The sequence below is a fragment of the Pantherophis guttatus genome, chromosome 2 (assembly GCF_059756535.1).
Source record: "Pantherophis guttatus breed Tessera chromosome 2, ASM5975653v1, whole genome shotgun sequence".
Taxonomy (NCBI): domain Eukaryota; kingdom Metazoa; phylum Chordata; class Lepidosauria; order Squamata; family Colubridae; genus Pantherophis; species Pantherophis guttatus.
Window position 1 is genome coordinate 194882447 of NC_142064.1, and position 243793 is coordinate 195126239.

Here is a 243793-nt window from a genome sequence, read left to right on the forward strand (position 1 = left end):
TTAATATGACATTTAAAAAGACAAAAAAAAACAATCGTTTCTGCAGCATCAGTCATAAAAGCAGGATTTCTAAGCAGAACAGTATAAAAAGACTTTTAATGAACATGCAGAGATGTAAGACTGATGAAGCCAGATGCCAAAGGGCTAACGTGTTCCCTGCCTGCTGCTTCTCTCCTGTATTGTCATCCATATTGGAGGAGTTAGATGCAGAAAGGCTTATGCACCCCATTCTATATTAATCCTTCCTCAAGCAATTAATCTTAAGGAAAAAAGCTGGCTTCTATTACATGCTTATATGTGTAATGTCTGGTTCCTTGGGAAATAAAAGGAGAATAGAGCCGTAGCCACCATATTTTTCCCTTCTGTTTAGCCTTGAATAGGTAAGCTTTGACATGGTAATCATATGATCTAAAAAGTAGTGCAGTTTTACAATACTATGGAGACATGTCTCCAGAATCATTTGCAGTTGGACAGCCTCAAAATTCTATAAATAAAATAAATGTGCTTGACTCATAAGGCTAGATAATGCATGCATGTTCAGCACTCATTGACTGTGCTGATTATTTGTACTAAATGATCACATGCATGTTGAGCCATCAACAATGAATCACTTCAAGCTGCATATTAGTTAGCAATCAGTTGGGATTACTGTTTCTGTACCAGTTCCCTGCTGAGTTAGCAACCTCCCTGCCTAAATTCCTCGACTCAGTCTGAAATTGGCAGTGGAGCTTCCCAGGCTTTTGATCCTGGGGTTCTTCAATCTGCCTTCCTTGGGGTTGGAGTATGAGGTGGTTGAAAGTTCATGGTTATCATTCAGGACTTGATATATACCCTGATTTGATTTTCTTGTTGGAGCAGTGGCAACATAATCTGGAATTGGAGGTGTTCCTGGTGCATCTCACTACTGGTAAGAATACACCATTTGACTATGAGATTGTCTGGTGCTGCCCTCTGCCACAGAGAGGTAAAATCTATTAGATTGGGCTGCCCCATTGACTGATGGACCCTGATGGCTTCTAGAGGGACCTGCAGGTTATTCCTGGTGGTCTGCTGCAGGGGTGAAATGCTCCCGGTTCGGACCAGATCGCCCAATCTGGTAGCGATGACAGTGGGTGGTTCTGAGAACCAGTAGCAAAAATCCCTGCCCATCCCACATGCCCAGCTGAGCCGCACGATCATCAGAGGCCTTTTTTTTAACTTTTAAAAGCATTTTTTCTTCAGCTGAAAAAATGCTTTTAAAAGTAAAAAAAAAGCCTCTGACAATCCCAGCTGAGTTGCCTGATTGTCAGAGGCTTTTTTTTTCTTTTAAAAGCAAAAAAAAAAAAAATGCTTTTAAAAGTAAAAAAAAAGTGTTGGCCAAGCCCACCCAGTCACATTACCACCACCACCAAGCCACACCCACAGAACCAGTAGTAACAAATTTTACATTTCACCACTGGTCTGCTGCATGATCTGACTGAAGTCTTATCTGCTACTTGGAATGAGAGAGCAGTTTAGGTTTGGATCAGACTGCACTCACGGGATCTCTCTCCTCTCATGGATCCCACCACTCTCTGTAGTTGACACAGAAACTGAAAGAGATTAAATGAGAAAATAGATGTCTAGACCAATGCTGGAGGACAACAAAGAATGAACTTCACCAAACATGGATAAGAGCCACTATTGAGACTACCTTGTAGCAATAAGGATAGCAATAGTTTTCTTCTCTTACAATGTCCACAGATACCCAGCCACTTGCCTTTTTTATGGAATGGGTACTTGGAGGTCTATGTGCAAAACTGTGCAGTGGAATTTGCAGAGAATCTGTTGGATGAAATTACTTGCATTCATTCCAAGTTGGACGCCAACTTTGGTACACATCCCGGGTAGATGATCTACCAGAGTAGTCTTGTCCAGCTACCTATGATCAGTTTTGATATGTTGCACCTAAAGAAGTGGACAGGGTCCTAATGACTGAGATCCACCTGCTGCATAGATTCATGCATCTCCTGGCTAATTAAGGCTATCCAGGGAGAGGCGTGTCTGTATTTGGTTGGATCCAAGAAATGATTCATTCTTCTTTGGGAGTGGAGGTTGTTACATGCACGCACGCACACCACTTAAGGAGGTATTGCTTCGCCCCCTCTTCAAGCCATCGCTGGATCTCACCATACTGGACAATTTTCATTTTCATTTCAAGGCAGCTTCAGTGGGCCTTGTATGAAGCAGATTATCTGGATTTCTTTCAGATGGGATTCTGTCTTTGGCAAAGTAAGATGTGATTGACATCTTGTCCCAGAGCCTGTAAGGGTTTAGAAGGGGAACACGGACTTCAGCTGAATCCTGGCCATACTGAGTGTCTTTGGGGTTTTGGGGTCTTCTGGTTCCAAACAGTAGTGGCATGAATAGGGTTAAAATGTTTGGCCTTTTTATTGAATTGAATTGAATTGAATTGTTTCTTTAATGAATGTTGATTTCTGTTGAATTTAAACCAGTTTGGCAATCTTGTTGCCAAAGAAAAGCACAGAAACACCATTTAAAAGTACCTCAATAAAATCCAATTGCTGCGATAAAGGAGCTGGATTATTTCACTGAAAACTCACGATCTGAACAGAAGTTAATATAGCTATCTCAGGCTATGCAAATATATATGATAGGAAGAAAAAACAAAAAGAGACTCAGAGTGAAGGTTTAGGTGGAAGAAAATTTATAGTTCATTGGAGAGGAAGAGAGAAAGCAGGACAGAGAACAATATCAAGAGACTGTATTCTCTCCTGGAGTATCTGGTGAGTTGATTCATCCATCTGGAGGGCAGCTGATGAGCTATTAGGTCACCCCAAGTACCAGGTTTGCAGGTAAGAAGCTTCTGAGTACATCTGGGAATTGGAAATAATATTTAAAAAACAAACGATTGAAAAAGTGAAGCCTATTTGGTTGTAGCTTTGATCTATTTAGTGGGGGACGGGGGGGGGAAGGGGAATTATAGGGCTGCTGAAAGCATAGGGCTATGACCCTGCAGTGTTTTGTATTATAGGATTTCCCTTTCACCTTTTTCTAGCTATGTATGTTGGAATGTCATATATTATAGTGTCAATGTTATGTTTTCAATTCTCCCTAATTATTGTTGCCCACACCATGCAAAGAAAAAGGGCGCCGGAAAAAAATTTCCCAGCAGAGGCAAAAACATTTATGACACTTAACACTGATAATGTAAAGTGCAGTCCATGAATAATTGTCCAACAAAGAAAATAGGAGAACAATCATTTTAATTTGTATTTCCTTTTAGTTTTTAGATATTTTGCTTGTTCCGATCCTAGCTTAAATTTTTAATAATATGATACTTACTGAAAGTGGCAAGACTAATTAATTCTGACTTCTGTAAATTTATGAAGTCTGTTTTACAGCAAGGGTCCCCAATCCCCAGGCTGCAGCCCATTACCGTGGCCTATTCGGAACAGGGCCGCACAAGCGGTGGGCCAGCATGCGCGCACACACACGTACAGCTCAACTTGCACAAGTGAAGCTACGCATGCGCTGGGCTGCCATTTGTGCAACCTGGTTCCCCTCTTCTTCCCCAGCTGGGCCACCAAGCCACAAAGTTTTGGGACCGCTGTTTTACAGTATACCTGTATACACACAGAGAGGGAAAGAGAGATACATATACACATATACATACAAGTACACACACAGAGACAGAGAGAGAGAGAGAGAGAAACATAGACACATCAATCATATCTTTTTCAAGTAAGGAGTGTTATACAAAGCGCAACAAGTGTAAATTCATAAACCAAAGAAATTAATAGGGTCATTTACTTTTCTATTCAATCCACTTTCATTCAACAGCCAAACACTCTTAAAACTTTCTTTTCTTTTTTATCACAAAAACTTCTTAATAATTAAGTTCCCACTTCCATTTTTTAAAAAAATGGGCAGAAGTATGCTCTTATACATAACTAATTTTTTGTCTTTCAACGAAGATTCATTCATTGCAACAGACCACATATTCCCCACTACCCTTTAAGGTATTGTCATTCCTTAAAATGTCACAATTTTTGCAACTTTATTAAACATTCTACTAAGATTCACAAATTCATGTATTTGATCTTCCTTTTTCCTTCTATAATTTTTTTATCAAACTGTGGTCTTGTAATGTATCAAATTTTTATCCATTTATCCATTCTCCTCTTTCCATCATGCAATCTGCCTAATATTCACTGGAAACCATTCAGAATCTAATATTGCTACACACCTAATACATTTGTCCATAATATATTACTGAACCAAGATGATATCTATACATCCTTGTCTTACTTCCTACTCAGAGTTGAATTATTCACTAAACTTTCCATTTATTGTCATGTAAGGTTTACCTCCTTCATACACTACTGTTATCACAGTTAACAAACAACTTTCAACTCCATATCATGCAACACATTCCATAGTTCAGACCCGTTCACTTTATCATACAATTCTCTAAATCGATTAACTTTCATTAAATGTTTTTTTTTTACATACATAATTTTCAGTGATTTGCAGAAGAGTAAAAATCTTAACTCTACAATCCAGGATAAAGCTACATTACATTTCCCAAATTTTGCTCAGCAGGGTCTCTTGTACTTCTTCCTAGATGCATTTTAAAAACCAACCACTGCAGTGTTCACACTCACCCTTGTTTTCTGATAGTGTAAAGAAATTTGTTAAAGCTAGACTACATATTCAGAAAAGTGTTTTCTAATCTAGAGCTGGATTCAGACTCCTAACTACTACCCCCTTCGTTAGAAGACATCATAAAACAACTGATATATGTGAACTTACAAACAATTTGAAGATTTCCAACAAGTGCTGGCTGGGGATTTCTGGGAGTTGAAGTCCACACAAGTTGCCAAGGTTGAGAAACACTGGTCTAAGGCATTTGGCTATTTGAAGGAGAGATCTCATGTTCTTCCCTTGGTTCCTTCCTAGAGCCAACACTTCAAAAAGTTTTACTACAATTATTTCTATCCTGCCATTTTTCTATCCTCAAGAAGAAGAGTATCCAACTACCTCACTTGAAGGCTTCTGGTTAAATAACAACTAGGGTACCAAATTTTTCTCTTAAAAAAAAGCAGCTTTGGTGAAGCAACTTGTTAGATTAGCATAAGGGAAAGATTAACCCTTCTTCCTCCATGTCATTGTTTTATTCTAGAATACAGCTAGATTATTTTTCTTTTAAGAAAAACAAAAGATGCCCAAATGCAATCACAAGTTTAGCACTTTTAACCTTGGAAATAACTTAATTGTAGGGAAGGTTTTGAAATAGTTTCAGCTGCACATTCAAACATCTCAGACTACAAGTATCAAATCTAAGCTTGTTCAAAGTCACAAGCAGTCTGCGTGCTGAAGAAGCCATCAATGGGGTCAGGGTCAACATGTATTATAAAATTTCCATAGGAGAAATGTTTAACAAATATTATCTGTTAAAAAAAGAAGGATTTCCTTCTATTAGTCTCTGATTTCCTTGCATTTAATTTCAAGAAATGATTCTGAGTTCTAATGTGAGAGTGGGGGAAAAAAATTCTATCCAAATATCTCCGTCATGATATACCTTCATCATCTCTCCCCTTAGATTTCTTTGATTCAAGCTAAAGAGCTCTAGTTGCTGAACTACCGTATTTCATCTTAATAAGAGAGATACTACATCTTTCTAATTATATTGCTTGCTCTGGGTTTGCATTGGTTGCATTTTTTTTCAGCTTTCTAATAGCCTTTTAATGACCAGAACTCATAGCTCTTAGGATAAGAAGCTATCTCTAACAATTAGTTAAAGAAGACATGGGAATACATGGGCAGTTAGGTTAGATATGTAAAGTTGGCTCCCTTAGAGAATAGTGCAACCTGTTAGATGCTTCAGTTCTCAAGTGTAGCTCCTTATCCAAGGCTCTGTGCTTCCGAAGGATTTCAGCCATTGCATTTTTTTTCTGCTCATCATTCCACTATCTTTTCTAGATGTTATATCCATAGATTACTATATCCCACTGGTTATTTCCATTCTGTATTACGGTTTCTGTAATATTTGCCCTTTATCAATGTTTCCTTCCAATGCAGAAAGTGAGAAAGTGTAATTTTGCAGTTTGTTTTGCAAAAAGAATCTGGAATCAAATAATTTTACAAGATGAGGAAAAGAGAAGATGGAAAACACATTTTAAATAATGCCTTATACTTTCCTAAATGCATAAATATTAACATGAGCCATGATTTTAAACAAAAGAAAAGATATAAATAAGATAATAACTATAGGATCTGCCCAGTCTTTTATAGTACAGTAACTCAAAACACAGAGCCAACTTTTGGTATTGGACTCTACACATATGGTTCTTTTTGCTGAATTCTGTTTGTGCACACAGCTTTGACATTGTCATCACTTTGACAATGTCAGTTATCTGACTATAAGAATGTGCAGTCTGATATTTCACATGAGAATCTATGCATTGGAGCTACTACTGATTACTTGTATAAAGTTTCTGTCTAAGTAGGTGCTTTTTGTTTCCTTGTTTTAAGCCAAATTGGACTCAGGTAGTTAAAAAATATTAAACATCTGAATTTAAAATCTCTTCTCTAAGTCATTTATACTGAAGAGGGGCGGGCTCCAAAACTATAAAGGTAAAATAAGGATGGATTCACTCTTAATTGTGTTGTGGTTTCACAGGTACTTCGTGATGGATAAAACCACTCCAGAACCCAACATGGATTCATCTGTGGCAAATAGCAGTAAGTCGCAGTTTGTGCCCTTTGAATCCTGCCAGCCATCTCTCCTTCCATTCTTATTGCTCATCATAGCGTATGCTGTGGTCATGCTGGTCGGACTTCTGGGCAACCTTTGCCTAATTGTCATCATCAAGAAACAAAAACAAAGTCAAAATGTGACTAACGTTTTGATTGCCAACCTCTCCATATCTGACATTGTCATTTGCGTCATGTGCATTCCTTTTACTGTTGCATATACTTGGATGGATTACTGGGTTTTTGGGGAGGCTATGTGTAAAATAACTGCTTTTGCGCAAAGTATGTCGGTCTCCGTTTCTACATTTTCCCTTGTGTTAATTGCAGTCGAGAGGCATCAGTTAATTGTGAATCCCCGTGGTTGGAAGCCCAACGTTTCACATGCATTCTGGGGAATTGTCTTCATTTGGGCATTTTCTCTAATAATATCCACTCCCTTCTTGATATTCTATCAAGTCTCCGACAACCCCCTAAAAAATCTCTCTTCCCACGGCGAGAGCTACGTCAGCAAAATGGTCTGCATTGAGGTGTGGCCGTCCATTGAAGGGCAGCTGGGCTTCACCACCACCATGTTAGTTTTCCAGTACTTCCTTCCACTAGGGTTCATTTTCATTTGCTACCTGAAAATATTTGTGTGCCTGCAGAGGCGGTACAGTAAAGTGGATAAGGTAAGGGAGAATGGGAGCAGGCTAAATGAATACAGAAGGATTAATGTTATCTTAGTTTCAATTGTTGTGACCTTTGGCGCCTGCTGGTTACCTCTGCACATATTTAACATAGTGTTTGACTGGAATTATGAAACCTTGATGCATTGCCACCACAACGTGGTCTTTACCTTGTGCCATTTGATAGCCATGGTCTCCACATGTGTCAATCCCGTCTTTTATGGATTCCTCAACAAGAATTTTCAGAAAGATGCGGTTGTTATCCTTCACCACCTCAGATGCTTTGAATCTCAAAAGTTATACGAGAACATTGCCCTTTCAACTCTGAACACTGATATGTCCAAGGGGTCCCTGAAACTCAGCAGCATGCCTGAAAACCTCTGAAGCAGGCAACTTTCCAATCATTTCCATATCTTTCCATTGATCTATGTATTGTGTTGCTGAATTCCTCTTGCGGGCAAGTGTGGTTTTGGGTTGATGAAATCAAAGGCCTAGTACTGTTGTGCTAAAAGCAGACACCGCCTAAAAGATCTTCCAAATGAATAAAGCAAAAATTAATTATTAACCATAGCAGTTTTAACTCCATTGCAAGAGTATCTTTTGTTCAAGTGCTGTGTGAAAATTAGTATTTGGAAAAAGATGCACCATGTTGCTGGGAAATGATGCAGCATTCCTTGTCTCTTGGACAGCCTCAAATATTTCTTCCAATGAACTAATAGTTTGAGGGGTCCTTGGTGCTCTCTGAGCTTGGTTCTTTTCTTGCAGATGGTTCATTACCCAAACTATGTAACATCATCAGGGCTAAGACTTACTTTAATGCCTTTACAGTCATTATAAAGATGAGAGGTTCACATTCAAACATTCTCAAAAAGTATGTTTTATTAGACATTCTTAGGTTATGACTGAGATCAGGCTTTTGTTTTCAGTCATACTAGTTTCCAGATTTTGGTGTTTATTTTAGATGACAAGATTTAGAAAACAATTGGCTTGGAATGGATGTCAGGCAGGTGCTGAAAGAGGAAGCAGCAGCACATACTGGTGCCATAAATACCACCGTAGTATATATTGTGTGCGCCACATCCCAGACTTGAAACTTAGTTTAACAATTGCACGCTGTTGTCTTGGAGTTAACTGCTGAAGATAAATGTACCATTATATCTATACATACACGGATCTTTTTACAGGAACCTGTTTTGTAACTAGTATTCTTGTTTTTATACTATGGGTGTTTCTCACCTTCACTTCTGCTATGACATTTTTCTTTATGGGACCAAACTTTAATTTTCTAACTTTCTCTCCTAGTCTGGCGAGACTTTCAGTTAAAACAAATGAATTCAGGTATCTTCCAAGTTTGTTAGTTGACACAGCAGTGCCGAGATTTTGCCTCTAAGTTAGCTTTCCTAACTTAACTGTTGATAAAGGATTGAATTTTAACCCAGAAGAGCAAATCTGTTTCCACCCTGCATTTTGCCAGTTAAAATATTCTCATATTTTAGGAAAATGTTTTTCAGCACATGTTCATAGGTCTGACATGACTTGAAATGTAGGAAATTCATACTGAGAACATTTATACTGTAGCATGCTTTAAAAACTGCTGCTTCCAACCTGATGATGTCTCAGTGTGTGAATTAGAATTCTTAGCCAGCACAATTCAAGGCCGCTAGGAATTCTGGGAACATATTTGGAGGGTATGATTCAGGTGAAAGCCAGTTGGTCTCGTGATTAAGGCGCCAGGTTAGAAACCAGGAGCCCGTGACTTCTAATCCCATGTGAGGCTCAAAGCCAGTTGAGTGATATTGGACCAGTCACTGTCTCTCAGCCCTAGGAAGCCAGCAAGGGCAAACCACTTCTGAAATCTTGCCAAGAAAATTGCAGGGAGTTGTCCAGGTAGCCCCCAGGAGTCAAAGCTGACTCGAAGGGACATACACACAAACCCAGAGATACGAATTGAACAGTCTGTTTTAGAATTATACATCTGTTCAAGGCCAAACTACATAGAGAGATGCATCCCTCAGTAGGAACTTTCTCTCTCTCCCTCTCTCTCTCTCTCCCTCCCTCCCTCCTCTCTTCTTTTTTTAGATTAAACATTGTAGAGGAGAGAATTGGATTGGGGTAGCAGCTCTTCGTGGTAAGAAAAGTTCCACTGGCAGCTGCAAAGGGGATGATTCGTAGTAGGGGATAAGTCCAAGGCCACCCCCACCCTCCCTTTCCATATGTGCAAACTGGCTGGGATGATTTACACTGACTAATGATTAAAAAAACCCACTCAGTTACGTTAGGGCATGTTATCCTTCAGGATTGAAGTCTGGGAACATCAGTGTTATTCTGAGCTTTATTTTGTAATAAACTTTTTTTAAAAAATTCTGTAATATTTCAATATATTCATTGACCTGTACTGTTGATTTTCTGCTAATATGATTAGCAAGGTTTTGTTTTGTTTGTTCATGTGTTTTAGACTTTACAGAGTTTATTGCACAAATGCTTGTTATTTACAGTACATTAAAATAAGGTTATTTTCAAATGACATATCTTTTTACTTCTTCCCCTTGAAATTAGGAATGGGGAAAATTCATGAGGAATGATACAGAATGTTACATTTTGATCCAGGGGGGAAAAATTGCAGAACGAATAATATATGCATTGGATATCCAAGTGGGATCAGTATTGATATGAAAATCAGCCCTCTGTCTCATTCAACCTTATGTTATTTATTAAGAAAACAAGGAGGCATCTTTCACTATAATGAAGCAGCAACCATTTTTGTGGCAATGAATATTAGCATGGAAAGTTCCCATTCTTTTTATTTATAGTCATACAGCAGCATGAAATATCCATACCTAATTGTGACTAAATACTTCTCTTTACAGTGACTATTTTGTACATAAAGCATTGCAGGAGTTTTTATCAGTCTGATTGTATAGCTTACTAAACTGTGTAATCTTTTATAATGCATGGAAATATATACTTTGAAATGCCATTCATGTAAAAGCACGTAAGCATTGCCAAGTATGTAGGCAGTTCAAACTTTTCATTAAATATGAAACTTTGAAAACACTTTTTTTTTTCTAGAAATACCACCTAAACCAACATTTCAGTAGGAGCCAGGAAATGTTAGGGGCCAAACATTTTATCCCTTTTGACAGTGGTGGGTTGCTTCCGGTTCGGTCTGGTTCTATAGAACCGGTAGTAAAACTGGCGGGAGGCTCTGCCCAACCGCCACGATGTCATCATAGGTGATCTGAGCATGCGCAGAAGCTTGCATGCGGTCCCGCTGCGAACCGGTAGTTAAGGTAAGTGGAACCCACCCCTGCCTTTTGAGGATGTGGCAGGGCTTAGATTTATTTATTTTCAATTTGTAAGTGCTAATTCTATATTGTAGCTGCTTAAGTAGCTAGCTCTACTTGTAGTTATTAATTAAAACAGAAAAGGATGTGCATCAAAACTAAGCATTTTGCTACTGAATTAGCAGTGGAATAATCTAGGATCTCTGGATGTTCTTCAAAATTTGATCTGGGAAACCATGTGAACAACAGAGATGCTGGCCAACTCTCTCTTAATCAGTATATTTTTTTAAAAAAATCTAAAAATGTCTGAGTCTGATTTCTGCAGGGAGCTAACCAAGGTGCCAAGAAAAAAAAACTGAAATTAGTTTCCTAGGCAGATTTTTTTTTTTTTAAACAGTGCAAACTTGTCCATGTTTACTCAAAAGTAAATACTGCTGTGTTCAGTGATCTGGGAAGGAGCCACATGGCATGCAGACAAGCAGACTCTGCTCAGTGCTTTTCTGGACAAAGCAGCAGCTTTGCCTCAAAGAAACAGCTGCTGTGCATTTACAGTATTTCAGTAATATCAGCCTTTCTGCTTTGGTGAACATTCAAAGTGGCTAGCAAAAATTTTAAACACAAACAGTATTAAAAAGTTTAAAATGCTAATTAAAATTAGCGTAGAAAAAAATGTCCCCAAAAGCCAATAATTAACAGCTAATGAAAGAGATGCACCGTTATCTTTTCCCCAACATTGAGAAAAGAAAGGGAGATTACAATGTGATTTTTCCAAGAATGGATTCCCTCACCTGGGAGGATAAGATGACATCAACATGCGAATCCTTTGAGAGCAGGGGAATCTTTAAAATGGGATGCCTCCCACCACAGGTAGCACCAAATGCAAGTTCAAGACACTTGGGGGAGGCAGTGGGGCACACAGAGGAAGATTTCAAAATCAAGATGTTGGGTAATCGTGCACAAAAGCCACTTTGTATGAACAAACCACCACAACCCTTCTGTTCAGCTTCTTCATTTTTTTTTTAACCTAGTGAGATGGAGTGAGGGTGCTTTGCTTGATGCTTCATTTAAGACAAGTGGTCCTTTGAAACTTGCCCCAACATACAGTGGGATTTGCTTCCAATTAAATAAGCAAATTGCATGGGATTTTTATGGGAATTTGCTTCCCCCCCCCATATGTTTCTTGCATGACTGCTTGTTCTGAAGTAGAGGTGTTTCAAAAATTGCTTGTGATATGCAGAATAGCAATAACTGGGGATAGGAGGGAGGGAGCAATTTAAAGAAAACAGTCCAGGGAACTGGAAGCCTAAAGCTTGAACTCTACAGAAATATCTACTTGCGTGTTTCAAGAAAGTACAAAAAAAAAAAAAAAAAAAAACCACACACACACACAAGAAAGGAGGAGAAATTGGCATCAAGCCTACTCAACCTTGAAATGAAAGCTTCATTGTTTGCCAGCTCAGAAATAGCTGAGGGCCTTTCTTGGAGAATGATTGGTAGCTAGACATTGGGAGAAGATGCATTTGAAGCACATTACTTGGTCAATGATGACCCCAAAGTGATTTTCTTTTCAGAGGATATACCCAATCTGTCTGCTAGATACTGAAAGAAGGATCATTGACAGATTTCAGACTGTGGAATTTATTTGCTATGTATATAGGATATCATTTTAAAGCTTTTAATTGTCTTGTTGAGACTTGGGGATGGAGGTATACATCAATTTGGTGTTGACAAGCCAACAAGCTGTTACAAAAATATTAAAGATTATTCCCCTTCTCTCCAGCTATGTCAGATTTGAAGTAAGGTTCTAAGCCCTTCAAATTCTTTAATTTTCTCTTGTTATGCCAAACTGTGAAAATATTTACGGACCCCTCACATCCTGGACATAAATTGTTTCAACTCCTACCCTCAAAACGACGCTATAGAGCACTGCACACCAAGACAACTAGACACAAGAACAGTTTTTTCCTGAATGCCATCACTCTGCTAAACAAATAATTCCCTCAACACTGTCAAACTATTCACTAAGGCTGCATTACTAGTACTATTAGTCTTCTCATCGTTCCTATCACCCATCTCCTCCCGCTTATGACTGCATGATTGTAACTTTGTTGCTTGTATCCTTACGATTTATATTGATATTGATTGTTTCCTGATTGCTTATTTGTACCCTGTGACTATCATTAACTGTTGTACCTTATTATTCTTGACGAATGTATCTTTTCTTTTATGTACACTGAGAGCATATGCACCAAAGAAAAATTCCTTCTGTGTCCAATCATACTTGGCCAATAAAGAATTCTATTCTATTCTATTCTATTCTATTCTATTCTATTCTATTCTATTCTATTCTATTCTATTCTATTCTATTCTATTCTATTCTTGTCCCAAATAAAACAGACATCCTCTATCCATAGTTGGCTGATTCTGCAGATAAATTCAGCAATCAAGAACTCAACCCAATTGCTTCTAAGTGACCTCTTCAGCTTCAAAAGTGGCCTCATGGCACATAGATGAAGTACAGGATCTTCCTCAGAGATTAGAAAGGCCCTGATCCTGTTGGCCTTTTGTAGGGCTCTAAAAATCTGTCTGTGCTCCCGAGCCTTAGCTAAATGTGCTAAGGGCCTCGTTTCCTGGCTTTACTCTTAACTGGCCAAGTAAATATACACAGCATTGGACCACCTTTGACGCTGAAGAGGGCCCTTAGAAGCAGTTGGGTTGACTTCTGCTGTGTATATTTATTGTGAATGTTTTATTGCTTTTAAAAAAAATTTATTATTTTAATTTTTGTATAGGTTTTGAATTATAAGCCACCCAAACTAAAGCAGCAAGGTAAACAACTAAAGGCCATTTTGGAGGCTTACACTCTAGTATAGTGAGATGTAAAGGGGCTAATTTTCTTGCACACAATTAATTCTCAACTCATGCTCTGCAAGGATGTGAGGCGGCCTACTGGTGCTCCTGCCTTCTCCTCCCCAAGTTCTATTACAAGGACCTCAAAAGGTTTGCTAGAACACTTGAACAGTTTATAGATAAAATCTCTTAATTTGGCTTGTCTAGATGACATTTTTGACACTGAGTCAGATTCTTCTTATATAATTAGTCAGAATGAATTTCAATTCCAGTACTCAATGTCATGGACAAGCTGCTTGGAATCATAGGTTCCACCACTTTTCCATTAGATGGTTGCCCACCTTGGCTAGTCTACCCATCATGTAACACCAGTCTGCAACTTAAAGCAGCATCACCATGATTGTGTTCCTGAAGTGATGCAACTATCTTCTATAGATGATTTCGGTTTAAAAAGCCTATAAATGGATCCTACATGGACATTCCCAAGCTCTCCAATATAGCTTTTGCTTTCAAATCCAAAGTGCTGTCCAGATCTACATCATATCTTCATCTAATTTTTTTTTTTTGCTTCAGTCATTGATCTGCATCGGGGTGAAATCCAGCAGGTTCTGACAGGTTCTGGAGAACCTGTCAGAAGTGGTAGTGGAAATTTTGAGTAGTTTGGAGAACCGGCAAATACCACCTCTGTCTGGTTCCAGAGTGGGGTGGGAATGGAGATTTTGCAGTATCCTTCCCCTGCCACGCCCACCAAGCCACACCACGCCCACAGAACCGGTAGTAAAAAAATTTGGATCTCACCACTGATCTGCATGCATTTTTTTCCTCATTCCACAATCCACAGTCTTTTTCATTTCATATGTCATCAAACTTCATATTTCCTATTACTGTCTGGGACACTTTATAAGAAAATATGTTACACTTTGTTCCACATTGCTTCAATTTCCTCTTTTCTGGCATCTGCTTTCCATTCATTCACTCTATTGGGAGATTATTTTCCAACAGCTTTTCATACAGGGATTGTACTTTCTCTTCCTGAAATATTCATTCTAGTTCCTTTCACTTCTTCCTTTTTTCTTCTTTAGCTACTTTCCCCCGCCCCCATGCCTATTTCTCACATTACTGAATAATGCAGTTTGTTCCCACATTGAGAACTTCTCATGAACCACATACCCTGTGCTTCTTCTTTCAATCTTTCATCAAACCAGCAAATAAATCTCCTACCTGACACTGATTATTTTTCCAGAGAGCATTTCAGATATGCAATCTCACCATTGATTTTATTGGTTCTAAATTTGTTCATGTTATGATGCTGACTGCATCGTTTTATTTTGTGCATTATGGGTGTTTTGCTGACTTTCTTATATTGTCATTTTTATTTTGTTTATTATAATGTGGACATTTTATTGTACTGTTTGTAGTCACACTGTAAATCACTTAAGATTTCCTCAGTTGTGAAAACCATAAATCAAAATTTAAAAATAAATAAATATTCTGGAACCAAACTGGTAGCCTCTATTTTCATATGGTCTCATAACCATCTCAATGAAACCAGTTCATATTTTCTGATACACATTTTAGCCCTTTTGTTCATGGTTAATCCCACATCTTTACTTCAATCCATTCCACGAGATTAGTCTACCTTCATTCAGATTTTATACTATAAATATTACTATAAATATTATTACTATAAATATTACTGTAAATATTATTATTTATAGCAATAATAACAATTTTATCCCTTAAAAAATAAAAGACTTTATCCTTATGCTGAAAATCAATTTTTCTTTTAAATCCTTGATTTTCATCTGCTTTAAATATGATTATGTGCCATCAAGTTGGTAACAATTCTAAGCAACCATGTAGACAGATTTCTTCACGCTTTTGTACAAGAATACATCTTACCTTACAGTATCTTCAATTGACCTGATCACATATGTATATTTTGAAAAAAATAATATTGTGATACATGTATTGGGTAAATCTGCATATTTTTTGGATTATTTTTTAATAATTTGCTGCAAGGCAAAGAAAACTTAATGTAGTTTCCAGTAACATTATTGATACTAGATGAGTTTCACATAACACATTTTAACAAGTGAAAGAAAGAGTATCCTGGATTACCAGTCTCACTTGTATCCACACCACATGCATGACACAATACCAGCTAGCTTTGTCACATTTTCACCAGTATATTACAAGCCCCACCAAAGCTCATTTTAAGCCCAAGCATATTCATAGTATTCTCTGGAGTTAGGACATTCCAAATTAGGAGGAGAAATAATTTAAAAATTATTTGGCAGACCTCATTTTCCTAGGATTCCCCAGTGAAAAATAACCACAATAGGCTACCATCAGCCAGGCTGAGCCTCTTAATATTAGACCCAAATCTGTCCAGATGGCTTGTCGCTAGCCTTTCTACTAAGAATTCTCCCTTTGGCTCAGACCTAGGAAACACAGAAAATTCAGAAAAATACAGAACTTCAGAAATCTTAATAAAATCCTGAAACACCACAATTTGTTGGTGTTTCTTGAACATAGGGAATGTTTTAATGGGAACTTCCCTTTGAAAACCAAAAAATCAAATCTACAGATATTTTTAAAAAAGAAAGTCAATACAGTCAGTTTAGCTAAACTGGACACATATTACTCCTTGAGTGAGGTTTTGGATTTTGGTACATTTTATTACAGAGAGAAGGGTTGAAAACATAGCATCTGGGCCTCCTGCTTAGATGTGTATAGGAAAGGTTTTTGTTCCTCTTTCCTTCCTTCCTGAGCATTTATCTGGAATTGTAAATGCATAGACTGTTTTCCACCAGTTTTGCCATTGTATGATGAAAAAACAGAAGTTTTTTCAATAAACAAAAACTGTTAATCCCCCCCACCCCGCCCCAAGATGATATCTAATAAAAAGTTGTGGCTTCATTTCAATTTTGAATTTCAAGATTTTCTGCTTTGTATGTATGTCTTTCAATAACTTTTGCTCAACGAAGAAAGACATACAGTAATTCTGACAATATCTGATTAGAAGAAGTTTAATCAAATTTAAACATCAGGTAGCATTGTACATAGACACAAACACAGAGAGAGATGTGTTCCTGCTCAGTCAGATCAAAAAAAGATTAAAAAAAAACTGTTAATCCCCTCAAAAGGCACATACAGACTTTCCCTAGCTTCCTTCAATTATTTATTACAGTTACTCCAGGTATTTTTATTTTATTTATTTTATTTTATTTTTTTGAGGTAAGAAGCTTAGAGATCTAGCATTCTTGTAACCAAATTCTATATACTGTGCAGTTTCTTGCTAATTGGACATGTCAAATTACTTCAGCCCCATGATTTGCATGAAGGGATATGAAGAGGTATCACCCAAAAGGTAAGACAAATATGCAACCCTGCTCAATATTGTACATAAGCACCATGGAAACTCCACAAGTTCATAATAGATGAAGTTAATAGTAATACCAACACAATTGATTATGAGTTGTTCGAGTTTCACGCACTGCATTTCCCTGAAAATAATTCCAGACAGGTACTCTCAACATTTCTGGGAAACCCCTCAAGCAACAACTGGTGTGTCATCTTAATGTAGGACTCCTATTTCCTGCAGAGATTGGTAGCTCCAATTAATCCCGGTCGTAAGGAAATGATATGTACCCCAGAACCAGGTTATAACTCATCTTCTCCAAGGTCAATATCAGATTAAAGAGAAGTTAGCCAGAAGTTAACTTCTGAACTCTGAACTTCTGAACATGAACTCTTATTTTTCATCCTATGGAGAAGATACTAGCAGTCTGGGAAAATCCACAACCACTCTTGTAATGAAATCAAGCTAGGAAGACAGTTTATGTTTATTAGATTTTTATACCGCCCTTCTCCCAGGGGACTCAGGGCGGTGTACAGCCATATTAAAACACATATAAATTTACAAAATTTAAAACAATTTAAAATCGAATATATAAAAATTTGGCCCATAGATTAAAACAGACATACACCCATTCTAAAATTTGTATTATGCCAGGCCGGCTTGTTGAAACAAAAGGATCTTCAAGGTGCGACGAAAGGTGCGCAGGTCGGGGATGAGACGAATCTCAAGGGGCAGTTCATTCCAGAAGGCTGGTGCCCCCACAGAGAAGGATCTCCCCCTGGGTGTCACCAGTCGGCATTGTTTGGCTGATGGCACCCTGAGGAGTCCCTCTCTGTGGGAGCGTATTGGCCGGTGGGAGGCTGTTGCTGGCAGAAGGCGGTCTCGTATATACCCCGGTCCTAAGCCATGGAGCGCTTTCAAGTTGGTAACCAACACCTTGAATCGCACTCGGAAGACCACCGGGAGCCAGTGCAGCTCGCGCAGGAGGGGTGTTACGTGGGTGGGCCGAGTCACCCCCATAACCACCTGCGCGGCCGCATTCTGGACCAGTTGGAGCCTCCAAGTGCTCTTCAAGGGGAGCCCCATGTAGAGAGCATTACAGTAGTTCAGACGGGACGTGACAAGGGCATGAGTGACAGTACAGTAAAAGCACCCCCGATTTGTCACACCATCTCCTTGTTTTTGTTGTGACTTACGTTATCACAACTCATGCCAGCCAATTTTATTTCTTGTAGGCCTGATGGTATAAATCCCATATTTTCTCAGATGTCTGCCTAAATATGCCAGAGTTTCATTCAGCTATGTCAGTATCTCAGCATGTTATTTTGACATCATAATCTTCATCAAGGCTGTTTTCCCTTTATCTCTTGTTTTAGGATCCCCATGGGAATTTTGGAGGTGATAGCTGTGCTGAAGTATGATTCAAACTAAAGACAAAGCGCGTTATTAACTTATGACTGATGGCTTCAAAGCTATCACATTCCAGCTGTGGGCAACAGATATATAAATCAGCCACCAATATAATCAGCTGTGTGTCTGTACCTGACAGAAAGAAGAAAGAAGAGAACAGATGGAAAACAAAGGCAAACCTGAAAGCTTAACCTCTAAAAATAAAGTTACTTTTATTTTTAGGCTGGCATATGTTGGGGTATAAATAATGTTTGCCTGGGTTGGGAGCCATCTAAGGGTTGCTATAATTTTGTTGATGTAACTAACTTTCTGAGTTGCTTGCAAAACAGCTCTAGAAGTTTTTCCTTCCAGACAAGTTAAATTTTTACCAAAACTCCACAAGAACTGCTTGTACCACAAGTGGTACAAGAACAATAGGGGCTGAAGTGTACATTACAATAGATTTGCAACAGCAACAATATGAAAATGGATGGCAAAAACTACTTTGGGGACCAAAAAACCCAACTCCTGAAAAAGTGTAAACAACACGGGAGACATTACATTCTTTCTATATAAGTTTCCATTAAACAATTGTTGGCTTTAACTTCTGAGGTACATTTATTGCTAAAGGCAATGTAGAGTTTTGTTGCAGTTTAACTACTCATAAATATATGCAGCAAAGCTATATACATTCTTTTTTTGGAAGACTGCCTCATTGAACAACAGGATTTTTATCTGAATACATTGTCACAGGACTGTCTCATTGCTGTATGAAACAAACAAAATATTAAAAAGTTATGATATTTATGTAGTTACTTACCAAGCACATCTAAATTATATTAAAGTAACCAAAATATCTTTACAATCCCCAAGGCATGTCACAACTTTTGAGCACCCCTAATGTTTGGAAATTGAAAGTTGAAAAATTTGACACATCCCACACAAGTGTATGGATTCAACAGCAACCTCATTAAGACACAAGCCTTTGCACTATAGCTATCTCATTATACCTATATTTACAAATTTCCCTAAAGTTTCCCTGTTTCAACTTATCAGTTCCAGATGTGTGTAGAAGAATTGATGTACCTCTTAAAATTCCCTGGGATATCTTCATCTTAAAATGCACAGAATTTCAAAGAACTTTCTGCAGCAAAGATTGCCTTTCCTCTTTTTCTTTCTAGAAAAATACAAAACTTTTACTGATTAAAACAAGGTCAGACTGTAAAAAAAAAAAGATTATAAACATAGATCTGCATAGCTTGGTATTGAGATCTACTTCACTATAGTAGTTTAAGCACCAGGCTAGAAATCAGGACCCTGAATGCTGGTCTTATCTTGGGCACAAAGCTAGCTGGGTGACTTTGGGTCAGTCACTCTCTTTCTCAGCCCTAGGAAGGAAAGAAGGACAAACCACTCCTGAAAATAGTGCTCCCAAAACTGCAGAAACTTGTCCAGGTTGTTGCCAGGACAAAACTAGTTCAAAAGCACCCCTAACAGTGATAACCTAGCTAGCCAAATTGTTAATACATTTTTTTTCTTTATTGAGACTTCAATCAATCAGAATAGAGCTGGAAGGGACTATGGAGCAGGGGTGAAATCCAGCAGGTTCTGACAGGTTCTGGAGAACCAGTGGTGGAAATTTTAAGTAGTTCGGAGAACCGGCAAATGCCACCTCTGGCTGGCCCCAGAGTGGGGTGGGAATGGAGATTTTGCAATATCCTTCCCCCAGGAGTGGGGAGGGAATGGGGATTTTGTGGTATCCTTCCCCTGGAGTGGAGTGGGAAAGGAGATTTTGCAGTATTCTTTCCCTGCCACGCCCACCAAGCTAAACCACGCCCACCAAGCCACTTCCACAGAACCGGTAGTAAAAAAAATTGAATTTTACCACTGTCTTGGAGGTCTTCTAGTCCAACCCTGAGCTCAAGCAGGAAACCCTATACCATTTCAGAGAGGAGGCTGTCCAGTCTTTTCTGAAAAACCTCCAGTGATGTAGCACCTACAATCTCTGAAGGCAAGCGGTTCTACTGGTTAATTGTCTTCACTTCTTTGCATTTTTTCCAAAATGCATCTTTTTTGTGATGTGATAAATAATACTTACATTAGTTAAGAAATAATAGCTGAAGTGGCTTTTGAGAAATATACTTTTTTCCAATTAATTAATGACTAAATTAATCACCTCATGCCTGGCTGATAGTCATGAATTCTTCTGTTGGATATTTTTGAGCTAGATAATAAAAGTAAAATCATCAGACTGAACCGTTTCCTGTTATTTATTTTTACAACTTTTTCTCAGTTACTGGAAATCAGTTACTGGAAATCTAGTAAATACATCATTACTTCTTTGCTTAATTAATTTGAGACTCTGGCTATTAAGGTTCTTCTTAGCTCTGGTTTCATTTGCTTGATACCACCAGACACCAGACAAAGGAACTCAGATGCTTTCAATCAAAAGAACAGAATCGAATAACAGACTTGGAAGGGACCTTGGAGCAGGGGTGGGTTCTAAATTTTTTTACCACCGGTTCTGTGGGCGTGGCTTATTTTTGTGGGTGTGGCTTGGAGGTTGTGTGACTAGGTGGGCGTGGCTAGCTGGTCAGAGTCATTTCTGGAAGGTCCTCGCACTTATGACCAGTCCTCTCACTTACGACCCAACTCATTTGTTTGCTTTTAACACTGATCAGCTGTAGGACGGCCCTTTGAAGCCCCACGGCAAGAGTTTAAACAGTTTTTTTTCCCTCTAGTCATCAGCTGGGACTCAGGAGGCAGCAATAGATTGGGGGTGGGACCAAATAAAAGGTAAGAATAACGTGGGTGGGGGGCGGGGGGGAGAACCGGTTCGGTGATGTCATATCGTCACCGCTACCGGCTCTGCCGAACCAGACCGAACCGGGAGGAACCCACCACTGCCTTGGAGGTCTTCTAGTCCAACCCCGTGCTCAAGCCGGAGACCCTATAACATTTCAGACAAACAGCTACCCAGTCTCTTCTTAAAAGCCTCTAGTGATGGAGTACCTACAACTTCTGAAGGCAAACTGTTCCACTGGTTAACTGTTCTCACTGTCAGGAAATTTCTTCCCAGTTCCAAGTTGGTTCTCTCCTTGATTTTCCATCCATTGCTTCTTGTCTTGCCTTCTGGTGTTTTGGGAAATCATTTGACCCCCTCTTTGTGGTAGCTCCTCAAATATTGAAACACTGCTATCCTTCTTTTCACTAGACTAGATATACCCATTTCCTGCAACCATTCTTCGTATGATATAGCGTCCACCCTCCTAATCATCTTTGTTGCTCTTCTCTGCATTCTTTCTTGAGTCTCAACATCTTTTTTACATCGTGGTGATCAAAAGTGGATGCAGTATTCCAAATGTGGTCTTACCAAGGCATTATAAACCAGTACTAACACTTCACATGATCTTGATTCTATCTCTCTGTTAATGCAGCCTAGATTGCATTGGCTTTTTTGGTGGCTGCAGTAACTGCTGGCTCATATTTAAGTGATTGTCCACTGGGATTTCAAGATCCCTCTAGCAGTTACTGCAATTGAGCTAAGTTTCACCTAATCTGTACCTGTACATTTGGTTTTTCTTGCCTATGTGTACAATTTTATTTTTCTCTCCATTGAATTTCATTTTGCCAGATAGGGTTCAAGTCTATCAAGATCCATCTGGATCTTGAGCCTATCATCTGGGGTGTTGGCTCTTCTTGCCAGTTTGGTATTGTCTGCCAATCTGATGAGTTCCCCGTCTTATTCCCTCATCTAAATAGTTTTGAAGATATTGAAGAGTACTGGGCCTAAAACAGAACCTGGAGGTACCCCACTGCTTACTTCTTTCCATGTACTATAATTCAGGGGTGAAATGCTCCCGGTTCGGACCGGATCGCCCAATCCAGTAGCGATGGAGGCGGGTGGTTCGGAGAACCGGTAGCAAAAATCCCTGCCCCCCCCCATACCCAGCTGAGCCGCACAATCATCAGAGGCTTTTTTTTTTACTTTTAAAAGCATTTTTTCTACAACCTCTTTGGCCGAAAAAATGCTTTTAAAAGTTAAAAAAAAAAAAGCCTGATGATCGTGTGGCTCAGCTGGGATCCTCAAAGGCTTTTAAAAGCATTTTTTCTACAACCTCTTCAGAGGTTGTAGAAAAAATGGTTTTAAAAGTAAAAAAAAAAAATTGGCCACACCCACCCAGTCACATTACCACCACCACCACCACCAAGCCACGCCCACAGAACCAGTAGTAACAAATTTTAGATTTCACCACTGCTATAATTCCATTAAAGACTACATGTTGACTGCAGTTTGTCAGCCAGTTACAAATCCATATGATGGTGATACTGTCTATCCCACATTTTCCTAGGTTACCAAGAAATAGGTTGTGGTCTAGTTTGTCAAATGCCTTACTGAAATACAAGTATACTATGTCCACAGCATTTCGCTGGTCCACTAATTTAGTCACTTTGTCAAAGAATTAAGATTTGTTTGGCATGATCTGTTTTTGACAAACCCATGTTGGTTTCTGATTATAACCTTTTTTGCCTCTAGATCAGGGGTGTCAAACTCAAGGCCCGTGGCCCAGATTCAGCCTTCAGGGTGCTTAAATCTGGCCCGCGGGCAGCCCTGGAAATGGTAAATGACCGGCCTGTGGTTCCTCTGCCACTGAAAACAGAGCTTCAGGACGCCAAATTGAATAGGAGCCTGCAGCGTAATACTGCTGCAAAAAAAAGGCAAATGCAATCGTATGTTTTCCAAACCACAGAAAGCAATTTAACTCTACTGCTTTGGTCAGACCGATGTTAAGTATTTTTCCCCCACTCTTGTCAGGATTCAGAGAAATTGGAATATTTTCTGATGATGGTTACGAAGACAATCAGAGACTAGAAACTAAATTGTATAGAGATTGAAGAAGGGAGGGTATCTACCACTGAGAAAAAAGGACTGGGGTGAGTGTAAGATAGCATTCCTGAAATACCTGAAAGGGTGTCATATAGAAGAGAGCCCAAATGCCACACCCACCCTGGCCATGGCCACCCCAGCCATGCCCACCAGGTGCCCCGAGGTCAAACACAACTGTGATATGGCCCTCAATGACATCGAGTTTGAAATCCCTGCTCTAGATGTTCACAAATCTGTTACTTGATGATCTTTTCCAGGATCTTTCCAGGTATTGATGTCAGCCTGATTGGTCTGTAGTTTTCGGGATCTCTCTCCCCCCACCTTTTTTTTTTTCCAAGATGGGAATCATCAGCTGTTTTCTAGGCCTCTGGTAGTTCCCCAGTGCTTCAGGATCTTTGGAAGATATGCTTCAATGGTTCCAAGATCATATCTGCCAGCTCCTTCAGAACTCTGGGACTGAATCCATCAGGATCTGGAATTTGAACTCATTTAGAATGGACAGGTGTTCTCTTACCATTTTCTTGCCTATTTTAATTTGTATTTCTAGTCTGTCTTTTATGGTTCTGTTTTTGGTAGGTTGTGCTATTTTTCCTTTTTGAGTGAAGACAGATGCAAGGAAAGAATTAAGCAGCTCTGTTTTCTGCCTGCTGTCTGTCACTTCTTGCCATTTACTCCCATTAGTGGATTGTTTGTTTCCTTTTGACTTTTTCTTGTTTTTTATATGTTGAAAGAAACCTATTATCATCATCATCATCATCATCATTATTGACATTTGTTGCAAGTCTTAGTTCATTCTGAACTTTAGTTTTCTTTGCTTTATCTTTGCAGATTTGGGCTATAGGCTGGTATTCTTCCTTAGTTATGTGTCCCTCTTTCCATTTTTTTATATTTATCCTTTTTGTTTTTCAGTTTATCAGAGAGTCCTTTGTGTAAATCATGATGGGGGGGGGTTGGCTTTCTTATTTTTCTTTTTCATTCTGCTGGATTGGGCTTTTATGATCATGTATTTTAGAGTTTCCAAGTTTCTTGAGTTGTTTTCCCCTTTAAGGTTTTCATCCATAGAATCCTTCCCAAGCTCTAAATTTGTGCAATCAGCTCTTTTAAAGTCTAAGATACTAGTTTGATTTTGTTCTGTTGCTTGTTTCTGTAGTATATTGATTTCCAATATGACATGGTCACTCTCCCTCAAAGTTCCTGCAACTTCAACCCCCTCTATCATTTCATCTCTGTTAGTAAGAATTAAGTCCAGTATAGCCCCTCTAGTTCCCTCCTCTACCTGTTTGATCTCCCACTTGATGCAGAGTTTGTTTTCCAGTTGATGTCAGGGTAGTTTTACTACTGTGCTGTGTTTTCTACATACAGTACATTAGTTAACAGATTAGCAAAAAGTTTATCTATTTTTTCTGCTTGGTTGGTAGTATACACCTATGGCAATGTCATTCTTTTTTCTTTTTCTTTTAATCCATATGTATTCAAGGAGACTTTCATCCTTGGTTTTATGTATTTCAGTAGAGTTTTTTTTACATATAATGCAACTCCACCTCCTATTTTGTCGGGTCTGTTTCTTTTAAACAATTTATACCCTTCCAGCAGTACATTTCAATCATGAGTTTCATTCCACTGAGTTCCTTAATGGCAACTATATCATAAGTGCCCTCATATACTAGTACTTCAAGTTCACCCTGTTTGTTCCCCAAACTTTGAGCATTACTTTATAGATATCTGAGTCCTTTATGGCTGGCCCTGGGTTTTTATATCTTGACTTTTTCTTCCTTCCCACCACTCTATACCTCCCTGTTTGATTGATTATCTTGGGGTTTATGCTTGAGATTAGGTTCTAAAGATAACAATAGCAATAGCACTTAGACTTATATACTGCTTCACAGTGCTTTACAATCTTCTCTAAGCAGTATACAGAGTCAGCATATTGCCCCCAAAAGTCTGGGTCCTCGTTTTTACTGACCTTGGGAGGATGGAAGGCTGAGTCAACCTTGAGCCTGGTGAGATTCGAACTGCCAAATTGCAGGCAGCTAGCAGTTAGCAGAAGTAGCTTGCAGTACTGCACCATCAATCCTAAAGATTGGTCACTTTCTCTCCTCAGTTTTAGTTTAAAGCCCTTCGGATAAGCTGAGCTAGTCATTTTCCAACTGCATTCTTCCCAGGTCTTGTGAGGTGCAGCCCATCTCTTGCCAGAAGCCCTTCATGTAGGTAGTACAGACTGTGGTCTAGGAATCCGAAGTTCTCTTGATGGCAGCATCCCTTGAGCCTTTCCTACATTTCTTCACTGTCAAATAATTTACTAAGACTGTATTACTATTATTCTTCTCTTCCTTACTAGTATCTATCTCTTCCCACTTATTACGATAACCATATTGCTTGTATCTTTCAATTATATTGTTTTTATTTGTTTCCTAGTACGATTTGATAGCTTATTAGTAACTTTGACTATCACCAAGTGTTGTATCTTTTTATTCTCGATGATTGTATTTTATTCTCCTTATGTACACTGAGAGCATATACACCGAAGACAAATTCCTTGTGTGTCCAATCACACTTAGCCAACACAGAATTCTGTTCTGTTCTGTTCTGTTCTGTTCTGTTCTGTTCTGTTCTATTCTATTCTATTCTATTCTATTCTATTCTATTCTATTCTATATAATTGCCAAATGCCATTTCCTTTTCATTGTTTTTATTCCTAATCCTTTCTCCCCAGTCAAAAAGGGAGTCCTTTGGACTGTTTTTAGCTGTTAAGAAAAATAAAATATTAGGGCTGTAGAGTAGTACTTGTCTACAACTCTTTAAATAGTCTGGCAGGGACTTTTCTGAACAAAGTGTTTTTCTTGACATTATTATTTTCCAGTTCTCTCTTAGCTTAACAGCTATTTGATTCTGTTTTGTTTTAATTCTGAATATTTTGTTAATGTAGTTTTCTCTCTCTTCATCCTTCTTTTCTCCTTCTTTGAAACAATAGCAGATTTATGTATAACATGTTTTGCTGCAATCCTATAATTGAGATTAAGATTCAGGTACAATCAAACCAAGGCAGACAAAGCTTATATAACTTTATCCCATAGCTAAACATAAGTGGAGAAGAAGAGATGCCTACCAGAATACAAATTTAAAATCCTCATCTTTTCTTCCTTTAAAGTGCGTTCTAATTGAAAACTTCAGAGTTCAGGTGGTCATTATGGGGTCCAGCTTTTTATTAAAATAACAACAGAAGAAAATCAGACAAGACTGACTAGAGAGCAGACAGGAACAGTCTAAAACAGCTAACAAGCACATTTCTGAACATAGCCATCACTGGTCACCTGATTTGGCTTCCAATGTAAGAGGCGTCAATGTGTAACAAATGTTATGCATCTTGCAGCTGTCACAACGCTGCCAGCTTAAGTTTGGTCACATAAACAGTCTTGTCTTGATCAAGATAGCTGAATTCTATGAACTTTGACAAAGCGACTGCAATGAAAGTGTAAAGACTCTATTGGTATTTCCAATGATATTTGTTTAATTATTCCTATTAGGAAATCATTTCTTAGGACCAGATGGCTGATAGACACAGACCATTAACACAACAGGTCACAGGGACATCCTGGAACTTTTCCTCTCTGAATACAATATTGGCGTGCTGGTTCCCTTTTCCAGATGTGTTGCACAACTTCCAAAAGTCAAATTGCTGAAGCAGGTTAGGCAATAACAATGAAATGGAGTAATGGCAAGGGACAAAGAATGTTATCTCCTCATTATTTGCTAATTCACCAAGCTGTAAGCTTATATTTCATCTATACTTTTGTAACAAGGCTATTTTGTTTCTGTTTTATAGAGTGAGTAAAGGAGAATTATTATTATTTTTCAAATGGCTTGCTGCAGGTACATTCAAATTACATTTATGTATAACATTGATAAAATCAGACTTCTTTTTTTGTCTTTAATACTGCCAAAGTGCTGACATTCTAAAATAATGAGTTTTGAGGAACCATTAGATTAGAAAGAGAAAAATAAAAACATTTACCAATAGCAAAGTTGGAGCATCAACATTGCAAGGGCCTCCGGTGCCAAAAACATGGTGCTACCCTTTCCCCTCTTTTCTCCTAAACCATCTGATTAATACAGTCAGTTCCTGGCCTGGAAGCAGGTTGGTGGTTTCTAAATGCCACTGATGGCAGGAAACCAATTCATCTGGCCTACATCAGCCAATTTATTTCCTTGGATGAAACCAGCAACTTTAGTGGGAGTGACACTGCAGGACTGTAACAGAAAAACAAGGTTGAAGTGCTTGTATGAAAGGATAAAAAGTGGGAAGAGATGTAAATGACTGTACAGCCTTATAGTAGCATGAGCAACATTTTTATGACCAAGAGCTGCACTGTAATATTATGGAGTTTCCATGTGGTCTAATAGGTGTAGCTAGGATAATGTCACCAGAATTGCGGGACACAGACTTTGGCATTCTTTGTGGGACTGAGAGGTTTAAGGGATGAAATGTGTACTTACAATTATGCTTAAGGTATTCATTTTCACCTCCAATCTCTTTCAAAAGCGCCAGTTTTAGTTTTGATGCAATTGGGTTTTAAAAAGACCAAAGGGTAAAATCTTATTCAATCCACAGCTTTCAACATCTTAAAAATCATGACCCAACTTTTTACATCTGCTTGCCTTAAAAGAACACCGAGAACCAACTGAAAGCTATTATGGGTTGTCTAGCCCTATTTTGGTCTTTTCCAACTTGGAATTTTGTTGTCTTCCAAAGTATTATTCCAACTTCTAAAACATCCAGACATATTATGGATTCAATAATTTATATTTTAGTCCTGCTGTGAACTAAATTGTTCTTTTTGTTTTTGCTCTTCTCTGTAAACTGGCCAGAAGCTGGTGATTGTAGCTGATAGAGAAATCTAAGGGAAAAACATGGCTGAAAGAAACTTGTCCTCCTGAATTCTGTGAGCTGCAGAGCATCTCGTAATCAGAATGTTCATTCCCACCTGCATGCGATTTATGGCCAAGCTGAACCTTACATGGCAACTGTAAACCAGGTTAGAATTACTCAGGGCCATCTTAACAGTATTATGGGCTCCGGGCAAAGCAGTGTACTGGGGCCCCTACAACAACTAGTCACGGGAATAAAAATGTAAGTGGTTGATAAAATTAAACATATAGTTATTTTATTGGCATGTTAGTATTAATAAAAAAATGCAGTAAAATGTAATAAATATGTTGCTGTATTTATATGATACAAGGTGCATTGAAGGGTTAACATACACAGATTAGTATGGGGCCCCTATGCTCGTGGGGCCCACGGGAAAGTGCCCATCAGGCCCATGCATTAAGACAGCCCTGAAATTACTGCCATGTTTATAAAGTGGGGTGAAGGCAAATTCTTGTCTTGATCATCCCCTAGTCTTGGAAATGTCTTTTCTCAGTGGGATTCTCTGATCAAAGAAAGTGTTTCCTGGTACTCAGCTGCTCTAATTCCACCTTAGTTTGACATTTACTGCTTAATCACAGATTACTGTAGTTTATTGCATCAGACTGCCCCCCTTCCTACTTCTGATCCCAGATTTAATTGGGTGATGTGCCTCAGGATACAATAGTTATTTAAAGGGTCATCTGTCATCATGTTCTGAAGCTAACTCATCTCTGCAGAAATATCCTTAACATAATTTTGGATTATGACATGCCAATGGAGGAAAACAAATATAATATAACATGAACTGATTCAGTTTGTATTTTCCTATTTCCCTATCAATTCTGATCTCTGTTTATAAATTAAATTACTTTTTAAAAATGACAAATGTTTTGCAAAAATACAGATTGCGACTGTTACTAGGATCCGCAGCAGGAAATTTCCTTCCCCTGTCTTTTAAACTTTAAATAAAATGATGCAAAGTGAAAGAACAAGTAAGTGAATCAATATTTATGGAATATTTTTAAAAAGAGAGAAAGGCTACAAAGCCTAATTAAAGAATGGAAAAGATACCAAGATTTGTGGCTGAGGAAGCAACTCAAGTCCACCACTCCTGCTTTTCATTGTCTCTTTGTTTTATTTAAGCACCCTATCAGGCCACAGTACACACAGGTCACTGGTAACTTTGTAGTGGGAAATTTCCTTTCCTTATTATCTTCATTTGCACACTAGTTCCTCATTGCAGAGGCTAATTGCTGTCTAACCCACATTCAAAATTCTGCTGGGCACCATTCAAAGAACATATCATAAGGACTCAAACTCTTTGTGTGCCACCTTACCATTTTAATAAATAAACAATAATAAACAGGAGGGGAGGGAATGCAATACAATGCAATGCAATGCAATACCAAATGATATTGAGATTTCCAATATCAAGTCAGGCAAATTAGCATTGGTGGCTTTCTAATCTGTGGCCAACCAAAGAGGGAGGAAGCAGTACCATTCCGGACATCTATGAAAGAGAAGCCTTACACCATTCATAATCATGTATATGACGATGCTAAAAACCAGAAGACAATAACCAGCCTCAGAAGACCTTGAGGAAATGGTAGACAGTTTATAGAAACTAACTAACAGGTAACTACTGCTTAGTGGTCCCCTGGTCCTTTTTCCATTCCCTGATTTTAGTCTCAAATGGTGCTATTCAGGATACCCTACACCTGCTTTGCTATTCCCACATCTCATTACAGTGCAAAGCTCTTCACTGGCTTCCTATATGAGCCACAGCCCAATTAAAGTACTGGTGCTTAAGTTCAAAGCTCTCTGGCCACAAGTCAACTAGCACAGGGGTCCCCAACCCGCAGGCCAGGGACCACTTCTGAGCTGCAGCCTATTCGGAACCAGGCTACCCAAGAGGTAGGCAAGTGAGTGCACATGCAAAGCTCAATTTGCGTGAATAGCGGGCACAAATTGAGGTGTGTGCCCCTCTTGCCGTTCACACAGAACCATCCCCTGGAAAGGTTGGGGACCGCTGAACTAGCATCTGTGTCATTAAGTCTCCTTACACTCAGATTTACTCTTTACAATCATCTGAGTATGTCCTTCTTTCTGTTTATTGTTCCAACTACAGATTCTGGATGTTCTGGCCCTGTGATTCTAAAATCAGCTTCCTTTTCCCTTTGTCTCTATGAAAGACTGAATGGATGTTGTGATCATTATGGGATTTGGGATTGGGCTGGGCCAAATAATAACAACAAAATACCTACTCTGTTCACTTTAGAGTACTCTGTATCATATATGAAATAAGTGTTGTGGTCCGCCAGCAGCCTGTGGAGCTGGCAGCGGAGTTGGACAGCGATGAGGCTGAGGAAAAACATGGACCAGTCCTGGAAGCTGGGGAAGGCCCGGATGAGGGCTCTGCGTCGGAGCCAGAGATGGGGCCAGGGCCATTGGGGCGTGATGTGTGAACTTCGGAGCCTCCAGAGGCTGACAGTAGAGAGGCAGAGGAACAGGAGAAGCCTGTCCCTAGTGCATGTATGAGAAGAGCTGCCAGAAGGCAGAAGCAGCTAAAGCAGAGGACGACTCGGGAGTAGAGTCAAGAGATGATTGGCCCCTCCCATAAGGCTTAAAAGACCAGCAACGGCTCTTGGCCTCTTTGCCGGAAAACAACCGTTGAGAGAATTGCTTCTTGTTTGGCTGTAGTTATTTCTTCTTACAGCAAGAAGCAAAGTGCCCAATGAAAGTTTCTTTCAATGGGATTTAAGCAACACGATGTTCATTTTATCTTCTTGATATATTTGACTTAAATACTTCGGCACCATTTAAAACAACTAGCTAAAGCTTAGTGTCAGTGCAAATCGTTGCTTAGCCATGTAGCTCCTTGGATAACTCTGCACCATTTGCTGTCTCTGTGATCTTAAATCAGATTGTCTCCTGCCCTGTTAAAAATAAAATGGAAGGTCTACAGTTAAAAATAAAAATCTGACTCTCCTATGTTTATCCCAAGATTAATACATAATCTGTTTAGGCCCTGTGGTTTTCAGAAAGACACTAAATGAGAGTACATGAGCATAGTAAGTCTAGACCAGATATTTTCTGCTCGTATTATGATTCCTTTTTAAAAAGACAGTTAATGCAAAAGAATGGCAACAAAACTAATTATGATTAGAGGAATTAAATAAATGAAAGTATGTTTTGGGGGCAGAAAGAAATTTGGTAAAGTTTCTTGAAGGAGCACAGGGCAAAATGCATTATTTAACAGAGTAATTTGTTTTGCTAAAGAATAGTTAGTTAGTTGGTTGGTTATTTAGTTAGTTGTCAAATTTAGTTGTCACATAAACTCCACAATAGTTAGTTACTCTAACTCTGCTTAACAACTAATTCCCACAACACTGTCAAATAATTTACTAAGACTGTATTACTATTATTCTCTTCCTTACTAGTATCTATCTCTTCCCACTTATTACTATAACCATGTTGCTTCTATCTTTCAATTTATATTGTACAATTTGATAGCTTATTAGTAACCTTGACTATCACTAAGTGTTGTATCTTTTTATTCTTGATGACTGTATTTTATTCTCCTTATGTACACTGAGAGCATATACACCAAAGACAAATTCCTTGGGTATCCAATCACACTTGGCCAATAAAGAATTCTATTCTATTCTATTCTCCAGTAGAGTACAAATGTGATCAAACCTCTTCCTTAGTATCCTATGGTTTTCTTCTTGCCTTAACCAGTTTTCAGTGGAGGAGATGAAACTTCTGTGATGTCACATTCAAGTGCCAAAAACCTTTTGCTTTCAGTGTCTGCAAATAGAGAACAAGAGAAGACATTCAACAGAAGCTGTCATATTTCCAAACCTACCCACATTTTAACAATAACAAGCTGCTATTGCAAAAACAGACCTAGTAAATGAATAGCATGTTCCATTAGGGAAAGTTGATACTGTGAATTCTAAATATTCCATTAAGGGATTATTTACAGTTTTCCATCTTTACAAGCCTTCAGTTAACATTATTTTTAATGGGCCTTGGCTCTGCCTGGCGTGGATTCCCACAGTTGCATGTATATTTCTTCTCTTAAGCATTTATATGCTTGGCAGTGGCACAACATCTTGCAGCAACATTTTAGGAATACAAAAAGTATAACATTGGCTGATGTACCACAATATATGAGTGGGTGGGTTGTAGGGAAAGAGAGTTACCTAGGACCATTTTGTAGAGGTGTTTCAGAAGATCCTTCAATGCTTTGGAAATAATGTCACAACAATTGTTTTTTTCATGTAGAGGTCCAGAGTCTTTAATTATTGGAAATGCTTTTAAAAACAACAACATACAGCTCAACTTACAATCAATTTGTACCCGTTACTTAGCAACTACTGGTATTTGAAGTTAAAATGGACTGCTGAAAATGGGACTTACGAGCCAGATTCGACATTCCAGTGCCCGATACAGGATGGATAATCTGTTTTACTTACATTCCCTTGCTGACTTAGATTTGAATTTAACAAGCATTCACTATTGCACCAAACCCAATCACATCAATATCTGTAGCATGCAGTTAAAAAGAATCTAAGAACATATTCCAGGAAAGACACAACTTAACAATGTTAGAATAAAGCCCTGGTTGGATTTCCTTGATCTGAATCATTTTATGTGCAACATGGATCTATAAAAGGAAGATCTTGAAAGTGCAATTAAATATAAACCCCATCACTTTTCAAAAAAAGTAAAATCGCGTTGGAAAGTCAAAACATAAAAGCTGATTAAATATAAAAATGAGGTTGACTGACTAGAAGGTCCATTTTTGTTGTTATTGCCTTTCATGTGCTCAGGGATTATTAAGGGCGTCCCTTCTGTATAACGATAGCACAGATAACACCCTCAGAAACGCATAGAAGCAGTCACTAAAATTACAGAATTTGTGGAATAAAGTTAATAAAGTTGGAAAGCAGCTGCAGACATTAGTAATCGATGTGCAGATTCTATGTGATGCCCTAGGTCAGCGGTCCCCAACTTTTGGGGCACCAGGGATTGGTTTCGTGGAAGACAATTTTTCCACAAACCGGGGGGAGGGATGATTTTGGTTTTGCTCACTTGCCCTCTGCTCACCTCCAGCTGTGCTGCCCAGTTCCTAACAGGCCACAGACCAGTACTGGTCAATGGCCCTGGGGATTAGGGACCTCTGCCCTTGGTCACATGTAGGCCTGATTGTAGATAAGATTAAGCCAGAGTTTTTAGTGATGATTAACTGAATATGCTATAGCAAGTTGATATGAAGTACTGAATGATCATAGAGAGAGAGAGAGAGGTTGGAGAAATACCTAGGTTTCATACTTTCTGCTAAAGCATAATAGGGTTTTCATTTAACCAAAGTATGGTTAAATGAAAATATGAATTTAGTTATAGTGGTTTGTAGGAATCAGTGTGAAACAAGCAGTACCTTCATTTTTTTCAATATGTGTTTAGCGATCTTATCAAAGAATCTTACACCTACATTTAAAAATTTTAAAAACCTGCACACACTTTTAGCTGATTTCGCTCAAGGAAAGAAATACCTCTCAAACTTCTGGAAGCAGAAAGATCAATGAGATATAGAGGGGACTGGAGTGTGGAGGGAGCTCTATTTATATGCTGCAAGCTACCCCTTGCTCCACTTCATATATCTGTCAACTGGTATATTTTTGGATGTGACACTATCAATCTTCTCAAAGACTAGATCCATCTGAGGAAAATAGTACTGCAGCTGACTAGGTGGGAGGGGAGAGGCACCAGATGAGTTTGTTCCTGTTCTACCTCACATCCTTCACCACCCCGTTAATGTGTCAACCAAGATATTTTTGAGGGATATCTTCTCAATTCTTCTGATTCCAGTGAGTCTATCCATACAAATGTACACACTTCCATATCAATTTTTTTCTTTCCTCCTCCTCCTCCTCCTCCTCTTTTTGCATAAGATAGCTCCACCATAGCAAGCTGAAGCTGGGTTGGGGAGAAAGGATGCTGAGAAATTCACTAATCCTGAAGCAGTCCTGATTGGCAGTATTGCCCAACAAAATAATTACAGGCCTAAGCGGAATATTATAGTTCATTCCTATCATAATACAATATAAAGTTTCTTCTCCTCAGAATGAGTGTATCTTCCAGTGAAGCTGGACATTAGTGCCTGGTTCTATTATTTCTGGTCTACAAAGGTGACCACAAAATCTATTAAAATCTCAATTTCTTTGTTTTCTTCCAGTGTTAATCCAGATCTTTGCTGCCCAATACAATACCCTGAATTCTGTAAGACTAAAATGATGTAAATATTTATCAGTTAAATATATCCTTGTTACAATTTTTCTTGAGGTTATGGGAAAGTCATGTTAGGATTAAAGCAAAGAAAATATAGTTGACACATAAAACTCTTTATTTCATGCTTTCCTACTTCAAGTGAATTCCCAATCTTCTGTTAAAATACACTTTCATCATATTGTGTTTACTATTTTATTATCTGTAATCCTGATTTTAAATTTAATTTTAATTTTAATTGTTTTTAAGCTACTATTCCCTTTCCTTAGCTTTATTGCAGTTTAATTCCTTAACTGAAAACATGTAAGCATAGAAAGTTATTATCTCTAATTCAATTTATACTCAAACAGCTGCCACCCAGTATATTAAATGTCATTAGGCTATACTTCATACTATTATCTCGATATCTGGATAAAAGAAATTCATAATAAAATATGAAAGTGATTTGCAGTAATATTCTGGACTTGAAGTTTTGTTTGCATTTTAAATTTACCATAACTTTATTCAACTTTTATTTCTAAAATAAAATAAGGCGTTCAATGTCTGATCTGCAGGAACAATACAGGGAAAGTAAGATACTGAAAAGGGACATGGTGGCTCCGTGGCTAAAACGCCGAGTTTGTTGATCGAAAGGTCAGCAGTTCAGCGGTTCGAATCCCTAGTGCCGTGTAACGGGGTGAGCTCCCGTTACTTATCCCAGCTTCTGCCAGCCTAGCAGTTCGAAAGCACGTAAAAAATGCAAGTAGAAAAATAGGGACCACCTTTGGTGGGAAGGTAACAGCATTCCGTGCGCCTTTGCATTTAGTCATTCTGGCCACATGACCACGGAGACGTCTTCGGACAGCGCTGGCTCTTTAGCTTTGAAATGGAGATGAGCACGTCCCCTAGAGTCAGGAACGACTAGCACATAGGTACCAGGGGAACCTTTACTTTTTCTTTAAGATACTGAAATTGTTAGAAGTTAGAAAATTATTCAGTAGTTACATGTACCATTATTGTTATGTTATCATTCATTTATCTATTCATTCATTCAATTAATCCATTTTATTCACTTGGCCTTTTCAATAGCTAGCCCAAATGAGGTTGAAGTAGGATAAAAATGGTTGCATATGAGTTCTGTCATAGTTGCTGATGAAGGAATTGGTCTTTCTCTTGGCTTGAACAGTTCCAGTTGTTGTTGTTGTTTTCCTGCTTTCTTTTGTCCTCTGGACATTCTGGTAAATATCAACAATTGTCAGGTGGGTTCCTTATGTCATTAAGTAGACCAGGTCAGGAAATCAACTTGACAGGAGTAGAACCATCCTTATTTAGATGGGCTATAAAAACAGAACCCTGCAAGTCTGATTGTGCTGTATCTCCTTCCCCTTTTTATGCTCCAGTGAATCAGAGGGGTCTTCCAAACATTATCTTGTTTCCAGGGATTAAAAATGTTACAGTGCCTTTGCTTAGATTCTTGTTTCTTTTCATGGACCATATTCTTTATTGTCTACATCTGTAATGGAACATGTTGGATGAACTTGGAGGACAAGAAGAAGAGATGCTGCCTAGAAAACAATCAGACAAGCGAGCCAGGAGTCCCCCAATGGATTAACAGTTAGATGAAGACTTCGGAAGGACCCTAATTCTACAGGTGGGTTAAAAGTGGTAGCAGGCAATTGTATACCTTCAGACTTCCAAGATTGTATCAATGTAATCTTATAATAAAGAAGAATTAGCTCACCTGATCGGGTGTCTTATCTGATTTACTGGGATGGCTAACATCACTTTAATACTGTTTAATGTCATTGAAGTGACAAAGTTGGTACTTCTGTCAAAGAAATCACAGGAAACATTCTAGTTAGGTCAATCCCACTCAAATGTCAATCATTCTCCTGTTGATTGTCCATCCCTTTTTTCCATATTTGTTTTGAACGGCACTTCATCTGAATTCGCTAAAATCAGAGAGGACAACATAATTCCAGATGTACTACTAATACCCATATTGCAGACTGGTGATCTGTAAAGTAACCCCATAGGCTTCTGCACTAGTTCAAATGTCCAACAGCTGTCACTAGGACAAGAAGCAATCACAGAACCCTACAGTTGGAAGGGGCCATCAAATTCAACCTCCTGCTAATGCAGGGATACAAATTAAAGTAATGCAGACAAAAGGTTGTCTTGTCTCGGCTTCAGTACATCCAGGGGAGAGGAACCTATCACCTTTTAAACATACATACATACATACATACATACATACAGTAGACACACACACCTCTTAAGAATAAAGACAATTTTAGGTTAATAGTTAGGCTCAATTTCCTGTTCTGAATTTAAGGACAAAAATTTGCTTTCAGATTGTTTAAAACCTTAAACATTCTGCCTTGAGCTTGGAGGGGTTGTTCTTCCAAGCCAATGGCTGTGTTCACACATTCTATTAAACCATAATAAATTTTGTTTGGTTGTTATTTTAGTGTTGAATGAAGCCACCTATTAGGGAAGGGGGTCAAACTCGTGGCGTCACAGCGGTGTCACAGTAACATATCGGGACTTTTTTTCCGCTTGGCTAAACTGGGCGGGGCCAGCATGTGACGCATCCGGCTCACGGGCTGCAAGCTTGACACCCCTGCATTAGAGTTTAGTGTGATATATTTATTAGGCCACATTTAATAAACTATGTTAAAAATTCCTGGCCTAACATATGTAAAACCAGTTCAATTCATCAATTACTCACTTTAACCTTATTTGGTATGCCATAAAATGAAGCCAGATAGCATGATTTCCTAAAACTAATGAACTTCAATATGGTTTAATGTGTGAACCCAGCCAATGAGTCTCTGGGTGCAATTCTATACATGTTGGGAATATGTTTTAAGAAACTCAATGGATCTTAGTTTAAAGAAACACAATAGAATTATTATACCTATCAGGTTGATTTACTGCCAACAAGGTAATAAGAAAGGATTGCAATCATCTTTTTAACTGCTTCTGCCTTTTGGCAGCTACAATTTCTGTACACTGGGTTGCCATTCAAGATATATATGGCAGGACAATTTAAAATAAAGGTGACAAGCCTTCTTTAAACAGTCATGATAGAAAGCAGGACACTAACTATTTTGGTACTAAATGGCAAAGTGAAAAGTGCCTGAGTGGGCCTGGAGTCGTTTAATCCAAACAGCATTTATAATATTGATGAAATGAGGGAGTTTTGCTAGAGAACCCCTAGACAGAAGTTACACTTTTAAGCAGAAGGTTTACTTGTAGAAGCATTTTTTAAAAGTATATATCAGTACATTAATTTTCCTTATGATTTTTTATTTATTTTGGTAGGTAGGAAGACAATTACACTGCTTATAAGAAGATCAAAATAAGTTATGTCTTTTCTTAGGCCCAGGAAAATTTCACAGGGCTTTGTGGACAGCCAATCCTAAAGTAGCATCTGAAATTCCTGTTTAGCCTATTCAAACTTGGATCAGGCCACTAGATATGATGCTTAAAGGGTTGTACGATTCTTGTTACTCAACTCAACGTTATACTATAAAATTCTTTTATGCATCAATTATGATCCCAAGATGGCTTTTTCAATCAATCAATTACAGCAGAACTACTTCTACTGTAGTTCTACTTCTACTACAGCAGAACTACTGCCTGCTTCCCACCATCCTGTCCGCTCTCATAGAGCCGCTCTCCTCAGGGTACCGTCGACCAGGCAATGCCGTCTGGCGATGCCCAGGGGTAAGGCGTTCTCTGTGGGCACCCCTACCCTTTGAAACGAACTACCCACCGAGCTCCAGATGGCTCCGGATCTCCGCTCCTTCTGTCGAGGTCTGAAGACTTGGCTATTCCAATGAATGGGCTGATACTGATTTCTTGAGTTTTATTATTTATTGATTTTAATTTGGTTTTAACAGGATTTTATTATTTTATCACTGTATGTTTTTAACCTGTGTTCGCTGCCCTGAGTCCTTCGGGAGAAGGACGGCATATAAATACTGCCAAATAAATAAATAAATAAAATGTAGCTTACCTTTGCCCAATAAAAATATTAACACAACTTACTGAAATCACTTTAATAACAAACTTGGCTTAAAAATAAAATGGTTTGAGAATCATTTTAAACTCTAGAAATTGCTTAGAACAATAGTAAGCAGCTCAGATATTGTAGCAAAGTTTATGACCAAGATTGATCAGCAAAGGAGTTGAGGGGATGTGATTTTGGAAAATAGTTACAAATGGCCATTTGGCCATCACATTGATTTATTCATTCGTTTATTAAATAGATTTATATGGCTACCCAAATAACACATGGTGACTCCAGGCAACGTACAAAGTTAAAAATCAACAATATAAAAACTCCAGAAACCTCCATCCCTTGTGATAGTGACAAACATCACCACATAAGCCACTTCATCAGCTCCAAATCATCTTGAAGTCCCCAAGTCTGCTGATGTCTTCAGGGCCTTTCAGAAAAGTAGCAAGGAGGGGGCCAACCTTATTTCTGAGTGAATGATGTTCCAAAGAAAGGGAGCCTTCTTCTAGGTCCCATGAGATATATTTCCTTAATAGATGGGACCTACAACATACCCTGACTTCCCACTCTGGTGGGCTAGGTTGATGTAACCAGGAAGAAGTGGTTACTCTGGCCCAGTGGTGGGTTCCTCCCGGTTTGGTCCAGTTCGGCCAAGCCGGTAGCGGTGATGATATGACGTCACCGAACCGGTTCTCCCCCCCGCCCTCCCACCTCCCCACCCCCCACGTTATTCTTACCTTTTATTTGGTCCCACCCCCAATCTATTGCTGCCTCCTGAGTCCCAGCTGATGACTAGAGGGAAAAAAACTATTTAAACTCTTGCCACGGGGCTTCAAAGGGCCGTCCTACAGCTGATCAGTGTTAAAAGCAAACAAATGAGTCGGGTCGTAAGTGTGAGGACTGGTCGTAAGTGCAAGGACCTTCCAGAAATGACTCTGACCAGCTAGCCACGCCCACCTAGTCACATGACCTCCAAGCCACACCCACAAAATAAGCCACGCCCACAGAAACGATAGGAAAAAAATTTAGAACCCACCCCTGCCCTGGCCCCAAGCCATGCAGAGCTTTAAAGGTGATGCTTATAATAATGCCAGATAACCAGGACAATAAAACCACGTATGTTTTACAGGTGGCATCTACCCCCGACAAGAATAGCCAGAATGTTCAAGAACAAATCAGAAAAGTGTTGGAAATGTCATCAGACACCGGGCTCATATTACCATATGTGGTGGACATGTGTAGAAGCTAAAAGATACTGGACTAAAATCCACACATGGTTGGAAAAAATGACAAAAAAACACATAGACTTTAAGCCAGACATTTTTTTTATTAGGGATTGTGCCAGAAATATACAATAGAGAATTGAGATATTTGACTGTGAATGTTTTAACAGCGGCTAGAATTGTGTTTGCTAAAAACAGGAAAAATGAGAAAATACCAACGCAAGATGACGTTATTAAGAAAATTATGGAATGTGCTGAAATGAGTAAATTGACATTTCAAATTAGAGAACAAGATAAACAATATTATAAGATATGGGATTTATTTTATCAATGGCTAGATAATAAAACATGGAAATGAAATATGATACATGAAATGAATGTTATAAATATAATATTTGAAAATATTTTTTATGAAGCGATAAAGCCATAGTTAAATAAATGATAAATGAGGATGTTGATCTGTTTGACAATATGAGAAATTAGATAATTAGTAAATTCTGAATATGGGGATGAAGCACAAAAGATTTATAACCGACCGACACACTGTTTGCAATTGTAATGGATGATGGATTTGTTTTATGTTTTGTTTAAAAAAAAATTCAAAAAAAAAAACCCCCACATATGTTTATTAGAGGAAGTACCCAGGGGTGGGCTTCAAAAATTTTAGCAAGGGGTTCTCTGCCTGGTTGCTGGGTGGGCGTGGCCATGGTGGGCGTGGCCTAGTCGGCCTCCTGCACCACAGCGGAGGGAGGGTGTTTTTTCCCTCCCTGGGCTCTGGAGGCTTTCCTCGAGTCTCTGGGAGGGCAAAAACGGCCTCCCCAGGTCCCGGAGGCCCTCCGGAAGTCTTTCTGGCCCGAACTTCCAGTAGGCCCATTTTTCGCCCTCCCTGAGCCTCCCCATGCACCCTGCACTTACCTGCATCCAAAACAGGCCGCATGGGAACTCCTGGGAGAGGCGGGGGGCAGGGCCAGCCAGGAGTGGAATTTGGGGGTTCTCCGAACTGCACAGAATCTTAGCTAGAGGTTCTCCCGAAGCCCTAGGAACCCCCAGCAAGCCCACCCCTGGAAGTACCAAAGTAGCTTGTCCTTCTGTTCTTCCAATATTTCCAAAATTCCTCCAAATCATCTTTTGATCTAGACAGACAAAGAAAGAGAAAGCTTTGGATTTACACTTTTTATTTAAGGACCAATATTAATCAAGTTTAAAATGATAATGGATTACTTTGTTTAAGGATTTTAAATCAAGTCACCGAATCTGATTAAGTTATTTGAGTAGAAAGTTAATCAGATCGGGACGGTGGCTTATTTCTGAGTGGATAAATAGAACTGGACTAAAGATTGACTGAAATAACAGTCGATAAACCTTTCCTTTTCTCAACAGGAAAATTTCTAGGGTGTTAGACACATTAGCTTGTTACATCTTAAGATAGATGAACACTAGCACGCTGATTGCAACACAAACTTTAAGGAACTGGATTCTGCTTCATAAGAACTTGCTGAGCCATATTGTGGCTTATTTGTTGTTTGTTGAGTCACTTCCTGTGATATGGGTAGCCATTATAAATTTGATTAATAAATAAAATGAAATGTTTGCATTCCCATCAAACATAATAAAATAGTTTAAAAACATTAACACTGTTGAAAGAAATGGCCTTCTGGGTTCAGTTCCAAGTGGAGAAAGAGACACTGGAAACATGTGACTGCTTGGAAAGATGGTTTAATGGTGGACAGGATCACATGGCTTGAGTTCCTGAGCAGAAAAGGGAAGAGATGCTGAGAGTCCCTGGGTTTTATACCCTCTCTGGCTTTGAACTTCCTGGGGCACAGGAAGAGTATCCTGATTGGTTGCTGTCAGAAGTCATAGCTAGCCTTGCTGGCTGATGTAATCTTCCCAGGTGCCATGTGGGGAGTTTCTGTTGCTAAATGGGTCCTTTGTGTTGCAGTTAGGATGCTGAGGCCTTAATGGCCCATTGACAAAGGTGGGGGGAATGAGTTTCTGCCTCCCTTTTAGGGGGAAATATTCTGCCTTTTTAGTATATCCTAAAATATTTCATTTTTTTAGGAGAGGGGCGGGTTTTAACTTCCAACAACACAATATATGATTGTGACATTTGTTCAATAAAACCAACTACCTTTCTTTTAATTGTAACCCCTATCATTCCCACCACAACTAATAAAGTGTCACACCAGCATCTGACTTGACCATCAGGGAGTATCCAAAACACTAAATCAATGTGCTAAATTTCTGGACAGAGGTTTGCTGCCACCTGCTGTTACAGTATAAGAATAACAATCTTATGTTTTAATATACGCCTGTGAAATATTGAAATATTAGATTTTCCATTACAATACTATTTATATTTACAGGTCCTCTGAAAGAAAAGGTACAAGAGGTGGCTTTCAATCCCTTATGCTGCTTATTTCTCCTATAAAATGTCAAATAGAAGGGGAAGAAGTGACATATTTTATTTACTTGGGTTCCAAGAAAAGTGCAGAGGGCGACTGGAGCCATGAAATTAAAAGACGCTTGCTCCTTGGGAGGAAAGCAGCACAAGGTATTTTTGTACACACGAACTGTTGGATGGTATCCCATACATGCAGGAAAGGTTTTGTAAGATCTAAAAACAGAATCACTTTTTTTTTTAAAGGAGGCTATATTGGTTTGTTGTTCACTTGAGTCAGAAACTCTTTGGAACCTAAGCAGAGAATGTATCTGATGGGGGATTCCCATGCATTCCTCAAGCTTTCATATTTCTTTTCAGCTTCTCATATGTTTTTTTCTGAAATGAGAATTATCTTCACATTTGCCAAGCCCAGATTAATGAAATCACAGTTCATCTAGAATCCCAGAGGACGTTTCCCAGCAGAGGGGGAACTTCCCATGTTTCAAGGAGTGATTTTTTTTAAAGGTTATCTCTTTGTAATGACTTTGTCAATTGACAAGCAAGGTAGGAACTCTGTGATCCACAACACTGGCTGTCTTTGATAGCTCAGCCCGTTTTTTTCCAGCTCGGCTGCAGTGGGACACTATTTTTTTTTACAAATAAAATGTCATATTTTGGGGACAAAATTGCATGGATCCCCTGCCTCACCCTTCCTTCTGACTCCTGAGCTTCAGTTTTCTAGCAACTTCTTGAAGAATACACTAGCTAGACTTAGTAGAAGGATGTATTCCTTCTGCTAATCTCAACTGTTTGGCAGGGGAGAAACAAGTCTGCAAACCACCAACCTGCTTCAGATTTTGATTTCTGGCTTTTCTCTCTTGCCTAAAAGGTATGGGGATTTGGGTCACTCCAATGGAGTAGAAAGGATGGCCTTATGGAAGCACCCTTGGAATGAATGCCAAACCTGCATCCTAAACAGTGGGCATTTTATTCAGAACCAATTACTCGGTCTCCCTGACCCTCATTACAGGGGTGGGCTCCTGGGGGTTCGGGCAATTCTCTAGCCAAATGCCACCCCTATCTGACCATACACACCCCATCCCTCCCCTCCCAGGAGTCTCCATGTGGCCCGTTCATCATTCCAGGTAAGTGCAGGGGCCACACATAGGGACTTGGGGGGCAAAAAATGGGCCTACCGGAGGTTCCGGAAGTGGGCCTATTTCCGGCTTCCAGAGGACCTCTAGACCTGGGGAAGCAGTTTTCACCCTCCCAGAGGCTCGAGGAAAGCCTCCGGAGCCTGGGGAGGGTGAAAAACACTCCCTCCCCATGGTGCAGGCGGCCGACTAGGCCATGCCCACCGTGGCCACTCCCACTCAGCAACAGGGCAGCGAACCTGTTGCTAACGGATCTGAAGCCCATCCCTGCCTCATTACCACCACTGTCTCTAACTATAGAATTAAAGGAAAGCTAAGGAAAGCACCTAGCTGCAGAGATGATGGTACTCAAGATTTTTAGTATGGAAAGAATGGCAGCTAGGCAGCTGGATACTTCCACTGCATTAAAAAATATTCTGTGTTTGGGGTGAGGAGGTGCTACCCACAAGAAAAATACACAGCACATAATGAAAACATAATGTGCGGAGGGTGGGATTCACATGGAAAAGTTATGGAGATTGTTCTTGTTGCTTCAGAGTGGCAAGAATTTGGGAAAAGCACTGTTTGGACAATGCCTTCCACAGGCTCCTGATAATCAGATGAAGAATGAGTCACATTTGGCTGATTGTATTCTCAGCATTTCAAGCCTGAGATAGTTGCATGGGAAATTTGGGAAGGTCCACTTCCAACTTTTTGGAGGGATTAGCCAATGCAGATATGGTTCATTTCGCTTGCTGTTAAAGTGAATAGAAAACTCTCCATTATACAGATCTCCCTCACTGATCAACCAAGGCTTGATTTAATCCATTTATTATTATTATTATTATTATTATTATTATTATTATTATTATTATTATTATTATTATTATTATTATTACAGTTCTCTCCTGTTCTGAAAATTCAAGGAGGTACACATGGAGAAGAACTCAGTACCTCAGCTTCCTGCCTTTTTTCCTTTGCTAAATCCAATGCAATAGCCAAAACTCCATTCAGAGTTACATAAAGTGTTTTTCTCCTTATTCTGTGGGCCCTTCCTTTGCTCTCCTCTTATTCCCTAATGTATTTGCTTGAGTCTCCTAACTTTTCACAACTTATTTATAGAACATGCTGTGAACAGAAGAAATATTTCTGCTTGTGGAAAGTCAGCCTTGGACATGCTCCATCAAAAGTTAAGGTAGAAAAATAAAGGCCAATCTTACAATAATGTAAAATGAGGAGTTTATTTGGGAGCAATCAAGAAAGACCCTCCAGAAAAACAGAGAATTGTGTCTTTATAACAACAACATTATGACTCTTCCTGAAGAAAATCAGAGTAGATGCATTAACAAACGTCACAAAGGAAAAATAAAAACTTATTAGAAATAATTTCAGGAAAATTAACTGAAAGAAGACTGTTCCGAAACTGTTAGGCATCCAGAAAGTTTTGTTCTGTTGTCCAGGATTAAAATTGCAAGAGATTTCAGTGCAATAAATACCCGGGAGTAGAGATATTATATCACAAAGTAGGGTTAAAGGGAAGTCTGGTGGAATAATCCAAACCAGGTGCAAGGAATGGAACAGTGTATTTCTCTCCAGTGATTACCACACAGTGACAGGAAACAACAAGTGCAAGTCAAATCTAGGCATTTTTCTTCTTAAAAGCAAAAAGGTATGACATCATCTGGGTCAATGGGTCTTGAGCTTTTAAAGTCAAAAGAGAGAATTATATTAAAGCAAGGTAGTAATCTCTTTGATTTTAATGATAAAATTTAAACATATATTTAATGTTTTGTCCTGGGATACAAGCAGGACTATATATAGCACTATTTTATAATAATGTAGACCTGGATAAGATTCATCTTCACCCCTCAGAAAAAAAGGACTCACGCTAATATATGTAATCTTAATTCAATCATTTCCTCTCAATTAAAAAGATAAAGAATATTAAGATTGTTTGCCTTTCTAGGGATAGATACTAAACATTTGCTTTTATGGACATACTTATATCAGTTTGCAGACAACAGAGATTTTGTTTTATATATCTTTTATATAAGATGTAATACTAAATAGATACTCTGCTAACAGGCTCAAAATTGTCAAGATGTTGGATGTGACATTACAGTCAAAGCCCAACTCTTCACCCAAACACTAATTTTATATGCATTATATCAGTGGTGGGTTTTACTACAGTTTCTGTGGATGTGGTTTGGTGGGTGTGGCATGGCTTGGTGGGCGTGGCAGACGAAGGATACCGTAAATCTCCATTCCCTCCCCAATCCAGGGGAAGGATGCTACAAAATCCCCATTTCCTCCCAATCAGCTGGGACTTGGGAGTCAGCGAATAGATGGGGCGGGGCCAGTCAGAATTTTTACTACCGGTTCTCTGAACTACTCAAAATTTCTGCTACGGTTCTCCAGAACTGGTCAGAACCTGCTGAAACCCACCTCTGCATTATATGCATTCAAACAAGAGGAGACTTTGAAAGCAGTGTCACATCCACCATCTTGTCTGTTTGCACACCCATGCGTATGCATACACACAAACACACATATACTGTGGATGCTCCTGCATTCTACCTTAATTACAGAGATTTTCTTCTTGCTGCATAATAAAATTTCCTGAGGTTAGTCAAAGGACATTTATACAGAACAAGATGATTGAGGCATTTTTAGCCTTTTAACTGCACAAGTGACACTGCTGTCACGTACATGAATACATGACTATGTAGGTTCTCGTCCTGGGTTGCACCACATTCTTTTATAGAAGGGATCTGTAACATCCGTCTCCTGCAGTCCTAATGGGATGAGTAGATGAAAACAAAGAAACAAACACAATATTAGCAATAGACATACAAAATTTCTTAGCCAAGGGATCCAGCCAACATTTTCTGAAGACACTTCCATGATCATGTGGCCAGCATGACTATCTGCCGAGGTTCATGGAACATGTTCCCTTCCCACTGAAGTGGTACCTATTTATCTACTTGCATTTGAATGCTTTTGAACTGCTAGGTGGGTAGGAGTTGGGACAGGAACTTACCCCATTGCATGGCACTTGAGACTCAAACCTGAGCTGCAAGCTTTCCAGCTGACAAGCTCAGCATCTTTAATCACTAAGCCATTGTACCTCTTATAAGTTACTTATAATATAAAATGAAATAAAATATTATTCTATACTAAATGAAAAATAAATTAAAATATTATTCTATATCAGTATGCTATACCAATACAACTTTTTAAGTTTTTAAAAAGTTTTTAAGAAGAAATTGGATAACTATTTGTCTGAAATGGTATAGGGTTTCCTGCCTAAGCAGGGGGTTGGACTAGAAGACCTCCAAGGTCCCTTCCAACTCTGTTATTCTATTCTATTCTATTCTATTCTATTCTATTCTATTCTATTCTATTCTATTCTATTCTATTCTATGTCTAGTCTAGTCTAGTCTATCTCTGAAACCATACCAAATAGGCAACAGTACAGTAGCACAACACAACAGCTATGAGAAAGTATGAATTTTAAAAAGGGTCTGTATTTGTTTCATCCAATATATTTTGCAAATATGGTAATCTGGCTGGAAACTTAAAAAATTTTTTTTACTCACTGGTCTTAACAGTATATGAGACTCTCCATGCAGAGTTACAGTGGATTATCAAGAATTTGACATTTCTCAAATTAGAAGCAGGTATTTGTGCACATCATTAGTTGACATTATTTTAAATGACAACAGGAAATGCATCAAATAGGTGAAAAGGTTTGGATCTTAGTATAGCCTGGGAACAGATATAAAACAGATACTAAGTTGAGAGGCTGCCAGAAAACTTGCCTGTCAGATCACTCGGTGAGGGGAAGGACTTCTTGAAATAAAGTTGTTAGTATATAATATTTAGACCAGTTGTGTTATGAAATTGCACTCATGGGACCACTTAGGTTTCCGCTGAAGTTTCTATCATACGTTAACTGTTGTGCTCATGGGAACCAAAGAATTCTCCAGCATATGAAGCTGCTCTTATATACCAATAAATTCAATCAGCTCACAGCCTGTATCACTTCCAGCATCTTCACTGCTATTGTCTTGGGTTACAGTTTTATGTTTTAGTTATTAATCTAGTACTTTTCCTTTAGAAATTATAATGGAAAAAAGAGCTGAAGCTCAAAGGCAGACTTTTACTATACTTTTTAGTAGACTGACTAGAGGTAGTCCTCACATAACAACTGGTCATTTTACAATTGTTCAAATTATGACAGCCACAGAAAGGCCATTGTAAATGATCACACAAATCCCCCCTCCCATAGTCATGTGACTGCATGCCAGGAAGGTCAGCTTTACAATTGGTTGTGGTGTTTCATAGTCCTATGACTGTGGTTTATAATTTTTTTCCTGGATCCCAGGGAAAAAATGTCCATTCAAATGAAGGGGTTCACTTAAAAACCATGGCATTCACTTAGCATTCACTTAACTTCTGCAGTATAAATGACATTCAATGACCACTGAGAAAATAGCCAGAAAATTACTTCCAGTGACGTGAGTGCCTTGTCTTACAATTGTAACAACTTAACAACATAATTTCAGGCTCAATTATAGTCATAAGTCAAGGACTACCTGTAGCAAAATTATGTGAAAATTGCTAGTTTAAGGGGCATAAAACAATGGTGAGGTTTCTAGTTAAAGCATGGGAAAAATGCATGGGAAAGGGAATTACAGGTAGTCCTTGACTTATAACCATTTGTTTAGCAACCATTCGAAGTTATAACAGCACTGTAAAAAGTTATTTGTGGCCATTTTTTAACCATTTTTCACACATAAGACCGTTGCAGCATCCCCATAGTGCCAGATCAAATATATATTCACTTCTGACAAGCAAAATCAATGGAGAACCAGATTCGCTTAACAATCATGATACTAATTTAACAACTGCAGTGATTCACTTAACAAATCTGGCAAGAAAAGTCATAAAATGGGGAGAAATTAACTTAATAACTGTCTTGCTTAGCAGCAAAAATGTTGAGCTCAATGTGGTCATTAGTCAAGGATGCTATTATCTATGCTATTATCAGATTAATGAAAAAGAGGACATTTTGAATAAATGATTGTAAAATTTATTCTACCTTGGTTTATTATGCCAGTGTTACAGTGAACAGATTTCATATATTTTGCTCGGCCTATTCCAATGTAAATTAAAATGAGATCCAGATTTTAATGTGTTTTCTAGACTAAACTCATTGTTAAAACTTGGATGTACCTTCATCCAGAATCTCTTTGTAGTTTTGGCAATCATTCATTTGTTCTTTGGAATATAAAATAGAAAAGATTGTCAAAGACCAATAGAGCCTCGAATTGTGCCAATTCATGAATAGATTTTGGGGGGCAATCAGATTCCGACCATATTTCAAAACATGGAAGTCTTTAGTGACTTTCAAAAATACATATAAAAGGAAGGTGAGGCATCTTTCTGATAAAATTTCAGATGTATATCCAACAACATTCTATGTTACTGTCTTCTTTATTTTGGTTTATTGTACACTGCCATGATTCAATCTGGAAACTAGTGGTATATAAATTAAGTAAATTAAACAAACAAATTTCTGGTCTTAACACTAATTTGGTATATGATGACCAAGCCTATTTTTAGTTTGTAAGCATTTTGGCCTCAACAAAAAATTGAAGAGGTCTTACATGCACATATAAATATATCTAAAACACAGGTGTCAAACTTGTGGCATCACGTTGCCGTCATGTGACGTATTGCAACATTTTTTCCCTTCATGGAACTGGGGTGCGCGTAGCCTGCACATGATGCATCTGGCCCGCGGGCCACCAGTTTGACACCCCTGGTCTAAAACGTCAGTCTGAAGATCTTCAACCTTTGGAGATGTATATTTTTTTTAAGCTTCTAACTTTTTTAAATTAATTATCGTTCCTGTAGAAGGACTATATTTTCATGAGCTCTTGTTGATCAAAAGATAAAGTCATTTCAGAAAAAACCCTAAGGAAATCAAGAAGAGGAAAAGGCAAAAGAGGGTCTCATATATCCAGACTGAAGACCAGCTGCTTTTTTTGTCCTACCCTGTGAAAAGTTCGGGATGGTTTAAATAGTTCTTCTTTTCTAGCCATCCTCACATTCATGTCAATGTCAAAAGTTCACCATGTAATTATGATGCCAGGAGGTGAATAATAGTTGAAATTCCTTGCCCCAGACAATTTTGCCACAGGAGCTGAATGAATCTTGTCTTCAGTTCCTGCCCAGGAAGGAGGAAGAATTTTCAAGTGGCCTGTGTATTCTTCTAGGCTCTTCATTCAGGCATAAAAAATAATCAAGAGGATAGAGTCTAATGGTGAGCTCCCCCCCACAACACTCCCCAGCAAAAGGCAGCTGCAACTCACCTTTGACATGTATGGATCATGTCAGCATAGACAAATGTGGGGAGTAAATTCCTGGTGATTTGCACACTGGTTGGAAAACATGTACCGTATTTTTCGGAATATAAGACGTACTTCCCCCCCCCAAAAAAATGGGTGGAAAAGTCTGTCTTATACAGCAAATATTGTGGTGGGGGGAGGGAGGTTGGTGCGGCACTGATCAGCTGTTCTAGAATGGGCCGTGATGACAGCAAATGGGCCACATCAAACGGGCTGTGGCAAATGGCAGCGGCAGCAAACAGACTGCGGCAAACAAGCAGTGGTGAACGGGTGATGGCAAACAGGTGGGAGCAAACAGGCCACAGCGAATGTGCTAGATGAATACCGGATGGATGCTGGGAGGCAGAGGCAGATTTTTTTTTTTCGTTTTCCTCCCCAAAAGCTAGGTGTGTCTTATAGTCCAGAGCGTCTTATAGTCCGAAAAATACAGTAATTTAGCCTGCCAGAATAAATTATGGGCTGAAGTTTGTAGGATAAAAGGATCTGCTCTAGGATGGATTAGGGAGTGAGACTGAGCAGAAATAATTCAATCAGGAGAAATTAATGTAGGAAAGTGAGAGAGGGAAAACAACCAGTAATGAAAGTGAATGAGTCCTATCAGATAAAGATATTTTGCACATGGATTAATGGTTTTTAAAGTTCAGAAACCTTATAAGATTTGTGTCCTCAAAGAAAATGCTGGAAATGCTTACTTTTTGAAAAGAGTTGCCTTTGGAGTCAGTTCTGGATGGAAGATATACTGTCTGTCCTGAAAAAGAATTACTTTTAAACCCTTTGGGATGGGCTGTAATGATAACTAAGACTACTGTGTGGGTTCAGAAGAGCCATATAGAGGCCACAGATGGCAAAGAATGATGCTAAATGAGCCTTAGTAAGAGAGGATGGTTAGATCAGTGAGATTTATTCTGACATTAATGGCAAGTTGAAAGAATTTGCTTTCCTTCTAACATCGCTGAAGGAACTATGGATGCTATTCACTTTCCACTTACGTTTTGACAGCAATCTCAGCAATTCTTCAGGTCAAGATACCAGACCTATTTTAGGAACAGCCAGGCTGTGTCAGACTAAAAACACATCTATTCCAGCATTTTGTTCCTTCTGCAACTAATGAGAACTCAACTGGTAAGACATGAGAGCAACACCATTTTGCTCTAGCAACTGGAAGTCAATATATATGAATAGCGGAGATAATAGACTTATGAGGACAAGTAGGGTTTGATCATTGAACTCCTTGGATTTTTATAATCTCCTTTTAAAACCATCAGGGTGGTGACCAATTCACAGCTTGTGGTTGTGAGTTCCGTTGTTTATTTATAGCTAACTATGTGCTGTGTCAAGTAGCAGTCTTTCCCCATCTCTGGGATGGATCCCTACCAACTTTACATCAATCATCATTCCCACCCTTCTCCCCTACAACTGTCTCAGAGGGTAGCTGCTCAAGCTAAGTCACACACATACTCCTCTTTGCACAAACCATCTATTCAGACTAGAACCTACTACCCACTGATTCCAGGACCCTCCCCATCCACCCCATTTGGCCTTAGTTGAGGTTAAGACAACCCTTCTCATTATTCTCTCACTCAGGTGTGGTTCCCTCTTACACAAGCAAATACTCAAATATTCTGCTATAACTCTTCCCTTCCTATTCAAATCTAAAATTAGCACCATCCATAGATGAAAGATGTCAGCAGTGCTCACCACAGATAGGTGGCACTTATTTAAGAAAAATTACAATATACAATTTTTGGATCTATCCTAAGGAATCAAATGTCAATGCCTCAGTAAAACAGTATCATTTATTAACTTTTACACATGCACAATTCAAGCAAACTCATAGAGCATACTGATTGGCAGAGGTATTCCCATTACATGGAATGCAAACATCTATCAAATTAAAAATGAAAAGTCTGAGTTGCATTTATAGGTAATCATCAAGTTACAACAACTCATTCAGTGACTGTTCAAAGTTATGAGTGCTGAATGAGGGAAGCTTATAACAGGTCCTCAGAGTTCCAGATGACACAGCATCCCCGTGGTCTCACAAAATGGGGTGAACAATTGCAATTTACGTAAATGGCAAAATAATTTGAGCAGGCATATTAATCTATGAAGCGCCGATGTTTACTAAAGATGAGAAGGTAGCCAGAGAAATATTAAAACTTGCAAATTCAATAGAAATTGAATTTGCAAGTTTTAACATTTGCAACTTTCCATGATGTTGCAATATGTAGGTATACATGAATATATTACCGCGAGTTTGACACCTGTGCTTTATCACATTGCTGTCATGTGACATTTTGTGACGTTTTCCCCTTTCACGTAGCTGGAATGGGTGTGGCCTGCCCATGATGCCCACAGCCATCCTGCCCATGGGCTGCCAGTTTAACACCCCTTTATTAAAGTGAGTATATGAATGTTATTATGTATTTTTTAAAATATATATATACCACTTTAGCCTCTTATCAGATGAATTTGCTGTGGTCTCAGAAACAAAACCTTGGTGCAATATTTCTGACATCATCTTACACAGACTACACATTATACTAAGGTATATTCCTGCAATTATGGTTTACTCAACACATCCTGAGTTGGCACAGTGAATACCCACAGTAATTGTGGTCTCTTGATAATAAACTCATATCATGTTCGGTATTCATTTTTTAAAAGAACAATTCATATCTAAGATCACAATTCGATTTTAACATGTCAAAGGTACATGTTTAAGTTGTAATAGAACTTTAGAATGGAATCACTGTTAATTTCTGTGCTTTCATTTATGGACAAATAAATGTAAAATTGGTTGAACAGGTTTTTTTCACTGTCCCTGTTTCTTTTAGAATAAGACTGGCTAACATTATCTGCTGGTCTATACGCCTGTGTGATCCATCTTGATTAGAGACCACGTCATATAGAATTTCATAGGAAATGGCTCCACAGTCATGGTTTGGCAATAACAGCCCAGGCCTTGCTGTTTTGTCTCATAATCTTGAGTCAGCTGACAAAAAAGCCGAAATCTGAGCAGACCTTGAGGTCACTTCCTCAATTTATCCCTAAGTGATTAGCGTGACACCCAGAAGCTCAAGGGTCTACCAAGAGCTTAGCCTCAGCACAGAAGATTTGAAAACTTGTAGGGTGAGATTAATAAACCACCTTTTTCAAACTCAAGATTAGATGAGTTCCATCAGGGATACCCACGGTGGCACTGCAAAAGTCTTTGAATAGACTGTTGTTGTTTTTAGCTGCTTATAAAACGAACAGGTAGGTAAACAGCATGGAATGTTTCCGTTGAGCTAAGCAAGATCAATCATGTATGGGTGATTTCAGTTTACACCCTAGCATTCATTCTAGGGTTTTTGAGGTGCTGGCCGCCTTTCCTACTTCGTATGGAGATGATTGTGTGCCTCTTGTTTGTCTGCTCAAGCGCCATTGCAGCCTGTCCAAACGCTTGCGTGTGTTGAAAGAAAGACATCTGCTTTAGCACTGCTCTTGAACTGCTTGACAGGCCAGTCGATTTATACTCCATCAGCTGCTTCTATATTAAATGCTACACACGTAGGTAAAATTAGAAATTAATCGGATCGGATTTCCAAGGATAGATTCTGCTATACTTCACAGACAGACGGGGCTCCGTGGCCTGAGCTTTCCAGCAAAAGAAAGGGAGATTGTTTGGCAGAGACGGAGAAGGCCTTTGCTATTCCGTTAATCCCAGAAATCCACATCCCCTTGCTTTCAAAATGCCTCACTATGTTCAATGTGTTTGCAACACATTTTGAGGCACGTCGCAATTTCTCAGAAGAATCCTCAAAAGATATGATGCAGCCAAAGGCCATATATAAATGTGCTGCTCTTATGAGAAAGGTAACTTTAAAAAAAAATAAAGCATCCCAGAAAGAATTAGCATGTACCAAGAATGGTTTTACTTTTCAAACTATTTGGCCTTGCAAAAGAGACTTTTGGGTCAGAGTTGTTAACCTACAATGCCAGGTTTAAAAACTCCAAAGTGGCTGAGAAGATAAATCTAGTTACACAACAGCCGGATTGGCACTTTTAAGATTGCAGTCATAGGTTCTATTCTTAGCTTCTCCTCTGAAAGGATGAGTTACAATATCCATAATTTCCATTAAGTGCTGGTTGGAGTGATAGGAATTGTAGTTTAACATTTCTGTAGGAAGGGAAGCAGGATGGGGGGAAATGAGATATTCCATTATCTTGTTTTGGAGGCAAAATGAGAGCAAAGCTTTATAGTTTTAGGAGATTTTATCTAATATTTACTTGCAATGGGAAATCGCTATAAATTCCACCTATGGCTGGATGAAACTGGTATGGATTTCAATTAAGTTTCCCTTTAAGGCATGTACATTAACATTGTCCCTATTTGACAAAAGTAGGAGCCTTTTAATCCATCTGAATGTTCACCTGGCTAGAATAGTTTTTGTTTAAGTTTTATTTTTTTATTTTTCAAGTCAGTAATATGTAGAGATTATTTTTTTTTAAAAAAAATTATATGTTCACATATCAGATGAGATTTCATTCAGCAGTGTGCCACTACTACCCATGTAATACCCCTCCTGCATGAGCTGCACTGGCTTCTGTTGGTCTTCCGAGTGCAATTCAAGGTGTTGGTTACCACCTTTAAAGCGCTCCATGGCTTAGGACCAGGGTATATACGAGACCACCTTCTGCCAGCAACAACCTCCCACCGGCCAATACGCTCCCACAGAGAGGGGCTCCTCAGGGTGCCGTCGGCCAAACAATTCCAACTGGCGACACCCAGGGGGAGAGCCTTCTCTGTGGGGGCACCAGCCCTTTGGAATGAGCTGCCCCTAGAGCTTCGTCTTAGCCCCGACCTGCGCACTTTTCGCCGCGCCCTTAAGACCCTTCTGTTTCAGCAAGCCGGACTGGCCTAATATGATATGAATTTTAAATGGGTGTATGTGTGTTTTTAATTTGATTGCCAAATTATATATATCTGATTTTAATTGGTTTTAAATTTTATAAATTCATGTGTTTTAATATGGCTGTACACCGCCCTGAGTCCCTCGGGAGAAGGGCGGTATAGAAATTTAATAAAACTAAACTAAACTAAACTAAACTAAACTAAACTAAACTAAACTAAACTAAACTAAACTAAACTAAACTAAACTAAACTAAACTAAACTACGTAGCAAGCTGGCTTTCGATTATTAAGCCATTTTCTAATACTAATATAAGGATTGCTGCAAAATAAGTAATATATAACATCTTGGATTAAACTCAGAAGAGGAGAACTCCATGAAATTTTCAAGAACAGAAAAATACCAAAAGTGGTTGCCCATTGGCAGCTGATGGGATGCTTGCAAGAGTTTCCTTCGTGTTCAGCCATTTTTCGTAGTTCTCTGAAGCGGAACATAACATTACTGCAATGTGCTGTGTGTAAGATCCACTCTCGGCAGCTTCTCAGAAGCTGAGCAGGTGCTGTTTATGCCAGTTTAGCAAATGTGAGTTATGGGGAACATATTAGTTATCTTCTGCAGAAAGAAACAATTCTGGTTTTCTAATTTCCTCTGCAAGCCATGGAACCTGATATACCATCTGGAAGCCCTATATAGCTTGCATCTAAATTAAATTTTGTCTCAAATGTTTGCAGCGTAAGGGTTGAGCTTTGACTCACATAACTGGCATAGGCTTGGTAGTTAGACTACCAAGCTAAGTGTGACAAATTATTGCAAATGGGAAGAGAAGCCTGTCAATAGGGCTATTTGGGTTTGAGCCAAGATATGGAACTGAGAGCTGTGATTTTCAGGTTACAAGAGCATAAGCAGAATCCTGCAGAACCTGGCTATGGATTAGACCAGTATTCTGAATCAGCAGTGGCCAAGCACATGCTGGAGGGTGGTAGATCAGATATCAGATAATTAGATATCTCCTATCCCAAGATGATTTATTTATTGTGGAAGTAAAATGTTTACAACTCGGAAATGGACTTACGCTCTAAATGTTAAATGCTTACCTCCCCATGTTGTAGAATATTACTGTAGTTCATTTCAGTTTTGTGTCCAGCAAGTATGTAATAAAAGGTTCTGTCACCACGATACAAGAAAGATGTTGAGGTTCCAGAAAGACTGCAGAGAAGAACAACAAAGATAATTAGGGGACTGAAGGCTAAAACATATGAAGAACAGTTGCAGGAATTGGGTATGCGTAATTTAATAAAAGAAGGACTAGGGGAGACATGATTGCAATGTTCCAATATTTGAGGAGCTGCCCCAAAGAAGAGGGGGTAATCTATTCTCCAAAGCACCGTAGGCAGGACAAGAAGCAATGGATGGAAACTAATCAAGGAGAGAACCAACCTAGAACTAAGGAGAAATTTCCTGACAGTGAGAGCAATTAATCAGTGGAACGTCTTGCCTCCAGAGATTGTGGGTGCTCCAACACTGGAGGTTTTTAAGAAGAGATTGGACAACCACTTGTCTGAAATGGTATAGGGTTTCCTGCTTGAGCAGGGGGTTAGACTAGAAGACCTCCAAGGTGTCTTCAAACTCTGTTATTCTGTTTTTCTTCTTTTGTTTTTTTGAAGGTTAAAGAAAAGAAGAGGCTACCATGTATATTTTGGAAAGAAAGTAGAACTCCTAACTGTCCCTACTGGCTGAACCTCATTTTAACTAGGGGTTTAGCTGTGGCTTCCTCACAGATTTCCTGATAGTCCAATACAGATAGTTCTCAACCATGTGTTTAGTGACCAAAGTGCAAAGGCACTGAAAAAATATGACTTATGACCATTTTTCACACTTGCAACTGTTGCAGTATTCCCCATGATGACAGGATCAAAATTCAAATGCTTGGCAATTGGCATGTATTTATGATGGTTGCAGTGCTCTGGAGTCATGAGACCCCATTTTGCAACCTTCTGACAAGCAAAGTCAATGGGGAAGCCAAAGTCACTTAACAACCATGTTACTAACTTAACAACTGCAGTTATTCACTTAACAACTCTGACAACAAAGGTTGTAAAATTAGGCAAAGCTCACTTGACAACTCTGTTGCTTAACAGAAATTCTGGGGTCAAGTTGAGGACTACCTGTATATATTATTTGTTATCCTAACCCCCTTCTCTGTCCCTAATCATTTCTTTACAAATTCTCTCCCTCTCTCCCCACTCTCTGTGTGTAATTGTGTTTGGCCTATGAACTGTGGACTCTGCTCTAACACTTGCATCAAAAATTGTAGGACTATATGTCAGTCAGCAAAGGACTACCTTTTCCCAAATTGTCATGCATGTAACCAGTAAGCACAGGGTAACACAAAAAGTGGCAGGAGAAGACAGATCTGGACATGTTATGTGGCCCACAGTAAATAATAGCAGTAGCAGTAGCGCTTAGACTTACATACCACTTCATGTGCTTTACAGCCTTCTCTAAGAAGTTTAGAGAATCAGCCTACTGCCCCCAACAATCTGGGTCCTCATTTTACTGACCTTGGAAGGATGGAAGGCTGAATCAACCTTGAGCCGGTCAGAATCGACTGCTGGCAGTCAGTAGAATTAGCCTGCAATACTGTATTCTAACCAATGTGCCATCCCAAACATTTCTATTTTTAGTATAATAATCTTTAATGTCAATAAGAATATTTAAAAAGCACTATAGGTTAGATATGTACAAATACTCACAACATTGTGAATTTTTCCTATCCTCTGTTTTGTTTTCTTGTATTCTTTTTCCATTTATTTTCATAACAATATACAAGAAATAAAAAGCTGCACTGCCAGGACACTGAGAATTTTTATCATCTTTTACGTTACGTGAGGATGGGTTTTGTTGCAGTCTACAGCACTTGCTATCATAAAAGAATATCTTAGATTGTTTCTGGAAATCTGAGAGCTGAAAACTTGATGGACATTTGAAACAAAATTAACTATGGTAGTTTCAGGTTAAGAATCCCTTTGTTGAATGTTTATGGAGATTCTCAATCATCCAGGTAATGGTTGTCCCAAAGGTGTTTTTTTCAAGAGGCAACTGGACTTTATTTTTCTTTGAAGACATTACACTTCTCATCCAAGAAGCTTCTTCAGCTCTTCAGAAGCTTCTTGGATGAAAATCGAATTGTCTTCAAAGAAAAAACAGAAAGACTAGTTGCCTCTTGAAAAAAACACCTTCGGGAATCCCTTTGTTGGTTTGTATCAGATCTAGATATGAATATTTGGTAGATGTCTTCTAATTGTGTTCCTACACTACTATTCAATTATAATTCAAATGTTTGTGAGGGGAGGAAGTGGGACAGGTTCCAGTCCTTTAAACCTCTGGCTAGTTAAGATTCTCCTGGGCAATGTATGGTAGATTATATGGTGATGAATGCAACTATGAATAAGAGAGTGGTCCTGCCCACCCAAAATTGCATTGGTGAAATGAACAAAATAAAGGAGGCAGTAGTGTGCCACATTCTTAAGAAGCCATCACTGGCCAGCTGATGGTGCTAGAAAATTTTAGATTTCAGCTTCAGAGGACTGTAGAGGACAAACATTACCTGGAGCTTTCCAGTTGGGTTTCAAACCAAGTTAAGAGACAGAATTGATTGCAATTGCTGATGATCTCTGGAAGAGTTACACCGTTGGTGGTACAATTGTCCTGATTGTCCTTGATCTCTCAGTGGCCTTCGATGCCATCAGCCATGGTATTCTTCTGTACTGTTTGCAGGGATTAGAAGTAGGAGATTGGTGATGCAATAGTTTTCCTCCTTTCTCAGAAGTTAATGTTGATTGCAGGGGGAGAGATCAGGCTTGAGGCCCTAATTTACATGGTACTATTGGGCTTCTGACTGAATGAGGAAAAGAACATGGAATCCCAGGGTTGTATTATTATTATATACCCCAAACTTTATGTATCTAAAACTGAGACAAAATCAGAACTTTTAAAAACATATCCTTAATTATTCATTCAGATCCAGGAACATGATTTAGAATAATTTAATAAAACTATATTATAACATTACACTATCAGGTTTTTAAACAGTCTATTCATATAAATATTCAGCCTTCACTGCAAAAGGCATCAGAATTGCTACATGTTACAGTGTGATTTCCTAAATTCACCATATCCCGTGGAATATTTTGAAATTAAATAATTAAAGTAAATAAATTAAATTAAAGTATTCAACACTATCTGCTGAATACTACTGAAAGCTGCTGTCTTCTTTATCAGGAAGTTATAGCAATTCCTTTTCACACCCTACACTACTAGGAGAAATGTTGGTTGCTTAACAGTTTTAAAAGATTGTCTGTTTTTGAGATGTCTGACAAAGCCCCCATGGACCTCCATAATATTTTCTTAACCCTCTCTGAATTACTTTTGTCCCCATCTTGGAGATAACATAATTGTGGAAACATCTCAGCTATTCAGGTAGTCGTCATTATTGTTTCTATCAACAGCATGATCGGTATGTACCTTATAATATTCCCGGTGTTGGATTGCAAAGGTCCTCTCTCTTCATCTGGCAGAGTCTAATTCCGTCATCTTCACTAATGTCTAAAATTACACCAAGTAAAGGTTGCGATTTACGTGGAACACACTGAGCTTGCTAAAAAGACTCCCTTAGGTACAGAGGATGGTATTTTTTTCAAGGACATGACCAGGACAATACCAAGGCTACTGCCAAAGCAAAATAGAAACTTCTGGCATTCATGGACGTGGAAAGACAGGCCAGTTTTGTTTCTCAGTATTTGTATAATGTATATTTTGTTCTGTTAGATGGGTAATGCTTCTCTTGAATAATGTGAACGTGCTCCAAAAGCAATTGCGATCAACTAAGCGCAAGCTTCTATTGCTTTGCTTGTTGACAGTGTATTTAGTATCTAAAATTAGAAACTGAAGTCTGCCAGGAAGGCATACCCTGTAATGCAGCAATGGAAGTCTTATTCCTTCACAACAAACAAGTGGAGCGAGCTATGGTTAGAGAGAGTGCTCTCTCCACATGCTCAGAGGACATCTTAAGATATGGATGGGCAGCCTTGAGAGCTTCAAATCTAAATCCTGCTACTTTAATATGTTAACGTGGCACACCCATTTGGCCATTTCATTAATTTATATTGTTCCTATTATAGTAGAAGAGAAACTGCACTAAGAACAAACTCTGGGCATTAAAATGGACTTTGCTATAAAAACTCTATCTAGGCTCTAAAGCAGGGCTGTCAAACTCGCGGCCTGCGGGCCAGATGTATCATGCGCTGGCCATGCCCCTGCCCAGTTTAGCGAAGGTGGGGAAAGTCCCAATACATCACGTGACGACGACGGGACAATGTGGGTTTGACACCCGTGCTCTAAAGCCTCTGTTTAGGCTTTGCAAATGTTTTTTTTTTAAAAAATACATGTAACATAACATCTGATTTGGCTTTTAGTCTTCCTTTTGGAATGCATCATAGGACACAGGAAGTCCTTGATGTAGCCCCATTTGTTTAGCAACCATTTGAAGTTACAACTGCACTGAAAAAAGTGACTTATGACTGGTCCTTGCACTTATGAACATGGCAGTATCCCCATGGTCACATAGTGAAATTGTAGGTACTTGGCAACCAACATGGATTGACAAAGGCTGTAGGGCTTCAGGGTAATGTGATTACCATTTGCAACGTTCCTAACATGCTTCTGACAAGCAATCGGGGGGGGGGGAGGGGAACTGGATTCATTTAACGACCATGTGATTCATTTAACAAGTGCAGTGATTCACCTAACAACCATCATAAAAAAGTCATAAAATTGGCCGTGACTCACTTTATAACCACTTTGTTTAGAAATGGAAATTCTAATCCCAATTGTGGCCATACGTCAAGGACTGCCTGTCATTTGTAACACTTTGTAAAAAAAATGTAAGGTTCATCCCAGAGAGTTATTTTACTTTCTGGCGTATTATAGCTTCCTTGTGCTCAAAGAGGAAAATTTAAAGAAAAACAGAAGAAAGCCTTACCAGCCAAGATCTGTGCAGAGCAGAAGGGTCTTTTCCTTTATAAAATTTACCTGGGAAGGAATTAAAATTCCCACGCAACTCAGGTGCCATGGTCCCAATCTGGCTGAGGCCCCCATGATCTTCATCTAATGAAGATACAAATAGTCAGTTTACCTGTGTACTGCACAATGAACCTGGTATGTATTTTTAGAAGCCCTGGAGAGAGGCCATCAGTCAGTGTGGGTAATGCAAGGCTGGAGAAGGCTAAAAGACTGATTCCTCATAATATTATACTTTAAAAAGCAATTGAACGTTTTGCCAACTAAATGTAAACAGAGAATGGTCCAGGAGAAGTTTCCTTCTCTCTTTAATGCTCCACTACAATGAGACTCCACTATCCAAAGGAAGACCAACAATGAGGTGCTACTATCCAAAAGAAAATCAATACCCTTGCTCCTCTGTACTATAAACTCTCCACTCTGATTGCACAGGAAAAGTCTCCCATATGTGCTCATTTACTGTTGCTTGAAGCATCTCCAGGAATTAAGTCACCTGCAGTTGTGAAACAAGGTGGATTCTAGCCCAAGTACTTTGAGTTACTAAGATCTGAGGGCATGGATTGTGTTGATATTTATCTATAAGGCTGTATTCCTGCTATGGTAAGGCTCCTGCTTCAAACTAAAGCATCCCTCCTATTTGTCAATGGATTGCCAGTTGGGCAAAAATAGTAGGTGATCTGAGAATAATACCCATCCCTCAGGGGAAAGTTCTGCTCTGGCCTTAGTGCTATGCTAACCCATCCAGTGAGAATGGAAAATAGTATAGCAAACAGCTGACCTTGGGCTCAGAAGCTAAGCAGGGTCAGGCCTGGTCAGGACTTGTAAAGACTGGGAAGTAAAGCCATCGGAAACCACTTCTATATTCTGTCAAGAAAGCGTCACAATCAATGGAAATTGAGATGTTAAATTTTATAATGTCAAAATGGATAGAAAATAGTATGGGATGTTGATATCAATGTCTGAAGCTAGGACAATTAAAGAGACGTTTTTTGGAGAACAGATATCCTATCAAAGTATACAATTATTTACCAGGTCAACCTTTTTGTGGGGAGAGGTCTATATTCTAGCAGCATCTGTGACTCTCTTTTCATACACTGGTCTGAAGTCCTCCAACTATGGCTGAACTTTCATTTCCAAGGTCCCTTAGTAAGAGCCATACTGGGGCTGCTAGAAAACTGGAAAGCGTAAGGTTTCCACAGCTCTGGGTTAAAGGGAACTTCATATTTGTCCCCACGTGTTCTTTTTTAACATTGAAAAAGAATAATACCTATCTTTTTCTTAGATTTTTTTGAATACTCATGACTTAATCTCATCAAATGAAGAAAACACGATGGACTTTATAGCAATGACCACTGAGAATCAAACATGGAATTTGGAATTTAACTCCATTGAAAACACCTTGTAGCAGTTAGCCATATCTGAACAAGTTGCTAAGTTTCTTCATTTTGAAGAAAGGTTGGTTGTAAAATCCCCCATTATTTCCTTGGCTATGAAGGATGTTTCACTGTTTTAAGCTTACGATGGCCATACACTGCAGTTTTCAAATGGTAGCTGCCTTAAAATGGCAGGACCACACTATGCATCGTCACTCAGAAGAGTCTCAGTGGATGCTTGAAAAATGAGATCCAAGGATTCCCTGCAGCATTGGAAGCAGAGTCCACCCATGCCTAACCAAAATAGTCCTTCTATTCACTCTGAGACCTGTACCATGAGATGTCCCATCAGGCAAAGCTTCTTCCTGTGAAGTCCTTGGTGCTCTTTGAACTTGGTTATTTGCTTTCAGACATTTCATTACCTCACTAGGCCAAATAATCAGTGTTGTTGTTGTTGTTGTTGTTGTTGTTGTTGTTGTTGTTATTATTATTATTATTATTATTATTATTATTATTAATTAAATTTCTATACCGCCCTTCTCCCAAAGGACTCAGGGCGGTGAACAGCCAAGATTAAAATACATACAATATGAAAATTAAAATAATTCAAAACATAATTAAATCAATTTAAAACCCCTTACCCATAAAATCCCTCTCTGAAGCTTATTCACTAGCAATAGCAATAGCACCCAGATTTATATACCGTTTTACAGTGCTTTTACAGCCCTCTCTAAGTGGTTTACAGAGTCAGCATATTGCTCCCAACAATTTGGGTCCTCATTTTACCCACCTCGAAAGGTTGGAAGGCTGAGTCAACCTTGAGCCTGGTGAGATTCGAACTGCCAAATTGCAGGCATCTGGCAGTCAGCAGAAGTAGCCTGCAGTACTGCACTCTAACCACTGCACCATCGTGGCTCATACCTATTTGTTTTAAATTAGGCATAAGTATTTAATGGTATTTTTGAATTTACTATAAATGCAAAGGGAGGTTAAACCAGCCTTATTAGTTGATTTGTTTGGTCTGCGTAGATTAAAATTGGATTATTTTTAAAAGTGAGCATGTGTTATTATTATTGCTATTATTATTCTAGCCTCAAGTTTGTATATTATGGTTTGGTTTGGTTTTGATCTTTTGTGCATCATCCAGTCACTGCTATGGGATGGGCAGTTATGTAAATTGCTTAAATAAATACATAAATCAAATTATACCAGCCATGGATAAATGTAGATTTACTTCTAGACCCAGAATTTGTGGAGTTGTCTATAGTTGTTAAAATAATAATAATAATAATAATAATAATAATAATAATAATAATAATAAAGAGTACACTACAAAGCCCAGAATAAATAGTGCTTGAGTTTATGGAAGAACCAAATGTATCTGCAGTTTCTCAGTTTGGCATTCAATGGCATTCGCATAGTATAGTGCAAGGATTGTTATATTGTACATTATTGGCCAATAAAACGATTGTGTATTACTTCATTTGTGTCAATCTCAGATATTATCTCTCAAATACAAGCCAAGCATTGGAATGTCAGTTTGTCTTCCCAGACTTACTCTTCTTCCTGTTTAACCCTCCTCCCATTGGAACCAGAATTGGTTTAGCTTGGACATCAATCAGTGGGAGATTAGAAGCCATCATGTGCCTTCCCTGGAGCTTAGCCATTTGTCATCTTCTTCCAAAGACATTTAAGAAAGGACAGTTGGATCAAAGCAGTGACTTAGTATAGACATGGAAAATTTAAAACATCCCTGGATTTAAATGCCTTTCAAACGGTTGGGGAGAGTGGTGAGAGTGACTACATAGATTTCTTTTTATAAAATTATGCTCAATTGAAAAGCAAATGTCTTCCGAACAATAGTTTCTACATGCATTCCTTGAGAAGAAGGACATTTCAGGAAGGTATGATAGAATGTTTCCTTGTCAGGAAAGAGCTCTGTACATTTATTGAAAAGTAAACAATGCAGTCATTCAGTGTGCCACTGGAAAGTTGTGTTGGCAAAATTATGAGTTACCCAGTTCTCACCATGATTCACCAAATAGTAGAATGTTCCTATGTAGATTGTAGAATCAATTAAAGTGATTAATAATTTGTGCAAACTGTCCACAACATTTCTTTCTTTCTTTATCTCTCTCTCTCTCTTTCTTTTTCTTTCTTTCTCTCTTTCCTTCCTTCCTTCCTTCCTTTTTTCTTAATTTATATGAAACATACATAAATATATCATTTTGATAGTTAGATTTCTACAGTGTTAACCATGGATAATTTACACTCTAATGTTTAGACAACATAAAGACCATTGAAGATTTTAAAAGATAGAAAACTTATATCAGTATTAATAATGATTTAAAGTGTTGATGTTAATAAGCAAAAGGTTATTTAGCTTTTTCATTCAGAATTGACTATAACTTTTAAAAACTGTTGAATGCATCAAAATATTTGCTGTACAGCGAAAGTTTCCGTCTTACACTAATTACTTAGTAATAATGTCTTCCCTGTATTATTACTTAATAAACTACCCCCAAATTTGAGCCATTTAAATAACACCATTTGATGCTTGGAGATTCTAACAGAGGGTGTTTTGTATTACAACATACTGTAAGATATATTTGGTACAAATCATCACTACAAATAATATTTATTTATTTAATAATAATTCCAAACTATCCTAATATATATTACTATTATTATAGTTGGTTGCATACAGTCAGCCAGATGTTTAGACTGTACTTGGCATTTTGATCTGGGAACTGGGACAAGCAGATGTTATTGTTTTATGGTATTAAAGATGTCACAGGATGTAAGCTATTCCAAGTGAAGCTACATTTTGCAATTGATGATGGCAATTTTGTCAATGCAGATGGTATTCAAGTGGTGCTCCAGATGTTTTGGGAATGCATCCAAGGTGCCTATTTTTATTAGTACTATCTTTGCTTCCTTTTGCCATAGACATTCTACTTCTATTTGCAGGTCGCTATATTTTGTTATTTTCTCTAGTTCTTTCTTTTATTCTGGTGTCTCCAGATACTGCAATGTTCACTATCCAGACTTTTTTGTTTTTCTTATCCACAATTGTTAAGTTTGGGGTGTTGATAAAACAGACAAAAAAGTCTGGCTAATGGATGTTGTAGTACCTGATGAGGAAAGAATAAAAAAGAAAAATGGAGAAAATAAAAAAACACAAAGGCCTACAGATAGAAGTAGAATGACTACAGTTGATTACACAGTCAGCCAGATGTTTAGACTGGATTTGGCATTTTTATCCACCTACAGAGTCCTTCCCAAGGAGCTGGGGTAGGCGCATACTAATGTTTTATGGTGTTAAAGGTATCATTGCAGGATGTAAGCTGTAAAGCTGCCTTTTGCAATTGACCAATGGTGAATTTGTCAATGCCGATGGTGTTCCAGTGGTGCTCCAGTTGTTTTGGGATTGCATCCAAGGCACCTATTACTATTGGTACTATCTTTGCTTTCTTTTGTCACAGTGTCTCCACTATTATTATCATTGTTGTTAGCTCACAATGCCTATATAAATTGAGTCACTTTCAACCAGTGGTGGGTTGCTCCCGGTTCGCACCGGTTAGCAAGAACTGGTAGTAAAAATTTGTAGTAGTTCGGAGAACTGGTAATAACATTGGCTGGCCACGCCCCCAAACCGGTCCCCGGCCCGGTTGCCGCTCACTTACCCCGCCCACCTCATCAGAGGCTTTTTTTTTTTTTTTTTACTTTTAAAAGCATTCAGCCGAAGAGGTTGTAGAAAAAAAAAAAGCCTTTAAAAGCCTCTGGTGATCCCAGTTGAGTTCCCTGATCGTCAGAGGCTCCTGAAAGCATTTTTTTCTGCAACCTCTTCGGCCGAAGCGGTTGTATAAAAAAATGCCTTTAAAAGCCTCTGGCGATCCCAGCTGAGTTGCCTGATCGTCAGAGGCTTCTAAAAGCATTTTTTTCTGCAACCTCTTAAGGTTGTAGAAAAATTGCTTTTAAAAGTAAAAAAAAAAAAAAAAAAGTTGACGATGCCCACCCAGTCACATTACCCCCACCAAGCCACGCCCATGAAATAAGCCATGCCCACGGAACCGGTAATAAAAAAATTTAGAACTCACCCCTGCTTTCAACCAATTTGACTTGGTTAGAGAAGTAACACTAAGTTAAGTGGATATATCCTATCTCAAACTATCTATGAAGTCTACTGATTGACAGGAGTTTAACATGGAAGTTGTTGATTGTACTAAATCATGATCTATTTAACCATAGTTTACTAAATAAAATAATAATAATAATAAAAAGTTGTGGTTACATACCTTGTTAAGCCAAAGCTAACCAAACAAAAAAAGTTTAGAATACTTTCAAAATATAGTACACCTGTTCTACGCCCAATTAAGTTTCTGCTTTCAGTTCTATAGCGATTTCTCTTGGTTACTTCATGGTCATCAGCAAGAGACCTCATTTATTAACTTGAAAGAGTATCTGAAGACACTTTCTCTGTCTTCATGCAAGCAGGTACATGATTTGGGCCTGTATATATTGTGCTGAGTTGTGAAGCAGTTTTTGCTATGGATTTGACTACTAATGGCATGCAGTGTGCTACAGAATCAGCATACTGTAATTTGTGGGAGCTAAATATAGCTAAGTAGAATCTAGGACTGTTTTTGCTTGTTGTAAGTTGCATAGTTTATGCAGGACTTCAAAAATTCAAACTATAATAGGTCTTATAGCTCACAGAAAATACTGTTAACTTAATTAGCCCACATATAGTGTCTCCTCCTTGGTTTTACAGCATGTAATTTAATTAGTCTTTGTTATGTTAGATAATGACAGATTGACAATTTAGGAATGGAGGTGACATACAGATATCAAAATATCTATATTAGTTCAAACAGGATATTTTTGGATTGGTTAAACACTCTCTGTGTGTTATACTGGCAAGTGTTTGAATAGAAGATCATGCTCGGTTAGAAGTAAAGGAAGTTTATTCAGTTTTGAAATTAATTTTCTGCAACTTCCTTATTACTGTGGTAAAATCAATTTTTAAAAAAAGCCATATCCTTTTTTTAATCTGAAATGTATTTTAATCTGAAACAAATATTACTCTGCTTATGAAAAAGGAATGGTTTTCATTTATACAAAGCAAATTAACTTTTAAAAGTAGAAGTCAAATTATCAGTATAATTTTGGAGGAATATATTAAAGGTTGTACTATCTTCCTTTTTTGTTTTGTTTACATCCAAAATTTCTACAGATGATAGACTGAGCAAATGCTAGACTACTGGGCTAAGCTTTGCATATCTTTCAATTTGGTACCCATGGCTACTTAAAGCTGTTTGTACTGGTATATCTAAGGAAAGGGTCTTCAACCCCTTGTTCATGGACAGGCACTCGTCCACAGGATGCCAGCAACTGGTCCGCACAAACAAATGAAGCCCCATCTACAGGATGCAGACAGTACGTGAAACCATGCCTGTCATGCCCCCGTCGGAGCCTGAATCTTGAATCAGAGCTGGAGCCGACGGAGATCGAGGGGGCGGCTTCATTGGCTTCAGAATAATGTGGAGAGCAGGCCAAGGCAGCCTAGGCCCCTCAGAATTGGGACGGCTTGTTAGCAGGGAGGAACGGGGGCAGGATGACCGAGAGATGGCAAGCAGTGGAAATGAGGAGTGACATAAGTCAGGCAATGAGTAAGAACCGCCCCCCTCCTGATCCCCAAGCATGGAGAGTGGCGAGAAGATGGGAACAACGCAGGCCAACCCGACAACTTGGGAGGAGAGTGCCCCACCACCACAAGGCACATCTGGGGACTGAGATTTAAGGAAATGCTGTGGGTAGGGGCGTTTGTCGGGAACAAACACTGAATTTGTAGAATTTTGTATGTGCCTTTGAAGACATTTGGAGTTTGCAGGACTGCTTTCTTCTTCCTTGCTTTGTGGACTCGGAGTCTTGTTCCTTTCTTGTGGACTCATTGTTTGTTCCTTAATTTGTGGACTTATTTTCCTGTTCCTTTGCTTTGCTGGACTACGCACAGCCAGAGGCTGCCGTGTGTGTGCGAGCTTTGCTCTGGGACTTGCCAAGAACGTGGGAGTGTTTGGGGAATTTTGGAGTATTAAAGAGAAGTTTGAACTCTAAGCTGGCTGTGTGGCCTTTGTGCCTTGTCCCGGGTCATCCCAACGCCCCCTCCGAGCTGCAGAAAAACCTTTGTCCACAGAACCTGTCCCTGGTACCCAAAAAGTTGGGGGTCACTGATCTAGGGCACAAGTGAATAGGCATAAATATATGACAATTGTTGTCATATATATTCTTTTAAATAATTTTGTAAACTAGCTAAAGGGATTAGTTCCCATAGAGTACTTAAATAAAAGTTCACAAAAAGACTTCCATCATAATCTAGCACAAAAATCTCAAAAAGTTTTTTATATTTATCTGCAAATGGAGATACATAGCCATCAAAGTCTTGCACATTATGCATTGTGATTGCAGCATATTTCATTTCTTTTATAGATGCAGAACCCTTCCCAAATGATTGGATCTGCCTATGAAGCAGCTCCTGTGTTCATAAAGGTAAGAGATATAATTTCAGTATTAAATTAGATTAAAAAATCTCCCTGTGGTATGTGCAGATGCCATTGTTATTTAGATAGAAATGTTCTTATTTTCCTATCCATCTGTCACTACTTGAAAACAAGCTCCAGAAACTCCCATCTGCAGTAGGCCTTCTGTATCTGGACTGCAAGCATCCACACAACCACTAAGAAGCAGAAAATATGTGCAGAAAACTCAACTCTTGGCCATTGCCTATAGTAGTCGTCTAGGTTTTTGCAGCTCAAATATAATAAATCTAATAATCAGACATGTTCATCTTTGAAGTAAAAGGCATGGATGAGTGTTAAAAAATATTTCCATTCAAGTCAGTATTGACTCATGGCAACTTGTGTGCTTTCTAGAGCTGAGAATGTGTATCTGGCCCAAAGGTCACCTGTTCTGACCTAGGCTTCCTGAAAAAGCATATATCACAATCTTAGTCCCAAAAACCTCTTTTATTTAGATGGCTGTGAATTATGGTCATTCAAAGCCCGTAATGCTTCACAAACAGTCTGTGAAAATTCCGACAGATGTCTGCTTGAGTTGACATAGTCTTTCAGGGTAATGTTCATAAGCACCCACCGTTTATCTCCCTTGAAATGCTGCCAGAGACCTAATTGTCAATTAGCTTTACAAGGCCAAACGGAGCACAGAGTCAAACGGACTTCTCAGAGCTTGAATTGACTATATGAACTAATTGTTTCCTGCAAAGGCTCATGTCCGTTTGCTCCTCTTTTATGTCTTATGGGAGGGGCCAATCATCTCCAAGCCTTACTTCTGAGTCTCCCGTTTTTTTCTTAATTGTTCTTGCCTTCTGGCAGCTCTGCGCATGCGCACACTGGGAACAGGCTCACACTGTTTTTCTACCTCGCTGATGTCAGATTCCGGAAGCTCCGGAGGCAGCACATAACTACCAGATGGCCCTGGCCCCCGCTCTGCCTCTGATGCAGAGCCCTTGTCCGAGCCTTCCCCAGACTCCAGGACTGGCCCATGTTCCTCCCCAACCTCCTGACTGTCCGAATCTGCTGCCAGCTCTGCTGGCTGCTGGCAGGCCACCCCACCACGCCATTGGCTTTGTGTCCAATGTGGGAATAGAACTTACAGGCCCCGTTTTTAGCCTCCTACCTTAATCACTGGAGAGGAAAATCCTTTTGGGTATTAGCATAATTCCAAAGTCGTTGCTTACTAAGGATTATGGGAGTGTGAAACAGTATGATGAAGTGATTAAAGTACTAGAGCTAGGGTGGGGACACTGAGATTCATGTCTACCCTCAACCATGGAATCTCACTGATTGACTTTGGGCCTGTCATCCTCTCTCAACCCACTCCACCCTTAGGGGAGGAATGGAGGAAGAAATTCTACGTAGACCACCCTCAACACATTTCCTTTTCTTAGAAGAAACGTGAGATATGAATCGGACTATAAATATAGAATAGTCCAAGAAATTCAAGTTTGTGGGAAACTGTTGTAATTACTCACTTGGGAACAAGAGAGTAACTTCCGGTATTTAGAAGTTTGTTCCATGCATAGCACCTTTAACTGTATAAATTTAATGTTATGTTTTTGGTCATCTTTCAGAGCCCACAAAATATTACAGCTACTAAAGGCCAGCTGGTGGTGTTTGAGTGTCGAATAAGAGCTTCCACCCCTCTTCAGGTTCGCTGGTACAGAGAGTGCAACCAAATCATAGATTCTGCAGACTTCCGCATATTAAGAAAAAGTAGGCATTTTTGTTCTTTAAAAGCCTTCCAACTGTGGGATAACTTGTTTTACAGACTGTAATCTATCAAATGTAATTCAGAGGGGAGGAAATAGAAGATATACCTGTTTGAATTGCAAGAACCTGGTCTTCCTTGTTTGACCCCAATACAGTATAGATGGGGGAAGGGCTTGGGGGGTTTCGGAATGGGACAACTCATGGCAGCCAACTCGCTATGACCATCTCGCCACGGTCAACTCACCACAGCCAACTCACCATGGCCAACTGACCACAGGACAACTCGCTACAGGACAATTCAACAATTCAATTTAATTATTTTAAATAGTTTAAAAATTATTTTAATTTTTGTCATTCATATTTCATTTTGTCCCTCCTTTGGCATTCTTTCTTTAATGATTCTGTGCTACTATTTCTTTGATATTAGTGTAGCTCTGGTCCTGTGGCCACTTGGCCATGACGAATTGTCCCATGGCGAGTTGGCCGCGGTGAGTGGCTATGATGAGTTGGCTGTAGTGAGTTGAAGACCTTCTAAATCTGGATATGGCAACTAAAAAGTATGCTGAAGTACAGATGAACCTCCTTGACCAATATTTTATTTATTTTGCGAAGGGTTAATTCACCCATTACCCCATGATGAAACTCTTTCTGAACTGCAGACATTGGTGTATTTCCTTTTGAGGAACATGAAACATGACTGTGATGGGAGAGGTCTGTACAAAGAGCTACTCAAAACACAGCATTCTCCTCCCTGGGAGAGAAATAACATAAGAACATTTGTGTATATTCAAGTTTCTGTGATGAGCTGCTGCCAATTGCTACAATATATTTTTTTACTCACATTAAATTAGCTAATTTGGAGTGGGATGAATTCTTTTGTAAACACACGCACAACTGCTGTCTAATGGCAACAGTGTGTTGCTGCTGATCCACACCTTTCCCATGTGTTGCCATCTGTAACATCTAATAAAAGAAACATATAACTGAGTCATGTTCAGCCTTGCCCTAAACTTAATGCGAGCAGCGATCAATACATGGAGGGCAAAAATATATTAAAAGCTATTATTTGTGTGCGTGAAAAAGAGAGATGCGGGGGAGAGGGGTGAGAGAATACTGATATGGAGCAAATGTGGCCTGACAGCAGCTAGGCATTCTTCATCCTCACACATAAAGTTTATCTATAATGCAGTTTGTTTGCTTGTTTGTTTTTTGTCTTTTTATGATGTGTGCATCACTGATTTGTATATAGCTGCTTTCTTGAAATAGACTGCCAATATGACAGTAAAGCAAAAATAAAGTAGCTGAACTATGGATTAATATTACATGTGAATTTGACCAAGATTTAATTATTCTCTGAAGAACATTAACCAACTTTTGGTATTGGACAGAACTTTCAAGAAAATCAGATAATTCTGCATCATCAGGCAGGTTTATTTTCACATGACATAAAGAAAAATAACAATAAAATTATAAGCATATCTTCTGAAAAGTTAATTGATTTAAGCATGGTGTACCCTGGATATTCCAGTATAAAAGTATTAAGAAAAAATTATCTTGGTATAAAGACTAAAAAAAATAACCAGCAATCTTTTGTTGAAAATGTAAATGAGATGAGATAAATGGAATAGGAACCCAGGACTGAATTTGTCCAACAATTAAGTGTTCCAGTTTTTTTCCAACAACACATGCCTTTTGAACTCATCTGTTTTCTGTAAGATATGTAAAGCGGACACAGCGGTAACAGGAAGGGGGTCTGGCAAAGCAAAGGATTGACTACAGATCAGGCATTAAAATAAAAACAAATGTGTTGTATTAGGTAACACGTAGAACAGATTAAAAACCAATAAGGTGATTAGCATGGAACGCAAAGCTTGTATGACATTCCAGACAGCATTTGTACCGAATCCATACTTCATCTCAAATGTCTCTTAATACGACAGACATTCCACTGAAATTATCCAAAGTTTCCACTCACAGGTGGGGATTCATATCAATAAGGCTACCCTTACTATGTGTTTACTAGGTTTGAGAGTTTCATGTTAATATATATATTTGCATATTTTACAATATTTGTTAGGATCATGTGAAACACTCATTTAATTCTTGGACCTCCAATAACAGAAGTATTACACTATCCAGACACCTTAGTGCTGCTTTTGTTATGGCAGGCATTACATATAGACCTATTCCTGCCTCATTCTGCCATAGATAGATAGATAGATAGATAGATAGATAGATAGATAGATAGATAGATAGATAGACAGACAGACAGACAGACAGACAGACAGACAGACAGACAGACAGACAGACAGACATATAAATATATAGAGAGAGATATAGATATAGATATATTGTGGGTCACACAGTGGCTAACCAGATTTATACAAGAAGCTCAAAAGCAGACAGAAGGGCAAAACCAATTATTGATTCAACTCTAACATCAACTAACCTTATTAGTTGATTAAGTCTCATAGTTTCCATTGCACACACTATTAGAAATAGAAAGTCTATTTACATAATTCTTGTGATTCAAAGTCCACTATTTGGGCATTATTGAATTAACCTCTAAGGCTTACCTAAAGTAAAAAATATGAAATACAATATAGCTTCTTATTTATTTTTTTAAAAACAAACCTCAGAACAGAATTGTTCTGAGGTTCATTCTATCCCTTCTGGCTGTTTTCTGCTTTATCATAATAGTATTTCCCCCCTTGAGATGAAAAGAAGTTTATAACTAAATAGCAAAATGGCTGTTCAGAAAAAGGTTCAATGGCCTTACTGCAGGCACAGATACTGCTTTGGAAATCAATGCAGAATTCAGATAAATGGATTTGTAATTTGTTATTTCAAGATTTAATATGATTTGCAAAGCAGGATACTCAGAAGCAAATGGGGAAGAATTCTTGCCCCTTTTAATAGTTGCATGTAGGTCTGAAGGGACAGAATCTATGTCACCACCTGGGCCTTAGTGAGTGGGGATCAGCAAATGGGTAAGGTTTGTGACTGTGTGATCTGCAGTTGTGTCTTTGAGCAGTTTTACATTTTCACTTTCTGAATCCACAAAATAATTGTTCACAATTAAATCCTCTGTTTCTTTCTATCTTTAACAGAGGCATGCTCATCTGTGGTCCCTGGTAAGTACTTTTAAATAAAAAGTTGCAAAGAACTGGGAGCATAACCCAACATCAGAATCCAGCCAATGAATTTAGCAAGGCCTAGTTCAAGACAGACACATGCAAGTCCACAACCCTGTGCCACTGTGCATAAAAACCTTGTGGCTGGGTGTGAAAAACAGTATTTAGAAAGTTATTATTTATTTATTTATTTATTTGATGTATATGCCGCCCTTCTCCGGAGACTCAGGGCGGCTTACAATGCGTTAAGCAATAGCCTTCATACTTTTGTATATTTATACGAAGTCAGCTTATTGCCCCCACAAACTGGGTCCTCCATTTACCTACCTTAGAAAGGATGGAAGGCTGAGTCAACCTTCAGCCTGGGGAGATTCGAACTTGCAGTAATTGCAGGCAGCTGAATGTTAATAACAGGCTATTAGTCTGCTGTGCCACCAGGCTTTATATGTTGTCCTCATAACCCATGAAAAATTCAGCAGGTTTTAAGGGGCAAAGGGTTAAACAATAATATCCAGCTAATAGTTAAGGTTCTTACTATACTGTAGAAGGATTGTTTCTAGCTCAATCTTAGATATTTGCTTGGCAATCAGTCCCACTGATTTTAATAAACCCACTCTCAAATCTGCACTTAGCTGCCTTCAACTTTCAATGAAGTTAGGGCTACCAGATTTATCTATGAAAATTACTACAATAGATATCAGCAAAAGGCTTGTTTTCCAGCATCTTGTGGTCGTTTGGGGTTTTGCAATCTTGGTTTGGTACTCTACAGGTAACCCTCATTTAGTGATTGCCACTGGGACCAACAGCTCAGCTTTTCTTTGCGAAGGCTGGGATTGGGAGGAGACTACTTGCAAAGTAATCTTTTTATCACTATTGTAACTAAAGGAGAGTTACTAAACAAAGACTGTTTGTACTAAATTCAGAATGCTTTGCATTCACTAAGACAAATCTATTCAGTGATAGATTAGTTTCTGTCGCTAGGGCACTTTTACAGTAGTATTTGTTCAAACTGCAATTGCTCTTTTTTGGGGATATGATAATGCATTCGGCAGTTTTGCTCTAGTCAACTGTGTACTCAATCAATTTTTTATTATAGTTACAGACCAGCATTACAAATAAAAACATTAAAAACAGTAATAATAATGATGCTGCTTATCTGATAACAGTAGTTATAGATAAACAAAATTAGTATTTCTCCAGTGTTTTATTAGGTGCGGTGGTACAAATTGAGTCCGTGAATCCCAAAAGATGCAACATAGCAGGAAATGAGATGCAGTTTCGATGTCCCCTTCTCCACAAGGGCACAATTTCAGCTCATAGTCTTTTTTGTTTGTGTTTTTTGTATCGGCCCTCCAAAACTGTTGTGGGAAGTGCATTTGCAGCACACTAAGGTTAATGCCCTTTGGATTTTGGGAACAGTTATTTGATATAAATATCTCCTGCTTTAAAAGGGGGAGTTTGACTGCTCAAAAAAAAAAAAACATTATTGGTAAGAAAAGCCAGATCTTGTTGGATTTCCAGAACTTTGATGCATTGTTTGAATGCACTGGGTGCACACTCACACCCCATCATTAAAAGCACTTCCCACTGTGTAAGTCATTGTGCTGATTACTTTTGGCTGTTCTCCTCCTCCCCTCCCCCAACTTTTTTTTAAATCTTACATTCTGTAGCATTCTAGGTGTGAATTAGGAACATCATTTATAAAGCTCACCTACTTAAGTAGTGAGCTTTTGTGTTTCACTGGGGAACTGGTCTCTTTATAGTAATATATTGTAAATTTATGAAAAAAATCAGTTCCTACTAACATGAGTGGGTTTGTAATATTGTGCTTATACATTCATTTATTGTACATTTATTTATTATCTCATTAACTTTTTTTCTTTTCTCAGAGGAAGTTTGTTCTTTGGTGATAACAGAAGCTTTCCCTGAAGATTCTGGAATATATCTATGTATTGCTGAAAATGATTTGGGGGCTGTAGCATCCAGCGCATTTCTTTGGGTTCCTGAAGGTAAGTTTGGCGTCTTCGAGAGAAATAATTTTTAAAAGAAATTCTGAAATAACTGAAATAATTTTGATGGAAAGAAAGATTAGAGAATTTTCATATAGCAGATCATGCTGTTAGCATCTAAAAGCTAAGAAGCGTCATATCTATTTCTGTTACTTATTTAAATTATAGCTTCTATGCATCATTTTCATTAAAAGAAAGCTCAGTTATTTTTTTCCTCAATGCTAGGCAGGCAAAATATTCCTGAGACTCCCACACAAGTTCTTTGGAACATTCCCAACAAGAATATGTATATACTGGACTACATTAATACATGCATAATTAAAGTGCACACACAGCTGATCATATTTGTAAAATGTACACACCTACAATGGACATTTTATTTAAGCTGTGTCTGGGATCATTATAAAAACTTTCTAAAGGATTTTTAAAAGTCATTTACTTTATTGAAACAACTTATTTCTCTTCTACTGGCTCTGGGTTATATTGTTTATTTGCTAAATTCATGTGCTGCCCATCTATCTACCAAGCAACTGTCGGTTATATATTAAATTTCATGGAGATACCTATTCAAAGTGTCTGTTATTAAATGACCACTCATTGTGTTTGCTTCTTTACTATTGAATTTCACCTAAAATATCAAAATAATGTAAACAAGGAAATAACATGGAATTTCCCAGATGAAAAGAGGAATTGGTATAAAAGCTCTCGAATCATTCTCCATCTTAAGCAATAATCAGGGTACAGAGCATCACCTGCGTTTTATATTTTTGTATGTCACTGATGTCTGTATTTTTCAGATTCAGGAACAGAAGAAACTGGAAGCTTTGAATCTGCCCCCTTATTGACAGATATGCTAACCAACCTGAACATCAGTTCTGTGCCAGAGAGTGAATTTTTAGCAATGGGAAGAGAGGCAGAGGAGAACTTTTCTGATGCAGGTGGACAAAATGCCTCTGGTTCAGCAAATGAAGTGGAACATGAAAGCTCCCAGTGTCAGAATTATAGCAATCAGAGCATCAGTTTTCCTGGTATTTATGAAAATCCCTCTGACAATTCACATGATTGGTAAGTCAAGTAAAGATCATTGCCTTGATCCATGTCAGTTGTTTTTGCTAAAAATTATTGCAAGCATGCATGGATTTTTAAAGCTCTGTTGCTTGTAGGTTTGTGTATATGCATATATTAAATTGTCTTGTAAATGTAGGCATGCTATTACAAAGATGTTTGGTGTGTTCATTTTTCTATGTAAGTGAATTAAGACTTTGAGATTCCTGAGCCAGCACAAATTGTTCTATAACATAATGACAAGCAAAGATTTCTACAAATGGTTTCAACATCTGTTGAACGATTACTATTCTAATACCCCACTGCTAAAATCATACATTTGGCCATTAACCAGAAAACAAGAATACAGAAATTATTCTCTGCTAAATGTTGAGCCTGAAACAATTTTGCCATACAAATAGTCCTTGACTTACAACCACAACTGAGATCAGAACTTCCACTGCTAAGCAAAGTGGTGCCTGATTTTATAACCTTTATTGCCATGGTTGTTAAGCGAATCACTTGGGTTGTTAACCAAATCACTTGGGTTGTTAAGCAAATCTGGCTTCCCCCATCAACTTTGTCTATCAGAAGGCAGCTGGGAAGGTCACAAGTGGAATCACATGACCCAGAATGCTAAAAATACCATAAATACATGCCAGTTGTCAAGTATCCAAATATTGATCACATGACCATGGGGATGCTGCAATATTGCTAAGTGTGAGGACTACCTCTATGATCAGAAGTTACTTTTTCAGTGCTGTTGTAACTTTGAACGGTTGCTAAACAAATAGTTTTAAGTTGAGGATTACCTGTACTGTATTCATTTTACAGTAATGTAAGTAACTAGAACAGGGAATTGTCCAGTCTAAAGGTGAGACAATATGTTTGCGCAAAAAAATAATTATTTCAATCAGTTGGTAAAATTGAACTGAAGATTAAGCTCTTTTAAACTATCCTCCCGGAATTCTGTACCAACTCAATGAATGTGAGTTTTCCATTAGTTAAAACACTAATTTTCATGCATTAAACCTTGATAGATTTCAATCAATCTACAGTCCACTCCCACAAGCCTTGCAAAATACTGAGGAACAACATTTTGCAGCCTGTTTTGAGATATTGATTTATTGGTATATATTACATTCTTGGATACATTTTACCTTATACATTTTACCTTACACCGAAAAAGTTACTCAGAAAAGAATGGGAAGCTAGATTCACAACCCAGAAGATGGATGGATCTACCCTTTAATTTCCTCTTCTTTTCTCTAGAAATCTCTTTAAACCAAAATCAAAATGCAGTTGTTTTCTGTTCTTTGTCCTTTTTTGTCCAAAACTAGACAAATTTCACATCTTTCCTGTGCTGTGCGAGTAGACTGGAGCAATTATTTAAATCACAAACATTAGCAAATAGTAATATTCACTGCAATTACTGAAGAAAATGCATCCATCCAGAGGGGGAAATTATTTCTTCAAGTCAGTGTTAATTCCTGGTAACTACCTAAGTCTGGCAAGGATTTTTAGACGTTGTTTGTCATTGCCTTCTTCCTAGGGCTGTGGAAGAGCGGCTGGCCCAAGGGCATCCAACTGGTTTTGCACTTAAGGTAGGACTAGAAATCATGGTCTCCTGGTTTCTAGCCTGATGCTTTAACCACTACACCAAACTGACTCTCTCCATTTGAAGTAATAAAGATTAATTCTTTTGTTTCAGAGAAATAGGGTGTACACAAATTAATATGAATGATCTTGGGGTACTTGTTGAATAGAATTAGAACAGGTATAGTGGAAGGGAGGATTTACAGGAGTTTTCTCTCTTCCAGTGCTGAAACAAGACTAGATAGCTAGTACCGGTTGTGAAAGACGTGGCTGAAAATAACCTGGGACTGCTACATTTTGTATATAGTATGAACTAATTTAATCAGAATTAGTAATCCTTGCAACAGTTGTTTAAAACTTATTCCATGATCTGAATCAAATGGGAATCTAGAACCCAGTTTTGATTATAAGTTTGCCTTTGAATAAACTGCAAAGATATTTAAGGTACCAACTTATACATACAACTATAGAAATAATTCAATTCTGGTGCAAAAGGACCATCAATTTTTATTCAACTTCAATAAGATTAGACAGACACAACAATAGACTATTATATAGTACTACTATACAGGTTTTCAGTGCCATTTGGAATATAATCAGCATTAGCTATTGGAAATAAGTCTCACTGATTTTACAGGGCAAGTGAGGTCGTTTTAATTATTGTTCTAGAAGTGCACATAGATTTAAACTGGTAAGAAAAAGGATAATGAAATGAAATCTGTCCAGAATCATTGAGAATTGGGTGGCATACAAGTTTAATGCCACCTTTAATGAGGATCAGAATCAATGTGATACTTTTTTAGAAAAGGAGAACAAATGATTTATTTCATAAGGGATTCTGGAAATTGATTACATTTGCATGATTACTTAATGTTATTAGAAGAGAACTCTATAAACTTAAAAGTTCTTAGAAGTTATACTATGCAGTACTGTTACGGTTTTGGTTGGCACCAATCATCCAAAACAGGAATGGTTTAGAAAAGCTATTTACACTGACCATCTATCTTAGATCATAGTAAACCTATCTCTCTTTGAGTCACGCCATCTTGCATTGGAATTTAAAGTTTATTTTGGAGCTCAAAACACTGAAATATTATTTAAAGATATCAGCTTTAGAGTCATCACATGTTAAAGTGAAGATAGAATATAGCTTTAAGCCAAAGGTGATGCTGGGTAATTGACAAGAGAAAGTTTCCCCATGCCAGATGTGCCAATCTGGCGTGACCCAAACTTTACTGGGGAAAGCAGAATATCTTAAACCTCATTTATTTATAGTGTTTCTTAGCCTCAGTAACTTTAAGATATGTAGACTTCAGCTTTCAGAATTCCTCAGCCAATTTGACGGTGGGGGAATTCTGGAAGTTGAAGTCCATACAATTTAAAGTTACTGAAGCTCAGAAGCACTAGGCCCCAAGTTAAGCCTCTTTCCTTTCTGGGCCTGTCTTCATCCACTCAGTTCTTGGTAGATAAAGAGCTGCTCTTTAAGAGATGTCTCATTCTTTAAAATCAGTTTTCAAGTAAATAGGTTGACTTCCTGGGAAGTCAAAGGTGCTAGAATTTGAGAGATGGCCTTTTTCTCATAACATTTTATAAAGGTGATGATTATAGTAAAATGTTCCCCTATTTCATACTGCTGGTTCATACTTCTGACTTCAGAACAGTCTTCATTTTAAAAGGATGTCCCTTATCTTTTCATAATCACCTTTAAGAAAGAATTAATGATAGTCACAATTAAACTTATAGAAGTGTCCCAATCGCTGCTATGCAAGTCCAGTTCTATTCTGGATGGTTCTTATTGTTATTACTGATACTTTTCCATATCAGCAAAAGACAGGAACCAAAGAAAGTATCAGGTAATGTTGGTGCACCTGATAGATAGATAGATAGATAGATAGATAGATAGATAGATAGATAGATAGTATTCCAATTCCTACAAAAATGTCTTGTTCCTCTGAATATATTAAACTGTGCAGCTGAAGGAAGCAATTTGGTCTAGTAGCATGTGTACAGTCTGAATATGCTTGTTCAGAAATTAGTTAGGGCTATTACATACACACATGCTTAGAGATACAGCTTTACAATTTTATACAGGAAATGAAAATATTGTAGCTACACTGATGTGTAGATTGAAGGAGATTATTTGCATATGCTATTAAAATAAAGGGGATATTTATTTCCTATTCTTTTTTGAAGTTGGGGTTTTAGCTTTGCCTCTGATATCATCTTGCCTTGCCTATCAAGTCTATTGTTCTGCTCTGTGGTTCGATTCAGTTCTTCCTTTCTGGCATAAACGTTTCTTAATGTAAAACCATACAGTAAATAATGTTTAGGAAAAAATGGGAAGCTATACAACAATGGACACTTTCATTTTACCACGTGGGTTGCAAGCATGGGCAGAAGGGTACACCAATCTTACAGTTGCAGCTATTTTATGTAGCCAGCAATTATATGAAATCATACAGATGAATGGAAAGAGATTCTATATACTGTATCACAAAATTCCTGGCACAGATTCTCAACCAATTAATATTAATCTAAATATATAGGTCATTTCTTCCAATTGCAGGATTTTTTTTAAGTAAAACGAGATACTTACAAACTTTTGCTTCCTTTTAAAATATTTTCTTCAGTAAACAAACTCTTATTACTACAGTCTGGCTCTGTTAAATAAAAGCTTGTATTATATTTACTACTCAGTTTGGTGAATGCTCACATGGAAGTAAATTCTACTTACTTAGCGCAACGTGATCCCTGTTAAGCTTGCACAGAATTGCAACTTAATAGGTTTTTATACTACCCAAATAAATGTAAGCAGATTTCTCAGACAGCTCTGCAAGGCTACTTTTATAACATGTTTCATAATCACATCTCACTTCTCTTTATTTGTTTAAATTCAGCAATATGTGACTGCGTAAATTGGATCAGAGGGTCACCTTCCCCTTATGACGTTTTCTCACATTAGACTGCCCTTTTCCAAACCAATATGCATAAGAAGAAAAACTGGTAACTGTATTATTCGGAAAGGATGATTTCTATTAATGAATAAATTTAAATTGTGAGTTTGGGTTTCCTTTGCACATGGCAAAATAAATCATATTTATGCATGCTTATGCATGTTTCTAAAATTTAAATCTAATATAATTATTTTATTATTTATTGAATTTGTATACTGCCCTACTCCCAAAGGACTCAGGGCGGTGAACAGCCAGATAAAATACATATAATACAAATGTTAAAAAAGCATTAAAATACAATTAAATAATTGGCCTGGAAAACGAAATTTAAAATACCCCAAATTCTTGAGACAAATTTAAAATTAAAGAATTTTAAAAGTTTAAAAGTTTAAAAGAGAGGTTAGGCCAGGCCGGCCTGCTGGAAAAGAAATGTTTTGATGGCACGGCGAAAAGCGCGCAGGTCCGGGATCCTCCGTATCTCCGGGGGGAGCTCGTTCCAGATGGCGGGTGCCCCCACAGAGAAGGCTCTTCCCCTGGGGGCCACCAGTCTACATTGTTTGGCCGACGGCACCCTGAGGAGCTCCTCTCTATGGGAGCGTACTGGTCGGTGAGAGGCTACTGGTGGCAGAAGGCGGTCTCGTAAATACCCCGGTCCTAAGCCATGGAGCGCTCTAAAGGTAGTAACCAAAACCTTGAAGCGCACCCGGAAGACCACCGGGAGCCAGTGCAGCTCGCGCAGGAGGGGGGGTCACATGGGAGCGTCCTGTCGCTCCCATAACCACCCGCGCGGCCGCATTCTGGACCAGCTGGAGCCTGGTCTATATCTATATATTTAATTTGCTATATCTATATATTTAATTTGCTTAGTAGCATGAGATTTTTTTTAAAGTCTCTCACTTTCTGCATACATTTTTAGGAAATAGGATTAATCCCTAAATTTTTAGACTTCAACACCCCACATTACAACTTTGACTCTGCTTGCTGGAAATTGCCCAACTAGTTATATTGTGGGAAACATGTTTAGCTAATGGTGATTTCTGTCTTAATTATTCTGAGCTTGATTTCTAATCTTCATCTGCTCCTATAAAGCACCTTTGAATGGTGATTTATACTTTCACACATACATACCAGTGGTGGGTTGCCCCCGGTTTGGACCGGTTCGCAAGAACCGGTAGTAAAACTGACGGGAGGCCCCGTCCACCACCCGGAATGTCGTCATCAACGATCTGCGCATGTGCAGAAGTTTCTGCGCATGCGCATGTGCACGCATGAGCGAAGCGAGCACGCACGATCCCATTGCGAACCGGTGGTAAAGGTAAGCAGAACCCACCCTTCATACATACACATACATACATACATACATACATACAGTATATTCTGTATCTGCCTAGATGGCATTGGCATATTCCCATTTATTGTCATACTGGATCCCTATTGTTACTTTACCTCAGTTAATATAGCTACTAATGAGGCAATATCTCTGCAAGGATCTCTTCCTATAGCCCTTTGAGTTGATTGTTGAGTTTTTGACATCGTTGATTGTTCTGTCAAAAAGAAAAAATAGTTTATTCATGTTTTTCTATAACATAATTTGATTGTATTTTTATATGGGTCTTCACTCTGCCAAGATGTTCAGACATTCATAACTTTGAGTTTAATGCACAAGGAAATTTACCCTGTTACTTTTTAGGCCTCATTTGTCTAGGTGAATAACATTTTTGTTGATTCTTGCTGTAATTGATAGGAATTTATAAAGTAGGTCAAATGCATTGTTTGTCATGCCTCTGGAACATTTTATAGGACTAAGAATAAAATAGAATTCTTTATTGGCCAAGTGTGATAGGACACACAAGGAATTTGTCTCCAGTGCACAAGCTCTCAGTGTACAGACAAGCAACAAGTGATAAATCATGATCATAATCATCATAAAATACATTCATCAGTAATCATAAGATACACTACTTAGTGATAGTCATAGGTTACTAAATAATCAATAAACATACATCATACTGGGATACTAAATAAAACAATTAATATAAATCATAAGATACAAGCCACAAGGTTATAGTCATAACAAGATAAGGAAATCAGTAATAGGAAAGATGAAAAGGATTATAGTAATACAGCCCTACTAGGTAGTTTGACAGTGTTGTGGGAATTAGTTGTTTAGCAGAGTGATGGCATGGGGGACTGTCCTTGTGTCTAGTTGTTTTGACGTTTTTATTGCTTTAATGTTATATACTTCAAATATTGCATTTTATTATATATTGGATTGGTTTATTATTTTGTGGTATTTTGTAAACAACCTGGGGAAATCTGCCTTTTAAGGATAGCAATCCATTTTTTAAAAAATACATAAATGTAAATAGGAAGAGGGAATATTGTACAAATCAAGGTAGGACATAAAGCTAATAAATACAATTAAAACTGAATAAATGTATATATTCTATGAAAAAATAAAATCCACAAAATGCATCACAAGCTTAAAAACCTTCTAAAAAACTTCTTAGTTGCTCATAGTGTACTACAAATAGTTCTTGATTTAAGACCACAGTTGAGACTAAAATTTCAGATGCTAAGCAAGTGATTTTTGCCACATTTTAGGACCTTTTTTGTCACAATTGTTAAGCGAATCACTGCAGAATAGTAAGTTCTTCTAAGTTCTTCTAAAGTTCTTCTAAATTTTACTTCCTCTATTGACTTTGCTTGTTGGAAGCCAGCTGGGAAGATTACAAATGGTATCTCAAAGGTATTTTTTCAAAAGGCAACTGAACTGGCTATTTTGGTCCTTGAGGAAGAAGAAGAAAACATTTTGCTTCTTAGCCAAGCTTCATCAATTATGATGCTGGGAGATGGAAGGATAGTACCTATCTTTCCATCCCCCAGTATCACAACTGATGAAGCTTCTTGGGTGAGAAGCAAAACATTTTCTTCTTCTTCTTCCTCAGTGAGAAAAATAAAGAAAAAAACCCCAGTCCAGTTGCCTTTTGAAAAAAGCATCTTTGAAACAATTATGACCTGGATGACTGAGAATCTCATTACAAATGGTGGTCACATGAACACAGGCCAATACAACTGCCATAAATAATGTTTGGTTGCCAAGTGCCTAAATTTTTATCATGTGACAATGGGGATGCTGCAACAATCATAAGTATTTAAAATGGTCATAAGTCTTTTTTCAATACCATTGTAACCTCGGTCACTAAATGAATGGTTGTACCTGTACTGTATCTATACTGTTGGAAAATGGAAAGTGTATTGAGGAATTCTAAAGACAAACTTACGATTTATAGAAAAGAACACAAAAGTCTCGTACAGGTAGTCCTTGACTTACAACCATTCATTTAATGACCAGTTATAACAGCACTGAAAAAAGTGAGTTACGACCATTTTTCAGTTACAACCTTTCCAGCAGCCCCATGATCATGTGACCAAAATTCAGATGCTTGGCAGCTGGTTCATATGTATGTCCTTTGCTGTGTCCCAAGGTCATGTGATCCCCTTTTGCGACCTTCTGACAAGCAAAGTCAATGGGGAAGCCAGGTTCTCTTAACAACTGGGTTACTAACTTATCAACTGCAGTGATTCATTTAACAACTGAGGCAAGAAAGGTTGTAACATGGGGTAAAATTGACTTAAGAAATGTCTCACTTAATAACAGAAATTTTGGGCTCAATTGTGGTTGTAAGTTGAGGACTACCTGCACTTCCAACACTTTTTTTGAAAATTGGATGCAAGGATGAAAATATATCATTCCCCAAGCTCTAGGCAGAAGATGGGAAGTACAATATTACATATCTGAAGGATAAAAAGTTGAAGTAAGATTTCACTAATATAGGTCACAACAGGTTTTCTCTGGGATGACAAAAAGACCTGAGTCACTATCGACCTGTATACACTGTGCTGCATATCCTGCATTAGATAACTGAAAGAATCAATCTTTGAAGCATGTAACTATGTTTGTGTGAATTAGAGTACTGGGCGCTATATTCTTTTCCTCCTCGGTTGTGATGTGTTGGTAGCTACTTCTTGAGCCCTCCTGCTCGCTATGCTCTTTTCAAGAGAGGAAAACCGGAGGGCACTTGAACAAAAGGGGCGCCAGCAGGCCAGTTGGAAATAAAGAAATTCGATCGGGCCGCTATAGAAGCGCGGCTTGCGTTTGCTTCAGAATCAAAGTCCCCTTCGAGCTGGAATGCGGTTTCTTTTTAGTGTCCCTGAAACCACTTCCAACTCGAAGAGGCTGTACTTGTCGACAGATATGCGAGTCCAACTTTTTACCGCTTACTGCATACCTCGAGGACTCTTATTTCCGTCCTTCCTTCGCTCGTTTCCCGCCAACTCCTCGAGTGCAATAAACTCGGTTCCTCTTCACCTGTTTCCTAACCACAAAGCCGCTTCGCGCGCACTCCCGCCTTCGCAGAGTTAACTCCTCACTAACTACAGTACGGAGGCTTTCAGGGCAATTTTTTTCTTATAAGTGGCGGCTGGCAAGTTTCTGAATCAAAATGATGGTCTCGAATGAGGTCAACGGCAGGCATTTTCCGCCAGCGGAGGCAGGGAAATAAACGCCCTCGACTGTCGCCACCGCAATCGGTGGATTCAGAGCAGCGTTGTCAGCGGCGACAACGCACATACACGGGTTGGAATATAGGTTTTTTACGGCCCAAGCACCACCGCGTTCCCCTTGCCCGAAAACTAGTTTATTTACAGCATGTGAATAATTAGATGCGGATAATCCTATTCCCTTTCCTCCCGCCACGCTACTTCTGCAGGCGCCCCACCGAAGAGTTTAAAAAGTAGCTCCGGTTACAAACCCTTTTTCTAAGCCTACCAAAAAAAAAAAAGTCGACCGCGCCGAACTTTAAGCTGAACAATCTTGGTTACCGAGTTGTCTTAACTATCTCATTTAGCTGCGCGTTTCTGAATAACACGCAAAGGAATGCTCTGCCTGCTCTCTTCCCAGCGGCCAAGCGCGTCTCTTTCTTTCCCGCGGGCTCTAATTTGGATGGCCGAGCAGTCGGGCGGGGTGGAGAAGGGCGGGGGGAGGGAAAGCTCTTATTTTGGCAACTTAGCCGGGTGGCTGGAAAGAGCGAATACCTCCGATGTCATTCCCTGGCAAGGGCTAATCGCCCGTGCTCATATTAAAACTTAAGTAGAGAGGTACTATGGTTCTAGTCCGTGTTAGTGGATGGCTGGTTTCCCTTCACAACACTGCTTCCTAGGCCCGCAGGTGATCCCTTCCTTTGCTTACAGGTAAATTCCTCTATGTTCCTCCTCTCCCCCACCCCCCACTCCGCCTCGCCCCGCCCGGTTCGGCTCGCAGCGATGTAATTCATCTTTTAGGAGCTGTACTTCCAGGGAGAGCCCAGCGTGCTTTGGACAGGAGGGACTGATACTTGAAAAGAGCGCAGGTGGTGGATTGCTTGCGCGCGAGGGCGCGCGCTACAGGCCGGGAAGGTTTGACTGAGGTGCCCCAGTGTAAGTAGCCCGGCAGCTTTTGCGAACCTGACCCGCGTGGGTGGTAGTTTACGCGTGATATTTGGCTCGGGGAACTGAGGAACGCGGTCCGGCCGAAGCGGCCGAGGCTCTTTGTAAGATTGACTTACAAGAAGCACGTTAGTCGTTGCAGAAGGTCGTGACCGAATCTTTGCATTTCAGAATAAGTTGCACAAGACGTTCGTCGTCCAAGTTTGGAAAGTTGGTGTCTCTTGTAAAGAGGCTTAGTAGAGTCCCAACCGGGGCCAAGGGAAGGGAGGTGGGTTTTGTGTTGGTTTTTTTACGAGCTTCGTGTAAAGCTATTGTAGCGGCGGGCTTTTATTTTAATAGAGGAGGGTGAATATTAAAATATGCAAGCTGTTCGCGCTCACTTGAAGCGGATTCAAGCGTCTTAGGCTCCCTTTCCTAGAAGGTTCTGGATTGCGCGAGTTAAGCTGCGTTTGTTTCATGGTGAAACTTTAGAAATACGAGATAAGAATTCTTAACCGCTGGAGAAGTACATTTATCGCGCGCTATACGAAAAGTCGAAATGAAGAGCTTCTTTAATCATGTTTAAAAAAAGCCGAATAATTTGATCTGTCTGAGGAATGCATGACCTCATGGAACCTAGTTTAGGCTCGTCCTATGAAAGGAAGGCAATATACGGTACTGGATGCAGATATAGAAGCAAAACAGCTGATACGAAATTCTGTACAGAAAAAAAAAATAGATATTGGAGGGATTTTAAGTGGGAAGGGAAGGAATAGTCACTATTGTTTTATTTTATTTACTTCTTCCCGAAGTTACTTTGCGCTTTTTTAAAAAAAAAAAGTACTGTAGTTTGCTTCCATATAGATACATTGAGAAATTTGCCACACAGCTGAACGTTTGAACTATTAATTTTTTTGTTCAAATAAACCGAATATTTGTAAGAACTTTCTATAGAATTCATTTACAGTTTATAATAGCAATAACCCAACTAAAGTGTGGGATTTGTGTATGGAAAAAAATGTCTTGACACGCACATGTGGTAGCAATCATGATATATCCACATATTCAATGAACACAGTAACTAAATTTTCTTCACTTATAGCCAGATTTCTGGCTAACTATATCTGTAAATGTTCTATTCTTTTAATCCTAATTGAAGCAAAATGCTGCTTGTCTAGACTCTAGACAAAAAAAATGAAAATAATTTCCTTCATGAATTTTATCTTTGTACTTTATTTTAATTAAGAATCTGCCTCATACAGTTTCTCATTAGTTTCAAAAATATTGTAAACGCTGGTCAGAAAATTGAGTTATAGTTTGGCAGATCTTTGGTACTAAGATCTGGTTAGAATTATATGTATATAGTGCTATATTTTCCATTATAAGGAATTTGAGCATAGTCCAGAGGGGGGAAACATCATCATCCTATTGATCTTGGGATTCATAACAGAGTTTGTTTACTTGGAACTCAAATTTTGTTTGGTTTGTGGAAGCTTAGCAGTATAAGCAAGGAACATGCCTTTGTCATAAAGTATTGGTACTGCATAATTTTGCATTTGAATACATTGTTTTAAGTGACGTGCACTGATAGAATTCAATACTTATGATAGATCATTTTTATTTACTGTAGACAGGCTTTACATGGATGAAAATGAGTGAGTTGTATCTTTAAATCATAATTAGAGTTAAAATTTGCAAAGATAGTTATTGCTTTCCAGGGATTTCAGAAAAAGAGTTTAATATAGGTTTAATTGCCATGCAGTTCGCAGGAGGGGGTGGGGATTGCAATGAGAGCCATTATAAAAATAAATTGCGTATTCAACATATGAGGATGGTGAATATTAAAATACTGAACACTGAAAATTTTTAAGTGCCTATGGGTATTCCTAGAATATTTCAGTTTGTTATGAGGAAACTGTTCAAATTATTATTGGACAGGGAAAAAGATAAGACACAGGCAAATTTCAAAGATGCTCTAGGTACAAAGCATCTTGTTCCTGAGAAAAATGGATAATCTTAGCATTTGTCCATTGGTTCCCTTCTAATTTGATTGTCTATATAATCTTGTTGCATGCCCATTTATTTCTGTTCTTATTTGTATTGTTTTCCTAAAGGGATTATCTTCATCAAGAAAGCTACTCTTTGCTGAGGCAGGGATTCTGTCCTACCTAGGATCCCTGCCAAGAAAGGCCACAAAATTTATCAACTCATTCTTTCCAACCACCAACCCAAAGTCTATTTTCACCTTCTAAAACACAGGACAATTGTGAAAGCTTCCCCATGAGTGTCAGTAATCTCCCATCTGTGTCCTCTATGTACCAACCCAGCATGTTTAATTATGAGCGTCCAAAACACTTTATCCAGTCTCAAAATACATATCAAGGGAAGCCACAGCCTCCGGGATCAGAGACCTCTGCTACACTTCCGAGCAGGCAAAAGTCTTCCATTTTAATCCAGCCTTGTAATCCTAATGAGAAGAAATTTACTTCCTCTTCATCGCTGAGCTCGCCAATCTCACTCTCTTCACCTTCATATAGCGCTTCATTTCCCGTAACACCCGCATCTGTACAGTCTCCTGCTAGCTCATCATCTGGGCCGAGAATTTCATCCATGCATAACCAGTCCCCTGCAGCATTCCTTTGTTCTGTGTTGCCCTCTCACTTTGATTATAATAATAGCCAAGGTCCTTCCTCGGTGGACTCAAAGTAAGTATGCTCTTTCCCTTGCCTTGAACTGTGTGTAGGTGCATTCATGAAAACCTGAATGCTATGTTCCTGTTGTGAGTGAGCTATGCTGCATGTAATTGTTGAAGGCAGAGATGGGAATTAGAAGGGGAAACTGAGGAATGGAAACTATAACCACTGTTAATTGTGCAAGGTCTGTTTTGTTCCAAATGCCAACTTTTTGCAAAATGTACAGACATTTCCAAAGTTTTATGTAAGCAGTGGTGGCTGAAAAATAAAAGTAAAGGCAGAATACCATCCTATTTAAACAAGCCCTGAAAATGAAACCTAATTCTGGAAAATTATGCACTAGTCTATTTGACATAATAAAAACAAAATCTATTAAGGATTTATTTCAGGAAAAGATTAACAGATTTGAGACAAATGATTATTTAATTTTATTTCAGGATAAATTATTATTGATTTATCCTATGTTTTTATCCTGGGATTTTATCCTGGATATAACACATAGCTTTAGCACAATTCCATCAAATAATTTAAGGATTCTTATTTGGGAGTAAACACTACTTGCTGTGAAAGGTTTTATATGTGTCACTACATGTATTTGTGCAGTGACAAATCAACCATGTTTTCGCTTAGTGTGTTGTGGAAATCCAGTCCATATATCATGTTAATCCAGAAAATTGAGTTGAGTAAACCATGATTACGGTAACTATGACTATGCTTGTTGTGCAAATGCTGCCACTCCTTTGTTGGGTATGTGCACTAGTGCAGCTTTTTCAAATTTGATGAGTTGGCTTACAGTTGCTACTGTCATCTTTAGCCATTCTGGCTAGAATGAACTGTGATCAACACAACTAACAGAAACAGTTTTCATAATTTGAGTTTTAGTCTTTTCCTTAGAGCATTTCCTTCTTTAGTTCTATTTATCTAGGCACTAAGCAACTGATCTAGAACAAATGGCATAGTTGGGTACAATCTAGCCCTGAATGGAAAATACATCTGATATCAGTGAAGGCTACATCCTATCTCTTCTACATTATACTTTTGCCACTATATAATGAATCTTACCCTGAAAAAAATGAAAAATAAAAGTTGTTTCTTCTTTTTTAGAATTTATAAATTTTTAAAAGCTTTCTTGAAAAAAAAGCTAGGTAACTATTTTATTGGTATACAGTTTTTTGAAAATAAATGACAGCTCCCTGTTGTCTCATAGAACACAAAGTATTTGGGTGTTACCCACCCACAAATCTTTATGCATGTTTCCTAGTATTGGCAGGATCAATAAAGTAAACTAGGGAACAGCAGTGCCACCTATAATTCTTAGAAAATTTGCATACAGGGATTATATATTTCTGAACTACCTTCCATAACATATTAAAAATTAAAAGTTTTTTTTTCAAAAAAAGTTTCATTATCAGTTATTAAACATTTACCTGTTATTTGCATTCAACACCCTGTGGCGCAAAAATAAAAATATTTTCTAAATAAAAGTGTCATTTCCATTAAATTTTTGAAATCATTTTGTGAGGAAAGAAATTCTAATTAATCTAGAAACTCAAATCTTACCTGGAATTAAGCCCCATGACAATAAGTTATATAACTTGATACAGGAATTGATAATAAGTAAACAAGACATCACAACAGATTTAACATTACAAAATAACAAATAAATATGGGATTGTATTATCAAGTTGCTGTTAATAATTTGTTAACAATAAATTTCCTTTAACGCACCTATACTGTATCATTAACAATTGTTAATGATACACCATAGGTACATAAAAACACATTAATTGTTAAGAAATGAACTAAAATTGCTAGCTTCGTTAAGCTTAATAGCATTATGTAATGCTTAATTTTTGTATATAAACTAGAGTTGAATAAATGATGAAGTTCTCCCTTGATCTGCATTGTTTGAAAAGGTTAGAATAAAGTGGAAAGATTCTGCTTCTAGTAGCAAACATCACTATTAAGGCACTCTGGGAGTAGTTCAGAGCAAAGTAATCCTTGAAGGCAGTAGGCAGCTGCTCTCCTGACTAAATTTCTTCACCCACTCTCAGTAGAATAGACTTTAAGGGGGAAAGGAAACTTTTATTTTGTTATTTAACAGCAAAAATTACTGTGTAAACAAATCTCTTGAGTTTGTTTGTTTTTTCCCCCTTAAATAATTGTTCTTGGTCCTCAAAAGCAGAAAAATGATTGAACATTAGTAATTTCCAAAAAAAAATACGACACTATGTTTCTCATACTTTGTATTTTATAACCTCAGTTGAAAGATCCCACAAAAAAAATAATAATTTATCAGTTAAGATTTTTACAGCTTAATCATTATGCATGTTTCTCCTCTTCTAGGCCATTTTTTTTTAAAAAAATTATATGATATGCAACATATAGCAGACTCCATATTCATGGCATTGATGGGTTTCTCCTTGCACATCAGCTACAATATAAACTTACAATAAGAGTTATCTTCAGTAGTTTGTCTTTTACACTCGGCTCTATTTAATAATTACAAGATCACCCTTCTTTTCCTTTAATTAGCAGTCATTCAAAGCCTATGTACAGCCCGCAAACTGATAGCCTTAAACAAGTACCAAAGGCTTCCGACAAAGAGATACAAGGAACGAAAGACGCCCTCATTCAAGATTTGGAAAGGAAACTGCGATGTAAAGATAACCTTCTGCATAACGGGAACCAAGTAAGACAATGTATAGAGAATACATATAAAAGTGAGGGTAGGAAACTACCACTTAAGATGAATTACTCTGAATTTTTTTCCTTACTTCCCTATACTGATTCATTGAACTAAAACCCAATTCTGAAATATATGCATTTACAAGACATCTGTATGGTTTTTTTTTAATTTTCTTTTTAATTTTTATTAAACAAACATTAAAAACATTGGACATAGTGTGACCATCCCGTCTTATCATATACATATTTTTAACATAAATATAATTACTATTTAACATACATTACTATTTTGTTCTCATATACATATCCCTTGCCCTCATTTACATATTTGTCTAAATATAATCCAGTATCCATTTTACAAACCCTATTCGTTTTTGTTCCAACTTTGTTCTAACAAGACATCTGTATGTTGATGTAGCTACTTACCCTGTTCAGTGCCTCACAAGATGACCACTCTCAGGATTAATTGAGCAGTCTGTTTAATATTGTGTATACTGAATTCAGAATTGGGATAACTCTGGATTACTGTCCTTCAGAGACTATTGACCTTTGGCAGCATTAGAACATAAACTCTCATTCATGCACCTTGGCCTGAATTATTTCTTGGCTCACCAATACTTACATCTTGATCAAATGCCACTTACAGATAATAGGTCTGGGATTAATATTTGGACATTATCCAAGATGAAAAACTGATTCAAGAAATCAGTTCCAAGTTCTTCTTCTTGTGATAAGAAGAATCCCTTTTGATCAGCCAATTGTGAAAGAAAATAGGGGACAATTAATTACAAATAACATAGGGGTAAACCTGAAAAGCATCACCATGTATAGCATCCCACAATAATTTAGATATGTGTTCTGACATCATTACCCTGTTTTCCTGGGGAGCCACCAAGGGAGGAAGTGGGGGGGGAGGGAAGCGACAGGAAATTGAATTAATGTGACAGGAAATTGAATTAGGGAGAAAACGGCAGCAACTCTGCTTTTTATAATTCATGTTACTGTTACCCATCTAGTGCTATTACACTCAGTCCATCTTTAATGATTCATTACGAATGAAACTACAACAGATTAAGGTTCCCTTTCATGTGTTATCAAAACTAAATCTAGGCCAAATGAGTTTACTGTTCTTTTACATAAACATAGATATCAGAAGTTAGTATAATGTTTTATTCATTCATTAGGTAACAACTATCAGCTTAGGTGAGGCATTTTCCTACCCTCTCTGGAATTGTGATTTGTTTTAGTAGTATATTAAGCAAATGTTTGATTAACCATGGTTTATTTAATTACAACAGGCTGGGTTCACTCAACATACTAATCCTTAAACTACAAACAGTAATTAGGATCATTTTACATATAGACCAAAATCAAACAAAGTGTGTAGTTGAATCTTGCTCCATCCGAGCTGCTATACAAAAATCCTACCACTACCCCTCACTGTTTAAATAGACTGCAGCTGAACTGAAAATAAATTGGTTTAGCTGCTGAATGCGGAAAACATCATATGAAAATACTCTTGGTACATAAGGTCACATGGGTATTTGTGTGCTACCCTTTTAGCAATATGCAATTATTTTTAAACAACTAAAAGACCACAGTTAGTGTTTGTTTTAGTAAGGTGGTCTAATGCAAATGCATGGGACCATATTAGTTTGTTTGTGGGAATCCAAAATAGAGGATCCAAACGGGATCCAAAATAGAGGAGGAATTTCTCAATATAAACAAGAAGTTTATTACTGTTTCCATGGGTGGAAGAATGAGAGGCAGTTATCAGTAAGATATCCATATTGTATGATCTTTTATTCACAGAAAAACATGAAGTAATTCAGTATTCTTAATCATAGTGTGGCAATAAATTCCAATGACTGAGGTGAGCATCCTGCATGTCGCCGAGGTGTGATACCTTGGCTACAGTAGGGGATTACTCTCTCTCTCCAGAGCAGAGAAATAAAAAAAAATTTCTGGTGACGTGGCTGGTATTGTGCTAAAAAGGAGAAGTTGAGGCAAAACAGAACTATTCAGTATTATTAATTATTACCTTCTGCATATTTAATAGTTTTGTCCATATCATGTTAACAATTACCATTTGCTACCTACTTTTAGAAAAAATCTGGATGCCATAACTACTTGCTGCGGGGAAGGAGGGGCAAGAAAGGAGGAGTCCACTCCTGCTTTTTATGCATATTTTTTTGTTAAAATGTTTAAACCAGGAGATAAAAGCTAACACAAGCTGGTAGAAAGTAAGAAAGAAAAAAAGAAAAGAAAAAATAATGCAAGGTGGCATCCTTCAGGGTGCATCATATATTACTTTTCTCGGAGGAATAATAGGGCTGCATTCAAATAGCCTTAAACTTTCTTAATCCAGAGAGAAGTATAGAAGCAACCTAGAACTAAGGAGAAACTTCCTAACAGTGAGAACAATTCACCAGTGGAACAGCTTGCCTGCAGAAGTTGTGGATGCTCCATTACTGGAAGCTTTTAAGAAGAATTGGACAGCCATTAATCTGAAATGGTATAGGTTGTCTGCTTGAGCAGGGGGTTGGACTAGAAGACCTTGACGGTCCCTTCCAGTTTTAGATTGATTGATTGATTGAATTGTGGGGGTAGAGTTAGCCTGGAAGTGGTTTTGGAGCCTACCTCAAGAATTTGATCTTTTTCATTTGATTGTGGCAGCAAAGGATCCTGTTCATTGGCTCACAAAACACAAAGCTCTCCCCTCAAATGACCCACAGGGTATCCGATAAAAACATTCTGTACATGTTTTTCCTTGTAGATGTTCTTCTTTTCCCATTGTGTTGCTTCATGAAGATTTTAGCTTCTACTCAGAGAATTCCCGTAGTAAAAGTATGCTGTTTCACATCTGCTAACAATAGTGATTAAAACAGTTGTTTGTCCTGCTCTTATCAAAGAAGAGTAATTCCCAGGTAATCTTAGAGTGAGCTGTGTGATACTGAATGGAAATTTGAGCGTTCACTGATTTTCTTTAATGTTCATATTCACATTTTCTTTTCATAAGCGTTTAAGCTACGAAGAAAGAATGGCTCGCAGGTTACTTGGACCAGAGAATGCTGCATCTGTGTTTGTATCACAGAATGAACAAAATGCACAGGACGCGCATGTAAGTCTTACTTAATATTTTCCCTATGCACCCAAAAGCTGAACTGTAATCCAAACTCTTCCCAATAATCATATGAAGATAGCAGTTTTCCTGAATGCAGTATAGGTAGTCCTCAACTTACAACCACAACGGAGCCCAAAATTTCCATTGCCAAGCAAGACGGTTGTTAAGTAACGACCTTTTTTGCCACAGCTGTTAAGCGAATTACGGCGGTTGTTTAAGAGAATGATGTGGTGGGTCAGTGAACTTGGCTTTCCCATTGATTTTGCTTATCAGAAGCCAGCTGAGAAGGTTATAGATGGTGATCATATGACCCCAGGACAGTGCAGCAGTCATAAATACATGCCAGTTGCCAAGTGCCTGAATTTTGATCACGCGGTTGTGGGAATGCTGCAATGGTTGTGTGAAAAATGGTGATAAGTCATTTTTTTTCATTGCTGTTGTAACTTCGAACAGTCACTAAATGAATCTTTGTAAGTCAAGGACTACCTGTATTTGAAACATAGCAAGCTATTGAACGTGGAATGAAAAGAGAGTGGCTGATTTCACAGAGTATGCTACATCATGGTTTATTAAACAAGTCATGGCCAAGTTCACCCATAATAAAATTTACACTGTTTATAAACCACAATGCCTAAATTCATATATTGTGCTAAATTAAAATGAAACAAAAACACATTAACCTAATGTATAAACTTAAATTGTGTCTCACCCAAAACATGGATGAAGGTAGGATTTGTCTCCAAGTTGTCTGAGGAATAGAATGATAGGAGAAAGAAGCCATTAATTTTACTGATCCTGAATTGTTCCATTACAGCTTATTGTTACTTATGCACAAAACTTCCCACACATAAACTGTTCCATGCGTGGAACTGCTTTTTGCTGTGGTTTGTGTCCAAAACGTGAAATGTGTTTTGCTTAGACCATGAACTCAAAATGTTTATTCCAGATACATATGTTGGGTTGGAAGAATGAGAGGAAGGCAAAGTCATCAGTGGTGGCTGAAAGAAAGTGGATTCTTTCAAGTGCAGTACCCTCCCCTTTCTCCCCCATCTCGCCACATTCATGTCTCCACCTGCTCTTAGCTGCCTCATGTCCATCACCCTTAGATTCAAGGGCAGGCAGGCAGGCAGGTTGGAAATACTGGACTTGAATTTGGGGTCAGCAAAAAGCTATAAGGAGGGAGGAGGGAAAAAAGACAGAAAGAAGATCAAATGGCCTGCATAGAGGCCATGACGGAAGGAGGGAGAGGAGAGGCATATTATAGCTTTGCCCTTTTTGTCCTCTTTGATTCTTTCAAGTCAATCTTGATTCCTGGCCATTGCCAGGAAATATCCCTGCAATTTTCTTGGCAAGATTTTGGAAGTGGATAGAGCTGAGTGACTGGCCCAAGGTCAGCTAGCTGGCTGATTGATTAGCCTGAGATGGGACTAGAATTCCTGGTTTCTAGCCTAGTGCCTTAACTATTACACTAAACTCACTCTCTTTAATCAAGTTCGAATGAAACAATTGCTTTGATATTTTAATATTCAGAGTACCTCACAAAAAATAAAATATAATCATATAAATTATTGGTAGCTTTATTATTGTTTAATTGTCCCTGTCTAGTTTATTTAATTTTGTCCATGCTTAGAGTATGCAAATCAAACACGGAAATTGAGGGATTTGAGGCAAGAATTGAGGCAAGTCTTCATAGTAACAAGTTTTATTTTCATCATTATACATCATTATACAATTACTTCAATTACCTTATTGATACCCATTCAAAAAGGCAAATGTGGGGTAAATAGGGAGAGAACGGAGCAAAAAGGCATGGAGTCACAAAGTCAGGGGCTCAGGATGCTTAAGGCTGAGGTTGGGAGCATCCAGGCAGTCACAGGGGCTGAACATGTCCTACATAATTCAGAACAATGTTTTTTCATACAAATAGACGAAAAAGCTGAGGGGGGGGCATGCAATTTGCCCCATGAAATTGGAATGAGGTGGTTAAGTTTCAGATACATAACATTTGCCTCATTAATTTATATAGCAAATACGAAGGCAATGTAGTAAGGAAAAGAAATTGATCAGGGAAAGGACAACAAAATACTGAGTTAAAAATTTAGTTCTAGTGATTCCTTTGCCTATGTGTTGCTTCTTCAGCTTTTTCAGCCTCTGGATTATTTCATGTTGACTACTTAATAGTTTGTGGTATGTATGTATTTATTTACAAAGTAGAGATCATAGCCAATTGAAGGGAAAAGCATATGCTACAATTCATACGAAAGTCTTGATGAAGTTAGTCTGGTGTATTTCTCCACTGCAAAAATAAGCATTCCAAAATACAGTCAGCAGATGTGTAAAATTTGTCACAGAGTTTGAAGGGTGTGCACTATCTTAATTGCACTGCGGTAGGTAGTGCAATTAAGACCATTACAACTATTACACAAATGGTAAGAATATTACTGTACCTATGTAATACTTTGAATTTCTTCAAAGTTTGCTTCAGAAACAGAATATTAAAATAATAAGTTGGTGAAGATATTTATTTTAGGTTAAAAAGGTTTTTTTTTTTAAAGATTATGTAGCCACTTCATGTTGTGTAAGTTTCTGTCAAAGCTCAGGTAGCTGTGATCTAACAAGGAAAATATTTTCCAATTTAAGATGTGTTAATTGCTATTGGAACCCTTTTGTGAGCATGTACAACTCTGTGCCCTTGCCAATATTCTATTAAAATGACTCGGCTGCTATTCCTGCACCCTTGAAGGACAGTATGTCCCTAGGTCATATTTTTAGTGACTTACTAGCCTCTCTTTTCTAACAAAGACTGTGTGTTTCCCAAAATACTGTACACTATGAGAAAAAACTATATCATTCTATAGGCACACATGTTTTTCCTGAGAAGGACAAGTATCCCACTGTTTTGTCTTAAGAGTGGCCGGGGGAAGCCCACAAGTGCCACAGGAACACTCTGAAACCCTCCTACCATAGTCACAAGAATTAACAACTGAGGTTCTTACTGTGTTAATGTGAAAGTGAAGTGCTGATACTGAAGATTGTAATTCTATATTCTACAAAAAAAGTGCCTGTGATTACATTATTAGTTACCTGGCAAGTTTAAGTACCTGAAGATCTGGAGTTTATGTCCTTTTTCCAGAATTCTGTTACCATAATGTAATGATCACTTACGCCTTTTTGTTTTCAACAGCAGAACTTGGAAAGTGTACGGCTGCAAGTTCCTCAACAGCACGTAAGGTACTGGCTCTTGGCATGTTTTGATATGACATTCTATCCAAGCAACATTTTGTGTGAAACACTAGTTCTGCTATACTGAACACTAGGCTGAACAGTGAATGAATTACAAAAAAAGCTGAATGTATTAAAAAGGTTTGGCCACTGTTAAGATTATGCGGTTTAAGATGCAGTCATAGCAGTTGTGATTCAAATCATTTGGACATTTAGAAGATGACAAATTCTTAGAATAAATTGTATTTGATTTGACTTACGGGAAAACTATTAGGGGTACTGTAATACAGGCTGGATAAAAATCAATGATTTTTTTAAAAAAATCAAAAAAATCAGATTTTTTTTAATTTAAATCGGATTTTTTTTATTTTTATCGAATTTTAATAAAAAACTTTTGGGGTAAAAATCTATCGTAAGATAGTTTTCTATTTAAGATACATAAATAATTTAGTTTATTCAGCATGAAATGGAGCTTAGTTATGTAGCATGAGGCTGTATATTCTGCAACACTGGGACTATCAGTGAGTCAACAGTGGGTCAAAGGAGTAACAGAGATGACAGTTGCTCTTTAAAAATTATGATTTAAATCGAGTTGATTTAAATCAAGCCTTTTTACTAGTGATTTAAATCATGATTTAAATTGTGATTTAAATCATGATTTAAATTGTGATTTAAATCAACTCGATTTAAATCAAATCCACCCTGCTGTAATACCATAAGCCTAGGAACTTCCATCTGTGAAATAGGCACAAATTCTGAGAGTTTTCTTAGTAGAAGAATTTTATTCTGAGAAGGTGATAATTTAGCTGCCATGCAGTGGAGCTGACCTTGCAGGCTGGGTGGCTAAAGGTATGTGAGAAAGGAAGCTTATTTAGAAATCATTTTATTGCCTATTTCATTTGTAATGCAGGAATAGGCCATCTTCAAGGGGAGAAAAAAATGATCAAGGCGCAATTCAGGAGAAATTTTTTCAACCACGCTTCTTACAAGTGCCTGAAGATGTAACAATTGAAGAAGGAAGATTCTGTAGGCTTGATTTTAAGGTAATAAATGCATTCTCTCAAGTGTTTTTGAGACATAATTAATACTGGATTTTTATTTTTTTTTTTTTTTTTGTTAAATTAAAATTTTGAGAATCCAGGACTCTCTTTCAAGCACGATTAAAATAGCTGGGTCTTAAAAGGTCACATTTGGAACATGACAATCCTGTATTTTTCCCAGGCATCTGATACTAAGAAAGCAGATTAAGCTTCTCTCCATTCTCCCTGAAACTGCATAATCTCTCTTTAAAGCCGTCTAAAACTATTGACCCTCAGATCTTCTGGTACCAGATTCCATAGGTTAATTATAGAATTTTAGTAAGAGCGATTTAGGATAATGGCCAAAAGCTTTCCGGAGCAGGTTAATCATCCATTGTCTCAAGCATTTTTTAAAGTTGTAGCTGTACAACGCTTGAATCAGAATATCATCTTGTGAATAGAGTTTAGTTGTAATGTTGTGGTTAGAAGCCACATACATTGGAGAGTTGGCAGTGGTGTCCTCAGCAATAATCACTGGCTTCATAATGGTGGTTGTGGCTCGACGAGTAGAGCCCTACCCTTTTTACATGCATGCAGCATATGAATCAGATTAAAAAGACGTTTTGCAGGTAACCAAAAGGCTTGCACCCACCATTTTGAAGGTAGTGACTTTCACTGCATATGACCCTTAGATTAGAATAGTATTCTGCCAATATTTTTTTCCTTTACTTTTCTGTATAGTCTTGTTTGCTAGTGGATAAGAAATGTGAAAGGATCTCCAGCCTACAGGCATTATATGGCGATTATAACAGGGCAATTTGTGTGACAGAGATATTCTGGCCTAGTCTTATATGTTTACACATTGTTCCTTTTGTCCTAATTTTAGGCCATACAGATAATTTCATATAGGTAGTACCAGTGGTGAAATCCAATTTTTTTTACTACCAGTTCTGTGGGCATGGCTTGGTGGGCATGGCTTGGTAGGCATGGCAGGGGAAGGATACTGCAAAATCTCCATTCCCTCCCCACTCCAGGGGAAGGATACTGCAAAATCTTCATTCCCTCCCCACTCCTAGGGGAAGGATATTGCAAAATCTCCATTCCCATCCCAATCTGGGGCCAGCCAGAGGTGGTATTTGCCAGTTCTCTGAACTACTCAAAATTTCTGCTACCGGTTCTCCAGAACCTGTTAGAACCTGCTGGATTTCATCCCTGGGTAGTACTATATTTACATTTCACTATATTACACAATAGACCACTTTTTCTATATACTGTATAAAAAAATAAACCATTCTCCGTTTTTCTGCTGCTTTGTCCATTTTTTGCTTAAGCACTAGAAGTTCAAATCAGCAAACTTTAAATTTTAAAGAATTTTAAAGAATTTCAGTTACTTTGCCTAATTTCAACCATTTGGACTAAAACTTATCCGTTTAATTGTGTACCTCTTTTTTTGTAGTCATACCCTGCCTATATGTTAAAGCTGTTTCATGTATTGCCACATCTGTGCAAATGCAAAATAGATGTTTATAACACACAATTTTGGTATGTTGGAGCACCATGATCTTGTCCAATTTCCAAAACACTGTAGTTTGCCATATATGCATGTTATATGCCACATCCTAAATAGAAGTGTTTCCAACAGTGTAGAATTTATTTACTTACTTACTTATAATATAAACAAGAAATAATGGGATGCTTCCATGTACATTTGCCCTTGGACATTAAACTTTCCCTCAATTCCTCTCTTTCCCCTTGTAGGTCAGTGGGCTACCAATCCCAGATGTGGCATGGTACCTAAATGGAAGACTTATCCACCCAGATGATTTTCATAAAATGATAGTATCAGAAAAAGGCTTCCACTCATTCATTTTCGAAGTAGTTCGGGTCTATGATGCAGGAACATGGGAGTGTGTGGCTTATAACCGTGCTGGAGAAGCTTCCTTTTCAGTGAAAGTAGATGTTATTGGTATGAGAAGGTTTTGTATGCTTGGAAATGGTTTTTCCTTCAACTGATGTAATATATCATTTTATACTGTATAGATTATTATTATTATTATTATTATTATTATTGTACACAACTGTGTGAAATTATAGCTGCCAGTCAGGGGTGGATTCTACTTACCTTTACTACCGGTTTGCAACGGGGCCAGCACAGAAGCATTTTGATGATGTCGGGGTCGGTGGGCGGAGTCTCCTGCCGGTTTTACTACCGGTTCTATAGAAGCGGTGCGAACCGGGGGCAACCCACCACTGCAGCCAATTCTTTAGCTGGAGTTGGTGTTCATATGCATGGAGATCTTCTCAACCTATCAGTGTAGTGTATGTGCAGTGTGGCCTTTTGTTAATTGGCAGATGGAATTTTTTATCAATGTGTAGATCTTCTAAGTGCCATCCAAGACTTTTTGGAATGGCAACCAGTGTGCCAATAACCATACTTGTTTTTTTCCCCTTTCCATTATATCTTTCAATGATACATGTCCTTGTTTAGCTACTGTAATTGATTTTATTTTCAATAATTTTACTGAGGATTATATTAAGCAAATATGTTACAGTAAAAATATAGTATAGTACAGAAATACATTATTTATATTTTTTCATAACAAAAAGTAGAGGGGAAAAATGACATTGTAAAAGAAAGTTGCCTTTTCATCCCAAGCAAGTATAATCAACATTAGTCACTTATCACAGTCTCTTAAAATACAACCAAACACTTATTCATTTGATACCTGACCCCATTTACTATAAGCCCACCTCTAAATTTTCAGCTCTCCTTATTAATCAGCAATAATCCAATAAGGGTCATAAGAAATAACAAGTAAAGTATTTATTTCTCCATTTCCATTTAAACAAATAGCCCTTAGTCCCGCTCTTCAAATAGTCAAAGTCTAGTCCCAAATAAAAAAGTAATTAAACATTACCAAAAGTAACCATCATCCAATCCCAATTTTTTAAAAAATTAGACATCACCAGAAATAGTAATCCATTATTTATATTATCAAAAATAACAAGAGATGTAAACCACTACATTATCACAAATAATTATTATCATCCAATCCCCATCAAACCATTAGGCACCACCAAACATATTTAACCGTGATCACATAACACAATTTTGTGTTTTTTCTTTCAGGATTGTTCAATCCCAGAAAGAAAATTATACTTGTTTTCTCAGGCTGTTTGTCTCTGCTTCCAAAATTTTTGTCAGAGGTCTTTTGTAATCCAGTATAGTACTTCCAATAAATCTTGAGTAATACAATATAAGAAAATAATCTACAACACTTTTTTGATTTATTAATTGAAAACTTTTTTGTTTGTTTTTAAATCACCATCCAGTTCCATTAGGATGAAATTTTCATTTCTTGTGGGTTGCAATTTTTGAATCCATCTTAAAGTCTATTTTAGTTTTATTTCAATAGGGCTTGTTTCTCTTCAATAGCACCTTTTTAAATAACTCTAAAACCCTTTGCACCCAAACATCAAACATTTCTTATAAACTAGCCATCTGGTGCCCTCTAGTGTCCAACCTTCAAAGTAATCTTATCAACTCAAAATATAAAGAGAATTTTCTCACAAGAGAGGAACTTTTCAATTAACTTCAGTCTTTATTTCAAATCCATCTGACCCCTTAATGTATTTAAAACTCTATGAAATCAATGCTACAGTCATCCATTTGTGGTATATTCCAAGAAATTTTTACAAAACTTTAAACAAGAAACTTTATTTCTTTCTAAACTGATTGAAGAACTTACCCAGCGAACTGTTATATTGAAAGATTTTTCAATATAACAAATAATTTTTAAAAATAACACTGTAGAATGATTAAAAAGACAAGATTTGGTTGAGCCTTGAGTACCTGAAAAGACAGCTTTGAGCTTGGTGGAATCCCAATCCCGCAACTCCCAGCTGATTGCGAGACCACAAAAACATCAATTTCTGCTGTCTACTCACAAAAAAACAGCTGTCTGGAGTACATAATGTGGGGGTAATCTCAAGATCTCTCCTTGGTCCAGAGATGATTTTCGGCAGTCCAGATCCAGCGTCCAATTGCCTTTATGGCCATAACATCTGCTGCAAACTACAGAACATCAGTTCACCATTCCTCATCATAAGTGTCACATTTAGCTATTCAATTGGGACTGACAACTAGATCATTAAGTAAAGCCTTTGCTAAGTGAAGGCACAAGTGTCTTTGATCTTAATTCTTCTTTCTTTTGCTTTACATACCTACGAAGTTCATACGTGCAAGTAGTCATAAAATTACTTTATCATAGTTGTGACTGCAAACGGTCACTAAACGAGGACTACCTATCTGATCTAATACAGAGAAGGGAGGGCTATCTATAAGTTCTAATGGTGGAGGATCTAGCCCTTGTGATGTTGCTTCATCATCTATTTCAGCTGGATTTGCTATAAATGGAAGATTTGCAACGTCTGAAAGATTCTCTATTCCTGCTCTTCTTAGTGATGATGTAAGCATCATTGAAATGTATATCGGAAGCATAGCCAACATTGACATAAATCTGATATGCGGTGTAGATTCTCCTGAGATAACTTGGAGCTGAGGCTACCATACACAGTGAGCCATTTATTCAACTTTAGAAGAGAGTCATTTTCAACCATGCCAATGTCAGTTAACTTACTGGGTTTTTTTAAAAACTGGTATTCGCTTTTACTATTTTATGAATATATATGGTTTGTTTTCAATTTTGTTTTTTAAAACGGTCTGACTCACGTTTCTTTATTAAAATCTCTAGCAAAAGAACATCGGAAAGCACCAGCATTCATTTCTAAAGCACAAAGCACAAAAGTTTATGAGGGGGATTCAGCTAGACTTGAATGCAAAGTGTCTGCTATCCCCCCACCACAAATATACTGGAAAAGAAATAATGAAATGGTACAGTTCAATACAGACAGAATCAGGTAAGGGCACTTCTTCTGGGTTTGCATTTTAGCTGAATTAGAAGTAAAGATAAGTTCCCTGTGGCAGAGTCTAGTTAAAGGACTACATATGTTACTGTCGTGTGCCATTCATTAGAGGAAAACTAATAAGTGTCACCTTTTCCATGCTTTGTACTGCCTTCCCATCCAGCACTCTATAGTCAACATGTAAGATTCTGATCTTGCTTCTCTTCTAAGAGTGATGCAGTCAATGTTTAGAAAGCATAGCTTATTAAAATTAAGAACTTTTAAAATGAAAATTAGAACTAAGTTCCTCTATTTTACTGTTTTTTTTAGTAACTGCCCAGTCATTTGGAGTCAGACAGCCTGTAAATTTAATAAAATAAATTGTATTTTAGCTTCATCCTATTTTATTATGGGGAGTGGCAACAGCAATGATGATAATATAATTTTGCTACTGATTGATTTATCTTGCAAAAAGATATGGGGAAGCATATTTACCTTATGCACAGTAGTGAGGATAGAGAAGAGGAATTCTTTAGAGAGCTGCATGCAGATCATGCAATTGCAGAATATTGGAAATAGTTGAATTTGGTATGAAGAAGGTAGATCTGAGGTCTGATTTATATGATAGGACACTATAGAGCCGTGTCCTTGGACTGCAGTCAGTAATAAAAAACATGTATTGGGTAATGAAACATTCAAAAATGTTTAACAATAATTTGATACACGTATTAAAATCTAATTAAGAGCAATGGTTTTTAGTCAGATCTGGCTAAGGTAATTTTGTTTTTCCTCCATTTTATAGCATGTTCCATGATGCTTCTGGCAAGGTTTGCTTGCTGATCCATGATGTAACTAAAAAAGATGCTGGTTGGTACACAGTATCTGCAGTCAATGAGGCAGGAGTGGCAACGTGTCATGCCAGATTGGATGTGACTAGTAAGTATATTTTTTCTGCTGATTGAATATACCTTTACTTATACCTAGGTTGATCCTTAGTAAATACATCCATTCAGCTATATATTCCCAGGCTAAATTACATGAAAGTCTGCAAATCATATACTTTGGATTATCTTGGGTGGGTTAGAAGAATAAAGATGATATAGTAGAATTGGGTAATACCATGGCATATTATATTTCCATGTTGGAAGCACCAAAGCACTTCCGTGGTGAAAGGATTGCTCGAGGGATGCTCCTTTCATGTCTGTGTTAATGAGCCCACCAAAGTGGTATCTATTTTTGTACTTACATTTGCATACTTTCAAACTGCTAGGTTAGCAGGAGCTGGAGCAAATGACGGGAGCTCACCCTGTCACACAGCAGCACTCAGGCTTCAAATGCAGGTTTGCAAATTGTCAACCCAGCGCCCTAACCACATGAGCCACCGTGCTCCTAACACCATGGTAAAACTCATTCAAACTGCGTGTATTAACATACGATCTTAATTCTGTCGCCTCTTGTAGTTCCTTCCCTCTGTAAAACAATTATGAACCGTGTCTTTTCATTTTGTTTTTCAGCACACACGTACAAGCCACTTCCAAATCCAAAGCCGCTGAAGGTTCGACCAACTTTTAGCAAGTATTTGGCACTTAATGGGAAAGGTGTGAATGTGAAGCAGGCTTTTTTTCCTGATGAAGGAGAATATCAGCGTATGGCAACACAGTCCGGACTTTTTGAGAGTGACGAACTTTAATAACAGAAAGAAAAAAAGAAAATATGTTTTGCCCTTGCAACAGACTAAAAAAACAGTGCATAGATTCAATTAAATGGCAACAGCACTGTTTAGCAAACATGCTTAATATATTTTTATTTATGACTTAACTCCTGCTATTCCTGCTGCTTTGAATTTGATCGTTTTTACTAATGCGTGTGCTGTTGCAGAAGGAAATAGCAAATGTTTGTACTTTTGAGTTTAAAGGCCAAGAAACGGGCCTAGTTCAAGCAAGAAAGTTTGAATGCATCTAGTTTCAGTCCCAAGGTTTTTATTTTTATTGCTTCATTAATATCACTTCCAATGTAAACATTTCTGCTGATTGATTAATAAATATAAATTTGGGTGTTTTTAATGAAAGTTTTATGTTCAGAGAAAATACCGTAGTTTTAAATAGAATATTTGCAATCGGTTTCATTTGGATTACAGATATAATGAACACAGTTCAATAGCACTATGGACATAATGAAGATCCTTAAAAAACTTACTAGGTTTGGGTTACACTATTTTTTTTTTAATCCACGTTGTCTGAATAATTATAAAATGAAGAAGGTTCCTCTTTTAAAGGTACTACTTACTTCCAGAATGCAAAACAGAATTTTATCATGATCCCAGAAGGTCTGTTAAAAATCTCAACAATTCTGTAGTAGCATTATCGTCAAAATTGTGTCTGTTTTAAATTAAGATCTAGATTTTTCTAGAGGCAATTTCTTCTACTTATTGGGGGTTTCATGAATTGGGCTTCCCCAGAGTTTCTCTATGCACAAAGTGCTTTCATTCTGCTCAGAAGAACCCATTAAATAATCAGTGATGTATCTTAAGGCAGCACAGCAAACGAAGGTCTCTTGGGGAAATTCTTTTAATAGGAATGCTAAAAATTCCACTTAAATGTTTAATTTGGGGGGGGGGTGAAGAGGTTCTTACTGTAATTAGAGAGTTTTCAGCTAGAGCTCTTATCTGTAGTGGATTCCTATGCCAAGTCATAACGTTTACAAGAAATGTTAAAATCTCTGTTAATGAAGAGGGGACAGCAAGGGTGAAATTGTTCCTTGCATTGTGGTCCTGTAGAAAAAAACTGCAGTTTAAAGGACTGAAAATTTTTAAAAAACTAAGCTGTGACAGTAATTCCAAAGAAGTAATGTAAAGAAACCTAAAAAGACATTTAAGGGGGGAGTCCCTCGAGTTGGGTGGCATAAAAATGTGAATAATAATAATAATAATAATAATAATAATAATAATAATAATAATAATAATGTGTTATTATGCATCTATATCTAATCTAGTTTTGGAATAAGGAACAGGAGCCACATTACAAAACGGTGAACTCTTATAAAAACATTGAGATGATAAATCAGGTTTCTAATATACAAAACAGCCAAGAATTCATATCCTTCCTTACCTGCCATCCTGATGCAGTCCACCTTATGGCAGGTAACACATCACTCGGGAAACAAAACTACAAACTGCTTTTCTAATGAAAAAAGATCCTCCCCCCCCCACTCCTCTTCACAAGCCCAGCACTTCAAGTGAATATCGATAACTAAATAGTTTTCTGGGTTACCCATCAATTACAGAAACGATCGAAATATTCTTAAATGCAAATGCTGCAGAAAAACTGAAAAAACGCTATATCTGCGGCAAGAAAATTCTTCGTTCAGCTATAAAAACCCGCTGGCTGTATAGTACAGTTCTGTCATTCTCGCGACCCTCAGCTATTGGTATAATTATGATTTTTATCCCATTAACCTAATTTGTATTTTTGCGCAACGAGGTGGAGAAAGCCTCTAAACTAAACACAAGCCACTAAAGCAGCCGGCCTGATCTCTGCTTGAAAAGCTAAACCGATCTAGATAGGCCGAGTTTCAGAAGAAAAGACGACTCGAACCGAACTCCTACAAGATGTTTCGCAGAACGGAGTTTCTATTTTTGCAGAACTTCCCAAACTTCTTGGCTTCCCGCTAAAAGTTGGCTTCTTGGTGCAAGACGCGCGCAAGGGAAGGCGAGGGCGGCTTTCGCGCAAGAAGCATCTGCGCCCCGCCCTTCGCCCTGATAGAGTGGCGGTGCGTTCGTTATTCCGAGGCGGAGAGGAGCGGCGGCGGCGGGGAAGAGTGGTGGTGCAGCCCTCCTTGCCAGCCCCGCCATGGCTTTGAGCCAGGCAGGATCCACGGTGGATCAACGAAGCGCCTTCGGTGGGTCGGTTTCCCGGGAAGGGAGGGGAGCGCTTGGGCGGGAATCGGCCCGGCCAGTCTTGTCTGGGGTGAGCCGCCCGTGCTTGGCCTTTGCTCCGTAGTAGAGAGCGACGGTCCTGCCTCGGGTTTTCCTCGCGGGCTTCACCTTTGCTTTGGCCACGCGGAGGAGGGAATCGTAGAAGTGGGGTTGCCCTACTTATACTCACCAATAACAGGTGTTCATTTCGAGAACTCAGACGGGGGAACGTTAGAAGGGAACCGATGGATGTCTGCGTAGCCGGGCCAATGACCACGATGGCTCTTCAACGGTGTATTTTACTGCATCCGAGATGGTTCTCCTTGTTAAACGCTGCAGTTTAGTTGTTGCCGCTGAACAGGTGGAATAACTTAAGAGCCTGCGGCGTTTACACAAGTTCCTCAGGAAAGACCCCTGGTGTTTTGGGGTTTCCTGATCCTGAGGATTTTCAAATGAAAATGCCGTTTTCCACTATAAGTGACAACGAGCAAGACATCAGGGTGCAATACTTTTGCATGCATCCAAGCTATAGAGATTGCTATCCACAGTTGTACCGTGCACTCAACACACAATCGCATTTCAGCTTACTAAATTGTGTGAACCCGCTTGTGGGAATAGTTTACGGTTCAGTGTGACATGGGAATCTAGAATATCTGCATGTTGTTCAAACATGGTTCTGCATAAAACCTAGTCCTAAGGTGTAAGCCATGTAAACATTACACTTTGCTTCCTTGTGGTATGTTGAATAAATAGTTGGTTGCAGTCACATACCAATTATAAAGGTAAAGGTTCCCCTCGCACATATGTGCTAGTCGTTCCCGACTCTAGGGGGCGGTGCTCTTTTCCATTTCAAAGCTGAAGACCCAGCGTCGTCCAAAGACATCTCCGTGGTCATGTGGCCGGCATGACTAAACGCCAAAGGCCCACACAACACTGTTACCTTCCCACCAAAGGTGATCCCTATTTTTCTACTTACATTTTTTAAGTGCTTTCTAGGGATTCGAACTGCTGTCCAACCTTTGATCAACAAGCTCAGCATCTTAGCCACTGAGCCACCATGTCCCTATAACCTGAAACTAAACCTTTTTTTTATAGCTTGGTCCCTCCCTTCTGCAGCTCTGACAACTGCTGTCAAAAATGGCTGGCATAGTTTTGTGCTGTTTTGTAATAGGATGCACTCAAAAACTTTAATTAATCCATAAAATAAATATAGTTTTTTTTGGGGGGTGGGGGGGGAAACCCACTGATTCTACCTCCCAAACAAAGAAGTATAAACAAATTTTTTCTTCATTTAATTTCTTTCTCTAAAGCCAAAAGAATATTAAACACAACCTTCCCAGCCACTCAAAGATGCCATAGAGTCTATGGGTTACAAATCAGTGGCTTGGATTCACAGTCTATAGCCACAGTAAACAAAACACAGAAACCACAAAATCAGGAAAGTGGCCCTTGTAGGTGAACTAGGCAGCTTCTTTGGACACAAAGTTGGATGTTGATTTCAAAGCCCTAGAACGTAAAACAGTATGTGGAGAATCTGGAATAAGTATCAACGTGGGAGTGGGGCCAGAGAAGAAAGGAAGCAAAGGACTCATCCTCAGAGCTCAGCAGCATCAGTGTACAAATCTGGAACTCAGGTACATGATATGATGTATATGCATCATTGCAATTGGCTGCCCAGGCAGTGGCATTTCATTCGCTAAGGATTGTGGGATTACGGCCCACTGCCCAAATTGCCTAGAGGTGATGGGAATTGGAGTTTGGCAGTCTTCTGGACCAGGGGTCTCCAACCTTGGCAATTTTAAGACTTGGGGACTTCAACTCCCAGAATTCTTCAGCCAGCAAAGCAAAGCTGGCTGAGGAATTCTGGGAGTTGAAGTCCCCAAGTCTTAAAGTTGCCAAGGTTGGAGACCCCTGTTCTGGACTATGCTAATCATTCTGCTTCTCAGTGGCGGCTTTCGTGCTTTGTGAAAAAAAGCAATGTTGTTTTCAACAATATTTGGGCTTCCAAAACAGACCAGTATTAAAGATTTAAGTTCCAATGATGATACTTTCTTCACTTTAAAAAAAAACAAAACTCAACATTAATGACTGTTAGTACTGAATTTCATAAAACGTAAGACGTCCAATTTAGTTATGTGCAACGAAGTCAGAAACTGATATAATACATGTGGAATCACAGCTACTTCTGGATTTGTAATTTTATTTTTGTAATTTGGGGATTTCTTTTGCTTGGTTGGGTCTGGGCAATTCTGTGCATTCTGAGCTGTTCTTCCTTTTTTTAATTTCTTTCTGAATATGACACATTAACAGGCAATGTGAAACCTCGACTGACTCATAGCAGAGAGCTTGAAATGAAGACGACTCTCCAAGAACTATTGATCTACATTATTTTTCTAACTGATTTATGTATATGTAAGTCCAGAAAAGGGAATGGATTTTTCCCATTACACAAAAAGTACAGAATTAATTATGTATTTCTCAAGCTGTTATAAATATTAATATTATTATTATATATACGGATAGTCCTCAACTTAGGTCCACAATTGAGCCCAAAATTTCTGTTGCTGAATGAGATATTTGCTAGAGTGAGTTTTGCCCCATTTAACGATCTTTCTTGCCACAGTTGTTAAAGGAATCACTTTGCTTGTCAGTAGGTCAAAAAAGGTGATCACATGATCCCGGGACACGGCAACCGTCATAAATATGAGTCAGTTGCTAAGCAACTGAATTTTGATCATGTGATCATGGGGATGCTGCAACGGTCATAAATGCGAAAAACGGTCATAAATCACTTGCAGTAGTGCCATTGTAACTTTGAATGGTCACTAAACAAATTGTAAGCTGAGGACTATCTTTATATGCTCACTGGCTTGAGTTTGTGTATATGTGCATAGGTAATCCTTGATTTATGGCCAGTTATTTAATGTTCATTTGAACATACAGTTAGAGAGGATGCTTTACAGTCTGTAAGCACTTCAGCTATTATCAATGTCATGACAACACCTTGGTAATCGTGATGCATAATTTGGGTACCGTTTGCATTTACAACTGATTGTCAAGCGCCCTACAATCATATGATTGCCATTTGCAATCTTCTCTAGAAAGTTAAAAGGGAAGCTGGCAGGGAAAGTTGCAAACCACTTTCACCTGCCCAGGGATTTCCCTTCCCCTCTGTGTGTCCAAAGATCCAAATTCCGTTCCTGTATCCTGCAACAGGAGTTCTGTTCCATGCAAGGGAGGGGAGCAGCCTACCCTCTTTCGGAGGGTAGCTCTTTTGCTCTGGACACTAAATGACCCATGTGGTTACTAATGACCTCAACTGGGAGTGCCAGGATTGTGGTCATTGAATGAAATGGTCATGTGAGTGTCTTGCTTAATGATTGCATTGTTCAACAACAAGATTCCGGTCCCAATTGTGGTTGTAAATTGAGCACTATCTGTAACTAATATTCCTGCCTCCTGTGTTTCCCCACAACAACAACACTGAAGTGGGTTGGGCTGAGCCAAACTCATAGAACATAGAATAATCGAATCAGAAGGGACCTTGAAGGTCTTTTAGTCCAAACCTCTGCTTGAGCAGTTTCAGATACCTATACCATTTCAGATAAATGATTGTCCAGTCTCTTTTTGAAAGCCTCCAGTGATGGAGCACCCACAACTTATGAAGGCAAGTTGTTCCATTGGTTGATTATTCTCACCTTTAGGAAATTTCTTCTTAGTTCTAGGTTCCTTCTCACCTTGGTTAGTTTCCATCCATTGTCACCCAGCCTGGCTTTCATATGAAATATGAAATGAATATGAATACCTAATAATATGAATCTAATCAGCTATAGACCTAGATTATACCACTCACTTGTATTTTTCATGATTTGTTCAGCAATCAAAATACTATAGTTGGGAGGAGTAAATGGATTCCTTCACTAGGATTCTGATTTTTGTTAATGTCAGAATGTAGCTGTGGGTGTGGGTGTAAATCAGTCAAGGAATCTTGCAGGAAATTTCAATGCAATGGATGGAAACAGTTCAGAAAGACAAGGGGTACGTCATCAAAGTATATCAGCGGAACCTTTACTATATAGTCAAGGACAAGTCGAGAAGCTTGGGAGAAAGCATTTGCTCCTCTGAAAGATGGAGAAGATGTAGGGATTTTTAAGGATGAAGGGGGAAGCATACATTACCTTGTAAACTGTTAATAACCAAAATTTTTGGATATAGAGCATGATTGCCTTTTCCCCCTCTGATATTTGCTGTGGCTCATTAGAAGTTCAGAAATTGCTTTACTTTGGGTTTCCCGTGAATAAACAGGGCAAGGGTGTTAGGCAATCTGAACCGTCATTTCCTCAGGTCAGATTTCTGCCTATTTTTCTCTGCAGTGACATTTGGGATGGTGAGCACAGATATGTATTACCTAAACAGAGTAATGGCCAATCTCTTCTTGGAAACACCTGTCTCAGATAAAGATAAGACAATCTTCAAAACTATGGGCAGCATCACCGACTTTTGGGAGGTAAAGTTCCCTTTCCATCTTTCAAAAACATTGGTTTCCTGCACAGTTATACCATAGTTATCTTTGGTTTGGCCATTGTTCTGAGGACTGGCTCCAGTTCATTGGGTATTTCAGAAGCCTTTGCTCAAAATCCTCCCGTTTGGTGCAATTACTTGGTCTGTTGTGTGGATGTTTGGGTGGTTTAGGGGTGGGGAATTTGTGGTGGGTGGGGGTGAGTTTGGGGATTGTTATGTGTGTTGGACCTGGTCTTTGGATGTTAAGTGAATTTCATTGTATGGATATACTGTGTATACACATAGAATGACAATGAAGTTATTTATTTATTGGGGGCCTTGCTTTCTCTGATCAATTCCAGTCCCAACAGAGGGACAGAAGCAACCAAGTAAATCCAGAATTGTCTAAAACCAATCATGAATAATTTGGTTATCTGCAAGACTGAAGCTGACTAAGCTTTGTTATATCTATCCAAAGCCAATAATCCATCCTATGGCTTAGGGCAGTGTGCAAACCCATCCATGGTTTTTGGATTGTTCAACATACTGCAGTTAAATTCTGGCTTAGTTTGGGAGTAGGCAACTGACAGTCTGCATGCAGTCTTTAGACTTCTAGTGGCTTTTCAGGATTGTAGGCAGGAAGTCTTCCCCTTCCAGACTAGAGATTTAAAAGATTGATGACCGGATATTCAATATGCAAAGGATGCTCTGTAGTAGGCCAAAGGGCTGTGGGAACAATCCTTCATACAAGAAGGCGGGAGGGGATCATGTTCACACAAGATTGATTATGAACAAGATTTTTTAAAAGTTTAGATTATGAGCAGGTTTAGCTGAAATAAGCCTGAGGGGTTTGCTTCTGAACAGATGTGTATAGGTCAGTGATGGTGAACTTTTTTGCACCGAGTGCCAAAAAAGTCGCACAGAAACGTTGCGCGTGTGCACGCTGGTCAGGGCTACACTCTGGAGAAGCCGAACTTCTGGGTTCTAGCGCGTATGCACACCCAATGATCATCTGGCTGGCGTACATGCACAGGCCAGTTTTCGGCACTGCCGCACACGCAAAGGGATTTCCTTATTGAAAAGCCAAACTTCTGGGTTCTGGTCCACATGCGCAGCCGACAATCAGCTGGCCGGCATGCATGCGCACACCAGTTTTTGGCACTGCTGCATGCGCGAAGGAAAGCTGATTGTCATACGCGAATGCGCACTAGAAACCCGGAAGGCAAACAGGTAAGGCCGCACATGCCAGGCGACATGGCTTCGCGTGCCACTTTGGACACGCGTGCCATAGGTTTGCCATCACGGGTATAGGTCTTGCCTGGAAATAAAATTCAAAATACTGTTCAAAATAATACTAAGAGATTCTGTATGTCTAAATGTCATCAAGTGATGTGACAGTTGATTTTGTTACATTTTCCTTGGCAAGATGGATGTAAAGCCAAATAAGATAAACACACCGTTCCCCAAGGCTTGGATGGTTTCCCATTCTGCCCATGAGCATTCAGATATGTTAGACTCCTTGAAAATGAGTTTGAAAGGATGGGGTTGTTCTATGAAAAAGCAAATGAATAACTTCTTTCATGTAATATAGTTTTTAGAAGGCCCACTTCTGGACGGCCTTTATTGGAACACCTGGTATACTGAAAATTCCACAAGTAGCTACAGAAATAGTAGCCATATCTACTATGAGAACTTACTCCTCGGAGTAGCTCAGATCCGGCAATTGAAAGTCCGTAACAACACTTGCTCCGTCTATCCTTCTTTTCGTGCATTTATGAGAGAATGCTATGGGCAGTATAGCAACAACCATGAAGACAGAGAAAGCTTTGGCTTTAAAAATGATTCCGCGTAAGTATAAATTGCATCTCAGGTTTGTTTAGTTTTTTTTCCTGATGCCTTCATTTCACATGTAGTTTAAAAATTCAGATTGATCCTGGGATTCGACTTCCTCTCAGACAAATCCCATTATTTCATTATTTAAATTGTTCAAACTCCGAAACAATGCATGCTTGTGAGCTGATTCAATAACTTTCTGCTAAGCTCAAGTCTGAAATTTCTGTTGCTAAGCAAGATGGTTATTAAGTGAGTTTTCCCCATTTTATGACCTTTCTTACCACAATTGTGAATCACTGCAGTTGTTAACTTAGTAACATGGTTGTTAAGTGACTCTGGGTTTCCTCATTGACTTTGCTTGTTAGAAGGTTGCAAAACGTGATCACCTGACCCCAGGATACTGCAACCATCATAAATACAAGTCAGTTGCCAAGTATATGAATTTGGATCATGTGACTATGGAGCAGTGGGTGTAAGTTTGAAAAATGGTCGTAAGTCACTTTTTTTCAGTGCTGTTGGAACTTCGAATGGTCACTAAATGAATTTTTATAATTTTTGTACCTGTACTTCGGTCCTGATTGTGTCTTCCTCCTTATCTGCATTTGTATGGGGAAAAGGACTTCCATTTGCACTAATGACAAATGCTTTACTATTTACTGTAGGAAAACTATGACATTTAATTGTAAAATACCAGATTCATATTCTTCTGTCCACCAGGTGGCACTATTACACTTCTGCTACTCTAGCTCCCTGGCATTGGGGCCTTATTGGCCTATATAGTACCGGAGGATTTATGTTCACCCTGAGCAAATCAAAGGACCAAAGTTTACAGATGGTGACCTTCCTCAAGGAACACAGCTGGATCACTCGAGGAACAAGGGTTGTCTTCATTGATTTTTCAATGTACAATGCTAATGTTAACCTCTTCTGCATAGTCAGGTGAGCTCTTCTCATTCCTCTGTTTTATGTATGTCCTACTTTTGAGAGAAATCTACTGAAATACCTGCGTTGTTGGGGAAGGCTTGATTGAGTTCCACTTAAAAAGTACTCATTAAAATAGCATGGGAAGTTGAGACTTTCAAGCAGTTACAATTTTGACTGGAAATAACGATTGTACCCAGATATTTCCTTCGCCCTTTCTTGTAGACACTCTCCTTCATTCAGGGTTCTTCAGGTCTAGAGCTTCTCCATCTTTAATTCCTATTTACATATCAAGCTTCTACTTTCTTCTAGAACATACTCTTTAAAATTGCAGTCCACATCTCATTCTTCTGCCTCTACCTGCTCATTACATTCTGTCCAGGGGGGGATTCAAATTTTTTTACTACTGGTTCTGTGGTGTGGCTTGGTGGGTGTGGCATGTTTTGGTGGGCGTGGCAGGGGAAGGATACTGTAAAATCTCCATTCCCACCCCACTCCAGGGGAAGGTTACTACAAAATCCCCATTTCCTCCCGATCAGCTGGGACTCAGGAGGCAGAGAATAGATGGGGGCAGGGCCAGTCAGAGGTGGTATTTACCGGTTCTCCGAACTACTCAAAATTTCCGCTACCAGTTCTCCAGAACTGGTCAGAACCTGCTGAATATCACCTCTGATTCTGTCAATTCAAAACTCAACTTCTTCATTCTGGACTCCTGGCATTATCCCTGTCTTAATTGTTCCTTAGTGCTCCATGCCTCTGTGGAACTGCATTCCTTAAGACAGGAATTCCATGAAGATCTCCTTTCCGTTATCCTATGCTGGGTTTTTTTCTTTTTTACTTGGTATGTATACATATCATCATCATCATCATCAAAATTCATATTACCAAAATTTGTATAATTAAAAATCAACAAACTGCTATAATCATTAGTTACACAAAGTTGAAATAACAGGAACACCATTATTCTTGGGGTGGGTTTTGTCATAGTTTCATTTAGCTTACATTTTAGGAGGTGGGACATCACCCTCCATCTCCCGGATACACAGAGAGCATCTTTTTGTTTTACTTTCACAGGCTGACTATGGAGTTTCCTGCAACAGGTGGTGTAATCCCTTCTTGGCAGTTCCACTCTGTAAAACTTCTCAGATACGTCACCTATTATGATTATTTTCTAGCTTCCTGCGAAGTCATCTTCTGTCTTTTCATCTTCACATTCCTCATTCAAGAGTTTATAAAAATGAAAAAACTGAAAGGAGATTATTTTAGAGATGCTTGGAATTGGTTGGATATGTTATTGCTCTTGGTAAGTTTCAGCATTTCCATGTCACTGATGTAGAAAATGGGTTTTTTAACTGATGCCAAGGTGGATAAGAGGACGGTATCTACCTACCTACCTACCATCTTATCTATCTGCCTTGACTGTCCTATTTGAGGGCATAACGTACATTGGTCCAATGAAAGGTAAAGCCTGAAGTCATGAATCAGAGGAAGTTTTGCCATAAGGGACTGCTCTGTTTTGGAACACTAAAGAACAAAGAAAGAGAACAATGCAAAAAATTGCACCTTGGTTCTCTGAGGATCTCTGAGAGATGAAGTCCCAGAAGCAATGCCTGGAAAGCCATTACAGAAAGAGGGACCCTGACCAATCACAAGTTAGAGCCCATATTTGGCCCTACATTGTGGTAATAAAGGCAACAAAACACTATTATTTGCCCTCACTGTGTCTGGTGACAGCTACTAAGTGGCCCTTTTCAGAGTGTCTCATTGTGTGGGGCCAGGAGCTTGATTATTTGAGACATAGTTATATTGTTTGACAGATAAAGTCATTCAAATTCATCAGAGACAGGCTCAAGGGAAATCTCCAGAACATAGTCTCGTGGGGTTATCTAGATTGAGTTCAATTCTCTGATTCCAGAGGAAGTGGACAAAGTTCTCCAGGCTGTCAACTCAACCACCTGTTTGTTCGTTCATGGCCCCTCCTGGGTTGTTATGGCAGCCAAAAGGTGACAAAGAGGTTCCTGGAGGAAATAAGTTGTTTGAACCTGTCGCAGTCTGTTTTCAGACCAAGTTCATGGCATCCTTCTGGACTAATTGCAGGGGTTGAGAGTGGGAGGCACTGTGTTGCAATGCTTCACCTCCTTACCCAGTGGTTGATTCAATTCAGAAAAAAAATGTGCAAAGAAGAGCAACTAAGATGATGAAAGGCCTGGAGGCAAAAACATATGAAGAACAGTTGCAGGATTTGGGTTTGGCTAGTCTAGAGAAAAGAAGGACTAGGGGGTGACATGATAGTGATATTCCAGTATTTGAGAGGTTGCCACAAAGAGGAGAGGGTCAATTTATTCTCCAAAGCACCTGAGGGCAGCACAAGAAATGATGGAAACTAATCAAGGAGAGAAGCAACCTGGAATTAAGGAGAAACTTCCTAACAATGAGAACAATTAACTAGTCAGACAGCTTGCTGTCAGTGTTGACAGGAGGAGACAGAGAGATCACATTCACGGCCCCTCGCCTACTTCTCTCCTGTTTAACATTTATATGAAACCACTGGGTGAGGTCATTCACCAGTTTAGGGTTTGGTATTATCTGTATGGTAATGATACCCATCTTTACATTCCTATCCTGTGCTGTACAAGTGAAGCTTTCAAGGTACGTGCCCAGTGTGGGGGCTGTTTGTCCCTGGATGGGGAGGAAGAGACTTTGGGGCATTCCTGACAAGACAGAGTGGCTGTGGCCATTAGGCCCTGCTGGGCCAGAAACATTGTGTGATCCAAATTCATACACCACTCATGGAGAGAGATTGTTACCAAGTGTCCTGTCTGGATGGGCAGATTCAAGATTACCTGGTGTATCCTGGTGCTTTGCCATTTAAAATAATGCTCAGCCTAGAGTTGGGCCTAGAACCGTTCTGTTAACCAGTGGAGCAATTTTAAAATTGGTATTCTGCCCAGAACAGCAATTTAGACACTGTGACTCATACTGTATCAGTTGCAATTTCTATATTGTCTCCATGGCAGCCCCATATAAAATTCATTATAGTAGACCAGCCGAATGCTGATCAGGGATGAGTTAGTCCTCAGGACATCTTGATTCAGAGAGGGTTAGAAGCTGGAGCACCAAAGAGCCCATGTTCAACCCTGAGCTACATATATTCCCTTCTAGTACACTAGGCCTTCTCTCTAGCAGCTCCCATGTTTTGTAATATTGTCCCTCCCCACTTGGGGGTACACGTGGCTCCTGTCCTCCTTATATTTTGAAAGCAACTAAAGTCAGTACTACTATGTGTTCCAGAGTACTTATGGCACTGACGGATAATGGGTGGCCATCACAGGAATTATTGATTGATATTTTGTTTTGCTTTCTGCCTTTTTTGTTTGTTTGTTTGTTTTTTAATTTGATTTATATGCCGCCCTTCTCCGGAGACTCAGGGCGGCTTACAATGCATTAAGCAATAGTCTTCATACTTTTGTATATTTATACAAAGTCAGCTTATTGCCCCCACAAACTGGGTCCTCATTTCACCTACCTTAGAAAGGATGGAAGGCTGAGTCAACCTTGAGCCTTGGAGAGATTCGAACCAGTAGTAAATTGCAGGCAGCTGTGTTAATAACAGGGTGCTTAGACCACTGTACTATCAAGGCTCTTATACTGTTGCCTTTATACTATGTTTTAATTTGGACTATAGTTGTTGGCTGCCTTCACGGTAATTTTGCAAAAGGCAGCTCATATAAAGTGTCAAACAAATGGATTTTATTACTAGTTTAGAAAGGCTTCCCTTTAGAAAAAAAATCACTAAACACTAAAATACTGAATAGCAGAGTATGATGTTTTATAAAGTCATGGAATTCTCAAAAGTATTTTACCTACATTCTGTAATATTAATAAATATGTGATTTGCAGCCATAAATTGATTTTCTCAATTGTAGCCTTACAACCCTCTGCTTTTTCCCTCATTCAGTTATCCTTGTTTGCTATTGCTTTCAATGTTTATCGAACGATTGAGGTATCCAGGCTTATGGAAAATCTGCTCTCCAATTCAGATTCTTATCCAGACTTTTATTTCCTTGGATTTTGGCAGACCCGTTATAATAATATGATTTCAGTGAATGTCTTCTTTGCATGGATAAAGGTACTGTTATTAACCTAATTTGGTGTCATAATGTGTGTGTTTTTTAAGTTAATCACAACAGAGTATAAAAAGAGAACAAAACATTCTAACCCCATTGTAAAGTTTAAGGAACATTTGCATTTTTTTTTCTCACTCATGCTAATGTGATCAGGTTTCTATCCTGGAATGTGGCTGCTCTTTTTGCTTTATCAAAATGGTGACAGAGAATAAGAAGTCATAATAGAGCCAGTGGCATAATAAACTAAGTTTTTTTAAAAAAACACCTGTCTGCCCTTACTCTATAGCATCACCTGCCTCCCTGCTATTCTGGGATAGTTTCAGGGGTGGGTTGTACTTAGCTTTACTACTGGTTTGCAACGGGGCTGCACGCATGCACAGAAGCTTCTGCACATGCACAGAGGCTTCCTGATGACGTTGGGGTCAGTGGGCGGAGCCTCCCGCCAGTTTTACTACCGGTTCTTGCGAACCGGTCCGAACCAAGGGCAACCCACCACTGGACAGTTTCATCACTTCTTCTCATGCCAGAGTCACATGCAGTCCTTGCCTAATGATCACAACCAGGGCTGCTGTCATTAAGTGGCATGGCCACATGATGTTTCACTTAATGATCACTTAGCTTAATAATGAAAATTCTGGTTCCGATTGATATCGTAACCTGCAACTCATGCTGAGGAAGCTCCTTCAGATACAGTAGGCTGTAGTCTGAGGGTTCTAAAGGTTATGACCAGGCCTTATTAATCAGGGCTAGAAATGGACTAGAAGCTGACAAATCGGTGATTAGCTGGGACAGTCTAGAACATTCAGAGAAATAACCTGTGAATGTAACAGAAATACTTCTATAAATCCCTTTCCTTTAGTTCTTTAATCTCAATCTAACTGGTTTTACAGTTTAATATTGATTTCCTGAGAGAGATGTGAAAACTCTTTTAAGATTTAAGAGTATGTGGTAGAGTTGGGTCTGAGCCACATTATAATGCCCTCTATTTTTTTGTCTTCCAGATATTTAAATACATAAGTTTTAACAAGACAATGACTCAGCTGTCTTCTACTCTGTCCCGTTGTGCTAAAGACATCATAGGATTTGCCATCATGTTTTTTATCATCTTCTTTGCATATGCACAGCTGGGCTACCTGGTCTTTGGGTCACAAGTGGATGAGTTTTCCACTTTTCAGAATTGCATGTATGGAACTTTCCACGTTATCTAATACGGTAGTTTCACTGTTAGGACAGGATTTTCTTTAGAGGAGGGCTAAGGTACATGAAATACTTGGTGCAGCTGTTCGTCAACTTACAAGCACAATTGGGATAGGAAACTTGGTCTTTGAGCAAAGCAGTCATTAAGTGGGACATTATGTGACTGCTTTGCTCAACAACTGTAATTATAGCACTCCTACTGCATGCACTATCCTTTCTGCAGTCAGCATATATAAAACCAAAGTGTCATAATTTTTTTCCAGATGCTTATTCATCAATTCCCCCCTCCTGTAATTGGCTCTGGTTTCAGTTATATAGATGTTTTTAAAATCTTCTGTATTGCTGTATGTAATTGAAGCCAACATTTTCTGGATGTTTTTTACAGGTTACAAGCATGGTAAAACATATCTTCTTTGTGGTTATATTTTCAGCATACATTTGAAAAAAAAAATTCAGTGATATGTACCAACAATGCATCGTTTTATACAAATTCATATACCATAGTGTAAACTTCAATCCTTTCGACCATTTGTTCTCCCACTAATCTCTATGTGTATATTATAATCAGTTTAAGGCTATTTTATCATACATTCTTTCTTCTGCTTCATATTTCAAGTTTATACATGTTAGCAATAACATGATCTTCATTTATATACAATTCCATCTCAAATTCAATCTTGCATTGTTCAAAACCAAAAATTGTTTCACTTACTTTATATCTTTCTAACAGTTGTACATATGAAAACCATTAACATGAATATCCTTCTACAGTTCTTCTCTTATTATTATTCTACTTTCCCAATGGCAAAATTGTAATGTATCAGAGCAAGGAAATCATTTGTGTCTAGTAATCATTTCTTTTATATTAAATATTTCCTGTTTTTAAAGCAAAAACAAAAGGTTGCCTGCTGAAGGATTTGAGGTCTTTGGTTGCTTGTATTTCAGAGTTCAAATCCAAGCAGTCATGGAGCTCAATTCTTTGGCAGGCAACTTTTTCAACGTGAAAGAGCTGCTTACTGAAGGATTTCAGCTCCCAGAGATGAGAGAAAGTCAGCGCCCCAAAATAAGAGGGATTTTTCTGAGCAGGCAACAGCACTTCCCAATTGACTTTCTGGGTATGCTGGCAGAGAAGATTACATAGCGATCAAATGATTGTGGAGGTTGTGGCAAATGGTTGTAAAAGCAAGCAGGTTGCTAACCACCCAGATCATGGTCATGTGACTGCTGGGAAGTACTGCTTTATGACAATTAAAAATGCTTTACAGGCTGTAAAGCATCCCTTCCAAAGTCGTTAATTTGAACTGTTATTAAGTGAACAGTTGTAAAACTGAGACTTCCTATAGTAGCCTCTTGTGGAGTTCTGGGATTACCTGAGGCTTCTGAGTTCCATGAACCCTTCTCAAAATGGGTGAATTAGAAAAGCAAAATAGTTTTTGGAAATCTTCCATCACAGGCATTTTACAGTCCACAGGCTACATACAGATTCATTTGAGTGTCTCTATCCAGCCTGGGGCAGTGGGGTGGGGGACGGGGACAGGGTGGAGGCAGGGCAGCAGTGGTGGCCTTCCACAACAATCCCAGTTTCTCCTGCGGCCCCTTGGGGAAATTATATCATCCCTATATCAGAGTGATCCTCTACTCCTTGCCAGTTGTTTTAAGGGTGGTTGGCTAGGGAGAAGTGAACATGTTAACAAAGCATGTGACTACCACAGACATTTTTCCCTTGGGCCAAGAATACCTTGGAGCCAAAATGAGATGCTAGACTATTAGCATTCTGGAGGTTAATATTTTGCTTTACAGCACCCCATCTTGCTATTTAATGAATTTTAATATTTCAAGAATATTAAGTAGGGAGGGCAGGAGGTCTAGCAAATAACATGGGAAATGTATATGAGTACATGAGTACCCAATTGGCAAGGGAGAGCTAAACACAAATATACACACTTGTGCCCTTTATAATTTTCTCTGCACATCATTTCACCCTTTTCATATTCAATTCACGGTTTCCTTCCAAGTAAATTATTTTCCAATTTAGATAACTTTCAGAAACAAATTGAATAGGTGTTACTTTGTGCAGCTCTGCAAGCAGGACATAACCAGTGTCATGATATTACTTTTTTTTCCAAAATATCTTCCTCAGTTTTTTGCATATCATTGACAGCTTTAGGAGATTTGTTGGCCAATATCTAAAATAGTAAGAAATTATTTGGCCCAATTTGACCAAAGATAGGCTTGTAAACTAATGATAGTAACTCACTAGTAATCAATGGTTCTTCATATTAGTAAATTTAGTATCAGTTATCTATTGCAGAATAGTTTACACAAGTATCATAACTATGTTAACTCCAAAATAAGTTCTCTGTTCAGTGGTACCAAATAACTATACAGGATTGCAACCTTAGTGTGAATCATAGAATATCATGCTTAGTATATTTTTTGCTTCCTCCTAAGTTTTACCCAGTTTCGTATTGTACTTGGAGATTTTAATTTTGCCGACATAGAACATGCCAATCGAATTCTTGGACCAATTTACTTCATCACCTTTGTATTCTTTGTATTCTTTGTCTTGCTGGTAAGTGCAGTCTTGGATAACTGAATCAGTTTACAAAATTGGGATTACTTTGCCAGGGCTGCAAACATCCTGACAACAATTGGATAAAAGATACATGTTGTCTATCTGGTGTTGGTGAAGAAATTGCAAAGTGTGGAGAGGCCCATAATTAACGTCACTTTTTAAGTGGACTCTAAAATACATAATCCTAACCTCTAAGAATGTAATCCTATTTATAAGCCTAAGAACCGTGGTGGCGCAGTGGTTAGAGTGCAATACTGCAGGCTACTTCTGCTGACTGCCAGTTGATTGCAATTTGGCAGATCGAATCTCACCAGGCTCAAGGTTGACTCAGCCTTCTATCCTTCTGAGGTCAGTAAAATGAGGATCCAGATTGTTGGGGGCAATATGCTGACTCTGTAAACTGCTTAGAGAGGCCTATAAAACACTGTGAAGCAGTATGTAAGTCTAAGTGCTATTGCTATTGCTAAGAAGTCCTGGCTCTGCTGGTTGAGCTGGGGACCAAATGGGGAATTCCTCGTTGGAAGTGGCTGCTGGATTGATGGCAGACTCCACCTCCCCTTCCCACTCTCTACTGTCTGCCCATCCATCTTTTTGGTTTGCATATTGAGATATTAATCATTGTGTTCCTTTTTCATTGTTTATTTTGTGGGCTATATTATTTTACTTCTGTTTACGTTCCTTTCATTTTCTTCTTTTTTATTACTGTAAGCCATTTAGAGTAGCTCTACAATGAAATAGGCAGCAAATAAATTTAACAAATAAAGAGCAAATAAATAAGATTCTGATAAGATGGAGAGATGATTAATCCTGAAATTTGTGGTGAATAAAGGGATTTTGAATCTGAAAGACTCAGAATACCTGTAATGATATGGGTCATTCTTGCCTAATCCTAATACCTATCATTGTCAAAAATCTGATCAGTGGCACAATTGCTTCAGAGCATTTTTTCAGTAGGTGTAGCTAATTCTTCTAATTCTTCAGGTGTGAAAAACACTTCACCAGCATTCAAATCCCTGTAAAGGATAGCCTGTTTCCCAGTAAAAATGTACCTTTCACAGATGCAGAAGAATATAATGCTTAGCTCTACAGTGTTATAAACGAATCAGTGTGTATTCTCCCAAGAATATCAAATGTTTTCTGAAAATTGTAATATTTGGTAAAGGTATCCCTGCTCCCATTACATGTATAACTTCTGGTTCAAAAAGTGAAATTAGAATATTGGAGTTGGATATGGGAGATTGGGTTTTTGTTTTTATTAAGTAGCTCCACTAATTTTCTCAGATTAATCTTGGGGTTATCGTTAGGGATAGTTCATGTGAAAGCAGGCATGACCCTCAAGGATAAAAATGCTGGTCATGATTTTTACTGAGACCTAAGAAGATGAGAAAATCAAAGTAAAGTCAACCTTCGCCTTTCCAAGTGAATTAAACTGTTCAGGGTCAGGGTTTTTATTGCTATAATTTATTGAGATTTTTAAAAAAGACAATGTTTCCTTCTGAATAAATTAGCTCTGGATAAGCCCACCAGATATTCAGCTTCAACTGGTACACTGGGCAAAACCCCATACCCATCTCGGAAGTATTCTTGCTTTCATTCAGAGTGACAGGTTTGGGCAAAATTCTTCCAGTGGCCAGATCTCATGAGTAATATTGGTTGTGAAGCTTGCTTTGAACTTCTTGGATAAGGTCAGACTTCAGACTGAGTCCTGAATCCTCATCAGGTTAACAATAAAAGTATTGTTACTGTGCAAATGATAAGTAACAATCAGGGAAGCCAACCAACAAGATTCACTTCTTTGCTGCCTGTGCAGTAAGAAAATGCTAGCTGCTGAATTCTGGGAATTGGAAGTCTACACATCTTAAATGTTGCCAAGATTGAGAAACACTGAGCTAGGCTACTATAAACATGATATATTCTAATATGAATGCTCTATTTTAAAAAAAAAGTTTAACACTGGTCTGTATTATTGATTATCCTGGAATTGATATGCTTAGCTTTGGAACATCTTTGAGATTCTTGCATATTTATGCATTGTTTGTTCATATTGTTTTCCTCCCTCCATGTAGAACATGTTCTTGGCAATCATTAACGATACATACTCTGAAGTGAAAGCTGACTTTTCAGTAATTCCAAGCAGAGAATTTGAGATCAGCGATCTTATAAAACAGGTAAGAACTTAAACCATGTCCTGCTCATTTATATTCTGGCTACATTGTAATGTTTAGTTCAAGGAATAGTTAAATGTTACTGATAACTGTTTTTCTCAATGCTTTAACAAATGCTTTGAACATTTCTTGCATTACAAGAAATTGTATTTAGAATAGAATAGAATAACAGAGTTGGAAGGGATCCTGGAGGTCTTCTAGTTCAACCCCCTGCTTAGGCAGAAAACCCTACACCACTTCAGACGAATGGTTATCCAACATCTAGTTAAAAACTTCCAGTGTTGGAGCATTCACAACTTCTGGAAGAACCATTTCTTGAATTGTTTTTTGGAGCACATGAATAGCAGTGAGTAGACCTTCATTGATACTTTACAGAATAAAAGGAGGAATGTTTTGTTGCTGTCTGTGAAAGAAAGTAAAATTTCTCTTCGGTCCCCTAGACCTTAGAGTGGATTTCCATATAAATCAAAACTATCTATCTTGGGATAATGTTGCCCATATTCTGATCTGAAGGCGTCTTTAAACCTTTTCTTTTGACCACGATTTATGATATTGTAATATTATTAATATAGAAATGAACATGCAGAAATCATACATTTACTTGCTCGTTCGTCCTGCGGAGTTAAATTTCTGTAGAGAATGTCTGTAGGAGCACAAGCCAGGTGATTCTTCAGAAACCCTTTGGATTGTGTGGGAGAGGCATTTTCTAACAGTAGTACTATTTCTGGATAGTTACTGCAAGATAGTTGCTGCTTTTGAATTCCAGGAGGTTTTGTTCTTTCTCATATGTTGTCTAGCTTCGTTTGTGAAAGTGCTAAGAGAGATCGTCCAGAGGGTTGCTCTGAAGCTCCACCAATTTGTGAAGAATGACCTGCTTTGTTTTCATTCTCAGAGATGCTGGGACTGTCCAGAATCATCATCAGTTTGGTTGAGAATGAACGGAGACTCAAACTAGACAAATCAGTGGTGTTCTCAGGGGCCAATTTAGCCACTTAAATGTGGGGTGATGAGTTTGTGGTAGATGGGACTCACATTTTCTTCAAGATTTCAGATTTATGAGAGTCTCATAAATCTTCTTGTGATTCTTGGGGCTTAAAGCATCTTTCCCATATGCCAACTTTATTATCTAACTGGAAAAAAAAATGACAACAATGATCTGTGCTTTGGTAATCATCTGTTTTCCTCACTGCAAAATACCTATTGTGTGCAATTACCAATAACACGGATGAGGAAATTTCAGTTGGTCCAGAATAGAATCATTACATCCTTAAAATAGAACTGAGTGTTTCAAACAAAAACTGGTGCTTTCTCAGCTGCCCCAATTCTCAGGTTGCTTCCAAGTCCAGTTTCAAAATACCAGTCCTCAATTATAAAATTTTACAAAATGCTACCTTTAAGTTATCTGAACACTGAGATTTCCTTCAGAGATCCTAGTTTCAAATCTCTGTCAACTGAAGTGTTGTGGTTAGGATCCCTTTGTTAGTGATACCTACTTGTGGAACATTTTTCCCAAAGAAGTTGTGATACCAAATGAAGATGTTTATATAATTATAGGTAGTTCTCAACTTACAACTGGTCACTTAGCAATCATTCAGTGTTACAATGGATCCCCAAAAAGCTACTTATGATCTGGATTTGAAGTTCTGATGACTGGCACTCCCCATGTAGGCATGTGACTGCATTTTTGAATACTAATCAACCAACCTCATTTACAGTCATTTGCAGCATTCTGGTCACATGACCACAACTTATGACATTTTTGCTGGAAACTGAAGTGTTGTGGGATCCTTTCTTAACAACACTTCAATTGACAGTGATTTGTTTACTTCAAGTGTCTGGCTAAAAAAGGCCCAATAGCAAACAATTATTTATATTACATTTGTTTAATGATTCCTTCAAAAGTTGTTCAATCAAGTGGAATTATATGATCACCTGCTTAATGACCATCATGACCTATGACTGAAATTATGGGCTCAATTATGGTTATAACTCAAGGTCTACCTATAATGTAATTTTTTGTATCATATTTCATATCACTTTTACTTGTTTGGCTTTGTGTTTTCAGATTTTTTATATTTGATGTTTCTTTATTTTATTTTAAGCCATCCATAGAGCCATTTCTGAAAGAAAGATGTGATAAAAATCCAGTAAATAAATCCATGGTTTGCATAATTGAATATTCAAGAAGATCTTTAGTGGCACAAATAAGTCCAATATTTTGAAGAGTTTTTATTGAGTTGGCTTTTTCTTTTTACTTAAGTTTTCCACTCAGACTAACTGTCTTTCAGTTGTTCAATTATTGGGCACTTTAGGTAGTCCATACTCCATACAATTAAAAATGCACTCTTCCCTCATATTGATATTAAAACTTTTTTCTCCATTCCAATCCCAATTAATCCTAAAATAATTTACTTAATCCATGCAAATTATTTTAAATAGCCAGCGCAAGGGCTATATTACGGTATGTCATTTATCATTTATGTTCTCTTGAAATGTTCAACAGAATGAGCAGCAAACAAAGAAAAGTTAAAGAGCGACTGGCATTATTCTAAACCAAAGATTTGCCTTTTTGTGCTTATAATCATAAATGCTGCCTTGGCTTTTTGTGTAACTCAGATGTTCTTTCACCTGTAAACTGTGTAGAGATGACTTAGCTACTACTAATGTTACTCAATTTTTCTTCCATTGGTCATATCAAATTTATATTTTACTGATAAAGAAATAAAGGGAGACTAGTATAGATCTATTTCAAGCTTTTTAGCTTTCATCAGCTAGCCATACCCTTACTTGGATTCAAACTTGGGCTTCCTGCATGTTAGGCAGTTGAATTAACCTTCTGAGCCACAAGTTCTCCTCCATTCATCAGCTTGAGCCAGGGGAAAGATTAAGTGTTTATCGAGACACCTGATCTACCCCAACATGTGGGATAAACACTTAATCTTTCCCCTGGCTCAAGCTGATGAATGGAGGAGAACTTGTGGCTCAGAAGGTTAATTCAACTGCCTAACATGGAGGAAGCCCAAGTCTGAATCCGAGTAAGGGTATGGCTAGCTGATGAAAGCTAAAAAGCTTGAAATATTGTCTCCCTTTATTTCTTTATCAGCAAAATATAAATTTGATATAAAATGGTTTGTCGTGAATGCGGCTGCTTGAGGGCTCCTGGATTGGAGCTGAAAGGCAAAATGGAATGTGTAACTGTAATATGTTATATTTTCAGTACAAAAGGATACTGTTATTTTTTGATTGCAGAATTTGGTGCATGCTAAAATCATTTTGTACCCTTACTAGTGTTTCCTACATTCCCCCACGTGAAGCGTGATGCCTGTATATATCACAACTATGATATCACAACTATTTCCATTTAACAATCCTATTTATTTCTTTTGTTTAGGGTTACAATAAAGCTTTAGTCAAACTCAAACTGAAGAGACAGGCACCAGAGGCAGAAGATGTATATTTGAAAAAGTGGGTATCAAATTCTAGGCATACTGCCACTTTTCTTTAATTTTCTAGCTAATTTTCTTATTCGTAAATGTGATCCTAAAGGATGGTGGATACCAATGCTTTTGTTCCACTGAGCGAGACCCTTCAGGATAGATGAGTAGGCATCCTGATGTGCAGCTAAGTCAGAGAACAAGACGTTTAAAGGCCACTAAGGCAGGTTGGGATTTCCAAGGTTATCTCCCACAAAAAGTTCTCAAGATGCTTCCAGACAACCATAAAACACTCATTTATCAGCAAACCAATGTGATTCCTTCTCTCTAGCCTTCCAGGAGGTCCCTCTTATTTCAGCTTACTGCTGTTGTGTTTCTGAGCAGGTGAGAGCTTTTTCAAATAAAATACTGGCTGGTAAGCCACTCACTGGCTTGCTTTCTAAAAGTAACCTGTATAATCACAAGATCAATACTATTACTGGAAGTAAAGATTATATGTGATTCTGGGTCACAGCAGGTAAGAAGGAGTCACCTTATCATATTATTATGGGCCATTCCCATTTCCCACTCTTGATAGCCAGTTGGGACTGGGTCCTTTACCTGTTCTCACTATTTCAAAGCTGTCCATTGACCTACAAAGTTGGAAAACCTGCCTACCTAGGTCCAAGATAGGAAACCACAAAGAAGCCACGGCATTCTATCAAACATCACACTAAACCACAACTGCAAACAGTAAATCTCTCCAAATCATCATTTCAAAATTTAGCTTCTTAAAATGAGAACATGGATCTAATTCAACTAAGGGCTTTCTGCTGCTTGTGGCTTAAAGAGTCTTTATAGTATCATCCTGACCATTGCTATAGTCCTATCAAGGCAGAAGAGATTGTGAATCGCTAGCAGAAAAATAACCAAAGTCATCCCTCATTATAGCATTGTACAATATATGGACACCAAGACCTCTTCCTCATCCCCTACCTCCCCCCATGCCTTAGTAATTAATTTACTCAGTCACAAGTCTCGTTTGAGACTCTGAGCTGCTGTAATACCTGACCTGGTGAGGTAAGAGGGAACAGCTGCCTCCTTATAAGTATTCCATATATTGGTTCTTCAACATCTATATGTAGCTGTTGGAAGAGGTCATTTGGTAGTTTACAATGTAATACACGGTGGTTCAGTGGCTAAGACGCTGAGCTTGTCAATCGAAAGGTCGGCAATTCAGCGGTTCGAATCCTTAGTGCCGCGTGAGCACCGGTTACTTGTTCCAGCTTCTGCCAACCTAGCAGTTCGAAAGCACATAAAAAATGCAAGTAGAAAAATAGGGACCACCTTTGGTGGGAAGGTAACAGCATTCCGTGCGCCTTTGGCGTTTAGTCATGCCGGCCACATGACCACGGAGACATCTTCGGACAGCGCTGGCTCTTCGGCTTTGAAACGGAGATGAGCACCACTCCCTAGAGTCGGGAACGACTAGCACATATGTGCGAGGAGAACCTTTAGCTTTTTAATGTAATACTATCAATCTTCAGCTTTATATTGTAAACCTGGGCTCAGTCAGAGAAGCCACGGACATTTTGCCCAGGTATCTGGAAACTGTTGGAAACCCAATGGAATGAAACAAGTTGAAATTGATCCCTAGCAATATGGAGTTGCTGTTTGCACATCATGGTTCCCTTCCAGCTCAAGGTTGTCTCTCAACAAGGTGGAACTGCGCCTGAGATAGCAGGACCGCAACTTGGGAGTCCTTTTCTACGCCTAGCTACTGCCTAATGGCCAAGCGTTTCCCAGCTTTGCTTTGTATGCCAATAGCAGCTCTTCCTAGAGCCCGAGACCTGAATTCAGTAACTGCTGTCATTAACACAATTTATCTGAATTTCTGTAATAAGCTCTACAGGGGCTGCTGTTGAAAACCACACAAAACCTTCCAATTAGTCCAAAATGCAATGGCTCACTTGTTAACCAAAAGTTGCCATCCTGATCATTATTTCATCTTTTCTGTGGGCCCTCCATTGATTTTTGATATGTTTCTAAGTGCAATTCAACTGATCAGGTTTATCTGAGGTAGCCCTGTGTGGCTTGGGGCCAAGAAACCTTTTTATATTTGTATTGCATGTTCCGGCTGTTAGCTATAAAGTCTGTAACTGGAATAAATGTCATACAAATCAAATAATAATAACACTAACAACGAATTATAGAACTAAATGTGACAGATGCTAGTTTAAATCCATACATTGCACATTCTCTTTAAGTTCATGGTGGTTGGGTTTTCTTTGCCAATTAAAAACAACCAATAAACCAAGCTACTGAATGCCTGAAATGGACCATACCAGTGATTGTTAACTTTTTTGGCACCGAGTGCTGAAATTGATGCGTGTGCATGCTGGAGCACTGGAACCCAGAAGAGAGCAGCTGGGCGCATGTGCGCGGTGGCCAGCTCTTCTGGGTTCCATTGCACGCATGCACGCCGGCCAACTGCTCTCTTCTGTGTTCCGTCGGTCACATGCACGCTGGCCAGCTGGTTTTCGCATGAAGACTAACCTTGCCGGTGCACATGTGTGCGACGGAACCTGGAAGAGCAGCTGGCAACAGCATGCATGCCCACAGAGAGGGCTCTGCATGCCACCTCTGGCACGTGTGCCATAGGTTCACCATCGTGGGACTATACAATTACAGTTGGAGGGCAAACTGACTTAAGTACTGTGCAATGATGGAAGGGGTCAATTTTTGTCATTTGCATTTAATATTTTCCTATCCTCATTTACACCCACAGTCTCTACTTCATTGGTTGCTGACTATGAGGAATGGAAAATGTTGAAGGCAATAGCATCATATCAACTTGAAATAGATGTCACTGTGAGATAGAAAGGCAGCAGCAGCTGCAGGGGGGGCTGTCATACCATCAGTCTGATCAAAGCATGCACACCCAGAAAGGGCCTGAGCTTCTTTAGCAATGATGCAATGGAGCTTTCTCATTTTGACAAAACAAAGCAGGAGCAGCAAACTCGCCAGGGAAAAAGCTAAAGCAAACAACAAGAGGCAGGCTTTATTCACTATGTACAATGTAGCCTATGATCAGTCCTGTCTAGTACAAACAAGCATATCCACTACTTCAGTTTAGATTAATTTCATCAGGACCTCTCTTTTTTTTTTTTTTGTACTGTATGAGCGTTAAAATGTTGTATCTAAATAAATTCTTGGGTTTTATTCCCCCTTTGCATGACCATCTCTAGACTGGATATAAGTAGGGATGTCTCCAGAACTGGTGACAAGGTAAGAGTCATATGCTTCTTTCCAGTTGTCAAAAAAGAAAAGAAAAGAGGATGGAGACATTCGTTTTCAGTGGGTTATATTTACTTAGCAAATTTATTTTGCATAAACTTTCATCTGATTTTATGCACGTATCTGAGAGTAAATAGGTACATAATACATGCATACACATAAACAGGTAGGGGGAGGGATTATAAAATATCAGTTTAGAAAAGCAAACAATACCACAATACTTTAACAAGAAACATACTGTGGTTGTTGGGTCATAGACCTGTCGAGGTTGTCTCTGTTGTGTTGATTAATCTGTTAGAATAAAAGTTTTCAGCTTTGTTCCATTTAATCTTCTCATCGTTCCCACCACCCATCTCCTTCCACTTATGACTGTGTGACTGTAATTTTGTTGCTTGTATCCTTACAATTTATTGATTGACTGTTTCCTAATATGATTTGATTGCTTATTTGTTCCCTATGACTATCATTAAGTGTTGTACCTTATGATTCTTGATGAATGTATCTTTTCTTATATGTACACTGAGAGCATATGCACCAAGACAAATTCCTTGTGTGTCCAATCACACTTGCCCAATAAAAAATTCTATTCTATTCTATTCTATTCTAGAAGAGAATCAACTTCATGAATTGTTACTTAGCTATTTTGTATAGGAATTTAATGTTCTTTATTAAAAATGGCTGCTCCCTTTGCTAGGGACAGATGTGCTGAAATCCAAAGTACCCTTCCATTTAATATTTTATCAATGTATATACATTTATTTTGCACATCAACTAGTCCACTTGTCCTCTGAGAAGCATATATTTCTATGGGTCTTCTTAAACTCATAACTCCTGCTCAATGTCTAGGGAGATATTCCGTCATCCAGGTCATGTTTGTCCCAAAGGTGCTTTTTCAAAAGGCAACAGGACTTGTCTTTGTTTTCTTTTTTTTTCTCTTGAAGATGGTTTGCTTGTCATCCAAGAAGCATCTTTAATTCTGAATTCCCCATCATTCAGTCACAACTGAAGAAGCTTCTTGGATGACAAGCGAAACATCTTCAAAGTCCAGTTGTCTTTTGAAAAAGCAGCTTGGGACTCCTGTTCAAGGAACTAGGAGCAGTCGTGGCTAGGAATATCTTTGCACAACTTTGTGTTCGGCCCCAGTTGCACTCATTCCTGGCTCAAGGTGGCCTACTAGGGTCACTCATGTTCTGGTCATCTGGACATATAGTTGGATTATTACAGTGTGCTGTACATGGGTCTGTGTGAAAACTTCATCTGGTGCAAAATGGTGCAAGCAGTTAGGTACATTACCTTATCTTACCTTACCTTAGCTTACATTACACCTCTGCTGCACAACCTGCATTAGTTACGTTTGCTTTTTGGTCCAATTCAAGGTGCTGCTGTTGATCTTTAAACACTTACATGGCATGGGACCAGGATATTTAAGGGACTCCCTCTTCCAAACCTCATCTGACTGTCCCACCAGACCTAATAGAATAGGCATGTTCATCCAGAACACAGGTGTCAAAACTCGCCGTGTCACCTTGCCGTCATGACATTTTATGATGTTTTTCCCCTTCACGGAGCTAGGGTGGGCGTGGCCTGTGCCTGACGCATCCGGCCATGGGTGATAGTTTGACACCCCTGATCTAGAGAGCTACATTTGGCAGGCGCCTTTTGCGCCATGAAATCTGTATTTTCCTCCTCTCCCCCACACCCCCGGAGAGATGTAGTCAGCCTCATCCTGAGCTTTCAAATTCCCTCAAGTTCTGGTTATGCAAACAGGCAGACCCAGCAAATCCTTCTGTCTATTGTTTTTCTTCTTTTATTTAGTTCTGCTTTTATAGTTTTTAATGTTTTTAAATAAATGCAATAGGTTTTTTTTAGATGACAATTGTTTTATATGTATTGTTTTATTGGATTGTTGTACGTCGCCCAAAGTCACTTTCTGTGAGATAGCAACCGTACAAATTTGATAAACAAATAAAACCTGCCAATCCCAGAGATAATTACAGTTTATTTTTTCTTTTGAATTCTAAATCATATTGACCAATTCTCTTTGCAGGATCTCATGAGGCGGCAGATTTCCACAGGACAGTATGATACAGTTTCTGCGAGGGACTTTCAGAGGTTTGTTGCTGTTTACATCATAACCCCAGTGGTCTTCAGTCGTTGTAGACCTGGGGTTCACCTTTTAGACCACAGGAAATCAACCTGAGGGCCCCAATTTGAGGTTCCACATTTAAAGTGGAATCTTCACACAAAATATACTGTAATTCCTGCTACAATCATAATATATTTTATAAAATAAAATTCCCAGACTGAAATATAAAAAAACCTTGGCTCTTCCCACATTGCTTCTCCTCAATGTGGCTCTCAGACATCATTACATTACCCACCAAATGCAAATTTAGGGATGTAGCCTTTAATTCATACCATATATTTGTGTAGTCATAATGCTGCAATTAGCAACTGTTAATGCTAATTATTTTTGGTCAGGTGTTGTCCTCCTTTGATACAAAGTTCTTAGAAAATTCAACTGAGGCATTTTGGGTTCTAAAGAAAATGGCTCTTGGTTATTAACATAAAACAAGTGTTCAGTTTAAGAGTTAGCTTATATATTAGCCCCTAATGTATATAAAATGTATATCTTTACAACATTATTTAGAGGGGAAAAGATTTAGACTGCAATTCTGTGCCTATTAATCTGGAAATTTCATTGAACTCAATGAAATTTACATTTACACAATGAATTCAATGAAATTTGTAACTGAATCAGTATGTACTATTAGACTGCTAAGTGACTAACCAGTTTTCTTCTGGTTTTGTGGGATTTTATGCCTTACGGGTCGCTATCAGCTTCATAAAGGCAAAAATTCCAAAACTCCCTCAATCTCCTTTGTTATTTTGTTTTAGGCTTTCTAGATACACAGAAGATTTGGAGAGACAACTGAAGGATGTGAATTATAGGCTGGACACAATTATGAGAACTCTCCCTCCAGCTCAATACCAACAGTAGTAGCAAGAGGTGAGGATTTGTTCTACCACTGGCTCCTGGTACAGTGAGAAGTTAAGGTGTGAATTGACAGGCACGGGGGAGGGGGAGAGATGCACATCTTTCTTTAAGTAGTCTTGTCTCCCCTGGGCTTTTCCATTTCAGCTCCGTTGCTAAAAAAAAAGGTTTCTATAGATCAGGGGTATCAAACTGGCAGCCTGCAGGCTGGATGCAGAGACCACGCCCACCCCATCTCCACAAAGGCAAAACGTCGCAATACGTCACATGACACAATCAAGTTTTGACACCTGTGCTACACATTAATTCACTGGCCCAGTGCCAGAAATTGTATATTCCTGCAGTGGTGCATTGTAAATATTTGAAGGCAAATAATTTGGAGAACATCTCCTAAAATTAAAAATACAAATTGTAACGGCAAACTTTTTTAGCAGCAGAAATATTTATAATTAGTAACTATATTTTCTGTATTTTGTTATCAAAGGCAGTTCTTGAACGTATTTCATCTCGCTGAGCCCCTCAACTCAGGTTGGCATCATTTATTCTAAACAACATATCAGATTTTTCTTCCATCCAGTAATGAAAAACTGATGGAGGTCAAAGCAGTACTTAACAGCTGAAATTCAGAAATTCATTTCTGAACTTTTTAAACACACAAGGTTTTTACAGAACATTTTATGTGCAAACATAATTCTAGGAGTTTAAAAGGAATTCTTTTCCTTAAGTCACATAGTTCGTCCCTACTGCTCTTGCAGGGACTGAGGTGTGTGGGAAGATTACATTTTTTATTGTTTTATGCAAACACATTTTGAATTAGGTACAAATTATACAAGATTTTAGTGTGTTGGTTTTTAACATTAGTTGTACAGGTATGTCAACCAAGTCCAGTTACTTCATGTTCTGATGGAGCAAATTAATTACTGTAAACAAAAAAATATTAAATATTGTAGGATTGGTCTTTGAAATGGGAAGTAACCAGGAATAAATTATTTTTTCCACCATGGGCAAATATTTATATCTGTTATAAATGACAGAAACATGCTTGCTTTTGCTTAAATTCTCCAGCAAATCTAATGCTGCATATCAAATATATTGGAGATAAAGGGTTTTTTTAAACCTACAACTGGCACATTATAAAAATGGTACATTTTCTAAAGCACAACTATAGAAAGAAAAGTTTATAAGATATATTTATAGGCCCCTTTTCCATAACATCTTCAAAGTGACTTATAAAAAGAAAAATTCAAGTTAATTTCTAATCACCTTCCAACTATTATTAGTTTGGATAAACCACTAGAGAGAAATAGACTCAACATTTTTTTAAACAATTTAAAAAAAAAAAAATAACCTAGCAATTCTTAAGAATTATACTTACCAAGATTTAGAGGCAAAAATGCAAAGAGTGTGCGTGCGCACGCACATACACCCACACACACAAAACACAAATATAAATATGACAATAGAAGTTTTTTTTATTATAAAAATCTATACAATGAAATGCCAGACATAGCAATCATTCATATCTGGTTTATTTATATATATATATTTATATATCTATATATCCACATATAGTTTTTACTTATATGAAAGTAAAACTGTGTTATCACAAAATGCCTAATTCTACCATTTATTGCTCAATAAGATGGCACAACACACACTCTTAGCATAACTGATGCCATGCTTGCTACAAACAAACAGCCAAACACTGCAAAGCACACACAAAAGCAGCTGTTGATTCTGAAGTGGAACCAATTTGATCACTCACTTTATAAAAATATTGGGATCATATAGATTTAAGCATTATAAAGGAGGAATATATTATTTAAAACAAACATTTAAATAGTGCATATTGATATTTTGCATGTGGTATATAAAACATTCATGTACAACACTATACAGTACACATAGGTTTTGATATTTGATGCACCAGTGATTGCAGATTGATGGAAAAGTAACTGAAATGTACATTGCACAATGAAGTTGAACCAAAGCCACGGAAAAATCTCCAGATTATTTCCCGATTTTGTAATTCACTACAGTCCACTAAAACCCTTCAGGCTGTATAAAAAGGCAAAACATTAGAGTATAAATTCATTTTAATAGTCACTTTTGGGTTCCAAAATTACATGCCTAGAATTACAATAAAAACGAGAAACACAACCAATAGAAGTATGGCGTCTCTAAAATCTATTTTCTACCTATTACATGTTAACACATCAATCTGATGAGTTTACATGCCATTATTTCACTGAAGTTCATTTTCTGGTTTTTCAGAAAAGCAATGAAAAACAATTTGTGTTGGCATTAGCTGTTCATAACACATGCAGCAAATAGGCACATGCAAAAACATGGCCACAAGACAAAATAGATCCAGAAGGTATTCAACACTTAGGATTTAATCCAGTCAAACCATAGAAGCAGGGCCTATGTGTAAAGGATTCCATATAAGCCCTTGGCCTCTGTACTGTATCTCATATGTAGGTACTCAAGTCATTTAGAAGGATTTTGGAGTGCAGTTAAAAAAAAAAAAATCAGCTGCTGTTGTGTTATGTATACTAGGCAAAAAAAATGTCAGTTAAAAAAACCCTCTAGGTTCTGAAGCTTTGACATGCAAAAATTGTGTCATGCCTGCCTTGAGACAGATCACTTCTCTTTCCATTTCTGGGAATGGAAGTAGAAAGGCTTCTTTCAAAGCTGGTTCTGTCCAGCTTGTTCAATACATTAATTACATTAATTGTAGCCCTTGGTAAAATAAGTTTGTTTCAGATACAGCAAAAGTGGTGTAAGCTTACTGAACTGAATGAATCTGAGCACCAACACAAGGGTAAGATGCAGTCTCCAATTCAGACTACACACTGTCACCAGTAGACAATAAATAGAAATTAACAGTAATGTAAGTCTTGTAGGCAATATGTGATATAAATGTTCAGGTTTTTCCAAGTTTTAAAAATACAGCAAGCAAGGTCACTTTCTGGTTTGTCCATTGTCATCTGAAACCGGAGAATGTACTTTATATTTCAATATCCACCTATCATTCTATTATATGAAAGATGCCATTTGCAATCAGTTATTCCACGCGGTCCTCTGAAAGGCATTGCAGTTTCTTTATGGTGTTCAGGAGTATTCTTAATTGGCTGCCATTGTCTTCCATACTAAAAAGGCAACAGAGGAGTTCAGTGTAATACTAATAAATGCAGATGAAGCGAAGTTAGCAGGTCCAACATTTCTGAATGATTCTAGAATAAAAGTCTTTTGAGAATAAGATATATTGTAACTTTTTAAAAATGAAAAAAAGAAAGCAACCCTTAAAGTTGGACAGATTGAGTCACAATTTAATTTTTTTTTTTTCATTAACTTTCTAGATTGGACCTACCTGTCCTTCTAAAGTGTACAAAAACTGCATTCTTTCAACAAAGCAAGACAAAAGAATACCCCTAATAGTACTATGGGCAGCATATGAAAACAACCGTTCTTTGTTATGGAGAAACATAATTTATTTTGATGGATCTTGTTTGCTGATAAGGACTTCAAGAAGACGCAGTTTAGCTTTAACTTTCTTGTACTCTCGATACTCATCAAGCATGGGTCCACGATCCTCCTTCTGAACATTCCTGAAAAAAATAAAATATGTTGTTAAAAAATCTTGGCTGGCTTACTTTTTTAAAGTAGATAATGGAGGCATCAAGTAAGTTTTTCACTCTACAGATTTCATAAGAAAAGGGACTTGATAGAATCCTTCCTTCTGATAAAACATAATTTCTGCTAACTAAGAAGAAATAAACAATGCCTCAGATTATGTCTTATGACTACCTAGACTACTGAAAATGGCCATGCAAAACCACATTCACTGCATTTAATAAAACTGAATAGCATTGCACTGATATTTTATGAATGATAGACAGGATGATAGAAAAGTGAGAGACTTAACCCTTCTGGAAAACTGAAGCCGTGGAAAAAACGTCATTCCATCCCGTTCTACCCCCACGAAGCAAGTTTTACATTAATTCCAGGGGTAAACTAACCACCTGGTAGGAAATGGGCCACTCTTTTAAGTGTGTAAGACAAACCATCACCCGAAACTACTGAAAACTAGAACTGGGAGTTAATGCCACCGAAAAGGCTCATCTGGTACTGTAACAGGAGGAAAGAGAAAAACAGTTCAGATGCCTTTTAGAGGTTCTGGTTGGTGTGTGAGCAATGACGGGGGTTGAGCAAAAGCAACAGCAACCATTTTCCACTTAGATTTTTTTCTCTGAGTGTTACCGGATAAGTCCATTCTTTGCTCACTGCACCGCCATGAGCTTCATACCGGCATAGCTGGCATGCTGCCCCTCGCAGCTGTGCTGGTATGTAGAACCTTGCGGCAGTGCTGCCATTTGTGTGTGCAACGGCACAACAAGCCTTGCAGAGTCCTGCTCCAAGAGGCTGCAACGGTGCGATGAATCTCATAAAGATTCATTTCTGGTGGAGTTTGGGGAAGAGAAAGACAGACTTCTGCTGCAAACCGTGGTTGCCGCCTGTTCCATAGCCACAAGGTGAGCTGCAGGGCCCTCGGCTGCAAGGTTGCCTGGCACCATGGGCAGGGCTGGGGCTTGCAAGAATGCGCTGGAAATATCTCCAGGCACCCGGAGAGACAAAACTCCCTGCCCTCACTGGATCAGCTGATCCGTGGGCCATGGTTAAGGGGCCCAGCAGCCATGAGGTGACCGGGAAAGGGAAAGGCTGCCTCCTGTGCTGGCCACGCCCAACCCCTTCACTAGGGCTTATTTTTGGGGTAGGCCGTATATTAGTCCCACCCAAAAAAAATTGGGCTAAGTCTTACTTTCTGAATAGGTCGTATTTTTGGGAAAACACGGTAATTTAATAACTGCAATGATTCACTTAACAATTGGCAAGCAAAGTCGTAAAATGGGGCAAAACTCATTTAACAAATGTTTCAATTAGCAACATAAATTTGGGGCTCAATTGTGGTAGTAAGTTGAGGACTACCTGTACTTGTTATCTAAATGCAATGAATGTCTTATTTGCCAAATTAACCTACAGTTGTAATGGGCCTACTCTTTTTTATTATTATTATTATTATTATTTTGATTTATATGCCGCCCTTCTCCGAAGACTCAGGGCGGCTTACAATGCGTTAAGCAATAGCCTTCATACTATTGTATATTTTATACGAAGTCAGCTTATTTCCCCCTCAATCTGGATCCTCATTTTATCTGCCTTAGAAAGGATGGAAGGCTGAGTCAACCTTGAGCCTGGTGAGAATTGAACTCACAGTAATTGCAGGCAGCTGGAAGCTAAATACTACCTTTCACAGTAGCATTAGTCTGCTGCGCCACTCAGGCTCCTTGATAGTATGCAATTAATATACTCTATTGATAGTATGCAATTTTTTAATCTTGTTGGCTTTCTACTAACAGAACCAATCAAATAAAGACTTTTCAGGACCCATCTCTTTGGTCCTCCTTCCAACTTCCCATTTTTTAAGGATTGGTCAATGAGAAAGTGGTGTATCTGCAGCCACAGAATATCCTAGAAGTAAATTATTTGAAGCATGTGCAATCAGAATTTAGGCCCAGGCATGAGATTGAGACGTTGGTCATTTTGGTTTGTCAAGGTTTGGGGTTTGATGTCTCAATGGCTTTTGATGCCAATCATCTTGGTATATTTTTGCACTGACTGCAAAGGTTGTGGACTAGAAGCACTGTTTAAAGTGCCTCTGCCATTTCCTGAGTAAACAATTCCAATGAAGTTTGGCATGGCACTTCCATGTGGACACCTAGAGGTATTGATTTTCTTTTCCCTATTTTTTAATAACCATACGACACCACTGAGAGAAATCAGTCAATTTCAGATGCAATATTACCATACAAATTATGATACTCAGCTACCGGTATATACTGCCAGTGATGGTACAGAAGCCATGACCTGAGTCTGTAAGCTGCTAAAGCTTTAAAACATCTACATGAAACTTCACGAAGATCATTCTAAGCTATGAAATTAGTTATTATCTATATCCCTATGATATCCAATGCTCCTGCCACCTAATTCAAAAAAGTAATCGGTACTACTGAAAGTTGCCTGAACTGTATCATGGGCAGATGCAGGGAGAGAAAGCTGAAATTATGCCCAAGCAACATAGAATTATTGATGGTCAATAACAAACTGGTCTCGAGAAGAGATACTCTGTTAGGGTGGGATTCTTCTTGCAGACGTACATCTGCCGCCCTGATTTTCAGCTGACATGGGATTGAAAGATGACAGCTGCATCAGGATTACATTTGCACAATTATGATTAGCGCAGCAGCTATTTCTATTTTTAAACTGGGTAGATTTGGAAAACTATTTTTGCTTTGGTTACATTTTACCTTGGCTATTGCAACATACTTGAAAGTGGGCCCATCTTAAAAAGTGCGCAGAAATTGTAACTATTGTAAAACGCAGCAATTGAAGACTGCTAAACAATAAGAAATACAGTATCTGGATTGCAAGGGCTACTGCTTTGCAGAGTGCTCAACCACCAAAATTAAAGGTATTGGCATTAACCTTTGCCAAAATGGTTTAGAATCGTATTATATGAATGGGCCTGTCAGGCCCAAAACCAAGAATGACAGGTGGACATTTTTTCCAAGATCAGTTCTTTATTTTACATCTATAGGAAAAAAATCTTGCCAGACTGAGGAGTCCACTATCTGCATCTATAATAACTGCATCTACAATATACAATGTGGACTATTGGGGGTGGGCTATTTTCACTCTCTTTCCCTCCTCCAGGATACCTGGGCTGAATTGCCCCTCTGGAATACATTTTCCTCTTGGGGGTCCATCTTTTTACTACATTCCATCACTCTACCTCTCTCACTATGAATCTCTTTGGCATTTAAGATTTGTAAGGCAAGATATTCTGAAGGTGGCTGCACTGCCCAAAAGTTTCCCTGGCACATGGGAGAATCACTCATAATTCATGAACTGCAGGCGGGGGGAACTGCATATAGTCACCATTCTGTCCTGCTTTACAAGAGCAGTCAAGATGCTCTTTCAGCTTCATTTACTTTTACATCTTCAGTTTAATGTATGCTTTTTCATTTTTTTATAGTGTGCATCTTACTCTTAAGCCAGTCTGACTGGTCTAGTTCATAGAAGGTAATACAGAAATCAAATACATTTTAATTATATAGTCTTTGGTATGATTAAAGAAACTTAATCCAATCTCTTATATAATGTATCCCTGAAAAAATACTTTGAATGGTTTCTAATAACTCATTAGATTTTGATTAAATAAAATACATATAAATAAAAATCATGATTATTAATAAATTTTTAAAAAATCTATGTGTATTAATTCTCACTAAATAGCACCCAGCAAAACTAATGCTTCAATTAAAACAAGCATATTTCCTCTTTTATTAACAATGCAAATCTAGGGCAATCAGTGTTATATATTAAACTGACCTCCCATTTTGTTGATAAAATCCTTCTTCAAATTCCCGTAGGGTTTTGCGCAATTTCTTTTTTTCACCTCTGGCTTTCCAAAGTTGTTCTAATAATTCAGGCCTAGAAAAATATTGTAAAAAAATACTCTGGCTGATCAATACCATCATGAATGGCCCATCCCCTAAAGGAGCACAACTTAATTAGATAACTGATAACTTTAGAAGCTTTTATTGAATATTTTTTAATTTATTTCTTTAATTTGTTCTCTCGCTAATAATTCAGATAAAGAAAACTAGACAAGTGATAAGTGATAAAACTAGAGTTACATTTCAGGAGACTCTTCATTGAAGGGGTATGCAAAATGTTCAAGAAGTTTTCTGATGTCAAAGCAGCCACTATTAGGATCAGACACTTTTCTGGCTCATTTATAATATTTTGTGTATCACTGATCTATTTTAGATTTAATCAGAATCCACAAATGATTTTTAAAAATAAGCAGCAGTATATTTGTTTGGTATTTGCAATGTCATATTTACTTACATGGAAGCTGCTCGGATACTAGAAAGTCGAAGCTCTCGAGTTAGTTTTTCTTGACTTTCTTCAACATCAGATTCTGAGTTTTCCACAGGGCTAGTAGCAATGGGATGTATTTGGGCACTGGATTTTAAAATATCAGTCAATTCTGAAGATATATCACCATCTTCTTCCTCTTCCTTAAAAATAATAGACAAGTTTTAAGGATTCAAATAATGGGACATATTTTTTTTAAAAAAATATTACTACCACAGATATATTCATATATATGTGTCTATGGCAATTGATGGTTAAGAATTGTGTGGACATTAATGTGAACTCTAGTGTTCAACCCAACAGTGGTGCTAGCACCCTGGGAAACACAAACAATGGAAACAGCAATGCACAGTAAAGCAATGGGAAAAATCACTTGCTATTGTAAATTGTCTTTTTGTATGGTTCAGTGTTTTATAACAGAAAATTCCAGAGGCACTATAAAATATTTTTTATTTTATTTATTTTTATTTATTTTTATATGCCGCCCTTCTCTGGAGACTCAGGGCAGCTTACAATGCGTTAAGCAATAGCCTTCATACTTTTGTATATTTTATACAAAGTCAGCTTATTGCCCCCACAAACCAGGTCCTCATTTTACCCACCTTAGAAAGGATGGAAGGCTGAGTCAACCTTGAGCCTGGTAAGAATTGAACTCGCAGTAATTGCAGGCAGCTGGATGTTAAATGCTGCCTTAGTAGGAGGCATTAGCCTCCTACGCCAGTCAGGCTCCAATATAATTGTAGGTGTAAATAGGAACAGTCTAACAAAATATTTAAAAAAAAATTTCACCCCAAAATGCTTTAATAATACTATAAGACATCTATTATAAAAATAGTTTTACAGCATTTAGCATTTGTACAAACAAATATGTATTTAAATAATTCAAATGCACTGTAAAGAAAGTTATCTGTAAAGATATATATATATATGTATATGTATATGTATATGTATATATAATACCTATAACCTAAATAAAAGTATCCTTCCTTTTAAAATGTAATAAAATTGTCAAAAGCGCAAGAAATGGGGTTTTTTTAACCCAAGACTGATATAAAATCAAGCATTTGTAGGTCTCCTACTGTTTTACAAATTATAGAAACTGTGTTATCCAGGATATTCTGAATGCAGGATCATTTAAGCTCCAATATTAGACTTCACGGAAGATATTAAGTAGGAGATCAATAAGATCTTCAAAATTTCATGTTACAGTACCTCATCCTTTGTATTAATAACATTGGGTTAAGAAAAAATTTTCTGGACAATTATACTGCCAGAGATGTCACCAAAGCAACACTTTATATGAAACAACTTAATTCTAAGCACACAGTTTTATTATTGATTTATTAATTATATTAACAATTGCCAAGTCCCTAAGGATTTTCAGCAGTTTACATATAAGACCCAACATACGTAACTAGAAAGTTCACAATCTTTAGTCCACAAAGTAATAAAACACATAGAACAAATTAAATTAAACAAACAAAGCTAACTAAACCAAGATGGGGGTCAAGTTTTTTCTAGATTGATTGAACCAGCTAGGCCAATTCCTTTGAGAGACTAGACTACAGGAGATAAGTAAGTGCAAGCACTGTCTAGCTTTATAAGTATAGCATTTTAAACTTATTTATACTAGAAACCTGTTGGCAACTAGTGCAGTCATCTTTATTGAGAACAGATAAAATACCTTAATTTCCTCAAAGAAATGGGCTGTTTCTCCTTCTATGATAGGTTGTAACATCTGGCTACGCCTTTTAGTTGATGGTGATCCCTGAAATATAATCAAAAGGTGATAATGCTTTAAAAGCTATGTTCCTATTATATTTACAGTATGTGCCATTCTAGTTTACATAATTTTTCTGAAACATGGAAATTCTATTCTATTCTATTCTATTCTATTCTATTCTATTCTATTCTATTCTACTCTACTCTACTCTACTCTACTCTACTCTACTCTACTCTACTCTACTCTACTCTACTCTACTCTACTCTATTGTAGTCCAGTCCAGTCCAGTGTATAGACAGAATTTTATTCGTAGGATAAAGTGAGAATAAAGAATACTGACTCAAACTATAGAACATTCATTGTGTATACACTAATGTTAAAAAGAAAAATAAAGTATGGGAGTTCAAAAGGAATTTGAATTCTTAATACAGGAAAGCAAATGCAATAGATATAAAAGAAATGAGATATTACTGGAAGGCATCAACTGAAGAAAACCATTTGCACAAAAGGAAACAACAGAAAGGAAGGACTTTAATTGTATGTTCAAATATCTATTCCTGCTTAGAAATCAAAGTAAAAGAAATTTGACAATTCTGAAGAGTCTCTATCTTGTGTAAAGTAATTGGAGAAATGAATAAAATGAATGTTTGTAAGCCGCCCAGAGTTACCTAATGGTAAGATGGATGGCCAATAAATTTTATGAATAAATAAATAAAAGCAATACTATAATTAGTGCATAATAACTCTCACTCACTCAAGAAAGTACAAACAATGTTTTTAAGAGGCATAAAAGAATAGTAACGGAGGACTTTCATTATCATAACATTTATTATAAGGCAATTTTCTAACTCTCTGAAAACTATCCTCCAGAAGATAGAGCAAGACATTAGCTTTGTCTCACTTGACCCTAGAGATTTGTAAGTGTGTGCATGTGCAAAAGTGACATATGATGCTAGAGTTCCTGATTACAAGGACAATTAAAATATAGATCAACAAATATCTTAAGACTTTTAATAAGCTCAGAGTAACCACAAATGAAATTCCACAGCAAGAGAAACAGCAAAATGTGTATAGTAATGTATTCTATCAAACAACTCCAAAAAGCAGGATTGAAATGTGGGACTGAAACATGTTTGAGTTTAATCTTTTGGACCACATAAATGACATCTAAGCTGCTAAATGAACTAATGGTCTGGGAAAATATGTATGAATTGTCTTTGAGAGATACTGGACAATAAGTGACATATCTTTGAACTTAGGGGAACATGGGCCATGGCAATGATGTTAGATGGTAGGTTACCCCTTAGTAACAAAGATACAATCTTGTATCCCTTGTATCAAAGATACAATCAGTATGGAAATTAGATTTAATGGCCCAAATGTTATCTTAGTAATAGCACTTAGACTTATATACCACTTCACAGAGCTTTACAGCCCTCTCCAAGCAGTTTACAGCATCAGCATATTGCCACTTCCAACTTTGGAAGTATGGAAGGCCGAGTCAACCTTGATCCGGTGAGGATCGAACCCCTGGCAGTCAGCAGAATTTGCCCGCAATACTGCATTCTAACCAACGTGCCACCACACCTCTTTATCCTTATCTATTCTTACATGGTATTAATATTCTAATGCCAAGCATTCCAAATATATTGAAGCCTTCACACCAGATTACAATATGTTTATAGAAAATATCTTCATTTCCAACAATCAAAATCACTTGAAAGGATAGTCAAACATTTGTTGATGAATGGTAGCAACAGTGAAATACATATTAAAAATTTCTGTAAATGATAAATACCTTGGAGATTGTAGTTAATTTAGAGATTGGTTATCCATAACCAATGGACCAGGTAAAATAAGAATAAAGATTTGACTAGTTATTTCTTATTATAGTCATTGTGAACGTTAAAAGTAAATTAGAATAATAAACAAAAATCAGTGTAAAACAAGTAATTGAGGCAAATCAATCCCAAACAGAAAATGTATGAAAAACGGATTCTATACTCACAAGGATAGGAGTAATGCTTGCTCGAGTTAACATCTGTTTCACAAGTCTGTACCTGTCATAGAGGGGTCTAACAATATGTCTGTCTTCTCTGGAAACCTAAAAGAAAGAAAGAAAAATCAAACACTGAAAATGAACAAAAGGGACTTGCCTTAAAACTAACAGAGTAATATAAAGTTGGCAAAACTAAATCACACAGAAATAAATCAATAACAAATTGGGCTTGATAGGAAAAAAGCAGGCCTAAAATGGTCAAATAAAAGCAACAGGGATAGGAAGGGCACTTATAAAAGCTTAACTACTCAAACCTTATCTACTGTATGAGGGATCCTTGCAAGACAAAATCTATCATGTGTGGTTGTATTATCAGAAAGTGGACTTTGCTTCATGACTGCCCTGTTAAGCAACCATTCAAAGTTATGACAGCACTGAAAAGGTAACTTTATGATCCACCCTTGTATTTATGATTGTCATAACATCCCTGCAGTCACACAATCAACATTTGGGCACTATGCAACTGACGGGCATTTATAATTGTTGTGGCATTCCACAGTGATATGATTGCTATTTTCACACTTCACACTTTACATCTGGCTTCCGCCAAGGAGAGACAATGGAGAAGTCAGCAGTAAAATCGCAATTTGCTCTCATGTGATGTCTTGCTTAACAATCAAATGGGAAGTAATATCCTAAGTCTGTTGTGATTAGGTGATGTTTCATTAGTGGCCGTGTTGCTTAGCAACAAAGTGCCACTTTCAATTAGGGTAGCTAAATGAAGAATACCTGTATTTAAATTTAACATGTGAGCCATATTAACAGTTGTATGCAGGAACTCGGTAAGTATAGATTTAAATAAATAATAAATGGACTCTTTGAGATAGGTGTCTATTTTACACTGCGAAGAAGCAGCATCTCAATTTACACCAGTAAAGCAACCCCATTTTTTCAATTGCTTAGATTTTAATTTCAATTTCTTTAAAAAAAATCTACACAATATAGACTGTCAGCAAAATTAAACTCTTAAATGTTAGTTAGTCCTCGACTTACTGATAAAAGTGACTTATAACCATTTTTCACACTTATAGTCATTGCAGCATTCCTATTGTCATGTGATTTACATTCAGATGCTTGATAACTGACTCATATTATGAGAGTTGCAGTGTGTTGCATGTGATCAGCTTTTTGTCAGATAACCTTCTGACAAGCCACGTCAATGGGGAAACCAGATTTCTCTTAACTATCATGTTAATAATTTAACAACCACAATGATTCACTTAACAAATGTGGCAAGAAAAGTCATAAAATGCAACAAAACTCACTTAACAAATGTCTCACTTAGCAACATAAATTTTGGGCTCAATTGTGGTTGTAAATTGAGGACTACCTGTATTCTCTTCTCAAATTAATAGTTCTTAAAATACTTCTGAATTATGTTTCTGAGATTACATTTAGATAAATATCAATTTAGCTAATGCTGATGAAAGTTTTAAGGAACAAATTTCTGAAAAGAAACCAGTTTCTTTTAGAATTCTTAGAACTCTATTGAAGAACTCAGTCCTATTTATTCTTTGGTCTCCAACACAATTCCTACAGTCTAAAGCTATTAGAAGAAACACTGAGGCAAGTGTTCAGTGATTCTGCAAGATGATGTCAACAGTGTTTTAAATAATTCTAAACAAGCAGGAGGGAGAGTATGAAATATTACCGGACGTCCATGCTGACTTTCATAGAACAGGAGACTTTTTTGGAGTGATGTTTTTTCTTCTGACAGATGGTCTTTCGTCATTTTCTATGTTATAATGAGAGAAATGAAACTGTTTTATCCTATATCCATTTTTGTTTTTATACTAACTTGTGGAGCTAAAATAGTAAAATTGAAATAGTTAAATTGAAAAAGAATTAGAATGAAAATATTTTTCTTCCCATACCGACTCCTTAAAGCAATGCAGAAAAGTTTCTCGGCAGAACAAAAAGCAATGCAAAACATTGTTTAAAACAACATGTAATATTAAAATCAATTTATAGGCCTTAAAAATTTCTCCTAAAATACTAATATTCTTAATTCATGTTTAAAGATCATTAGGGATAGTGCTAGGAATTCCAAAGTCAGAATGCTAGCACAGAAAAAACTCTGACCTACAGTTGCTAGAAAAAGTATGTGAACCCGTTGGGATTACGTGGAGTTTTGCATGAATTGGTCATAAAATGTTCTCTGAACCTCATCTAAGTCACAACAATAGAAAAACACAGTCTGCTTAAAATAATACTACACAAACATTAGATGTTGACATGGTTTAATTGAACATAACATGTAAACATTCACAATGCAGGGAGGAAAAAGTATGTGAACCTTTGGACTTAATAACTAGTTGACCCTCCTTTGGCAGCAATAACCTCAACCAAACGTTTCCTGTAGTTACAGATCAGACCTGCACAATGATCTGGAGTAATTTTGGACCACTCCTCTTCACAAACTGTTTCAGTGTAGCAATATTCTTGGGATGTCTGGTGTGAATCGCTCTCTTAAGGTCATGCCACAGCATTTCAATCGGGTTGAGGTCAGGACTCTGATTGGGCCACTCCAGAAGGTGTATTCTGTGCTGTTGAAGCCATTTTTTGTTGAATTACTTGTATGCTTTGGGTCATTGTCCTGTTGCATCACCCATCCTCTGCGGAGCTTCAGTTGGCGGACAGATGGTCGTACATTTTCCTGCAAAATGTCTTGATAAACTCTGGAATTCATTTTCCCATCAATGACAACAATCTGTCCAGGCCCTGAGGCAGCAAAGCAGCCCCAAACCATGATGCTCCCTCCGCCATGTTTTACAGTGGAGATGAAGTTTTGATGTTGGTGTGCTGTGCCTTTTTTTCTCCACACATAGTGTTGTGTGTTCTTCCCAAACAACTCAATTTTGGTTTCATCTGTCCACAGTATATTTTGCCAGTAGTGCTGTGGAACATCCAGGTGCCCTTTTGCAAACTTCAAACGTGCTGCAATATTTTTTTTGGACAGCAATGGCTTCCTCCGTGGTGTCCTCCCATGTACTCCATTCTTGTTTAATGTTTTCCTTATTGTAGATGTGTCAACAAAAATGTTAGCATGTGCCAGAGATTTCTGTAGGTCTTTAACTGACACTCTAGGATTCTTCTTTACCTCATGAAGCATTCTGCGCTGTGCTCTTGCAGTCATTTTTACAGGACGACCACGCCTAGGGAGAGTAGCAACAGTGCTAAACTTTCTCCATTTGTAGACAGTCTGTCTTACCATGGACACATGAACATCAAGGCTTTTGGAGATACTTTTGTAACCCTTTCCAGCTTCATGCAAGTCAACAATTCTTGATCGTAGGTCTTCTGAGAGCTCTTTTCTGCGAGGCATGGTTCACATCAGACAGTGCTTCTTGAAACCAGTAAACCCAAAACAGGTGTGTGTTTTTAAACGGCAGGACAGCTGTCAGCAACACATCCAATATCATCACACTGATTGGAGTCAAGGTTGGCTCACTCCTGGCTCCAATTAGCTCTTGGAGACATCATTAGGCTAGGGGCTCACATACTTTCTCCTCCCTGCACCGTGAATGTTTACATGTTATGTTCAATTAAACCATGGCAACATCTAATGTTTGTGTAGTATTATTTTAAGCAGACTGTGTTTTTCTATTGTTGTGACTTAGATGAAGTTCAGAGCACATTTTATGACCAATTCATGCAAAACTCCACGTAATCCCAAGGGGTTCACATACTTTTTCTTGCAACTGTAAGTATCCATCAACCTAGCCTTTCTTGGTTGTGGAAATAAAGCCAAAGATTACAAGAAAGCTCCAGGAGAAAAGTGGCTTTCTTTGAACTCTTTAAGACTTCAAAACAAGGCATCTTCATGATAAATCAAAATCAATGCAATCGGTTCATACGCTCTAGTCTGCGCAATAATAGTATAAAATTTTATTTTGTCATAACTGAATGTCCCTACAAAGGGATGTTCTACAAAGCTGTATAAAACTGAGTGCAAATTTTCAAAATAACTTTAGATTAATACAATTTATAGAGGTGATTTTAATACTTTAATACCATTGTCAAATTAAATTAAGAATTAGCAAAGGCAGCCAATAGTAGAATAAACAATCAGAATAAGCAATACATGTTCTATCTAAGTTGAAAAAGTGTGTCCTTATTGTAACAAAGAAGGAAAATCTTAACAATTTAAAGCCTTGGAGTAACCCAAACTTTAGAGGTGAATGTTCACATGCAGAATTATAGTCTACAGATAGTTTCCAAGTTAAATAAATTTAGTATCAGGCTTATTTCTTAAATCTGAAGTTATTTGTTACATGGATGCCTAGTTCCATAGCAATCTGTTATTTTCTGAGAAGGAATTTTGTGTAATTTTGATCAAGAAACAGAAAATATCCTAGCAGCTAGTATTTTCTTACAATGATTTTGATTTTAAATGCAGAGGAAAAAAGAGATAGATTTTCTAGCAAAGGCATTCCTGGTGACACAGTTGAATGTTAAAGACGTAAATTGTATAAAAACTGCATTTTGGCTTGGCGGCTGACAATACATCTGGTCTAGAGTGACTTTCAGTTTCTTTATCACAGTACTTTACTGGGCAGACAACAGTTCAGAATGATTTTTTTAACTGTTCTCACTCCTACAAAGTTCTAAAATATGAGTGTGGTGGTGAAATGAATTTGCAGATTGTTTCTCCATGTTAATATTTAAAAATGTGCCTGATGGTGCCACCTGTCCAGGCCATCTTTCCAAATCAAAGGTTTCAAAGTCATCCAGACCTTTCATGAATCCTTTTCTACTGATGTATTTAAGGTTAATCTAATTTAATGAACTTCTATCCTTGCAGAAATTTTGAACACTCTATTTAATTATACAATTAATCTGGTTAGTCATCTTCGTTAAGTAAACATAGATCAAGGCTATGTTTCACCACTACCACCACATATATAAGACAAGATATTGAGAAAGATCTGCATATTGTCCCTAAAATGTCAAAGCATTCTATTCCAGGGAACTGCTTCTTCTACAAGATACTTCCTCCTTTAAATCACTATCAGGTTAATATTTGTCTCCAACATTATAGAAACAAATTAATGGGTCAATACTACAAGCTACTTACTGAATGAGTTATTAGGATATTCAACAGGATAATGAGCTTGACAGATGCATTTTCTTTTCTGATGTAGCAGCATATGCAATACTTACTTTTACATCTTCTGGCAAGCATCTTTCAATTCGCTTTTCTTTCAATTTTTTTAAAATTAGTTCAACAGTGATTTCTTTTGTAGGCTTCTTCTCTTTCTGAGCAACACGCAGATCATCTTCATTGTCTTCATCTTCATGGTCCAGAGATGAACCAAAACTTTTTGGAAGAGTGTTGCTTCGTGGACGTGCCTGAGGTATCAATTCATCTGAGCTTTTGTGCTTTGCATCTACATTGAATTTTAAAAAAATATGAAACACAAGTTCATAGAACATAGCTCAGTCACATTGTAACTGTTACTTCTAATCTGCCTAATAAACCTAGAAATGAGGAATTTAGACACTAAAACCACCTGGACCCAATGGGTCATCATTTAAGAGCCATGGTGGCACAGTGGTTAGAATGCAGAATTGCAGGCTCACTCCAGGAGTTCGATTCTGAATCGCTCAAGGTTGACTCAGCCTTCCATCCTTCCGAGGTCAGTAAAATGGGGACCCTGATTGTTGGGGACAATATGCCGACTCTGTAAACCGCTTACAGAGGGCTGTAAAGCACCGTGAAGTGGTACTGAAGTCTAAGTGCTATTGCTATTTCAGAGGTATTTCCTTATCTAAACAGATAAACAGAATGACCAAGGGCAAAAAGGCGGGGGAAGTGAGATTAATTTGCAACCAGCTTGACTGCAGATAACCACCCTCTGGCAGCCAATGGCCTCCAGACGGCTAAAACAGAACTGATTTACCTGATCTCCAGCAGTTGAAGGAAGGGCCAGTGTGAAGGGCTAGGGGGATTGGCCTACTTGAACCCTGGATGGCAACGCAGCAGCACTCAACAGGCCATAATTTTGCCAAACTTCAATCTCACAAAAGTCATGGATCCAGATTTTGGATGCATTCTGTAAATTAGCCTATTTGTGACACCTCGGTTCAAAATTTGTTTAACTGGATGTTTCATCCAATTTAAGGTTACACTGACAAGAATTTTAGTGGCATATAGATATGTAACATTGTTTTAGAAAGTAGAATGAAATAATAATCAAATGCTTTAAAGAAAATTATCGGTAATTAATAAGCATGAACTGCAGAGGTGCCATAAGAGATTTCTATGAAAAACTTACCTTTTATTTGCTTTTTTAATTTGGTAAGTTCTGTCATCCATTTTAAAACCTTTGGATTTGCTGCAATATCAGAATACGAAGGCTGCAAAGAAAGTAATTTTTTAAAAATATGAACTACAAAAAGAGCAAAGAAAGGGAATTTTAAAAAGGGGGCAAGGGATAATAAAAACAAAATTAGAGAACGCAAGCTACAACAAAAGCTACAGAAAAAAAAATAAACTCCTGACTTTCTTTGATACAGATCAAACCCTGTAAATCAATAACCCATAACAATACTTCTATTATCATAAACATATCTGATCATCAAAATATGTCTAATCATCAACTCTGCACAAGGGTTGGTACCCGTTTTGCTCCTGTTTACCATCTACATGAAACTATATGGGGAAATCATCCATCCCCATGGGGTGAGATATCATCAGTATGTTGATGATAGTGAGCTGTACATCTCTGCCCACGGTGAATTAAGTGATGCTGCAATCACCCCCTCAGTGCCTGAAGGCTATGGAGGTCTGAATGGGAACCACAGGCTAAAACTAAACCCTGCCAAAACAGAGTGGCTCTGGGTTAGGAACTCTTCGGCTCTTGGAGAAATACCATCTTTTTGGTTCTGGAGAGGTTGCACTGCTCCACAGTTTGACCCAGTATATAATATAGGGGTTCTCCAGCTCGAGGAACAAATGGCACTCTGGGCCAGAAGGGTGCAATTATGAGTTGTGCACTAATTACACCTGTTCCTGGACCAATATGTCCTTCTCACAGTCACCCACATGCTGTAACCTCCCCTCTGGATTATTGAATGAAGCTGCCCTTAAAGAATACCTGGAAGTTTAATGTGTGCTACTTAGTAACAGATAAATATGTTTTGTGTGTATATTATTTTTACAGTATAAAATGATTTGCATATATACTTGTTATCTGAAATGCAGCTGAAATCTAATTTATCATCATCACCACCTGAATCAGTCAACTATCAGATGAAAGCCTCTTCTTTGAAGGTTATGGATAGTAACCATAATTATGGTGTTGATCCAGTGTAGGTTGGTAGACAGATAATTTTGAACTTTCCAATCAAGAGATGAGAGGGAATGACTATCCCAAAGTCACTCAGCCAGCTTCTATGCCTAAGGGAAGACTAGAAACTGGGTCACCCTTTCCTAGTCCAGCACCTTAACACACACTGGTTCTCCAGGTAATAAATATTCCTAAAGGAATAAGCAGTTTAATTTCCATCATATAGCTTTCTGAGAGAAATTCAAATTTATGATTTTCCTTATTGATTTATTTTCAATTGATATTTGCAATTCAGCTTTAGTGCTAAAAAAACAATTAGCAAACAGAAAAAAACTTAGCAATACAATAGTATTCTATAAAAGAAAACAGAAGAACATCCTTTTTATCCTAATTTTGTTCAATGAACATACATATACACATACATAGATACATACATATACTAACGTGAGTGTGAAACAATTGAGAAAAGAAAATTAAGTAGAAAAAAGGAAAGAATGGAATGATGAAAAAAGTCAATGCAAGTTCATTTTTGTAAAGTAAGAGCAAATAAATATTCTAAAACAGCACTGTAAAATATTAAAATAATTTACCTTGAAGTTTTTGTCTTTCTCAAATTGCTCTTCAAACTGTCTTATTTTTTTCTGCAACTTTTTGACTAGCTGATATGGAGTCTTTTCTTCCTTTCTATCATCCTTAGAACTACTAAATCCTGCTCTTCGAGTTCTGAATTTAAAAGAAGAGGTAATTATAAGTATTATATATACATATGCACACACATATACATGTTCAGTTAAAAGAGGAAACAGGTATACATTTGTATTTCCATTATAAAATTCATGAAATATAGACAACAAAATTATTTTTTTACTTTTACAATATTGTCACCAATATTTACTATAAATTACTACTTTATTTCCCGCTTTTTATTATTTTTATAAATAACTTAAGGCAGCAAATGTATCTAATACTCCTTCCTCCTATTAGTTGGGTTGGGTTGGGCTGGGCTGAGAGACCGATTGGTCCAATGTCACCCAGCCGGCTTTCATGCCTAAAGTAGGACTAGAATCATAGTCTCCTGGTTTCTAGCCTAGTACATTAACTACTAGATCAAACTGGCTGATGAAAAGATAACAAAAATGGCAAACTCTCTTCTAGAAAACAATTTTTTTCTTTTTATTTTATTAACCTTTTTTTTTTTAACTCAGCAGCTTTTTAGAAAGGTAACACAAAACCAAAAAATCTTACAATTTTATAGAAAACAATTACATGATACTAACTCTCATGATTTTGGAGTTAAAAGTGAAAAATTCTATATCCTAATACAAATCATTAACAGTTTTTTCTTATGAACGGTATCTGTGAATGACATTAACTACTTACCTAACAAAAGAAAGGGCTTTAGATGAAGAATCTATTTTTTCTGGATCATGCAGGAAACGCTGACTTTGTCCAAAATCCAAAGTCCGGTGTGCCAATATGGGATGACTATCTAATTCCAGAGGATGATTCATTCTTCCAGCTTGTGGAGAAAGCTGAGCTTCTCCAGATTCATTATCTTCCTGCCAAGATTTAAAAGCAGGAAATGGCTCTAGAAGGAAATAAAAAACAAATGGCACTGGAATATTAGAAGACTGCAGGAAAAAAAATTGCAGATTCACAATGTGACTAAAATGAATAATGAAATGCACTGGAAAGCTACATGTCAAAGCAAACAAAAAGAAAATAGGCCCAATACACTTAAGACATAAACAACAATCTTCCAATAAGTGTATGCCACTTAACATATTTTATTAGATAATCATGCATTAATATATAAAACTATACTATGTTGTACACTAAATATGTACCATGTGCATTTTGATTATATGCTTTAAACCATATGAAGAGGTAATTTTTGTCCAAAACAACAGAAAGCACAGTAAATTCCTTCAAGTGCAACAGTGTGCATAAACAGTGTGCATCAAGATTTTAGATAATGAAGTGCAAATCCTACGTTTCATTGTAATACAAAAGACTTGACTCCTCCATATATTGATATTGAAGAATAATAATTCTATTGAAGGAGCATTAATTGTGAGGAAAGTAAATAAACAATATTTAATATTGCACATTAAAGTTATAAATAATGTTTAAAATGTGTGTTTATGAAATAATTTGTGGCTGTTCTAAGGAATCTGAAATATTAGAATAATCCAAGAAAAGAAAACCTTGTTATTGTCCCTCAAAAATAACATGTATGTGTGTATGCGTGTGTACTAATATTAATACACACACAGAGACAGTTCCTCACTCTATCTCTTTATTTACAAACAGAAATAGAATGACATAAATATTGTATTTGGTTTTTCCAGTGCAAATCTTATACTTGAAAGATAGTTTTGAACAATACAGTGACAACACAATAAGATGTTGATTAACCCACTTATACCTGCTTCCCACCAAACACCAAAATATATTTTAAAGAATCCCTTGTTTAAAATAAAAGTTATTGGATTACAAAAAGGCAAACCAGACATGATGTCATGGTGTGAACTTATAAAGCTGCTTTATATGGACACTCTTCACTGGTCCAACTAGCAGAGCACGTTCTCCTCTAGCTGGCAGAGGCTTTCCCAGGTTGTAAGGCAGTCTTTCCTAGTTCTGCTGGCAAAAATCATTTAACTGAACATACCAGCATGTCAACCTGGAACGTTAATATGTATATCACTGCACCAATCATAAGCCATGACTCTTCAGAAGGCAGCAGGTAAAAGGGGTAATTTGAAAGCAACCATAAACCATGAAAGAGGCAGTAACTGAATGTATGGCGAACCATACTTACCCTCCCCTTCTCTCTGTAGATGCATTGTTTTGAAATCAATGAGGGGAAAAGTGATAGGGCATGGCGCTAATAAATGAAAAAAAATGGCAAAAAATACTGAAGTGAACACATCGCACAGTTAGAACAAACTATAAATAACATGTAGGAGTATAGCACCACATAGAAAGTCTTCCAATTGATTCTGGGCCAGGTCTAAGCACTCTTCTCAACTGAATGGGGCAGTTAAAAGGTGCCCAATAACATTCAAGATTAAGCCCTTTATTAATTAAAAGTCTTTCCAGAAGTGTTCCAGAGGTGACAAACAAAAAACCACATGCTTTTCCATGTTTAACAAAACACATTTCAAAGAAAAATAAATTTACACACAGGACAGATTTTGCTCACATATGTTTAAAGAAACCAAAATGCAGAGAAAATTCATATGCCAATTATTTATGTGTCCAACATATATATTTGTCTGAATTAGTAAGATATGCATTTTTTAAAAAGAAGCAAATTTCTGATAACACAACAGGTCTAGAAATCACTAAACTATATCAAAATAGACCTTAACAATAAGATTAATATAAACGAATTCAATCTGATTTGAAAAAGAGAACAGAGAATCAACAAACCTAGTTCAGGATCCAAAGAGCTTTGCAGAGTACAAAGGGACTTTCAGCTTCACCCAATAGTAGCCCCTAATCCTCCCCTTGAAGAAATCTCTACAGTCTGAGGATATTCTTGAGCTACATTCAATTTTATCATCAGAAGGGAAACAGTTTCATTAACTTTGGAACTGTTAATTCATTGCTTTTCTTTGGATCCTGTTCCCAGAGTATATCAGCAAATAAAACAAGAAGCTATTGCTTAAACAAAGAGCCATTTTAAGTAGTTATCTGATCAAAATACATATCTTTTATCTTTAGATTCAGATGAACTTTAGAACAACCATTATCTCCTATTGGGAAATTAATATCACTATACTATTGATTGGTTCAGTTTGCAAGATAAGCAGAAACCATAATCTTGTACTTTGGATGTTGCTATAAGGTTAGATATTGTTATCCAGAAGTTCATGATTACCGTGTTTCCCCGAAAATAAGACCCTGTCTTATATTTTTTTGAACCCTGAAATAAGTGCTTGGTCTTATTGCCATGTGCTCAAAAGCCTGATTGGGCTTATTATCAGGGGATGTCTTATTTTGGGGAAACAGGGTATCTTTACCACATGAATCAAAGCAAAGAAAGCAAGAATTATTAGCACCTTTCAGGCTCATTCTCAAGAGAAACTATACTTTAATAGTTTGGCATAATGCAGCAGCCTATAGCAATTATTAGAGGAATAACTGGAAGTTTTTAAAAAGATGTTGGATAACCATTTGTCTGAAGTGGTGTAGGGTTTCCTGCCTAAGCAGGGGGTTGGACTAGAAGACCTCCAGGTCTCTTCCACCTCTGTTATATTCTAAATAGAGATAACTAAAATATAAGCAGCCTTCCACCTCTGTTATATTCTAAATAGAGATAACTAAAATATAAGCAGCAAATATGACAGTTCATTTTTCAAAAATAATGCAAAACAGATTATATTAATGTTTTACATGTTCTTAATGTACACTTATTCCTATTAGGAATCTCTTTGTGTTTCTAGTATACAACAAAAAATAACTTGAATGGCTAATCCAATGGCTGGGGAGGACTTCTATTATCTACTCATTTTGAGGAAATCTGCCCAATTGACATCATCTAGACACCCATGAGATTAAGATATATTTATAAAATAGAAACCATTTATATGGTTTATATACTGCCCCATAGCTTTTTATAGCACTCTCTGGGTGGTTTACAATGTAGAAGTATTATTTACATACTGCTCCCCACAATCTGGGTCCTATTTTACCGACCTTGGTAATATAAAACTTTTTTTATTTTTTGACTACTTACAGCTTGCATGAGGTATAGAGGCTACCTTTTTCAAGCTATCTGGACAGGCAGAACAATAAGGGTGCCTCTTTATATAAGAGCTTCTGGGAGCAGCCTATAACGTGCTGTCATTTGATTGTTAATTGTATGGAAAAAATATGTTTGTCCACATATAGCAGAATTACCAGGAACAACATACGACAGGAAAAAAAAAAGAATTGTAAAAGAAACAAATAATCCTGAAATTAAATATACTGTAAAGTTTTAATATAATTTCAGCGGTTGCAGATTCTGAAATTTTCTTTAAGACATTTTCATGGAAGTAAAAATGTACTTCTGCACTTTATGGTCAATATACTCCCTACCTCCAAAAAGAAGAATCAAACCGATTCTTAAATATTACATATTAAATGTTACATAGAACAACAAAATTATTTTATATTGTAAATTATAACTTCAGTTACTTCATCAGAGATAAATATGAATGATGTTCTAAAATAGGGTATTTGTTTTAAAATTTGCATATTACAACAAATGTATACATTATTCAATATAAGAAGTCATAATTATTTGCTGGCATATTGTAGCCATGGTAAATACGATGGTTGCTAAGTCATTATTTGCTACATGGGTGATATGTGTTTTATCTCAAGAAAAATGACATGTGGGAACATAACAGAATTATCACCTCTTGAATTCTTTAAAAACAAAATAGGCAGAATCCCATATCTCCCTTGATATGGTACAATAAAAAACACAGGAAGTGTGACAGAGAAGCTCTAGCTAAGCTCCCTCATACATTCTTTTACAATGGAAAATGAGGTTGGCGTCATCAAAGTCAACACATCCTCCTTTTCTTAGTTATAGGACTATGCAGGAGTGAAATACCCATTATACAATTATCATAATGATCCCCAGCAATCTTTGCAGCTTATAAATTGAGAAACAAGCATTCCAAGCGGTACATAAATATTGAAAACCACCAATTCTTTAAAAGAATATTAGTAGAAATCCCCACTCTCACAGACATCACAGTTAAAACAAATTGTTAAGAATTACTGGCAACATCAACTAATATATATTTGGAAATTTCAATTTCCCAAATCTAACTTTTTATTCTATTGATTCATTTCAATAGACTTCTACTAACACCCATTTGAAATACATTATTAAGTATAAACAAATACAAATTTATATTGATCACGTATTTGAATTTTCAAAATTAGCAAATTTTTGAAAAACATCAAAATCAAGAATTACCTTCTAATTTGTCACCACCATTCACATTCTTCAAATCAAGATGTGGTAAAGAGGCACACAGTGTTGCTTCAGGAGCATTGTTATTTTTGTTTTTCAATTCCTCCGATTCATTTTTCATATTTTGATCAGAAATGTTGCTAACACAATCCTGTAAATAAATGATACACTATTACAGGGTCAGCAACTTCCAGCATACGTGTAATTTTTTGTTTTGTGGATTTCAGTATGTTTTCCTGACTGATAAAAAGAATGTGAACTACAAGCAAGCAATTAAGTAAACTAAACCTTTACAGATATATGGAATAGGAACTAGACAACAGAATGTCAAATAATACCTATCTGTAAAATTAAAAATAATATTCATGCAGTTAAAAAGTGAAAGTTGGAATATATTTGTGGATATATACAGTGGAGCAAAAAAGTATTTAGTCAGCCACCAATTGTGCAAGTTCTCCCACTTAAAAAGATGAGAGGGGCCTGTAATTGTCATCATAGGTAGACCTCAACTATGAGAGACAAAATGAGAAAACAAATCCAGACAATCACATTGTCTGATTTGGAAAGAATTTCTTTGCAAATTATGATGGAAAATAAGTATTTGGTCACCTACAAACAAGCAAGATTTCTGGCTCTCACAGACCTGTAACTTCTTCTTTAAGAGGCTCCTCTGTCCTCCACTCATTACCTGTATTAATGGCACCTGTTTGAACTTGTTATCAGTATAAAAGACACCTGTCCACAACCTCAAATAGTCACACTCCAAACTCCACTATGGTGAAGACCAAAGAGCTGTCGAAGGACACCAGAAACAAAATTGTAGACCTGCACCAGGCTGGGAAGACTGAGTCTGCAACAGGCAAGCAGCTTGGTGTGAAGAAATCAACTGTGGGAGCAATAATTAGAAAATGGAAGACATACAAGACCACTGATAATCTCCCTCGATCTGGGACTCCACGCAAGATCTCACCCCGTGGGGTCAAAATGATCACAAGAACGGTGAGCAAAAATCCCAGAACCACATGGGGGGACCTAGTGAATGACCTGCAGAGAGCTGGGACCAACGTAACAAAGGCTACCATCAGTAACACACTACCCCGCCAGGGACTCAGAACCTGCAGTGCAAGACGTGTCCCCCTGCTTAAGCCAGTACATGTCCAGGCCCGTCTGAAGTTTGCTAGAGAGCATTTGGATGATCCAGAAGAGGTTTGGGAGAATGTCATATGGTCAGATGAAACCAAAATAGAACTGTTTGGTAGAAACACAACTCATCGTCTTTGGAGGAGAGAGAATGCTGAGGTGCATCCAAAGAAGACCATACCTACTGTGAAGCATGGGGGTGGTAACATCATGCTTTGGGGCTGTTTCTCTGCAAAGGGACCAGGATGACTGATCCGTGTACAGGACAGAATGAATGGGGCCATGTATCGTGAGATTTTGAGTGCAAACCTCCTTCCATCAGCAAGGGCATTGAAGAGGAAATGTGGCTGGGTCTTTCAGCATGACAATGATCCCAAACACACCGCCCGGGCAACGAAGGAGTGGCTTTGTAAGAAGCATTTCAATGTCCTGGACTGGCCTAGCCAGTCTCCAGTCTCAACCCCATAGAAAACCTTTGGAGGGAGTTGAAAGTCCGTGTTGCCCAGCGACAGCCCCAAAACATCACTGCTCTAGAGGAGATCTGCATGGAGGAATGGGCCAACATACCAGCAACAGTGTGTGCCAACCTTGTGAAGACTTACAAAAAACATTTGACCTCTGTCATTGCCAACAAAGGATATATAACAAAGTATTGAGATGAACTTTTGATATTGACCAAATACTTATTTTCCATCATAATTTGCAAATAAATTCTTTCCAAATCAGACAATGTGATTGTCTGGATTTGTTTTCTCATTTTGCCTCTCATAGTTGAGGTCTATCTATGATGACAATTACAGGCCTCTCTCGTCTTTTTAAGTGGGAGAACTTGCACAATTGGTGGCTGACTAAATACTTTTTTGCCCCACTGTATTTAAAATGAGCCTAGATTTACAAGGGAAAGAATAAAAGCAAGCTCTCACCAGAATCATGTGTGTCGTCATTTTGCTACCATCAAACAATATAAAATCTTGCCTATAAAGGAAGTTAGGGAAGATTATTTCAAAACACTTATGATGACAATTCTTATTGTCTCAACTCAGTCATATCAGTAGTTTAAAACAAAATAAACTTAGCTTTTGTCTGATAAATCAGAACAAAGAACTTTATACTTAAGATTATCCCCCCTAATCCAGTGATATTATTAATACATAAATACCTACACACACACACACACGCAAACCTAGTATCATAGCTAGCAATACATCTGTGTATACAAATCTGTACTTATAATTTGTCAAGTTAGCTATCATGATAAAACATAGTGTACAAAAGAAATGGTTTCGGAATCATTTAAAATGTTTCCTGATTATGATTTAATAATGAATAACAAATCATGGTTCCTCAATTCAAAAAATCATGGCAAACACTGTTAAATGTGTTTCTTCTTGATTTATTAAACTAAACCTAAATTTATCGCAAAACTCTGTTTTACTTGTCCTGAGAAATTGTAAAGAATCTGGTTTACTTGGTTTTGTGGAATTTTAATCAATGGTAAGCAAGATTTATAAAATAATTTCATAATATTTTAAAAAAAGAGCCTTGGTGGAGCAGTGGACTAAAGTGCTGTTAAGTAGCACTTAGCTGCTAGCTGCCTGCAATTACTGCGAGTTCAAATCTCACCAGGCTCAAGGTTGACTCAGCCTTCCATCCTTCCGAGGTAGGTAAAATGAGGACCCGGATTGTGGGGGCAATAAACTGACTTTGTATAAAAAAGAACACTGCTTGGGGGGGCCGAAAACCCTACTAAGCAGGTATATACAAAAGTATGAAGGCTATTGCTTAATGCATTGTAAGCCGCCCTGAGTCTCCAGAGAAGAGCGGCATATAAATCGAACCAATAAATAAATAAATAAATAAATAAATAAATAAATAAATAAATAAATAAATAAATAAATAAATTGACACAAAAGAAAGCAGACTGGCTGAGTTGAAGGAGACAGAAGTTTGTATACAATATTAAATTATTTTCTTACTTGGCTCTGGGCTTTTTCCTATTCTGAAGGCAACAATCACTAAAGCTATGTTAAATTAAGCTTTCTATATCCTGTAACACAAAATAAGGTTACAATCCTGGCTCTAATACTATCAACTCACTAAATATACTCAGTCCTAAATATCCTAAGTATAGACATTTTATCTGTTCTTCCAGCAACAGATAGATGGCCTCATACTAAGGAAACCAATTCTGGAAAAACAGTTCCTCATAAAGATAACCTTAATAAAAAGTATCTTGCCCCAGACCCAATGTTCTCATGTATACTGCAATACATACTTATTTCCAAAGGATTCTTTATCTTCACCTCCATCATCACATGGCTTCAACAATATGCCTGCAGCCTATTGGTGAAAACAAAGACCTTAGCATGGTAACCACTATTCTGTTTTAACAAAGGAAGAAAGCTGCAACATTCTGTGGTTCTAAGGGAATTTAAAATTTATTTAAAACTACTTAGTTACTTTAACTTCTGGGGGAAAATTTTTGATGTGTCCTGCTGAACTACGCTAATGTAGATCAATTTGAGGCCTGAAGATGTAAACAAAATATTAACAAGGATTCTGAGGACTTGTCTCAGCTTATGTAGAATGAGCCATCTGCTGGACTCTAAAAGATACTATTAATCCTTGTTACTAAATAAAGCAGCAACATGGACAGAACGTTGCTGGCAGAAAGCACTCATGCCACTAATAAAGACACACAGTTAAAACTGGCTTATCTGTTAAATTTTAATTTAAAAATCTTTATTTAATACAATGAGAAAATCACATTAAAAGTGATTATTGACTAATCCTTGTGGACAGCTGATAAGAGAAAAATACTCAATTCACTGCTAAGCAGTAATAGCGCTTCTTAATATAGCCTCTCCTCTGTCCCTTGGATCTGAAGATAGCTAAACATACTTCAGATAGTTTTAAATCATTCGCTCTTTTCCTTTTTAAGTAAAGCACATTTTATACCCAGGATATAAAATGAGGGTGATATTCAGTTCCCAAAGCCCTAACCCAAATGTTGAAAACATGTAATTTTTTCTTTATATACATAAGTGCTTTGTGAACAGCGTGTTGTTCAAAAATCATGCAAGAAGTTCTGGAAATGATGTTCCAGATGAAATTTGTTTATTTGGGGTATTACAACCCCCAAAGCACACTGAACTACCTCCAGTTTGGAGAAATCCAAAAACAAACTTCACCAAACCATCCTTGAAAAGGGAGAATCTTCAGAAAGTTAGCATGGTATACTGGAACTGCAAAACAGTCTTAACATTATCCAGCATGCCCTATCTCTGGAAATTATAAATTTTGCATATCCCTAATATATTTTTCTATTTCTATGGTTTATATCAGAAGCCATTTACTATTATTATAAACATATGCATTCAATTTCTTGGCTCTTTTGATTTGAAACATTTAAAATGGTTCTATAACAGTGACTAAAATAACAGTATGGTCTTTTTTTCATCCGTTACAATGGAAGGAAGGGCAAAACTATTGTAAAACACAACTGAAAGTTATATGCATTCTAATATTTGCATTTTCTAGAAAAATTCCTTGAAAGAGTACATATAGGATTCTTAATGCAACTACTTTTATTAATATTTGTAATATTCATATAATGGTAGCATGCTAATATTATGTAAATCTTAGTAAAAGAAGTTAACAAATGATTCCAATATAAATATAAAGATGAATAATTCAGCTATGCATTGCTAGGGTAGTATGGTAAGTGAAAATCCCCTGTAAAACATGCTAGTTTATAATGAGGAGGACTACAATAATTAGTTTCCTACAAAGCTATTATCTTCCTTTAGAAAAAGTGGTAAATTAACTACAAACTCTCATTTTTTTCCCTTTTTTAATTCTGATTTTTTTTTCTATATACCTGAAGCTTTTTTACAATAAAAACTCCCTTTTTACCACCCTGTAATTCCTTAATTCAGGATAGAGTCAGGGCGACTGGATGGAGCTGAGCATTTACTGGCCAGATGCCCTTCCTGACACCACACACTGCAGATTCTCTCTCTCTCTCTCTTTTTTTTTTTTTTTTTTTGCGCCCTATGACTATGCTACCTAGGATTGAACTTTCAATCTTCCAAGTGGGAGGCAGGCGTCTTCACCACTAGGCCACCATGCCACTCAAAGGTTTTCTACAGTGTCTTTGCTAATTTTTCCTTTAACTTACATTCACTCAGAGGTAGGATTCTTTTTTTTTTAAAAAAAGGTATTTTGCAATATTCTTGGGAGTGTACTTCTTGAAAGAGAATGTCACATAGGACAAGACAAAAATCATATATTTTGCACAAGCACAAATTCTTTCAGAAAAGAAAAGACAGGCTAGCAGGAACAAAAAAATTGTTCATTTCGTTCTAACACTGTTTAAGATTCGCAGCAAGTATTCCCGTAAATCTGGACACTAAATATATAGATGTAAAAAAATACACATCTATAAATATCTTCAAGCATGATCTAAACTTTAGGCTTCATTTTGGGTTGGGGGAGCAGTTCTAGACTGGTCAGCTGCTTTAAATTTCTAGGCCTTGGTAAAAGTGTTCCCTGTTACCCTCTCTTTTGGTCTTTTTATAAATATATATTGTACGGCAGTGAAATGCTTTCAATGAGATTCAAAGGGAAAGAAGTGCTTCAAAGCATTCACTGGTGTACACACTGCATCTGTCAGCAACACTTTAGTATATGTGTGTCTTTTCCAAAGTTATGGAAGGTAGTTATTCACGCTCAGGAAAAGATACAGCTGCTTTGAGTTGCTGAGAAATGTTATGCAATTCCCAGCTCCTAAACATATTTTCCCCTTCAAAACATTAAGTGCTGTAGTGAAATTGCAATGGTATTTGGAACTCACAAGTGTGCACAGGGTATAGTTAGCAGATATAAAATGGGGGATATCCTGTTCAATAGAAAGCGGGGGGGATTGGAGCAAGAGCTGACAAAATCTGAGACAGTAATCCTTTGGAACTAAATTTATGGGAACAACATTCCAGCTTTCTAGCAATTTTTTCCCTATAACAATGAAGGTTTAAACATAATTTTTGGCTAAGTGATATATATTTTCCAAGGGCAAGTAAGCCCTAACATAGGTCTCTGCAGAGAAAAGAACAAGATTCTCTGGTAGAATCCTGAATTGTCCTGAAATGATCTGATACAACTCCCTCCTTACCCATCATGTTGTCTGGATTATCTTGAAAATATCTTTTATTTTCAATCCAACTAAGTTCTTACAGGAACAAATGTATCAAATTTAGGTGTTCTTTTATGGATATTGTACTTGGCTTCTTGTCAGAGTAGAAGGCAAGGAGAAGAATGGCAAAGTAAACAGTTTTAATTGGAATTAATTATGTGAATGCTTTAGTTAAAAGATTAAAAACAACAGATGAAAAGGTGAAAGAACCTAGGGCAAATCATATTTTACCCCAAAGGCATGGAGAGTACAGTCTCCTGAGCCAAAAAGGGAAGGAAACGTGAAAGAGTATAAAGCTTGCTAGCATATGAATGGCTTTAAGAGCAAGATACTGAATTTGATGGACATGTTTAATGTTCAGAAGTACTGGATTCATGTTCTGCATGGAGAAGAAGCAATGCTCCTATCTATTGTTACATGAAAATGACATAACTGTGCTCGCAGGTGTTCCAAATGAGTGTCTAAAAGCAAAGTTCTGATAACTTGGACTACCACTTGCTTTTTCAAGCTGCATTTACAGGTGTAATGGAGCACACTGCCAGTTCAAGTTCAGTTTCAAGAGAGGAGGCAAACTCTTGTCCCAAGGCTTGGATGACCTGCCTAGCAGACTGCATTAGATTTACATTCCCCACCCAGAGTTAGAAAGAAGAATTATGACGGTCTATGACCATAAAAAATACTTCATTTAAAAGGAAGAATACAAGCATAGTCTGGAGACTCTCTTATATCAACAAAGAATGAAAAGTGAGGATATTGTTATTATAGCTACTTTACAGCAGGATAACAATATATTTACAAAACAAATACTAATAGTATTCCTTCTGGTTATATTTCAGATTGCACTAAAATATTTTCAGACTACAATTACAGGAAACAAAACTCAAAATGCATGAAGCATATTTTATGCTACTCTTACCTGATCATTTTCTTTTTCCTCAGACACAGGTTGTACAATTTCACTGTCTAATTTAGTGCAATTCACTGTTTCAGAGCAGTCTCCAAGATTCTCATAATCTTTAGTAATATTCTTTTCAGTATCATCCCTAACAAAAGGAACAAGATGCTAAATAATGAATTTTACCTGCATAAAACTATCTGGTTATGGGTTTAGGTTAAGGACTTTAGGCATTTACTATTTTGGAGATCATAATATTCTGGATTAATGAAATCAGAATATGTTTATAAAAGTATGTACAACTGCATTCAGAAAAGAAAAGAAGTAAATTCCTAATATCCATTTATTATTGAATAGATGCTCATAAATGTTATAGCACAAATACATATAACATTCTACTTTTGGAGATAACTTAATACTGTTCCTATCGTATCCAGCCATAGGCTGTAGATACCACAATGATCCTTAGACTGCTATTCCCCAAAACAAGGAGTTTAGAACAGTGATAGAAAGAAACATACATTGCAGTTGGTTGATACAAATTGATCACACTGAAACCATTCTGAAACAACTGACATCTACGAAACAGAAGCTGCTGCCTATTCAAACACGTTACTTGAAGAATAGCTTCAGAAGAAGAGGAAGGGAATGAAACTTTCCTCTAAGGCCACTATATCAAAGAATGGATCTAAAGATGCTGCAGGCATCTTTGTGCTATAGGTAGTCCTCATCTTACCATCATTTATTCAGCGACTGTTCAAAATTACAATTCTAAAATAATGGGCTTATGACCCGTGCCCAAAGTTATCACCATTGCAGCACTTCCACAGCTACATGACAAAAATTGGCACTTGGCAGCCTACCTACACTTAACAATCAAGGGGCACATCACTGCCCATTTATTTGTTTGTATTTCATATTTCTTAACTGCCCATCTCCTTTTGGCTGCCCTGCACCCTGCTTCACGAGGCGGTAAGCAGTCCTGCAACCACAAGGGTCTGCAGCTGCTTGACACACCCACCCACCCCGGGAGCCTCAGCAAGCAGCAGCAAGCATTCATGCACCTATGATGTCTTGCTTTACGACCATCCTCACTTATGACAGAAATTCTGGTGCCAATTGTGATGTAATAGTATTCGACTCTGGAATCATTCAGTTTGGGTATTTTATTTGCAGTCAGCTAACATCACTGAATATACTGTCAGCAACAACAATCAACAAATTATAATCCGTATTTAATTAGAATGTCCTACAGGTAAATCATCACCTGCCACAATTGGACAGCAACTATAAAGTTCCTTGTTTATTTTTATAGGAAATTGATTTGAAGTAAAACGCAACAGAGCATGAATAAATTATCAGGACACTATGAATTCTCTTATGAAATATATTAAGGATAATAGAAATGCTATCAAGTATCCTCCTCTTCATTATCATCACTATCATCATCTTTATTCATTATCCATATCATCATCATCACATAGTGCCCAACACTGCAAACAATAAAATTTCATTTTATTACTATTTATTTATTATTAAAAAATTCATTTTTATTTTAAATGATTTGTTTTTGTAATCAAATAAACAATATAAAACAAAATTTTACCGGTTGTTAGATCCTTTTTCATCTTCCTCAATATCTCCTTCATGACACACCACTTGGTGCTGTAAATTCTTGAGATCTTGATCTATGCTGCTCTGCAGATCAAAAAGATGTTGTTCTACAGCTGCTCTAATTGTTCTTTCCAAGATACTTGAAATAAAACAATGATATGTATTAATAATCTATTTTCTTATGTGTAAATCATGTTGCTCAATTTTGTTCCTAGCATGCAGAGGATATTCAACTAAAAAGAAACTAGTTTATTCATTCACTTTTACTACCAAATAAAGAGAGTGTGCTTACATTACATAAATAAATCTTTCTCAAACATTTTTAATTAAATTGACTGCTGTCATTGTACAGTTTAAATAAGAGAAACAGAAAGAAAAGCTACAGTAACAAGACTACAGAAAGAAAAAAACACTACAATCAAAACAAATTCCTTACACACAAAGGATTAAAGTAAATTCCTTTATAATTCTAACTGAAAGCATGAAAATTTTAAAAATTAAGTCTAAGATCCATTCATCCCATATTCTGATTCAGCATATTTTTCTACTGATTTTTAATTTTAATAATTGGAGGAAAAAAATTACTGGAGTCGACACTCGATTAAGTAAACTGAAACAAGTGAGTATATCCTAGTTTGCTAACCTACTGCTCCCTCCTTCTATCTGGATTAAGTTTCTACTTAAGGATGACCTTCTCTCATATTACTATTGGTTCAGGCTTTCCTAAAGAACAATTGTTTAATTTATTTATTGTGACTAATGCCTATTTATTGCTTTATTTATATTTGGTTCCCTGTATCTGAAATCTCATTTTATTAACTGAAATATTAATATCAATATAGATATGAAAACAATGATCATTATCCATAAAGCACTCCTAATCACTAGTTATATTGCTGTAATATCATGAATTTTTCTGACACTCATAGTTCAAAGTGATACAATGAAATCTTGTACCAGGTTTAGAAATGGAAGCAGACTGAGGGCAATCCGAAAGAATAGCAACCCGTCTGAGAATTGGTGGTTTAAATTGTGAATTGTACAATATAAAGGTATAATTTAAAGAGGAATTAAAGAAAAAACAAGTGTCAAAAGAACAAGAATTTAGGGTCAATACAAGTCATTTCTCTTAGACCAATAAAAAATATGGGTATACGGAAGATTAGGAAAAGAAAAATGGGGGCTAAAATTAACATATTTTAAATAGTCATTCAATATTAATTCCAAGTTTTTATCTATACTAAAGTCAGCCAGTATTCACCAAAGGTCAACATTGCAAAAGTTCCATAACATTTCAAACAGCCCTTGATTTACAACCACAATGGAGCCCAAAATTTCCATTGCTAAGCAGTACAATTGTTGTCCCATTTTACCACCTTTCTTGCTACAGCTGTTAAGTGAATCACTGCAGTTGTTAAGTTAGTAACATGGTTGTGAATCTAGCTTCCCCATGGACTTTGCTTGTCAGAAAATAGCAAACGGTGATCACATGACCCCAGGACACCATAACCATTATAAATACATGCCAGTTGCCAGGTGTCCGCATTTTAATCATGTGACCATGAGAGTGATGCAACGGTCATTAAGGGTGAAAAATGGTCATGCCACATTTTCAGTGCAGCTTAACTTTGAACGGTCACTAAACAAACAGCTGTAAATTGAGATTACTGTATACAATACAATCATGAATATTTTCTACACCTATGGGGAATTTATACTTACTCTGCAGAAGCTGGCAAGATACTTAAGGGGGAGAGATGAGCACTGCAATGAAAATGATATACAGAGACATTCAGGTTTCAGTTCATTTCATTTTAGCATATTGTAATGATGTTCAATAAGAAACCTAGTATATCAATGACAGGTTACAAACTCTAATACAAGCTTTAGAATCAGGCTTAATTCTAATTGACCAGGTTATGAGTTGTCTTTGCCACTCTTTTAAGATTTTCTCATTCACCATACTTAAATGCAGTCCTTTAACATAACTTCTGCAAGCAAAACAATACAGCAAAATATGAACTGCTAACAGAACAGACCCAGGTGTTGATCTCAACAATAACTATTGTTATTAACCTGTTATTTAGTAATGCTAGGAAAGCCTGTGCAAAGTATTTCAAAGAGGTGCTTTGCAAAGTTTGTTACCATGAACAGAGAACCTCTTTTTGAAAGCCACATCCTTTGCAAGCTGCTTTAAAAGCTCTCCTTAGTTGCCTATGCACAGAAACAGTGTTTTTATAAAGGAAAATATATGGCCTAGCTTCTTATAAAAATTTTGAAGACAGCATCACTATCACCTTGCTGCTGTTTCTTGGAAAAAATGAAGTATGAAAGGAAAAACTATATTATTTCCTCCAGATTGGAAAGGGATGTGTGTTTTGCTTCCTTTCCCTTCAATTTACATGAAGAAATGCAAAATACTTTTTACAGGAGGTGAAAAAACATTTTTAATTTCCTCCCAGGAAGACATGATATGAAAGAAGAGTGTTTTAATTAACATAGCAAGTGCTTTTATAGCAGCACAGTTGGGTGTAACATATGAGAGAGGACTTCTTATGACTGGCAAGAAGGCAGTTTTATTCATCCTTTAGATTAGTATCTGTTCCACCAGAAAAATTGAGACTATTTAAAGGCAGCAAAGCATTTCTTCTTAGGAAAAAGAAATAATACATTAAAGATACCATAATCAAAATAAATATCATTCTCATTAAATTCTACACTTTGCTGTACTTGAGCTTTCAAAATATTCTACAAAATATATGAAATTTTAATGAATGTTCTTCCAAAAGAACTCAAATTTTGTGTTTCCTTGTTCTAAAAAAAATGAAAGGACTACCGGGGTTTAAAAAACTCAGTTAAGTATAAATTTTGTCATTTAATCTTTTGTCATGTTCTTTTCCTACAAAATCTTTATAACAAAGATTAGCAAATCATTAAAAATATTGCGCATCTGTTCAGTATTGATCTAAGTAAACATGATATAAAATAGTTCAGAAAGCAGTAATGAACAGTATTAGTCAAACATCCATAATTTGATGAAGTATGAGACTAATTAAACAGGGAAATAGCCTCCAAACAAGAAAATTTAGTGGGTTTGCAGTCAGGAAGAAATGAGGTTTCACATGCAAGTTTAAATGAATGTCTCAAGAAATCAACATGAATAGAAAATGTTTGATAGAAGCTCTAGTCAGTTTTAAGTAATAGAGAAGAATATTATATAAAGCATATTGATCAGTTCACTAAGGTTTAACTACCAAAAAAAAAAAAAGTATGTTTATTTATTTTGGGAAAAGTAGAACCAAAGGTTTTCCACTTCAGGTATAAGTAATTTTAGTAGTAGGACCACCAACCAATTTTGTTCGGTATAAAAAAAAAAAAAATCTTTAAGATCCTAGCATACCTACAATGTCATAATGTCTCTAAGTTAAAATACAAATTTTGAAGCTTAAAATACAATACTAAATTAGTTTTACAACTGCTTTGTTCACTATAATAAAGGCCATCTTATTTTTGCTTATATATAAAAATATGTCCCCTAATTATTTTTACCAAATCAACCTCATTTTTTCTTTTATTAAGTAACTGTTAATTTTGGAATGGAAAAACAAACACTTTTCATTTATTGTAACTAATATGAACAAGCTCTTAACGTGTGAAATGGAATGAAGTACTTAAGCAGCATTAATGAGAAGAGAGGACTCATTGGAAAAGACCCTGATATTGGGAATGATCGAAAACAAAAGGAAAAGGAGACGGCAGAGGATGAGATGGTTAGATAGTGTCATCGACATAATGAACATGAATTTGGGCAAACTCAGAGAGACAGTGGAGGACAGGAGGACTTGGTGTGCTATGGCTATGGGATTGTGAAGAGTCAACATGACTTAGCAACTGAATAATAACTTAAGCACTATATTAACACTGTATTATACTATTTACAGAGGATCAAAAGAAAGTTTAACAAAATAAAATATTTAAACAAAATTTATTAAAGAAATGAAGGCAATTAATTTTTAAATAAGCACTTGAATATTCAAAGTTTATGTAAGGTACTTAGATCAGCAAGCATTTTATTAAATTATATACTATATAATAGTTATATTTGACAAAGTTCTAAACTTTTTTTTAGTGCTTCCAGGGGGGGGAGGGAGAAACCTAGTCAGTAAACAAAACACTCAACACTGCCTCCCCCACCTCAGCTATCTCCAATGCAGTGATTATTCTTCAAAAAACAGTATCATTTCCAAGCTTTAAAAAATCTTATTGCTTTTACAATCTCTTTCATTAGTTTTACAGATTTTAATATTTCAAGCAGCAGCATTACTTGGGTGAATTCCTGACAAAGAATGACACGGCATGATACAGCATAACCATTTTAATATGTTGTCATAATCTGATAAAATCATGTAAATATTCATAACCATTATAATTTTAATACCCAAAGTAAACAATTAGCAATACATGAAGAGGTTTATTTTCCTTAAATATCATAGATTATATGACTGCAGGGAAATAGCAAAGCATAACAGTGCATATTTCCAAAGCTAGTTAGCTTTTAAAAGTTATTTCAGTTCTAACATGCAATCTTTTAAGTCAGCTTACCTATATAGTAGAACTTTGTAAGCCATTTTCATTATTTTTCCTATTCCAAATGAACATTTCATATGAAAACACTTCATTGGAAAAAAATAAACAGATCAGCAGTCTCTGTTGGCTATTCTGCTTGCTTAATTTAAGTAGTTGCCTCTAAGATAGCACTGAAGTACTGCACTAAGTCCTGCAGTCTACATAGAAAAGACTGCAACATGAGGTCACTACTGACAGTAAGCTGCCCAATCAACATTTTACTTCTAATAGGCAACTCTTGGATGCAAGATAGTAGATCTTAAGGGCATCTGAACAGATTTGCAAACTTTTCCATTTAAATCATCATAGAAAAATGTGAAATATATAAATGTCATTCTAATTTCAATTATTCCATATCATAGTTTATATAAACCTTTAATGCAGCCAAAGAATGGGAATGGGAAACTCAGCTCAAACTGCAATAAACCTGGTTTATCCAGCTATGAAAGTAACTAATATTCATCAACAGAGATGAGTATACAATAAAAGTATCACAGAATGCATAGACTTCCTATCTTTTGGTGTTATTCAGTACTAGTTAACAGAATAACAGAGTTGGAGGGACCTTGGACGTCTTCTAGTCCAACCCCCTGCTCAGGCAGGAAACCCTATACCATTTCAGACAAACGGTTGTCCAATTTCTTCTTAAAAACCTCCACTGTTGGAGCACCCACAACTTCTGAAGGCAAGACGTTCCACTGATTAATAGTTCTGTCAGGAAACTTCTCCTTAGTTCTAGGTTAGTTTTCTCCTTGGTTAGTTTCTATCCATTGCTTCTTATCCTGCCTTTAGCTGCTTTGGAGAATAGACTGCCCCCCCCGCTCTTCTTTGTAGCAGCCCCTTAGATATTGGAACACTGCTATCACATCACCCCTAATCCTTCTTTTCATTAAACTTGACATACCAAATTCCTGCAACCATTCATCATATGTTTTAGCCTTCAGCCTCCTAATCATGAGAGACAACAATAAATGCACCTTGAATTTCCCTTCCAATTCTCTACAGTGTTATTTATTATTCATCACAAGATATTAATTAATACTGCAATTTATGAAGACAGAACTACCCAATTTATGAAACAGAGCTGAAGACATTCATAGCATCAACAACTAAAAGTAAATACAAACCTGACATATAAGTGTCAAACATTATCTAGACAATTTGTCTTCAGTACATGACAGACTGGCAATGAAGCAACTACAGAAATATGGCTAGCTATGTGTGGACTTTCACTGTGCCCTCAATTAAAAATTATATACAATGAAAAGGTTAAATCCTGAATTACCGTATTTTTTGGAGTATAAGATGCACCTTTCCCCCCCTAAAAGGGGGTGAAAATTTAGGTGCGTCTTATACATCGAATGTAGCCCCGCCCACCCACTGGCCCCCACCTTTTGGCCTGTGCCTCGCAGCAGTTATCTCTTTGCAAGCAAACAGCAAGAAAAAAACAGCTCCTTTCAGCTTCAGCACAGCCTAATTAGCACAAGTTGATTGGATGCCCCCACCCCCACCCTCACCTGATTTGCTCTCAGCTGTTTTGGGCAGGGCTCTGCTGCTTGCTGCAAAGAGGTAAATTGCTGGAGCAGATTTTTTTTTCTTGTGCTAATCAAGCTATGCTGAAAACCAAAATGAAAGCAAAGCATGCTGTTTACTGCAACGTCGAAAAATTAGGCAGAGGCAGAGGGAGATTTCTTTTTCTTCTTTTTCCTTACCAAAAAAGATAGGTGCAAACAATGAGAAATTTAGGGCAAAAGAGGAGAGTTCAAGATTTTAAAACACAAAAGAAAAAAAGGAGAAAGAAAAAGGCAAAGATAAAAATGGGAAGAGAGAAAAAGAAAAAGAAATGAAAGAGAAAGATGTTATATATATTTAGAATTGAAATATGAATAGTAGTAAGAAATAAATGGAAAATCATGATTGTAAAAATGAAATGAATAATAATTGGAATATTTGTCTTTGTATTTTTGAAATCTAGACAATGATAAGTTTTTCTTTTTTTATTTTTTTTTAGAAATATGAATAAGTATAAAATGTAACAATTGAAATACCTTTAATGGTATATGGTGGTGAAAGTAAAAAGAATTAAGTTGTAGCTTGGATAACAGCTAGAACATTTTTAAATTTCATTAGGGAAATTGTAACGATTGAAATATTTTTAATTATATATTTTGATGAAAGTAGAAATGATTAAGTTGTGATTTGGAGGATTATATGGGCAAAACTATTTGAGTTATTGGGAGAGATTAAGATCTCTCCCAAATAATGAGTAACATAAGGGGAAAGCTCTATTTAACTAGGGAATTGTAATAATTGAAATACTATTAATTGTTGAAAGCAGAAATGGCTAAGTTGTGGTTTGGAGGAATATAATGGGGAAAATTATTTGGTTTATTATTATTGGTAAATATAATTAATTGATTTGCAAGAAATTGGATCGCATGGAAATAATTGGAATATTCATGTTCATATTGATTAATATACAAAAAAAGATAGTTATATAACTAATTGAGTTATATTAAAATGTTGAATTTGTATTAAACAATTGTAATATTACATAATTAACCAATGTGAGGATAGATATAAAAATAGATGACAATGGGAAGGGGTATAATATAGAATAGAAGGGAAAAATTGAATTTGATTAAAATTAGAGATGAGGATGAAGGATAATATTGGTTTTTTAAAAAAACAGATGAGGAATAAATATGGCAAAAAGGAAATACAGAAATTACAAATTTAATTGAAATGACTAAACACTGTTTAAATTTGTGAACCGGCCAAATACTCTGTTCAAAGAAAATACATTGTGTTTGTATGTGTGTTTGTCTAAAAAATAAAAAAAACTTTTTATAAAAAAAACAAAAAAACAAAAAAGGTAAGTGCGTCTTATACTCCGGTGCGTCTTATACTCTGAAAAATACGGTAACCATTTTGTATGTGTAGGACATGAAAATGAATACTGTTTTATACATATGCTTTTAATGTGGCCTCTCAATCTAATACTTATGAAATAATCAGAAATCACCCTATGTACTCTCTTTCTTCTTTTTACATGATATTGTAAAATTACACTGTGCTGCCCCCTCTGGAATATTCTCTCATCAGAGGTGAGATCTGCCTTCATACTTCTGACCTTCCAAAAGAGCCTAAAAACTTGGTTCTGCCACTTGGCCTGGGCCCCCAATAGGGGCTTGCTACATTGGGGTTGGCTGATAGGGTAGAGAAGATTCTCATCATCATCTTGGTTCTTAACTTTTAATCTTTTTTCTTCCTAATTTTAATTGTTTAATACTTTTTAACTTTTTATTATATTGTAAGCTGCCCAGAGTCGCTGTATTAAAGAGATGAGCAGCAGAGACATTTAATTATATAAAAAGAATAAATACAAAAATGTTATTTCCTATTTTTTGGCTCATAACAAATTAGGTGGCTGCTATATTAAGGCTGCTATATTCAAAATATGCAGGGTGTAATAAACAAAATGTTATTTGCCTATATTGCAGTCTTTAAAAAGACAATTTTAAATGGGGTTCTAATACTGATTTTTTTTTTTTTTCATTTAAAGGCCTTGTGTCCATTTAGGTCTACACTAGGAAGCAATTGGATATTAAGAAACTATATTGAATTACAGAAGACTGTCAGTTTCATTTTTCCTATTAAGAGACCATTTAACTTTACTGAGTAATAGACACAACTAGTGGGATATTGTTTTAACTTCATCTAACATTCTATATATTAATACACCCTTATTCCCTGTTAATATTATTCACAACATCAATATATTAAATCAGGCATGTGTTCAAGGACTCCAAATTTGGAGTCACTACGGGAATTGAAACAGCCCCACCCTACCGCAATAGTCCCCTAAAGCAAGTTTAGAGATACCCCCAGCATCATTATGGCAGAAGCCATGTAGAATAATGTTTACGTTTACACCTTGCAGTTTTTCCTCAGAAATCAGGCTAGCTACAGTGGGAATGCTGGATCCTGAACATTAACTCATTTTACATTCTTATAAAGTTTTTTTTTAACATGTATAAAGCAGCAAACGAGTCAGAACTTTCAAAAATTGTTTCAAGCTAAATTAAGTGTTAATTTTGGCTCATGCCAAGTTCTTGAATGAAACAATAAAAGCATGAAACTATTATTTCATTAAATTGTGAAATGTTATATGAAGCATTGATATCCTGAAATTTTGTCATGAATCCATAATTCAAAATGCAACTATTTTAAACTCTATTTTGCATTATTAGAGAATCACTCTGGTCTAGATGAAGGAAACTCAGGCCTGAGATCTTTGTGTCAATTTAACTACATTACTGTATCTAAGTCTGACTTCTGTGACAGAATGGTTGGAAAGTTGTTTCCAAAATTTTGCATAACTAAAATCCTAAAATTCAACACTAAAAACAGAAGCTTATATAATATTGAAGTATACTACAGTGTACTGCCTAGTAATACTATCCTTAGTATCTTTGCTGATACCTTGTTGAGGCTGAAACACTACATGACTCCAGGATGCTCTCCATCATATCTTGAGGCTCTGTATCTTCCCTATATTTTGGATCCTCTGTGTTTTCTTCCTCTTCCTCTTCTTCTGGCAGTTCTTCAGACTGCTCAAGCTTTATATCATCTTCATCCAACAAATCATTTATCTTAAAAAAAAGAAAAACAAAGAAAAACAAGTAACATCAAGACCCCATTTTCTCAGATAAAACAATTCATTAAATTCCACACGCTAGAGGGAAAGTATACCGTATGTTAAAAATAAAGTGGATCAAACTTTATTGATACCTATGTTCTCAACTCAACAAACATGTATCAATGAACCCCCAATGAACCCTCGCAGCCAGAGGTAATGCCTATAATATGTAATTTTAAGCCAATACACAAGAAGAAAAACAAAGACATCTACTCCTTGAAGAAAGGCACAAGATTTTTAAGAGATTTAATTTGGATCTTCTTTAAGTAAAGCACACATAATATCATGAAGAGTAGCAGTGTTCTTTAGCTTAATAATACTGAAATCTCTGCTCTCATTTCTGAAAGCAATTCAATGAAATCTCAATCTAACATAGATGCAATAGACTAAATTTGTGTTCAAATTTCATCACCAAAAGGTAAGTCATCTATTTCCAAAGTCTGCCTCGACACACTGATTCTCTGCATATGTATTTTTCTTGCTTCTTACTAATTTTCGTGCTTCTTATTCCAGTAGGAGACAGAGGGGTTAAAGAGTAACATTAAATGCATAACTATTTTTCACACTGCACTTTCAGAGAAAGAATTTTTACTTGTTTTATTGTATTTATTAAATTTTTATGCCACCCATCTCCCCTCTAAGGTGACTTAAATACACTATGTACATATAATTGGAGCATGCTATAATTATTGCTGCTAGATGAATGAACTGAACAAAACTCTTTGTTTGTTAAACCATGATTTTCTCTTAATTTAAATATCAACAATTTAAATCATGGCACTGCACATACTGTATTTGAACATTTATACTATGTTTGAGGAAATGCAACATACTTTTCCTCTCTCATGTAGCAAAGAGAAGAGAGAAGTATGAAGAGTATAATGACAAGGCTAGACTTGTTCACATCTCATTAAACCAAGGATGAAATCCAGCAGGTTCTGACAGGTTCTGGAGAACTGGTAGCAGAAATTTTGAGTAGTTTGGAGAACCAGTAGCGGAAATTTTGAGTAGTTCAGAGAACCAGCAAATATCACCTCTGGCTGGCCCCAGAGTGAGGTGGGAATGGGGATTTTGTAATATCCTTCCCCTGGAGTTGGGTGGTAATGGGGATTTTGCAGTATCCTTCCCCTGCCACACCCACCAAGCAACACCCACAGAACCAGTAGTAAAAAAAAATGGATTTCACCACTGCATTAAACCATAGATTAGTGTTAAGGTTCCCTTATGAGAACTGGTTTTGTCTAATAATTGAGTAAAATAGCTAATAACTGCATTTCTGCAAACAGGACAAGTAACATTACTTTAGAATTTTCATTTGGGCTACTTTCTGGAGTATATAAGAAATAGGGTTCTATTACAACCCAGCTATTTCAAGCATCTTCTGCACATGGTAAAAGAAAAAGTAGGAACATAAATGAAGCCCAATTAGTAAACTTAACTAGAATTTATAAGCGTATCTCACAGTCAGGGTGGATAAAAATCAATGATTTTTTTAAAAAAATCAAAAAAATCAGATTTTTTTGATTTAAATCGGATTTTTTTTATTTTTATCAAATTTATTTTAATAAAAACTTTTGGAGTAAAAATCTATCGTAAGATAGTTTTCTATTTAAGATACATAAATAATTTAGTTTATTCAGCATGAAATGGAGCTTAGTTATGTAGCACAAGGCTGTATATTCTGCAACACTGGGACTATCGGTGAGTCAACAGTGGGTCAAAGGAGTAGCAGAGATGACAGTTGCTCTTTAAAAATTATGATTTAAATCAAGTTGATTTAAATCAAGCCTTTTTACTAGCGATTTAAATCATGATTTAAATCGTGATTTAAATCGACTCGATTTAAATCAAATCCACCCTGCTCACAGTACATTATACAGCAAAATATTTCTATTTTTACATATTACAAATATTTTATCTATCCAAAAATGCATTAGTTTCTTACCTGCTCAGTTACTGAACTTAAATCATTAGATGAGAAATCTTCCTCTTCATTTTCAAAGAGTTCATCATAATTTTCTAGCAGTCCTGCCATTATTCTGCTAACAAGTTCTTGCTCTTTCAGATCCTCCACATCTGTGTAAATGCTTTAAGAATGTCCAAAACTAAATTCATGTTTTTTAACATCATCTTATCAAATGTTGTTAATATTTCCTACTCCAGGGTTACCAGAGGTAAAGGTTAAAAAGGATTGGCTATATATCTTTTTCCTCCCTAAAGCTAGACAACCTTCTAAGAGCACCATCTACAAGAAATTATTATTTTGGTTTGTCTATCAAACAGGGCCACTGCTTGAATTACCCCATTCAATTTTGCCTTTCTGAAATTAGGAAGAATGAGATCTATTCATCACATTAATCAGAAAATGATTTACTATGCATTTTGAGCATCTAATATAATTGTGGAATTACATTTGAAAAAATGAGTAATGGGCAGATCCAATATTTATACAAAAATTGAGTAATTAATTAACAAGTTTTGTTAATTTAGCAAAAAAAAAACTTTTTATACTATTTTAATAGAAAAGCTAAATTTAGGGAGCATATAATGTTAACATAATATTTAATATGTTTGCTGAATGGATAAAATTAAGGGAGGTAAAATAAATTACTTAATTGTTAAGATTACAGGACAAATTTCTTAAATACACTTTTACTCTAAAGGGGAAGGGAACAATATCTTACTGAAAGACATCAGGACCAAAAACTGCAGCCAATGAAGTTGCAGACCAAATCTCTTCATGATGTGATGCTACATTAGCTAAAAATCTACACAGAAACTTTAATAAACTGTAATTCACAGGCGGAAGTTGTTGCAAGAGGAATCTTAATTTTCTTCCAAATTCATCTTCATTATAATCTGCAAAGTGTGATAGAATTTTAAATAAATTTTAATGCACTATTCCACATTTGATAAATTTCAATTCAAATAGCAGTATGAAGTTTCATACAGAACTGTTCAATTCCATTTTAAATAAAAATGTTACTTTTAAGTAAAAAAAAATCAGTAACTGAACATTTTTCACATTTTCTGCCCCTGATTTTAGCAATCTTTCCTATCATCTCTACTTTGTTGTTTAATTATTTGTTAGTTTTATGTTATCTTTATCTTTGTCAGATGGATTTAAATTATCTAAATAGAGATGTACACAAAATGTATTTTAATATGTAATAAAAATTGCCACCCTCTCCCAAGTATTGCAGTGATTTTATACCAGGAATTAATATCTGAAGCTGTTACTACTTTTATACAGTTTGTTATATTTTAATATTTTAATTCTGTGTCAATAACCTTTCCATCTTGCTGACAGAAAACATGACTACATTCTATACATTCATATTAATCAAAGCACCAGGAGGAGAACACACAGATACCAAGTTATTAAGTTATTCATTTCTTTTGCAAAATATGTATCACAAGCATATCAGATTGGCTTTATTAGGTATTATTAGACTGAAAACAAAACAAAACATTGGATAAAAATATCTATATTTAAATATAGTACATGCAGCACTCAAGAGCTATATTTGATTCTGTTTATTTAGAATGGTTCAGAGAACTCATGCACATTGCTCAGTTGTTCAAGTTTAGCTCTTTATCAGACCCTTGTTATGCAGGTCTGTGTCAATCTTTTTAAGAAGCTGTTTCAATGCCTTTTCCCAGTTTTCTGAACACACAAGTATATGCACAGAAAAGATATGTCAGAATCGTTGCTAAAACAAATGCTCAGAGGACCTAGAAAGAGGCTTGAAATGAGTGCATCAAACCTTTAACAGATAGTTGCGTTGACATTTCTGATCAGCAAGTTCACAAGAGCGCTTGCCTTGCCAAGCATTCCTGCAATTTTCAAACCTATATCTACCTACGTACCAAGATATGACAGTCACCTCTAAATCTATTTTGATTATCAATATTAAGAAAAATATAGTTTATTTAGCAACTGATTGCCAAACACTCAATAGAAGAAACTGAAACATGTAGGTGCGTACATTCAGAATATTTTTTTTATTAATTTCAGAAAAGTGTTTAAGAATGTTTCTGATGATAACTAAACAAATATGAAATATCAGTTGAAGGTATCTTTCAAAATGTTTTCAAAATATCTAAACTTTCCAATTATCTAAATTTATTTGTGGTTCCATGTGTTGAAATGTTCACATAATTTAGATATAGTTAAACCACAAGAAATAAAATGCAAGGATATTTTGTCACACATGGACTTCACTCAGATCATCCAACACATATTCTTTGAAAGGTCAATTGACCAGCTTTTATTTTAGATTGTTTACAAATTTTTGTGAAAGGATTACATAAAAATAGGTATGTCGGGATTTATTAAGACAATTTCATTTTCTTTTTAGTTTTTCAGATATAGAGATAGGGCCAAAATCTATCTCTATATATCCAGTGGATATAAAATTAACAAGAGTTCCAAACCAAATAATCCCCAATCATCAATAACATAGTGTGCATTTATGTGTGTGAAGAGGTAAGTAGGCATTACAATGTGACCCTAATAAATGTTCTGTTTATGTAAGAATTATTAAATGGGCCTAAAAGTGGGAAAAGTACAATTCCCAGTACATATAGCTTTTATTTTTATCAATATCAAATCAAGGTTTCCAGTGATCTTGATACACATTTGGAATATTACAGAGGAACATGTCTCCGGCATTTTAAACTTCCAAATTAACTATTTGTGAACAGGTTTTTTTTCATATATATTGAAGTCATTCCAATACCTTGAGGCAGTTGTATTAAATGCATATGAAGAGTGCCAGGAATAACTGGTTCTGGAAGTGCTTGAAGAAAATATCTAAGAAGACTAATAGCAGAAGGTACATCTGCTTCTTTAACCAGGTCCACATCTTCTCCATTATCATATCTTTGCCGAAGCCACTCCACTGTTTCTGCATTCCCATTGACTTGAAAAAGTCCTTCTTGCTCTAGACCTCCTTCAAATAGAATGAAAAAACAATATTCCCTTTAAAATGAAAATATATTCATTTCTTACCTATGAATGTGACAAAAACAGGCAAAAATTACCCTAGCCAACATTGCTACCCAAAGAAACATTTACAAACAGCAACAAAAATATTGGAGCAGTGTGCAAAAACTTTTGTCATTTAACAATGAAACCCATAAAACTTCCCATTTCAAGTTTATGGAACTTTTGAATTGAAAATAGGCTGAAGACTGTTTAGAGGTTGTGAAATGGAACATTATATGCTGAAAAGAGCTTGTTTCTGGCTTGGAATACAGGTAGCCCTAGACTTAAGACTGTAACTGAACCAGAAATCATGGTTGCAAGTCATTGCAGTCATTAAGCGGATCATTGCATGGCTGTGTCTGATTTTATGACTTTTGTGGCAGTCAAGCATATGGCACAGTTGTTAAGTGAACACTGGGGTTATTAAGCAAACACTGAAGTTGTTAAACAAGTCTGTTTTTCCCAATGGACGTTTTTTGTTGGAAACATGAGGTAAATGCTGGAAACTGGCAAAAAAACTGCCCAAAACTGCAGTTGAAGGACCATGAGACGCTGTAAATGGATATAAATGTGAGCCGGTTGCTAATGTCCAAGATGCAATCACATGCTGCAGTCACACTGCAGACCAAAACAACTAGACACAAGAACAGGTTTTCCCGAACGCCATCACTCTGCTAAACAAATAATTACCTCAACACTGTCAAACTATTCACTAAGTCTGCATTACTATTACTACTAATCTTCTCATCGTTCCTATCACCCATCTCCTCCCACTTATGATTGTATGACTGTAACTTGTTGCTGTATCCTTCATAACTCCCCAAGAAGAATATGTGAAAATTATTCATATTTTCAAATTTTAATTTTATCATTAAGGCACAGGACGAAAATACATACCATGTTCCTCAATATAGTCCACGACATGGCGGACTATGAATGGAACTTCACTGCCTGGTTGCCCTTCCTGTTGCAGTTCATCAAGTGGAATTCCAAATATTTTATTAGTAAGAACAGAGTTGCAATTACTCAAAGAAGGGGAGGAGCTCTTCCTCATATCTTTATGCAGCCCAATGTCAAAGTGTCTTTCTGAAAATAAATTAGTTGTAGATTTAACTTCTTCAATGTAATGCACTTCTTCCCACAGATATTTATTACCTGAAAAAGGATTAGAACTGTCTCTAGTAATAAATACCATCTCAAAGGGATGATTACATTAGATGCTGTCTGTCAGGCAAATTTAGACTATAAACTAGGTAAACCAGAATGAATATAAAAATTTGGTTAGCTATTCATTTCCTGGATAAGGCTTGTCTCCAGTTTAGTTTTTTTTCATTAAAAAATTTTGACAATTACAAATCGAAGTGGTAGAAGTTTATTATAAGTAACTACTTTCTTATGACTGTTCAAAGTTTCTGTCATGCTTTAGGATGAGAAAAAAACAAGATTTACTCCCATGTATTAGAATGCAGACAAACTGACAATAAAAGGATATTCACGTCAATTATTTTAATATGTACAATTATTAAAAAGTTTTAAAATAGATAAAATAATTTTTGGTTTTGAACAATGTAAGACTGAATTTGAAATGGGGTTGTATAGAAATGAGGAACATGTTATTGTTAAAATGTATAAATTTCTACTGAACTTCTTCTGAAATAGACATGAAAAAATAAATGATGAAATAGCTAAAAACTATGGTAAAAATATGTACATGGGTAAGTCAGACAATAGGTAGTTGAAAGGACTGAAATTTATACTATTGTTATAGCCCTAAAGAGAATTTTTATAAAGTGATGTATCATTGCTGCACATCCTCAGAAAAACAATCTAGAACAGTGATGGCTAACCTTTTTGCCATCGCGTGCCAGGAGGGGGGGGCAGGGGAGAGTTGCGCGCGCACATGCCCACGCACATGCGTGCGCAACCCCCTCCCCCCTCCCGCTCCTGGCACATGATGGCCTCGTAGGCCCGTTTTTCTTTCTTACCTGGTTCCAGATCCTCTCTGTGTATCTGGGAAGGGCGAAAACAGCCTTTCCCACTCCCTTGGAGGCCCTACGGAGGCTGAAAGGGCCCATTTCCCAACTCTTGGTGGGACAGGAAGTGACATTTTTTGCTGTCCCCAGCCTCCAGAACCTCTCTAGGAGTCTCTAGGAGCCCCTCTAGGAATCTCTAGGAGCCTCTGGAGGCTGGGGTCAGGAAAAAACGTCACTTCCTGTCCCACCGAGAGTCGGGAAATGGGCCCTTTCAGCCTCCGTAGGGCCTCCAAGGGAGTGGGAAAGGCTGTTTTCGCCCTTCCCAGATACACAGAGAGGATCTGGAGCCAGGTAAGAAAGAAAAACGGGCCTCCCACCCCACCCCCCAGGCCTTCCAGAGGCAGGAAACAGCCTGTTTCCCTACTTCTGGTGGGCCCAGAAGGCCCGAAAATCAGCTGGCCGAAGTGCGCATGCGCCCCAGAGCTGAGCTGGCGTGCCCACTAATATGGCTCCACGTGCCACCTGTGGCACGCGTGCCATAGGTTCGCCATCACGGATCTAGAATAACAAACAATAAGAGACATTTTATCATGCTTAGTAGACATGTAATAAAAGCTACAAAATGTTGGACACAATTACAATTACACAGAAGATTCTAAAGATTCATATAGAATTTTTGTTACAGTAAAAATTCAGCTTTTTTGCTACAAAATCATCCAAGACAACCAGCATATACAGTACTTAAAACAGAAAAATTAAAACAAAAATCCAAATAAAATATATGAATACATTTGTAGGAATAAAGAGAAAAGAAACAAAACACTTGGTGAAATAATAATGTCTTGATAATTTACCCCCTCCCCCCCAAAAAAAATTAATTGGATTCCAAAGGCTCAATTTAAAGAGGATTACTCTCACTTTTTATCAGCCTGCTACTATCACTGTAGCAGGCTGATAAATCTTTCACGTGAAAGATTTCCCCAAACTTTAGGAGAGACATCTCAGAGTAAAAGGGAACTGCAATAATACTTTTATTCAACCCCATTTGTCTTGTAATTTTGGGATTTAACCAAATGAATCTCTATTGCTCTAACACTTAAAGGTGGGAATGCAATTTTAAAATACAGCTGCCTAATATTCTGAAACAAACCACTTTTCATTAACTTTAAGCACATTATAAACTGATTGACTGATTATTTATAATTTTTATCACATACTGCTTAATAGAACAGATGATGACCATATACAGGATCTTCACTGCTTCATCCAACCCACAAAATACTTCTGGGTGGGTTTTGAACTATCTCCAAGTTATTAAAAAATCAGAATGTACAATTCTGGGCATCAATTATCAACCAGTTTAGGTCTATGCCTTTTGAATAGCACAAAGAACAACTTTTGACAAATTTCATCCTTTTGCATACGTTTATTGGCATTTTTAAAAATAAGGAAGAAAACTGGATTTTCATAAGGATAATTCCAATAAATAAATAAGTAGTATCTTAAATACAAAAAAGCTAAATTTTAATAGATATAATATGGACTTTACAATATGAGAAATCTAGAGGGGAAGGAAGCTTTGCATATGAAAATACGCACAGACTACCCAGAGTTGCAGATCACAGTGTATTTACCACACTACTGAAGAATGCTCTCCATTATGCTCCATTTTTATAAAGCAGTATACCCTTTGAAATCAATACATCTTAAGAATATCTTGAGAAAATAATAATAGTTGAGAATACCTACCTCACAGCACTTAAACACCTATGTTCACAAAATATTTTCTATGCCAGCTACCTTTACTGACCAAGCATTCTTTTGTCATTTATGGTTGCTTAAGGTTATGGCAGAAGATCAGCCTGTAGTTCCTCATTGAAGATGGGCAGAACTTGATCAGTATCTCAGCTATTAATCTGCAAAACACAGAAAAGCATTTGAGTACTTGATCTCTTAACAATGTAGTTGCAATACACATTACTGTACTCAAAAATAAAATTAAATTTGGTAGCATGTAATACATTTCCCATTTGAAAAATTTTGACCTTCAAACACTTCATTCTAAATCAAACTCCTTATTTGTAGTTTAGGACATTTGTTTGGGACTTACTAAAAATGTTCCAATGCTGTTTCAGCCATGCCAGAAATGTTTCAACCTTAAGAATTGGTTCCAATCTTAAAATGAGGGCATTTTATATTCAGCATTTTTCCAGGATGATCCACACATCATGAGAACACTTTCTGTAAGGTTATAGCAATTAATTTGCCCTCAGAATGCAATGCTTCATGATCAAAACCAACAAGTAGCAGAAATTTTGCACTCCATTGTATGGTCCAAATCAAATTTCAGAATAGATCATTGTTTCGTATTATTGATTGACAATGTTAATTATGCAATCCAATGATTCCCAAGGTGAATATTCCCAAGAGAAGAATGTACAACTCGGAAACACATGTTTTCTCCTTAGAAAGCATGCTTTGTTATAAATAGGATTAGTTATTGAGCCAGAATGGAGCAACATTCTGTATGGTAGTTACCAAAATACAGAAACATTTTATCATGAGTTAGAGCAGCGGTGTCAAACTCAAGGCCCGCAGGGTGCTTAGATCTGGCTTGTGGGGCCGGCCTGGAAATAGCAAAGGACCAGCCCGTGATGCCTCTGCTGCAAAAAATGGGGCACAATGGGGCACATGTAGCCCCCCGCACCCAATTTTTGACCTGGACAGCTTCCTGCAGCACCCTGCTGGCAAAAACAGGGTGCGGGGGAGGCACACCCCTGAGTTAGAGGAATAAAAAAAAAGGTGCAAATGAGTATTTGGTAAATTACAAGCAGTTATTTTAGAATACACACACACACACACACACACACACACACACACACACACATATATATATATTCTAAAATAACTGCTTGTAATTTACCAAATACTCATTTGCACTTTTTTGCAGGTAGCTGCACTGGCCATTAAAAAGATATAGTAAATCACAATCTGGAAGAAAGTTTTGCCTCCATTTTTCACACGATGACGACTTTTACACATTAAAATTGCTTAATCCTGGTTTCACAAAACAAAAGGACCCCTCTGTAATGAATTAATTAAAATACAATTATAGCTAGTCAATAAACATGGATAACCCATTTCCTAAACTGAATTACTATACTCAATTATTTAGCGTACAGGTAACCCTCGATTTATAACCATTATTTAATGACTATTTGAAGTTACAACTGCACTGAAAAAAATGACTTATCATCATTTTTCACATTTATGATTGTTGTAGCATCCCCATAGTCATGTGATCAACATTCAAACACTTGGCAACTGGTTCATATTTATGACGGTTGCAGCATCCTGAGGTCATTGATCACCTTTTATGACTTTCTGACAAACAAAGTCAATGAGGAAGCCAGATTCACTTAACCCTGTTACTAACTTAACAACTGCAGTAATTCACTTAACAACTGTGACAAGAGGTCATAAACTGGGGCAAAGCCACTTTAACAACTGCCTCACTTAGCAAGAAAAATTTTGGGGTCAATTGTAATCTTTAAATTGAGGACTACCTGCAGAACACCAACCGATTCCTATTCAGAAAGTTTCCCTATCATACAAAAGAAACACTACAAACTACAGTGATATTACTAAGACAGTCACACAGCTCACTTATGGTACAGGGAAAAAACATGTTTTGAAAAAAAAAATGTATATATTCATTTGTGCAGTTCTTCTAGATTCCATCCTAATTCAGTTTAAATTACGTATTTAAAAAGTTATGGAATATGTATTATTTCTAATAATTCCTAGAGGGCTAGCTATATTAGTGTTTTGCAACAATTGCAATAAAGAGCAATAAGCAATTATTCTTGTGCAAATATTCTAAACTATTAAAGTTACTCCAATACAATACTTTTAGCTTCCTATGGAAAGTAATCAACACCTAGTAATCATCTAGATAACAATATATTAATTTTATCACATTAACAATACTAATTTTATGCCATCAGGTCCAACTTTTGCTTCCTTTCCCCACAAGGAAAATCATCGTCTTCACAATTCTTATCTTTGTAGATACAGACACATCATGGCATCTGAATATTTTTTCAAGGCCTTCAATGTTATCCTACCAAATTCAAGTTTTCAAAGTATTTCTTGACTGCTTTACTGTTCATTGTTGATCCTAAAAGGCAGAAGCTACCTATCACTTTAGTATCTTCTTTGCCAATTCTATGCTGTACTTGTTACAATTATTTTGGCCTTCTTTATATTTATAATATAGTCTCATTTTTTCACTCTGCTCCTTCTCTTTCGTTATTAGAGCATTTGCATTTTTAGCTGAGTATCAGTACAGCCCAGATTATAGATGTTTCTATCTCCAATTTTAAAACTCATCTGCTTCCAATCCATACCCTCTCAATATATACTGAACATACAGATTTAACAAGAAGGGACAGTATGCAGCTTGATTTCTTGTGAGGTGGTCTGTTCTACCATGTTCCACCACATGGACCATAGCTTCCTATCCTGTATATGTTTTGCCTGAGGAGAATAAGATGTTCTTCGATACCAGTTTTCCGGTTTGAGGAACTCTTTGGCCTCTTCAGTTATCCAGCATGCACAAGCAACTGTCAGGCACAAGGAACTAGGCCCACACTGTGAGTCCATCAAAATTACTTCTTTGTTGTTGCAATGCCTATTTATAAGAATCTAACTAGATTGGCTGAATTTTCTTAGGAATGGTCAGAAAAGGCTTCAGGGACTTTTTTTAAAAATTGATTTATATGCCGCCCTTCTCCGGAGACTCAGGGCAGCTTACAATGCGTTAAGCAATAGCCTTCATACTTTTGTATATTTATACAAAGTCAGCTTATTGCCCCCACAAACTGGGTCCTCAATTTACCTACCTTAGAAAGGATGGAAGGCTGAGTCAACCTTGAGCCTGGCGAGATTCGATCTTACTTTAATTGCAGACAGCTGGTCTTAAATTACAGAGCTCTGTCTATTGAGCTATCCAGGCTCAATTTTGGGGGAGTAACATCTGTCCCATTTTCTGCTGTGATGGGATTCTAATCTTGGCCCCTTCTTCAAACCTCCCTCCATTCTAGCTGGAGATTCCACAATAGCAATAATGTCTCATGTTCCTCTGCCTTTTCTAAAGGCAGCTTGAACATCTGACATTTCCCTTTCTGTACAAGCACTAATCTGCGTTGAATAATCCTAAGCATTATTTTGTTAGCATGGGAAATTATTGTATAATTGGATATTATATGACAAGTCTCCTTTCTTTGATATTAGTATAAAAATGAATCTCTTCCAATTTTATTGGCCATTGTGTCTTCTCCAGGTTTGCTAGTTAAAACCTTTATTAATTCTTCTGTTGCTTGCCATACTTTCATTTATTCATTTGTTTGTCTGCAGTCTACCATATTATTTTTACAAATAACTCAAGATGAGGCATATATCCAACACACCTTCCTCCTCCTATTTTCCCCAAACAATCATCCCATGAAATGGGTTGAAGAAATGGATGTTCTTCTTGAAAATGTTGGTATAAATTCAAATTATACTGCAGCAATTAATTGACTTCCTTCTTCCACTCTGATTTAAAATGTGCACATAAAGCCATCTGTGACCTGTTCCACAGTCAGCCAATGTCAACTTCTTCGCTATAACTGAATTCTTCCATCTCCTTGTGCCACTAATAAAGCAAATTTTATTTCTGTGTACTCCATCAAGTGATGTCCATGAATACAGGCGTTGTTTGGTTGAAGACTACATGCCAGTCCAACTAGTTTTCCTTCTTAGTATTTCCAACTTTTCATAATAAATTATTGAAATCTAGTGAAAACAAAATTAGCTGCAACCACAAGCCCACCTTTAAGTTGTAATTAACATCTTTAATATGAGCCTCTTAGTCATTTCTGAAAATACAAAGCAATTACAAAATTATAGCCAAGAAGTCCAACATTCTTTCCTTCCACTAATGTATTTCTAAAAATTCATCCATTACAAAATGGTCACTTTTAATCAGATTTTCTAAGTTCATTTTAACTACAAGTTCATTTCCCTACAAGTCAGGGTGGATAAAAATCAATGATTTTTTAAAAAAAATAAAAAAAAATCAGATTTAAATTGGATTTTTTTGATTTTTATTGAATTTATTTTAATAAAAAACTTTTGGGGTAAAAATCTATCGTAAGATAGTTTTCTATTTAAGATACATAAATAATTTAGTTTATTCAGCATGAAATGGAGCTTAGTTATGTAGCACAAGACTGTATATTCTGCAACACTGGGACTATCGGTGAGTCAACAGCGGGTCAAAGGAGTAGCAGAGATGACAGTTGCTCTTTAAAAATTATGATTTAAATCGAGTTGATTTAAATTAAGTCTTTGTACTAGTGATTTAAATCATGATTTAAATCGACTCGATTTAAATCAAACCCATCCTGCTACAAGTCCACAGTTCTTACACATAAGAAACGATGTAGGAACAAAAAATCATCAGCTTTATTCCAATGTTCCAATGTTCACACTTATTGTACAGGCTGAAAAGGTTGGAGTGATTTGTCTTAAAATGATTATGATATGATTAAAATAGACTGTGACCCAGAGACTCAGATTCAACTTCCAACCATAGGAACTGGAGAATCACTCTCTGCCCAATGAACTTTATTAAGTTATCATTGTGGGGGGAAAAACAAAGGAAGGAATATGAGACTGTATCAAACTCCTGAAGGAAGGGAAATATAAATTTTAGAAATAAAAAAGCAAAAAGCAAATAATAGATAAAAATTCAAATCTAAGTGTAGCAAAATAGGGAAAACACGTAGGCTTCTGTAATTCCTTCTAATTCTTTTACCAGAAGTGTAAAAGTGGTGTTACTAGAGCCATACTTTCTTCTGTGTAAAAAGTAATAGGCTGCCTATGTAGTCCCCTCCTCCTCTTGTTTATGGGTGTACTTGTCTATATGGGATTTACAAGGCAGTAAATGTACTGTATGTTATTCTCTGGGAATAATGACGAGAGTGAAAAAGAGAAGGAAGCTGAAAATGAAAGAGTGGCAACATATGAGCAGCTACCTAGCTGAATCTCCTATAAGGATATATAGTTTATTTTTCTCTCTCTCGCCTCCCATTTTGAACTTACCTTTCTTTTGCCACCCACCCACCCAGATCTGATTGGATCCAGTTCCTATACTGGGCTTGAAAAAAAATGAAAAGGCCAAGTTTCTTTCAACTACTTGACTCCTTGTTATTTCATGGACATATCCGTGGGTGTTGATATTACAATAATACAGAAATAGTCTAACATTGCCTTTGCATCGGATTTTTTAAACTTCCAGTATAATTTCCTGCTATTCTCTCATCTACTGAGTTTTTCAAGATCTGGCACAAGGCATTAGATACCATACTGTTTAATAGTTGGGCTGAAATTCTAAAATATGTAACAATTAGATATATAAAGTCAAATTGCTTAGTGGCAAGTACAACATAGCAAAAAGCTTTAACAAACAATAAGTGTTTTTTAAAAAAATAATAAAAGGTTCCAGATGGAAGATTAATTATTAAGATGAAATAGCTCAAACTTGCTTTAAAAAGTATTTTCAAACAATAAAATTACAGATAATCAAAATTCCAGAAGACAGAGTTACCAATAATATAGTCCAAAACCTGCAGTTTTAACTTTTATTCCACTGCATCCAAACATACATTTTAAAGATTAGTACTTCACGTGGTAAAATACTATTGAACATAGCATGATTTAAGGCAAATGGAATGGAATTCATTTTATTCTAAAATTCTTATATTTTTTCATGTGGAAAAATCATATGAAATGTAATTGCTAAGGTTTCTATCATTATCATTCCCATACAAAACTCTAAAATTATCTTAGAATTTTGTCATTTCATTTTCAAACCAAATAATTTAATCACATTTATTTTTAATTTCATCACATTTTTAATTTCATACTCAGTTAGAAGCTCCATTTTTATCCTTTTCACCCACAATCCCATCGTTTCTGGATTTTTTCTATTTTAGTAGTTCCTTGCCTGTTTCATTATATTCTCTGCAGTTTTCCCTCTATATACATATATATTATACAGTACATACATACATACACTGTATATACTGTATATGTGTATGTATACACACAGAGTATATATTCCTACATTTTTGCAGGAATCAATCTCTTTTTTTGTATTTTTTTTTCCTTACTCACAGCTTCTTCCAATACAATGTGGCATAATGGTTAAGGAATTAGACCAGCCCTACGCAATTCTTAGCTGGGAAAGAGCCAGACTGATATCTTAAAAATAAACTGTGGGCTATTATAGAATACTTGGCCTGGTGATCAGTTATCTGGTGGTTAGCAGCACTACGCAGCACTGGAGCTGGTTCCTGAGGCTTAGAAACATTGGAGGTCCTGGTGGCATGTCTTTTGAGGGAAGAAGTAGCTGGAAAAACCAGGGCAGCGGCAGCCGATCATTCATGACAATAGCAATATTTGATACCAATGGATTATTTTTTGAAAAACACTGGTGGATCACATAAGGCTACCTGACATGCAGTATACAGCCCGTGCATTGCGTAAGTGTGGAATAGGCTATGAATGAAGAGATCAAAGTTCAATTCCAGCTTCAGCTATGAAAGCTGGGTGACTTTGGTCACTCTTCTCAGGTAAAACTTCCTTACAGGGAGAAAAATAGAGAAGAGAAAACTAGTACACTACTTTGGATTCCTAAAGCATTAAGGCTAGGAAAGCTGAGATAAAAATCCACCAAATGAATAAATAAATCATTCCATCAAGCCTTCACTCTGCATTCACTCTGTTCCAATCTGCTTCCATACCTCAAGCCTGAGTATCACATTAAATTTATTCTGTTGGAAAATTAATCTCTCTCTTATGATGTTTTTATGCACAATCTATACTTCCTTGTCCTGCAGTTGTTCTACTTCCTTTAATCTCCTTCACAAAATATTTACCATTCTCATATATTCCTGCATCAGTGAATGACTCATTTACATTCTACTAATTGCTGTGTTTTATTCTCATTCATTTATTCACAGCAAGTTAACTTTTTCCTCTGCATGTATTTAGAACTCCAATATTTAGAATATTGGCGTTTTCCCCAAATTCATTCCTGGTTCATCATCTTATAAATTTCTACATTCATGTACATACATAGTTAATAGCAATTTATACTTTATGACATTCATTTTAGCTTCTTCATAACTAAATCTACACCTTCATTTCATATATGTGTTCAGTAGCTCCACCCTATAAGATTAAACTATTTCATTCTTATCACAAACACACAATATAATTATTCTCCTTGTCAATTCATGCTTTGCCATTTAATTTTTTGCATTCCAAGTTGAAATCTATATTCTATGCACACTAGAGTTAGAGACTACCACTATACTGTTTCCTGAATGTCACAAATTAGAGGATAGTATTAAGCAGGTATAAGGATGCATTCCATGACAATGACAGTGAATGGTATTAGTGTGAACTGTTTCCTTATCTCATGTCTTTAATTTTTTTGGTTCATTCTTCTTCTTCTTCTCTCCTCTGCTCAACATTCTCTATTATGAAATAGCATGGTGTCGTTGCATTACATGCCTGACATTACAAATAGACCTTGCTTAATGACTGGTCGCTTAATGACCATTTGAAGTTAACACAGCCTGGGAAAGGGTACTTTACAGGCTGTAAAACATTTCTGACTGCTGTAAAGTATTGTATCAACCCCCATGATCACGGAAGATAGCCCAAAAAACATGGAGCCATCTGATAGAATCTGGACAGGCCATGCCAGAACTAAGGCAAAGCTCTTTAAGTGGGGAATGGTTGAGAGCCCGCAATGTGATTGTTTCACCGGAATAAACTATAACACATATAGTTCAAGAATGTCTCCTCCGGAAATTTCAAGGCAGCTGGGATGATCTCACTGCAGCTACACCAGAAGCAGTTAGATAGTTGGCTTCCTTAGATACTGAATTATAACATCTATCCCACTGCAATTCTATGGCATCATATTATAGTGATTTTATTATGGTTTTACCTTGACATATTATTATATATATTATAGCATTAGCCACCTATCTTACATATGTTTGCTGATGCTTTAAACTGAATTTATGTATCAGTGGTTGTATGACCTGTCGATGCCATATACTAAATAAATAAACCAGTGGTGAAATGTAAAATTTGTTACTAGCAGTTCTGTGGGCGTGGCTTGGTGGTGGTGGGGGTAATGTGACTAGGTGGGCGTGGCCAACTTTTTTTTTTAACTTTTAAAAGCATTTTTTTACAACCTCTTCGGCTGAAGAGGTTGTAGAAAAAATGCTTTTAAAAGCCTCTGATGATCCCAGCTGAGCCATGCGGTCATCAGAGGCTTTTTTTTTTTTTTACTTTTAAAAGCATTTTTTCGGCAGAAGAGGTTGTAGAAAAAATGCTTTTAAAAATTTTAAAAAAGCCTCTGATGATTGCACGCCTCAGCTGGACATGGGGGGGGGCAGGGATTTTTGCTACCGGTTCTCCAAACCACCCACCTCCATCGCTACCAATCTGGTCCGAACCGGCATTTCACCCCTGAAATAAACCCTCATGATCATGTGACCTCATTTCAGATGCTTGGCAAATGGTCCACATTTACAATCTGTTGTAGCATCCATGATCACATGACCACAATTTGTAACATTTTTGCCATTTTTTCTTAATGATAGTAGTGATTTGCTTTACACAGTTGCAAAAACAATTAGAAAATCAAATCAGGACATAATAGTCCCAACTTGCAACCAAAATTCTGGGCACAATTGTGGTAGTAAAGCAAGACCTATCTGTAATAAATTTTCCTCTTCTATCATGAAAAATAGTAATTCAATAACTGAAAGGTCTCAGTAGGCCATATTCAACGTTTTCAGAGGCTATGTCTAGCCCTCAAGTTGTACATTTCTGATGTAAAGTACAGAGGAATACAAAGAAAACAAGGGGAAAAGTAAGTGGACAAAAATGATGTGGGGAATAACATTTCAAGATAAAACCCTAAGCCTGTCTGAAGTGTATGATGAGGCATAGTGAATGGTGTGCATATAACTTGATTTAGCTATCTTTTTTTAAATGCATCTTTATTTTTATAAATAACTCAAAGCAGCAAAAGAAGATTAATATTATTTCTTCCTGTTATTTTCCCAGCAACAACAACCCTGTGAGGGGAGTTGGACTAGGAGTGTATCACTGGCTCAAAGTCACTCAGCTGATTTTCATGCTTAAGGTGAGACTAGATCATAGTCTCCTGGTTTTTAGCTGGGTGCCTTAATTGCCAAACCAAACTGGCTCTCTTAAACATGCCACTATACACACATGTGCACACACACAAAGCAAATGAAATAGACTGCTATATTTCAATTCTCACTCATAGAGTTTATGGCAATAATTCCTTTTCTTTTCTCCTGTCTTTAAGATCTTATGCTTGCTATTTCTTGCTCTCCTTTTCTGTATTTTGTATCACAATGTTTACTCTGAAAGGGGACAGCATAAGTATATTTGTGTGTAAGGTTTTTAATAATTTCCACAATAGTATTAAGATTTTTATTACACTTTTCCATTTTATTTAAAATCTCCTCTATAAGGAAAAAATAAAGTTACTTGCCTTATTTAAACATTGTTATTTGCTATAATTTCAAAAGGTTTTACTTCTCACAGAACTACCCACTTCTCCACCAGATTCCCTTTTATTCTGGGTTCTTCTCATCCTCCACAGCCAACAAACTGTTTAGATGTTTCCCATTCTCAAAAACCTTGTAATATAAGAGTAATAAAAAACACACTTGAAATAGATTGTGTTTAATTATCTTCCTATATTGTTCTAGAAATTATTTTAAATATAATACCATTTCACTGTAACTTATTCTAGCATGTTTAACACTAATGACAACATACCCATCTGCACAGATGTAGAATATTCAGATCTGAAATAGAGTGTTTCATATCTAGCACTGACATGTTCACTGTACCTGTCAGAGGCTCCTTAAAGAAGCTGCATCTCAGGAACTATTGGACATCTCAGATGCATCATTACTTTGAATTTAATGTGGTGCTTCACAATATACTCTTTTCATAAAGGAAATTCATCTGCATTATTTGTATCAGCATATCATATAAAGAATTCTTCAAGAAAAAAATAAGTTAGAGATCTTTGTTATCAAGAATGATCTCTTCTAAAACTGAAGGTGACGAAGAAAACACATTATAGAATTTCAAACAACATGAAGCAAGTTACTGGACAAGTTACTGGCACCTACCCTCTGGAATCAATTGCCTCCAGAGATAAGGAGAATCCAAGACCTCAGTGCCTTCCGCCGTGCCCTTAAAACCTTCCTTTTCCAGCAAGCTGGGCTGGCCTAATTTTTTAAGTGTTTTTAAGTGTTTTGTTTATTGTTTTTAATTAATGGGGCCAAATTTATATATATATATATATATATTTTAACTGTATTTTAATATTTGTACTTGATGTTTTTACTTGGCTGTTCACCGCCCTGAGTCCTCAGGGAGAAGGGCGGTATACAAATTCAAAATAAAATAAAATAAAATAAAATGTTTTTAAGTTATTGCAGAAGCAAAGCAATATTTTCTCCCCCCCCTTCCCCCTAAAGACACTGAGGATTCCAGTGGTGACACAGACCAAGCATCAAATGCCCTTCCCATTATGTAGCAATTGAGGCAGGAAGAAGAGAGGGAGATGATGATCCACGCAGCCATTACTTCTCTACTGCCATTAAAGCAACAGACCTCAACCATGCAAAGCCTCAGGAGAAGAACAGGAGATCAGTGAACAGGAACCACTGGGAAAGTCACAAGGGTTTCTAAGAGCTCTGTTTCCACAAGGATAACCTATTCTGGTTGTGCTTCCAGGCAATCTGTAGCAGAATAGCAGCTTTTTTCTCATTGCTCCATTCTTCCTTCAGCATTGCTATCCTACTACACCTGCCTTGTCCAAGCAACAAAGTTTATTGGAGGAATGGGGCAAGGCAGCTGCCCAGCACTATCTGAGCCCTCATCTGCTGTTATAAACAGTTAAGAAGCAATCAGTCCCTCTTCCGTTGACCAAAAGATATGAACCAAACATATAAAGTATTACTGAAGATGAACACAAGTACACTAGAACACTAATGTCACTAACTGTCCCCAAGAAAACAAGCACATTTACATTTTAATATAATATAATGCTCAATGACTCATCTGATTTCAGTAGCATACAAATGTAAGTTATTGTTTGTAACCCACCCAGAGTTGCCTTATCAGTGAGATAGGTGGCATATAAATTTAATAAATAAGTAAATAAGTTTTTAGAAAAACATGCCATATCTTTCCACTCTTAACCTACTTTGTTTGATAGCTTTTAAAAAATACAAACGATTTTATTCCCTATGTATTTCAAAACATACTGCAGCTGAAGACATTGCCCAATTCTTAAAACAAATAGCTATCAGAAAATAACATAATTCAGGAACATTAATCAGTACATCTTACATAATTCATAGTAACATGGGACATCTGATACTGTTGGCTTCCACACAGTTTTTACTAATTTTGTAGTGTAATTCTATACAAGTCTACCTCAAAATAAACTCTACTGAATTTGATGGTGTTTACTCCAATGACTTACATTGCAAAAAATAGCCTACATTGTATTACATTATTTTACTTCTGAATTGTAATTATCAACTCTTACCTTTAGAAAAGAAATATGTCAAGAGTAACAAAAGAATATCAATGTTATGTAATGTTTATGCTTCACTCTAAGTAGAATCAATATACATAGCAGAGCTGCCATAATTGTGGCAACAGTACAATTTGTTACCATTTCTTTAAAACGTTGAATGCAAAATACACATATGAAGATGGAGCCAGTAGGAAACTGCTAATATAAATTCCATCACCCACATGCTTTTTAACACAAGCCAAAAGCAAACTAAAAAAATTATTTCTTGCTTACTGTATTCTTTACTTGACTCTATTAACAATTCTGAACTATCTGGCTTTTGAAGCTTCTTCTTTTCGTCCTAAAGTATTGCCCCATGCTATATTTTTCTTGGCAGTTGTCACGTTACTTCTTAAAAGTATGCTTGTATTACTTTTTCATTTTAAGTCAGTTTATTTTTAAGGAAAAAATAACAAAGCTCACAATATTAAACCTATCTATTTTATTTTTATAACCCATTTTAAAAATGTCTTAATAATTAGTAATAATAAAGTGTCACACTATAATAGAAAGCTTGAGTTCATATGTTACATACAGGATAAAATACCCATCCAGCAAAAAGAAAAGAAAAAGAAAGAAGAATCTCTTGTAGAATTTTGGGTAAGCACATGCAGTCCCCACTTCATGTGGCAGACAAGACTGCAGCAGGTACATGGTGTTATGCCAGTGGCTACTGCAGGAAACATTTCAAGGGCAGATGGCATTCTTGCATTTTTAAACATCCATGAACATGCACTTGGGAGCATGCCCAATATTATTCACATTAACTGATATCAGCATTGTTCATTTAAAAAAATGAACAACTTAAAAAAAAATAAGGTTGAATTCAGAGAAACAGTGTTACTTAAAATAGCTGCAGTAACAGCCTCTGTATCCATTGCTCCTAGTATTTCTGAGCTTTGTTCTTAATAGTTGGGGTGAAAAAGCAGAATTATGTAATGAAAACAGCAACAGCTATTGTATTTCTATTTTCTGCTTGTACTTCTGAGAAAGTACAAGCACCATGTGCTATGCTGCTGTACATCCCCATTATTTCCAGCTACCGCTCATGACATCTTATATCCCATACCCCTCTACTTTCTGCTATGTTTTCCTAACAGGGACAGAGAATATAGACCTCTCTTTTTTATACATCTTCCTGAATCATGTCATTGCTTTAAACATCTGAATAAAAGAGGACCAAAATCAACGACAGTATGATAGTTATAAGACCAAATTATCACTGGTCAGTAAAGAATAAATTAAGAACTCAGGCTAAGTTTTCTTTGGTAGATATACATTTCACAATCTTGGGAAACCAGCTTCAAATCAGATTGTAAATAAATTTTGTGCATTTGCCTAGGATCCGGATCATCACAGAAACTTATGAGTGGCTCTGTTATATTCAAACCAAGATACCTAGAACATGCCATAACACTTCCCTGCAGATAATGATCAGTAATAGCAAAACATGAATGCTATTGCAGTCCTCCTTAATTAGTGCTTGATAAGTTCTCTTGGAACATGAAGAATTATAAAAAAACATTATCTACACTGGACTTGATCCTTACGAATTAATACCGTCTTCCAGCGGTGGTGATGTAACATTCAACTTGACTTCAATTAGTCATACAAGTCTATTTTGTCCTGAGAGAATTTTTCTGTGCTGCACCTGCTCTCTGTTTATGACACCTGATCCTGAATTACAGAAGTTAAATCTGTAGGAGTCGGATGAGAGGTAGTAATATCACGTTTTGCGATGATGTGGGAAACACCATCATTCCCTTCCCCAGGATCCTAGTTCCAGAGAGAGAGAAAGGCGGAAGATGGAGCTAACAGCCTCTATCCCGTCTCCACCACCAGCAACCACATAACTGGAATGCCAAGAATCACATTCTCAACCGCTTTTGTTATTTGCTTTCTGTTAACCACAGATGCTGTCCCTCAAATGTTTCTGTTATTCTAGCCCCTCCATGGCAACTGGAAGCCTTCAAGAGGGCTGGTCTTGCAAAGTAAGAACCGTTCCCTTCCCGGTAAGATCTCAGCAGTTATGGTTCCAACTTCTACCGAAGTCTCTAAATCGCCATCGCGATCCCACAGCAGAGCCTCCACCCGCTTCCACGGGGAAAGGCTGCCTGCCAAAAGGGGCTTCCCGATCCCAATTTTGAGCAGAGAGCCTCCGAAGAGAGCAACCGCCCCTTCCCCGCATCTCCTCCTCCCTCCTCCCCCCCCTCCTATTCTGCCCTCATCGGTTCAGCTCCCTCCGCCTCGCCGATGCTGCTGCTGCTGCTGTGCCGCGCATGCGTGCCTCAATTCCCTCACCGTTGCCGGGTGACTCTCCCCTCGGCCCTCAGTTTCAGCAGCAGGTTTCTCCGGCTTTTTCCGTTCGAGGGCCCGGCTTGACTAGTTGCCGCTCGGCTCTTCAGGGCTGGTCCTCGAGCGGCGTCAGCCGAGGGTAACAAGCGTGAAGCTGCCGTCCCGGTCCCGGCCCCGCCCCTGGAGGCCAAATAAATGCACGGTCCCTGGCGCGCGACCGAGAAACCCTCGCTCCCCGTAGCGCGAGCTTCCCCGCTGACGGACTCGTCAACTGTAGTTAGCAAAATAGCAGCAAGCCAGCCGCCGCCTGGAGAAGGAAGTGACGCGTGAGCCTGATTGGCAGGGAACGCCAAAGCGCTCGCGAGCCCTTCTTTCCCGCCCCTTTGGATAGGAAGTGACGTTTTTTCCCACCCCACCCCCCTCCCCAGTGAGAGAATCATAAAGGAGAGCCGTGTATGTAAATGACGGCTCGGGCGGGGCGCGGGTGGGTGGGTGTGGTTAAGGGAGGCGGAGGCGCCGAGGGCGGGGCGCGGAGGGGCTGCTGCGCTTTGGGGAGCCTTTCCTGCATTGACCGCCTTTAGTTGACATCCCAAGGGTGGGGGTGGGGGGGGGAAACAATGGATGGTCTGGTTTGGTGGCAGTGATGAGGAAAGTGGCAGCTACTGAATTTCTGAGCTGTAACTGAGGTTAGAAGAGTAGGGAAAACCAGCTCTTACTCATCATCACCTTTATACTTTCTGATCATTAATCCAGAATAATTATTTTTCTCTGATTCCCTCTCTGCAGTTGCTGAAGGAAACAAACAAACAAACAAAAATCCCTGCCATCTTTTTGTATTGTGATTACGGTATCTGCTGTCAAGTTGGTTGTAGGCTCCTGGTGCCCAGGTGGGCTCCTTTTTGCCCATGAGAACCTGTCCCTAACCTGGTCTTTCTAACGGTGCACTCATCACCACTGCAGTTAAGTCCATCGACTTCGCTGGTGGCGGCCCTCTTTCCTTCCACTTTTCTCCGTCAAGCCTTTTCCAATCCAGTTTGCTAGCAATTGTCTTAGCAGTTTTGATTTATTTCTATGCCGCTTTGCTATCCAGAAGCATCTGGAGTGATTTTATAACTAAGTCAGGATAAGACGGTAGGCACGCTGGTGCATAAGAGCACCAGCGTGCCTACCGTTCCTGTCCTAATGTTTCTTCTATTTGTACCTATTTTATGTATCCAATCCATGCTTATACTTATTACCAAATATGTTTTTGACAAATAAAATAATTTAATTAAATAAATTAAAATTAAAGAGCCTTGGTAGTACAGGGGTTTAAGGCACCCTGTTATTAAGCTGGTTATTAAGACCAGCTGCCTGCAATTACTGCAGGGTTCGAATCTCGCCAAGACTCAAGGTTGACTCAGCCTTCCATCCTTTCTAAGGTAGGTGAAATGAGGACCCAGTTTGTGGGGGCAATAAGCTGACTTTGTATAAATATACAAAAGGATGAAGGCTATTGCTGAGCACACTGTAAGCCGCCCTGAGTCTTCGGAGAAGGGCGGCATATAAATCAAATTAAAAATAAATAAATAAATAAATCTTAAATGAAACAATTTATTTGTAACACAAAGCCACTCCATTCTCTTGCTCTTTTATGTCGGTTAAAAAATGACCAATTGATTACAGCTTATATCCCCCCCTCAAAGCCTTGTGACATCACAGTAAAACATGATGAAAAGGGTTTTCATGATATTTCTAACTAGGACTCAAAAAATAATACTGTCTGAATTCTGGAAAGCTGCTGTCATAATAAACAAAAGTGAAGAAGATGGATCTGTAGTTTGTTATGGCATAACTCTGCTCTTTTTACTTCTGGCTCATCTCCATCCATTGGCAAACCTTGACCTAGAAAATTGGTGTGCTGGCAGTTCTATGTGGTCAGACAGCAAAATATTTCCTCCACTAGGAATAACTTGATCCTGATCAGTCCGCCCATGCTTTCTGTTAAATTTCATTGTTATTTAGTGAATAGTGTATAATAAATTATTTCATTGCTTTGATGTTGAAATATTAGTATCTGATCATTCAATACAATAAACTTTACATTTTTTTTTCAATTCTAAGGAAAAATTTAAAAGCAATTTGCATACTAATTACAACTTTGAAACTGGGAACAGGCCTAATACTGATAAATTATGTTTTAGTATCATCAAACGGTGCAGGTTAAAATGGAACATGAGTTCATGGCTTGATTCAGCAGAGAGATGTACAGTAAGAAAAGAAATTTACTTAAATATGTATATAATTGAAATCCATCAATTATTTATTTATTTATTTACTTATTTATTTATTAAATCTATATTCCATCCCCTCACCATCCAGAGTTTGTGACGATTTTAACAGTTCTGAGGTATTGACATTTGATTAATTTGTGAGTCTACCGCTCATCTGCAGATTTTTACTGAGTGAATAAGTTATAGTCCAATAGAAGTGAAATATGTCTAATGAACCAGGAGAACTTTTATTTAATCTGCTCGCTGGGTTTATGTACTTCCTTTCTGCTGAGGCATTCTGGCCATTTGTAACTTAATTAGTGCTATTCATTCAAAAGTGTGTTAGCACAAGCAGAAGTCTAAGAATTAGAACAGCCACATCCTTTAGAAGGCTGACAGAGCTGTTTCGAAGGCTGCTCCCAGCTGAATGCACATCTCTGCACAGACAGCACATTCTGCCACAAAGGGCAGCTTTGTGGGCAGGCGCAGATAGTCGAGAACAGCCTGCTTAAAGCCTTCAAAAGACACAGCAGCTTTAATGCTTTGAGGATAGTAACGTGCTCACAGGCTTTGCAAAGCTCTCCCTTTGCTTTGTAAAATAAAACTGCAAAATTGTCACATGATTTAGCACTTTTCAGAGCCCGATGACATGGCCTTTCTGACCTAGGATGCTTTTTCACTTCCACTGAGCACAAAATCTTCTGACACATAAAGATAATTGTTGAGAGGGAATTTCAAGAGAATTTGCTCTGTTTGTTGCAATGAAAACAACAGAGATTTCTGGCAACGGTTAATTTTGCTATTAGCATTGGCTGTACTTCCTCTATTTCAGGTTGTTGGGTTTTTTTGACATTACAGTTTCACTATCCACCAACTATTCATGTTTGTGTGTGTACCTAACTCAGGATAAATTAACCTGGATATGTCTGAAATATTCAGTTCTCTAGAATCCTCATGACATTTTTAAAAAATGGTATGTTTCATGTGCATTGATCAGGGAATGCTTGCCCAAATAATGCCCCATTGAACAAATTATAAATACTAAAGCTTTGCATGAGAATGTATAAACTGATTTCAGAAAAGCTAAGTGTATCAATTAATTGTATACCTAATTAATCCTTACTATTAGGAAATTCCAAGGCTGTGGGCAACATTGGGAGATATACTGTATGTATGTATCAGACGTGGGTTTCAGCAGGTTCTGACCAGTTCTGGAGAACTGATAGCAGAAATTTTGAGTAGTTTGGAGAACCGGTAGTAAAAATTCTGACTGGCCCCACCCCCATTTATTCTCTGCCTCCCAAGTCCCAGCTGATTAGGAGGAAATGGGGATTTTGCAGTAACCTTTCCCTGGATAGGGGAGGGAATGGAGATTCTACAGTATCCTTCCCCTGCCATGCCCACCAAGCCACGCCCACCAAGTCATGCCATGTCCACCAAGCCACACCCACAGAACTGGTAGTAAAAATTATGAAACCTAGCACATGTATGTATGTATGTATGTATGTATGTATACATGTAATCCCTGGGTTACGATCGTTCCCTTAGCAAATGTTCAAAGTTACGCAATAAGCGCCTTCTAGCGTTTACGAACAAGTCCTGAAACTACTAATGTTGCAACACCACGGCAGTTCTTCGCCCTTATGAACAATTGCAGAAGTTCTACAACATTCGTCCTGCACGTTGCTGGCCAAAATGGAGCTTCTGAGAAGCGGATCCTCCCGTCCGACGCTCTGTTCAGGCATCCAGAGGCCAGCCTTGCACGTTGCCGGCCGAAATGGAGCTTCTGAGGGGCGGATCTGCCATTGTCATGATGTCACCAGCAAGCTACTCCTTACCTAAAATGATCTTAAATTTTAGCAATAAGAGATGAGAAAGTTGCAAGCTCTAGAAAATAATACCCATGTGATTAGCAGTTAGGAAGATTTGTTATTTAATTAACAAAGCTGTTCTGAAATCGTTTCGGTTTAAGAGGAAAATAAAACGAGAGACTAAATAACTAGTCATACTCTATAATCCTAATTTTAAACTGTCCATTAATCTCACAAAACTATAACTTTGGGTTTTGTTTGTTAATCTGACATGCCTTACTCTGCTTCTGTCTCTAAAATATTTAATTGTTTCATTCTTTTAAGCTACAAATGGGTTTCTTGGCCACTGGTAGCTAAAGTTCAAATGCAATAAGTATGTGGTGCTAATCACGTTCCTCTTTGTACAGCCTTTAAAAAGGGCGTCTCGGATAGGCTGGATGAGCTGAGGGTGGGGTGGCCTTTGATATGTCTTGAAGAGGACTGGCAGAGATAAACAGCCACCTGCATTAGGGCTTCCGCAGCAAGACAAAGGCGCTACAGTTTTAACTCCAGCAAATCCAGATTGCCAGTGGCAAGCCCAGGAACTGAAGGACAGAGGTCAGCAACATGGAGCAATAAGAGCCACGTGCTGCCTCTTCGACACACTCGTGATTCATTGTCTTCGTGGCTGGGAACTTGTTTCTGTTTCCAAGTTGAGATATTTATCCTGGCAATAAAGCAGAACAAATGACACAGATGGAATAAGAGCCTTCCTTGCGAGATGATCACCTTGTTCTGTTTTCTTAGGCTTCATACAAAAATCTGAAACGATCTGACATTTCTAGCACTCGGCTGTATCCAGCAGATATAAAGACCTTTTATGTGCCGAGGGAATTGAGCAATACAATTCCTGTATTAATTTATTCTGAATTCTAAACTCTCAAGCTTTCGTTTACTAAGAATAGAACACGTACGACTGTGGTTCGAATGTGTGTTACTCCAAAGTAACGCTAATATGACTATAAACTATTTCTATCAGCTTATTGACTTAAAGTGATTACTTTGATAAGGCAAAATGCTTGCTTTACTTAGGCCTCATTGTTTGGTTTCAAAGACCAGTCTCCTACTTTTTTCCCTTAAGAAAAACATTGTGATTCTTTGTCACTTTTACACATACCATTTATAACACCTATAAAAAGAACACTTCCTTATTATTCACCTTCTTCTGATTACACTAGAGCAGTGATGGCTAGCCTTTTTCTCTTCAGGTGCCAAAAGCATGTGTGGACAGCGTGCACGTCTGCCGGCAGCTGGCACCCATAATGCAAAGTGCGCCCCACCACGCATGCACACACGACCCCCATGCCCCCCATGCATCTCACACGACCTCCCCACATAACCACCGCCATCTGCGCATGCGTGCAAGGGTGGGATTAATTTTTTTTAGAACCCTGCACCATGGGGGATGGGCGTTTTTGCCCTCCCCAGGCTCCGTAGGTGTTCCTCGATCCTCTGGGAGGGCAAAAACGCCCCCTACGGGCTCGAGGCTGGAAACGAGCCCGTTTCCACACTTCTGGAACACGCATGCCACTCCTCCCCACAGATGTGTGCGTGACCCATTGGGCATCTCCAGTGCATCTCCCACATGCACCCTACCCCTGTGCATCCTGAAAATCAGCTGGCCAGCAGGAGGCGCGTGTGCATGTACAATGGACGTGAGCTGGGCGACGGCTCGCATGCCCGCAGAGAGGGCTGTGGGTGGCAGCTGTGGCACGCGTGCCATAGGTTTGCCATCACGGCACTAGAGGTTGTATATATCATGGAGTAAATACAGTCAAGAGAATTGAGCACAATATTCTGCAGAACCACTGAAATGGCAGTACTATTTTTTTAAAAAAAATCTGTATTGTAAGTTTGTAACTCTGTTTTTTAACTGAACAGATCAAAATATATTAGCCTTGATTTAAAATACATTACATCTTCAGATCACTACTCAATAGCTTGATGATTATTCTTTTCTAGACATACCATATCTAGACTGAAAATTTTTCCTTCTCTTTGCTGTCATCTAGTGATCATATGGATTTCTGCAGTCTAAGTCTGGTATGCCCAGTCTTGGAAAAGGTCTGCCTATTCTTGTTTCTGCAAGCTGACACTATTCTCTATTTATTTTCAGTGCAATCTTATGATTAACAATAAGTGTTCATAATATACTATATCACCGTGATGGTGAACCTATGGCACACATGCCAAAGGTAGCACGCAGAGCCCGCTCTGCGGGCATGCAAGCCGTCGCCCCAGCTCAGCTCCCCCGTGCATGCCCGTGCACCTCCTGCCGGCCAGCTGGTTTTCAAGTCTCTGCCGCACATGCATGGGGGGAGGGGCGCATGCGGGAGATGTGTGTGCATGCACAGAAGTGGGGCATATGCGGTGGGTGGCATGCACGTGGGGCAGGGCGCACACGGGGAGTCATCTGCGTGGGAGCGAGGCACACAGGTTGCACGCATGTGCACGGGGCAGGGTGTATAGAAGGTCACGCGTGCTTTGCATTATGGGTGCACGCACATGCACAATCTTTCAGCACTCAGTGCCGAAAACATTAGACATCACTGGTATACAGCCTTGCCGGACTCCTTTCCCAATTTTGAACCAACGAGTGGTTCCGTGTCCAGTTCTCACTGTTGCTTCTTGACCCGCATATAGGTTTCTCAAGAGACAAATAAGATGGTCTGGTACTCCCATCTCTTTAAGAACTTGCCACAATTTGTTGTGATCCACACAATCAAAGGCTTTAGCATAGTCAATGAAGCAGAAGTAGATGTTTTTCTGGAATTCCCTAGCTTGCTCCATGATCCAGTGTATGTTGGCAATTTGCTCTCTAGTTCCTCTGCCTCTTCGAAATCCTGCCTGTACTTCTGGTAGTTCTTGATCCACATACTGTTGGAGCCTAGCTTGTACGATTTTAAGCATAACTTTACTAGCATATGAAATGAGTGCAATGGTGCGATAGTTTGAACATTCTTTGGCATTGCCTTTCTTTGGAATTGGAATGTAAACTGACCTTTTCCAATTTGCTGGAAAATTGAGGGTAGCACTTTTACTGCATCGTCTTTTAAGATTTTGAATAGCTCAGCTGGAATACTGTCACCTCCACTACCTTTGTTGTTACTCAGATTTTCTACGGCCCATTTGACTTCACATTCAAGGACAGTAATGGCTAACCTTTTTGCCATCGCATGCCAGGAGGGGGAGCGGGGGGTCACGCGTGCGCATACCCATTTTATGCGTGCTGCGCATACGCGCATGAGCCCCCCACTCCTGGCACGCGATGGCCCGGTAGGCCCATTTTTTTTCTCTCACCTGGCTCCAGAGCCTCTCTAGGACTGGAACTTGGAAAACGGGCCGTTTTTACCCTCCCCAGACTCCTAGAAAGGCTCTGGAGCCAGGTGAGAGAGGAAAACAAGCCTTCCCCACCCCCACCCCCACCCCCGAGGCCCTCCGGAGGCAGGAAACAACCTGTTTCCCTACTTCTGGTGCGCCCAGAAGGCTCACAGCCATCATGGCTGTATACTGTCACCCTGCCCATTTAACTTACATGCAGAGCACATCATGAGAAAGGTGGCTAGATGAATCAAAAGTTGGAAAGATTGCCGGGAGAAATATCAACAACCTCAGATATGCAGATGATACCACTCTAATGGCAGAAAGTGAAGAGGAACTAAAGAGCCTCTTGATGCGGGTGAAGAAGGCAAGTACAAAAGTTGGCTTGAAACTCAACATTAAGAAAACTAAGATCATGACATCCGCCCCTCTCAATTCCTGGCAAATAGATGGGAAAGAAATGGAGGTAGTGACAGATTTTATTTTCCTGGTCTCCAAGATCACCACAGATGGGACTGCAGCCAAGAAATTAAAAGACACTTGCTCCTGGGGAGGAAAGCTATGACAAATCTAGACAGCATTCTAAAAAGCAGAGACATCACCCTGCCAACAAAAGTGTGTATAGTCAAGGCTATGGTTTTCCCAGTTGCAATGTATGGCTGTGAAAGTTGGACCATAAGAAAGGCTGAGTGCCAAAGAATTGAGGCCTTTGAACTATGGTGCTGGAGAAGACTCCTGCAAGTCCCTTGGACTGCAAGGCAATCAAACCAAATACCTACTTGGGCCTGGGTCACAACACTGGGAAAGATTGAGGGCAAAAGAAGAATGGGACGACAGAGAACGAGATGGCTGGATGGCGTCACTGAAGCAGTCAGTGTGAGCTTAAATGGGCTCTAGAGGATGGTAGAGGACAGGAAGGCCTGGAGGAATGTTGTCCATGGAGTCGCGATGGGTCGGACACGACTTTGCAACTAACAACAAACAAAACTTAGAAAATGTGGTAGGGAGGCCATGTGATGTGCTCAAGTAAGATTCATGGATTGCAGGGGCAATCAGGCGAAAAAGACAATGCCTGTATCAGAGATGGATATTCACTACATATTCTGTCATTTTTATTTCAATCAATTGTAGCTTTTTCGATTTATTTTTTCTTTTATAGTTGAATATATAAATGCTTATGATCAATTTGTTTTACACTGCTGTTATTCGCTGGTTAGAGAAGCAAGTGAAAAGTAGGTGAACACACATTGCCATCTTCCTACAGCACTGGGTGTGACAGTGTATTTGCATCCTCGCTCACTCCCCTCTTAGCATAAAGAAGAATCCAGCTTCCTCATGTACAAATAAAAGATCCCTTATTTCTGATCAATGCCTCGGCTAGTTCCAGGAAATTGCTGAGCTGGGCAAGACAAGTCCTCGAAAGGGAAGATTTTACTTCAACCAAGGTATGTGCATCCTTCTTTTTGCCTGCCACATATTTGCCTCAAACATTTTTGCACACAGAATTAATAAAAATAGGCTCAGCAAATAGGGGGGGGGGGGAGTGGGAAATAGAATATTGATTTTCTTTTGAGGTTTTCATTGTCCAGGTTGGATCTTCCCCTTTTGTCCCTGGTGCACCCAGCTACGTGGAGCGTGCTTTGTGAAATCATAAATTGACATTCGCTGAACCACCCTTGCTGCAAGCTTATCAATATTAATTGAGGTGGGCTGAGATGGGGAGGAGGGATCAGCGTGTGACCTTTCCCAACCCATGCTGGCTCAGATAGTCAAAACGTAGCCGAGGAGGAAGGAGCAGAACAGGTAACGGCATGTGGTTTTATTAGCTTTCCTGCCCTAATCATATAAAAGCAGTAAATGTGTATAGCTTTTACAATAACTACGAAAGGGCAGCCTTTATTGATAAACTTTAGGGTAAATTCATTCTGATTGATCTGGAATTAGATTCTGTGTTTCTATGGGGGAAAATCAGAAGCTTAAATATGATCCACTAGGGAAAGATTTAATGCTGGGATGTTTGTTTAATCAGAAATATTCTGCATGAGGTGGGATGAATGGAAACAAAAATACGGAAGAACAAAGCAATCTTACAGATCTTCCATTCTATTGTTAAGAGCAGTTGTGCACCGTAGCTCTTCTGGACATTTATTTTTGTGGCTTTGTTCTACTAAAGGAAACTCAATTGTCTGTTAAACAATGTCCTTGAAGGGTCTGGGAAATGATCCCCAATATTAGAGGGATATTTTTAAAAAAAATAAAAATGAAGCATGCTAGAAAGCCAGCTTCTGTGCACCCAGAGTCAGCTTTTCATTAAATTGTTTTCAGAGCATTTGTTAATTTCACAAGGAATATTTTATTCAGAAACAAATTTAAATCCTTTCATTTCCCTTTGTTGTTATTTTCATGTTTAAATAATTTTTAAACTCTTGTGTCTTCAGAAGTAGAACATTTACTGTATATATTATTGGATTTCACATGAAGTATGATCCAGAAGTATTTTAAAATATATATGTGTGTGTGTATGTGTGTCTATAGCATGCAATGTAGCACTGGTTAACAAAGCCATGGGTGTGTTTCTTCCTTCTTTGTCAGGGTTCATCATGTCTGACAAACCAGATTTTGCAGAAATTGAAACGTTTGATAAGACCAAACTGAAAAAAACTGAAACTAGAGAAAAAAATCCATTACCTACCAAGGAAAGTAAGTGATTTCTTTGTATAATTAGTTAATCAGTATGTATGATAGATAAATTGCCAGTGACCTACTGGACCACATTTCCTTGGAAACTGTTCATACAGATGTATGATCAGGCAGATCCTGTTGAAATGAATGAATTTATTCCTCAAATAGCTACATACTGCATTCCTGTTTACCTAGCACTTTCAAAAAATGACTGCATGAAGCGTTTCATGCAGTCACGTATGAAGGCATGTATGTTGGCTTCTTTCAGTACAAATTATGACTTTCAAGCTAATTAAACCAGTCAGTGCCAAGCAAGATAATATTTTAATCTGCACTTTGAACTGTTTATTTCATGTGACTTTCCTAAGGCATTGTGACTGGAATTTCATATCTAAAATCTCATGTAACACATGCCAAAGGGAGCATTGAAACCGTTTCAGCAGCATGCACGCACAAAGGATTTTATATCTATTTAAAGATTTGACAGGTTCCTTGTGGCAAAAAACAGTTATGCTACAGTAACCTACAAAAGCTGTGGTTATAATGAATTTAAAAGTTTTAAGGAGACTCAACAATATTTTTTAAAAACCGATAAGTGCACAGCATTATTAACTATTGCAGACAATAGTATTCCATCAATTGAAAAATTACTTTGTGCTGCCCTCTGCTGGTTGATAGTTAAATCCACCATATAATATAAGCAATAAGCAATAATATAATATTGCTTGATGAGGCTATCATCTACAGCCTTCGATCTGCTGCAAGGCTTATTATTTTTCTTGCAAAAAATAACAATTTAACATGGTAAATAGAAAAATTTTAACGCATCCATTTTTCCATCCTTAATCTGAAGTGTTTCCTGAAGCAAGAACATTACATCACAGAGCTTCTGACCGACTTGTCTAAATGCTTTTCCTATGAATGGAATATTTTCCTTTATTGGGTATAATATAAATGGGTCAGTTAATATCTCTTACCTATATTTCAATAAATGATACAGCATGCAGCTATATTCTTGCAAAGGAGAGAATAAAGAAAAGGATAGTTCCTCAGATTATTTCAGAGATAGATTCATACACTCAGATAAAGGTATTTCTCAACAACTCCCCTGTTCAGTGTAAAGTTACAACAGGGTAACTTTATGACTAGTCCTCAAACTGTGGCCACATCAGGGGTGAAATGCTCCCAGTTCAGACTGGATCGCCCGATCTGGTAGCGATGGAGGCAGGTGGTTCGGAAAACCGGTAGCAAAAATCCCTGCCCCCCCCATTGCCCAGCTGAGCCGCGCAATCATTAGAGGCTTTTTTTTAATTTTTAAAAGCATTTTTTCTACAACCTCTTTGGCCGAAAAAATGCTTTTAAAAGTAAAAAAAAAAAGCCTCTGATGATCGCGCAGCTCAGCTGGGATCATCAGAGGCGTTTTTTAAAAAAAGAAAGCCTCTGCCAATCAGGCAAGTCAGCTGGGATCGTCAGAGGCTTTAAAAGCATTTTTTTTACAATGGTTTTAAAAGTAAAAAAAAAAAAGTTGGCCACGCCCACTCAGTCATATTACCCCCCAAGCCACGCCCACAGAACCGGTAGTAACAAAATTTACATTTCACCACTGGGTCACATGATTACCATTTGTGAGTTTCACAGCCAGCTTCCCACAAACAAAATCAACAGAGAAGCTGGCACTAAAATCACCAGTTACAGTCACATGATGGTTTCAGTTAATGACTGCATCACTTAGAATCGCTGTGGTCATTCAGTGAAGACGAATTGGCTCCTTTGCATGTGGAAAACGTAAAACGATCTCTAGCTGAAAAAGCATTGCAACCACCAGACTACCTCCTAATCCTTCATCAGAACTTCGCAAGACACAGAAGAAACATATTTCTACAATCCTATGAAACAAAACCATTGGGTTGTAAAAGCCTTGTCTGTGTCTTTTTTCAGCCTCTCCTTCTGTGTCTTTACGCATTTGCAACATGCCCTTTTTCTTGCCCAGGCTGAGGAAAGAGATGACATGGGCTATCATCTCGCAGCCTTTTTCTGGCTTCAGGAGCTTTAGTTCTGAGTAAATCTTGTGTTTTAAAAATGAACAAGATTTGGGATAAAATACCAAACACAGAAAGAAACAAATGGAAAGCAAATACAATATGTATGTTGCTTTACTTTATTAGTATTTTACCTGCCATGGTTTTACAGAGAAAAGTTGTTGGTATAAATTAGAGCCTTCTCTACCTCTTTTGGGAGCATTTGGTCCAGTAGTGGGTTGCTACCGGTTCGCCCCAGATCAGGCAAACTGGTAGCGGCAGCGGCAGGAGGCTCTGCCCACTCACCCGGATGCTTCTGCGCTTGCGCACACGTGCGGGCACGAGCGAACCAGTAGCAAACTAAATTGAAATCCACTACTGACTTGATCCTGTGCATTGACTAAGAATCATGGGATTCTTTTGCTGTCTTCTGTTACACCTCCTTTCAGAGGCATAACTAGACATCAACCCCCCCTCTTTATTTATGCATTCCCAGGATTGCATTCCATGTTCAATGTCCATTAACAGAAAAGATACCTCTGGTGGAAGGGATTTCTCCTTCTCCCCTATAAAACCTTCCCCCAAACTCTGCATTTAATCTAGAGACTCAGAACAGTTTGGGGCGGAAGAGGTAAATAGGCAGAAAGAAGCAATTTTGTTGTACAAGCTTAAGTCCTTTCATGTGATGTTGGACTGAACTCCTGAATTTTTTTAAACACTGGATCTGTTCTAAAAATAAATAATAGTTTAGAGAATTATCAATCTGATCTCTGGGACTATAATTTGCCATTTGTTAATAGAAAGAGACAATATTTAAAAATGTCTTGTCAAGCACAGCAGATGTTTGATACAAGAGAAAGGATTCTGGCACTTTCCAATCTTATTAAAATGTCCAATTGTTGGGCCAGAAACCAATATGAGAGAGCAACTAGTTTTCATACCAAGCATCAGTTGACTTTGGGCCCATAAAGGAGGAGATAAAGGGCAATAAAGATGGACCAGTTTAAGATATGCAGTTGATGAAACTTCATCATTTATTTTTTAGCGTTAATAATACCCTGTAGGAAAACACTAGGACAATGTTGTTGTTGTTGATGAAGAAGTTTATCCTCCCATACTTCCAAAAATCTAAGAATGACATCTAGCCTTCCATTTATTCTAACAAAGCAGAGTATGGAGTTAAATTATCTTCCTTCCTCCAAGTCTCAATAGATGGCACCACCTAACCAATCTTGGCTGATCTAGAAAGCTAAGTAGTTTTAGTATTGATTGGTATTTAAAGGGGGAGCAGATAGGAAGTGAAGGGCTTTAGATGAGACTGGGAAGTCACTTTCCTGGGTGAAGGCAGTAACCATCCAGTTCTGCATCATGCCAAGAAAGCTACAAGAATGTTTTTAGTGTAAAACCCCACAGGGTTGAATTCACTTCGAAGTCAACTTTTCCCCCATTCTAAATTCAAGCTGCTCATTAAAATTCTGTAATGGGTTACAGGTAGTCCTTGACTTACAACACAATTGAGCTCAAAATTTATATTGTAAGCAAGACATTTGTTAAGTGAGTTTTGCCCCATTTTACGACATTTCTTGCAATAGTTGTTAAATGAATCACTGCAGTTGTTAAGTTAGTAATGTGGTTGTTAAGTGAATCTGGCTTCCCTATTGACTTTGCTTGTTGGAAAGTTGCAAAAGCTGATCATGTGACCCCAGGACACTGCGTCCTTCATAAATAGGAACCAATCGCCAAGCTTACCAATTTTGATTGGATGACCATGGGGATGCTGCAACGGTCCTGTGAAAAACTGTCATAAGTCACTTTTCTCAGTGCTGTTCTAACTTCAAACTGTCACTAAACAAACGGTTGTAAGTCAAGGATTACTTGTATTGCAGTATCTCTTCATTGTAAGATTGGGAAAGGTAGGCCTTAAAATTATTTTGCCAGACCGGGGTGCTATTCAGCAGATTCTGACAGGTTCTGGAGAACCGGTAGCGAAAATTTTGAGTAGTTCGGAGAACCGGCAAATACCACCTCTGGCTGGCCTCAAAGTGGGGTGGGAATGGAGATTCTGCAATATCCTTCCCCCAGGATTGGGGTGGGAATGGAGATTTTGCAGTATCCTTCCCCTGCCACACCCACCAAGCCATGCACACCAAGCCACACCACGCCCACCAAACCAAACCACACCCACCAAACCAAACGTTAGTAAAAAAATTTGAATTCCACCATTGTGCCAGACACATAGTGAGCTATGGTGTGTGGGGGAGGGGGCAATCCAGGGTCTGTGGACTGGCACCAGTCTGCAGCATGCCAGAAACCAGCCCAGACAAACAAAGCCCCAACCACAGGATGCAGGCAGCACACGAAACCACACCCTCTTCGGGCCATGGAAAAACTTCTCTCCACAGAACAGGTACTTGGTGCCCAAAAGATTAGGGGCCACTGAGCTATGGGATTCTGTAACTCTTTAATTTAGGAAAAAGTCCTAAATTGCAGGATATCTGTATTGGGCTACTTGAGGTCCTGCCCTGGATTGCCTAGAGCCCAGGAAATCTTGCCTGACTCTAATTGCCAAGACAGTTTCCCACTATTTTGAGGTGATGAATACAGATTGGAGTAGATTGGAATAAAATAAAATATCATAAAGTAGTTGTTGAGAAACCAAACACTCTCACTCTTACGAATGAAGACAAATATACATGCCCCCAGGATCTGGCAACACTCATTCTTTCCTGTGCTGAAACATATGGGGTGGGGGCAGTGGTGGGTTTCAAATTTTTTTACTACAGTTCTGTGAGTGTGGCTTGGTGGGCGTGGTGTGGCTTGGTGGGCATGGCTTGGTGCGTGTGGCAGGGGAAGGATACTGTAAAATCTCCATTCCCTCCCCAATCCAGGGGAAGTTACTGCAAAATCCTCATTTCCTCCCGATCAGCTGGGACTCGGGAGGCAGAGAATAGATAGGGGCAGGGCAAGTCAGAATTTTTACTACCGGTTCTGCAAACTACTCAAAATTTCTGTTACCGGTTCTCCAGAACTGGTCAGAACCTGCTGAAACCCACCTCTGGGTGGGTGGGTGGGATCAAATCAAACCCTGGCCCTGTGCATGTGTGACACCCATCCTATATGTCATTTCCCCCAATGCAAAATTTCCTCCTAATGTTAAAAATCGCCATATAGGCAATAGATCAGAAGGTTTCAACAGTTCATTGTCTCCCTAATTAACTATTCAATTGACTAAAATACATCTGAATATTCTATTTCTATTCAACTGATCAAAATTCTTTTCTCAAACTTCAGAAATCTCACTTCCAGCACTGCTGAACCACTTGATAAAACAAATAGTGCAAAATGGTTGATCTGCAAGAGTGGTTGTGTTAATCTTTCATTGTTGCTAAAGCATTTGCTTTGTACAAATAACAGTAACAGTGAAAAAGACCTGTTTAATTGTGTAATTCTTTTTTTAAAATTTCTGTACAAATGTCAAATGTTGACAAATTATGTTTATCTTGTTCTTTTTTGTTTCTTTCTTTCTTTTTACAGCTATTGAACAGGAAAAGCAAAACAAAAATACACCTTGAAGTTGAATCAGCAGATATGGCTAACATCTCCTGCTATGGGGTTTTACGTTCTACATATTAAAAATCTGTTATTAGTTGATGTATTCTGCTTTTTCAGAAACAGCACTTTTTTCACTTCCCTCCCTCCTGTATTAAAACAACAATCTGTTTTAAAGCAATTAAAACACCATTTATAATTTCCCAAAGACACTACATATTGTGTATCCAATATATATGTGAATTTGCCAAAAATGTATCCTTTTGTTGTTTATCAACAGAAACTATTATTTTCATATTCTATCTGATATGGAACCCCACAATAAACCAGTTTCTGATGTGTTGCCCTTGTTTAAAATTACATTTTCTAATTCAAAAAGAGCTGCGCGTCTTGATCAAAAAGTCTGTCTGTAAACATCCTTAATAATAAGATTTAATTTTAGACCACAATTAAATCTATTTTTGTCCGTAACAGGTATGGAGCTGGGCAAATAACAAAAATGTTTGAAGATTATTAGCGTAATGTCACAACAGATTATTCTTTTCCAATTTATTGCAACATTGAAGTTTTGAATGCCCCCACCCACCCAATCAAATATATATTTCATCCTGATACGAAAATGTTCCATAAGAGAAGGTTACATACTAATTTATCATACAGGAGCATATTTACAATTGGAAACCTTGGAAATAGCAATAGCACTTAGCACTTAGCACTTAGACTTATATACTGCTTCCTAGTGCTTAAGAGCCCTCTCTAAGCGGTATACAGAGTCAGTATATTGCCCCCAACAATCTGGGTCCTCATTTTACCCACCTTGGAAGGATGGAAGGCTGAGTGAACCTTGAGCTGATAAGATTTGAACTGCCAAACTGCAGCTAGCAGTCAGCTGAAGTAGTCTGCAGTGCTGCACTGTAACCACTGCGCCACCTTGGCTCTTTTTTTAATTAACCCATTTAATCTTCAGATAAAGGGTCACAGGTTTGAATATTAATCCATATGTCTTTCTGATAGAAAAAATGAAATCAGTATTTGGATCTTATCTAATGACCCATCCATTTTTGTTTCTTGGACTGCTGTCCCTGCATATGATGAGCATGATTTTGGAGGGTTCTGAACAGACCCAAAACTACCCTTTCCATCTCAAAGTTAGACAATGGATCTATTGGAGCTAGGTGATTATATATTCAAATAATTTATTATTATAATAAATAATATTAGCAGAAGACAATTAGCTTCAAAAGCTAAGGCAATTTAGACAGCAGAGCTATAAAAGAAGCAGCATGTTTGTGAATTATTATTATTATTAGGAAATAAATAGGTCATAAACTCTTTTCTGCTTCCTCTTCACTTAGATTTCTTCTAAGGGTTACTTTGGGAAACTAAAGGGGAAGGACTAGATAACTGTTTCAGCTGATCCACCCAGGCCGTTTCTTCTTTTTCTCGAACGCTATCATAAGAATAAGGATTAACTGTCCTGACCGAAAATATATTTGGGGTGAGGGAAAAGCTTGAATTTGCAGTGTGACTTGTTTTTCACTAGAGGGTACTTTTCCATCATTGTATTGCATCTGGTTAAGATGTCAACATGTATGAGAAGCATCTGGTTCATGGAAACCAAGATCCCCCTCCCTTCTTCTTCTTTTTCTTTTTCTTTTTCTCTTTCTCTTTCTCTCAGTCCTGGGAATTAGTCCTGGCAAGCCACTTCTGAAAAATGCTGCCAAGAAAACCACAGGGTGCAGTCTCCAGAAGTCAAAAATGACTTGAAGGCAAAACATTTAAGTTTTATTGGAGAAACTGGAAATAAATATGTTCAGAAAAAAGTGAATATTTATTCCCATAATAAATAGGACAATTGAACCTCATCTGGTAGCTAAGAATGTGTCCAGCAGGATGTGACCTTTCAATAAACACGAAATACATCTTGGATTTAAAATTCTCCATTTTTAAAATTGTGGATACAATTAAGGAAAAGAACTTTTGTATAGAATAAATAACATGAATGTTTCGATCAAAAGCTTTGTTTTTAATACACATGAGATGAGATTTCCAGGTTACTGTCCTCTGATTAAAATGCAAGGGTTGAGGTTAGCATGCAGGTAGATTCCCCCTCTAATGCAGAAAATATGCATTTTAATGGTGATGAAGCATTTACATCATATCAGAAAAAAGTTGTTGTTGAATAATAAATATAAGAAGCATATATGTATCTAATGGATCTAGTGAAATAATCAAAGTAACAACTGAAGAATAGGATAATTATGGTCATAGTATCAAAAATAAGAAAAATTACTGTTTTATAAAAACTGTTTTATGTTTCCTTTTAAGACGCATTTCATTTCATTTAACTCAACTATGGTACTATTAATACACTCTTTGTAGTTGCTGCTTTAAAGATGTCAGGCTTTTCAGAGAGAGTTTTAAGTTAGGAAATGCCACATACAATATGTTTAGTTACAGAAAAATATAAAGTAGACCAATTTTTATTTATCAATACTACATAGACCATTTTTAAGAAATCAACTTCAAAAGTTTTATTTCACCGTAATCATGGAGTATGCTTGAAAAATGAGTCCAAGAACCCGAACGCTACACCACTTACCTTTATAGTCTATGTATGGCTCAGGCCCACAGAGACTACAAGATACAAGTTACTGCATGTTTATCTCTCTGTAAAATTATTTATTTCCATTGAATCCAGCAAATAAGATCAACAAGCAAAGAGAATGTGCTGTTTTGAGAAGTAAAAGTATGCAGTGTCGAATATGTCTTGGATAATAGTATTGACATGCATTGCTGCACGCATGAATTGGAATGTTGTCAAAATAAAGATTAATATTAATATTTCTAAGCAATCAAAGCTTTGAAAATGTGCTGTGCACCCTGACATTAGTTTCTTCTCTAATTGATGAAGCACCACTTGCTAGGCCTGTCCTCCAGCTAATTGCCACAATCAATACAAAATATGTATAAGAATCATATGAACCTTAGGAGGAGTTTATCTCATTTTCCCCAAGAATAAAATTGTGTAGGACTGTATCTACAGTATGTTCTTACTCTATGCTCTTTGAGAATGTTAACACTAAATCCAGCATAAGATCACTTTATTAACTCATCAGGAAGGTTACAACGCCTTCCTCAACAAAACCACTTGGAAAAATACTGCGTGCTCGTACAGAGCTGAAACACAATGCTAGGTTCTTTTTTAGTGGGAAAGGAAGATATCATTTGCATTTTCAGTAATTAGGTTTAGTCCTTTGTATTTTCAGGGAGGATTGGAAACAAAAATCCTGCTAGAAACTTTGAAGTGCCATCGTTATAACAATACATTTTTTTGTTTTCTTTTGTTCATCAGAAAGAGTCTCAGATATTTTATTTGATTACCATTGTGGAAAAGAATGTCATTTCTGGAATTATCCTTCAGCTATGCATATTAACGTTATATTAAGGATACTTCCGTCTGCAGGCCACATACCTGCTTACTGCAAACTTCAAAGAAAAGGAGAAGTTGTTCGTTTTTTTCCTTTGAGAAAGAATGGAAAGACATTGAGTAGGGGTATGGGAGAGTAGCAGCAGCTCTAGGGCACAGGGCTGATACGTCTGAAAACATAAAGTGTTGTCCTTTGGCTTGTGTGAATAAGAATATTCTTAGCTTAGCATTAGCAATGCCCTGTCTAGGCTGATGGCTATCTGACCCTAGGCTACAGACTAATACCCACCAGACGCCCAGGTATGATGAATGTTTAACATAATTCAATTTGCACACTAGATACGTCTTATCACAAAGCTTCAGTCCATCCCCAAAGCTTCAACCCCAAAGCTGCAAATTCCTGTAGATAACATTTCCATAGAACGCATCTTCAGGGACAGCATATATTATCCCCTGCCAAAATAAACAAAACCAGTCACATGCCATAGTGCTTAAGACGTTTCAATGTATGACTATATTAGAGCTACAGGGTGAATTCAGATTTGCACTTAACAAAATTCTCTCTGCATGCGGGACAATAATGGGGGACAAGGTGTCCTTGCAGCCCCACATGCCACATGAAGAAAAAAAATGTGAAAACTGGATTTCCCATTGTCCAAAGAATTGGATTTCCCATTGTCCTTCAGGCCCACCTGAATTTAGCCTGTTTGAGAAAATGATTGATATTGCTGTTTTGATCAGATGCAAAGACAGAAGAACATTTTGGGGAGAGAAACAAAAATATCCTGAAAACCTGTCCTTTCTGAATGATCTTGACATGATTGTCATGGACAGATTGTCAGGATAACTTGTCCTCAACTTGACTCTTTAGGTTTTGCAATGGTGAAATCATCAATCGAACGAAATCCATCCTCCTTGCTGCTGTTCATCCCCTTCTTTCTCTTTCCACTTTAACCATCATTATAGGCTTCTCCAAGGAGCTGAGTTCTGCATAATGTGTACATAATGCATTATAATTTAAGCCAGGTAATTTCTATCTAATGTGAGAATTCGATAGAATGTGAGGTGCGCAGAATTCTGTCTTTGCATCTGGTTATAAAAGCAATATCAATCATTTTCTCAAACAGGCTAAACGCAGGTGGGTTGTTTTGTTCTGCTTGAGCCATTTGTTTGTTGTCTATACATAATGTTCTCAAGAGTTTACTTCAACACCAAAATTAAAAAGCATTAATGTTTATTCTGCTTTTTCAACAGCAGCAAGGAGAATGGATTCAATTTACCTTCATAGACTATCACAGGGAAAACCATTGCCTCCCCAATTTTGATCTTTGTTAGGTACAGACATCTCAGAGGCATCTGGGCACTGTTTCCAGAGGCATCATTGTTACCCTACCAAGTGCTAGACTGTGGTTTATTTCTTCACTGCAAGTTCCTTTACTGTTGGTAGTCAATCCTAAAGAGCAATATCTAGCACTTCAACATATTCAGTGTCAGTTCTGTTGTCTCCTTGATATTTAATCTTAGTCTCACTTTTTCATTGTGCACCTTGACTTTAATTACTACAGCTTTAAGATCATTTGCAGTTTCACTATCAACAGTGACTTCAGTACAGAACAAGGTATTGATCTGTCTTCTTCCAATTTTAAAATCATATCCTTCTTTTTCTTCTTCCTTTACCTGACATGGAGTCTGTCTGTTCCACCATGTTCTGTCTTGACTGTAGCTTCATCTCCTGTACATGGATTTCACTTAAGGAGAATAAGATGTTCTTGAACTCCCATTTTCTAAGCACCTTCCACAGCTTGACATGACTCATACAATAAAAAGCCTTTCTACAATCCGTGAAGGACACACTGACTTCTTTTAGTTGCTCTTTGGCTTTTTCAATTATCCATTGTGAATTCATAGGACAATATGAGAGTGACGCTCATCTTCCTTTCCAGAGACAATTAGTTCCATAGTAGGGGAGTCCATCCAGGGAACACCTAACATCCGGCTCAGTTCTGCCACCTGTGTGGAGATTAATTACTGATGTAATTAAAACACTCTAAAAAAAAATCTAATAAGGATAGGTCAACATGATAATCTATCATTATTATGCATAACTATTTTTACATATTTTATATTAGAAGAAAAATTACATTTTTCCAGTATTGCACACAGAAGAAAATAATTAATATCAAAGATACATATTCCACAAGGTCAAATTCTTGAAAGAATTCCTTTTATGAAGACGAGCTGACTAAAAATTACTTGTTCAACAAAACAATTTTATTGAATGCATATCTATTTAAAACCTCACTTTAGTTCTTGGGGTTAGCTTAAGATAAAATTATATATAAGGTGAAGGAGTATGTAATGTTCAGTATTCACTGGGAAATTAGGCATCTAACATGTTAAGTACAAGTAGTCAACTTACAAATATTCATTTAATGACCATTCTAAGCAGTGGTGGGTTTCAAATTTTTTTACTACCGGTTCTGTGGGTGTGGCTTGGTGGGCGTGGCATGGCTTGGTGGGCATGGCAGGGGAAGGATACTGTAAAATGTGCATTTCCACCCCACTCCAGGGGAAGGATACTGTAAAATATCTATTCCTTCCCCAATCCAGGAGAAGGTTACTGCAAAATCCCCATTTCCTCCCGAGCAGCTGGGACTTGGGAGACAGAGAATAGATGGGGGCGGGGCCAGTCAGAATTTTTACTACTGGTTCTCCGAACCACTCAAAATTTCCACTACCGGTTCTCCAGAACTGGTCAGAACCTGCTGAAACCCACCCCTGATTCTAAGTTATGATAAGAGTAATCCTTGCACTTCCACCTGTTGCAACATCTCTGTGGTCACATGATCAAAATTCAGGCCCTTGGCAGCCAGCATGTATTTATGAGTGTTGCAGCATTCTGATATCACATGATCAGCGATGGTAACTTTCTAAGCTGGTTTCCAACAAGCAAAGTCAATGGGGAAGCCAGATTCATTTAATGACCACAGTGATTTGCTTAACCATTGAAAAATTGAATATAGAGTTGGAAGGGACCTTGGAGGTCTTTTAGTCCAACCCCCTGCTCAGACAAGACATCTTATACCATTTCAGACAATGGCTGTTCAATCTCTTCTTTAAAACATCCAGTAATTGAACACCTGGAGGCAAGACCTAAGACAGAACCATGGGATACCCCACTGCATGCTTCTCTCCATGAAGATGTAGATCCATTGAAAACTACACACTGGATGTGGTTGGTCAGCCAGTCATGAATCCATCTGAAATGGTGCTGTCTATCCCATATTTTTCTATCTTACCAAGAAGTACGTTGTGGTCTACTTTGTCCAATGCCTTATGTTCACAGCATTTTGCTGGTCCACTAATTTAGTCACTTTGTCATTAATGCAATAAAGTTTATCTGACATGGTCTGTTTTTGACAAACCCATATTGGCTTCAAGTAATAGCTTTCCTTGATTGATGTCAGGCTGATTGGTCTGTGGTTTATTGAATCCATTTTTCTTTTCCTTTTATGAAGATTGGGAACCACATCAGCTCTTTTTCAGTGCTTTGGAAGCTTCCCTGGTGCTCCAGGATCTTTGAAAGATCATGGGTCAGTGATTCCAAGATCACACCTGCCAGCTCCATTGGGCATTTATTTGGCTTCTCGCACATTTAATACCTATGCATCTGCTCCACAAATGTGCAACATTTCAGAACAGATTTGGATAGGGACTAAAATGGAGCTCATGAAAATGGATGGATTTTTTCTGTTGCAAATTCCATTCTCATTCTCAGTAGATTTTATCAGATAGGAATATAAGATTGTGCATTATACATTATACAGAGAGCTATACATTATACATTATATATTATACATTATACATTTTACATTATACAGAGAGCTGCCCACAATAAGCAATGTATGTAATATGATATTATCTTTATGTGGTACTATCCAATGTAAAATTATTCCTAAATATCAAAGTTACTCTTCATCAGAAATGCATCACTGCAAGGACTTAATCCTGAGAAAGAAAAGAGTTCAGGAAAATAAGACATTCAAGAACTTTCTCCTCCTTCCCCCCCTCCCCCCACAAGTTGTAGGTGTCTGTATACAAATAAAGAACCGATATATGGCATCACACATAGGGAAGTACTTTGCCTCCTATGGAGAGCAATGCAGATGAATACAATAAAAGTCTTCAAGGAAGGAAGGAGAGGAATTTTTTTCTAATTACCAGGTGTGGTAATTAGAATGGAGGTAATTAGTTAGAGGGATATATTTGTAAAGCCATGGAAGATCCGATTCTCTTGGCAAGGAGGGTATAAACTTCAAAAGCTGTCATTTGCTGTGTTTAAGTTTTAAATGCACCACTCTTCCTTTTCTATTTGCACGATGTGACTTGCTTGTATTATTCCATGTTGACTTCCTTTTTAGAATTTTTTTTTTCTAAGATAGCTCAAGCACAGGAATTCCTGTTACAACTCATTTGTGCCATATATCCCAAAATCCAACCTTGATCAAGATTGTAATCTTTCCATCTGGTCCTAATGCTGTACTCTTTGAAATGTGTTGCAAGTTACTTCCAAGTGTGGCCATGGGAAAGTTCAGATCTCTGAAAGCCTGAAACAGTCCTATCACTCACTTTGTATTCAGATAGCCTGAAATCACTTCCTCATTCTTTCTACTTTTCTTATATTGCACACAGAGTTCATATTTTGGATCTGTTCTTTCATTGTAGTGGCCTCTTCCAATCTTTGTGTTGTGTTCCGCAGCACTTATGTATTTATTATTATTTATTATTAGTCATATTTCTATGCTGCCCACTCTCTGAGGACTCTGGGCGGCTTACACCAAAAACAGTATACTAAATAGCATATTGCCCCCTAACAATCTGGGTCCTCATTTTACCCACCTCGGAAGGCTGGAAGGCTGAGTCAACCTTGAGCCTGTGAGATTTGATCTTCCCACCCCTCCACTGGTATCCATTTTTTCTTTCTCCCAGATCGTATCACTCCCAAGCTCACTCCAACCCAATCCTGATTGTCTTTTTATACTATTGGGCCCTTTGCCTCCCATACTCCGTAGCACTCGGCAGCTATTTCTTTACAATATCTGATTTTCAAAGATTTCATACACTAAACTTCTATTTGATAAAAATGAATAAGTGTTCTTTGAAAAGCTCCTGGATGACTATTGCATTTCGTGATGACGTTTGCATAACAAAACTATGCAGCATTTTGCACTTGATTCCAAAAATGTGTCTTATCTTTTCCCAAAATCATGTTGCTGCCATTTTCCACACAATTCCACATTCCCCAAAATGTGGTTATTTTTAAAGAGTTGTCCACAGGCTACATTTGCATCTGTAATGCTCTGGAGCACCTATGCAGAATAAAATACAAAACACTGCAAGCCCCAGTTATATACATGTTGATATATAGAAATTAAATATTGGAAAGACAAAAATTGGAATTAAAATAATAACAAACATGCCTGTTCAATAGAGAGTCAGTGGTTTCAGAATGGTTTTCACAATCACCTTGAGCTTGATAACTGCTGTTCATATGTTCACGGGGTGTGTAAACTGCCAGTGTGTAAAGAAATTTATGGCATAATTTCCTTCCTTCATTCTTCTGAGCTTGGCAGGATAAGTTGTTGCAGAGTCAATCATGGGGACTGGCTTTAAATCAGAATGACATGAGTCATAAAATCAAACCTAGATACATGGTCGTCCCTAACCACCATCGCATTCAGTCATTGAACAAACTATAATTCACACAATGTCTTTCCCTTTGTTTTCTCTTCCTCTGTAATCATAGCATCCCCCCCCCCCCCCAAAATTACTTAGCTATAGTGGAGGAAAGAAAATTACTAAGAGGAATTTTATATTAACAGAGCTGCAATGGAGAGAGGAAGGGAAAATTAAGATATCTTCTTAACTATCTTCTGTTTACGATATATAACCTCTGAATAATTATATTTAAATTATCTGTAAAAATATTTAGTATTATTAATAAAAAAACAAAGATTTTTTTAAATTATGAACAAAACATAGAATTCAAAAGAGACAAAACCAGACAAAAGGAGCAAAAGCATGGTCCAGTTTTCATTGGAAAGATATCAGAGTAACAGAGTTGGAAGGGACCTTGGAGGTCTTCTAGTCCAACCTCCTGCTCAAGCAGGAGACCCTATACCATTTCAGACAAATGGTTGTCCAATCTGTTCTTAAATACCTCGTGTTGGAGCACCCACAACTTCTGGAGGCAAGTGATTCCACTGATTAATACTTCTGCTAGAAAATTTCTCCTTAGTTCTAGTTGTCTCCTTGATTACTTTCCATCCATTGTTTCTTATTCTGCCTTCAGGTGCTTTGGAATTAGGTTGACCTCTTCTTCTTTATGGCAGCTCCTTAAATATTGGAAAACTGCTATCATGTCTCCCCTAGTCCTTCTTTTCATTAAACAAGGCATACCCAATTCCTGCAACCATTCTTCATATGTTTAGCTTCCAGTCCCCCAATCATTTTTGTACCTGTAGTAAATAGGATTTCTTATGTCAGTAAGATATACCAGTGAGGAAGAGACAGCTACACAAACCTTCATTGGAAGAGAGTTTCATGTATGGGGACTTCAGCCCAAAGGCCCACCTTGCTAATTTAATTTCCTGAGCAAAAGTCTTATCAGAAGGTCTAAAGTGCTGGGAGGTCTGATGGAAAAAGAGATATTCACTAAGAAAACCAAGAGGTTTAAAAGTAAGAATGAATATTTTTTTAGCACATTAAAGACTGGACACTTTCAATTAAGTCTGGAAATGGAATAATAGCTTGAAAATATAACATTTAATCAATGCCCTCCATTTTTGCAGCTGATATTATTCAGAAACTCTGACTAGAATTCCTTCATTTGCTTGGACATGCAGAAATCTTTTGAGCGCAGACCTAAAGACTCCTAACAACAAGGTACCTACCAGTCCTTGGTGCAGATCAGTCTGCAGATCAGACTCCTGTAACATGAGCAGAGGTGGGTTTCAGCAGCTTCTGACCAGTTCTCAAGAACCAGTAGCAGAAATTTTGAGTAGTTTGGAGAACCGGTAAATACCACCTCTGACTGGCCCCTCCCCCATCTATTCTCTGCCTCCCGAGTCCCAGCTGATTGGGAGGAAATGGGGATTTTGCAGTAATCTTCCCCTGGAGTGGGGAGGGAATGGAGATTTTACAGTATCCTTCTCCTGCCATGCCACCAAGCCACACCCACAGAACTGGTAGCAAAAAATTTTGAAACCCACCACTGATCATGAGGTAAAATAAGCCAACATGTCCTAAACCAAGAAGCATTTTAGAGGCAGTCCTCTGTATATTGGTTTCCCCTGTCATTTTATTTGTGGCCCTTTCCAAATGCCTCCTTAGCACAATAATTCATCTAATCCTTGTCCAAAGCTGCTGTGGAAAATTATTTCTGCTAAGTTTTCATGTAGATTTTTTTAAAAAAAATTGATTTATATGCCGCCCTTCTCCGGAGACTCAGGGCAGCTTACAATGCGTTAAGCAATAGCCTTCATACTTTTGTATATTTATACAAAGTCAGCTTATTGCCCCCACAAACTGGGTCCTCATTTAACCTACTTTAGAAAGGATGGAAGGCTGAGTCAATCTTGAGCCTGGTGAGATTCGAACTTCCAGTAATTGCAGACAGCTGGTGTTAATCACAATGCTTTTAGTCTGCTGAGCTACCAGACCCGGTATGATAGCCCATGTTAGCCATTGCAATGAAAATAGTCATCTTACAATCTGACTCTCTTGCCACAAACTCACAAACTGAACTCTTTAGTTCAGTAGATCTAATTAGCCTTCCTCAGCCTATTATCTTCCAAAGATATTGGGTTTATTTTACAGCATCTTCAGCCATGCTCCCCGTGGAATATATCACACATCTCAGTAGTTGGGGGAAATGGTACTAGCTCCTTAGTAAATATTGTTAGGACTGCAGGCATGCAATGCCAGCCTGCAGGCTTACTCAGAAGTTAATCTCACTAAATCCAGTACAGGAGCATATATTTCCTGATATAGATGCAGATTCAAAGTCAAACATCTTTCCTGAACAGCGGATTTCCTCTGTGCTAGGAAAGCACCATTGGTCACACTTCCTTCTTATGTCAAAGGCAAAGCAGCACTGCCAGTCCCAGTGAACAAGCCATCCTTTCCATCCATGCTGCTAATCACTTCATCCCCTCAGGGCTGTGAACAGCCAGGACCGCAAGCCCTGAATCACCAGAAGAATCTGGAGAATTTCACTGATTACAGTCAAATAGCTATGCAGTCAATATAACCATTTCTGATTAAATGCCAGGTCTTCTGAGATTTCTGCATAGCTAGTCTTCTCAAGGCATCTCCATCCTATGCTCTGAGAATATTTTGTATAATAAATGCTGCTAGGTGAAAATAAGAACAGTAGCTAACTAACAGGAAGATCTTTATTCTTATTTTGACCCCTATGTTAAAGAGGCTTCTTACTCAAGAAAAAAAGAGGTGGCTCCTCAACTATAAAACCACATGTATAAGCACACATATGTGGTTATTGCCATACCACCCTCATACTAGAACATAGAAAAATTATTAAATATCTGCTCTGAAGAGGTCCTTCTAGTGGTTTTTTTTTTATTAAAGAAAGAATAAGCTATCTAAGAAAAAGTCATAGTTGGTACCAAAAGATGATAACATGGCTAATTATAGTTGATGGCATGGTTTAAATAAGTAAATAAATAAATATATCTCTCTGGAAACAAATTACTTATTTCAGGACCTGCTCTTGTCCTAGGTAATTGCTATGGGAAATGTCCACATATAGTAGCTGCAGCTGCTATTTGAAGAATAGAGTCTATCTCAGAGCTTGGTATTTTTCTGTGGTGTAGTAAATGGTCTAATGCAGGGATGCCAAACTCACATCGTCATGGCGACATCACGTGACGTATTGGGACTTTTTTCCCCTTCGCTAAAACGGGTGTGGGTGTGGCCAGCGTTTGAGGCATCCGGCCCGCGAGTTTGACAGCTCTGGTCTAATGCATGGAAGGTGCCAGTTTACAATGAGATGTGAATGGTATGGGATTGCCTTCCTGTGTAGTATGAATCTAGTTGGTGTGGTTTATAAACCAAAATTAACATGCTTTCTGAATCTGAATCTGTTATTTGTTCAGCCAACTACTGTATGTTAAACAGTGTGATATATGATCTGGTCTAATGAAATTTTGGTAGGAAGTCAACTGAAGAAAAATATTTCACAGAATATTTAACGTAAGTGCTTATAATATCAGAAAACCCCTGTTGCACTAGTCTTCCCCAGTTTAGCACTCTTCAGATGTAGCTGGGATTAGAGTCCTACTGTAAAGCATAATCATTTGTGCGGGGGGAAAATCAGATTAGCGGTTTTCTTTCCACCAAACACTTTCTTACAAAGAAGAATTGAATCATTTGTTGTCTATTAAAATCCTTTCCTTTCTGAAATGGCTTTCCAGAATGTTAATGATTACAGTGTCTCAAGGCAAGGTTTTTTCCTCCCAGCAGGAATACATTCGCTTTGGGAAAACTTCTGTGCTCATTACAAGGAATTTGGCATTCATTACATTCTCACTAACCTACCATTTTAATCCTCTGATTGTGAATGTTTGTTTGCAGCTTTATCAGGCTGGCTCCAGGTTTCCCTTTCACATGATCTTGGATGATGATAAGTTTCTTCTATTGCTAATAAACTTGGAGTCAAGAAAGAATTCAGAAAGAAAGGAAGGAGCCTTGGGCTTGTGTGACTTAGTCCTTTGCTATGATATGAAAATAGTCTGCTAAATCTGATACAACCTTTTCCTGCCCAGGGCTATATATGTGGCCAATGAAGAGCAAACCAGAGATTGCACTTCTAGTAATGAGTAGGTTGAGAACAAAACTAAATTTGGTTGCATTCATGTTTAAATTGAACCAGAGATATGAATACTGTACTTATTCTCCATGAATTAATCATTTTATTTTCTATCATATTAAACATATATAATTTCATAGTAGCTTTTGAAAGTCTTGAAGATTGTACTCAAGGATTTTGAGCAAACAGGTATGTAGCCCTGGACCACTGGTTCTTTCCATTTAATTTTTTTGGTGGGTACTCTGGGTTTCTGGCAAATGAATAAGCTTGACTTATGAGATGCCCAACTATCTCATGTAAGAAATGGTGGTGTCTAAGGACTGCCCTACTGTGCTATAATAACCCCCTTTCACAGCATGTTTAAATGCTTATGCTGTGTCAGATTTATACCACATTTTCTGTCATTGGAGTTCTTTGCAGTAAATTGTGTCAGGAAGTTTAAACTATTAGTCTTGGAGTTGGAATTCTAAATACCTTACACAAGTGATGATCTTTAGGAAATGATTCTCAGCCACATTGTGTGATCTGATGGTGCAGCTCCAGGGCAAGGAATGATGGCCTTTGCTTGCCCAGGCATTTTATGCATTCTTCCCCTGTATTGCCTCCGTGTGGGAACAAGATCCTTGAACAGATAAGCAATATCATAGGTGACCTTCATGATTTATAAAAATGACTGACTGAGTAAATGCTAAAATATACTAAATAGTGAAAAAAAAGTTTTTTAAAAAATAAAATAAAACTACATTTCCATTTTTAAAAAATTAGAAAGGAAGAGACTTTTGGTGATAAGGAACTTCTTGCCAAATCCCAACAAACTGTACCTTTTCCCACAAATTTCCAATATTTCTTTTTCAAATAAGATGTGAAGGTGTATCTACCCTAGAGGTTTCTGCAGGAGATGGCTTATCTAGAGTCATTTCAGTTTTGCTTTAGTATGTTAATGAGTTGGAGTGTGCTTTGTCATATTGATAAATAATCTTCTCTATTCCAGGCACTGAACAGGAATAGTAGGTAGCTGATGATTTGGCTACATTCCCTTACTGCTTTTAATATGCTTGACGATGAAACATTTCTGGAGTATATGACTAGAATTGCAATTGGAAGCACAGAACCAGTGTCTCCCACAGATTTCAGACAGTGATTCCGAAACATCCCTTCTGAGCCTGTTCAGTGGTTTATGGACTCCAGGATTAAATTTTATACCCTATTCTATTTCACATAAAGATGACATTCTTGGGAGAAGATAGTTTGGATAGTTTGGCTTCATCAGTACGCAGATGGCTCCTGCCTTCTTTTCTCTTTCTCATCTAATCAAGAAATAGATTCAAATTCTAAATCAGATATCTAATGTTGATAATTGATTGAATAACATCAATCATAATCATATCAAATGCTCCATTCAGAGATCATATAACTGTTCCTCCTAAGTTGAAAAATGGAATACGGGATTCAGTTTATCTAACTAATGAACTAATAAAATGTAATGGATTGGGCTGCATTTTCCATGAGGACACATATTTTCCAGCTATCCTAGATTTAGGTCTTAAACTAAAAATGTTCTTGAATTGGTACCTCAAGAACATGGTTTCAGGTTTTGCTGGTAGTTACCAGTGCATTTCCTCATATATTCAATGCATAAAATCTTGGAAATATCGGATCTTTATAACACATACCTTGATGATGTTCCTTTGGATCAGTCTAGTGTTGTCTTAAAGAGGCTTTATTTAAAATGCGTTTGGAAACTTAATGAAGTCTAAACCCCACCTGGCCATGGCCATGGTTCACTAAAGTAGCGAACACTTTATTTTCTTTAATATTCTCAGGCTAGTAGGCATGTTTCTAGGTACAGTTAAAATGCCAGTCATGATCTATACTGTAAAACTATACAGACACAGTCCTGGAATGTTTACTTTGTCTATGTCATCGTCTGCTACCATTTGTCAGATATATATTGATGGTTGTGCTCATTTGGTTCTGTGAGGAAGTTATTTGGTCAATACAGCTTCAGGTTCAAAAAGTTGTTTTATTATTTACAAAATATATACATGCATACAATAATGAACAAGGTGTCCTGTTGCACTTTTTACCCTAACTGTATGACTCAGATGTTGAGAGGAGAGATAAATTCACATGTTGTCTTGCTGAGAGATAGATGAGAGAGAGAGAAAAAACAGGTAAGATGTCCAAGTGGTTTCTGGGTAAGAGTCCAATAAAAGAGTTCATTGGCTGATATAGTCACATGTGATGTCTGTAAAGACTTAACCCCTTCTAGTCTCTGGTGCATCATATGCAGGCAATATTCTGACAGTCTACATATTACCTACTCCAATTTTAAGATCTTTGAAGAGCCCCTTCCAAAAATACATTTGTTTGGAGAATCAGGAATTAGACATGTGAGAACAAGAAATATTGGCTATTATCAGTCAAAAAATGAATCAGAAAAGGGGAAATTAAGGAGGAAAAGGGGGAGGTGAAATTTGTTGCGGTCATATTGGGATAAATCAATAGCAAGCTGACAAATCAAACATTGAGATGCCCAGTCAAAAAAAGGGGGCTTTATCTTGCAAAATGCTCCCCCAGAAAAGTAAATTATCTCAAATTTTCATGTGAATAGGCCTTGCAGAATACTAATGCTGCACCTTCTTGCCCATCTGTTTGGGAATAAATGTAAAATTCTGTGGATTTAGGGATATTTATATTTAAGTAAATTTGCAAGTGCAGAAGAGAGGATTTTTGATGATTACTTAATCACACTAAAAATACCATCTTGCTTTTAATGTGCTGGAAGAGGTCCATGGACATTGTTACAGATAGTCTTTCTGTCTGAATTTTTTGAAAGCCAGGTTAACTGCTGATTTATAACTTACATCTCTGTCATGCCCATCAGAATAGAATACAGCATGAAACAAATTTTGTATAGCTATAACAATTACCCACTTTTCCTGGCTGGGATCATGTTTCTTAATCTGTTGCATGATGAAAATAAAATGAGAATTATAATACTAGCTCTTTATACTTTTAACTACTTTAAAACATTCCAAGAGGACCATCCCTAGTGCAGGTATACTAAATGTTATCTTCTATAGTTTCAGGCAACACAACTACGCTCATGAGGAACAGCCCTGCAAGGCATCAACTGAGGGAGGCTATTGAAGTTCACAAATGAGGCTGCCCTCACCTTCCAATGTATGAAATCTTAGCTCTGTCCTCGGAGAAACCCTCGCAAAGTTTGTTCAACTAGCAGGATTTCATTGGAAGGAGCAATTTAATCATCAAAGATAATTAGCCTTTCCCCAAATGATCCCCCTGATCTCTGGGGAGCGACAGAAGACCAGAAGAAGGAAAGGTGTTGTTTGTTTGTTTTTCAAAGGAGAAAGAAAGGACACCTCTCTTCAAGTCAAGGAGCGCTTTAAGAGCATTAAAAAGTTCTCTATTGTTAGGCAAGTTCTGAGAATGGATAGCGAAGACACCCCCCCCTTCCTCCTCCCTTTGCCTTTTGAAGTGCAGCATCATCAGGCAGCTCCTTCTGCTATCTTGTCATTGGGTAGCAAATGAATGGGGGTGGGTGAGAGGGGGGCAGTTGGCCGTTTAGGCATCCACCTTATAAATAAGAAAGACTTAGGCTGCAGGAACTTCCCTTCTTCTAGCATCTGATGAAGGAGGCTGGCGGGCTTATGGGAGATTTTTATTCCATAATTAGGCTTTTAAGTAATTAAAAGAGCCTTGGTGTTTTTTTTCCACCCTCATTCTATTGGGCTGGGACTTTTTGTAGTTGTTTTTTTTTTTTAAGTATAATAAAAGGAGGAGCACTAGATCTTTCTGTTATCTAGCAAATCCTTTGAGAAGGGTGTGAAGGGAAGACAATTTAGTAGGTCAGCTAGGGGAATAGAGATTTACCATGAGAAGAGGGACCTCCGTCACCCTGGCCAGTCTCATGCTATATAGTGCTATTGCTGTTTTCAACACATCATCAGCCTGGTAGGCATTCAAGGCTCACTGCCACTTAGGGTTCTGGGTTTGGAATGACTCTGTTCAGAAAAGTTTTTCATAACTTTTTTTTCTCTCTCTTTCTACAGGTCAGTGAATAACTTTCTGATGACAGGGCCCAAGGTACTTATTCCTTACCCCTCTAAAATGTACTTTAAACTTGCATAATTGATGACAGCTTACTTTAGTCAATAACATATTATTTACCTACGGTAAGTAACCTTTATTAATATTGTGACCCTCTGTGCAGAAATCAGAGAAACTGGATATAAATGGCTATATAATTGGATATAATTTGGATTATAACCTCTGGATATAATTTAAGGGTGTTTGGGAGGGTTGAGAAACATTGGAAAATAATGTATTATATTTGTTTTGTCTGTGAAAGGCGTATTTGAGGTACTCTACGAGCGTGTCTGCTGGTGCCCAAAGTGGAATCGAGGAATGTAAGCATCAGTTTATCTGGGAACGCTGGAATTGTCCAGAGAGTGCACTTCAACTCTCCACTCACCATAGACTTAGAAGTGGTAAGTGGATTTTAACACATCCCTGCCTTTTGATAGGTCCACTTGAATTGTGTTTATCAGTCTGCAAAGGTTATGTGCAACTGAGAATAGAGCATAACTTGTAGGGTTCACCAAGTTTTCAGTTACCTGTGGCCTGACTTGCTCCTGGAATATGTGAAGGAATATATAATAGGAATACATTATTGAACAGATCAAAGTAAATTTCTCTTTTACTCTGCTGTTATTAGTTACCATAGGTGGGGGTGCCTTTTTTCTAGAAATGACATAGAAAATTGTTTTAGATCTCTAATCCTTACAATCTACAAGAGGTAGATTGTGTGGAAAGTGACCAATCAGTCATCTGCTGTGCTTTATAGTATGAAGATCTGAATCAGGATTGGTACGATATCCAGTTTATAATGCATATACACATTGAGTTGGTACCTCAAGAACATTTTTTTTCCCCAGCCAAGGTTGAGGTCTGTCTTTTTATCCCAGAAATCAGCTGCTGTGTTCATCCCTATTAGGACAATGGTTTTATTAGGTCAGATCAGATAAAAAATAGTGTGCAAGTTTTGAGTCTCTCATTTTTGCTGAAGGTCAGAGAGGTGAGCTAATGTAGTGCATGGATTTTTTTAAAAAAAATTATGGTCAGGACTAAGTCAAGCAGTAACAGTTCATTTTAAAATGCAACTATTTGTTGCTGTTTTTTTAAAGACATTTTAAAAAGGGCCATTCAGAATTCAAAATGAACAATGATTTCTAGGCTGGTCATAAATCTGGAACTCAGAACACAATCCTATGCAACTTTCCTGCGAAGCTGCTCCTACTGAATTTAGCATGGAAGACTTCTACATCTGTGGGTGCAAGAATACTTTATAAAATAATAAAATTAATGTTGCCATTGAATGTGGATAGATAGATAGATAGATAGATAGATAGATAGATAGATAGATAGATGTATTAAAGAATTTAAAATATTTAAAAAGGAATTTAAAAATTCCTTAGTTAAAAGAATTTTGGGGAAGGAAGACATTCAATGGCAACATTAATTTTATTACTTTATAAAATATTCCTCTCTCTCTCTCTCTCTCTCTCTCTCTCTCTCTCTCTCTCTCTCTGTGTGTGTGTGTGTGTGTGTGTGTGTGTGTGTGTTGGGGATATTTGTGCATTTATGTGTATGTTTTAAATTCAATTTTGATACAAAATGAAAACTAATCTGTTGATTATCACTAGGCATCATATATCAATGCACCTAATTTATGAACTGACATAGAGACCAGGGGAAATGTAGATGGATTAACCAATCAACCCTCACTGCTTCAAACTAGCTCAGAATGAATAGACATCATACAAATGAAAAAAACACTTTCATTCAATGGTGTATCAAATGAGGATGCTTTCACCAAGAGTGCTGCTTGATTTGTCTGTGACATGATGAAATATATAAAATTTAAACACAAAAATTTAAAACCTTGGAGTTGAAATAAAAGCAATGATTAGAAAACAAATCATTTTATAGTAGAAATGCAGCTATTATATCCACAAATTTAGTATTTCTCTCCCTCCAATTCCTTATCATGCTGTACAAATTTGCAAAAAGAGCTTGTTTTTCTTTAATTCCATTGTAATTCCTGTCTGTCTTTTGGTACATTTCCTAATCCAGAATCCTAGTGAGATTTGGACATGGGAGGGGATATAAATTCTTTAACCAAACTTCCTTCCAGAGATTGGGAATGTATTGGCATATACAAACCCATTGCCTGAGATGAGAAAAAGATTTCTTTTGCTTTTATTTTGGCCAGGAGAAGGGAAGATTAGACTAGAAGGAGATGAAGGTTTATGTTTCACACTGACAGTTCTTTCTTCCTTCTAGCTACAAGGGAGACTTCATTTGTTCATGCCATCAGCTCAGCTGGAGTAATGTATTCCCTAACCAGGAACTGTAGCATGGGAGACTTTGAGAATTGTGGCTGTGATAATTCAAGAAATGGACGTGTAGGTGAGCCTGGGTATTTTTGAAAAAGATATACTGAAGAAAGACAGGTGTTGTTCTCCTCGGTTAACCTTGTTTCTACACATTTGAAATGCAGAACTGCAGGGTCCATATTTTGTACTCTTTATTTCTGCAAGTTAGACGAAGGTATCAATTAACCTCACAAATTGTGCAGATTATGAAAAATCCCAAGCAACACAACTGAAAAATGTTTTATTTCCCACCCACCCCACTCCCACCCCCACATGCATGCTCCTCTACTAATCCAAAAATTGTGCTCATTCTCTTTAGATTTTTGGTGAACTTCTTAAAACCCACCTCTGTTTTATGACTCAACCCACAGGTATTTGGAAATAATACTTTTTTTTCTCCCCCAGGTGGAAGCGGATGGGTTTGGGGAGGATGTAGTGACAATGTGGAATTTGGTGAAAAAATTTCCAAGCACTTTGTGGATGCTTTGGAGACAGCACATGATGCCAGAGCTTTATTGAATTTGCATAATAATGGGGCAGGGAGATTGGTAAGTTTTACTTAGAAAAAATATTTCTTTTGGAATTGGGGTATGTGCAAACAATGTTACAGAACTATGCCTTCAAGCTGTGTTTTCCTGATTTGACTATCTCCATGATTTCATGAACTTGAGTGCTCAACTTGAATAACTATAGAGTTTCCTTACCTGGCCCTACAAGGAACTACATGTTTCAATAAACTCCTTTTTATTTTGGAAATAGAACATTTAGTCATTGTCAGTAGGACAATAGTTCAGTGATTGCTTTAAAACCAGTAACCACAATGTCTGATTTTTTAAAAAATGTATTATTAAGTCCAATTTGATGTGATGAATACAAACTTTGCTCTCACTTAGCTATGGGGAAAATGTGGAAAATCTGTTCTCTATATTGATTGATTGAAATTTATCTTCAAGTTCCATTACAATGAGAGATTCGGACAAGTCCCAACATGCCTGCTATTGACTCTTTTTCCTCAAAAGAATTTGCAAGATTGCTTGTTAGGCATATTTATAATGTGTGAAGTAACCCCTGATGGTCTAGTTTGCAAAGAATCCATATCCATAACAGCTTGTATTCAGACATCCAACTAAGTAAAAGCAAACCAATCGATTTTAACTTAACGTTATTTTAGGAACTGGTGCATTACAGTTTACTTATAATATGTTAAACTTCTGGCCATATATATTAATATTAAAATAAAAAAAACATTGAGCACATTTTTCTGCAGTGTTTGATGAACATGAATCTAATTTTCTCCAATCTGCTGTCCTCCATATCTGATATTCATGCTACATAGGGATAATAGTAACTAGAATCCAACTTATGCAGAGAGCAGTAGACTGAAGGAGGCTTCTAAGATATGGACAGTAACTATATTCCATACATACTAAACCAATATATATAAGTCAGTCTAAAATTATAATATACTGGCGTAAGCTTTTGTTTTCCACTACTCAACTAGACATTCTTTACATATTTATAAAGTAAATCTAACTGAACACAGAAGAATTTATTTTAGTAATGTATGTTGCTTGTTTCCATTAATAACAATGTTCACCTAGCATGGGAATTTAGCCGTGGAGAAGTTCAGGTTAAGAGGGAAGAGGTTATGGGGAGATTAAATGAAAGCCTGATGCTTGTGCCAGTGCAGGGCTGCATTTAGAATAACAGCAGGTTGATCCAGGTTTAGCTCTTTACTTTAATCATAAATCTCTCTCTCTGCCCAAATCACTCACATTATCACTCTTAGAAAGTTGGCAGAAATCATGTACACTAGGTAGCATTCAGATCTGTAGAAAACAGGGCTGTCCTAGGATTCAAACTGGACTATTGTTTAGAAATAGTCTAAAGGTGGTCCAGAGCTATTATTGAAAGGAGAGGCATTCATCTACATCTACCTGGGCATTAAGATTAGTCTTTAAGAGTTATTCTCTCCCTTGCCCCCCCCCCCACAATGTGCTGCTAAGAATTAACAGACGAAGATGGAACCTTCCTGGTGATGGCCTTGCTCTGATATAATTTCTTTTTCAGCATACACTTTTATATTGTTTATAGCTTCTTTTACCATAATGCAGGTCTGATGTTTAACATGTTTTTGAAAGTATGATTTTGCTATTACTTCTATTGATTTTGTATGGTTTTGATGTTTCAATAGTATTATAAATGAATAGTAAATCATAACAAATGTACGTTCTCCCAAACTCGCTGGAAGAAAGTTGGGGAAAAAACATTCTTCCAGATTTGTGGGTTTTTTTTAATCCTGTTAAGTAATGTAAACCAATGAGCGCTGAACAGGAAGTTGTACACATTTTGAAAAACGATTCAGAGGATGTGGTGTAGACCTGATGTGAACTTAACACTGCTGCATAACACTTTAAATTCACTTTAAAATAACTTTTTGCTCAGATTTTGATATGAATGTGGAAGAAAGGAATACCCTGCCTTAACAATCATTTTTATGGATTCCTTAAAGTAGCAGTGTCCCCTTCTCCTCCAGCTTACATAGAAGCCAAAAACTTTAACAAACAGCTGAGTGGTGATGTGCTTGTTCAAGGTCTAAAGCACTTATCCTGAATCAAGTTTACAGCATTTCCAGCCCTCCTTAGCTGGACACAGAAATGGACCCCACATGTTCAAATGTAATAAGACCCAACTAGTTAATGCATGTACAAAGTCTAACCTGAGAGCTGTGCGACAAAAAGCCTGTCTCCTTTTTTATTTCTAGAATGGAAAGAACTTTAAAAAAAGGGGCACTTTTCTGTAATTTTTAGAATTGGGGCCAGCGGGATGGAGTAGGGGAAAAGAGGTTGTTGCTTAAGACACCAATTTTTCCCTGTAAAGCTTCTGAACCCCTCTCTCAAAATGACATTTCCCCCAATCATTTTTGGAATGCAGATTGCAGTATCCCATACAGAGCTTTGAGTCGCAGCCTGTCAGAAATTGCAGGCCACAAGCCAAACATATTGCCAGAGACCAGGAAGAGATAAATTGATGCCTTCCACTAAATCCAACTGGCCAACTGGCATGAAGATTTGCAATTTGGAAAGTTGTAATCCAAAATATTTGGGAGATATCAAGTAGTAGGGGCTTATGCTCAATGGTAACTGTTTAAAACTTTTGAATCTTTAATTAAAAGATTAGATTTTTAAATCTAGTCAATCTTTTCCAGCCTGGTGTCCTTCAGATATATTAGGATGAAACTCCCAATCGTTATGTCCTCCACATAATGTTTGACCATGCACACTCTTAAAATAGCCTACTTGGGGAAGGAAGAGTTAAGTTTCTCTTCTCGCCATATTCTTTTGGAATTTAACAGAATTGTTCAATGCTCTTATTTCCTAGTATTCCTAAATGTTGTTCCATCTCTCATGCAAGGCTGTAAAAGCAACCATGAAGCGGGCCTGCAAGTGCCATGGAGTATCAGGGAGCTGCAGCATCCAAACTTGCTGGCTCCAACTAGCAGACTTCCGAGATGTTGGAAATTATCTAAAGAACAAATATAACCAAGCTCAGAAGCTGGAGTTGGACAAGAGAAGAATAAGAGCTGGTAACAGTGCGGAGAGTCGTGGAATGTCATCTGAGCCCTTCAACACCATGCATGCTGCTGATCTTGTGTTTTTGGAAGACTCCCCAGATTATTGCATCAAAAACATCAGCTTGGGACTCTATGGTACTGAAGGACGAGAGTGTCTTCAAAGTGGCAAGAATCTGACCCAGTGGGAGAAGCGGAGTTGCAAGAGGCTCTGCATGGAATGTGGCCTCAAAATAGAGGAGAAACAGATTGAAATTGTCACAAGCTGCAATTGCAAGTTTCATTGGTGTTGCAAAGTGAAATGTGAACAGTGCAAACAAGTGGTAACTAAATATTATTGTTCCGCTCGAGTGGGCTCTCTTTCCAATAACTCTCGGCAGCGGAACAGGGGTCATGGGAGATAAATACATCATCCTCTAACTTTCCCTAAGGCTAATGCCTTGTTCACAGGAAGTATTCAGAAAAGAGATCTTTGGATCATAATTGTTGGACTTTCAGTTTTTCATTGGACAAAGCTTTTGTGTTCACATTACACTGAACTAAATTTGTATTAAGTCTGAATATTGCCACTGCACAAGCTCATCACCTTTTATATGCCTACCTCTATTCTAGAAACATGGTTTCCCCCTAGTCTACATGCTAGGCAAATGTTTTCATCAACAAGCTAACCTTACATTATAAGGATCAATTCAGGCTTGGGATATGTAGATGTTTCATTTACAATGCAATGTAATATGGATTGTAAACTTAGACTGTAGCCATTGATGGCTTTAAAGTTTCTTTCAAAAATTTCACATCTGTAAGCAAGTTAAACCTTGTAGCAAGTCTCCTTTCACATTGAAGCATTGTCTTTTTTGGCAAGATTGGAATGGAAAAAATCTGAAGCTCAGATTCAATATTGTTCAACTACATGTATAATGCTTATTTCCCTTTCTTCCCCAGTCTTTTTCAGTCTTTGATCTTATTTATAATTATTAATGTGATATATATTTCCACAGCTTAGGGCATACAATGTTATCATTTTTCTTAGGATTCCAATGCCCAAGGTAATAAGATATTGATGATACATAGGATCCAATCTGATAGCTATTATACATTATATGTTTTTAACTTGCAAAATACATAGTTATCGAAAGTATGAAAATCAGAGGCTATCCTGCATTTTATCTCTTCGAACAAGATAGTGTCATAAGAATCCAACATTGTGATCAGAAAATATTGGTTGCTTAAAATATTGGTTGAAATTCACAGAAATTTTGGAAGTCCATTGTTTGAATGATTTTCTGTAGTGCTAGAGAATAGTTTTTTCTCATGTTGAACTTCCATAGATTGTAAATATATATAAATATATATATAAATTTGTATATTAGTGTGAAACATATGCACTTTTTATTCAAAGATCTTAAATGCACAGGTCTAGTTCTCAGAGGTGCCTCAAGAGATGAAGCTATGGGTTTTATTAGACATTCAACTTTCAAGGAAAGAAATTCAGGTCTTTTTTTTTTATGGCTGATTAATTTTTACCCCTTTCAAGTTACTATTGTAAAACAAGTTAAGTTAAAGCTGACCTTTAACAATATTTTACAATAAACGTTTTTGAAGAAATGTTTCCTTCAAAATGCCCTGTTTGCTCCATTTGTCTGGGTTAAAAGAAGCTATTTTTTCAGAAAAGAAGATAAAAGGAAGTTAAGGATTTGATCAAGAAGCCACAAAATAAGATAGAAACTGGCTTAGGTCTCTTTTTTCCTGGGGATATAAAACTTGGAAGAATTGGCGACAAACAAGGCTTGACAAAGTAAATTTCCCTTGTCTCGTTAATTTGTCTATTGTCTAATGTTCTTCAAACAATGCAAGCTGAGATTGTGTTTGATGTGGTAAATATGAGGGCTTGTTGCAGATTAACCCTTTGAACTAGAGAGTTTGAGCGAAAACTTGGAAGCAGTTGTGAATGTGTCTGTGGGTTCCCTGCTGTTTGCTCCTATAAATAACCTAAGGACTTGCATGCCTGAGAAGGCAAATGGAGAAACCTTCTAGCTCTGGAAACAGGACAACAACTCCTGGCTGCTTCCTTAAATGCATACTGAAGATCTCATCCAGATTTATTATTTTGCTGCCTCTGTAGGTCAACTATATGCCAACAAAGTTTTGGCTTGTTGTTCTCCCAGGCAATGCTGCTATACCATTCCATTCACCTCTTTCAATATTTATAAATAATTTGTTGTGCCCATCAATTGACCTAATTTGGAATTTTTCATCTATTTCTTTATCAAAGCTTGAACATAGTTTTGATTGGTCTTAGTAAAGGTATTGATTTTGGCAGAGAGAGAGAGAGAGAAGAAGAAGAAGAGAGAGGGAGGGAGGGAGGGAGGGAGGGACCTCATGGGTCATTTTTTTCAGAGATATTTCCTCATCAGATTCCTCAATGCCTTCAACAGTGGCAGAGTTTCTAATATACTTGACAGGTTCTTAAAAATTCAGGGAGATATTCTGCAATGGTTCTTGAACGTGGCCATCCTGCATTGTATAGCATAGTCAAATATCAGAAGTTGACCACAGGAAATGTTTCATAACATTTGTATTTTGTCATAAAAAAGTTTAACGATCTTTTTAATGTTGTTAAACATTTGTAAAATATGCCAAATTTTAGTTCCATAGGTGTTATGGGTCCTGGACTTTGGAGACATTCTGTAAGTTAGCCCATTCGAAGTACCTTGTTTCAAAAAGTTTTGCCCTATGATAATCCTTTCACCAGTGGTGGGTTTCAAATTTTTTTACTATCGGTTCTGTGGGTGTGGCTCGGTGACCGTGACAGGTGAAGGATACTGCAAAATCTCCATTCCTACTCCACTCCAGGGGAAGGTTGCTGCAAAATCCCCATTTCCTCCTGATCAGCTGGGGCTCGGGAGGCAGAGAATATATGGTGGTGGGGCCAGTCAGAATTTTTACTACCGGTTCTCTGAATTACTCAAAATTTCTGCTACCGGTTCTCCAGAACTGGTCAGAACCTGCTGAAACCCATCTCTGCCTTTCTCCCAGTTAAAGATTACACACATGAGAGTTTTAGGTGTGCATGTGTGTGTGTGTGTGTGTGTAGTATAGTGCAGCACAACTATCTTTCTTGCTTATATCTTTGCCATCATTTGAAATCAGCATGATTAGTTTTCAAGCTCTGCTTTTCTATAAGGGTGCTCAGATTCCTCTTACGTATTTTAAGGTATGTTTGAAGGGAAATCACAATCTCCTGGTACAATATTTTAGTAGCATCATGTACCCTGTTTGTAAAATATAACCCAGTAAAATAAATCTCTAATACTGTACTAACTTAACTTGAGTCACTTTTGCCTCCTGTGGAATTTCTTAACTCTTCTTGCCATCAATAGCCCAATCTATTTTCCACCCCAGTGAGGGTGGAAAAAGAGTTGCTTTGATTTTTATATAGAATAATAATAATAGAATCATTATATATAATACAGGTAGTCGTTGACTTACGACCACAATTGAGCCCAAAATTAATGTTGCTAAACGAGAACTTGTTAAATGAGTTTTGTCCTA

The 243793-nt window shown here is 37.6% G+C and overlaps 6 protein-coding genes across 23 annotated transcripts in view; 5 read left to right on the top strand and 1 right to left on the bottom strand.

The window, feature by feature from the left end:
• LOC117660570 (neuropeptide Y receptor type 6-like) overlaps window positions 1–10455 on the top strand; it is a 12042-nt gene extending 1587 nt beyond the window's left edge. Inside the window, exons 3-4 of one of the 2 annotated variants that reach the window (XM_087887465.1) lie at window positions 859–907; window positions 6665–10455. In XM_087887465.1, coding sequence (XP_087743591.1) covers window positions 6675–7787 — 1113 coding nt within the window. In that variant the 5' untranslated portion in view covers window positions 859–907; window positions 6665–6674 and the 3' untranslated portion in view covers window positions 7788–10455. The remainder of the gene's footprint in view (window positions 1–858; window positions 908–6664) is intronic. The other variant, XM_087887466.1, reaches the window with a different exon arrangement.
• A 53202-nt stretch (window positions 10456–63657) lies between these two features.
• Window positions 63658–106085, top strand: MYOT (myotilin). Of its 11 annotated transcripts, XM_087887467.1 has the most exons (14): window positions 63658–63789; window positions 68375–68434; window positions 70035–70176; window positions 73284–73307; window positions 75197–75316; window positions 76114–76381; window positions 91605–91761; window positions 94777–94878; window positions 98066–98112; window positions 99014–99146; window positions 100881–101088; window positions 103877–104042; window positions 104830–104963; window positions 105542–106085. In XM_087887467.1, the coding sequence occupies exons 2-14, from the start codon at window positions 68375–68377 to the stop codon at window positions 105715–105717; spliced, it is 1737 nt and encodes a 578-aa protein (XP_087743593.1). In that variant the 5' UTR covers window positions 63658–63789; the 3' UTR covers window positions 105718–106085. The 11 variants fall into 11 exon arrangements, with proteins under 11 accessions (XP_087743593.1, XP_034259222.2, XP_087743595.1 ...); XM_034403331.3 differs by lacking the exon at window positions 63658–63789 and having other exon boundaries at window positions 98069–98112; XM_034403368.3 differs by lacking the exons at window positions 63658–63789; window positions 68375–68434; window positions 70035–70176; ... (1 more) ...; window positions 75197–75316; window positions 76114–76381 and adding exons at window positions 85893–86163; window positions 86254–86388; window positions 88491–89081.
• A 1685-nt stretch (window positions 106086–107770) lies between these two features.
• PKD2L2 (polycystin 2 like 2, transient receptor potential cation channel) lies at window positions 107771–138389 on the top strand. 2 transcript variants are annotated; one of them, XR_015732578.1, is made up of 16 exons: window positions 107771–107924; window positions 110251–110352; window positions 112314–112447; window positions 114032–114288; window positions 114991–115212; window positions 116269–116497; window positions 119153–119323; window positions 120323–120504; window positions 122970–123090; window positions 125160–125261; window positions 128650–128723; window positions 131920–131959; window positions 134016–134080; window positions 134867–134978; window positions 135448–135491; window positions 138326–138389. XR_015732578.1 is itself a non-coding variant. In XM_034403298.3 (15 exons), exons 1-14 carry the CDS (start codon window positions 107876–107878, stop codon window positions 134967–134969), a joined length of 1851 nt encoding a protein of 616 aa, XP_034259189.1. In that variant the 5' UTR covers window positions 107771–107875; the 3' UTR covers window positions 134970–134978; window positions 138326–138389. The 2 variants fall into 2 exon arrangements, 1 of the variants encoding a protein (XP_034259189.1); XM_034403298.3 differs by lacking the exon at window positions 135448–135491.
• Window positions 138390–138435: 46 nt separating this feature from the next.
• On the bottom strand, window positions 138436–201811 carry FAM13B (family with sequence similarity 13 member B). Of its 6 annotated transcripts, none has more exons than XM_034403280.3 (24): window positions 201225–201811; window positions 186902–187068; window positions 184077–184265; window positions 182932–183144; window positions 180874–181048; window positions 180135–180276; window positions 177973–178142; window positions 170584–170625; window positions 168854–169000; window positions 167269–167395; window positions 163437–163501; window positions 162085–162136; window positions 160025–160172; window positions 156863–156928; window positions 155422–155629; window positions 154632–154764; window positions 153028–153109; window positions 151913–152139; window positions 148401–148484; window positions 146699–146794; window positions 144652–144735; window positions 142938–143110; window positions 142416–142517; window positions 138436–138574 (listed from the first exon to the last, which is right to left on the bottom strand). In XM_034403280.3, exons 3-24 carry the CDS (start codon window positions 184231–184233, stop codon window positions 138457–138459), a joined length of 2811 nt encoding a protein of 936 aa, XP_034259171.1. In that variant the 5' UTR covers window positions 184234–184265; window positions 186902–187068; window positions 201225–201811; the 3' UTR covers window positions 138436–138456. The 6 variants fall into 6 exon arrangements, with proteins under 6 accessions (XP_034259171.1, XP_060544517.1, XP_087743602.1 ...); XM_060688534.2 differs by having other exon boundaries at window positions 184077–184334; XM_087887476.1 differs by lacking the exon at window positions 184077–184265.
• An 8536-nt stretch (window positions 201812–210347) lies between these two features.
• LOC117655722 (thymosin beta-12-like) lies at window positions 210348–217233 on the top strand. The gene is made up of 3 exons (XM_034403388.2): window positions 210348–210444; window positions 211234–211341; window positions 216876–217233. The coding sequence occupies exons 2-3, from the start codon at window positions 211242–211244 to the stop codon at window positions 216911–216913; spliced, it is 138 nt and encodes a 45-aa protein (XP_034259279.1). The 5' UTR covers window positions 210348–210444; window positions 211234–211241; the 3' UTR covers window positions 216914–217233.
• A 16594-nt stretch (window positions 217234–233827) lies between these two features.
• WNT8A (Wnt family member 8A) lies at window positions 233828–241561 on the top strand. Its single transcript, XM_034403269.3, has 6 exons — window positions 233828–234187; window positions 234286–234319; window positions 234585–234723; window positions 236579–236704; window positions 237076–237218; window positions 240085–241561. The coding sequence occupies exons 1-6, from the start codon at window positions 234108–234110 to the stop codon at window positions 240643–240645; spliced, it is 1083 nt and encodes a 360-aa protein (XP_034259160.1). The 5' UTR covers window positions 233828–234107; the 3' UTR covers window positions 240646–241561.
• Window positions 241562–243793: the final 2232 nt, after the last annotated feature.

Excerpts from the sequence above, each read along its gene's own strand:
- MYOT (XM_087887467.1), top strand. The coding sequence starts at position 68,375 with ATGCAGAACCCTTCCCAAATGATTGGATCTGCCTATGAAGCAGCTCCT. Across the intron at positions 99,147-100,880 it reads TCTGTAGGCTTGATTTTAAG|GTCAGTGGGCTACCAATCCC; the intron begins GTAATAAATGCA and ends TTCCCCTTGTAG. Across the intron at positions 104,964-105,541 it reads TGCCAGATTGGATGTGACTA|CACACACGTACAAGCCACTT; the intron begins GTAAGTATATTT and ends TTTGTTTTTCAG.
- PKD2L2 (XM_034403298.3), top strand. The coding sequence starts at position 107,876 with ATGGCTTTGAGCCAGGCAGGATCCACGGTGGATCAACGAAGCGCCTTC. Across the intron at positions 112,448-114,031 it reads GCATCACCGACTTTTGGGAG|TTTTTAGAAGGCCCACTTCT; the intron begins GTAAAGTTCCCT and ends CATGTAATATAG. Across the intron at positions 114,289-114,990 it reads GGCTTTAAAAATGATTCCGC|GTGGCACTATTACACTTCTG; the intron begins GTAAGTATAAAT and ends TCTGTCCACCAG.
- FAM13B (XM_034403280.3), bottom strand. The coding sequence starts at position 184,233 with ATGAGGAAGAGCTCCTCCCCTTCTTTGAGTAATTGCAACTCTGTTCTT. Across the intron at positions 183,145-184,076 it reads GGACTATATTGAGGAACATG|GAGGTCTAGAGCAAGAAGGA; the intron begins GTATGTATTTTC and ends TTCTATTTGAAG. Across the intron at positions 156,929-160,024 it reads TGGTGGTGACAAATTAGAAG|CGCCATGCCCTATCACTTTT; the intron begins GTAATTCTTGAT and ends TTCATTTATTAG.
- LOC117655722 (XM_034403388.2), top strand. The coding sequence starts at position 211,242 with ATGTCTGACAAACCAGATTTTGCAGAAATTGAAACGTTTGATAAGACC. Across the intron at positions 211,342-216,875 it reads TCCATTACCTACCAAGGAAA|CTATTGAACAGGAAAAGCAA; the intron begins GTAAGTGATTTC and ends TTCTTTTTACAG.
- WNT8A (XM_034403269.3), top strand. The coding sequence starts at position 234,108 with ATGAGAAGAGGGACCTCCGTCACCCTGGCCAGTCTCATGCTATATAGT. Across the intron at positions 234,188-234,285 it reads TTCAACACATCATCAGCCTG|GTCAGTGAATAACTTTCTGA; the intron begins GTAGGCATTCAA and ends CTCTTTCTACAG. Across the intron at positions 234,320-234,584 it reads TTCTGATGACAGGGCCCAAG|GCGTATTTGAGGTACTCTAC; the intron begins GTACTTATTCCT and ends TGTCTGTGAAAG.